This window comes from Corvus hawaiiensis, chromosome 3 (assembly GCF_020740725.1).
Source record: "Corvus hawaiiensis isolate bCorHaw1 chromosome 3, bCorHaw1.pri.cur, whole genome shotgun sequence".
In the NCBI taxonomy this organism is placed as follows: Eukaryota; Metazoa; Chordata; class Aves; order Passeriformes; family Corvidae; genus Corvus; species Corvus hawaiiensis.
In genome coordinates, this window is record NC_063215.1 from 54,533,298 (window position 1) to 54,821,655 (window position 288,358).

Genomic DNA, 288,358 nt, shown 5'->3' on the forward strand with positions numbered 1-288,358 from the left:
CGTGAAAAAAGGATTGTGTGCCTGAAAGCATCTTTTGGGTTTGTTTTTCCTTTCATCCCATCAGTTTAATAAACACTTTGCCTTGTTTGTGTCCTTTGACTGCCATGGTGACAGCACTAATGTCATAGCACAGACTCACCAGGCTCACTCACAAGGCTCACCAGCCTTGCGAATCCATGCAGAAGGGAATGAAACCAGACCTTATCTTGTGTCCTTGGGTAGCTGATGCCCGGGGATCCTGACCTGGGATGCAGAAATTGTGGTTCCCTTCCTCACCTTGGCACAAACTTTCTGCCTGACCTTCAGTTCAAAACCTACAGGTGAAAAGCAGAGGTGCTGCTGACCCTTAACAGAGTGGCTGTGGGGGTGAACATGTTCAGGGACGTGTAGTTCTTCGTCACTCTGGTAATGGTGTGTGTCATCATTGTATTAATACCACAGATAGGATGAGGTGATAGAGTCCGAGTCACACTCCTGATAATACTTCGTGACTTTTTTTTTACTTTTAAATTTTTTTTAATGTTATATTAAGACTGTTTAAAGACAGCTTGTAAAGTTTCCATGTACAGCATTGAACTCAGAAACTAGGCAGTGATTTGCCTTAATAAAAGCTTCATTTGTACATGAAGTTTGCTTTATCAGCAAATACAAATCCTTCATTGCTCTGTAGCTCGTTGGAATGAAACGGGCACAACGTTAACCTATGGAATTGAATCCGAAACCTCCAGAGGAGGGGTCTCTCTGGGAGCCCCGGGCGGGTGGTGGCAGACACAGGGCCGGGATGCCACCTCGTGGCGTGTTCCAACAATACTTATATCAATAGGCAAAGGCTCGTTGCATTGTAGAGGATACCACGGAGTTGCACTTGTTTCTGTTCACAATAAAACAAACAAAAAAAAGCTATAAGCGGCCAAGAGAATGTCCTGGGAACAAAATAAATCTAACGACTGCATGACTCTATGCCCTTCAGATAGAAGTGAAATATGAGGGCAAGTAGAAAATATGCCTATAAAAGTGGGAACTTTCATTTTCCAAAGAATTGCTAGTTGTAAAAGTCATGCAAAATTTTATGCTCACTCACGCCAAGATACTTCATATAAGATCGGAAAAAACAAAGTGGAACTAATGTAGGGCTATAACTTAAAGGAGGTAGCAAGAAAGAGAAGTTGACTCAGCTGCTGGTTTAAGTTGATCTACAGCTGAGGTATTGTCTTCCGTATCATTCTTATTTCTTCTGCAGTTCGTTCCCATAAACCTTTGCTGTGAGATGGAAAGCACTTGGTCACAGTTTTGAGGAAGAACAGAAATGAAAGTAAAAATACTTTTGAGCCAGTATCTCAAAATCTACCACAATGAGAAGCGAATTCAGCAACGCTTTGAAAATGTATTATTAATAATCTCATATTTGTTTGAAATGCCTCTGCTCTAGACAGATCACTTTTCTGATGTACTTTTGATTGTGCTGCCAGTCCTCTGTAAAACAGCCCACCTCCTCTGGGGCTTCAGCATGCCAGCATCATGAGTTACTTTTTATGTGAAACAAAAATATCAACAAAAGCTCTAGGAAGGATGGTTCTTCTACCTGTTTAAAACAAGTGGCCAGTTCCTTCTCTGCAGCACATCCTTTCCTCCATCCAGGAACAAGGTCCAGGAACAAGGAATCAGAAACTGCTGTAACACTCTTCAACAAATGCTCAAGGTGAACACTGATCTGGGCTCCTTTCATCCCAGACCAGGACACCTTTAATCACAGTAGTACCTGAAGTGGAAGGACACCAGCCAAGAGGACTGGTGCCTACTCCTTGATGGGTGGGTATTTGCTGTCTATGCAAGGGCAAGTTTCAAGTCTAGCATTGGACTGAAAGGGATTTGGAAGGCCATTAGATAGCTTCTTCAGAGATTATGCAGCATTCCTAACAAAATATTGGAAACTACTCTTTCTTTGTATGCAAGAGCTATTCTGGGGGTTTTTCCATGTTTCTAAAATCTTACATATTATTATCCTTTCTCAGATGACTCTAAAGCTGGACTTACAGTGCTAAGAGCATGCAAATGTCCTACTACAAAATGAGTTAAACCAAAAGGAAATGCTTCTTTTGTTCCTATTCTGTAAAATCATATATATGCCTTTTCTGGGAAGGTAGTCAACACCTGAAATTCATTTTAGCTACTTCTAAAATTGCCCATCATTTTCTAACATAGAAAGCAGCAACTTCATCCACCAGCTTGGTAAGGCATTTCAGTGAGATCAAAGAGGGAGAGAAGAATCTCAGAGCCCTACACAGCTCTAATTAACAGGTAAACGGTTAATTATAGGGGAAAGTGCAGGATGACGTCATATAATTGTGACTTTCAGGATCTTAGGAGGTCCACTGAGCCATCCCCCTTGCATGGTCTGAGACTTGATGAGTTAACTTGCCCAGGCCACTCTTAAGAACCTCCAGCCACAGGAATGCAGTAATTCCTTGGGTGGCAAACTGTGGACCTGGTGTTTAACTATGATTTGACAGCACCTTTTCCTAATATCTAAAGGGAAACAACAGCCCTTTTGACTGTTTTATTTCTGCCTTAGAGCAAAGGTGATCCCATCCCTTTGCATCTCGTTGAAGCTTCTTTGTCATAAAGAATATAGTGGAGGACCCTTCTCATGAGACACCCCTATCTGCAGTGGAGGGCAACCTAGGCTCTGGCACACCCTGGAAAAGGCAGCCAAAGCCATTATTTCCAGTGGTACTTTTGCACCTGGCCAAAGTCCTCCTGCATATAGTGTGGACTGCCAGGGTGATGGGTGATGCAAGGGCTTCCTGGCAGTAGGAAGGATCCCTGCTAAAGCATAACCTGCCAGGTGTGCTAGACTCTGGTTTGCAGTCTGTGTAAGCAAACAATAATATTAATTTATTATCACTATTTCCTGGTTTACCTGCAGCAGAGTACTGGGTCCCACTGGGATGCTGTTAATTTTCCCCATAGCAGCCCTGACAGTGCTGTGCTTTCTGTTTGTAGCTAGAAGGGTGTTGATAACACACCAATGTTTTAGCCTCTGCTGTGTAGTGCTCCCCCAGCATCAAGTCTGCCTCCAAAACTCCTTCCTCCCAAGGCCAGTAGGCTGGGGGAGCTTGGGCAGGGACACGGGCAGGACAGGTGACCCAAATTGACCAAAGGGGATATTCCCTACCATATGACCATTGTGCTCAGCAATAAAACATAAGAGAAGAGTAGGGGAAGGGATTAGTTTGTAAGATACTTGTCTTCCAAGCAACTGCTACAGGTACTGGGACTTTGCTTTCTTTCATAAAACTCGTTTTCTTTCATTAAACCCACAAGTTTTTAATCTTATTTTCTCCCCCCATCCTGCTAAGGAGGGGGGTGAGAGAATGGCTGGGTGGGCATCTGGTCACAGGACAGTGTGAGCCCACCACAGGCAGGTACTATTACAGTGTGAGAGGAAAGGTTGTCCCACTGACCTCTCACCCTACAAATCACGGGCAGGTGTGGGAATCGGGAGTTACAGGTGGAGAAGAGCAGCTCTTGCTGGAGCCCTGGATTTGGATTTGGATGCTTGGATGCGCAGGTGATGTGCGCTGGGAGGAGAAGGGGAGGCACCTCTCTGTTGCAGGACTGGAAGAGGCTTTACCCTGTTCTCAATACCTTTTCCCTTCCCACCTGCTGAAGCTCTCAGACTGTTTTTAGGAGCTGAGAAAAAAATGGCCTCAAGTTGCACCCGAGTAGGTTTAGATTATATATTAGGTTTTTTTTTTTTTCATTAGAAGGGTTGTAAAGCATTGGAACAGACTGCTTTGGATTCAGTGGATTCATCATTCCTGGAAGTGTTCAAAAAAGTGTGACTTTGGCACTTGAGGTCATAGTTCTGTGGTGAACAAGGCAGTGGTTAGGTTGATGGCTGGACATGATGATCTTAAAAGGTCTTTTCCAACCTAAAAAATTCTAAGGTGTGGTGAGGGTTTCACTGCAGGACGGAGGGAGGAGACAGGTGCTAATTGCAGGGAAGTATTAAAAATACCTTTGTCCTCTTTGTTTACTTCTTTCCACTTCCAGCAGAATATCTGGTATCTCTCCTGCATCCCCCTAACGATATGCCCTGCATGGTGGGGGCTGTACAAACACACTGCACAGAGACAGACTGCTCAGCTGAGGAAGCACCACAGAGAATTGCAGTCCCCCTTCTGCCTGGACAGGGGAGCAGGGGACAAACCCTTCCCACATTCTCTGTGTGGAAACAGCACGTGCACACCAGTGACAGCTAAGTGGGTCACAGAATCACGGAATGGGTGAGGTTGGAAAGGACCACAGTGGGTCATTTGCTCCAACCTTCCAGCTCAAGCAGGGTCATCCTAGAGCACATGGCACAGGATTGCATCCAGGCAGCTCTTGAATATCTCCAGTGAGGGAGACTCCACAATCCCTCTGGGCAATCCATTCCAGTGTGTGATCCCCTGCACAATAAAGAAGTTCTTCCTCATATCCAGGTGGAACTTCCTGTGCATCAGTTTCTGCCCATTTCCTTTCATCCAATTGCTTGACACCACCAAGGAGAGCCTGTCTCTATCCGCTTGGCACCCCACTTCAGATACCTGTAGACATTGATGAGGTCCCCTCTCAGCTGTATTGTTCAAGGCTGAACAGGCCCCGTTTCCTCATCCTTTCCTCATAAGAGAGATGCTCCAGTCCCTACTGGGTCCCTGCTGCCAGAGTTTAAAAATGCATGATAGCACTAAGTGACCATTCACTGTGGGGGGGACGGTGTGGGAACACCCTAAACTGTTAGAGCATTCAAAAAAAAAAAAAAGGAAATTATGTTATTTCTGTTATTTCTAACTGCTGACCAGCAGCCCTTGTGGTCCTCTAGGCAGGCCTCTGCTGACTTCTGGAATCCCTGTGGGTGGGCATGGGGTGTCTATAGGCAGTTTTGTGAAGGGAAGATTTCCAGGTAGATGCTACACCCGGCCAGGCTTTCCCTTCCCACCAGCACAAAGCACCGAGACTTTTCACACTTCGTTCACGATTCCTCCCAGCTGTCAATTGCGTCTTAAAACTCCCGCGCCTCGCGCTCGCACAGCAGCTGGCTGACGGTCCCAGAACTGCAAAAGCGGAGGGAGAGCGCCGGACATAAACCCAAAACAAAACAGAGATGGAGGGGGAAAAGGAGAAAAAGTGAGCTTCCCTGACCGGGAATCGAACCCGGGCCGCGGCGGTGAGAGCGCCGAATCCTAACCACTAGACCACCAGGGATCCTTGCAAGCGTGCTCCTACTCCTTTGTAAAGAACAAATGACAAAACAGACTCCCGCCCTCACTCCTGCTGCGTTGTGCTGCTGCTTTCTCTTTGTGCTCCCACTTTCCAGGCAGTACCAAGTCCTGGAAGCAGCTACGTCTAGAGAGGGACATTCTATTCCACCCTACGGAAGAGAATAGCGGCGGCGGGGTGGCGAGGAGAGGGGGCGGCCCAGGCGAGGCTGGTGAAGGGCCCCCGCCGTGGGATGGTTGTGGGGCACCGGGCGGGTCGGAGCCCCGGGCGGGAAGGAGCGGCCAGCCCGGCGGTGCCGCAGCGGGAGCGGGGGTGGCTCACACAGCGCCACAGGCAAGAGCTGCGCGGCCGCGGCAAGGGCGAGGGGCTCGGAGGAGGCGCCGGCGGACGGCGCCGGGTCTCCCCCCCTCCTTCGCCAGCGCTCCTCCCGCCGCCCCCAGCAGGCGCGGGGTCCGCCGGATTGTTTTTCCTCATTTCGTGTTGCCTTTACGCACTGCTGGTGACACCATCGTCTCTTTACGGGGTGTCGCTGTCACGGCTGCAGCTGCCTCGTCAGCCGAGCCCTCCACACTGCACATCCCGGCCGGCGGCTGCCGGGAGGGGAGGAGCGTGGCGCTTCCCTTCGCGCCGGCTTGGTCGCTCCCCGAGCAGGCTGTGGAAAGATCTCAGCTTGTCCGGGTTCCGGTGCTAGGCCTGCAGGGGAGAGCGGGTCCGAAGGCCTGTCTGAGGTGGGAGCCAGTGGCTCGAGGTTGGGGTTCGCTTGCCTTGTGCTGCCGCGGCCTCCTCACGATAGATAGTAATCATCTGTGACCTTGGTTTTTTTTCTTTGTAAGGTTTGTGTGAGCGGAATGAAAACGGCCAGTGCTGCGGATGACCTCTGTGTAAAGGCTCTTTCGTCTGGCATGTTGTTTTCATGAGCACAGTAGATCTGGGAGCTGTACTAGCAAAAATAATATTCCCTATTTAGGCAGTGTCCAACGATACAGGAGGGTTGGCTCTGCAGAAGCAAATTTCTTCTAGTTCTCAAGCCCTCTGCCTCTAAAATGCAAAAACCTTTCTGTGTTGATAGATAAGCTTCAGACTGTGTGCTTGTGGACTGTGCAAATATGCATTAGCTGATCTTTAAAAGCTTCAGAGTCTGAAAACAAATTTAGGGGGATCACTTTCTTCTGGGAGGAGTGAAGGAAGTTGGAGGTGTTTGGTTTCCATCTCATCAGCATCCCTGTTCAGCCGATGGTTCATTTCATCACAAACCATTCACTGTAGCAGTCTTGAACAAAATGGGTGTCTTGATTGTGATGGAGCTTTCTTTGGTCCGAATTCAGCAATTTTACTGTGCAATGAAGGAGATAACAAAATATGAGGTTAGAATCAGGTCCTCTTAGATAAAATCTGGTGTCTTATATATGCAAGAACAGATTTTCACTTGTGTAGGATCCACAGCATCTCATTTGGTAAGACCAAGGCATTTCAGGGCTTGAGGAGCCAAAGCTGTGGAGGGATGGAAGCTGAGGTATCACTGTGGCCTGAGGCCACTGCAAAGAGGTGGGTGTGCTTAGGTGAGAGAGGTCAGCTGATCCCAGCAGGTAATATGTGCCCATTGTTGAGGAGAAAGGCAAAGTGGCACCTAGGTTCCTACAGAGTGGAACCTGCAAGGAGCACCAGCCAAATACTGAGGTGGTTATACTGCAAAAACTGAGCTAGCCTTAAGAGTTTGTATACTCCACTAGGTCCACAGTGTTGTGTTTAAAAGCATAGGCTTCTCCACCCTGGCTGCTTCTCAGGTGGGTTTTGGAGGGGTACTGACTTCTATGGCTGTGATGTTAGCAGCACTGGAGACAGCTAGGTTAGAACTAGGCTAGGTCCACAGCAGCTGCATTTGCAGGATTGAAAATGTATGTTACAGAATGGTGATTGCCACCCTTAAGAGTGTCTCTGTTACATGACACCACAGAGGAAGGCAGGGGTGAGCCCTTTGATTCTTGAGCTGCCTCAGTGACAGAAACAAAATATTCCCCCTGACAATTTCAGAAAAGTAGCTGAGCCTATGAAAAATGTGATCTTATGCTGATGGCAGAGTGGGCAAATGTGTTTTGTCCATGCCCTAGGAAACTGCTAGATGTAGAAACAAATCAATCCTACTCTGTTGTGCTTGACAGTTAGCAAATCACTTTCCAAATGAGTAATATAGCTTACTAAATTTCTCTTGAGCAGTGAAGGGGTTGTTGATTACAGCCACAGGAGCAGTGAAGACAAAGGTATGTACTAGAGAAATTTAATGAAATATTTTCTTTTATCTGAACCTCAGGGGTGAGGGCTGACCACTAGACCACCAGGAAAATAGCATTCAGAGTCCTATGCTGTCTAGTTATTTTTAGTAATAGCTTTATTTTCTGTACGAGTCATGCTCTGACAAAAGATTGTGCCTCTTTCTGGCTTCCTGTATCTGATAGAGAAGTGCATCAGTGAAACTGTCAGCGATTCAGCCTCCTGCCAGCGCAGAAGCAGCCAGTGCCTGTGCCGGCATCCCTGAGATGGTAGCTGGAGAAGAATGATCTTCCCAAAAGCACCAGGAAAGGAATGTCAGAGGCCGATGTTTCTTTGCACTTAACGCTGGTGTGCCTGTAAAACCAAGTGAGTAGCATTCAGTGTTAGAGGCACTGTACCACGACTGTCACAGTTTGGTAGGTAAGGCTGAATTTTGGAACCTGAAAAATCAGAGCGATTCCTTTAAATGCAAGCTGTACAGCAGCATGCAATTAACTTGTCTGTTCCATATGAATACATTACATATTATTATTACTTTAATTTGACACGCTGATTGATGTGTGACAGTAGGCTTACTATGTAAAAATGAGTAAGAATAACATCAAAGTAATGTGCTAATTTATGGAAAGTGTATAATTTGAGTATGTATCTACTATATAATGGTAAGTACAAATTGTCTTTCGTGCCAGGGTACATGCTTCAGCTCTAATGAAAACCCTTGATCTGCACAGAAGCTGCATTTATCAGTCCTCTTGTTCCTCAACTGGGTGTTTCATGTGGAAAGTCTTGATACCAGATTTTCTTCTGTAAGTTAGCCTGACTTAAAATATACATCATCCCAGTTTCAAGGAAGTGGAAAGGAGAGGGAAGGGAGAGATGACGCACAGTCTTTTGCTATTTTATACTTAATTTCCATGTATGGTTGGAATGGTGACCTAACTGTTAGATTATAATGATGTTGTGGGGGAAAAATACTATTGTAGTTTGTACTTATTATATCTGTTTTAACCGCAGCAGTGTTTTGATGGAAATAATGTGAGGCAAACCTGAAGAGGCGTTGTCCAAACGTTACAGCAGTTGTGGTACTCCCAGCTCCAAGAGCACGTTCCAGGCCGTGCGGTGACTGCAGTGTGGCGCAGGCGGCGCCAGGGGACGCGACGCGGGGACGGGCAGCGCCACGGCTCGGGGCCCGCCGGGCGCGGCAGTCCCGGTCCCGGGGGATATTTTAATGATCCTGAAGAACGAGACGGGAAGCAACCAGCAGTATTTTATAAATACTTTCACACGTTCTCGTATTCTTTTTCTTCTGCTTCCGTTCTTCCCCTGGCACTGCATTTGACTTAGAAAAACCTGGGTCAGCTTCTTTTTCCTTTTGGCCCATATTAAAAAGCACGTGATTCTGGGGTTTGGGATAAAGCGTGGCGGTGAGGTGCTTCATCCAGTGCCCACTGAGCTACCTTAGTTGAAACAAATAGGACTTTTTTGTCATCTCCTCTTGTATCTCAGAAAATTCCATTTCTTTTTATAGTCTCTCTTGTGCTGAGCATTTTGGAAGCAGCTTCTGGTTTGCTCTTCTAGACAGAGAAATGGGTGCACAGAATCAGTTATTAGGGGAGAACTTCTTATAAAAGTTTCAAGCTATGGTCTCTTTCTCATTTTTGTAAAACGTGTGGAAAATTTCAATACCTCAGCCAAACTGAGTTATATCTAGACAATCAATTCAAAGTTAAAGGATGAGTTGGGGACACTGAAAATTCATCATTACATAAACTGAAGAAACCAGGCTAAGAATAGCCCTCAGTGCAGTAGGATCAAGCAGAGCCTCAATTATGTATGCATAAAAGTCTGTCTGTATGAAACCTATTTTGTGACTACTTCATGGTGAATAATGGTAGGAGTAATTGGCAAAAACAGAAGGACGGATAATGGGAGAAAAAAAAGAAAGATTGGTGCCACCTTTATTTTTATATCTTTTCAAAACTGGACTTTTATAGCAGTCGAGGTTGTCAGTGTAATTCTTTATGGCAGGTTGTCTTTCTTAAATAAATGAGCTGTAAGCTAAAGATTACAGATGTAAAAAAAAGAAACAAAAACTACATGAACCACACATGAGCAATACAGTATTTTTTTCTATTAGTGTAAGCTGATTTGAATGCAGACCATAAACATACTGTACCTCTAGTAATTTTTTCTCTTGAATGTGTGCAACTCTGTTAACATACACTGAAGTAGAAGATCAAAACCCATTCAAATGTGGTATTTTAGTATCCCAAATCGGTTCTGTCTTCCATGTGTAGTTATACACGAGTTTGTGTGAAAAACGTCTTTCTAGACTAAAAATTCACAATTTGGAAGTGATGAAAATAGCAAATATACATTTTGTCTCCATCAAAATAATGCAATCAGTGATAAAACAAATTTGCCCAATCCTGAAATCAATGAGCAGCATGAATTTAAGCTTTTCTTAGGTAAAGATATTCTAAGCACTGATACCACAAAAACAATTAATCAAATGATGTTGGAACATTTGTATGCAAATGAATTGGCAAGGAACATATTGCCATGGGAAAGAGCAACCCATTCAGACTGTCTGCTATCCTCTGTACTGTAGAGAGACTAACTTTTATTTCAAAGGTGATGTGCATGTGTGTGTAATCTACCTATTATCTGCCTATCTCATGTTCATCGTTGCAACAGAAAGGCAGGCATTACTTAGTTCTTCCAGACTCAGGAAAATAAACCAGTGTATTACATCCCACTCACACAGGTTCTTCCAATGACATGAAGTCTGTGGGTTCAGCCACAGGCAGTGATCCACAGTGCCGTAACCAGAACTTGTATGATGCTTCCGTCCCAGTCCTAGCCTGCTTATCCTGCTGCTCTGACAGGAATTTGAGTGATTTCTCCCCCATGCCAGCACTCTAGAATATGTATTTGATATGCTCGGGGCAACATAAATATTATAGAAGTGTGTCGTTTCTTTGTTATATGGAGTTCATGCATTGTCTTCATAGAGCTTTCTACACTGGATAATAGAGGTGACCGTGGTTGGAATGATGATGGACAGCAAACTGGTACATTAAGACAGGGATAGCTTTTCCTGGAGCTAAAATAAGACATTAGTCACTGTCACTGTTGTGCAAGTGCAGCTAAGAGATAAATAGGGTTTCCACCACTTTGATGGATAGGGCTTCACAGCTTCTGCAGTTTGGCAAAGGAGGTTGGGTAAACAGTACTACTATTCTTCTTCCTCTTTTTCCCCACAGTTTTGTTATCTAAGCACTGCTGGAAGAGTAACTGAGAGCAGGGCCCCTTTCTTCTTTGTGATGGTAGAGAACCCTTGTGCCAGTGAAGTCTTTGAGATTTTAACCAATGTAACTTCGGGTTTGTCCATCTCTTGCTGGGTAATAATAACATGCAGTAACTGCAGTGTGCCATCAGAATGTATTCTTTAAGCAGCAGACTATGTTTTAAAAAAAATCTGTCTCTTGTAAAATAAACTGTTTTGTTAAAAAAAATCAGATGGAAACTTCAATTTTAGCTGAAAGTGCAGCAGCAAATTTAGTGGAGGAGTTGATTGCTCCAGTAGTGACTCTTGAGTGGTAGCAAGCATATGCTACAAGTAGGATAATGGCAATGGTGGGAGATGGTTGTGTCTGTATTGGAGATGCAGTTGGTCCTGAAAATGACACATGTTTTTGAAATTAATCTTTTAGGCAGCTGTTAAACAACAACAACAAAAAAGCCTCTGACAAATCTCTTACTCAAAATGGAAACTTGTTGGATTTGTAGCATTATTAACTAGTAAAAAAATTATTCTTGAGACACCTGTGTGTCATTTGTAATTTTGATACTTTTTTAGCATCCCTATATATAGATGTGCACACTTTGTGTCACCTTTTCATTTGTGCAAGTATCTGCCTATCTTCAGGCTTGTGTTTTTGTCTTGCAGAATTTGGAATTTAATGGTGTTACAGTGCCTTCGTAGGTCTCCCCCTAAGCTTTCAGTGTTTCAGAGCTGATCACTAACCGAAGGAAGAAATAAGAAGCTAGATCTTGTTTAGGCTAGCTACAAGCGTCTGGAAGATAACCTTCAGTTATCTCGGGTAAGGGAGTGGAGTTTCTGGTACATATAGCGAGTGTTGTTTTCTGGGGATTGGGTGAAGAAGCCTACTGGCGGACAGTGTAGAAATAGCAGATGAGGTTTCTACGCTTTTCAGTTTCCCACGGATCTAAAGGCTTTGCTTAACCTCAATTTCCAAAACTGGTTGTTTTGTTTTTAGTACCGCCCTTGAGAAAACTCCCCGCCACAGGCAGACCCCCGCGCTTGGGCTTTATGACTCGTAGGACTGGCCCCGGAGACCGACCCCTTTCCCCAGGACAGGGCTTGAAGCTCGTGAAGCAACCCAGCAGCGCGGCGGCCGCCCCCAGCCCCGGCTGCACCGCGATCCGGGGAGGCCGGGGCGGCCGGGCGGGGCCGAGGGGAGGCGGGACCGCCGGGCGGGGCGGAGCTGCGGGGCGCGGCGGGGCCGGCGCCGCTGTGGCCGAGCGGGGAGCGGCGGAGGCGGCGGCGCTCCCGCAGAGCGCTCGGGGTGCAGCGCCGGGCCGGGCCCGCCATGCCGCCCGCCCGCAGGTCTGTCTGTGCGCGCCGGGCCGCGGGGCGGGCGGGGCTGCTCGGGCACGGCCTTGTGCCGTGGCCGGGGGACGCGGAGCCCGGCGGGGAGGGGACGGAGCCGGCGCTGTGGTGGCGGAGGAGCTCTTTGCCCGCTCGCTGGTGCGCGGAGCCAGCCCGGCAGAGCAGCCCGGGAGGCGCGGGGCGGCCCCGCGGGCTCGGTGTGTCCGTGCAGGCGCGGCCGGGGGCGCGGGGCGGCTGCCGGGACGTGCCCGCCTGCCCCAGGTGCTGCTCCCGGGCACCCGGGGTGTGCTCTGCTGCTGCCGCTACCCAGCCGGTGCAGCCGAGGTGGCTTTCACGGCTTCGAATCTCATTATTTCTTCCCTCTCCGGGTCTTGGATGAATTACTAGAATGTTCCAGGCTCTCTCTCTATATATTAATTTATATAGCCTTAGGTTGTCGTGACTGAGACGTTCTGCCGGGTGCCAAAGGTGTGTCAGTAATTGATTTTTGTCTCTTTAATCAGTGCAGTGGACTTTCCTCTCTGTACTTCATCATACACTGCTTCAGAGTTGGTTTTCGGGTGGAGTGGCATACTTGTATGTTGGGTGATGTGTGTGCAATATCGTGTCGCTAAAGGATGCAGTAACTGTTCATCCCCTAGGTGATGAAATGAGATGATGAACATTTCTATTCAATAACAGGCTTTTAGCATGTGTTTACTTTGCATGCTACAATTAGGTAGTTCTCCCATTAGGTAGTCACACATTTCTTAAATTAACGTAAAGTGGTGGACTTTTAAGATGGGTATGTGCCCATTAATCGATTATGGTTTGCTTCAAATGCTATGACCCAGTCTAAGGGCCTGTGTTTGAGTGATACTTAAAATGTGTGTTGATGAAGTCTGCCAGCATATTGTATCAGCCAGTGTTTACACAGTATGGAAATAATAATTTCCTGATATTGTTCTATCTGATATTTACGTGTACACACACAGATGTTCAGAAAATTAATGGAGAAGGCAATAGGAAATGCCAAGAAAAGTATGCATGAGTATATACTTTTTGAATGAAAATTACTTTATCAGGAATATATATTTTTAAAGGTAAAAATATACACAAAATATTTTAAGGGCCTAAATAGTCAAGTAATGTGGATGCTTTGAAGAGTTGTATTGAAATAGATGCTTGTAGCCAAAATGCTGTCTGATGGCTTTCCTTTTTTTTTTTTTTTTAAGTAGTGGATCAAAATCTTGGGCTTGGAGGGAAATTCTATGTCTTTTTTGTTTTTTTCCTTGTTGCACATTATGTTATGAAAAAGAAACACCTCTGGAATACCTGGTTTGTCCAAGTTGCTTGTGAGGCAGTCTCTGGATGTCACTCCTCGGCTGTCACTCCAGGCACCAGTGCCCTGTTCTCACTGCAGCAGCAGCCACTCTCCCATTTGGATGTGTCACATCTGCTGCTGAAATGATAAGTGATTCCTGTCGGAGATGAAGTGAGTTAGAATTGACTGGAACTTGTCCTTGTCTTATTAGGAATATGGCTTCGTTGCTTTGTGTATCCAAGGTTTTGAAAAAGAAGGTTGAAATTGGTTGGAGGCTGGCTCTAGTAGATACTTGGCTACCTTATGGCCCTGACTTCAAGGGACAGTTTGCAAATCTCTTTAAGTGTTAGGGAGTAAGCCCCTCTATTCAAACAGAAGTGAATTCACTTGATAATGATTTGGGTTGGAAGATAACATGTCTTCAGAAAGGTAATTTAAAAAGTTATGGGAATCTTGCGGCCAGAGTGACTCCCTGCAGTCACCCATTTGGGTGGGTGTTTCATAGGTGGAAATGTAGTGTGAGCCTCTGCAGCAAGATCTGACACAAGAAATTGCTGCTCTAGGCAGCTGGAGCTGCTCACAAACAGTTATTATGGAAATGAAGGACAAAGGGACTCAATTTCCCTTTGCTATCCAGTAGGTGTGAAAGGAAAGCTGGAACATAACCAATGTTCAGAAGAATGGTAAAGCTCTCTGTCCAGCACCTGGCTTGTGCCCTCTGTGTCTCAGTGGGTGCCCAGCGCAGCAGCAGGCAGTCATGGTCCTTGGCTCATCTGGCAGAGGAAATTCATCACCCAAAAAGCAGCTGACTGACAAACCTCTTCCTCATCACGATCAATAAGCCAAAAAAGTCAAAGGCTTTATGGGTGTAGCTTTTGTTTTAGTGAGGTATCCTCTGGATATTATTATTATTATTATTGATGGTGGGGTTGGCTGCCTGCCACAAAGTTGCTGGCTTCTCAATCCCTCTTGTGAGGGATCTGCACCCTCATGCATGAAAACGTCCAAGTCATGTTGCTGTCACTTCTGCGGTGAGTTTGTCCTGGCAGTTAAGATCACTTTCCCAAAAAGAGGAAATGTAATTCTACATTTGATGAGTGAAGTTAGCATTAAGAGCTTTCACTCAAGTGACCTCCTTTGACTAGGAAGGAAAGCAGAGTAGGAGAAACAAGTCTTTAAGTTCTTTTTTCCCTCTTCTCCTTTTTTTTCTTTTAAAAATCTTACTCCCTTGTCATTTTTCCCTAGCCAGATTTATGAAATAATTAGTTAGCGATAAAATTCACAGCAGGCTAGAGGAATTATATTTCTCTCCCCAAACAAGATTGATATATTAAACACCATAAAGAGGAGTATTCTTTTTTCTTTTCCTCCCCCTCTTCTTTGCAAATCATCATTATTGTAGGTGGAAAGCTGTATGTCTTTGTTCCTGGTCAAAATGTCAGGTGGGTGTGAGTGGTTCTGCTGGTGCTGGAAGTTGTATGTTAGGAGCTGTTCAGTTTTGGGGTGGGCAGCACTCTGCAGCAGCGTGTGGGGCTGTGGTTGTGTATCTGCAGTCTCTCCTGGGCTTGCCTGCCAAGGGCAGGGTGCAGGCAGGCTTTGGGGGGTCTGGTGGTGCTTCCCAGTGGATTTCAATGCAGAAGGTTGTACTAAGTGCCCAGAACCAGCTGCAGTGCTTTGGTCTCGCACCTATGCTGCCCCTGTCTCTGACCAAACTTGGAGCAAGAGTACCAGTATTTCAGCTCAGTACCATATAGCATCCTCCTGACCTCCCTATACGTAATTGAGAGTTAATGACTTGTCATGGAACCACAGTTCATCCTTAGGAAGACTTCTGGATTAGACTTGAATTTTTTGATGTGTAGAGTACTCATCATAATCTCAGTAAACCTTTCTGATTGTTATTTATCGTAAGAGGTGAGCTGTGCTTTCAGTTGCATGCCTCAAATTCTTGGTGTTGTGTGGTCCAATGCCCCTGTCAGAGCTCGATGAAGCTGTTCCCTGCTCTCTTATTCTGTGGCCTGTAGTACTCCTGAGCTGTAATTAAGCACTCGGCCTCCTCTTTGATATGCTATGTGTAGATCCCACCGAGGTGCCATTTCTTCTTTGTTGTTGCTTTTCTTATGGCTACTGTGTATGTTTTGCAGGGGGTTTTTTCAACATCCTTTTTGAAATGCAGGTTGTATGAGTACCCATGTTTAAGTAATGGTAATAACAAACTGATTTACAGGAACAGAAAACATGCAAGCTTAGCAGGGAAATTATACCTGTTTATACAGGCAAGATATGTGTTTATCTTTCGGTTACAATGTCAAAATAGTATTGTGTATGTTTCATTTTGTGTTCACTTTAGGATTTAAAAGCTTATTATTAGTTGCTACCAATTTTTAGAAAGGAAATTTTCTTACTGTACCCTCACCCATTAATGACTGATTTGGGGATCTTCTCATAGTGTTTCTGTAGATATCTGAGGGCCATTTCCTCAAAATCTAAGACTCTGCAGGCAAAGATCTGTTTCAGTGCACCAGATAGAGGAAACACAGCTTTGTTTTACAGAAGTTCACAGTGAGAGTTGTTGCTTCCCTGAACTCAGCTTTATCTTAAGAAAAGGTAATGTATTCCCTGACTCATTTTTTTCAAGTAAATTCAACCTTTTCTAGCAGTGCTCTCTCTGTCTACTGCTACTCCGGTCTATTTTCTTCTGCTTTCTGCCCTACATGCCATCTGTCTTATTTTCTAGTTTGTTTTCTTTTTAAGTACTCTAAGGTATTGCAGCGGATAGAAAAGAAGTATGAATATTCACAAAGCATCACTGCCACCTTGATTGAGAGAGGAAGAGGTGTGGATGGCTTCCTGCCAGATCAGCTGATGCTGTGATTGCAGAAAATCCTTGGGTCTGCCTAGGTTGTTACTTTGGAGGAGATGCTGTGTGGAACAACTCGATGTTGTCAGTGGCTTGGCACTGCTTCTATGCTGTGTCAGTAGGCTTTTGCTGTAGTTAACTGTCTCATGGTTAAGTAGTGCCCCAGTCTGGTGGCAAGGGATTTATTTTACTCTCACCTTAAGAAGTATCATTTTTAGAATGCTTTTTAAGCAGCTGTACTGATGCCAAAGACCTGGGCACTTGTGATAAAGCTGGGTTTAATCTGTATGCAAATTTTGGTAGCTGCAGCAAACTCAGCAAAACTTTGTAGGCCAGAGAGTGTCTTGAGTTCTTCCTTCATACTTTCTCACAAAGGTTCGGATAATTCAGGGAAGCACTGAAGTGTATAATAATTTTACACATGAAGATTATTTGCATGATATTTAGAATTTATATGAAAAATAAATTCTTCTCTTATATAAGCAGTGTTTGACATTTTGTACTCTCTTTTTCCATCCTGGTTGCCGGTCAAACCTTTTGTAGTGAAGCTGCTGAAGACTCTTGAAGGTAGGAGCTGTGGTAATCTGTGACGTAGAATCTGGTCTGTACCTTCTGTCCCAGCTCCAAAAACTTCTGAAATGCAGGTATTGTCTGGTAGCTGTGTGGTGTAAGCAGTGACATCTTGGTGACGAAGGGTGAAGAACCAAGGAGATGAAACATTTACTTCGTTACAGAACAGTGTGCTGAAATGTGGCCAGGTATGTGGTGACAGATTGACTTTGCCTTTTGTGAGCCAGTCACTTGTGGAGATCTGGCCCAAATGATTAACAGCTGATGAACATGACAATCTTCTTGCCACCCACATACGTGGAGTCAAGTCACAAGCAGCCTGGGTAATCATCAGGGCAGTTAGGAAACAAATTGAGAACCACAAAGGAATGACAAGGGTGGCTTTCTGTCGGTGCCATGAGTTGTTCTCCAGTCCTCATGGTTAGATACCTGCTGAAGAAATTTCATTTGATTTACAGGTAATTTGGGTTTCGGTTTTGTTCTGTGGTGTTGGTGTTTTTTTTAATGTATGGTGCTGGGCGGTGTTGGTTAGGTATGCCTTTTAGTTAGAGGTGAATAGAGGGTAGCATCACATCAGTGTGCAGAGGCTAGGCAAAAAACTTCCTGTGATACTTGCATTTGTGTCCTGCTACAGTCATACTTACAGGATGGAAAGGAAAATATCCTTTGTTGGGCTTGTGCTCGTGTGGTTGCTCGCATCACACCACATCAAATGTCCATTTGTTTCCTTCTATCAGGAGTTCTAGATTCCTTAAAAAGGGGCTCTGCTGCTAACTGATCCCTCAGTGGACAAATTTTTAAGTGGGTTGTTTGTTTTGAAAATTGGTTTCTGTTTGTAGTGCATCATTTCTGTTAGTGCAAGTAACACGTTGGTTGTCATGAAAAGAGATTAAGGAGATGAAGATCAGTTTTCTTTTCCCCTGCACTGTTGACACTGTGCACCTAACCTTATTGCGTGAGAAGTAAGTTTCAGTGTTTTGTCAACTAGCTGTGTCCTTTTATAAGCCCTTGTCTGGTAGTTCCCAGTCCCAGGCTGAGCCTGGCAGATAATAGGCAGGTTTTAGGGGCAGGGGACTAGAGACTGTTCTTGAAACCAAAATGGTACAGCAAAAACAAGAAATAGTGAATCTTCTACAGGGAGGTTGGAAAGAGCAAGGAACAAGAACCCTAGGAATGAACCAGACCTTATGCACTGATGTGTGTTGGAGGATTCTCCTGGCCTCCATGTGTGGCGAGCTGTGGGAAAAACATGGCATCCAGGAGAGCAGTTCCTAGCCCTTCTGCTCCACTATGAACACAGTTCAAGTTAAGTTTATTAGAAGAGCAAGGCAGGTGCTTTTGTTTCTTTGTTTTCCCTCAGGGTAGGAGATGTAGATGCAGACCCTGCAGAGCAATGTTGCTCCTTGCAGAATGGGACCCTGCTCCGTTAGGAATGAGCCATGATTGAAGGGTGCTGTGGGTAGTGTGTGCAAATGCAAGCGGAAAGCCAAAGAGGTTTGCAAAAGGAAATGTGGTGCAGCTGAAGGAGCCACTTGCAGCACCAAACCTGATTTTTAAGGTGCTTCGGAGGAGACATGTATTTCTTTTTACTTGGTAACTGTCACATGTTCATTTTGTTGTGTACCCCAGTGTAGGGTTTGGGATGTAAAGTTACAAAATGCATTTCTTGGGAAAAACTGTTATCCCTTAATAAATGGTAACAGTCCTTCAAAAGCCTCTCCTCTGGCTGGGGTTTTTTTGTTAAGTTTTTGTTTGGTTGGTTGGTTTGGTTTGGTTTTTTTGTTCTTTTTTTAAGGATCGAGAAACTTTTATAAAGAGTCAAACTTCCATGGATGACACTGGAATCAGGACTTGACATTCAGTACTGAGTACAGTTTTCAAATCTTAACTGCTTTGCTGTCAGCATTGTATTGCAATTGAAATAAAAAGTTCTACTGGGTACTGTGTTTTGCATCTCTTGTGTAAGTTTTGATTTCTTCTTCATGCCATGTACTATTTGTTGTGAATTCTGTGATGAAAGACCTGTGGATGATTTTCTCACTGAAAGGCTCTGGGATGACAGAATCCCATGTTATAATTTGGAATTTACTACATCTAGCCATGAAACATATCTCTCTTCCTGCTTCTTTTCACTTGTTTTTTTTTGCCCCTTCTTTTTACTTCCCTGAGTCCAGCATGCAGATGTCTCAGAAAAGCAATTTTGACCTGTGGAAGCTAGACCTGTTAATGAGGTCAGCCCAGCCATATGTTTGGGATTGGACGGATGTGTTTAAATCCTAGGTCCTGTCATAATTATCAGCAAGACCATGAGTAGGTTTATGGTGAAACTTGATCACCTTAAAGGTCTTTTTAAACCTAAATGATCTTTGATCCTATGAATCTAGCTCTGAGGTAATACACTTTTCACAGGTAACGTGTCAGTCCTTTTTAACTACAATGCACCCTGATGGGATAGGTGCAAAGTGCTTTTCCAGTTTTTTTTAAAGTGTAGGTCTCTACCCAGTTTGGACAGATTTTCAAAGACAAATTTTAACACCAAAAATGGAAGGACTACAGCCCCTCAAAAATAGGTGCTTTAACATGGAAAAACGCAAAACAAAACCAAATCCAAAATTTGTTAATGCATTAACTGCTTTGGCTGGCTTCAACTTGAGAAGGGGCAAGGATGTAGCTATAAACAAGAGAACACAAAGTTTGTTTGAAACGCTACCAGCTATGTTAGGTGTCACCTGTGGTGAACAGAAATTTAGCAGCTTTCATCTTCGGGCCCCGCTTGTGCACATGTGTGCTTAGGTGTCACAAGCATAATCTGTATGAGTGAGTAGTCCCTCTGAATGCACTTGATACAGGAGTGATGCCTTAGGTTTTAACTTTCATATTTTTCAAATTCTGTACAGCTTAGTGTGTAACTCTGAAGTTTCTTGTGGCCTGTTAACTTCTGCTCTCTCGTGCTAGGTAGACATAACAAAGCCTCTCCAGGCCTGCTCTCCAAGGACACTCAGATTGTCCTATGCCCAAAATGTGTAAACCAACATCTTAAGAGGAGGGTGAGCTTGGGGAAACTACATCATTAACTGAAGCTTTAGTTGGAGAATTAACCCTGATATGCAAATGAACCAAACGTATAGAAGTGTGAAGAACTCGTGACCTGTTGTCCAACTTGGGGTGCATTTTGGCAATAGCCTCTGGCTCCCCAGGGTGTACCTTTGAAGGCCCTTCAAATAAATACCTACCTTTATTCTCTTATTCTTGTTTAGTCTCTGTTTTAGGTGGCCCCTTCACGCATCAGGAGTAGAGCTCAGAGTCTCTGTTGTGGTACCTGGTTGATGTGGCTGAGATGGATGGCTTTTGTGAAAATGCAACACTGGAGGAATTGAAGCTATTTGTCATTTTTCTGACTTTGTGGTGGTTGCTTCCCCCCCCCAGCAAAAGGAAATACCTAGCTTCAGAATGCTGAGTTACTTTGTCAATACTGTCAGTGTAAGATGTTTGAATTTTAGTTTCAAAATCAGCCTGTTTTGTTCAACAAGAGAACCTCAGTTCTATAATAATGTTTAAAACACTTGAGTAGTCTGAAAGTAAAATATATACTGCTACTGCTTCACCAGAAAACTTCTACACATCTGTTTTTTATGCAACAGTACTCAAGCTTAATTGAGGTGTATTTTTAACTTTTTTTGTTGTTTAGCTAAGCCCTGAACTATCTCACTGATTGAACACACGCCGAGTTGAGCAAGTTAAAGCCAGATTAGATATGCTGAAGTAAGGATGGCATGTAACAGTTTTGCATGAATCATAACATTGTTCTATCTTTTCTGCATACATAGACAGAGGTAATTTTACTTAACCTGAATAATTTTGAGCAGTTAGCACAAATGATTAGAACACAGAAAAGTATAAAGAACTTTTCTGTTTCTGCTTCTGAAGAAGCAAACAGCTCTTCAAAGAGACCCTCTCTAATTAGTAGTAATTGTGACTGTGCTCCGGTATATAGGAAGGGGAATTCCGTTTGAGAGGGGAGTTTTTGCGCTGTATGTAGCACAAGGTGACTCGGTACAAGGTCAGCAACTGTGTGTAGTGTTTACAGGAATCTGGAGATGAAGGAAGGAAAAATGGTAAGATAATAGAGGTTTTCAGGATGTTTCAGAAGGGCAAGACAACTAAATAGTTTTCTGTTACACAATGCCTAAAGGGATTTTGCAAGGAAGAAGGAAATAATTAGAAACATTGCTGCTTTTAAAAACAGGATTTGGTCTATGCAGTGTGAAGAGACTTTGATTTATTGTTGATCGTTGTAATTTTGATGCACCTAACACTGCCAGTATTGGAGAACCTATGAAGTTGCATAGGTGCAATGTAAGGGTGCACTCAACACACTGTAATGCAATACATTTTGCAGGTTAAGCAACTGAAAAGTAAATAGTGAATGTTTCCAGTGTTAATTTTGTACATTACAAATGTACAGGATTTTATGTTACAATTAAACTGTTCAATATGTACTTAATATACATAAGTGTAAGCATGTGACACAGTTCAGGTTGCTATGGAAACCTGGCATTTTGGTTCTGTTAACAGTGTTTCAGATAGGAAAACATTTGCATTGCATTACTCCTAGACTCCTTTCTGCCCCCACTCCTCAGCCTCCTTGCTTCTCCTTTGGGAGATAGATGACAGAGAAGAAGAGATGACCTGGAATTTGCATGAATCAGGGTCAATTGTAAAAAGAGGTGTTAAGCTGAAACTTAAAAATGATTATTTTACCTTCAAGTAGTTCTTGCGTCTGGTTGCTTTTTTGAAGTATTGAAGTATTTTAATACTTACCTTTCACAGTGTAGTGTCTCTGGGTTGATTTGAGGTTCTGTTGATTTGAGGTTCTTTTTCTAAACGCCTGAAAATGATGGAGTGCTTTTTAAAGAGAAGTTTCCAGTAATTTTCACTGCATGATTATTTATATTGCTGGAAATGTGCTAGAAGTAAAAAACTGACCATTTCTAATGCTTCCTGTTAGACTGATGGATTTGTTCATTGTTCATTCTTGTTGCTTGATCTTGTCCTGTAAAGCATTGAGAACGTGTTAACGAAGTTTCATGGAGTACAGTAGGAATATTTAATATAAACCTAACTTTATGCTTAAGCCTTTTGGGACCTAAACTAATTAATAATTGTAAACAGTTAGTCATTTATGGTACCTGTGATTGACAGTATAGGTATTTGTGCCAAGCATCGAGCCACATCTTTGTGGTTTAAAGACTCTTCAAACACCAGTCTCTTTCTGCTCTACCTCAGCTTTATTTACATTTCGTATAAAGGCCTTTCTTGTGTTGGTGAGAAAAGAGCTGAGAAGAGAGCAAGTTTGCTGTGAAGCTGAAGTCATGCATTTGTCTTTCGTAGTCTGTTTCTCATCCCATGAATGCTGCCACTTATCTATCCACGTGTGTGGTCGCTAATGCCCACAGAACAGAGTCGCTGCTCAGGGAGTCACACGGACGGTTTTCTGCCCAAGCTTGCTGCCGCAGGTCTGCCTGCTGTGGCAGAAGTGAGGGTGTGCAGCAAAGCCTGCTGGAAGGGGGTGTGAGCTGGCATGGTGGGGTATAAACTGAAATGCAGATACAGAGCCACTTCTGCTGAGTCTGCTGCGAGTCATTGGTGTGATAATTTTGGGTGGAAGAGTGTTACCAAGCAGCTGAAGTGGGCGAAAGGGAGAAAGGCAAAGGGCAGTAATACTTGAAACTGATATCTGCTTGCTCCATGGACAGATTCTAACAGCCCGAGACGAGAGAAAGCCCAAATTCTTTGTCTTGGCGCTTTGACTGGTCAGGGTCCCCTTGATCACCAAAGGATATTTACTGTGCTGTCTGCTGTCTTGCTGTCTGCTATGATGCTGCTGTTTTGACAGTGCAAATCCCACTTTGTGGCCTGTGTAACCTAATTCGTAGAAACAACTTGAGTGTTGCCAGCCCTGCAATATGTGACAGTGTGGCTCCAGCAGCCTTTAGCAGCATTCTGAGTATGGGAAGAGAGGAATCTAAGGAGGACTTGATCATGTCCCTTATGAACCTTGTAGAGAACCTGTAATTCATTTGGTCTGGGTGTGATGTGGTTGCTTGTATGTATCTGTCTTGACCTTAACAAAACAGATGTACAAAGCTTTCTTTGAAATACTAAACAGATCATGAAACTAGCAGTTGTTAAGAGCAAGGAACATGATGGTGTCAACTGACAAAACAGCAAGGTAGTGCTAAGGGGATTGTCTAAATGCTAGTTGATGTGTTGAATGTTCATCGGTTTTTTTGTATTTTAGAAAACTGCAAATACTTGGTGTTTTAGTTGAATGCTGGGGAATACATACATTAAAAGTCTTTTGTGGGTATCCCTACATGCTCCAAGCAGAGGTAAGGGAACAGTGATGTCTGTCTTACCCTCTCTGGGTATGGTAAACTTCATCCTTTTATAATTCATATAATCACAGAGTCGAAAAGACCTCCAAGATCATCAGATCCAATATTCAAACAAATCCATATGGTAAAGTGCCATGTCTGCTCATTTTTTTGAACACTCCGGGAATGGCGACTCCACCACTTCCCCGGGGAGTACAATCCAATCCTTAACCACTATTCTAGTGAAGAATTGTTTCCTTATATCTACCCTGAACCTCCCCGGCACAATTTAAGGCCTTTTCCTTGTGTCCTGTTACTAGTTGCCTGGGAGAAGAGGCTGACTGCCACCTCCCCACCTCTTCTTTCAGGTAGTTGTAGAGGGCAACACTGTGTGTACCTGTACAGTGTGAGTGTGGAAAGCTGCAGGGTCAGAGGGCTTGGACTTGATGCTTAATGGAATTGGGGTAGGTTGAAACAGGAGATACAGTAAGAGGAAGGTATTAATTATTTTAAAACATCTGCAGCAATGTTCTTGTTGGCCTAAAAATGAAAATCTCCCCAGGTGGCCTGATTTTCAACAGCACTGCACTTTTATGTTTGGAATAGCATAGCACTCTGCCTGTTAATAGTTTATGCTGTGTTTTGTAACCAGTTTCTGTCTAGCAAATGAAGCTGAGTTAAACAGTAAAATATATTGTTCCATATGGAAAATGCATCTGGTGATGTTCAGTGGCCAATGAGGGAAGATTAAATCTTGATGTTTTTGTCTCGTGACAACCTGACTGGTGATATGGAATTTCTTAGCTCATTTGCTTCCCCTTATTCTGTGTGAAACGTGACAGCCTGAGTTAGTGGGTTAAAGCCTCTTCCCAAGTAAGGCAGGAATAATTCATCTGGAGAGTTCTTTGGAGCTGAATCAAGTTTTGTTATTGTTCTGTTTCTGAATCAGAAATGTTTCTGTTACATTGATTCTCATTTTATTTGTTCTTGTGGACAGTGTTGGAAATCCAGTAGGGGAACTGAAGGTGATCTAAGCTTAGCCTGTTCTTACTTCATTAATAGGGAATGAAAATGCTTGAACTTTTAGTTTACTACACCACTGTAGGGAGGATAATAACCTCCTAAACATTGTATCCTGTTCGTCAAGAGCAAGGATGATTGTTTTCTTTGTCTGTCTTATCTCCAGATCTTATTTTCACTGTCCTTGAGAGCCCACAGCATGCAAATAGCCACGTTGAATCTCTTTGTTTCTCTCTATTTGGAGACACAGAAATTTTGACTGTTCTGTGTTTAATATGAACAAGAAGTCTAGAAATTGCTTCTGCTTACACATTTATTTTCAGTCTCTTAATTTTTGTATTTTTATTCTTTGTGGATTTTAAGAGTGCACCCTTGTCACAAGAAACGTGGGAGGCATAATACTTCAAAGATTAAAAACATAAAGAGGGGTTATTCACCAAGCAAGGGTCGAGTGAACCTCAGGTGGAGTAGCTCTCCTGGGTTAGTTTAGCACCCTCCAATTATGTGTAATGGACTGAAACTTCTTTATAGAGCTTATTAATGTTTTAGAAATATCTGCACACTTTACATCATAATAATGTAACTATGTAATTGTATTAAAATAATTCCATATTTCAGATAGCTTTAGAATAAACAATTTTTTGTCCACTCTAATGAATGTATTAAGTCTGTGCTGTGTTTTACTTCCTCGTGCTGCATACTTTTCTGAAAGCTTCCAATCTCATTTTTTCCTAAGTCATTTTTCCTAAAGAAAAGAGTAAAAAAAGTTGTAGCTTACTCTCTTCTCTTTCCTGGCTTTGCATTTCTGTTACTACACCAAGTAAAATATACTAGCAGAACCTAAAAGCAGTAGAACTCAACCTGGTTAGTCCAGTCAGTGAGGCATTAATGCTGCAAAGTTTAGTATTTCTCATAATGTGCAAGTGTGCATTCACCTTCCTGGTTTTAAAAATGGGAGGTCTATGGAAATGAATGCAAGAGTGATTATTAGTGTTTTGGCTTGTGAAGCTTAATAATAGGCATTTATATGACCAGTAGCAAATTAGAATGTCTCCTGTGTTAAACTGTTTCTGTTGCCTTATGTGGTGTGTGTTTTTATTTATTTGCATCTGCACAGTGCTCTGGTAACTGCATTGGGCTCATCAGAGGCACAACTAGCACCCCCCAAGGGTTCAATTTCAGATCTAATACGCTGAAACTCCTTCCCTTCTATCTGTGATTTGTTCTACAATTGCTTACTCTTACAACGTGATAGATATTTTTATTATTGCTCTTGAAGTACTACAAACATATCTTTTCTTTTTTTTGGTCTTAGTACTGGCTTATTGGTGTAACCCTTGTCATCTCTCGTGCTGCATCTTTTAGGGGTCAGAATTGGCACATGTACCCAGAAGGCTTGTTATTCGTAAGAAGCAGGCACTCAGTTGCAGAGTTGCAGATCTAAGGCAGATCATTAGTAATGCTTCACGTCTGTGCATGACCAGTTTTGAATTCTGCAGGTGATAGGAAGCATGCAGTGCTGTGAACAGATGTGTGTGGTGTTTTTAGTCTCAGGGGCAGAGGTATCATAGAGAAGTAAAAGTAAAAAATTACTGTTGTGTGGGACACTGTACCAGAGAGCAGATGAGAGCTACGTGGCGTGTCTGGGCAGCATCCTGTTCCCTCAGCACACTGAGGTCTCCCTGCTGCATCCTTGCTGTGGCCATGTCTGCTTGGCTGTCCCACTGAGGGTCTTGTGCCTTAATCTGCTCTGCCTTCCTAACTGGAAAATTTGTGCTTGGACCTCTCACCTTCCTGCTTGTTGTTCACAGTGTGATTGTTGTCACTGTCTCTTGCATCATGAGGCTCCTGCTGAGATTTGGAATACACTACCCTTGACTTGGTTTACCTAAAGTCAGTTAATTTTTTTTTTACATACATGCTGAAGGAGCCGAGTGAGCCTGGATCCTCAGAGGAGTTAGGCTTTTTATTTTCTTCTGTGGATCTGAGCTGTAATTCCTGTGTATATACCTGCAGAGCCAGATGAAATCGAGACTGTGCTATTGGTTTCCAAAGTTAGTCAGTTTAAATTTCATAGAAAATAATAACTATCTCCTTGTCAAAGTAGTCTCCTCCCGTGTTCTCATTGCTGCAGGTTATTGAGGCTGGTAGATTAAAGCTGCTGGGAGGATACTTGCACCCGTTGTTCTTCTGCTCTCATTTGAGCATGTGGAGGCAATTCTTACAGTTCAGCTCCCCATATGCAAAGCAGGGAATTATATAATTTTCTTACCTTGTGAAAGGTTGAGGGATATTGACTCTACAGGATCATGAAAAATATGTCCAGAGAATTGCGTGATCTTGAATGTTTCTTTTTCTCTGCATGTTTTTCCAGGACTTACAGTGGGTACAGATGGTCAGAGACAAGCTATCAAGTCCACTGAATGTTCTAAAAATAATCCTTGGCTTCTGCATTGCTGTGCTGTTATATGTACTATTGTTCATGTGCATGGTTTTGGAAAATAAAGCCCACAACTGAAGGATTGCTTGTTGATGCTTTAGAGCCAGCAGACAGAATTTCTGGGGGCTTACCCCTGAGCACAGCAAGCAGGACTTTTTCTTGTGTCATGAAAATGTGAACTACTTAAACTGCAAGTAGCAAGGTACATTATTCTTCATGCATGAGAAGGGAAGGAAAAGGCAGAAAAAATAGTTTTGAGAAATTGGTAAATCTATCAAAGTCTTTAAAGGGTGCTCTATTCACATACTAACTTATTTTTAATGTTCCACTTCCCTTTGTTTATATTTGCACTTAGAGCATCTTCTGCTGCTACTTGGAATGTACCAGTGCAGGAAGCTGCTGTCCTGCACTGCCAGGTTGCAGGGAGCACAGCAGGACCTGGAGGCAGGTTCTGGAGGTCTTGGAAGCATGGTGACAATTGAAGTGGTGTGGGTATCCATGGTCAGGAGTTCACTCTGTTCTTGTGATTATTATATTTTAAAAGCTTTTTTTTTTTCCATTTGTGGCCTTGCTGGAGCATTCCCCTCCTAATTACAAGTTTTCAGTAACATCCCCAAAACTCCCTGGTAGCAAGACTAGATAGACAAAGCAAGTATCCAGAAATGAGTAAATATAAATTAAAATACCCAGAGCAATAGGACTAAAATCAGAAAGAAGAGTATATTTTTATGTATTTTTTTCTTTTCTTTATGTAACTATCATGTGGTGACACTGGCTGAATTTGGAGAGTGGCAATTTTTTAACAGGCTCCTTAATGAAATGCATTGTTTGGTAATCAGGTTTACCTTGAAAATGCCAAATTAAAGAATTAGCATTGCTGTAGACATGTAATATAAGCTTTTCAAAATCTGCTTCTGTTTCAGTGTGTAGAACATGTTAAACTGAGCCTGAAATTTATATAAAATCAGCTTTGTCATCATTTGAGTTTGGACTGAACTCATGATATATGAGTAAGGCGTCCGTTTCTCAGCATATAAATATCCCCCAAATATGTACATTTTTAATAGTCTCCTGATTCAGTATTTGTCTGTATCAGAAATGAGCTGCCAGGAAACCAAGATTCATTTTAACCATGTAGCCTCAATAATGTTTTAAGCAGGTAATAAAGAATACCTTGGATTTTTTTCTTGTAAGATACCAAAGGACAGATAGGGGAGAAGTGTGGAGTAGGTTTGCCTTTTTTGATGTAACTTTAAAATGTCAGTGACAACCTATAAAGTAAATGTGGGTTTTGTGCTGTAACTACTTAAAAAACTAAAAAATGAAAAGGACCTCTCAGAAATACTAAATACTAGTTTTCTGTAGCAATTAACTGCAGTCTGTGCTATGTTCCTTCTAGCTGTCAGGCTTTCTCTTTTTTTTTCCCTTTAGGGCAACTAGTACAAAATTCCCAACAACACAAGTAAACTCAGAACTTCAGAAGTCAGCCTTCCTAATCAGTTCGCTATTTCTAATACTATGTTTTCAAAGTGTAATTTTAAGACTTTAATATGCCTCTCTAAAACAACACCGTTGTTTCTTCTGAGAAGGTAAACTAAGTAAGTTTTAAGTCAACAGGGTGGAATCTGACATTAAATTACTCTATTATGAAAATTTACTCTAATTGGTGACTGGATATTATATTACTGTATATTTTTATTAGCAAAAGAAAAAAATTGCCTGAATGTCTTTGATGTGTCTGGTCTGTGATTAGCATTCCAATTTTCTGAGTGCCCATCTGTTATGAATATAATTACTTAATTTTTAAAAATTCTTGATTTATTCCTCCTCACCCTGTAAAAGGACTTGGAGTTGCGTTTGATGTGAGAAGAACCGGCTCCATATCCATGTTGCCATTGCTGGCTTTGGTTAGCACTGATGAAGGCAAACAGCAGACCTCACTCTTGGGGAGCTGAGCAGTGCCTCGCTGGTTTGGCACTGGCACCTCCTGTAGCATCTGTGGTTAGGTCCAGGCTTAACCTCCTCTCTCCTTTTTTGTGCCCCTTTTTGCTGGAGCAGGGGGTGGCTGCTCCGGCGCTGGGCCTGACAGGGATGTGGGCAGGCAGGGGTTTCTTCTCCTGGCTCCCTGGGTAGGAGTGCTCCCTTTGTCTGCCAGCCTGGAGCAGGCCAGTGACTTCCCTGGCTGGGGATGGTAGATGGTGGGAGGGGAGGAGAATAAATGGAAAGAGCATACCACTGACTCTTGCGTGGGATTAGGCAGTGAGGACAGATCTGTCTTGCCTCTGTTCATCCCAGCTGACCTTGTTTCAGTGAGGTGAGGGACTCTTCCCTCTTCTCATTCCCTTCGGTCCTGCTGTCATTGTGGTCATGGGCTTAGTACTATATTGATGCTTTGGGGTTATTTAATAGTTCTTGGTCTCAGTGTGAGACTCAGCTCTGGCCTCTCAGTGCCCTCATGCCGCATCACAGTGTAGTGAAGGCAAAGCAGGTGAAGGGGGAAAAGTGGTTCCTCTTTCTTTGAACTGTTTTTGTAATTCACTGGGGAGGGTGTAGTTGTACACTTTGAAAGACTTACTGTAACTCAAAGGCAGTGCTCATGAAGCCACCAGTTTTGATCCTCTGAAGATCTAAGAACCTGCCCCAATAGGGAAGATAGAGATGCATCAGAATGCTCAGGAAGTTTGTGGTATCTTCATACAGACTGAACATCTGAGCAGGCCAATTTGTTCTGGTGCTGCTGTTACGCTACTGTCACGTAGGTTTCTGTGACCAGGTGAAGACTGCATCATGCGTTATCTTGCAGACATAAAATAGTATTCTCTTCATAAAGGTAAAGATGTCAGATATTTGCCATTTAAAGAGTACCCATTACTGTAAGACTACCTGATGTGTGAAAATCAGAGCAACTTGATTCTTTTTGATGCACTGGATGCATTCAAAAGTAATGAGTAAGAAAAAGTGCATTTTGAAGTAATGAGCTTCATATGCTCTGGACTGATCATCCATCAATAATGAGAGAAAATTGTGGCAAGCATTTCTAGTAGAATCTAGCGTCATTTGTTCTTGGCCTTTTCAAGTAGATTAGTCTGTCTTTGCTGCATCATCTCTTTTGTTGACATCTGGCAGTTTGTAGCTTGTGATCTTTTAATGCAGGGGAAAATAATGGGAACTGATTAGGTCCCAGAGGAATTTTTCTTCTTTTGCTATGAATCATAATTTATATGGCTTCCCTTTCTTTGTTATACAGCCCATTAGACTAAAATGTTTAGTAGTAACTTCTGGTTTGAGTTTATTCTGAAATACTGATAAAAAACTCTAAAGTTAACTTATTTAGTGCCTGTGCACAAGCCATCAGGGTAGGTTAAATGTATATTGAGGAGCAGAAAATGATAAAACATCTTGGCAGGGGTCTTGGACAGCAGTTGATGTGGGATGTTGTTAATTACAGTAATTACAAAGCAGTTCAGAAATTCTCAGGTCCTGGTTTCCAGGTGCCTTGGTACAGCATTCTGCCAAGAGGTGGTGGTCTTCGTGTCGAAAACCAGTATTACTGGTCTCCTTTTTTTTTTTTTTTTTTTAAACTTCTAGATAACCTTCCCCTTGTCCTGCCTATCTCAAGGTGATTACACTTCATCTGGAGAACCAGAGGTCCATCTTGTTTCTCCCTCTATAGTTGTTTCAACGTGCATATTGGTCACAACAGTCAAACCTTGTATAGATGTAGATCACTCTTTTTTCCTTTACATTGTTTTAAAACTTTCAGATCTCTCACAATTTTATAGTATTTTTAGTAATTTAAAATTTAAATTCAAAGTGAGCATTGTGTGTCTTACTGGTTTTACTGTTTGTATTATGTATTTCCAAAGCTTCTCTTGATCTGCCTGTCTAGGAAACACATGAGACCTGGAAGATTTTTTTGGTATAAACTTGAAAGTAGTTTAATCTTTCCAGAGTTTTAAAACTTGATGCTGCTCTTTAGGTTACCGGCTTTGCAAAATGTCTTTTCCACTGCTGAGAAACTGGCCTGAGTGCATTTATTGGTTTGTCTTATTGTATACTAAGTGGATATTGCACAGCAAACACTGGTTAAAGTTTTACTTTGCTTTGTCACTGGGTCAGTTGTATTTCCACAACCTGTTGGGTTTTGTAGGTGTTGTTGACATGTTGATTTATGAACTTCCTGTTTTTAACTGTTATATACAGGAGACTCTACCTGGATATGAGGTACTGACGGGAAAAAGAGCATCTCACTTGGCTGCTCACCTTGCCCATTTGACTGTAAATAATGGAGACCAAGGAAGAGAAGAAGGAACGGCGACAAGGCTATTTTGCTCGGTAAGCTTACAGGGCTTATTTCAATGTTCATTAAAATACAGAACTCCTTATTCTGCCTTTTTCACAAGGCTTTATGACTTTTCAAGTATGTATAAAAATGAAACCCATGCTGCAGTATGTATCCAGAAGATGCTTTCCTTGTTGTATCCCTGATACTGGAGTGGCCATTTTTTTCTTTTGGGTTGTAGAGGAGACTTGAATTATAATTCTAATTTGTAATATTAAACTGTTCTTGGGAACTCAGTTACAAATTGCATTGCATTTGGGCTTCTGGCATTGAGTTCCTGGACAGTGTTGATGAAAACAAGGCATATCTGAAACATATGTGTGTTTAAACCTGAAGTTTATTTGATTTCAAATAAAGCACAGATTAAGCAGTATTGTCTCATAGGATAAGACTAGTTGCGAAAGGGTAAGCTGGCTAAACCATATCATCTTTGTAAATAAAAGCAATGTTTTTTCAATCAATCATTTTTATCACTTGGAATTAATGATTGGTGATTTTTAAGAAATAAGTGATATTGCTTTCCTAATAACTTGTCTTTGTTAATTTAGCAGGTCTCTAATCATCTCTGAGCTCTGATGTACAAGAACAACCAAAGCTCACTTACTCTTGGGAGGGGATAGGAAATGGGTTTAAAAAACATCTTTGCCTCAAGGATGTTTTCTGTTCTGTTGAAGAGGAGAATAGCATCCTCTCTCCACTCAGTACTAAATAACTGGAAACTAAGTGCATTACAGACATCTAGAGACATGCCTGTCACAACATTTAGAAGTAGTGTGGGGAAAAGTTGCTGCTTCTTTATTGCTATTCAGGTTCTATGTAAGGGTGGCTAAAGACTGGAGGAAGTTTTGGTCATGTGTTGATGTCTGGTGACTTGCTTTCCATTTGGAGAAATGCAGTTATGTTGATGTTGGCACAATGCTGCAGTTTGGGATTCTGAGAAGGGGAAGTGGATAATGGCACCTAAAACAGAGGGGGCATTATGAAGGATAAAGCAGAAGTAGCTAAAGGATTGTACTAAGGAACAAGTAATTTTGTGTTAAAGAAGACTCAGGCTTTGAGACAGATGTCTAAGTAAGACGCTTTAGTATTGAGAATGTTTTGTGTTTTTTCTAAGTGCTGTCTGCTAAGCAAGTGGAAAGCCTCAAGAGGCTTTCAGGAAAGTCCTTGACAATTGTATTTAATCTGCTTTTCTCTGTCATCTTGTGAGTGTTTTCTTTTAAAAATTCACAGGGGCAGCATGCCTTGTTTGGGCATAGGACATTTAGCCAGGTTCAAAAACATCTGAAATCAATTCATAGTTCTAGCACTTAGCTGCTGTGTAGCTTTGGGGGGGATCACCTGTCTTTTCCCTCCCAGCTTTCATCTTTTTTTTTTTATATATATTGCAGGCCCTTATGTGAAGTCCTCATTCTTAAGCAAAGCCATGGATGATTTTTACAAGAATGTGCATGCAGACCCTCAGGTCATGTGTTAATAGAAGCTGAAGTCTGTCAGTCGGTGTCATGCCCAGCTTTTCTTCCTGTACATTGTCTGTGTGTGCAGACAGGGACAGAAGCAGAACTTCATTTGCATTTAGCATCCTGAGTGTAGCACGCTTCCTATAGTAAACAGGTGCCACGGGATCTTGCAGATGAACGGTGTAAATGCTTTGCATGATGACCCATATAAATGTCATATGAATACCTGAAAATAATAGGCAGATTATATTGCCTTTAGTACAGACAGTTCCAACCATGTCCCTGGGTTTTTTTAAACTTTTAAAAATTTTGACTTGACACAGAAGTTACCAGATTAGTTTCCTCATATTGGGACACAGATAATTTAATCAGATGCATACTTTGGTGTTGCTACCAGTTTGGGATGTTTTGTACCTTGGAATTTGTGGAAGGTTGTTCTGTCCTTAAATTTAAGCACCCAAGTTTGGTAAGTTCTGACTCTCATACACTTTTGTGTGCTGCTTCAAACATGCTGCTTTTCATGCCAGCTTGGGCTCATATTTATTAAGCTAAGAGCAACCTTAGCTGGTTCCCAATCATGTGCACCTCTGTACTTCCATTACTGTATTTTTCCCTGTATTATTACTATTATGTTTTGTGAGTCTAAGATAAGAGTAGTATTTACAAAATCTAAATTTATGTAAACATCCTCCTGAAGCAAAGACTCTTCACCTCACCTTTACTTTAATCTTGTTGTTTTTGCCTGTGATCAGATGCTCATGGGAGAAGACTCTGCTATTTACTAAGGAAGAGAATGGGAAATGGATTAGACTTTTTGCCAGCAGGAGGAAAATCTGTGCTTGTCAGAAGGGTGGGGAAAAGGACTCCACTCAGGGCTGAGAAGAACGATCCCTTTTGCTTATGTCCTGGTTATAAAGGGGAAAATGTTTATATTCAATGCTGGTGGAATAAAATATTTAATATAGTCCACTAAGTACCTACAAATGAAAATACATGAATTTTAATAGAAAATCTCACTCTTTAACATGAGGGGAAAGGTTATTATTATGTTAACAAGGTGAAAAGCATTAACTGAAAAATGGGAGATGATGCTTTTTCTCTTAAGCTTCTGCTAACAGAAACCCAAGTTCTGTGTTGGCAGAGCTGGGGAACATGTGAACATGAGCAGTGGGACAAACAGTTCCCTTACTTGGCCTGCCAGCATCTCAAAGTGTCTGACTTCCCATCAGAAGCTGGCTTTTGGTCTTCAGGGCAGTGTAATCTTGGTGCTTCCTGGGCAGCTTTTGGTAGGGGTGGTGCTCGGTGTCTGAGTGATTATGCTTGCAATTGTTGGAAGGGTTAGCTTGGGAATCCCAAAATATGTGCAGACCAACCAGCTCCTGAATTGCAAGACCAAGATGAACATGAAATTGTCTGCATCTCTGTCCCCAAACTTTATTGTTGTTTACACATTTATCCTTTAAAATATGTGAAATTGCTCTGTAGAAGAGACCCACTCAGCCATCATATCTTTCCACTACACATAGTTATGGTCTGAGTGCCTCAATTTTCCCAGGTCTTTCCCCCTCCCTGTGGCAAGTGAAGCTGAAATAAAACCTTCCCCATCAGTTTTTGCTTCTTACGAAATGCAACTTTACCCACTCTGTTTTGTGGTAAAGGGCTTACTTTTTGCCTTAGTTGGCAGAAAACGAAAAAAATGATTTTTTCGAACAAAATAGAAATGTCTTCAAAGCTTTTTAAAGAGATTTCTTGTGTAGGTAAGATGTTACGTCTCGTGGGAGTTTAACAGGCAAGAAGTGAAAGTATAAGAGTAACATGTGAGCATAAATTTCTCTTATGCAATAAGTCCTTATTTAACTGTTACTCCTACTTAAAGGCTATTCTGTGTAGTTAAGTTTTCTTGCCTTATTTTCCCAACCACATTTGTAGGTTTTTCTGTTGCCTTCTGTGTCACTGGCTCCTGAACGCACCAGTATCTGTGCTGGTATTCAGCAAGTCCAAAAACAGATGGCACAGTGTAATGGATGTACAGTGGCACATCTATGTATATTGACTCTACTGTGACATTTGGTGCTTTTTATTGTGATTATGTGCCCGTGAACCTGGGTACAACTTCCTATTTCCCTCTGCCTGTGCATCTTCCCTCTCACCTTAAAGAATGGAGAGCCTCTCTGTTTTCTTTTGCCCATTGTATAGGTTTGAGTTCAGGGGTATGTCACCTCATAAAATGAATAGCCATTAAAATTTTAGCTTAATTTAGAAAGAAACTACCAAAATGAGTGTTGTGTATCACGCAGAAAGAATTTCCTTGGGTGTAAATTGGTAGTCTGGAAAGCTGAATGTACAGCTTGAAACTGGAATTGATTTGCTTGTGCTATTGTGTGATGCTAGATATCTTTGGACAAGCAGTTAAAGGAGATGAGAAATCATAAGGGAAGAGTTTAAACAGTTTTTTGAAAGAATGACAAAAGGGGCTATTTCAGTTTCAAGTTTTCTGTGTCTCAGCATTCATCACAGCAAGTTACTGAGCATTTTCCATGCTTTGTACAATCCTGTGTCAAGTAGCTGCCTACTACTGTCTTAGCAGGGAAAACAAGTAAGCATGCTTTATTTGAAAAAATGCTGCTTTTCAACGAGTTGACCAAAATACTTACATCAGTTTTATTAATTGTTATGGTGACCTTAATCTGAAGAATATGTGTGGAGATGAGCTGTAAAAATGATACTTACATTGAGTATCCAGGGGAATTACGAATTTTAGTTTTCAGTTTCTTTTTGGTTACCATTGAGAGCCAAATTTCTGAAGCCAAATATGAAGCACTTTATTCTCACTGGGATTTGGGTGCTTTTGTGTTTATTGCATTTACATTTGTCTTACTACTGTCACTCTTTTGAGAAAACTACATAAATGTCTAGGACATGCTTCAAAGGCCATCCCAGTAGGCAGAGGCTCCCTTTAGCTCCAGATTGCTAATACTTTGATAGAACCTGAAGCCAGTTGTATAACTTGATGCTCACCTCCTGTTTCCTTATCATGTCAAGATCTAAGGGAAATAAAGGAATTCACAGCACATTTTAAGTTAATTTAGATTCTTGGCTTAGATAACTAAATTTACATCCATACAGATTAAGGTTTATACATTAAACCCAAGATTTAAAAAATATATGAGTGTTTACTGCAGTTGTTGTTTACTTGTTACCAGCTCCAATTACAGCTTTTTCCCCCTTCTAATTATTTTTAATGCTTAAAAATGAATAAAACCATACAAGTGGTGTACAGCTCTTCAGTCACATAGTTGACTATGACCTAACCTTAGCTTTCCTTTTAAGTATTCACAATTCCCAAAGTAGGAATCACTGATACATAGCTACTGAGCTGTAAACAGCTAGAGTCTGGAAAGCTTAGCTGGGGAAGGCATTATATGTACTTGTCATGTTGTTATGGTTTTTCCCTGATCCTTGCTCTTGGCAGCTGTTGGAGGCAGGATGTTGCCTTGCACAGACCCTTGGTCTGTCATGCTGTGGTCATTCCTTTGGTCAGTCTTTTGCATATTGCAAGCTATCAGATTTATGAGCATCTCATTTGGACTTTTTCTGTCTTCTGTTTTTTTTCCCATATTCAGTAATTGTGCACTTCATATTTTTTATTCCTGTGGCTATTAAGACATAGTAAGATGATAAAATAAGAAAAACACACTGAGCACAGAGGGACTGTGTGGAAAGAGGGTATCAGTGGTGGCTAGGACAGAGGAAAACCTAGATAAGAAATCTATGCACAAAGATACTTTATTGGAGGCATCTCCTATATGTGAGACCTTTTCATAAGTTTTTCTGTTGGGTGCGGTTCTTGTTGGTCAGACTCATTATAGCCATGTAACAGACTTCAAGTGTTTGGGTGCTCCTCAGCTCACGATTTTTACAGCAGTTGCCTCCTTGCAATTGTTCTTACTGTGCTGAGCCAATGTGTTGATGTTAATTCAGGTTTCTTGTAGCACCCATAATTTATTTTTTGCTTTTAGGAGGAAAAGTTTTCCACACATTGTTTTTAAAACAAACCGTCATGGAGGTTTATCTTTGGTGTGAAGAATAGTCAAGCCAAGATCCTGGAGATGCTTAAATATTTTTTAAATGACTCTAGGAAATAATACATCATTTTAGTTCAGCTGTACAATGAAAATATCTTAACTCAGCTTCCAGATATATAAACATCACCTCATAATTCTGTTACTGAAACTGAATAACAGTATTGCATTTTACTCACATTGTTTCAGGCAATAACATGTATGCCTGAGGCATTCTGTTTTGTAAGAAAAGGCTGAATATATCACTACTTCAGATTTATGGGGTGCAATGGTTATTATTTGCTCTGTTATTTAGGGTGTGTGTGTGTGCAGGATAGTTGATTTGCTATGGTGGATAGCTGAAAAACGCCATAAAATAGTTTTTGAAATACACAGTATTATGATTGACCTTCCAGGTACTTATACAATGTTTTTAGCAGATTTTCTGCCTGCTGCACTGTAGGTCAGTATTTTAGCTGCCCTTTGTAACTGTCATGGTGTAAGACATTTAAAAATGTCTAGAATTTCACAGAAAGCATCATTAGGACCTTTTGGGTGGAGCTTTGGGAGATTGGTCAGGTCCTTCAGATGCTTGAGAGACACTTGCTATTCATTGCTCACAAACCTTTTAGTGTGTGTGTATGTATATTTATATAAAGTTTTCTTTTTATCATAAGTGTAAATCTGGAGAATGAGAGTTGGGAGGGAAATTGAACGTGCTTTTTCTGAAATGTTGCATGGGAAAAGTTGAACAGCTGTTTATCTTGGGAACTGTTTCCTCATCTCACATTGGAGTTGCTTTCTGGATTCTGAGGTTTCTGTGTTAGCAGTCTTGTAATTCTGTGGTGCAGGATAGAACTCCGCAAAAGAGTATGAATCACCATTTTCTGTTTAGTCTTTAAAATACAGAATTATTCCCAGTGTGAGTGCTTCCTCTGGGAAACATAAACAAGCTAGTGGTTTCTGTAGTCTCGGTTCTCTCCAGTGCTTTCATCCTCAACAGTAGTGGAGTCATTTAGGATTGAAGAAGAATTTTGTTACTGGTAACAGAGTTAGTGAAAGTATTTAATGGGGCCCCAAGGCTTTCCTCAGGCTTCTTTAAAACTTTCCAGTACCAGAACTGCTGTTTATGGAGATACAAAGCCTGTGTAAGACAGGAAGCATGGTTAACCTCTTCACCCATTCACTTCCCCCTGCATGTGAAGTGAGACTTGGGTGACAGTGTGGCCTCTGTCTGAAGAGGCTTTTTTTTAAGATGGGGAAGAAAGTGGAGTTTTTTGATGTTCTTGATTTCTTTGAGAGCTGTATCACAGACTGTGCAGAGAAAAGAATTTATTTAATCTTCAAATGTACTGTCTGTGTCACACCAGTAATGTCACAATTTTTCACTTTGCAAGATTCTTGTAAGGTTGGATTGTTAGACAGAAGCATGCAATGACCTTATATTTGCTTTTCCCAAAGGGACCTTTGGGTGTCTCTTATCAGCCTTTAAAAAGAAACTTATTTAGCCTCCTTTATAGAACGTAAATAGTTACACGATGGGCCTTTTGATGTAGACATCTGTGCAGTTTTGGTAAGAGTTGCTATTAACATAGTTGCAATGTAATTTGTCTTCCTCTACTTCCCTTCTCCGTGGCCTACAGCTGGGAATGCTGGGCACTGAGGGGTGTACTGGATGTTCCTGGTCTGCCATGCCATTGACCTTTTCGCTCTTGGATTTAAAGACATATCTTAAAGATTATAAAATTTACAAATTTGAGCTTCACAAGATGGCTTTCTGGATAGGTGAGATACAGACTTCTTACTGTATCTGATATAATTACAGTTTTAAATTGCTTTGTTTCCGTAGTGTCTGCAGGTACAGTCTTGTCCTTTCAGCCTCCCAGGTGTGTGTTCTCTTCTGTTCTTAGGTGCTTTATGTATCTGCTGCATAAAATTCTGCTTAACCCCAGTGAACTGTTTTAAAATTAAGTCTAGCTTAAACACTAGTGGAAATGTAGCATAATACCTGACAGTCAGTTTTAAGGTGATGTTGTATAAGATGCTACTGAAAGGAGGTGGTCCCACTCAGCCTTCTGGTTTTGCCATGTCTCTTACAGATGACAGAGCTGTCATCACTGAGCTGCTCCAGCATGAAGATGCCTTCCAGGAGCAGCCACCTAAAAAGATGCCTAATGGTAGTGACTTTTTAGTGGTGCTGTTCATCATCATCTGCTCATGCTGTGAGAAACAGCAACTGTCTTGCCTCCTTTTGGCAGCAGTCCTGGTCAGTTCTCCTGTGCTTTGTACCACGTGGTAGTAGGGAGTGGGCTGTACAGTATTTTGAGAAGGAGAACAGTCGGCATTGTGAGCTAAGTCAGAGTTTGCTGGATTGAAGAAAACACAGGCTGATAAGAAGCTAGACATGCACCCTCAGGGAAGGTGTTTCGGGCTCAGAAATGAAATTGCCTGCCTTTGTATCTGCCCTCATTCAGGGCTTTTGCCTGTATGGTTTTGGCATATGCCATGCTAACATTGTATAATCTATTTCTGGTAATGGTGGTGCGTGTTTAAAGGGAAAGGGATGAATGATACTTGCAGGAACGTGCTTTTGGAAAGGGGCAGTTTTTTCCCTCTTGGTCTGAAAGATTGAAAAGCATTATATAGCTAACTAAGGGAATTCTGTGGGTAAGAGATGAAATACTGTGGATCCTCTGTGGGTACACTGGATACCTGTCTGCTTGCAGTGTATCTGAACTAATAGTTTCATGTTCTGCAGTTTTTGCTGCATGCCTCTGGGCATTAGGCTCCCCACTCCTGCCTCCTCCCCAAGGAAATGAAGCTTTTTTCCTTTGCTCTGGGGCTTTGAACAGGGTAAGATGCTGTAAGGATATTCCTGGTGGCTTTAGGTTCCCTATGGTAAACTTGCATGCCTTCAGTGTTAATCCATCTTCCAGACTGTGTTTGGAAGGGATTTCTTCCACTCCACCCTGCTCCTGCCAATCTGATTATGCAGAGGTGATTTGTATGTGGAGGTTTGTGGTGGCTTTTTTCTGTCCTGCTCTGTAGTCAGGGCGAGGAGTGTTTCTTAGGATCATCTGAAATGTGAGCATGTATTTTAGCTATGCTCTAAGTCTCTCATGCCATTCCACTGAGATCTGTGGGATTCCTCCTGTTGATTTATGTGAGACAAAATCCCAAGGAGAGCAGCAGAAGTGGTTAAGAATTTGGGGAGGAGAGGTAGTTGTCCTTATGCTGGAAAACCTTTGTAATGAAAATGAGCCATAAATCAGCTCTCTGGGTGTCTTAATACACTGAGTGTTTTCCTGTGAGACAGCAGTTTCTGGCACAGAGAACTTGTCTTGTATAACACTTAATATACTGCTAATAACTTCAGGCTTTTGGAACTATTTTTCTTGACTGGCTATTTTTGTTTCAGTAGGTGTAAGCTTAACAGCTAGCCAGTCACTGGTAAGCTTAGTTTAAATTATGTTATGGTTTTGGCATAACAGTGCATTTCTGTCATGGATTTTTGCTTTCAGTAATGCTTCTTTAAATAAATGGCTTGAAGGTGTTAATCACATGTTTCAATCAGACAATCTTTAAAAGTCAAATCTCCTTGAGCAGAAGATTTATCTGTATGTTCACTTACCTTTTAGTGAACTATATGTTAAAAAGATGATGCTGCTCTTTCCACCTGGACCACAGCAGGTGCTGCATGTACCAGTTCTGCTTGCCTGAGGCTGAGAAGGATTTTTTGTTGTTATAGAGATGTTCTGTGTTACAATACTGCCAAAACTCTTTTTTTTTTTTTTTTTTTTTGGCAATCCAAAACTACAGCATATGACTCTGGTCCCATGGACGGATGCATTTGAGCAATTTTATGCATGTGAGGAACCATACTGTTAGGTTTTACAGAGCAGTGAAAGCTGCTAGTAGGAGCTGGGCTGTCCAGGCACGAATGGTGGGAGCAGGTCCAGAGCACTGTGGCTGCAGGGAGAAGTGCCAGGGCACCAGAGGGGAGGGGAGGCCAGCAGCTCCCTACCCACCTGCCATAGCAGGGGTAGGACCCAGCATGCCAGGAAGCTTTCCTTCCCAGCCCAGAAAGGAATGGACAAGTGGGCATAATGGCAGGTAGCAGGACAGAATGTCTCAGAGCACCTCCCTTATCTGGCTTGGGCTGGCTGGATTTGGCAGGAAGTCATTGTCCTTGAAAATACGAGGAGACTGAGGACAGCTCCTGGCCTGCTGCTCCCACCACCCTCCTGCTCTGCATCTGCAGGGAGGAGGTGGCAGCACTCAGCCTCCTGGATGCTGCTGCAGGGAGCGAGGCCACTTGGTGTTAAGCAGAAGGGCTGCCTTACAGGATTAAATTCAAGAGCACTGTAACTTCACCTTATTATTCTAGTTCAGCTACTGCTTCAAGTGCAGTGAGACCTCATGGACTCGCTGAGTCCAGAGAACACGGAGATGGAGCAGAGCCTCTTGTGTCCTCCTGGTGACCCTTCTTCCATCATGCTGACAGAGGGCAAGATTTACTTTTTGCTTCTTCATTTTCCCTGAAGTAATTGCTTCTTCCCCTTCCAGCCATATGCGTTTTGACTGCATGTTAAAAGTTTCAGCTGAAGTGAAAATGAAAAAATCCAAACTATTCTTCAGGCAAAAATAAATGCATAAATAACATAGTATTTTATGTAAAACTCATGGAGGAGTTTTAAGATGTAGTAATTTATACACATTTTATCTCTTATGAGTGTAATTGAGCACCTACTACACTACTGTAATGGTATGGCTGCTGGAAAATATCAGACCATGTCAAATTCTCATTTTAAGGATATGCTTGTGAGAAGTTGCCCTTGTACATGCCTGCTATGTGACTGTCCCAAGTAGCCAAGCTCTCCCTGTCTTGTCATCTTTATACCTATGGTTACTGGTCTTCTCGCTCTAGTATTAAAAAGGTGGTGCCATATTATTTTGTATAGAAGATGATGCAGGCACCTGCTCTGGGTCTAGATTGATCATCATTCTCACTTAGGAAATATCTGTTGTATGAGACAATATCAGCCGCTATTCTAAACACTGAAACTACAGATCCCTTTTTTTTCCCCCCACCTGTTATCAGCATGGCTGAGTGTCTTTTCAGAACTTTAATCCGTGTAACAAGATCTTCACTGCACTTGGACATTTCTTCTGTGCTGCATGCCAATTCATGGGAAGTCTGTTCAGGAAAGCCATTGAACTCCTCAACATGCAAAATAGCTTGCAGGTTGTTTGAGGACAATGAATGCAAACACAGAAATGAGATATGCAGTTGGTTGGTTGAGATTTGTTTTTAGCAATTACTCTGAAATGCATTAAATAAAACCTTTTTTCACTCACATTGGTGTGCTTTTTGCTGTAAATTTGTTCCTGAATAGGTAAGTTTTTAACCTGTTTGCAGCCTGTGCACAGCATCTCTTACACTATCATCTCCAGCTGTTATTAACAGAATCCATGAGAAATATGTAGTGACATTTGGATAATTCTGGTGTCATCATGAAAGTTAGCATTTAAAGCCATCGGTTTGGCTTCCCTTTTAGTGCCTTTTTTTAAAAGAGAAAAAACCTTGGCCTTCTCTCCTAATAATAAAAAAGAGAAAGTGTGGGTTTTTTCTTTGTGTTTTTCTTTTTTTAAACTACTTTTTTTTAAAGCGGTATTGGATTGGTAGTTTGATGCCTTACAGATGGGTGCAGTGATGCAGAGCACCTCAACATTTAAATGGTAATTTTCAAAGTAACTTTCTTAAGAAAAGCAAAAGCTAATGCAAAGACAGGTCCTTTAAGTCCCCTCCCTCTCTAAGCTATCTTTGTTCATGGTCTTTTAAATAAAGCAACTGTTGAATTTTTGACTTTACTTTGCTCACTGACTTCTCAACCATAGCCACTTTTAGATCACTGCAACTCTTTTTGTCAGCAGACACTGACAGGTGACTTCACTTATGGAGTTCAGTCAACTTACTCAACATTAAGATCTTTTTTATGGAGAAAACAATGCTTTTTTCTCTCTGCTGCTGTTGGAGAAGCAGAGTCACTGTTTCCTTTTTGCAGCAGGGGAAGCTGCCCATCTTCTAGCCCTTGGAGCACCAGTGTTTATGAAAATTCCCCATCACCAAAGCACCTTTTCGGAATAAGCAGGAAGAAGTTGCCATGACCACTTCAGTGCTCCTGTCCAGAGGTCTGTTGGGCATAGTGTGGTGTGTGCCTGGTTTGGCTTTCTGGCATCCTCTTTTTACTGATCTCAACATAACAGAGAGCAACCAAGGCTGTTGCTTGACCAGCCCTTCCATCTTGGCAAAGGGCCTTCTTGGAGGAGCAGCCTTGCCTCTGCTTATGGCCTTCTCCTTCTGTGTTGATACCAAGGGTAGCACAGCCAAGTGGGAGCTAATGGGGGAGTGATCCAATTCTGAAAAAATGATTTGTGTATTGGTATTTTTGCTGGGTTACCTTTAACCTACATAGTTTCCCGGATCTGGTCCCTGTGCAGCTGCAGCAAATGGGTTTGTACAAAAATTGGGACAACTCCTGGGGACAGAGTAAGTGGTGAGCAGAGAGAGAGGCACCTTCTTTTGCTAACAAAAGTAGCTTAAAAGTTTTTTTCTTTGAGCTACAGGCTTTGAGACAAGTCTCCTTTTCCTCAGATGGCATTGTGCTCTGGAGGCTTGCTGTGCTTTTTGTCTCGTTACTGTTGCACCCACCATACCTGATTTCTGCTGGGGGCCAGGCAGGGATGCTCAAGAATGAGAGACAGGGAAAAAAAAGGGGGTGCCTGCAGGTATCCTTCAAGAGTCTGCCCACAGGTGTACAGCCTTCTAACAGCTTGCCATGTAGATTCCTTCTACAAAAGAAGAAAAAAACAGACAAACCCCTAAAACCAAAACAAACCAACCAAACCACCAAAAGTGAAAGACTCTATCCCTGTCACTGTGTTCTCCATGGCCCTGCCATGATGAATTTTCATATTTGCTCTTTGTACCTTTTTACATCTTTGGCAAACAGTGTGCCTAAGCTATTTATTTTTATCTGCTCTTCACTTTTTTCTGAATGTAATTCTTGAAAGAATTTAATTTGGTGCTTCTCATATAAAAAATACTAAAATAGCACTTCTTGAGGTTTTTTTCCCTGGAGGTGGGTTCCAGCTCCATTACTGCTGCACAATGTATGGCACATTTCCTGTGGGTTTTGCTTTAACTGACCATTGATTTTCACCTACTGTTTTATTGCTTCCTTGCAAATGTTTGTTGCCATTTGAGTCACTGAGCACTAAATTTCTTTCTGACTGTTTTCAGTCAGTTTAATCAATACTAAAACTGCTTTCTACTATCAGGAAATTTTGCCACATAGGCGATCTGAGAAAGTGGGTGTGCAGCAATCACTGTATAGAGCAGCACATATTCCCCCAGAGCTTTCCATGTACCCTGTTGTTGTCTTTGGGGTTGTTCTCAATTCTTGTACTTTGTTTCCCAATTTTAATTAAATATTAAAGGCCCTTCCTCTTTTTTTCATGGAATTTGAGTTTTATGAAGAGTGTTCCGTTGAGGCAGGGAGTGAGGAGTTTATCAGTTTTGGAGAAACTTGAGATGTGTGTCAGCCAGCCTGATGAGCTTACTGTCCTTGTCAAAATAAAAAAGTTGTAGTATGGTGTGACTCTTTCTGAGCAGCTTCTCTGTAACATCCTCCTTTGCTGTGTAACTGCAGTTCTCTTTTTCTTGCAGTTTCACTCAGCTGATATGGAGGGGAGTGGTGGCTCGAGGGGCTGGCACTAAGTAGAGGAGCACTGCTGGGAGCCAGAACTGGTGACAGGGCAGGGCCGTCTCTCCCTTGCCAGGGCTTCAGTGCAGGGAGGGTGTCTTGTTGAGCCACTTCCAGAAGAATTCCTTGCATGTGTAGGAGCAGTTTGGGGTGATAAATGAACACCACAGTAGGAGAGAGTATCTGGCATTGTCAGCAGAAGATGACAGGAGGAACATGATGGGAGTGTGTTAAGAGTCAAGTTGGTATTTGTGACAAAATAGATCTGTGGTGCTGCTTTAATTGAATAAGCCTAATCAGTGAACTCCTGGCAAAGTTAAAGGAGTCATCTGAAGGGAGGGATTTCTTCATTTGCCTTCTGCCTAAGGCTGTTCTTTGAGAGCTTGCAGTAACTAAGGTTATAAGGGAGAGAATCAAATAGATGTCTAAAGCAAGCAAAATAGCTTTCCAGAATCCTTTTCCTATGGAAAAGATTTGATTAAATTGTTGTCATAGCAACAGAGTGCTGAATACATCATAACCTCTTTTGCTAAGTAAACACAAAAGATGGGGATACTTCTTGCCTTTGAAAATAGAAAGTCTGTTAAGATGTGTGGGAACATCGTAGTCTTAAAATTAAGAAAATAAAAACTTTCTGACAGCTCAAAACTCTCTTTGAGTTTTACCCAGGGAAACTGGGATTATTTCCACCCTCCAAATAAACATAAAAGATGCTAGATGGGATATTTAAAATTCGCTGATCTAAGTCAGAAAACTGGGGAGGAGAAATTAACGTATTTTACTTAATCTAAGAATTCATTTTATCAGAAGGTGTAGTGTCTAAAATTCCAGAACAGATTTACTACAGTTCTTTCCCTCCACATTACAGATGATGAAACAGATGTGGTGGCGTGGTTTTTAAGCTCATGGCAGTATTCGGTAGAAAATAGACTTACCCTGGATTAGCAGTACAGCACTTCACTCTTTGAAGCATGCCAGCTTTCTTGAGCATTGCTGCTGGCTGGCCATCTGTGAAGGCTGGTGCTGGTACTTCTTGTCAATCAGTAACAAGTGTTCCAATAAAAGTGGAAATTTCCAGCTTTGACCTGTGCTACTAATATCAGAGCTTTCAGGAGTTGCTTTTTGTCCTTTGGAAGGACCAGATTATGGACACTTTTAATGTCTGCAACCACCATACTGGATCCACACGGTTGTCCTTGATAATTTTTTCAGATTTTTTTTTGTAGTTTTTTCCTCTCTGTGGTTAATTGTTAAATATCTGGCAAAAGATGTGTTCTCTCCCTTACATTTGCCTTAATAGTCTGTTTTAATAGTAAACATACAGCCTTGTGGCTTGCTTGTTTCCAAAACAGGACATGTGCCAACCTGAAATGGCTGGTGTTCCATGGAGTGTGCTTCCTTGTGGGGTGGATGCTGTTCAGTTTTAGGAAGATTTCTGAGGGTGAATGGCTTTGTATTTGTTTCTGTGCTGAAGTGAAAGTAGCCGCACTGGGGAGGTCTGGGTACAACGTTACAGTCTGGCAAGCAGTCTGACTTCCTTTGGCTTTGCAAGCAGCAATGGTTTATTTTGTCTGAGATTTCCTCATTCTTCAGGTTACATCGGGTGGGATGAGAGCACAGCCATGCCTGGAGCTGAGTCGTGCTGGCACTGTGCTGGGTGAGGGGGAGAGGGGTGATGTGTGCAGGCTGGGAGAGAATGGCTGATTAAGATCAGACCAATGGGTGACTAATGGAGATTTTTACTGTAAGATTTCTGTACCTAGGTATGGGGGTTTTTGGACATGAATTTGATTTGTTTAGCTCTTACAGATGGGTGGAGAAAGGCATGTAGGGTAGAAAGAAACTAGTACATGTTATAGTCAGTGCAGAGATTTAAATTAAGATTAAAATGATTAATTCTGAAGAAAATAATTGGGGTGCATATTATTTTTTTACAAAGTAAATTAATTGGAATCTTAATGGGAACAAAACAGATTAAGATGTTTGAAGTGTTTTAAAGTGGCTTTTTTGTAAGTTCTGTTAATCTTATTGTATATATGCATAAATAGATTTTTTAAAATGGTATTTGAGGAATATGATCTGTTTGTGGAGAGCAGGATGTTAAGCTGATTGTATGCCAGATATCAAGGCACATTCTAGAGGATGCACATTGTGGAAAATTTTCAAAAAGGAAAACTTCAGCCTATCAGCTGAAAGATAAAAAGATTTCTTCTCCCTTCCCCCTTCCTTTTTTTATATTTTTGGAGGGCCACTTTGTTAGATGCTTTTGTTTCTAAAGCAAGAATTGTACATGATGTATGAGTTTTATTAATCTAATGCATCATAAAAAACATGCCTTATTATCAGGAGTTTTTAGAACATCCAATGATATGGACCTAGTGCTCTTTGACTGTGATATTATGCATTGAATGAGGTCCTGTTGAATTGTCTGTTAGATACCTCTACTGACTAAATGTTAAGCAAAACAAAATGAAATTTCTAGGAACAAAGTTATTGTCAGATTTCCGTGTCTTTATTGTCTCAGTGTCAGAGTTGCTTTACTGGTTGCTTGTAGTTTCCAGTGAGAGCTGGGCAGATAGCATCACACCTCTTTTCTCTGAGTAGTTTTCTTTTTACATTAACCACCTACCTTGTAAGTGTAATGAGAAGTTCAGGCTGTTTTACTGTAAACACTAGTTATTTGCCTTTCATAGGCAGTCAGAGTTGGGTCTGAAAAATGAAGCAGGCCATTTCTTGGAATCTTTACTAGCTCTTTTCCTATAAGTCAGAGCCCAAGGTATTAAACAGTCAGTTGCAGATTAATTTAAGTAAGCACTGCTAACCTTGCATTTTTACCTGCCTACTCTGTGACTGTGTCCATTTCAGATCATTAGTCTTTATTAAATTAAATTATTTTCGTATTGCAGTTAGTTTTGATTTTGCTGGTAAACTTTGTATTTGGACAAATGTAGAAAAAGGCTTACTGGTTGTTGCCCAGAGAGCACTTGAGGGGCTGGAAAGGGACGCCTCTGTACAAACTCAGAAGAAATGTCTTGCCTGTCAGAACCAATTAGCTTGAAAAATGTTATCTGAAATTACAGATGTGTAAGACTTTCTTCATAAACAGGAGTGTTTTTGCAGATAAGATGTATTTTAACCTGCCCTCCTTGTTTCTTTCTTTTTCTTTCTTCCCCCAGCAGCTTTCCTAGTGGAACACGACATATCTGTCAACTGAAACCAAGCGTTTTCTGCAATAACATTTTATGCATTCACTTTATGCATCTTATTTTGCCTGAAAGGCTGATTTAATTGCAGAACATGACACTGATCAAACTGAGGGGTTTAAATTTGTTTTGTTTTGTTTTTGGTGGTTTTTGTTTGTTTTTTGTTTTGGTTGGTTGGGGTTTTTTTTGTTGTTTGGTTTGGTTTGGTTTTGGTTTTTTGGGGTTTTTTTTTTTTGTGTGTTCAGCTCCCTTTTACTTTCATACCTATTAGGACAAAACTGAATATTGGGATTTGTTCACAGACATCCCCTTAAAAACCGAACAAAACCACTCAAAATATTCCAAAGTAGTTGAAAAAAGAAATAATTTGACAAATGGTATTCTTATGGACTATTGTCCATAGCAGCTCTCGTCATGAAGGTTGGGAAATACCTGAGAGCTGGGAGAAGAGTAGATTAGACTGTCAGCCTCCACCTTCTTTAGGAGGTGATGGGTTTGAAATCTTAACAGGAGAAGGACTGGCAGCTTGTGTGGGATATACAGGTCAGTGTGAGAGAAGGGTGAGTGGAGGCTGAAGGAGGTACCTCAGGGGGATGGAGTTTAAGATGCAGTAAACCCTCCAGCTGTGCTCTTCCCAGCCTGATCTCTGCTGCCCTGTACCAGTGTGTGTTAATAATGAATTGCCTCGTGTGTATACAGGACTTTGTTTTGCTACAAGGGTGCATAATGTCAAAAAGCATACTAGGTTTGAGGCTGCTGTTTTGGCTTTAAATGCTGTTGAAGGTTTGTTTTAATTCCTTGGGGTATTACAGGCAAGGCTTTTCAGGAATGGTGAATTGTAGCGTTTTGGGTAATTTTGACCAGGCTTTAGAAACCTCTGGAAGCAGCATCTTCCGAGCAGAGATTATAACCCTAGATGGAGTTGCAGTTACTCTGTCCTGTCTGGAATGTCCTGGATACTCGGTCCTCATTAAGTCATTTTTCCTAGTGCCAAGGTTACCACTTTTGCAGTTGGATGGTCATGGCCTTGAAACAGAGCAGTGGGCAGGAGTAAGCTTGGCACCATCTGAAAATCTGATGCGTGCCATGAGGATGGAATAGAAATTACGGAGTGCCCAGTTTCTTGATCTCTTGTACCTGAAAGATGCCTGTGGCACTGTCCATTCACAGCAGCAGGAGCAGCTGTGTGTGCTGGGGATGCTGCAGGTTGTGTAATGAGCTCCTGGTGGGCTGTAGTAGTGGGAATGCAGCAAGATTAAACACTGAGGACAAGAACCAGTCAGTTGCATTGCAGTGAGTCAGTTCAGACTCTCCATTCTGCTTTCCTTTTTTCTATCACTAATAGACGAGTTCTGTTTTAGCTCTTTATTCCAAAAGTTGCCAGGGGCATCTTTGGAAACTCCAGTTCAAATGAGTATGTTTTAAGGAAAGTACTGACAGAAGCTGTTAGTGTTGTCACAAGGACGACCTATAGAGAGCTTTTTCTCTTTATTCTTTTTTTTCCCCTGCCAAAAAGGGTTTATGTTTCCATTACTGGCTTTTTTGTTGTTTTGAGATACTACATACATACTGCAGAAAGCTTACTTAACAGAGTTTGTGATCAAAACAAATAGACTGTGAATCTGAAGACAGAAGTCTCTGATGCAGTATGAGTAGAAGTGGGGTGCCGGTGGTTGCTTGCTAGTTCTCATCTACTGAAGCAGGTGATTTGGGTATCCTGTGATATGCACACACGCTGGAAGGTCATTGAGTTGCCAGAGTCAAAAGTCAGGAATGTGGCTCATTTAGAAGTCTGGAATCAGGTATAACCATGGTAGGAATATGCCATTTCAGCATAGAGGGCTGCTTTGCCAAGATTTACACCAGAGCTAAATACACATATCGTGTATGCAAAGTGTCTGTAATGTTTTGTGATTGCTACAGCAGGCTTTCATAAGGGCTGTGGCTTTTTAGTCAAAAATAAGCTTCCTTTGCATATGCACATTTTCATTAGTCTAAACACTTCATTTGTTATATAAATGTAGTCACTTTTATCTTTTATAAATCCTCGTATGGTGTTTTCATATGTAGTCAGGACTGAATCCGTAAAGTTTCATACACAGTAACTGTCTCTTGCTGGGCAGAGCATGAGCAGCTACTACTAGCTGTCTTACAGATCTGTGGGTTTGAATGAATGGGGAACCACAGCATCCTCACTGGACTGGCTGCAGGATGTGAATCTTCCGATTTTGGGAAGCATTTAAGGCATATGTATACATATATGTGTGATGGACACAGTTTGTAAGAGTATTTTGAAGTGTTTTGCTGGAAAGTGTTGATCACATGTAGTTTGAGAAAGTGACCCTTGTCAGAGGTTTCAGTCTAGACATTCTAAACTTGGAACTGGTTTTAATATTTTATTAAAAAAAAAAAGGTGTGTAGCCTGAAATGTCTTTCTAAAATTTTCAAATGCTCTGTGTATTTATTTTTATGTTGTAGTCTATAAAAATACATGAAAAGCATATAAACGTAAAAGGTGGAAGAAAGAATCTCTGAAATTCCTGCATCATATTAATAACTGAATGTATTAAGTTTTCACTTTAGTAAGCTGCTGCTATGAGATCATGTAACCTTTTCCCATTTGTGGTGACTCACTGGTTGTCTGTATTTTCTATGCATGATTCTTCCTGTGTGCAAAACAAAGTTTTTAACATCAACAAGATAAATACACTACTCGCTCCCCTAGGCACCTTGAAACCTAGAAGTTCATATACTGAAGAGAAGGAGCATTAGATAGATTAGTTTTTCAATTTGTATGGAATGACTCAGTGATTAACTGGGAACTGTTTTAGTGACAGTGACCCTCAAGCCATAGAGTCAGTCTTTGCTCTCACTAAGCAAACTCAGTGGTATAGATGGTGATTTAGCAGAAAATTCTATGTTAGGATTCCTGAAGCACCTTTCTCACTTGAACTGTGCTTTAAGCAGTCTTCTGAAAAGAAAATACTCTTGCTGCTGTAGTGATAAGTTAGAAGATTTATAGGCAGCTCATTAAGATTTCTCTCAGAAGAAATCTAGGCAGCTGGAAAATGTTCTGGCACAAGCAGTTTGTGGCCACATTGATCATGTTGCAGAAGGAGCTCCTGGGTGACACTTGGAATACCAGGGAGTGTGGGTTGTGCCAGAACAGCTGTGGAGTAGCATGAGTGGCCTCTAGGAGATAACCTTGGACAAAATGGAAAAAAGTAACAAGTTTATATGAGAACAGATGTTTCTTTAAAGCAGAAGCAGTGGACTGTGGAATTGTTGTTAGCTGTTGTGTTATAGTGCATTGTGATCTGAGGTTTTGTTTTATCCCAGGCTTCATCTTGAAAACATGAATTCAGTATCGTGTTTCTACATTTAGATGTATAGTCCTTTTAAAAAACTCCAGCTTTTCAATGGTTTGTTTGTTTGTTTTCCCCTGTTCCTTCCTCAGTAAACAATAGTAAAAACTTTATTACCTTTTTTGTTATTCTTGAGAAGGTATCCTTGAGATTATGATATAATGGAAGAAAGAGTATGAGGTAGCATAATCTTAGTTACCAAGTTACTGATGCCAAGTGTGCGATTTTTAAAGGGTTGTAAGGAATTCTGATATTAAATTCATTTTTAAAAAGATCAATTGAGAAAGTGAGTTAGCTGGTCTCTAGAGGTTGGCTAAATCTTAATGTGGGTTTCTTTTCTTTATGCACAGTTTGAAAAAGAAAAGGCAAGTCAAACAAACCACCGAGACTGTCTCTGCCAATTCCCCTGGATCTGCTGTTTCCAAAACTCCTTCTGAGAAAGATGATGAAAGTAAAGTTATTTTGGAGCAAATCAGTTCCTCTGAAGACAACTGTAAATTTCCTGGGGAAAAGGAAACTGCTCCAGACAAGGAAAAAAAAAAGAAAAAGTACAATCAACTGAAAGACATCAGACGCACAGAACTTAAAAGATACTATAGTACTGGTGAGTTATGTTACTGCTGTAGTATTTTAAAATATATTTGTTTTGATAGCTTGCTAATGTATTTTTCTCATATTCTGTAGGCCTTTCTTAAAAGGATAATTGACTTTGGATATCCTTCCTATAAAAGCAAATAGAATTATACAGTTCAAAATATCATCTGCTTCTAACTTAAAACTTTCATTCTCACAAAAATACCTGTGATCTTGTTTTTCAGTTCTAAAACTCAGTGTTGTTATAGGCAGCAATTAGTTTATTATTGCATTTTATTTTAGTTATTTTTAAGATTAGTCTTCAATGTTTTATGGGCTTCAATTCTTTTGGCGGGGTTATTTTATAATTTGATATATACTGTTTAAGACTTCAGTCTTAATTCATATTTATGTTTGTCTGTTGAAGTGCAAGGAAGTAATTAAATTTACTACATATTTTTAAACAAGCTGTCAAAGGGCTTGTGTGATGGCTTGTTTCCCCCTCGTGCCCCCAGCTGTCTAAGTAACTCATTTAATTATAAATTCCTTTTTAGATTTATTAATTGCAAGCAATTAATTTTGCAAGAAAAGGAATCCTTTTCCAAAGAGGAGGAAGGGAACAGAAGATTGTAGCTATCCTCAAAGCAGACTTTACTGCTCACACAGAGTGTGCATGGATGGCTGACTCCTAAGGAGGAGTCCTCTTTTGGAGAAAAAAAAAATCTTCAGTAAAAATGTTATTATGTGTTGAGTGGTCATGCAGACTAGTCCACAACCAAAGAGTGCCTTTTCTGAGGCAGTACAGGCCTTGCCATAAAGAAGATAAACCCTGCAGTAATGTTTCCTAGCAAGCTCAAGGGTTTACAGTGATATATTGATGAGGCTGTAACTTTTCGTAGATTTAAAATGTGATGAGATCCATAATTTGAAAACTAAAGGCAAACTTTCTTCTCTCTGTCTGAAGTTCTGACCACACTGTTCTGGAAGTAAAATCTGTAAAAGAAAGACTGGAGAACTGTTAATGAACAAACCTGTAAATTCTTTCTACTTTGGTAGTATGCTGATATAAAAAAACCAAGCACACCAAAATATAAACCTCTGCAGCATTCCTAGTAGAGTGCTTCTGCTGGAAGCACTTGTTGGTTTGTACCTAGAGGAATTTAGGGGTTTGTGAGGTCGCTGAATTTTGTTTCTCAAGTTTTTCAGGAGTTAAATTAAAAAATTCTGCAACAGTTGGCAATTGGGGTGGCAAGATGAGGGCAAAGGGGTCACTCCCTGTCACTGAAGAGTGTGGAGGTGCTGGCGAAAGAAATGTAAGGACATCTTTGATGTCTTTGAGTTGTCTTTGACTTGTGATCCAACAGTCAGTACAAACTCAGGTTTTACTTAGGTTTGTTTCATAAGTGTTCCTGGGTTTCATGTGGACTGGCATCATTACAGGGTGACTTGAAATGTTACTGGTCATTGTGTTAGGTGTGCAAAGCTTCTTGGTTCTGCAGAAACACAGAATTTCTGTTGAGAAATAAAGTAATTTAATGCTGCTGTTGAGCTGAGCACAGACTTGACTGGCAAATCCAGAGAGAGGGGAAAGACCTCATTCTTGTTTAAATGCCTTCTTTCAGTTGTTCCTAAAGGCTTTTACCCAACTGGAGCATCGAATTGCAGAAGTGAAAGTTTAAATAGAAGCAGAAAAGAGTTGATTGTGAAACAAGTGCAGTAGCTCCATGTTCCCTGTGCAACTTTCAAAATGAAGTCTTTTCAGTAGAATTGTAAGTTGGCGTGGCATTGGACTTACATGGCTTATACTGCCTTCACCCACTGCAGCTATAGCTCGCAGGGTTACTTGCTTAGCTGTTTGTTACTGCAGCTCTCCTGAAAGCTGCCTCCATTGCCAATATCCAGAGTAGTTTCTGAGAGCTGTCTGTACACCCACAGCAGTCTGAAAGTGCTGGACTTGTTTAACTAGTTTGCCTTTTACCTTCATATGGTGTGGCAGAGGACATACCCATCTGTCTCGCTGAGCTGAGTTCTGCCAGGTGTGCATTCAGCAATTCTCTGCTGGAAGTTGTGTCAGCTGCAGTGGTGGGAAGGTAGTGCCAAATCTGTAAAGACCTTATCTTTTCATTGTTGATATACTTTCATATGAAAGTGTCTGAGAGGGATTATCCATGCATATACATATGTCTTCATTATTTAATGTTAGGAATACATATGCCTCATTTCCTTCTCCCCCCCCTTCCCTGTCTTTTTTTCCCCCCTCTGACTTCTCCCATTATTGATGTTTCTGAAGTGCTCTGACTAAAAAGCATGCACTCACTCTCTGCTAACCATTTTTCTAGTTATGTTTTCTCAAGGGCTTGGAGGTTTTGGTGGTTGTTTCTGCCCAAATATGCAGCTTTGATTAATGTTTAGAACATGGCGGGGGGTTGGAGCTAGATGATCTTTAAGGTCCCTTTCCACTCAAACAGTTCTATGATTCTAACTTTATGAAAATCTGACACAGGAATTACTTTTTTTTTTTTTTTTTGTTTCAAAATGCTTTCTGCACTTTATCAAATTGTTTACATTTTCTTCATGAGAAGAAAAAATTATTAAATGGAGCAACAGCCTTGCATATTCCCATGATACACCCAAACTGTGTGGCTTAATGGAGGTTCTTAGATGAGTCATGAGATGATTTGAGTCCAGAGGAGTTGTGTCTGTCAGTCTAACAGAATGAAGACCACTATCCTCTGAATAATCTCCCTTTCATATTTTATAGGACAATAAATCTTCTTTATTTATTGTTCTAAGAGATGGGGGAAGGAACATAACATCTCATTATAATCTGTTCCTTGCACACCACGTCCCTTCATTAGAGGCTTCTGAATGTGTTTGCCTTTATGAGTTTGTAAATACAGTGACATCCTGACTCCCACTTTGAATGCTGTGTTCTTTAATAGATTCCTGCAGGCACCAGTGCTGTCAGGAGGATTTTGTTGACTCAGTAAATTCCTCTTCTCCGGTGGAAGGACTAACACAGCTTCTGAAGGCTGTTCAGAACTGGAGGTGGTCATCCCTGCCACGCTTTGTATAAAAGCGAGTGGTTAAAAGACTTGGATTATTTGAGGAAGGTGGGAGCCCCGCGGTGGAGGGAGGAGCTCCTCTCCCGCACCCGGTGCGGCGTTATGTTAATGCCGGCAGCCGGCGGGTGGCACCGCCGAGCCGAGGAGGACGTGGTGCGACTCGGGCGTCCTCTGGAAAGGGATCCTCCAGCATCTCTCTCCCAGCCAAGACTGTTCAATATTGCATATCGGCTTGCACTGTGGTGGCACCCTTACAAGTAACCTGAAGGTATACAGGATTGGTCATTTTTCTTGAGGCACTGCTAAATGACCAGGTCCTATTGCCAGAAGGTTTCTCCAGTGTAGCCTCATGTTTTCCTTTCCACTGAGCACTTGCATTGTTCTTCAGTGGCTCTATAGTTCTGTAATAATTTGCACCATTCAGTCTCCAAATCTCACCCTGTAAGACATTGCCTTGCAGATACAGCCTTTGTTGTCTTGTCTTGAAACAACTGAGATGCTAATGCTGCTTGTTGTTTGTTCCTGAAGACCAATGGAAATAACACTGCTTTCTCCTTATTTTTGTCTTATGTAGTAATTTGCTTTTTAACTTTGTCTTACCTTTTCTGCTGTTGTTGCTGCAGTAAACAGCTTTCAGACTTGTGGGGATAGGTCTGTCTAGCACAGTACAGTGGTTGTGCAGGTGCTCTGGCTGCTATACTCTGTGCCCAGGATGCTCTCCCTTTCTTCTTGGGATAACCCCCAGCTGACCTAATTTTGCTGCTTGGCTGCTTGGTTCTGGCATGCTTTCTCTGGGAAGCCTGTTTTTGTTGGAAGATGTTGATTTGACTCTTGTGAGATTAGGAAACCACGATTCCTGTCAGGAGTTGCTAAACCGGATGAAAACATTTGTGTTGTGCCACTGAGCACACTGAAACAGGGAAAAGTATGAGTTTCTGAAAACAAGCAGTGTAACAGTGGTCAAACATAACACTGAATTGCATCCATGTATTTATTCCAGCATGATATGTTGTGTCTTTCTATCAGATGTGCATAATATTCCTAGAGTCCACTGATTTTGCTTGAAAATATAAGCAGGCAATATATGTGAGGAATTGGTCTCCATTAAAAAATACGTCATAAAGAAAAGTTCGGCTTAGGTGACTTGTCCTGTATCACAGAGTTACTTTTGTCAACAAAATAAAATCCAGCTGACTAGATTACCATTGTGCTCTGTAAACATAAAGCCATCCTTTCTCATTCACTGCGTGACGTTCAATTTCTGCAGGAGTGGGAGGTGAGAGTAACAAAACCTCCTCTTATTGTAGCTCTGATTTATTTCAAAACAAGCAGGAGTCCTAAACACCATGAGAGGGAAAGTGGTATGTGCCCATTTAATGAGATAGTATATCACGTGTCGAGCAGGAGGTGCCAGAGTATCTCCCTAGAGGCAGAAAGCAGATGCCTTTTTTTGTCTTGTCCTCCCTGCCATCCCTTGAGCAGGGAGTGCAGCATGTGTGTAGTTACCAAGCTTCTGAATGTTCTGGGTAAATGGCCAAGAACAAATTTTAGAGAGGGCATAGCAATTTGCATTACTCATTATGTGGTGAGATTTGCCCTGACTGGCACAGAAACAGCAGAGGCAGCTCCCGTGATACCAGAAGTACTTTGTTTCAGAGTTGAAAGTTGCTTGCAATGCAACTGCAGTGTGAAAATTTACAAAGAATTTACGTGTAATGAAATGGTGGAACATTTACTGATCACACATCACATAATAGGTCATTTACTAATGATTACTAAAAATCTGGACTTCTCAGTATATATTGAGTTAAAAATTGAAACTTCTGCTTACGAGTCCTGGTCTTGTCTTTTGTATTTATTGCCTGCTACAGAACAGTAAGATGCAGTTGAGGACCTAATTAAGGTGCTACTCATAAAAAAAAGCAGAAAGAAATAAAAAAAAAAGGAAAAAAAAAAAGAAAATCCATATAAATTTTTGCTTGTAGCTAGCTAACTGTAATCAGCTTGGTCAGCCCTATTTGTGTAATAAAGTACTTTCTTTTCTAAGTAATCAAAGTGATTTATAAAGTGGGCTACTCAGTGTTAAGTTGCTTAATACAACAGTAAGAACAGGATCTAAATTTTCTCAGGTTCTGAGACCTTGCCTTAGGGTTTGTGTTTCAGGCCGAAAATGAGTGTAGATATAAGGAGGGGTGAAAAGGGAAATAATACGTTTCTTTCAGAATGAAGGTCTCACAATTGAAGCAGCATAGGAAGAAGTCAATTTGGTTATAATTGCCTGTGTAGAATAACAAGAGGATTGGAATAACTTGCATATGAGTGTAAACTGAAGGTACTGACTGCGCAGTGGCTGGTTGGGAAGTTTCAGGAAGCTGGTTTATTAACATTGTTATGGAAACCATGTGGAAAGAATGAAGTGGACTAATGACTGAAAGGCAGCTGTTTACAGGTGACTTGTTTTGGAATGAGAATAAATGATCAGGAATCCCAGTGGATCAGTGTTTAGGCCACCAGGTTATATTCAAGCTGTGCTGTTAACAGATGTTTGCTAGAAACAGTTGCACAGAGAAAGGATGCCTTGTCCACAGGCAGGAGAAATCGATCTGAGCAGTAAGTACCAGTAATAACGTTGTTAGCATTTAAGTTCTGAAAATTTGCATGGAAATGTCTTAACACTGGGCAAGCTCCCCATGTGTGGCATCCTCTTCAAATTCTCATCTTGGTGGATAAGCTTTTGCTTGTTGTAAAACTAAGTAAAATATGCAAATAGTTGAAACTTGGTGTTTTGTATGTAATAGGTAGGTACTGCCCATCGACACAACCTTGACATTATTAGCACCATGCTCTAAGTAATTGAGCTAATCCCACTGGCACACAGGCAACTTAATCTGGAGACTGAAGACTGAGCTGTTTTTAAGTCTGCTGTTAGAAGGAAATGAAGCTATATGGATATATAAAACCAAACTGTAAACTCACTTGCTGATAGTAATCTATGTTTCAAGTAGGAAGCAAGGAAATTGAATGGGAAAGTAAAGGACAGAATATGAGAACTGTCCAGGAACATAAAAATTAAGACATTTCTTAGCTGTGCTAAGAACAGAGAGAAATTAAAAGTAATTTTAGCTCAGTATGTGATACTAGCAGTTGAATTTTCAGTAATTTTCTGGTGTGCTTTTGACAGCAAGGAAGATGAATGGTCACAGAAGGAGAATCGATCTATTTATATACTGTGGTGTGACTTTCTCCACTCAAACAATTAGAAATGGAAGTAAACAGTAGCTTAATTGATACAATTTATTTTTTTTTAATTGGCAGGTCTGTTTTTTACATAGAGTCCTGAGAGTTTATTGATGAATTCATGATCACTCTTTTGGTGAAGAGTGCACAGGTTTGCTACCGCTTGCATGAAGGGCAGTCTTCCTCCTGCTGGCTTTGTTGGGTGGCCACTGGTTCTTGTATAAGAAAGTGAACAGTGAATCCCTACTCACCATCTCCAAGACTCCTATGAATTTTCTTGTGCATTTCTTTGTTGTTTTCTGGCTGGTTGGTTGGGTTTTTCTTTGTTCTTTCCTCTCGATATAATATCACTCTTCCATCATTTCCTTTCCAGGTTTAAGAACTTTGGCATTCCTTACATGTAAGCTGTTGCATGGCTTTGCTTGCCCTTGTTAGCCTTCTCTGAACCTCCAGGACCCAGTATTCTGGAACAGGGGATGTTTTTGCTGTTAATTCAGGTTCTCTGACTTGGTTTACTGTGAGTTCTGTTTAGCACAGCTCAGGGAAGAAGGAAAATGTTGAAGACTAGAGGGAGTTGTGAAAGACTACTTCGGTTATATTTCTCCTTGAGGGGGAAAAAACCCAAAAGAACCTTAGCCTAAATTAATTGTGTAATTGAAATATCACAGCGAAGAGTTTTGGCAGGCTCAGTAGACCAGAACATGGAGAGAAACAAGCAGAGATTAGGAATCAAGGATACCCTTTTAACAGTAGCATAAATTACTGAGGCAGAAAATTAAAAGTGGTGGTATTGTCACAGGGGAAAAAATACGAGGATTTGCTGTTTTACAAAGTTACATTCCACTACAGCAATTACTCAAAGTAAGATTTAAGGTAGTGACATCTTGTGGTCTATTCTGCAAAGGTCAGACTAGGGAATGACAGGGCTGGTGTTTGGCTAGCTAAAACTGATCTCACTGCTGAAAGACCCAGGTGTGTTTCCTAGGGCTGTCTATTTTTCCAAGGCCTGAATTTTCAGAAGGAGTGAGCACTTATGTTCTTAATTATATTTATTATATAATTATAATAATTATATAAATTCAGATGCACTTAACATCTCTGAAAAGGAGTCCCAGAGGAAGAGAGGAAAGCTGTGGAGCGATTGGTCCCATAGCACATGGTGAGACTGTGACAGGTGTGCATGTGCAGGAGGTGGAAAGGAAGCATGTCAGGAGAATTAATAAAAAGAGTTGTCTTATTGCTTCCAGGGATAATGAAAGGAAATATGTCTTTGTGGTTAGCAAGTTCGTCACTTCCAGGATCCACTAGCTCATCATGCCTGGGGCAGTCTGGCTTTCCCAGGTTGTGCCAGCTGCCTGCTCGGTCTTGTGCTTGCTGAGCACGGGTGCCCTGTGAGGTTGGTCTGGAGTACCCACAGGGCATGTGCAGCTCTTCGGAGGCGGTCTTGATGGTGTATCCTGTGCTGGGATAAAGAGTGGGACTCTCACAAGTCCTTCTCTTCCATGTTTCCTGGGAGGGCTATCAACCAGGCAGATTGGGTCCTTTGTCTCTTTCACCACCCCGGTTTCCAGGACTTGTATCCTGAGTGCCTGTGGAGCAGTCCTCTGCAGCACCCAGGTGTATCAGCTCTCTCCCCTTCCCAGTGACTCACTATAGCTCTCTTGGGATCTCTGCCCTCAGGGAACAGGCAGAATATTCTCATTTTAGCTTCAGATATTCTTCTTTAAGACAGGAGTATTTATAAGCCAAGTACATAAGGAGCGCAATATAGCGCATTTGAAATCATGTTGCAAATTTTTTGGTCTCCAAGCAGAGGCATGAGGGAGTTGGGTGTCTGCATAACTCAAGCCTGATATCCTCAAGGCAGGCTTTTAATTTCTCTTCTTCACCAAGTTCCCATATTGTGCTTGAAAAACACTGTTGAAAGTTAACATAAATGCTCTGAAAAGCACAGCTCTCTTCATCTGCATTTGAATTAAGTCAGATCTTTCTGATTGTGTAACACCCTTGCTCCCAGCTTTCCGTACTGACATTTCCTAATATCTTCTCAGTCTGTTGTAATATCTCTGATGTGACTTGTTGGGTCATGCTTGGGATCAGTAGCATGTATAAAATGAGTTGCTCTTTTCTATGGCTTCTGAGGATCTGCGTGATGAAGTGCTGACAGTCAGCAGCACATCAGATGCAGATGTCATCTCCAGACACGAAAGTAGGGCATGTGTCCTGTATCTTTAGAATCCTTGTGATTTTCGTCTCTGGTTTCAACCTATGACCTTGTAATCACCAGTCAGTAGACAAGACAGTGCAGTGTTTGATTTGAAAAGACATTGTCCTGGTTGACTTACATGGCGTAGCCTTCCCAGGCAAGCTGTGGTGTATTCAACCAGCAAAATAAATGAAGAAAACCAGCATGTGTAGTGTTAACAGTTTTCTAAAATGTCCATGTTTTCTGTTGTGATGCCTAAGTATTCCTTCCCTCAGCCCTACTTTGTTGGACTTTTGCACCAACTATGCCATTGCCTCTATCCTCTCAGGCTACTAAGTTTGTTTGCCAGGTGTGGAAAGTGGTCAGTCCTTTGTCCCCTTCTTTGCTTTGTTGACAGGCTGATTTTCCTCACTCTATATTGTCCTTAAGTACCTGATGTAGTGGATAGTCAGAAATTTTATGGTGATACTTTTGTGAAAGATGTGTTTAGATGCTGACATGTTCCTGAACAGGATTCACAAGTAATGCTGTCAGACCACAAAGGAGCTAAAGCCTTCTTGGGAATGCAGTAAATAAAGAGGGAATTTAAGTTCCTTAAATATTTGCAGTTTTTCGTGTAGAAGCTGCAGTATGTGAATATTGCATGAATATCAATAGTCAAATTTTTATTGAAGTGTGCCTAAAAATAACTAATAGCAGAAGGAGTTACTATAATCTTTATCAGTTCTTCGAACAAATTGTCATTTTTCGTTGAGGCTCTGTATTTTCTGGTGATCTCTTTATTCCTTTGAAAGAATTGCTTGGAAAATAATTAGTGGACAATCAGTTTTTATTGAGAATGGACAAAAGTTGTTCAAGGCATAGATATTTCAGAATCATGTGTCTGGACTTGTACTGATCAGGGAATTGCTATTTTCCTATGTCAGGAGAAGTTTCACTAATGAAGGAGCACAAGTGTGGTCGTGACGGATGACAGCTGCCCTTCTGTTTCAAGTGACTTCAGCAGTAGCGAAGGAGGAAGCCAACTGATACGATTCAGTAGAGCAAAAATATGCTGAAGTAAAGGTGAGGGCTTGTCAGGAGACTGTGGGGAAAGTGGGAAGCAGAAAAGAAAAACAGATACCTGAGTTGATGAGACAGTGCAGGGATTTTTTTATTTCTCTTTTAACATGGTAGCAGTACCTTATTCAAATCTGAGTAGGGAATGTTTCTGTCCAACTTGCTGGTTTTCTTCAGGAAGGTAGGTCTGATCAGATGGCCAAAAAACCTTTTTATGCATCCCCTAACTGCTGCAGCTGGCTAAAGGAGAGAATGAGACTGGGGTAATGTCTTTCTCAGAGGCTGCTGCAGCTAAAACGTCAGAGTGGGTGGAAGGTGTCCCAAACCAGGAATCTGGCCCCTGAGGTGTTCACCCACGCTTGACAGGAGCTGAAAGAAAGACTTTTTATTTAAAACTAATAATTTTAATGTGAATGCTGTTCAGTTCATCACTTAGAGAGTCATGAGAAGAGCCAGAAACAAGCTTTAAATCACAATTGCATCATCCTATGCACAACTTTGCACATAGCAGAATTGCTGAGAGTTATTAAAATGTCAGGGTAGAAAGTAGGAATGGAAAAAATTGTTCAGATAAACTGATTTGTCTTCCTCTTCCATCATCCCAAGTAAGACTTTCATATTCTTGAGATCTGTGTTTAGAATCATTGAAGTGATACTTACTGTACTCCATCACCATTATTGGTATCAGACCTCATTCACTGATAAGGAAACTATCCCAGGAAGCTTTGTGTGCTTAATTTCTTATCAGTACCCTGATTAGGTTACTCTGAGCGATAACTGTTCTCCCCTTAATTTATTGTGTTTCAGATTCTTTTAAGCTACCTGTAGGTTTTCACTCCTTTGTCCTGGTGCTTGGCTAGACTGTAGTAATACAGTTTTATTGTTTCTAACAAATCTGTAATAGAGATGTGGGACTGGAATGTCGTGAAACAGCAGTGACATACTGAGCAGCGTGGAAAAATGACTGATGTGTGATGTGGAAAAATGACTAGTATCATACAGGTTTAAGGAAACCCTCTTTTCTGTCACCAGCACAGGTTATTGGTTTTTTCATATCTTAAAATCTATGTTTGGTATTACTTCCTCCATCTCAAAAAGGATGTAGTAGGAGAAGAAAAGCTAACAAGAAGGCCAGCCTGTGTGATCAGAGAAATAGGAGAGTCTACAGTATTGTAGTATTAGTTGGAACAAGTGAAATAACTAAGAAAAGATGCTGGAAATCTGTGACATCATGAGTGGTATGCAGAAAGTGAATAATGACTATTTATTTGTTCACCCTTAAAATAGCATTAATTAAGATGCTCAGTGAAATTATAAAGTACAAGAAGGAAAGCACTGCTTTATGAGCACATCATGTTAGTGTGGGGTTCATTGGCATAGAACTGGTGTGGAGGTCTTGAAAGAACAGTGCCGTGTAGTGAATGCTGTTACTCTGGGAAATCTGTGATTTCTAGAAGCCAAGGGGCTAATCAGGGGAAAGATTTCCATATTTACATGTGGCCTAAGTCTTTGGTAAGACAGGAATTAATGAGTAAAATGGACTTTCGCACCAAGTATGCCGTTGCCTCTATCCTCTCAGGCTACTGAGTTTGTTTGCCAGGTGTGGAAAGTGGTCAGTCCTTTGTCCCCTTCTTTGCTTCAGCATTCCTGCTAGCACTACCAGACATGAGGCTGACTGGTGGCTTGGGACCTGCCCGGCAGGTTCAGCTGTCACTGCCAGCACTGCGACACCTCACAGTGATTTGGGCTGGCAGCTAGTTCGTCTGTAGCGTTGGTGGTGATGGTATTGTCCTGCAGGGGTGATGGCCTGTCCTCTGTGTGGGCAGCCCAGGAGACTGCTGATGCTCCTTGACCTATTCTATCTACTTACAGAGCTATTTACACAGTTGCAGAGGTGTAATTCTCCTATAATGCTCAAGGTCTTTTGGGTGATAAACTGATTGACCTCTTTATCATACTCCTTCAATAGTTGCTTTCCAAATTACTCTTAGGTAACTCTTTTTTGTAAAGTTTCCTGTAACACTGCTAAACAAAATGTCAAGAGTCTGCTAGGAAACTGAGATACAAATACATTAAGGGCAGAAAAATTCCCATTCTAGACCTGTGTGTTTTCAGTAAGCCCGTATTTTCTTGCCTGTTCTCACTTGCCATTCTTTTCACTGCTCATTATTTTACTATTTTTACATAATTCTTATTTTACAAGTTTCCCAAAACCACAGAGAGGTTCGGTCCACCCACTCTGCCCTTTGCCTAAAAATGCAGTGTGATCAAATTTGCATTAACACCTAGTCACTTCTCATGGTGTGTAATCCCATCTCCAGTGTACATGCAATGCAGGAAAATTTGGGAGGCAGAACCGTGAGTCATTTCACCACTAAGAAAATGTTCGAGTTCAAAAAGTAGCCAAAGGCAGTTGTTTCAAAGCCTGTGGAGCTCTTCATGTAGTTCTGACTGAAAGGAATGTGGTTCCTGAGGCTTCCATCATGCCTACATGTGCTCTGGGTGCCTTTGGGGCTATTCAGATCATGTCAGAAAATGTTTGGCTTCCTGGAGTAGAAATGAGAGAAGATAGAGGGACCTGAAGAGACAGTATATTGTGTTGTGTTGCTTTGCCAGGCTTTCCACCCACTCTGCTGTAAACCATTCATATACAGCACAATTTGTGACCTTGGCCTCACCACGTGTGCAGTATGTGGGTTTAGCAGTACCTGTCAGATTTAATGGATTCATTGCAATTTTTTCTTCTGAAGGTCTGAAATTTTTGATTTATGATTTTAAATCTTTATATACACAAAAGCACAGACTAGGTAAGACTTCACACTAGTCAAATAATTAGGATGTGGTTTTGAATTGCCCAAACCTGACTAGTAGATAGGCTTAATGTATGGACAGCGTTCACAGCCCTTTGTTGCTGGGACAGAAAAAAAAGGGATGGAGGAGCAAGGGGTAGAAGAAAAAAGTATCCAAACACAAAATGTCAGATTTTGGTTTCAGGAGACAAATAAATTCACAGGCTGTGACTGCTTCTTTTAGCCTGTAGCTAAACAGACAACATATATTCTTGCGTGAAAGAAAAGTGTCTAATTGTTCAACTTTTTTAGGATTTATTAACGTTTATTGACCAAAAAAGGACGGTATTTTGTTTAATCGAAATTCAGCTTGGCTTTTGAACTTCTTCTCTTTTTCTTGTCTTGCGGTTAGAGATTTTCAACTATGTGGGCATACTTAGTTCACTCTTTTGTATTGTACCACACTTGTATTCAGGACCCTACTAAACAAACAGGCTCACAGTCTTATCAACCAAGAACTAGAGCATATTATATGTCTCCTGTGAATACAGTATTTCAGGCTATAACATTTCCCTGGACAGTATTTTTTAATCTCCAAACTTAGCAGTCAATGCAATTAGGAGGACCTGGAAAATACAATATATTTCACAGTGGGAGAGAGAGGTGTCCTAGGTAGGAAGCTGTAAGGGAAAAAGTTGTCTGTATTGCTGTTTTGTGGTCTTGTGCCACAGTGGCGTAGTGGTTGCTGCCATGGTCAGCTCTCCATTTTCAAAGACAAAGCTTTGGAACAAAAAATGTTTAGCTAATAACAAATATTTTAAGCTCTTCAGAGAAACTGCTTTTATTGCATATTGTTATTTGTCCCATCTATACCCAGTCTTAAACTTTTTCCCATTCAACAGGTCCAAAATCTCTCTCTCTATATATATATATCTCTCTGGCCTGCTTTATTTTTATTCCCACTCCTCCAAGGTCTTACTGGCGCATGTCTAATCAGTGTGAGATTATTGCTCTTAACTGTTTCCTACCTTGTGTACTGTTTCAGAGATAAGTACGGGTAAAATATCTGAAAACTTGTCTTCTTTTTCCAGCTAGACCAGATAATTTACTAGAAGGTGAAGTCTACCTTTCTTGTCTTTCTCCAGGGAAAGGTCACAAAAAGTTCGGGTGGTTTGCCTACATGGGTGTGATACGTAGTTCTAATTATAGTTATCCTGGACTAATCGAAGGGGTATCTCCTGGTAACACAAAACAGTGTAGTTTTGTGTTACCAGGAGATACCACTAGTAGTTGGCAGAGTTTCTTCAGGCAGGACTGTGCCATATTGACCCTTGTATGTAGGTAATGGATAAAGAAAACATCCAGTATTTGTCAGTCTTTTTGTCTGACATGTTGTCATTGTGTTTCTGATGGTTTAATACTGTGCCCTGCTAATGCTGCCATTACCTATTTTTCCACACACTGCTTTCACTTTGATCAGTGGAAGGTTGTGTGCCAATGGTGAAAATACAAATGGTCAGAAAAAGGCAATATGAAAGCTAATTTAAAAAGTTTCGCTGTGGGTGTCCAGCCTCAGAGATAAAGTATCTGAGATCATTGAGTGATGCTGTGTTTCAACATGCTATCAGGGAAAAGCCAGCATCATCCTAGTCTTCCTCCCTCTGTCCTTCATACCTTGTATACTGTGTGCATGTATTTAAATTGTGTGTGTTTGGTTCCTACACGTTTTCTGCCTCTGTTGCCTTATCTGTAGTGTCCGTAGCCACTGCACTTCTCATGACTGCATCCCTGGCAGGTAGTGGGTGGGATATGCCAGTGGTAACACCTGGATGCATGTTCAGGGCTCTTGTGAGTCTCTTCTGACTGAGGGAGATGGTCCCTGACTGTGCAGCCTCTGGAATACACTGAGGCAGCCCCACACCCTTAATCTTGCTGTGGATGTGGGCCAGCAGAAGGGTCAGGTGCAGCACACTGGGCCCCTCCTTGTTTCTTGTGTACATTACAGTGAGGCAGGTAGGTCCTCGCCCTTCCTTTTACTATTTGCCTCTTGCTCTCTGGAAATAGCAGAGACTGCAGCAAAGCCTGAATGCAAGTCAGAAGCCCTGCACTGCCATTCCTCGTCCTTTCTTCCCTGATCTTCCAGAGCTGCCGGCTCGGACTACAGGAAGAGTCCTCCCAGAAGGACAGTGTGTCTCCCTGCTCCTGGTCCTGGCTGCTGGTTTTGCTGGGCACAGCCTTGCCTTGTCTTCTTGCCTCTCCCCACCTTGTCCGGGCTGCAGCACCCTGCCGGAGGCAGCAGGACCTTTCTAAGGGCTTGGGGGCGGTCAGGTGGGGAGAGCCATGAATTGCCTCCTGGCACCCCATCCCCACTCCTGGAGCTGGGGCTGCATGCTGCCCTTGCCCCCCCCAGGTATGCGGGTCTGGGCTCTGGGTTTGGAGGGGAGCCCCGTGGGGCTGGGGCTGGCTGGGCAGCTGCGTCCTCCCTGAGCCTTGGTTTTGCTCACACAATGCTGTCATAAGTATTGGAAATTTCTGCCCTGCTCATGCTGCTGACAGCTCGTGAGTGCCTTTTGTGTCTTGCAAGGGTTTCTGCAGCTGCAGTGAGTTCTGTGTATTGCAGCTGATAGAAAAGGTCTTCTGCACAAGCTTTCTGCTTTCTCATGCTTGACTGTATAAATGCATGCTTTGCAGGACTCTTTGCACACTTTTACCTTCAGAGTTTAAAGTAGTGTTTCAATATAACATACTTGTGGTGAAGTGGTGATTAGCCAGTGCTTGTTGTGGTTGTACATTCACCTGATGGTACAAAGTACTTGTATCCAGCAGCTGAATTGTGTAGGAATCACAGAAGAAACCATGGGAGCAGCTGTGTATTGATATGGTATCATATATACGTTAACTCTTGCAGAGTTCCTGCATGATTACTAAACCTGCTGTACTTGATGAAGTTTTCTTGCCTTACAATGCAATTTTAAGGCCTAATAGGCATTTTTAATGTGTCCTCTTGTTCTTCTTCACAGCTTTAATTTGCACATACTGTAGATCTCTTTCAAAACATGCTGAAAGGCAAACATCTTGACAGTCAATTACTTGATTTTTTTTTTTCTCTTTAGATGGCAATCAAAACAAAACCAATGAAAAGAAAGAGAAGAAAATGGTTTCTCAGAAACCCCATGGTACCATAGAATATACAGTAAGTACTAGTGTGTGGTGTGTTCATGCCTGCTTTTTGAAAGTGGAGCTGTTGAAGTTGAGAGGGAGGCAGTGGCACAAAACTGAAAGCACTAATACTTTCTCAGTTTGCACCTTTCTCAATAGGGATTGCCCCTATTGATACCATTCAAATACCACAGTATGGGGAGAGCTAGGGTCATGTCCTGTATCTCTGTTCAACCCAGGTTCTCTGCCTCTTGCAGCTGCCAGTTCCATTTTTCCTTCTGCATTATGGCTCTCTAGTAAAGCAATGGTTTTGTTATTCTGAAAAATACTCCCATTCTGTGGTGTTGCTTAGGTCATCAAGCAATTGACCTGTGCTTGATGAGATCTGTTTCCCTTAGCGGGAGCAGGGCAGCAGTGTGCTAGCTCTGCCCAAAACGTTTGTGTGAGCCCTCAGTGCATTATGCTCTCTACCATACAGAACCTCTGTGGAAGGTGGTATCCCAGCTGGGAACTGCACAAATGCTTGATGTGCTGTGGCAGCTGGAGGTGTAGTGAACTCTGCAGTGTATGACCTTCTCCCCGTTGCCAGACGAGTTCTAAATACGGTTGTGCTGCTTTAAAGTTTTAAGACAAAAGGAGAGGGACATCTGTAACACCTCTACATTTTATCTACTGTATAGTGTGAGAGAATACTTCTGTCCTTTTTTTTTTGATACTGATTTATCTCTTAAGCTATTAAATAAATGGGGTGTTGAGGTCATCGAGTCTATTCCCTGCAAACAGTCTGTTAGATGGGTTTTAGTTCATGTGTGGTTCTGTGTTCAGTATGGTATCTTAGTCATCAACTCTTTCTTCAGGCTGGAAATCAGGACACCATAAACAGTATAGCATTAAAGTTCAACGTCACCCCAAACAAGCTTGTGGAGCTCAATAAGCTTTTCACACAGACAATTGTGCCAGGCCAGGTAAATCTTTTATTTATTTTTTTTTTTTTAAATACCTGAAACATGATTATTTGCTATGTATTTAAAAGCTTTTTACTACTTACATGTATCTTTTAGGTACTTGGATACAAGGATAATGGACAGTAATTTAAAGCCCTCCCTCAAAGCGAAACTCAATAGATTATTACTTGGAATTGATGTGGAGGAGAAGCTTTGTAATTGCCATATCTGACTTGTTATTTATGTACTGTCACTAAAGCTTAAAGATGACAAGCTCAAGAAGATAATACAGCTGTTGTAAGGGAGTTGAATTCTTGGGAAGTCTGGATAAATGCAATCTATAATGCATTAAAGAATTAGAGAGTTAGATACAGAAATTGAAATGGCTTTGTGCCATTATGTTGGGTATGAATCAGTCCTCCTGTAAGATGAGAAATAAATGGAGAGAGACTTTTTAGGAGAGTCCAGGACTGGAAATGCAAGTGTGGAGACTAACACCTGGTTCATGAAGAGCAGATCTCTACTTCTGCTTCACAGCCATGAGGAGATTGAAGTGTCTTGATTTCCCATAGGGAAACTGAGGCACAGAGAGATGGTGTGACTTGCCTAAGAATACCCAGCAGACAAAAGCTGGAATAAGGAAATTAGTTTCGTTTTTCTGAATGTTTTTAAGGTGTACATTGCAGATATGAGTGATCAGTATTGTGTTGTCTTTCTAATAGAACATAGTGAATAATATTCTAAAGCTTGTGCCTCACTGTTTTGAAATACCTGTTTGTATTTAGATTCTCTTTGTGCCAGAAACAAATGCCGGGAGGCTGTCTTCTAGTCCTGGTGCTCCTGTTTCTCCTTCATCATCAGATGCTGAATATGATAAACTCCCTGTAAGTCAAACATGGTTCACTGGTCTTAAACTCTCAAAATATTTTCTGATTCTGAAGCTGAGAATCCAGGCTGTGTAAATAGTAGGGGTTTTTTGCATTTACAGGCCTTGTGTGTAGTGTATTGTGTAAAAATAGTTTGCTGTACTACAAAGTTTACCATGTCTTAAAAATACTCGAAATAAAGGGAATTCTGGGTGTGGAAACATATTACAAGTTCAGTTGGGCCCTGAGTCTTATCAAAACTACTGAAAACAGTGTAGCGCATAATCTTTAAAGAATAAAAGGCTAAATACAAAAAATTATTTAGTGTTTGCTACTGGAGATTTTTATGCTGCTCTGCAGTCCAGAGCCTTGATCCTGCACTGGTGTCCTTGAACAGGGAGGCTGTTGGTTTAGTCTGAGCAGTCAGTTTCTTTCTAGTTAAACAAATTGTGGTGGTACCCATATACAGACTTTGGACAAGACTGCTGGATATAATCTTTGTGAAAGGCCTCAGCATAGCTGATCTTTCATTTTCTTTGGAAGGGTGATTTGCCATAATGATTTTTAGTACCTTTAAGCAGTTTATCTGCCTTTAACATCTTTAACATCTGCTGAGATTAAAGTAATTAGTAATTTCAAATACATCACTAATCAGAAGTGGAGAGAAGCTTGGAGTGAACAATTGTGTTTAACCTTACCCTTATGCCTCTGCATGGGGAATCACACCCGTGCTCTGTGAGCAGAGGTCTTCAGTGTGGATGATGTGTCAGGGCAGCCCCTCTCCCTAATGAGAGTGCATAACTGAATTTTGGTGAGCTGACCTGCCTTGTTTTTTTTTAATTTCTTGCCTCTTATTTGTGTGGAGTTTCTCTTAAGGTTACAAGGGGTTTTTTTCAATACAGGGTACTGTGGGAAGTGTACATATATACCTACATACATGACCATTGCTTTTCTTCCTTAAGCAAAAGGAAAATAATTGTTTGAACCTGGCATTTTAGTTTTCAAAAATATGAAAGTATATGATTCTGGTCCTGTTGCTCTTCACTGAACTTGTTCTTTTCTAAGGATGCTGATTTAGCAAGAAAGGCTTTCAAACCAGTGGAGAGAGTCCTGTCCTCTACTTCAGAAGAGGATGAGCCTGTGGTTGTCAAATTTTTAAAAATGAATTGTCGTTACTTCACAGATGGTAAGGTAGGTGGAACCTGATTTTTGGGCATTGTTTGAGATTCTCTTTGGATAAGTGAGCAATGAATACTGGGGGAGTCAAGTGTTCTTCGTGTCTTTAAAGAATGTAAAAAGTTACGTTGGCTTTATCTATTACTGCTGTTTTTGTTGGTACTGTGATAAGATGCTGTATAATTTTTTGTTCTCTTGGTTACATGTTGCTAGATATACAGAGAGAACTGCATTTCAGAGTTATGACATGTCAGGATTAGTTGTCCAGTTCCATCAAATTGAGCAACGGCTTTATAAAACGAGTACATGCCAATCCATTTCATTTATGACTTGAAGATAAATTTTAACTGTTTCCAGAGAAGTGTTTCCAGATATGTTTATGTTGCTTCTATACTTGCTAATGAATGTTGTGCAAGCCTAATAAAAGGATAAATATTGCATTATGCAATCTTTTCTTTCTGTTTCTTGTAAGTATTTTTGTAACATATGCCAGGACTGCAATTCTAAATTACAGCAACTGTTTTAGAAGTAAAGGCACAAAGCTTGGGTAGTATTTAGCCCTCTTCTCAAGGTCACAAGACACTGTCTTCCTGAACTGCCTGCTTTGATATATCTGTCCTTGTTGACTCTGGTTACAGTTAGCTGTCTGCGTGTTTGGGTTTTCAAGTTCTCTGGAATTTATAACTCTGGAGATGCTAATCGTTGTTGTTTCAACTTTTTTTTTCCCTTAGTCCTGACTTTTGTAAGATGGATGTGTTTACACCTACAGTTTCTGGCTTCTTTTTGCATTGAGTGGTTGTAGACTGTGCTTAACAACTCTGCAATTTTACAGTCTGCTATTTTGTAGAACGTAACAGAGAACTACTTGATGTCTCGCATGTAAATTAGGGCAATACTGTCACTTTGCTATGTGATGCTTGTCAGGTGCAGAGGATACAGATTGCCAATTTTGTGGCTGCAGGACGGAAAAAGTAATTTGCAGTCAGAGCAATCAAAAATGAGATGGCTTCTTTGCCATTGTAGCTAAATCCCTTGTTGCCTTGCTTCCTGCAGTTGCTGGGTGGGAAGTACAGCCTACTGATGTATGGTCTTCTGGCTTCTGGGAAAAGCCTCTGCACTTTGTTTTGATTCTGTCATCCAGACACAAACCGAGCTTGTCAACCGAATCATACAGGAGAAGCAAATGGGAAATATGGACAGATTGTGCTTTATAAAGGAGCAGGCATTCATGTGCCTATTTGCCATTGCCAAGCCATCAGCTTACTATCGCTTTCAGGGGGCTGGGGGTGGACAACCTGGTGTGTTGTGACCTTCCTAGAGAGAGTGTCCTGCAAGGAACAACTCTTCCCTGGGCAGCAGGGGATTTCAGCAAGTGTAGTGATTTCTCAGGTACAAGTGATATCAGCTCTTGTGTTTCAGCTCTTTGTGAAATCACCCAAGGCAAACGCGTGTACAGAGCCTCGTTTGGCAGTTCCATGAGGCAGCTTTTACTGTCCAGCAGCCCCTGTGAAGGGAAGGCCAAGGACAAAGGCTCCCTGATCAGGGGCAGAAACAGGGGCTTTTTATGGGAAAGGCAGGGGGTGGGGGAGAAACCAACTAGCCAGCTGGGTACAGGCTATTCCCATATAGAAACAAGGCAGGCTGGGGGTGGTTCACTTTCTCACCACGACCCAAGGAAGGTTGCTTGTCTGTGGGGAAAGTCATCTTGCCCTCAGGCCTCTCTCCTCCAAGGGAGTGCAGAGGGCTCCTGTGCCAAGGGCTCACAGCCGTCCACATCTTACTGCTTGAATAAAAAGCCCCACAAACCAAGCTTGTGGTCTTTTACCTGCCTGTTTATGAGCCTTCCTTGGCTTACCTTGCAGATGACCTTGGATAATAGTAGTATCTGCAGTGTGGATCATTCCAGTTAATCTGTGTATCCTATTTGTCAGATATCATGATTTACACACAGCTTCTGAGTTGGTCTGGTGAATTTTGTAGTTCATCTGGAGGAGAGGGTGCAGAAGCAAGACAGTGGAAATCTTCCTTTTCAACCTTGAAAAATGGTCAGTTGTCATGGATTGATGCTGAATAATGGCTGATGCAGCAGCCTTTTATCAAATCCATGGCTAGAGCACATTTTGAATGATTAAATGAGTCCTCTACAGCTGTGCAGAATATGCTTGGACCAATGGTAGGAGCTGTTTTGAGGTTAGGAAGAAGCTGTCTCAGATCCCTGTGTGAAGAAGGATTTTGCATCTACCTCTGGGAAAGTAGATCAAGGGAACTTCTAATGTAGCTTGGCATAGTAACCTGGATGTTTCCATGAGTAAGACTGCATTCAGGTGTGCTGGTTGCATGTAAATTCATGGATCAAATTAAGGTGGTTGCATCCAGAGTAAAATGCTATAATTTTTTTTTAAAATAAATCCACTAATCTGTTTTGTCTGAGATTGATTAGCAATCACATTTTTAACTTACAGCAGTCAGAATTGAAAGTTGAGTAGTTCAGATGTGCTTCCTTATCATCCAGGAGCTTGGATGTTACTAAGATATTTTTGTCTTTGCTCTCCTTACAATGTCTGACTTGATGCAATTGGAAAGCAAAGTATTTTGCTAGCAAACACTGCATGATACAGTATAAAGAGGCAGGAAAGTGGTTTTGCTTTTTAGGATAGTAGCCTAAAATCCAGTACCCAATGATGAGTGCATTACATGTGATGTGCTGACTCCTTTTTCTCCTGTTTTAGGGCGTCGTTGGAGGAGTCATGATAGTAACTCCAAACAATATCATGTTTGACCCACATAAGTCTGATCCTCTGGTAATTGAGAATGGCTGTGAAGAATATGGGCTCATCTGCCCCATGGAGGAGGTTGTCTCGATAGCGCTCTACAATGACATCTCTCACATGAAGATTAAAGATGCATTGCCATCGTAAGGAGTGTTCTTCCCTGAGCTTACATTTGCAGATTATTAGTAAGGGTCATGGAAAAGGGCTGGGGGAGAGGGGAATGGAGAGGAGGAGTTTTACTGCAGCAAGAGTTAAGTGCCAGCAAAGGTGTGATTCACTTGTGTTGTTCTTCCACTTTAGAACACTAAAGTGACATTAAACACAAATGAGTCATGAATATGAGAACCAAAGTGCAAAGGAGACCAGTACAAACCAATGATTAATAAAAGCATTTGTGGTATGCCGTGGTTGGGCTCTCGTGCTGACCTGTCTCTAGGGCTATTTCAGTGGATGTGAAGAGGTTCAGATTTGGACCATTGTTGTGCTATCAGGACTGTTCTCAGAGGAGTATTTGAACCTTTTGAAGATAACAGCACCTTAGCTGCCATCTTCAGGACTTAAAAGAACCACCAGACTGTGGAATACTTCTATCTCAGAACCAGAAATACATTAATAGTTATAATCTATAATACATAATAGACCTTCTGGGGTGGACTACTTTCATTTATGCACAGACCAGGCACTGCTTATCTATTTGTTCTAAGCAGGGTTTTGTTCTTAAAGGCAATACCTGCTTGAACAGTTAAATTCATAATTCCCTCCCTTTTCTCATTTCAAGAAAAACTTTCCAGTACTTGTTACACTCATTACTGGAGTGTTTAATAGCTTCTTAGCAACTTTTAAGTCATGAGGATCTTGTATTCTCATTCTCCTCAGACTTTTTAGCAGTAACGAAGAGCTCAAGTTTTATGCTGATACATTTTTTTCAGAATTTTCCATTTTGAAATGTTTTATGATTGTCCTGCTTTAAAAAAATATTTGGGGAAGCCTGCATTCAAACAGTATATTTGAATAATGGAGACAAATTAAAGAAGAAAGCTACTAACTCTGTTGCCTGTTACTGTTTTGCAGTAAACATGTTCAAACAGGATACATCTTATCTCCGATTTGTTTTTCTCAGAAATACATTTGTACTGACTAGGGAAGCATGGATGGTTGTAGATGTTGACTCATTGTCAGGTGTGGGAAATTACAATACTCATATGATTTGAATTAAATTCCAGCAGCTAAATACATGTCCTGTGTTTTTTTGTTACTGAACTTCTGATGACTTGCACATTCTTATTACACGTGTAACATTTCTTCACCCACGTGGCACAGTCTGCCAAGTGGTTTACTCATTTTATTTTGGTATTATACTTTTTTCTCCATTGTCTTTAAAGTCACTTATTTCCAGTTCTGTATGTTTATTTTGGAGAAAGTTGTTTTTTGTTGGGTTTCATGGTTTAAGTTAAGTTGATATTTAGTTTTCTTTTCATTTTTTTTTCTGTTTCCATTTTGCTTTTAACATCGTATGTACATCCATCATTTCCCCTGACAGTGACATACCAAAGGATCTTTGTCCTCTGTACAGGCCAGGAGAATGGGAAGACCTGTCCTCTGAGAAAGATATCAATCCTTTCAGCAAATTCAAATCCCTTAGCAAGGAAAAGAGGCAGCAGAATGGGGATGCATCTGTTGCTCCGGGTGCCAAACAGATAAAGCCTTCAGATAAGGAAAAGTCTTCTGATTTTGAAGTTCTTCAGTCATCAGAGAGTACAGGCTCAATCAAATCAAAGTCTCTGGAGTTTCCCAACAACATCACTGCCACTGAACATTTGGAAAAGTTTGATGCGGATTCATGTACCAAGGACCCTTCCAGGGAAAAAAATGCTTCAGATACCAAAGAAAAATCCCCTCTAGGAGGAGAGGATGACTTAATTGAGCTGGAAAAGACATCATCTCATATGGATAGAGGGTTGGACAGGAAAATCTCAGTCATGGAAGGCTTGCTGGCTGACCCCAGGGACTTGAGAACTAAGCAGCAGGTAACCAAACCTACTACAGAAGTCCAGGAGCACTTGACAGTTGATTCCTTGGAAAAAAAGGACAGTGTTGAACCTAAAGCTGACTTAGACTTAGAGCTGTGTGAAAAGCAAGATGTTATTCCAGAAGTAAACAAATGTGTCAGTTCCCCGACAGGTAAGGTGGAGACTGAATTGGACACTAAGAAAGAGCTAGAGAAAGATAAACTTATTGAATTTTACCTCAATAAAGATGGAAATGGGTCTCAGTCATCTGAAGACTTACACAAGGCTGAAATCCAGAAAGGTGAAAACAATAAAGCAATTGGCATAGACCTTACGCTTAGCTGTTCAAAGTCCCAAGCTAATGAAGTCCATACAGTTAAAAGTATGGAGCTTGATTCCTGCTGTGTTGAAAGGAAAGCACCTTCATTAGAAATCAGCTCAGCAGCTGCAGAGGAAAAGGATCTGAAAGAGTCTGTGGACTCTTCATTAGTACCAGCTATAGACAAGACCTGTCAAGAAACACAGTTAGACAATCAATCAGAAATCAGACTGTGGCTGCTGCAGAAAATTCAAGTGCCAATTGAAGGTAGGTCTCTGGTTATCCTTGTTTCCTCTGAGACTTGGACAGCATTATGACGGTAACCTTTGAATTGACAGCCTTCTACTCTACCCTCTTTCTGTAATGCCTGGTCTCTTTTTTACTCTTTGTGTATTTCGATTTTATGTTATCTGCTATCTTCAAATTCTCTAAGCTTGTAGTTTGATAAGTAGCTTGTGTGCTCTTTCCACATTCATTGATCACTCTTTACATAATCTTTACTTCTGTTTGCTGGCTTTAAGAAGGACAGTGAGATGTCATCCAGTTAAGTATTGGCAGGGACACTTCATGGCCTAGGAATTGTCACTCCACATTGGTAACCCTTGTTGCCTCACTGAAGTCTGTCAGTGGGTTTCTGATAGTATCCAAAGTAATAGAGCACTGCTATGAAGGTACCAAAGGGTACCAAAGTATTCTTCACACTATTGGCGTGTGTCTGGTGTCTCTCATGCTATGGAAACCCTTAAAGAAGTGATAAACAGGAATACATGTATAGTCCTACTGACTGATGACTTTTTTCCTGATTGGTCGTTGCGTTATCAGAAATAATGCAGGCTGTTCCAGGAAAGCACGTAACGGAATGAAATCTCTGTTCAGAGCGTGTGCACACATATTACCATTTCTATGGCAGCCCAGTGCCTCTAAGCACTAGTGTGTCCTGGAGCGTTGATGCTCCTCTCTGGGTAATGTAATGAACCAGTGGACATACCCTTGATTCATATCAGGTGGTGGGGGATGCTTAAAGTGGAAGTCTTTATTTTAAGAACAGTTTTTCTTAAAATGATTTTTCCTTTTTTTTTGTAAGGGTTTATATCTTGCTGGTTGTATTTGGCTGTATGTGTATGCCTAAAACAAAGAAGGCAGCCTCAGTGTGATTGAGGCTGTAGTTTAATAAGCAGGGGTTTTTTTCATATTAGCTATTTAAGGAGCTTAAACTGCTTCTAGGCTTGGCCCTGTCTTGTGCAGACAAAAGGTGCTTTATGGCTGTGTGAGTGAAAGAGTCAAGAAACTGATTGGGCTTTTTGTGTGTGTGTGCATGCAAGATTACCCATCAACTGGATGGGTTTTTGGGACCCAAACATGTCCCCTTTATTTGCCTGCTTCATGTTGCAGGCAGCACCCAGCCAGGTCGTCTTACCTATTTCTTTACAGGGCTGTTCTGTACATAGCTGTACCGCTGAGGGGGATACAGGCTGTGACAAAATGGGAATAAATGGCCTCAGTTTAGGATGAACGTGGTTTTACTAAACCAGTTGTGCTGTTGAAGTCAGGTGTAATTCTGTGTATGGTGCCTCTGAGTATTCCTTTGCACAAGATTATTAATCTTGGTCACAGTGTTTTATCAGCTGCAGTATTTTACTTTCCTGTAAGCAGACCATTTCTCTTGTGTCTCGTTCAGATATGCTTCCTTCAAAAGAGGAGAAGAGCAAGACTCCTCCAATGTTTCTGTGCATTAAAGTAGGCAAGCCCATGAGAAAGTCCTTTGTGTCTCAGAGCACGACCATGTCTCAACAATACAGTAAAAAGATAAAGCAACCAGAGTACTGGTTTGCTGTTCCTCGGGAAAGGTAAGCTGCACTCCTCTTAGCACAAAAATGTCTGTCTGTTACTTTTCAAATCTGTAGTGCTTTCTAGAGTTGAATCTGACATTCCCTGCATGGTCCAAGGTATGAAGTGCAGCAGGGATGCTGAGGGGTGCCCTCATTTCATTGCATGCCAGTGACATAAAGCAGTGTTTATTTCTGGTCTAATATGGCTCTCAGTAGGAAGAAAAAAGGGCTCAGGTGCCACTTGAAGATGGAAAAAGTGATGTAAGTGCAGCTAACGTAATAAAAATGGGAGATGATCAGGGTTTCAGCTGTAGTCTAGGAAGTGAGGGAAAGGGGGAAAAGGGAGCAGTGGCTGGAGCATCATAAAATGCACTAAGGTGTCAGTGCTTAAAAAAATAGCTATTTCATATGAGCAAAGGGCATCGTGTGGGAAAAGGGAGGCACTCCTAACTAAACAGGTTATTCTGTCTGAGTATTTCTGTCTTTTGTCCCATTAAAAAATAGTCCCTTTGCAGTAAAATCGAGGAACATAACATGTGTTCCTGTAGATGTGTATTAATGCATAAATAGTACTCTAGAAAAAAGCAAACAACAAACTAAAAAAGTGGAGGTCTGTGATTTTCCACATAAATCACCTAAGAATTTTCACTGGCTGTGAGGAATCAAATATGTGATCCTTTTCTTGACAGAAGGCAGCTAGAGCAATTCTCTGGTCTGTTGATGAACCAAAATCAGTAATTCTGGTAAATTAGATACCAGGAAGGAGGAATCTGGACTTGTGATCCATCTCAGAGGTGTCTCTTTCAGATGCAGTCAATTTTCTAAAAATAATTTTTCTTTAATAATTTTAATTTCAAATGTGTAGCGTGTGTTGATTTAAGTGTTTATATTTTTTGTGGTTTAAAAAGGAGTGTTTTGACTGTCTGTAGTAGTGTGGAAGTTGCTGTCCTAGAACTCTTCGTGGAGGAGAGGGAGAGGTTTAATCCAGCTGGAATGTGGCCCTTGGGAGAGTAGCTGGATAACTTTTGGGTTGCTTGCTATCTGTGGATCCCAGTCCTTGACTCCTCCGGGATTGCAAAAGGGTGGGTTCAGAAAATTCTAGGTTAAAGTGTGAGAAAATACTTCAAGGAGTTGAAGTGATGCCGCGATACAACACAAGGTCAGTTACTGCTTTGGGGATAATGTAGCTAACTGTGAATAAAGCTGCTGAGCTGATTGAGGTCATCTCTAATAATTGCTCTGTGCAACAGGTAAATCTATCAAGCTTCTTACCACAGACTTGGAAAACAGCTTTTCTGCTTGCCCTTTTATGAGCAGAAGCTTTCTGAATGGTGAGCAGACCTAATCCATATATAAACTGAAGTGTTGACAACTGGTTTGTATTCCAGTTTTTATAATACGGAAAAAGTAACTTCTGCAGTGAGCTGCTGCAGCAGCACCTGGCCATGCTGGCTGACAGACGAGAGCTTTGATGTCAGGGCTGCTGTTTGGATCTTGATCAAAAGTAGTGGTGAATGACTGGTTGTAAGATTGGGTCTTTTTGGTGCTATTCATGCCTGTTTTAACATCACAGATTTGCATGAAAGATCAAGTAGAACTTGGAGCAGAAATTAAATGTGAGACCCACTCCTTTGTAATAATGCAAGACATGTCTTTGCCTCTTGAACAAGACAGTGTTTTCTCCAAGCTCTTGGATGCTTTCCCAAAGCAAAACACAACACTTCCTACCTGCTGGGGATATTCTTGCATCAGTATTGTATAGAATAGAAGCATAAGTGTTGCATTTTGAGAGTGACATGAATAGTAGGTTGTTTGGGATAGCTTTGCAATGTATTTTAGACAAAATGTGAGATAATTTACTAAATTTAAAACTATTTGGAATGCAGTTTATATTCATGTGTAAATGTCAAGAATATCACTCTCATCTTGTTGGCCACAAAGCAGAATAAATAAAACACTTTGTCCAGTCACAGTAGCTTGTACAGCATCTTAATGCTTTGTAGTAACTAAAAAAAAAAACCAAAATCAAAAAAACAGTCCAAACCTGGAGAGAGATTTTTGAAAAAAATTGGTCTGCATGTCTATATTTAATGTAAGCTAAATCTTCCTCTGATTTGCCTTTAATTACATTTTTTCCACAGTCACAGTGTTTGCTGTTAAAGCAGCTTCTGTCATCAGTTGTGAAAACAGCTCCATTTTCAGCCTGGGCCCCATAGCCCACAGCTCCCAGCAGAGCTGCTCTTCCGTGTGCAGGCTGCTGCTGCTTTCTGAGCCCAGTACTTTTAAATTTTTTTTTTTTTTAATTGGAAGCCTCTGGAAACTTTATTAATACAGAAAGAAGAACTTTGAGGCTGATACTCTTTATAAAGGCTGTCACTAAATCTTAAGTCTCATTTGCCTTTTGTGCCTGCTGTAGGTGTTGTCTCTCCATGCGTGGCTTCCCAGGTGCCGCATGTGTCCCGGCACACGTCGCCCCGAGACCAGCACAGCATGGCTGAGTTAATCAGTGACTGCAGCACTGCTTTGTGCTGCCTCCTTGGTCACAGCAGTGCTCACCTCAGCACACAGAGCGGGTGCTGGGCATCTTGAGTTGCCTTATATACAGACCACTCAGTGCAGGGCAGCTTCTTGCCAGGTTCAGCTGAGCAGAGGGGCACCCTTGCTCTTGGACACGAATAGAGAGATTGACTCTTTTACTGGGAAGTTTTGCAATGGGTACAGCTCACAGTATTAGAGGGTAAGTCTGTGTGTGCTCTTACTATGTGGATTTATGTTTAAATGGTATGTAGATTTCCCACCCTAGTGGATTTTGAGTAGTAGTAGTTCAGTAAGTAGGTCACACATTTCCTCAAGGCCTTGCAGAGGAAAATGCCTTGCACCAAGACAGAGATAGTAATGCAGAATTTCTTTGTTTGTAAATAATAGCATTGACTAGTTCCTCAGTCAAGAAGTAAAACTCTTTAATTTTCCATAGTGTGAATTTTGCAAACAGGTTTGGTTTATGAATGTGTAATTTGCACTGAAGTTGATGTAAAAGACACTGCACTGAGATCATGCTGCTGAGAAGGCATCCACTTTTTTCAAGTTTCTTTCTTGAAAGCAGACAGATTTTCAAGGAGGAAAAGTGAGAGGAGTTGAGGCTTTTTTCTCTTTTTCAATTTTAGCACCCTGCCCCGTTGACCTTTTTGGTTTTGGGTAAGTTTTGGTTTGGTTTTTGTTACTGTTTCTGTGGGATTTCTTTTTCTAGAGCAAGATATTACTGGGTTGTAACTCCTGCTAGTGTGTAACAACCTGTAGTTAACACAGTTGAAGCTGAGACCTGGAAGAACTTGCAGCACAGCTGTCTGGAGTCAATGCTTAGATGATGCTTCCATTCACTTACACAGGGCTTTGCATAAAGGGACAACGATTAACAGGATCCTGTTGCTGAAGGATCATTCTTCCATGCACCTGTTAATGGAATGGAATAGGTCGCATAAAACTTAGATTTAGAATCCTTTTGAATTAGCCTTCTACAAGGAGATTACTCTTAGACTCCTAATAATAAGATCTCAAGCTGTACAGAGGAAATCTATGAAAACCTGTTCGTATCTCTAGCTTAATGTCTTATAATGAGGGGTCATAGAAGTCTGTATAAGCTCATAAAAGCATATGAGGGCTTACAATACCTCAGCCCTCATAAGATTTGTGAAGAATCATCATTTAGTCAGGCACATTTGTAACAAAGTCATAGGACGTCTCTGGATTAATTTCTTTCTCTGGGCCAGGAACAGTGGTTGGACTTAGAGCCTTTTGAATATTTTCTTTCTGGAGTTACTGACTTCAAGTTTCTGTAGTTGTCTCTTTCCAAGTACTTTGTTTTATTGATGTTTCCCTGTTAGTGCATGATATACTCATAAGCATGTGATCACCAAAACAGCTATTGAGTGCTAGGATAAATTTTCTTGCAGCTGTCACGTTGGCTGTAAGAAAGTTCCTCATGAAGTGGTTTTTCAATTTAAAAATTGGCTCAAATGTTTTCAGTTGTGAGCTTGGAAATACCCCTGTAGCATAATGCTAGAATTTTATTAGCAGAACATCCCTTTTCAGAATGACATCACCTTTATAATCACCTATTTCTATTTTATTCTGTTGCTTCTTAAATCTGGAGTGTCTGGATTTATTTATCAACTCTCCCTTGCAGAGGAAAAACTTAGTTATGTACTACTTAAATAAACTGAACATATACAAGTGCATGGGACCTGACAGGAAGTGTTCTGAGTATATTGAGGAAGTTGGTTGATGTTATTACAAAGCTGCTTTCTATCACCTTTTGAAAGGTTCTGTTCACCAGTAGTGTTCCTTAATAATTGGAAAGACAAATGCTGCAACCATTGTCAGAAAAATCAAGAAAAATATGTGGGAGGACAGGGCAGTCAAGCTTCACTGAGAGGAACGTCGTTACAGACACCATTCCAAGCACATAGAGGGAAAGAAGTCATCAGGATCAGCTGTCATATATTTACTGAGGGCAAATTGCTTTTCTACTGACCAAATAACTTTTCTGTTTGAGATTGCTAGCTCCTTGAGCAAGGAGAGAGCAAAGGATTGTTGTTTTACCATCACATTACTAAGGCTTTCAACACAATTTTCCATAGTATCCTTATAGCCAAACTGGCAAGGTGTGACCTGGACAGGTAGGTTACAGCTGGTTGTAAAACTGGCCGGACCACTGGGCTCAAAGGGTTGGTAGTTAGTCTGAGTGGCATCGAGGTACAAGCGGTGTGCTTGGGGACTGATACTGTTTAATGCCTTCATTGGAGACATGGACATTGAGACAGAACACACCTTTGTCATTTTGGGGAATGACACAAAATTTGGGGAGTGCTCATAATTGGAGGGCAGGGCTGCTGTTTAGAGGGGCCTCAACACAATGGGCTGACAGTTCAGAAAAAGCAAATGCAAAAGTTGTGCACCTGGGATGGAGCAGTCGCTGCAGCAGTAGGGTGGGGACGGGTGGCCTGGGGAGTAGCTCTGCAGAAAAGGAGTTGGGGAAGTTGAGAGCAAATGGAGCATGTCAGTGGTGTGTCCTTGCAGTCATGAAGGCTTTGCTTCTTACTGGCTCAAGTAAAGAAGAACAACCAAACAACCTGGGTGGTCATTATTCCCCTCTTCCTTTTAGACACTTGGTTAAAAAAAGAAGGTGAGGGGACAAGAAAAAGAAAATGTAGGATGGCACCAGACCCTTCTCAGATCACGTGCTACATGCTTCAGAGGAGATCATGATTAGGTAAAAGAGAAAAAAACCCAGGAGACAGGCTATGCATGGAGAACTTGTAGAATCACTGCTGGAGATTTTTTCAACTTCAAATGGACAAGAATGTGCAACCTCCTCTAACTTGGAAGTTAGCTCTGCTATAAGCAGGAGCTGGCCTAGATGATCTCCAGAGGTGGCTTAAAACATAAATTCATTCTGTGATTCTGAGATACGAGTGTGCTGCTCTCCTTCATCCACCTGCATAAACGTTCTTTCAAACTGATCTTAGCCAGACAGCAGCAACCACTATTGTATTGTCCTTTCTTAGGGATTTGTAGGAATTACGTAGTTAGCTTTCCGGAGTAGGACTACTGTACGTTAAAATACACAGTGCTCAAGTCAATTTTCTCTTTCAGTTAAAGCTCAAATTAGTTAGCAGAGATCATCAGACTGCTCTTTCTGAAGCCTCTGTGAGCAATGCTAATTTATTCCTTTTTCATTTCCATGATGAAGCAAAGTAAATCCTTTATTCTTTTTGTAGACTCATTTGAAAAAATCTGGAATTATACTAGTGATCCTAACAGGTTGTAACGGTGCTGAAATGGTATTTTAAGATTATTCGTGCATACATATAAATCCAAGTAACTTGAAATACGGGGGGGGAAATGTCTAAATTTCTCTAAGGTTTTTTCTCTTTTCTGTTGATCAAGGCATTGCTGGATGTAACTTTCTGGTGAAAAGCTGAAGAAAGATCCAATGTCATAAGCACTTACTATCTTTCTATCTGCCCTCTTTACTGTGGGTCTGGTTTTTCTGTTGGCAATTCAACTTCTTGTATAGTGGATCCACTGTTGTATTGCTGTTTGAAATTGCATGTGTTCATTTTAACTTATTACATTAATTCCTTCTTCAGAAACTGTTTCATGGTTTGTTATGGATGTTGTAAAGGAACATCTTTTTAAAGACAGTGGCTGAGAGCTGACTACATTTATGTAAGAGCATGTGCTGCTGGTACTATATCATTAGCAAAGCTGTCAGTAACAGCTTATTTTCATAATGCTAAGAGAATGAAGATTGTTTTGTGGTTAGCCTCTATAACTTTTAAAGGGCAGCTAGAACTGTAGTGTAGACATCACTGGTGATCTCATGGCTTGTTTTATGCTGGAGGTCAAACTAAATGGGTAAAGTGAATGTTTTATGGAGTCAACTTTTGGGAGTATGATGTAATATCAATCAATTTGACTTCTTAATATGAATGGGACTGGACAAGCCACATTGCTTTACCATGATGCTTTGGTCTTGCATATAGCAAAGGAAGGAGAAAAATACATTGTGGGGAGTGAAAGCAGAGAAACCTTGAAGTGGTTCAGGCTCCCAGGTAGAGGGAGCTGTTGCTTTGTGTGGTAAGTGAGGGTGGAGGTACACAGGTATCCTGGTTGTGTGGTTGTCCCTGCTTTGTCATTGGGCAAAACCTCTGTGCTACATGACAGTGTTGTATTCATGGACCGCTGAGCAATGGTTGTCTCCTCCTCTTCTCTTCACAGGGTGGATCACTTGTACACATTTTTTGTTCAGTGGTCACCAGAAATATATGGGAAAGATGCCAAAGAGCAAGGTTTTGTTGTGGTAGAAAAGGAGGAGCTTGACATGATTGACAACTTCTTTAGTGAGCCCACTACTAAAAGCTGGGAGGTGAGTCCTTTCTGCCTTTACATGAAGCATGTGCATATCAAGTACGCATCCCTGTGCTAAGAATCTCAGCAGTTGTTATTTTGAGGATTTTCATGGTGTTCCTTTGTAGCAGTTGCTGCTTTATATAGAGGTCTTCTTAAGGCTTGTGTCTGTCTCAGAAATGTACTCATATTCCTTCAGTCTTCCTTTCTTCTCTCCCTAGAAAGAGCAGGTAAACAACTGGGAGCTCTCTGGTGTGCAACCAGCAGAAGTTGTGTAAATATTTTGACCATGTGATATTAATCTTTTGCAAAGCTATACAGGCATATGTTGTCAGCATTGCTAAATTTCTAATGTGTTTCCTAATGTATTTATGTGCTATAAATAAAATCTTCAAAATCTATATATGCACGTAAACACTAACCCAGACCCGTGTGCTGGTTGAAATGGATTGGTGCGTGGTGATGAGCCAGACCCGTGCTTCTCTGGCGCACACAGCAGTACTGTTTGAATACTGGGTGTAAGTGGGATAAGTTTTGTCATTGGACTTTGGCTTTTTCATGTGTGGTCTTTTGCAATCTATTTTAACCACTTGGCATGCCTGTGCTTGTTATGTCTTTCTTCTGCATACAAAGCCTAGTTTCTAAGAGAAATAAGCTTGCACACATTTAAAAAAATCATATTTCTGAATGCTCAAACACTTTCTGTGCTAAGGATATGGAATAAATGAAAAAGACGAATCCCAAAGTGGGAAATATCTTGATGGTGATTAAAAAAGTTATCTGATTATTTGTCTTAAACATAAACTTGTTTTCTTTAAATTCTACTGCCCTCTTTTTTTTTTTTTTTTTTTTTTTTTTTGAGTATTTTTATCAAAGTATGTTCTGTTGAAAAATGGAGCTTGGAAGTGGGACTTGTCATTCGAAATGCAGCAACTTCTACTCCCAAGGAGCTAATAGTTTTGCAGTTTTGTAGTTTCTCAATGTTGGTGCTTTGTGAACTGAAAGATGGGGGGAAAAAAAGAAGCCTTCCTTGTGTTGCTTAGAGCTGAGTGCAGTCATACATCGCACTAGATTTCACTGTTCAGTTATTTGCATGCTGTTTTCATAAAACCAAAACGAAGGAGAGTCAGTGATCCGAAGAACAGATGTAAGAGAGATCTGGCCACACTGGGAGCTTGTCTCTCACTGTTTTATTTAGATATTTATTGGAAGGAAGAATTAGCTGAAAACTGCTTTTAGAGGTATGTCTCTTTTATTTGTAATACATTCCAGCTTTACTAATTGAAAGTAGGGCTGACAGGAAATCTCTATTGAATAACGTCCAAATTTGGGCATGATGACTGTGAAAGTTTCACTCTCCCTTGCGGGGAAACAGAAACTCTTAATTGTAGAGAAGTATATAAGCAATCTTATCACAGCATGCCATGGCCAGTAGCTGTCTGTCACACTTGTGGCTGAGAACTCTGCCACTAGAGCAGGGGTAGAGTAGTGGGTACTGCAAAACAAACTGCTAGATGATGAAACAGAGACAAAAGCCTTTGAATATTCGAATTGTTTACTGTGCCAGACCGGACCAGGAGGAACCTTTTGTGGAGGTATGTTGAATTGTTTCCCATGTGAACAGTGTGAATCTGATGACAGTACTTCTGTCCTAGCAATAAATGTGCTCCGCACTCAGGTAGGGGGCATTTCCACCTCAGGTATCTTCCTTCCTCAGTCCTATAAAATCTTTGAAAGATTTTGTAGATCTGGTTTCTGTAGTGGTCGATTCTTTTCATCCATTTCTGCTTTTGTGTGGCCTGTAAATACCTGGTCTTGCAGATGCCTCCTTCTACAGTTGTTGACTGAACTTCATTCACATGTGCAGTTCAGAGACTGAATAGGTGTGTATGCAGAGAAGAGGGGGGGCTTGTCTGTCTCTGGAGTCAATTTACAACTGTGTTAATAGGTTTTGCCTGTGTGAGTTTGGTTGTATTTTGCTACAGATACCTCTTGTTGGTTGATTTGCTGTTGGTTGATACTTTTCCCCCACTCCTGACTATCCTAAAAGATAGTCATCAAAAGGGGAGTTGGGTACTTTTGATTTAAGGTGAAAAAGGTGTTAATTGAAAAAAATATATACAATAATGGTGTGAGAGATGAGGAGGGAAGGCAAACCACTCAGAAGGTGAAAAAAGAACAATGATAAAAGTAGAAAGATTGTTTTCTTTGAACAGTTTGTTGTGGGGTGTTTTTTGTTTTTTAATTATCCTAATTTTGCAGTGCAAACCTTTCCTGAAATTGACCATACGAAAAATTTTCTGGCACAGGATTATCTGTGGTCTCAGAAGAAGAGGCCAGAGGGACAGGATGAAGCTGTAGAGCTCTTGCAGTATCTTGGGCAGGCATACCTGTAACTGCTCAGATGTGCAGGGGCACATAGCAGTGTTAGTTCTGCAGGCTGGATTTTGCCTTGTGATCCTGCCTTCCTCACTTTTCCTGACCCTGCATTATTGGAGTGCCAGTGCCCAGGTGCCCTGCTCAGCTCCAAGCAGCTGCAGGAGAGCATGGGCTGGACATGAGTGCACGCAGCAATGTGTAGCTCTCATTCCACTGGGGATGCCAGATGTGACTGATGGTATTAGGGCTGTGTGAACTCCTCACCGGTCCTGGTCATCATGAAAACTGTGCTTTGTTGTGTGGTTAAATCCACAGCTGGAGTCAGTCCAGTGCATTTGCTTTCTCGCCTGAGGGGTAGGTGTGTGTAGGACCTCCAGGCATCTCTTCCCAATTGTCTCGACTGTTGACAGCTTCTGCAAGTTCAACCAGTGAAAGTGAAGGCATGGAGCAATTATGCAAAACTTGATCTGTGTGTAACATGAAAGCCATTTGGAAGCCTCATGGGCAGCGAGGTGCATAGCAGAGTGCACAGTGGGCTCTGCAGCTGCATCTTGAGATTCCTGCTCCAAGACAAGACCACTGTGGTGATACACTCATGGAAGGAAAAGGAGGTTTATGGTTTCCTGTTTGTTTTGTAGCTTCCTCTTTTCTTTCTTGTCAGCTCCATTTTGGAGCTTTTGCTGTTGCTTCCTCTGTGCTGTGGTAGCACCGAGCCCCAGCCAAAGCCCCACTGCCGGACACAGCGAGCCTCATCTCACCTCCCACTGCTGTGCAGAGCTGAGGCTCCTGGCACTTGCCAAGTGCCCCGAGCTGCACTGAAGGGTTGGCAGCTTTCCAGCTGTGCCAGGTGATGCCCTCTGCCAGCCGTGAGGCTGAGCACCCCAGCAGCAGCTTGTCCAGAGCCAGGACACCTGGACTGCTGCTGCTGATGGGTGAGGTAATTTCCTCCTCTCTGCAGGGAGCTCTGGGCACTATCGGTGCTGCCAGCCTGGAAGCTCCTGCCCCATGCCACATTTGGGCTCCTGTTTGCTACTCATGCCACATGGAGTCCAGAGTTTGTCCCCTATCTCTCTGAGCACCTTGTAGGTTGTTGAGTCCTTTTATAGACAAGCATTAGGTGCATGGTTTTGCATGCTCATTTTATTTCTAGCTTTATGGGAAAAGTTAGTGGGACTTATCTGTATCTACTGGAGAGAAGTCTGTGCTTTGATTTTTAAGTATGTCAATTCAAACCTGATATTGGAAATATTTATATGGACTCACCTTTTAAAATATTACAATATTAAAAAGCCTTAAAGGAATAAACAGAAGTTTCCAAAGAGCTGTTTGGTAATTTTCAACTAGGAACGTATTTTATAAAGACCTTGACTGTGCTGCAGTCACAAAGACACCTTGCCAGTTAAGATTTTCCCCATTTTCTTATGGGTACCTATGCTTGATAAAACCATCCCATATGGTGGTTTTGCTCCATATAGTGTGACAGCCGAGGAGAAAGTTTTAAATTAATTGACTTCAACAGAGGATTGATGGTGTAGGAGCTATGCTTTAGGTTGGACACTTGTTCTCTTGCCACAGATCATAACTGTAGAAGAAGCTAAACGACGCAAGAGCGTTTGCAGTTACTATGAAGAAGAAGATGATGATGATACTTTGCCTATCTTAAAGCATCACAGTTCTCTCCTGGAGAACATGCACATAGAGCAGGTATGGCTGGAAAATCCTCAGGTTTCCTTCAGCAGACAGCAGATGTGGTGCTGTCTCTGTCGAGTGTGAGAAGGAGAACAGGCTGGGGCAGTGCCTGTGTTGCTTGTGTAACCATTTCCCTCATTCCCTGCTCCCTGCCCAGCTTGCCCGGCGCTTGCCCGCACGGGTGCAGGGCTATCCGTGGCGCCTGGCATACAGCACGCTGGAGCACGGCACCAGCCTGAAGACTCTGTACCGCAAGTCGGCTTCTCTCGACAGTCCCGTTCTCCTTGTCATCAAGGATATGGACAACCAGGTAAGGAGCGCTTGTTCTGGGGGGGTGGAGCTGAAAGGGAAACATCATGAAAAGTGATCATTATGAAATGCTACTCATACTGTGAAGTGATGTCATGCCAAAATAAGACATTGGTGTATTCTTTTATATTTTCTACTGCCTAAACTTGAATTACAGCTGCCAAGTACTTCAGCACTAATAAAGGCTTTAGAATTGCAATGAGTGCAGTAGTGCCTTTGGAAGAACCTCTCTTAGGTATCTCAGTTAAGCTGTGACAAACAATGCCTCCCTGGAGGTCTCATTCTTCAGTAGCTCCTAGAGTCAGCAATCCTGCTGCCATTGTTGCGATCTGGCTTTTAACTTGCAGAATACAGAAGATGTGGAGGAATACTTGCACATCTAACACACTTCACTAGTTGGTTCTTCTAACATGAAAATCAGCTCAGTTGATCTTAGAAAGTACTTTGAAATGTTTGGGATTTTTTCTCTTGGATTTTGCACTGTCCACAAAAGTAATGTAATCATTTTATTCTGACAGATATTTGGAGCGTATGCTACACATCCCTTCAGGTTTAGTGACCATTACTATGGCACTGGTGAAACATTCCTCTATACATTCAGTCCACATTTCAAGGTAAGTGGGTGTTCACTTTCTCAAATAAGATTTTTTGGGTTCCACTTCTAAAACATTTATGAGATTTTTATGAAGACAGCATATTTGAGTGTAGAAGATGTGCCAGATGTTGATGAATGCAGTTAATCATTCACTGCTTCAATGCAATACTTTAAGCAGAAGTGTCTGTAATTATCTGAAGAGAGGATAGTCTGTAAAGGTGAGAGGGTTTTAAGTAGATTGAAGGGGGAAGCAGGAAGGAGTTAAGGAGTGAACTGTCAAAGATTCACCTTAGAAGGCAATGATATCAAGAACAGAATATAATTTCATGCATTCTTAGGATCACAGTGACAACAAAACAGAGATGAGTGCTGCTGAAATACCCCTTAATGCTCATGGCTTCTGCACGTTTTCCGTATTGAACACATTGTTCCTTTATAACAGGATACCACTTGATTTAGAGAGGGAAGCAGAGTTTAAAATATGGACTAGAGTGCCTTGTTCATAGTTTTAAGTATGTACTGATCTTTTACTTTCTACCTTACCTTTTCCCCTTTCAAGAACAAAAATAAAAGATGACCACACCTTTCAGCTGCTAAGAGTAGGTGCCCAGTAGTTTGAGAGTACAAGAATCCTCACAGTCCAAACATATTCGTGTTTTTTCCCCTCCTCAGGTATTCAAATGGAGTGGAGAGAACACCTACTTCATCAATGGAGACACTACCTCTCTGGAGCTTGGAGGTGGAGGGTGAGTGAGTGTTCGGTTTTCAAATCATATAGCCAACTTTTTTTTTTAAATTTTAAATGGAAATAGGGACAATGGTAGGTGCAATAAAAACTTACCAGTAAAATGGCTGACCTTACTTCTAGTAAACTGTTTAGAGAAGATACCTCAGCAATCTGATTTCTGTTACAGACTGAGAGCAGTTTTGTTTGCTTAGAGTTGCTTGATGTTAGGCAAGTAGGGTTTGTTGCAGAGTTGTTTTGTTAGTTGGGGTTTTTTTTAGCCAGGAACAAAACAGATGTTTTGGGTAGATATATCACTCACTGCTGAAGAGGTTTGTCACTGGAAGATAATCCCTAATGGCAATTTTGCCATCAGTTTCTAGGGTTTATCACATGGTCCTTACTAAGTTTTTTTCTGTTGATGCACAGAGCAAGAATACAGACAGGGCATAATCAGGTCATGAGTTTCAAAGGTCAGTAGGTAGGAAATCAAGGGCTAAGGCTGTACAACCAACTAAAGCTTATTTGGAGGTTGCACCATGGGACAGCTAGGCATGGTTTGCATCAGGAGTGGATAAACTTCCCTCCTCCTTTCTAACCAGAAGGTGCTCTTTCCACATCCAGACAGCCAGGGAAGGGACCCCAAGGTCTGTGCCCTGGTGTAGCCACAGCTGGCAGTGCGAGCAGCTGGGTGGCCCATGGGCTGCGGGCACTCACAGGGCCCTACGCACTACTCCACTCACTGGAGCAAACAAAAGCAAGGGGACTGCTCCACGAGCTTCTTGGTGAGTGCTTTGCCAGGACTGAGCCCTTTGCATTTGGCCTAAGAGGTCCTCAGAGTCACTTAGATTCCTCCATATCACTTCTTTGAGTGTTTATACAACTTTCAGTGTTTTTACTGTTCTGTATAACACCAAATTTGTTGTGTATTTCCTTTCTAGTGGCCGGTTTGGTTTATGGTTAGATGCAGATTTGTATCATGGGCGAAGCAACTCCTGCAGCACCTTCAATAATGACATCTTAACTAAGAAAGAAGATTTCATAATACAAGATGTAGAAGTATGGACATTTGAGTGAAACACTGGCTGCCTTAAGGACTGGATCCATTAGGCACTTAAAAGCTACCCAGAAGGTGCAGGCTGCCTCACCACATTACACGCTTTTTCCTCAAGTTTGTACCAGAGCATGACTACGCAAAAAAACCAAACAACCAACCCAAGAAAAAAAGAATTGGTTTTGAGAGGCAGTAAGACCAGTAAGAGATCACTCTGAAGTGTTTTTTACTTCCTCTTCCAGCACTCTTCCATTGAAGATACAATGCTTATGAAAATGTTCATGATGTATAAGTTGAAAACTTTTTATGTAACTGTGAAAAAAATCCTGTGGAAGAACTATAACTGTCTAGTACATTCCATGTGTATTTATGTTCAACATGCAAATGCTGACCAAAAATAAAAGGTTACTTTACCAAAATCTACAGCATACTATTTGTCATGGAAAAGAATCAGAAATAGGTGTACACAGCACTTAAGGGAACATGTTTTTAAAATTATTTTATTTATTGTTATTGTATAATATATTTTTTTTGTAAATGTATTAGCTATGAGGTTTTTTGTTTAATGTTTCAAATCACATTTTGATAAATAATTACTGTTGAGGTAGGTTTCTTATGCATTGGCATTTATTCTGAATCAATTTATTTGATTTCTGAAGTTAATTTTTATACTTTTATTTTGTAAATGAGATTTGGTTTTCATTATACCCTAATTAGAGGGTTTGTTTTCCTGGCAGAAACACTTGAGTGCATAATTCTGTTTTACTTTCTTTTCCTGAAATGAGGGAGAAGGTGGATAGTACCTTTTCTTAACTGTGCTGTCACATTCCTGTTAATAGATTACTATTTTGGCAGTGTATGGACACTGGGCAGCTGCCCCCTGGTGTAGACTTTATCAGTTCTGTTGCAGTCCACAGAATTGGGATAGCATGCTCTGAGCACCTGCCCGAGTATTATTTGACTGTTTCCGAAGGACCTTTCTAAGAGAGAACTGTTTTTCTGTATCACCACCAAGTGATTCAAAATAAGCCACCCACTGTGCTTTTATGAGCATTTCTCTACAAATTGAAGAATTTGTTAAGGCGAAAATACAACTGAGATTTAGAGAAGAAAGTTCTTTTCCTAACAGGCTAGGTCACGTTAGTGTAAAACTTGCTTTCCTAATAATTACGTATATAATTTCCTTTAAAAAAAAATACTTCAAGCAGCAGTCTGGTTTAGGATTTGACAGCAACTAAATATTCTTGTTTGTTTTTCATGAAATTATCAGATACTCCCTCCTGCCACCAAAGCTGAAAAGACTCTATATTACAAAATGAAAATTTTGGTAAATGGAGAGAGTGTGAGAGAGGACTGGCAATCTTCACTGTTTGCTAATGAATTCTGCTTTGCCATTAAGCTGTGGTTTTGTTTACACAGTCTGGGCCTAACCAATATTAGGGCGCTGTCCTGCCCTTAGACTTGAATGTTTCATTGTCCTGAGAAAGGCAAGTTTTAGAGACAGTAGTGTGCATTAAACCAGTACAATCTAATGTTGGAATATTATTAACTGAGCAATACAGCTCAATTTAGTTACTGCTCTTTGCTTTTTGAATAGATTAAGTAATAATTTAAAAAAGCCAATTGCTTTTCTTTCAAAAGCATTTCTAAATCTTAATCCTGCACAGAAGTTTCACAGTCTAAAAAAACAATGCTGTACACAGTAAGCCTGTAACACGCTGCACTTGAGCTTTTCACACTTCCTTTCTTTGTGGTCTACTACAGCCATAAATAAAGTTCTTATTAGTAATGCTTTAAAATATTTTGGAAGTTGATAACAGCATAATGCTTTGAAGATACCCAGAATATCTAACACTCTTTGCTCTTTTAAATGGTGGCAGAAGACCACTTAGTAGTTAAAAAAACCCAACCAACCAAACACCCAGCAAAAAATCCCCACAACAAACAAAATGAAACCAAGTTCAACATTTTGCATACATTTCACTATTGCTACCTACAACTTACTCCATTATATTATCCTTGTCAAAGCATATCTAAACGCTGTGGTCTATATTCAAAACAGTGTTGTTCAATCAAAATTCTGTGACCCTTGAAACTATGAATATTGAATATATGTAATGCAGTGCTATCACAATATTTTCAATAAAGGAATTTATGCATTCAGAAACTTGTTACAGATGCTTCCTCTTTTATTCACAAACTTTAGAACATTTTAAAGATTAAAGGATACAGCTTAAGTTACAGGTTATGCTGACAAATACCTGTGCCACCTCGTAAAAAGAGAATTTCAGCAATACTGTATTTTACAAACACAGATAAGGAGGTTGGAGATTTTGGTGGGGTTGGTGTTGGGATTTAGTTGTTCTGTGTGTGTAGTATGGTGTGTCCTAAAAGAGAGCTGTGTTTTGAATTCACTCTGACACAGACAATGACAAAGCGCTAAGAAATGCCAGAAAACAGTTAAACAGTTGACCTGGCAGCTCTTGCTGCTATTCTCAGCTGTAGTGAATGACATGTATCCCCTCATCTTTCTTGGCCAACCCCTTACCAGAAGTCAAATGTCCACATGCATCATTTTTGTATGCACCTTTTTCATATTTCCAAAGTGTTCATATATATTTTTATGTCCAGCCAAGCAAAGATGTCTTAAAAGTTCTTGAGTTCTTGCGTTTTATTGGTTTTCATTGTATACAGAAGTGGCATTAAGAGAAAACAAACTACAATTACGTGTGAAATAGAAGAAGTGTGCTATCCATGAGCCTTGCTTTGAGTGAAATGGCAGTAACAACTTTCCTAAAGTAACTGGAAAATTATGGTCACTAGTAATTTTTCTCTCAGGGAGAACAAGAGCTTGTTCTTGCAACATCAACCATGTGTTCCTTCAGTGCTACTTGGATACAGATTTTTGATTCAGGACGGTGTTCAAATGCACACTCACAAATCAGGCTTGTCAGTACCCAAGTAATAGCAGATGTTTTATTTGGTGCTGGTTTAAGTGCAGGTTTTGTGTTGGATGTTTTGCACAAAGCTGGCTTTAGAGCAAAGGAAAATCTAGTTACTTTTAGAATAATCCTAATTTTTAAACTCTAAAAGATTTGATTTGCCTGTTTGTAGCAGAGAAAAGGAGCAGGTTAGGTCATTGCAAAGGGACTGCCTACCACTCTGCAGGTCGGCACATCTGGCAAGTGAGCTGCTTCAGGTAGAAAAGCCAACCATGCCCTGTTTGTACAGGCACAGCTTGCTTTAAAAAAACAAGCATTTTTTAAATTCTCGGTCTAAATTTTTCATCTCAATACCTTTTTAAACACTGTAGCCTGTCATCTGTGGGACAAATACTCTGCCTTTTGAGCACAGAATACACTTAAGTTGCAGGGTCAGTGATTCTGCAGCTCTAGTCTAATGAACGGTGCAAACGATTTTAAATACAAACTATTAAGAAAGCATTTTTAGAAATTGAAGGCTAACTACCAGTTACCAATACCCTCTGTTAGCTTCAGAAGCAGTTGGTAGGATGAGGGTGGTGAGGCACTGGAACAAGTTGCCCAGAGAAATTGTGAATGCCCCATCCCTGGAAGTGTTCAAGGCCAGGCTGGATGGAGCCTTGAGCAACGTGGTCTAGTGGAAGGTGTCCAAGCCCATGGCAGGGGGGTTGGAACTAGATGGTCTTTAAAGTCCCTTCCAACACAAACCATTCTGTGATTTTATGTAATGTCTTACTTTGACTGTGAATTAGTAATAGCTGTCATGAAACAATTTCGGGGCTGTCAGTTTATGCAGTTAAAACTAATATCAGACTTTAGCCCTCACTGCTGGGAGTGTAGAAGAAAAAATGTAAACTCAGAAAAATCTCTGGAATTGCTCTAGTGACCCTGAACAAACTGCAACAGTGCTGAAAAGGTATTTAAGATTATTTGTGCATACATACAAAAATCCAAGTAACTTGAAATATAGGGGCAAAATGTCTGAATTTCTCAAAGGCTTTTCTTGGTTTGTATTGATCAATGAATTGCTGGACACAGCTTTCTGGTGAAAAACGAGAAAGATCCAGCGTCATAAGCACTTACTATCCTTCTATCTGCCCTTTTTACTGCGCATTTGGTTTGGTTTGGTTTGGTTTGGTTTGGCTTTTTTCTGCGGCAGTTCAACTTCTAATGAACTCAGGAGGCATTCACTTGGTTTTGTTCCCATTTTTTTTTCTTTTTTAATTTTTATTTTCGGTGAAAACCTTTCGGCGAGGCCGGGGCCAGCTCCGCGTGTGCCCGGCGGGCGGAGCCAGAGGTGCCTCCCGGGCCGGGCGCTCCACCCTCGGCGGGCGGGGCGCCGGGACCGGGGTTGGGGCCGGGGCCGGGGCCGGGGCCATGGCCACGGCCGGGCCTGAAGCCTCGGGTGCTGCTGCTGCCGCCGCTGAGGGGAGCGAAGCCGGGAATGGCGGCCTCGATGGCTACGTCAGGAAGTGCGTGTTCTGCAGGATCGCCCGCCGAGAGGAGCCGGGCACGGCGCTGCTCCCCTGCGAGGTGGGTGAGGGGCGCTCGCCCTGCGTCCCTGCTCCCTCACGGGCTGGCTCAGGGCTAAGGCTGGGCGGGGGCGCGGCGGCTCTGAGGGCCCTCGGCTCCTGCAGGGAGCGAGGAAACATGGGTCGGACGGAAAACACCGTGCCTTCCATAAGTTCTGGCACAGCAGCCGGAAGCCTCAAAGCTGGCGCTGAGGAATCCTGACTGCGGAAGGTCAGCAGCGGACGGGGCACCGTGCCTGGGTGCTGCCTCCAAAACCCTCAGCTTTTGTGCTAGTTGGGTCAGCTGTGGTATTAGGTATCGCATCGATACGGAGAACACGGACGTTGACCGACTCTTTGCCAGTGTCCTCGTCCTAGTCCATTTTAATGTGTTTTCATCCTTTTTTAGGATGAAGACCTTGTTTGTTTTAGAGATATAAAACCTGGTGCCCCCCACCACTATCTGGTGGTGCCCGTGAAGCACATCGGAAATTGCAAAACACTGAAGACAGAGCATATACCTCTAGGTAAGGCTGCAAGTGTGTGCTTAACCTAAAGGAAAAACATTTTTCACAGTCTGAAAGAGGGTGTTGTCAAGTAAACTACAACTCTGGACACGATTTGTAAAAATGGAAATAGCTGATGTGAGTGAGTGAGTGTAGATGGGGACTTACCCTTCATGGGAACTTCTGTCTGCTGTTCTAGAATGGCACATTTTTTTGTGCAGTTCTGGAAAAACATTGCCCTAGTGCATGAAATCTAGTCTGTTTGCATGGAGTATAGATGCCTCTGCACTTTGTTGGAAGTACAGCTTTATTTTTAAAGCATTTATGTGCTGCTTCATTGTATTTTCTTAGATATGCATATGCAATTCTAAAAGCTTACAGAAGAATTTTATAAAGTGTATACCTTCAGATAAGTGCTGCCTTCTTTGTCAGGAAAAAAGGGAGTGACAGATGAAAAAGGGAAATGGTGTTCCAGAAAACTTTAAAAATCTTTGAAAAAATAAAATTCTGTAATGTTGAAGCCATGATTTATTGTTGCTAGGTTTATTTAGCTTTTTTCCCCATTAAAAAGACGTTGTCCTGGAATTTGTTTCACAAGATGTGGCTAGCTAAGTGTGTTGAGTAACAGGAGAAACTGCAGCCATGAAGACATTCCACCTTAGGGAAATCTACATTTATATTATGCAAGAAAAGAGTTATAATTGCAGTGTGCAAATCTTGCATCACTGTATTTCTCTCTAAACATAGGGTGGTTTTCTCCAGAAAAAAACTTCTGTATGTATTTGGCTTCAAGACAATTCACAATTCCTTTGACTTTTGCCTTAAGTTTTTGTAATAAGGTTGCTGCATTTTTCAGTGATAGAGCAATGAAACCCACCTGGTAATAAGTAAGACTGACAACTTTATTTTAATTTTAATTTATGTATCACCTCTGAAACTTACTCCAGGCTTCACAGGACCTGGAGGTCAAAGTCCTGTAGCTGTGTAGATACAACACTGGATTTAGTGTAAAGTCTCATCCTGACCAATCAGTAGTTGTTGTTTTTTTAATAAGGGTGTGGTGATAGCATGGCTTTGGCCGAAGTTCTTAGAATAATATAGCACTGAAAAGCATTGTGGTGTGGAAGTTGGTATCAGTGGCAATTTTCAAGTAAATCATTGCACACACTCTCTTGACTGTCTTTTGTTTGACTAATAGTAGTTACAGTGTTTATATTTCAAAAAACCCATGTCTGTGATCTCAGTGTAGATTAATCTATTGAAGTTAATATTCTGAAGAATACCTTCTAAAAATAAATTTTATGTGTTTTTTAATAGTGAAGAGAATGATGGAAGTTGGAAAAGCTGTTCTCCAGAAGAATAATTTTAGTGACTTGAATGATGTAAGGTATGTAATAGAAGCCTTCCATCTTTCTGTTGAGTGTGTTTTTTGCTTTTCAGAATGCTACTTTAGAGATGGTGGCAGAACCTGCACTGTGATTTATGGAAGAAATCAGTTCTACATTCAGTTATTGCATGAATTCTCAATTAAAATCTGCTGGCATTGAATATAAACTTTTTTTTCTGATCAAGTTCTGGCACAAATTGCATTCTAGCTCTGAGATTCTTTCTTGAACACATCTTGGAATAAGGAGGGCACTTGCTGCATCCTAGATGCCAGAAGAGAGGTAAACTTTGGCCTATTGAAGCAGGGCACTACCCTGTCTTTCAGTCATACCAGCATTCACTGGATTTTGGTGCTGGACTCTTTGGTTTAAGGCCTTTGATAGCTGAAATAAACTGTAACATAATTTAAGCACTGTAAAGAAATAGTTAGCTTGACCTTCATGGTTAAAATTGATAGTTGGCTTTCCAGCTGAAAACTAGATAGGATACATTTAAGGTACTTTTTCTTTTAACTCCTCATTTTAAAAATGTGTCTTAAATACACATAATATGAGATGTGAGGGAGGAGGTTAATGGGCATCTGAAAAGCTTTTTTTGTGGTGAAATGAAAGGGCATGTTTTTGTTCTTGCTTTTATATACAATGAAAATGTGATGAGTTGTTAGTTCTGTGGATCCTGTTAAATAACCTGTGATGTTCCACTTCTTCCTGAATTAACGCCACCACTATCTTGTACTTTTCCTTTTCTGAAGAATGGGTTTTCACTGGCCTCCCTTCTGCTCGATACCCCACTTGCATCTTCATGTTCTGGCTCCAGCCAGTCAGCTGGGATTCCTCTCCAGGCTCTATTACAGAATCAATTCCTACTGGTTTATCACGGTAAGTGTAACGCAGGTGAGCTTTGCTGTAGGTTTTCAATTATGAGCGGAAAATGCCATGTCTTTCTAACCTTTTAACTGTGTCCAAAAATTCTCTGACCATTTCTTTTTGTTGTTACTTTAATTCTCAATTACATGTGTTTTGAATTAACTGTTTGAGAAAAAATAAAGGTAAAACCCTTCATGCTTATGCTTATTAAGGGGAATGGAGTGCTAATAACTAACAGCAAACAGTACAGTAGTTCTGGATCTTGCCTGAAGCTCAGGCTCTGTGATGTGCATCTGTGGACACTTTGTAAATAGTTGGGTTTTAATATAAAAGGATATATTCAACTGTGATGGTCTGTTTTGCACATACCCTGATTAATCCAGTGTAGGTGAAAACATATCCACCTAATGATTGCATTTATCACTTCATGTGGTTTTTCTCATCTTGTCATCTTTAGACTAAACCAAGTGCCTGCTTTACAAAAACATTTTACTGATTTACGTCAGTAAGGATTAGCAATGAGACTGAACTGACACTGATTAAAGCACTTTGAAAATCTCTCTCTTGATCTAAACCTCACTCTCACAGCTTTGATACAGCAAAGCACCTGTCCTTGCAATGTAGCTGCAGCATCCTGGTATCACTGCACATCCCCAAAATCAAAAGCTTCTTACTTAAAGAGAAGAAACATGGCTTCTTCACAGTGGGACCTTGCTGAAGATCGCACCTAGCTCAAGAAAAGCAGAAGTGTCTGCTGTGTTATTGAGCATCTTACAAATATTTGTCCCTCAAATACATATAGCTATGTAGTTTTACTTCTTATTATCTTGGATTAGTTCAGGCAGAACCGTACTAAGTCTGGTTATCCAGTATGGATGCACTTTGGTATTTTGCCCTGTTGTCAAGCTGGAAAATGTTCTTGGGTTGGTGGTGGTTTTGTTTTGGTTTTTTTTTTAATTATAGTGTCTTGAATGTGGTACTTGTTTAAGAATGCAAAACAGGATTCAGATAATATAATTTTCGGTTTCTGCATGCTTTTTGTAGCTTTATTTGTAAATAAACTGCAGTAACTACTGAAGTCCTGTTGAGTTGCTCCTACCTGCAGTAGCTGATTGCATTTTTGCTCTCTGTATTTAAAATATGCCAAACTTGAGCTTTTCACCTTTTAATGTAGTTCCTTTGGAGATCTTAATAAAGCCCCAAGCACTAGCTCAAATGAAAAGATCAATTCAGTAGGACTGGCAAAAAAAGCAAAGGCTGACAGTAAACTGATCTGTTTCAGAAGTGCCCCTCTTAGCCTCCACGTGCCCAATCTGGTCTGCTTGTTGGCTGACTTCCTTCTGCCCTGAGCCTTCCTGAGGGCTGTGTGAGCTGGTGCTGTTAAATGTAGGAAGTACAGCTGTCCCAGTTCTGCCCATGATGCGTAAACAACCATGTATGATGACAAAAGTATGTGTTGGTGCAGTGACGTAACCAAAGGACGAGGTAATAGCTTGTGACACGAGCCACACACGTGAACGCCCTCCATCCCTCAGCAACGCTCGAGGCTGGTGGGTGATGAGAGGTCACAGCACGGTGTTCTGGAGTGGCTCACAGAGAATCCCAGGTCTCACCACTTGGTTGTTCCAAGCACTGCTGTCTTCTGAGGTCTCTAAAGTCACGGTGCTTTAATAGATCTGCTGTTTATTTGCTCAAACCTCCTCTAACCTCCACAGGTTATGTTTCCTCTTCTGATCACCTCATGAGTGTTTGGTGGAAACTGGGAGTCTGCTGTTGAAAGGAATTGTTGTTGTATTCTGCTTCTCCTGTACACTTTGTCTGTAAAAGAGAAAAGCAAAGGCTTTGTTAGTGTCACTGTTTTTAAAATGGAATTTTCAGTAAGCTAAAGGCCCATGGTGTAGTTAATGCATTGCTTTCTCTCTTTTATAGGCTGAACAGCTAATCGAGAGACTGCAAACTGAAAATGCTGCCAGCTGAAAGCTTGTGTCATTTGGTCTTCAAGCTCTGAATTAAGGTTGCACAGTTTGATGTTGCCAATAATATCCCAGGATAAAAAAAGCTTTAGTTCCTTATGAGGAAAGACACACAGAATTTGTAGCTGCCAACCTAATTCTTCTGTTTGGATACATCAGTCTGTATACTTCCCTGGCAATAGCGTGATGTATTTCAGTTACAATTTTATATTTGTGTATATACAGCCGTAATACACACACACACACATGCACACAGGCAGAGAATTCTTCCTATTAAAAGGCCAAGTGTAGCAGCAGAATGTATTGCAACCAAGGCAACGAGTTAAAACTAACAGCTTGTGAATGGTACCAAAGGGAGTATTTGTTGCAGAATCAAGCTTTCATTTTCAAGATGCATTGTTCCGGGATTGCAGGTAACATTTCAAACATTTGTTCCCATCTGCATTTGTATGATATGTTACTTATGCCTAGTGATGAGTAGGTGCATTGCTGACAGTACAGTACTGGCTTTCTGGTGCTAAACCACTTCAATGTTACCTGCCTTGTTTGCATCACAGTGACACAGTAAATGTCAATACAATGCTGTATAACCTAGAATATGGTTTATGTGTAAATAGACTTAAAGATTTTTTTTCCCTCTTATGTGCGCAATATTTGAAATTAGTTACTGTATGTTTACAAAGAACGTGAAGAGTTCAGAAGAACAGATTTAATATACTGCTCTTCTGCATGGCAGTAGACAGAAAAATCCAGATTTTCTGATCTTGTTCTCACTGGAAGTCCCTTGCAGATTACTAATGCCTTGGCCAAATTTGGATTCTAAATGGAGCAGTAAGAGAAGTTGGTCTGAAACACTGTGTGTGTGTGTGTCAGACTTACGTAAGAGCAATGTGATTTGACTTTGGGATAGCAGGGACTCAGCCCAAAATTGGAACATGCCAAGTGTCTTACGGAACCTGCTGAACATTTGCTTTTGCTGCATGACTCTAATCAGGAATGCTATCACTTGTTTTTCAGTACCATAATAAGGCAGACTGGAAAGTTAAAACTCCAGAACACATGAAGTGGATTTTGTTTGTTCACAGAGCATGTCTTGGTGCCAAACTAACCAAGTGCCCTTGCCTGATGCATTCAGATGCAGCTGAGGTGAGAATGTCTGTTGCACCTGCAAGCTTCCCTGAACATAATATTCTGTGTTTTCCACGGATCCAGCACCTGTTGCCTTAGTGGTACGATGTGTTGTAATGTTCTTACAGTACTTCAGAGTCTGCACCCTTCTGAAGAACAGCATTTTCTACCTGGGAGAGTTTACACCTCTCTGTCTGTAAGATCATCTTCCTAATGTCTTGTTACTGTTATTAGTGGGCACTCACATGTCATTTGCAGCCCTTTAGGGTTTTAATTTGTTAGGTTTGGTAGGAAAAGTGTGACTTAAAGCCACTGAACTTGGACTGTGCAGTAGATGAAGAGGTTTGAGCTGGCTTCTAACTTCATGAAATACCTGAACGTTAAGGATTTTCAGGAGTTAAAACTTACTGTGTTCTGATCTGTAATTAATTTATGTAACTATACTGAACTGTGACATAATGTAATATTTAAAATACCAACATGAACTGTTGTCAAAAAGGATTAATAAATGCTAATCTTGGAATGATTTTCCAGTGCAGTGGAATAGTTGACTGTGGGGGTTGACCCTAGATAGCCCTTTGCTCGCTCTTCACCCCTCACCCCAGTGGGATGGCAGAATAGAAAGACCAAAATGAGAAAACTCCTAAGTTGAGAGAAAGACAGTTTAATATGTGAAGGAAAGAGGAAGAAAAAAGCCAAGGTATGCGATGCAAAGGCAGTAACTCATGACCTCCCACAATCGGGCCGGTAGCAATGCCCCCCCTCCCCCACCAAAAAAAGCCCTCTCTTCAGCTTTTATTCCAGACATTTTATGTTATGGAATATCCTTGCTGGCCAGTCTGTGCCAGGTGTGCAGGTTGTGCTCTCTCCAAGCTTTCTGCCCACTGGAGGGGCAGAGCTGGAAGAGAGAAGGCCCTGATGCTGTGCACGCACTGCTCAGCAATGACCAGAACTGCTGGGTTACCAACACTCTTCCAGTCACACCCAAAACCTGGGATGCTCAGAAGGAAGTTACCACCAGCCCAGCCAGACTCTGTACATAGCCAAATGTACATGAAAGCACAAAGGCCAACTTTTATATCTTAACTTTGGAGAAGGGCCCCACTAGTGGCATGATTGGAAAGGTAAAAATGTGGGTATAATGTCGCTTCCAGGGTTTTGCTGATGAGAAAGATGGGGAATTCCTGTGTTCCTGACAGCAACAGACAGGCCTCAAAACAGCTGAAATAACAAAAGCATTAAACAGAGGCACACTAATTACTGAGAGGAATGCTCAGCCTCTCGTTAGTGGTTTTCAGCACAAGACTGTGGTCTGTTTTCCTTCTTGGCCTCTGCAAATAATTTTTTTAATTAGGTGAAGAAATACTTTCTGAAAAGCCTATCCTAATACTTCCAATACGTTTCTGAATTACTGGCTAGCCCCCGGAAGAGGCAGTGGGCAGATCCTGTTAACTTTGTCACTGTCTTCTATAGAAGCTTTTTGTAATTTTAATTAAAACTTCAGGAATCATCTGTAGAGCTTTCTAAGGAGCAAAGATCAATAAGGAGCATGAACTCAGAAGCTCTTACTCTCCAAGAGCCTGGAGAAGCAAAGGAAAGTTGTTTAGCCACTGCTGCTGGCTCTATTCTTTGATCCAGTATTAGCAGTCTTGAGAAAAGCTGCTTTTTTGACCTCATGTTTAGGAATGACAAAGCTTTATTTGTACTCTTTTGCTCAATTGTTTTACATAAACTCCCAACCTAACACGAACCCAGAGAATAATGCTTTTATGCTGAAGTACTAGCTGCTCCCTCTGAAAGGGTGAAACAGATACACATACAATGCTGCTAAAAATAAAATTTTGCTTAAATTGATAATAACTCCTCAGACTATTCCGAAGTCTTTTTAAGTGTGAATTGTAAATAAAAGTAGGAAAATGGGAGCAAACCAGTGAAAATTGTATTTGAAATTTGAGAAACTTGGAAACAATAAAATGCTACATAAAAACTCAGTCATTTCAAACTACTGTGCAACATTTATTGAAATGGTGAAAGTACCTTCAGTGTTTGACAAGACAAACCACAGCTAATTCCTATATGACGTACAGTCCAAAACAGATGCAGAGTTTACAGGCTTCAAGTGGAAGGAAAGGTCACTGAGGGAATCTGTCACAAAGTGAAGTTTAGGAGAGATTTAAAGAGCTGAAAGGTACTTAGCAGGGCAAGAACACCTTTTAGAAGGTTGGCATTTACTTACTGCTCCAAATAATCTGTAATACTAAAACCCCTCACATGCTACTATTTCTGCAAAAATAATTTAATGAATTCTGTTCTATTTACTCTAAGGGGAGCCTGCTGAAAATAAAGGTTGCATGTTGAGAAGTTTAAATTCCTGTTTCCTTGGTAGATGTTAATCAAATCACATCACAGATGAAGAAGCATAATTGTGTAAAACTCGTAGCTAAACTGAGTCATGTGCATTAGATACGATGCATTCATGACTATACAGACTTCAGGAGTAATTTTTTTATTCTGGAGTGTACCAGTGGGCAAGCTGACCAGCTCTATTATCTCTCTTTTAGTCCTTTTTGTTTTCAATACTGGCTGTTGCTGGAAGCACGAGACTGGATTTGTCAACCTGTGTGCTGAGCCAGTTTGGCAGCTCGGTGTTTATAATCATTGCATGGGCACACAGAAAGGTTTCAGTCACTCTTTCCAGAATGCTCATCTAAAGCTGGCAGGCAGGAAACATGGCTCTGTAACTATTTAAAAACAAAAAATCCCTCTATAAATAATAGTTTCGTTATATAGTAATCCTTGGTTCTATTAAAAATACAATAGAGCAAACTTCTTTTAGTTGCTTACAAAGTAGGTGAGACCATGTCATTAAGGGCTTGCTCTGCTTCTGTTTTGATCAGAGGTATACTTAAACTGCTTGTAGATGTACTCAAGCATCTACCACTTACATGGCAGTGAGAGCCTAGATTACTGATATTTAATTGTTTGAGCCAGCCTTAATTAAAATCTAGTAAATTTGCATGGGCTGGGCTTGCATCTTATGGTGCTCAGGCGACATACTGCCTCACATGTGTGTCTTAGAATGAATTATTTGTACAATGTCTAGCAATGTATTATTTTTCCTGATACTGCCATCCCGTTAATCAGCTGGTGACACTTGAAGTGCCTAATGCTGATTCCTGCAAGTTATGAGCTAACACTTCAGCAGAACTGAGTGGATTTCAGAACTGTTAAACAAAACTAATTCGATGGCTGCACTATAAAAAGCTCAATTTGTTTTGAAATCCAAATAGATGTAAAGATTCCTCTAACGGGAGCTGAAATACCCTGAGGTGTGCCCATGTCATTTGGCAAGAAGTGCTTTTCCAAAAAGAACAAAGCATCTTAAATATGTTAAGATCACAAACGACATGTCTTGTTTTCAGCTGCAAGATGTAGATTTGGAAAGAAGCGGTGGGTTTGAAACCTAAGGGAACACAGCAGCAGTGCCTGGTGCAGCACATATTCCCCCTTTTCCAATGTGGTAAAATTATATGGTAATTAAAACCCATTCTCTACGACTCCCCTGTTCCCCAGATACACTTATTTCAGCACATTAATTTCTTTTTTTTCTATTTTCATTGTCTTTTCACCAGAAAAAAAAGGAGGCAGAGTAATAATGAAATCCTTCAGTCAAAAGACTTAGTTTGATGCAAATCCCCATTGGATGAAAATATCAAAACAGAACCCCATTCTTTTAGGCTTTTTGCAATAGGAGTTATTTTATATAAATAGCATAAAATTACACATCACTTTTATCAATCTTAATTTATATTAAATTTTAATATCCTTTTGATGCAGGAAAGTATTATACTTTAAAGACCCATCAAGTAGTGTAGTTAGCACCACACAGAAGCTTTTATTTGTACTGATAAAAAAATAGAACTTTAAATTTCAAGTTACGCAGCTTTGTTGGTGGGAACTCTTGTAAATACAGCTCCTGATTATTTTTATAGCACTATTACAACTATTTTTTACCCAATCCTTTATTTTTCTTTTAAACAGTCAGGAGAGCTCACAACTATGCTCTGAAAGCAGATAAACGAGGTATGGGACTGTGCCGCTAGACTTTTATTTATGCATCTGGCACTACACTATCTCTGCTCTCCTCTTGTAAAAAACATTGCTACATTTTGGTGAAAGAAGAGCCTTTTTTTTTTTTTCCTAATGAATGCACAGGTGCCCCAATACAGAGTTTCTGTTGACTTTTGCATCTTTACGTTGTGGCATCCTACCTTCTATGAAGGGGTATAGCTGAATTCACCAAAAAAGGCTGAAGAGCTTTGTTGACTTCTTCTAAAGTGTCAGAAGAACAGAACAGGTAAAAATGGTGTGAGATAGAGAAGAAAAAGAACAAGACACTCAAAAGGTTTGGAGAAGATTGTAAGATTAGACTATTAAATACCAGAACTAGTGCAGCTGTCCAAAACACAAACAAGATGCAACTAATTTAGGAACCATCAAGTATCCTTGTTGTGTTATTTTTGTAAGTTTGGGAATTTCCATCTACTTCATGAAAATAACTTCTATTTATTCATTTTAACCATGTTTAATTGAACCTTAACTTTTGCTATATACCAGGCTCTTTGTTTGAAGAAGTCTATGAATTCCCACAAGAGTTTTCAATTCCACGTTTTACAAATCCCAGTCTCCTATGCAGTAAGTATTTCACAACATGCAAGAATCGATGTTGTAGGATAGCAAGTTAGTAATTTATACTTTCAGTAACCTAAAAGCAGTAAGCTAGCAGAGTTATTTCAAAAACTGTCATATACCTGGTAGTAGATGATAATAAAGACAATCCAATGTCTGTGTGATGGATTAGCTCCTAAGATGTGATTTCTGTCCAAATCTCTACCACTTTTACAAAAATATGCTTTATCCTTCTCGCCCATTTCCTCTCCTGCATCTCAGTAGGTAGCTGAGTTGAAATTCTGTAATCAAAACCTGTGAAGATGGTATCTAGATCTGTTTCTCCAAATGGAACCATGCAGCTAAGTTCATTCCAGGACAAAGCCTTATTGTAGTAAAGTGATGACCACATCATCATCTTTTCCTTGCCAAAGCATTTCACCTTCAAAATGAACCAGACCATGTTTTCTGGCTCTTAACAAGATTCCCACTACTTTATTGGAAATAGTCACATATGTTTCAAACAGCTGCCCAAATGTCACACTCACGTGTCCATCTTCTCCCACCTCTCCAGTTCTTCTGATGATCAGGCATAGCTCTTCTACTTCTTTACCTACATGTGAGTGAGCATCTTTCCCTCTCTGCTCTGTCCGAGACCCTTCAGGGGGTCTCCCATAGGTAGGATCTCCTCTGTGAGTATGCGCAGGTTTAGGCGCAAGCCTGTCATCGCTGCTGAACGGATTCTTCCTCTGATACTCAATGTGATCCTCCGCCCAGGTCTGCCAACTTTTCCTCAGGTCACCCACTGTACCGGTAGCTTTAGCACTTTGCCCTTGATCTCCTTCCATTTCTTGAAAATGTTTTATGGCACTCAAGGAGGAAACGAATCAGTGACTGGCTGTAACTATGGTTTCTGTGTGCACGGTCAGCTGTGAAGGAAAAACAACAAACCAGCCAGATATTTTTTGGAAGAGTTTTGCCCGAGTGAGAGGCAAGGCTACTGAAAAAGATGTTAAAAAGCTGAAGATTTTAAGTCCACTCATAACTCTACAGCAATGAATAAAGTAGAAGTGATTCAGCGTAAATTCAGAGGTAATGTAGGAGCACAGGGCATTAAGTTATGCTTACAAGTTCACACACACGGTGCTCCACCGGTCCCGCAGTTACCGATCAAACCCCGCAGCCTCCGTGCAACACAAACATAGCGCAGTACTCACTCTTCTTGCAATGACGCCTTTCCAAGAACTTTATCCTGGTACCCGGCAGCCCCGCGGACTTCCTAAACAATCTGATGCAGTGCTGGCTGAGCTGGGGAGAGAGCAAACCATTCGCCGAGCGGCAGCAGCGGCACACCAACCCATGCACGGGGGTGGGAAGCCTTTCTCCTGCCGGAACGCTGATTAAAGGTGGACAAATTCACGCCGTGCCGACAAGGTTCCCTCAGACTGTGGAAGTTACTATGCACAGAAAATATTATCTGGAGCCGATACTCCAATACATGGTGGGAGCAGGGGGATTTTCCTCATCAGGCACTGCAAGGAGAAGTGAAAATCCAGTTAGCGAGCGCGTCGCTGTCTGCAGGACCCTATTTAGTGAAGAAGACAAAGGCAGAATAGATTGTTCTCCCTTAAAAGGCTGTGCTGCACAGCCATGTCTGCCGGCTACAGCCCGCGGGCAGGCAGAGGTGCAAGTGCCTCACCTCTCCCGGTACACGGGCTGCCCACCACCTGTGGCATTCCATGGGCTTAGATTATGGACTATCTGTGCAGGACGTGGTTGTTCTGACGAATTAGGGGCAGACTTTTATATACCTACAGAGATCTCAATGTGCTATGTCTTTGCTGGGTCGTTTCGTCCACCTGTTGAAAAATGCAAACCGGAGTTTCCAGGTAGCACATAAGTAGAGTTGATATTTTCACGGACATCTGAAGTTAAAACACAGGATTAGAGCTGGATTTTCTACGGGGAAATGGATAGAAATGCAAATTCTGAACAGTTCAACAACTGAATTATATATCAGGTATTTCTGTATTTTGAAAAGATTGTTGTTTTAAAAGTAAGATTTCATGGACATTTGCCCACATACATATGTTGGTGATGTTGCACATGAACCCATGAGCAGGGACAGGGTTCCTGAAATTCCCCAGCAGAACCTGCAGGTCAGTCAAAAAACACTTGTGTTGCCTCTGGGTCTGGAAGAGTGCACGGGGTGAGCAACATGATCCCTGCAGAAGGGAATTGGGAATAATAAGCAACAGCACACATGAAATAATGGCTTTTCATTCATGGTCTCTCACTTTTAAGTTGAAACTCGTGATTGTTGTATGATCCCGCTGTTGTATTTTTTGTGAGAGGAAGGTGGTTAATTCTAGCTTCCTGCATAAATTTCAAGTTGAGTAATTATACTTTGTGTATATAAAACTCCCCTGAAGGCTAAAAAAAGGGTAATTTTTCTTCCTTTCCCTCCCTAAAAGAGTTACGTAATGTTTTTAAAATGACTCCCCACATCCACACTAACAAACTGCTTGATTCTCTTCAGTGGCATTACAGGAATGTATGTTCCATTTCCAAACACAGCATCTGAAAAGCATTTTGTTTTTATGTCAGAATCAAATACTCTGTAAATCTTACTTAGTAATGCACATTCACTTTCAAACTAAATTGAGCAACATGTATACACTGCCAGAGATTTTGCATGGATCCTCAAGCCAAGAGCAAGAAAAAACCAGGGCTTTTCTTAATGTCTTCTGTAGGAAACAGTATCAGTGAAAAACAGATATTCACCTTGTGAGAACAGACAGCAGTGCCCTGAAGGTAAAGCAGTGCAGATGAAGCAAGCAAAAGCCAGTTTCAAAGAGATTATGCTTAAAAATAATACCAACAACCCCATCTAAGGAGTTTCTAAAAGGGAAGCAGTACAGCTAAGAAATTTAAACTGAGATGGATTGGAAAAACAAAAGCAGACTTCTTCCACTAAAGCTCTCTCAATAATTCCAAGATTTTATAAGCAATCTCAGGCTCACAGGGTTTGTCAGCAGTTCAGCAATGTGTTTATTGCTGGGTCTCAGCACTCAACTACGAAGTGAACAAGCCAGATCCACATCTACCTCTTTTCTTTCTCCTCTAGGAAAGCTCATGTTTAGCTGCCAGGTCACCTTAGATTGCTTTCTTGTCAATCATCAGGACTAAAGCTTCACTGTAACCTCAGTTTTGATTACTGCAGGAAGGGATAACTGGAGAAGCTGCAGGATGAGATTATGGAGATGCATAAAGAAGGTGTCCCGTGCAGTGCTTGCAGGTCATGAGCAAAATCTTAGCCATTTAGAAAAAGAAAGCTGTTCAAAAGAAACACAGAACGTGAGTTCAGTGCTGACCTGCCCTGGTCCTAATAAACAGCTTACCAAAATCTGGATAAGGCAAACCTTTCAGATCAACACAACAGAGAGATCAGTGACTACGGGATTACAGTTATCAAGACTAGATATTAAAATAAAATATAATCTGCAAGACAAACCCCTTTTTGCCCCTCTGCTGGACCGTCACACCTCTGCTCCTCTCCTGGGAACGTGTTTCTCTACCTGCTGCGACACCCACGCCGCCGGCGCTGACCTCCTTCCCACGGAAAAACGAACGCGACTCCTTTGGCACCTGTTAATTCTTAATGTTATTGAATGCTCCAGATCCTTAAGTGTGGCCGGGAGAGGCCGCAGCGCGCTCCTGCCAGTGAAACACCCCTGAGAGTGTCCCCAGTGTACATGGAGTTATTTATAAGCCATACGCAGGCACTGCTGTACTGACACGTGGCGTGCGTGATAAATTAGCACACCCAAAGTAAAACTACAAGGAGAATGACGAGGAGATGAAATGAGCAGTAATTCCTGAAGAGTTCGCGCAGCCCCGTACCCCGCTCTCGGCGCTGCACGGGCTGCAGGGGTCTCTCCGCCACACGCCCTTTCCCGGGCTCCTCCCGCCCGGCGGCGCATGCGGGAGGCGGGGGATGGCCGGACATGGCGCTGGCGGCCCCGGCGCTTCGGCGCTATCTGCTGCTGCTGGCGCAGGAGCACCTTGAGTTCCGCCTGCCGGTGAGCACTGTGCGGGGCTGGGATCGCGGCCAGGACAAGGGCCAGGGGCAGTGACCGGGCGAGGCGCTGCCCTCCCCTCCCCTCTCCTCCGGGGCGCTCCTGGGCAGCGCGGCCGCGGGTGTGCCCGGGGGAGCTGGACCCCGGCGGGGATCACCTCTCTCGGGGAGAGCCGGGAGCGAGGAGCGCCCGGCGCCCCTTCCCTCTCCGGTCCCCGCGTCCTGTGCGAAGGGATCCCCAGGCATGAGGTTCCCTCTTCTGCCCCAGGCTCATGGAGAGCCTCCGCGTGGTGGCTTTAGGGCAGCATCTTCCTTGCCACTCGCTTTTCCAGAGCCTCTGGCGCTAGGAGAGGTTCCCAGCAGAGTACTTGGGGCTCTATGAGAGAAGTGGAAGCTGGGGTTACAAAAGTGCTTTCAAGTTTTTGGCTTTGGTGACTTTAAAGTTTGTTTAAGTTATATGTCAGCTCCCGCCAGTGTGCCCTGAGTGCAGGGATGGCTGGTGCTGCCCTGGGCACGCAGGAGGTGCCCTCCCGATGCCCTCTGCCCAGGGAGGTGTGGAGTCACCGTCCGTGCAGGTGTTCCAGGAAAGACTGGATGTGGCACTCAGTGCCGTGGTCTGGTTCACAGGGTGGTGTTCGCTCATCGGTTGGACTCGATGATTGCAGAGATGTTTTCCAGCCAAACTGAGCCTGTGATTCTCTGTCCCACGTGTTTATGGAGATGTGTGAGGCCAGGAGGGTTGCAGGTATCTTGGTCTTCAGCAGTAAGATTTGGGGAGCAGCTGGGATGGGGCTTCTCTGAAGTCCTAGGGCCTGTGTCATGACCGGGATGGAGCAGAGATATCCAAGGCCTTGGTAGTGTCCTGGTTGTGAGGCTCCCTCACACCGGCAGCACTGAGGGCTGCTTGCTTTTGGCTTGTGATCCTGAGTGTTTGTTTCCATGCAGTTTGTAAAGTTGAATTGTGATTATTTTTTTTTCCCATAATAACTTACAGAGTTGCCATACACTTTAAGAACTTTTGATACCCTAAGGGCTCTTCTAGGCACCGTTTAGAAGAGCTAATAATATCCAGGATAGTATGTTATTGTTTAAAATAGTGCTGAAATGCAGAGTTATTCTGTTAGAATTGGTAGCTCATCATTATGCATGTTACAAAATGTTTAGGGTGTCTTGAATAATTTATTTTCCTTGTTTTCATTAGGTTTTTTTCTGTGCATTGCTTTTTACTATTTGCTTTGTGGGACTGGAACCTGAATTTATGTATTTATTATGATCAACCCCATTTTTCTTTAGGAAAGGTCATCAGATAAAAAGAAGATGATACATATGTAACATAGAAAGTTCTTCTTTTTAATACCAAGGTTTTGGTGACACTTGGTTGATATAGCTGCTGAAGAAAGCAGAGCCATTTCCCTTTTCTTGTATTGTGGTGACTGCTCAGCTTGTTTGATTTTGTGATGAGCTGTGTTAGGGACGTGATTTGTCAAAAACTTTATGAAACAAGCAAGGACAGATTTTTTAGCCAGATGATCTGCTGATCCTGGCCCTGGGTCAGTGTTACTAGTGAAACATCACTTTTATGTGAATTAGTCTGGAAAATATATTAAGAAGAGAGTGGGTAATATTGTAAGAGGAGTATTGTTGTGAGAGTGTAGGATTGAACAGTAAAGATTCTGATGAAGGAGAAAATGCGAAACAGTGGGATTTGATTGCTGACATTTGCCAATGAATTCAGAGAAAGTTGTTTTTATAGCAGGAAAGTCTTAATTTTCAGTCCATGAACAGTATATACAATCTGAATTTACTTGTGAACTTCTGCCCTATCCTCCATCTGCACTAGAATTTGTGTTATGCTGCCCTTTCTTTTCCTCTTTTTTTTTCTTTCTTTATTAGTTAATGATTATAAAGCCTGACTTTTATATTTTCACTTTAGGAAATAACATCATTGCTCTCCCTTTGTGGTGGACAGTTCAGTGGCGAGCAGGAAATTCATGTAAATGTAAGTTGGGACCAAATATTTTACTTGAGTGTATGTATGGTATGCAAGTATGTTCTTCACAGTATTTTTGTTAAATGTAGGTAGCTGAATAAATATTGAAGTTTCTTAGGAAAATCAGGAATCTTCCCAAAAATTAGGAATTCTCAATTTCAGTAAAGACTCAGAACTGAAAAAAAGATGCACATGATGCACCTCAGGATGTCTTCACTTACCAGCATGAAAAGAAGCAGTGCCATCTGCTGGGAGGCTCTCCTTGCTTTTTAGGATAGCTAAATCGTGAAAACACTCAACAGCAGTTTGGAATTGGTGTTTGCCTCAAAATCAGTGAGACAGATGAGGAGTGCAGCTAGGAAGCTGTATGATTCTGGTCTCAGTGCTTGGTCAGAGAATGTTATTGGGATTTAGTTACTGCTTGTGTGTAACAAGGTGTTTTCAGTCTTTAGAGGATGAATAATCAAGAGAAGTGCAAACAATATTTTACCAAGTCAAAATTATGTTGGAAAAATTAAATACATAACAGAATTTCTCAGACATTCAAGCTGAGTAAATAGTTTTGTCTCAAATAAATTATTTTATCCCCATGTTCTGTGTATGATTAAAGTTAGCGTATTTATTTTTTATTAATTTTTTTGATCTTTAGTATGCATGTTCTGTTTTTATAGAACAGAGTTGTGTAGTTGTGTAATTCATGTGACATCCTCCAGCTAGGTATTTGCATCATTTACGTTCTCTTGATTGCAGTCTCCATTCTGGATTCTCAATATTCCTTCAGAAGAGATGGCAAGGGGTCTAATGAAGCGGACAGTATGTGCCAAGTAAGAGATGAAAAAGCTTATAAATAATAACATAAGCTGTGGAATTTTGTTCTGTTATAGTTTAACAAATATTAATTTTATATGGAGTCATAAAATAAAGAGTCTCTGATTCCCTCTAGAATTGAGAAGATGTTACTGGAGCCTGTAGGACTCTTGTAGGTCAGATTGCATGGCATGCCTGTGCTCTTTACTCAGTGTATGATCAATTCAGGGTCTCAAAATGGTGTTCTTCACTCCAGAGACAGTACTTGTAGCATCACTCATGTTTTATGTGCCGTGAATAATGTTGAGTTAGTGGCTTGTTCTAAAATATGTATGGAATTAAAAGGTAAAACCAGTGATATGTAAAAACTGACAATCACTTTTGGAAGGGAAAGGTTGTGCCACCCTCCCTTATTGCTGGCATCTGAGCCTTCAGCTCAGACTGCTGCAGCAGAGGTCCCTTCTGGGAAATTCAAGAGCACAGGAATATGCTGGAGAGTGATTGTTCATCTTTTTGAGGTGTCTGAATAACATGCTTTCCAGTGAGGCACGTGAGAGAGGCCTTGAGGTATGGTTCAGGATGAGAAGCAGCATAGGTATGTTATGTCTCTCTGACCGTACTAAATTTCTGGTGTTTGTGCTGTGTTCTTCAGAGCTTGGGCCCCTCTGCAGAGTGATGCATAGTCCCTGTTGAGTGCTTATTGTGTCAGGTATTCAGTTTTACCTAAAATGACTTGGACTCTCCTCTCTTGCCTAAAGAATGGAGCAGTGCACATCAAAAAGCAGCTGTAGGCAACTATGGAAGTAAAGTATGACAAAACAGCTTGCAGATGTTCTGCACACTGTGCTCTCTCAGCTAATGTATGCTGATTTTATGTAGGAAGCATAACTAGCCCATGGCTTGTTTTTCTGGCCTACTGCTGGTTGTAGGGAGTGTTAGTTTTAGAATAAGATCCCTGGAGCACCTCCATTGCACTGCTAATCAATATGAAAAGCTCTGAAACTTTTGGTACATGTTACCAAACAAAGAAAAGCATCAGTGAAACATCAGCCTAGAATTAAAAATAAGCCTGTCCTTGTTACAAACAAAAATTAAAACATTTGTCAAGAATTAAATGCCACACTTTTAACACTTCATGAAGTAAAGCCTAAATATGTTGGTTAAGAAGGTTAAAAGGAGTAAGTATCTGTAAGGCATTTTCCCTGCTGTGTGACTGCACTCTCAAAAACTTTGTAATTTCAGGTCTATATTTGAACTGTGGGGCCATGGAAGATCTGCAGGGGAGCTCTATGCATCTTTGAAGAACTATCCAGCAGACAAGATGGTATGCATATAAAGAATCTGGATAATGTGGTTCCGTAAGCCCACTGAATAGCACTGCATCTGTACTAATGAAAATGTCTTTGCCTTTTTTTTTCAGCTTCCGTATCTACAGTCAGACTCTACTTACAAAATACATATTCATACATTTAATAAAACACTGACCCAAGCACAGAAAATAAAAAAGATTGATGTAAGTAGATGGTTAAGAAATGTTTGTTTAGTTTAATTTATTCATGTTGCTCCTATTCCATGCTATCAGTGCATTTAAGTTTGGGTTTCTTGAAGATCTTAAGGAAGTTTATGGCTTATGTCTTATCAGGTCTAAATGAGATCTTTGTGTCTGAATTAACATTCCCTCAGAATTCACGACTTTTTTTTTTTTTCCCCCTCTTAACTGATTCTGTAGGGCATCTACAAAGCCAAACAAATATCACTGCTGATTTCAGCCCAGTATGCTAGGGAAACTGAAGCTTATTGCTCAAAAATATAAGATTCAAATGGCTAGAGTTAAGTGCTAGATTTCTGGAAAATCTGTTACTTATCTCCTTATTAGGCTTTTATTGTTGAATGTGGAACAAGTGACTTCAGCTGCAAGCTGTGGACTGTGTGCTGATCTCCTGTTCTGTCATCATGCTCTTGTCTGCACTTGTGCTCTCCTCCTAACTATATCTGTATTTTAATTAGAAAATTTTTCCAAATTACCGTTTATTTCTGCTCTTCCACATTCTATTTTGGCAGCTATTTATTCAATTTATTTCATTTACAGAGACTGAAATTATCTGTATTAGTAGTAGATGTTCTTCCCTGATTGTTCAGTTTTGGTGTAAAAGAAATAATGCTGAGTATGTAAATTGTTGTAGCTGCACGTCACTGAAATTTCACATCCCGTTGTTCTTATAGCTTGAAAATTGCATAATTAATATGCACAGTTAATTTCTTCTAAAGTTTAGTTCTGTTCAATTAATAAAAAGTGTATGGTCCTGATTTCTAATCCTTAATCATTTGAGCTATTTTTATTTACAAGAAAGGCATTTCAAAAATCCAGAGAAAATTGAATGTACTTTTTAATACTAATATACCATTTCTCACAATTGAAACTGTGGTTTGGTTTTTTGCTGTTTTTTTGTTTGGTAGGTTTTTTGTTTTTGGTTTTTTTTTCTTGTAGGGGAAGGTACCTATTTAAAAAATTGACCCTGTGTTTTTTTTACTCTGTTTCTCTTTATTGTATAGGCCCTTGAATTTCTTCCATTCAAAGGAAAAGTAAATTTAAAGAATCCAGAACACATCTTTTGGATTTTGGAAGATTATGGAATGAACCCAAATGATGTTCCAGAAGAGCCCATTCATCTATATTTTGGTAGATGGGTGAGTATGCTTATTTCAGTTCTTATAAGTTTGTGCTTTCAGGAGAGTGTCCTTCAGTTTAAATGTAAAAAAATGTTTTGACATTTAATAGAAGCAGAAAAATACAATTGTCTGAATCTGTCACTGCGTAGTGCTCTGATGCTTTATGCTCTCAGGAGTCCTTACTGTGACTAGGAAAAAGTGTCTTTACTGAACAATTTAGAGGTGGAAAAAAATGAAGTTGTAGCAGGTTCAGTTTGTAACTGGGCGGAAACACCAATTTAGTGTAGTGGTTTGGTCCAAAATACTTACTACTGTTTACCTTCTGTGAGATAAGAATTAGGAGAAAGCAAAGCAGGCACAAAACTTGAAAGAATATAAAGAAGTTTATTAACAGACCTAAAAGAAGGAAAAATAAAATAAAATCAGACCACACCTTCAGAACTCTTCTCCTCCCCCCACCTTTCCCCCTGCTCCCAGGAAAGGAGGAGGGCCTCTATTCTTAGAGATGAAGATGCTCCCAGAGATGGGTGAAGAAAACTTTTGTTTCTGAACAGCTCAACCTTAAAATGGTACCCCAGTAGCTCAAGATTAGACCCTCAAAAGCAGTTGTGAGGAAAGCTGCAAGTCAGGGGAAGGGACTCTCACATGCGAGCAGAGAACCCACCTGGGTGGCTGTCTCACTGTGATACTGAAGCCACGAGAGAACTTCTTGTGGAAATGTCTCCATAGCATGAGCAAGAGAGACTCCTCTCCCTAAGTGAACTGAACAAGGTTATTATGGAAGTGGTAAATGGACTGGACATCTCAAGGGTTGTCTTTTTACATTGTCAGTGGGAGAAGGGAGAAAGGTGGGAGGAGGAGAAGAGTTCTGAAGGTGTGATCTGATTTTATTTTTTTTTCCTTCTTTTAGGTCTGTTAATAAACTTCTTTATATTCTTTCAAGTTTTGTGCCTGCTTTGCTTTCTCCTAATTCTTACCTCACAGAAGGTGAATAGTAATAAGTATTTTGGACCAAACCACTACAGAAGTTGTATCTGGCAACACACTTTTATCTTGCCACCCACTGAGAGAACTCAGCACAGCGGTGAGACTGCACAGCTAGGGTGGTGTGTTACATTTTTTTGGACACAGCTGCAGCTGAAACCACCTGTTTGAAACACATAGAAAGATGTACAGAGCTGTAGATGGCTAGTGGGCCTGCTGAGTGGCATCAGCCTCACTGGAGCATTCTCTAAGTGCTTCAAGTGATCCTGACAGGCACCTCCGTGGAAAAGTGCAGACTGATCCCTGAGGCTTTGGACATCAGTGGGTCCAGCCCACAGGCAGATACCTGCCTGAGGGAACACTGACAGTGCAGAAAGAACCAAGTACAAAAACACTCTGAAGCCTGTCATCTGTGGTCTTTGCTACAAATGTTCTTGCCTGTTGGCCATAAGCACTCTAAACCTGCTGCATTATTAGGATATCCTGAGGAAATTTGATCTTGTCTTTCATGTTTTTGTGAGGAAAAAGTGGCTTCTCAAAGGATATCTCCCAGAATGACACTAGCCACTGATGGGAATATGTGCTTGCAGTGTCCTGGGTCAAGGGCAGCTGGAAGGAGGGAGAACCACTGCAGAGGTTGTACAGCTGTGGTCAGTGGCTTGTGTACAGGGAAGTTAGAGATTCAAGTGATCTGTTAGGGCCTGTGAATATTCTCCATGCATGTGATTAATGTGCAAGCACCCTGGGTTGTGGCAATGCTGCAGAACATTGCAGCTGTTGTCACATCTGTGCTGAATTCCCCAAGTGTTTAAAAATGAGTAAACCAACCTGAAAAAAATAGGCAAGTGTATCTTGTTAACCCAGTAAGACTGATGCTGAGCAGAGGTGGGGGGTAGGTAAGTGTTGGATAGTATTTGAACGTGTTTTGTTCCAGATTGCTTTGGTCTTCTCCAGCATACTTTGGAAGTCTGGTGTAAAAATGTTAGCATTTGGTATTTTTTTGCTTTTCCCTTAAATTCTGATCTGTCAACGCTATCCTAAATTTAGATTTTGAGTGGGACAGAAATGCCAGTGAAGAAATTCTGTATGACCTTAAACATGTGTGTGTATGCACACGTGTTAACGTGCATTTCTAATCCTCATATTTTTGAAATCCTTTTAACTCTGAATTGCCAGGAATTATTTTTCAGATTCTTAGAATAATAGCAAAGTTACTCTAATTGTTAACTTCTTTGAAAGAATTTTCCCTCTAAAATGTTTATATATTTTTAACCTGTGTCTTGAAGAATTTACCTAGATGTTGATCCAAGAGATCTGTTGCTTGGAAAGAAGTCTGTCATATTTTTTCAGATGTCAAAAACAAGGTGATGTGGTCTTGGATGGTGTCACTTAAGGCAAGTCTGCTAGTGTGTCTGTTTATATCTTGTATCCAGGACCTGACAGGGATTTTAAATGTTCCAACAGATTGCAGATGGCCAAAGAGAACTCATTGAATCCTACAGTGTAAAGAAGAGACACTTTATTGGGAATACGAGCATGGATGCCTGCCTGTCTTTCATCATGGCAAACCACGCCAGAGTAAAACCCAACGATGTTGTATATGATCCATTTGTTGGAACAGGTATATATATTTTTTTCAACTGGTGGGAAAAATTGGAAGATTGTGTTAGTGCTTGCACCACTCTTTTACCTGGTGCCATGGTTTCTGGTGCTCAGCTGATATTTGAGATGATACCAAAGGCAAAATGGTGTTTATAAAATAGATGGTTTGTTAACCTGAAAGGGATTTTGGGGGAAGGAGACCAACTTCCAAAGATGTAAGTAGTTTATTTTGCACTTCTAAAAAGTCTGTCTTCACTGTTGTATTTTATGCCACATGGCTTAAACACCAATCCATGTGTGTCATGGACTGCTTAAGATCAAAGTGACCGAGAATTGGAATTTGGCTCAAGCACTTCCTGCAGTCACTTTCAGGATATTAGGAAGAGCAGCGTTTTGGAGCTGGCTCTTTAGGGGAATGCTCAGGGCAGTTGTGGTCTTGTAACAAATATAGCAACAGTGAGGTCATAGCATTCTTTGAGGAGCACTTTGTTGCTCCGTTACAGCCCATCTTCAGGATAGTATTGCTCATACAAGGTATCCTTCCCCAGCTGAACTTTTCTTACCTTAGCCAGGAGGGGGAGCTTTTATTCCACTTATTGCTGTGCATGGCACAGAAGTACTTTTTGCCTCAGGGAAACTTGCTGTACATGAAATAGCTGATCTGTTGTGTCAGATTGTGCCATATAATTATACCAGAGTATATTGTGTTAAGATACCTATAGTAGTTTCTTCAAAAAGATAACAAAGGCTGTGTTTCTGACCTGGATTTTAGAATCCTAGAATAGAATCATAGAATATCCTGAGTCAGAAAAGACCCACAAGGATCATTGGAGTCCAGCTCCTGTCTGTGCAGAGGACACCCCAAGAGTCACCCCTCCCTTGCCTGGCAGGCAACGCTGTCCCTGATGCATACCAGGGCATAGTTGGCCCTCCTGGCTGCCAGGGAACTGCTGACTCGTGTTCAACTTGCTGAACTTTAATCAAGGTGACCACATGTGAGAAGCATAGATTTAAAAATACTTACACTAATGGTAAAATGAAGAAAACTCTCTGCAGAAATCACTTCAGAGAAGTTAGGCAGAGAGAAGACAACACTAGTAGGGTCACTAGTAGGATAAATTCTTATTAGCATGTGTTTTCTCTGTGCCATAGAAAACAGAGCATGGATATAATATTTTCAGTAACCGAAGGGTTTGGTGAGCTCAGGTTTTGTCTTAGATTTTTGTTCATATATGACCTGATTTTTTTCATATGTAATAATATCTTACAAAATCTTCTCCTCTTCCTTGTGCTTGTCCTTTGAAAGGTTCAGGAAATTCCTGTACTTATCTCTGAGCAGTTGGTTTCTTTTTGGTGTTTATGGCTTTTTGACTTATTGTAAAAATCTGCTAACTTAAATAATGAAAAAAAATCTGAGAGCATTCTTTCTCTTGGGAGCCAAAATTGAAGAAAAATAGAAAGGGCAAAGACAGAAGAAGAAAAATCGTATAGAAATGGTGAAGCTATAGAAATTCAAAAGAAATGTTGTGTTTCAGTTCAAAAGGTAGCATATTCAAAGTTCTACCCAAATTGCCTAGTGGTTTGAATGACAATTTTAAGGTTTTTTTCCCTCTAGATATTTGTAATATAAAGGCTAGAGATTAAAGGGGACACTGGAGATACTGGGTGGCATGCCATTTGTCAGTAGAGTGTATTTAGGACTAAATAACAGCGGCTTTTGCACTTCTGTTGAGTAAACCCCAGGAATTTCAGTTGTCTCCTGAGGACCTTTAGAAGATTTTCAGGATTGTCAGTGCAACAGTGCCCTGTCACTGGAGTTTCTGGGAACTGGTTTGGAGTTGAGAGTGATGCAGTGATTTTAAGCTGATGAGTTTGGAAAAACATATATTCAGGATCTGAGGAGCATTTTGAAGAACTGCAGTTCAGATTTCCTTATCAGTGCAGCTTTGTTACCTGGCTGGGTTTCTGCCTGGTTTTTTACACTGAAAAAGTAAATAATACCAAATCAGAATAGCCTTGCAAAATGGTTCTTGCTTGTTGGAAACAAACTATTTTTTGCTGCCTAAGCCAAATCATAAGTCTCTCACATTAGTGTAAGAGTGGACAATTGACATTTGTCCTTGGAATATAAAGTGCTCTTTGACCAGGCTGGCTTTTAGGAGACTTGATTCCCCTTATTATTGTCGAGCAGAATTGGAATGGCCAAGATTGTGTTTTTAACTTCCATAAACTGTTTAGATATTCTTTGCTCAGTGTTGGGCAGAATGAGGCCTGGAAGCTTCTGGAAAACAAATCAAGTCTTTTACCTAAATATTTTGTGCTTCCTCCTAGACAGTCAGTTCAGGTTATCTCAGAAATGTCATTGATAGTGCCTTTGGAGGATACTTGTGGTACTGCGTAGTTGCAAATGACAGGATTGTTTTTCCTTTGAGATCCTGGAGGACCAGCCTTCATCCGTGCTGAAGAGGTGGAAGAATAGTGTAAGATAGAAGGGCATGAAGTTCTGTGCCACCATCATTCTGCTAAAAGTCACCAGGGACAGAGTGATTCCCTGATTAACCCTTTATATGCATCTGTTTCATGTACTGATCAAAGGGCTGGCCATATGAGAGTATTTAAGTATTCATGCACCTTCTGTGTGAACACAATTGAACTAGTACAAGCTGAGATATATTAAAAGCTGTAAATTAATGATTTCCAAGCTTCTTTTTTATCCTGTGATTAAAAATATTCTTAGATGGGCAAAGGACTTTCTTCTTACTTTTTTTATAGGACTGGGTGGTATGCCATACTTGGGGTCAGGGCTAGCTAAATTTGTCTTGACCCTCTGGATGTACTGCCCATCTGTTCTGAGGGATTGCAACCAAGAAGGGAAATGGGTGATTCCTTTGGGGTGAGTAACCTTGTTTTTCCCTGATCCATTTCACAAGAAAAAGCAGAGGAATTTTAAAAGTTCTTTTGTTCTTGCTCACCTTTGGTTTTGGTAGAGTTTGTTACCACATGGTGTAGAAGTTTTCTGGTGCACACAGGGAACATTAGGGATTTGCTGGTGCTGAGTGTGTGGCTCAGGACAGTGCAGCCACCTGAGATGCTTCTTTCCATGCTCCTGGTGAATGGGAGAACTGGTGTCACCTCCCCAGGCAGCTTGCACACTGTCAGCCCTTCATCCCGCAACAGTCATCCCCTTTATTTAGCAGGACTGTTGACATCAGTGGGGTTCACAGCCTTGTTCTCAGTTGCTGTTCTTTTCTAAACCATTCTGGTAGCCACAGACCTCTTTATTAATAACTTGACCACACAGGTATCTGGTCATCTTGTGCAGTCTGTCCATTGTTTCATTTGGAAGCTGTTAAAGAAGTAATGTCATTTACTCTTTTCTATGGGCTGTTCAGCTATTGTCAGTTTCAAGGGGAAATCACACTTTTTTGGTAGGGTGTTTTTTTCTTTTTTAATTAGGAAGGTGGGTTGCAATAGCAGTGATGAAAAAAATGGGTTTATTACAGAATAAGTACACTGGTAAAACTACTGACAAAATAGGCAGCATACTCACAGAAAAATGCATTTGTGTGTAGTTTTCACACTTCAAAACAGATTTTTTTTATATTTATGTTTACATTGGAGATGTTGACATTTGTAAGGCTCTTGACCATTGTTTCTTACAACAGGGGAATAGCCACCTTACACAAGTTTGATTTTTAGACACAGTTAAAGAAACTGTCTTTGAGAACAGACATAGTAGGACTGCCATTTGTTTGGTGATGGTTTTTCAAATTGTTTGGCAACAATTTGAAATTCTGCTCCTTGCAAAGTAGAATCAAAAGTTTTGGTTTGTGTAATGATTAAAGGATCTTACTGCTTTAAAATACAGAAAACCATAAACAAAACTCCTGGACAGTTTCCAGAGATAAGGAGTGACATAGGGCATATTAAGATAAGGAAAATCATGTATAGCAAACAAAGGACTTAGTGTTATTATGTCTGATTATAATTACATAGTGATTCTAACTGGTTGATAGTTCTACTTCTGTTTTTAGTGTTTGTTTTGGTTTTTTTTCCTTGGGTCTAGTGTGCTGCTGGTGTAGACTCCTGAAGTTCCTAAGGAAAAAATCCTAATATGTTTATGACAGAAGTTTATACTTTTCCTCTTTTCTCCCCTGTATAGGTGGCCTTCTAATCTCCTCAGCACATTTTGGGGCATACGTGTGTGGTACTGATATAGATTACAACACAATCCATGGATTAGGTATGTTACGTGTTTCCAAGGCACTGAAATCTTACTCTCTGGAATTTAAGAATACTGATGGTAGAGGATGATACTTAGCGGATTTTAAAGCAACATTAATCTTCACAGGATTTCTTTGGGCATACTTACTTTTATTCACCAATTTACATACATCCTAGTTAAGATATTATCTTATTTTTAAGCAGGAAATATTTTTGAAAAATAATAATGAAAACCAAAACAATGTTCCAAATAATAATTACCACAGCTGTGTGCTCTTTTAACCTGTGATGTGGGAAGAAGCTCTTCATAACCTAACCCAGGAACCCTAATCCTGTTCTTACTTCTCTGAAAATATGCAAATTATATTTGACCTAGTGGACAGAATTGTGTCTGGTGGATGGAGAGAGCACCTTGCAAACCAGCATTTTTGTCAATGTGTTCTTTGACACCCTATGCAGATCATGCAGGAGAACTTTTCTCATGTGTTTTAGTTTTTCTTTACTACTTGAGAAGTTTATTGCAAGTACTTTTGACAGGTTATTTTGGTGACATTTAATTATTTTAATTTAAATGGTAGAGTATATGAAAGCTTTTCTTAGATAATAGTTTCTTGTTGAGTATGCTTTTTTTTTTTTTTCCCTTTCCATTCCCCTTCCCCTCCCAGGCAAGGCAAGCAGAAAGAACCAGAAATGGAGAGGGCCAGATGAAAATATCAGAGCTAATCTCCGACAGTATGGTTTGGAGAAATACTACCTCGATGCACTCGTTGCTGATTCCTCAAGACCGATATGGAGAGAAGGGATGTTGTTTGATGCAATCATTACTGACCGTGAGTTTGTTACTGCCTTTTGCTGCCCAGTAACAGTGACTAAAACATTATTGCCTGTGTACATTGATTAAATGTCTGGACGAGTGCTCAGGCCTGCAGCTTCTACCTTTCCAGCGATGACTGTTGGGAGCATCACTGTGGAAATTGGATCTGCATTTGACGTCTGCATTTATTTTAGGGATAGGTATAAATGTGTAACAAATCTGGCAATGGTACTTTCTTCCATGGAGAGAATGTTATGTTCACCAGCAGAAATCAACATGGCTGAAAATCATCCTTAGAAGAAGTCTCCTTCAGTAAAAGCGTAACATGATTGATGCATAGAGGCTTCTTACCAGAATGGTCTGTATTGCTGTTGGCAGCACATTGGACTCTGCCATGCATCTCTGGTGGACTTCTGGAGACTTGTGTTAAGTGCTTAATGTGATGCTTCCAAAGAGAAATTTTGGTGTGTTTCCAATACACCTAACTACTGGGAGCAGGAGCAGTTAGAAAGGATCCTCTGGTCTTTTAGAAACCTCCGTACTGAACACCATTTGTCGTGTATGAGAGGGAAAAGAAACCAAGAGAACAAATGAAAGACGTTGGTACAGCAGTTTCTGATCACAGGTGCTGGCTTTTACAATGACACATTTGTATTAATTAGGAATAGGAAGTGTGACTTTTCTCTGTGTGTTGCTTGCTAATTTTTATTTGGCCTGCTTGGCAGCAAGACAGTGTAGAATTTTAATATGGACTTAGAACTGAGTGTGAAACAATTTGTAAAACTTCTGCAATGGTTACATTGGTGCTTCCATGATGCTGAAACAAGTCTCACAAACTCAGATGTTTTGAACATGAAATAAGTATGTTATGCTATTAGAAATGTGCAAAAAATGTATGAGAAATGGCGTCCTCTTGTTCTTCTTATGTGTGAGAATTGCCATTTGTGTAATGTGATGACAAGAAATTCCAATATACTTAATTTAATTTTGAAAAAGGTTAGTTAAGTGCTATAGGGGACATATTTGTGTCTGTCAGCAAAAAAGGATGGGATTATTTACCACATACCAGTTGGAAATCTAAGGAATATCTTTTAACCAACAACACAACATTGTCCTTTGTTATGTAGCAAACATGTAGGCTGCTAGAAGCTCTTACAGCTGAAGGGATATCTTTGAAACAGTTTAAAAATAACTTTTTGGAGCAAGAAACTTTCAGTAGATCTTGAAACTTCCCTTACTGACTTTAACTTTGTAAAAACTTTCCTTTTTTTTTTTTTTTTAACTTTGTACAAGCCATAGTTTGTGCACTGTTATGTATGTATGGTGTAATTCTATGTTATTTAGACAAAGGGTGAGGTTCTCATCTCTGCATCTTTTGCTTTTGCTTTGTCTAGCACCATACGGTATCAGAGAAGCTCCTCGCAGAATGGGATCACAAAAGGAAACATTTAAGTCAGTTGAAAGAAGGTAGGGAAGCTGTCTCGTCTGTTGTAGAATATAAATGTCTTAATGGAAACCCAGTTGCAGTTTTAGAATATTTATTACTTCTTGGTTGGCTGTCAGCAGTTAAAAAATGGTGGCAATTATAATTAAAGAAGGAAACCCCTTTTTGTTCTGTTTGCAAAATCACTATGTCACTTCCTGAAATCTTCTCGGTTTTGTTCTCCCTCCTTATCCTTCGTGCATGTTCAGATTTTGAATCCTATTTCTCACCTCTGTGAGCCACCATTACTTTGTATTTCCTATTCTCAGAAAGTTCTCTTTGGTCCCTTCAGGCTGCAAAATCAGTCTGAGATACCTGTAATTTTACCTTAACCTTTTTTCTTTTGCATTTTCCGCTGCTCCTTTCTCTTCAGCGATATCACATGGCTTCTCCACTGCCTGGTCTTCCCTGCCTTCTGACTTTTGCCGTAATTTCTTTAGAAAGATGCTGTGCAAAATAACTATTGCCAACATACCTGTGATTCTTTAGACTCATCTTTAATACATGTGGAAGTCAAAGAGACAGTTACAGGGGCACTTGAGAAGTTGTATTCCTCACAGTAGAAGTTGTGCTCTGGGATTGTCCTAGGTAGCTTTGCAAAGCTCTGATAGTGCTTTTGTGGTTTAGTGTTTTTCTTTTTTAATTACTATTATTAAAAATTTAGGTTTTACCTGTGCTCTTGTGTTCACTTACACTTGTACATTTTTTGTGTAGCACAGAAAATCACTTCTTCGTTTCATCCAGTTACCATCTAAGTGACATCTTTTTTGACCTCTTGAAGTTTGCGGCAGAGCATCTGGTGATGGGAGGAAGATTGGTTTACTGGCTGCCCATATACAGGCCTGAGTATGTACTGTTGATTTCTGATGTGTTGTGTGTCAGAATGGATGATGCTTTCCTTTGGGACACAGGACAGCTGGAGCTTCCATAGTACCAGCACTGAAGAGTAATGCCCAGACCTCATATTTTAAAACTTTATATGGGGAAAATCACATTTTGTAACGAAACTTTTGAGTGGAGATAATTCTTGACTGTTACCAAACAGAAAATGCCTTTGTCTGTCATTGCAAATGCATGTTCAGTGGGTTGAGGTTTAAGCTTAAAAAGTTAAACTGTCAAGGTGCAGATAGATTTCTAAGACAGTAGAAGCAAGGCTAGTATTAGTACATGTTTCTGCTAGAGTAATTGATAGAGGTGTGTAAAAATCATCCCTGGTTCTTTGGGGTTTGGTGCTACTGATTTAGCTTTCTGCTGAGAAACAAAAGTCAAGTGACCAAGAGATGGCAGTGAGAGGAAGGAAGCATCCAGGAGCAGCCCTGTTAGGGACGAGAGAGGCCAGCAGAGACTGTGGGATCCTGTCTGCTCAGTAGTGCAGCCTGGGATCAGAACTGAGTTTATAAGGAAAAACAGCTGTTTGCATGCCTTATTTCAGCATCTCTTAGATTAGGTGTGAGGGGGTTTTTTGTTTTGTTTTTGTAAAAAGTGTTCACTGTCAAGTGAGAAGTTGATGTACAGTAGCTGTTCCAAAGTGGCTTCCAGATACAGATGTGCTCTGAAGGTAGTTTCTACAGTGTCATGTATTTCTATGTACAGTCAAACCATACTGATATATAAAGTGGTGGTTGTCCCTGGTTTCACCATGGAAATGGCTTGTGATAGTCCTATATACCACATGCTGTTTTGAAAATTTGGAAATCAAAAGGAGCCATTTCTGTTACATGCTTCTGTAACAGGAGAGTGCACTTAGTAGTTTGCATTTTTAGTAAATAATAGAATTGGTATCATCGGCCTTTTTTCTTGTAAGACAATTCACAGACAAAGCAGTGAATGCCACTTGAAAGTACTATAGCTAATTTTCATGTCAATAAAATCTGTTTAAAATTACTGAACTTATTTTGTTCTTCAGGATACCAGAGTATTTCTGTCTGCTCATTGAACTTTGGTAAAAGCATGCTTCCTCACTACAGCAGTGTAAAGTGTTTCACTTCAGATAACTAGGGAACTGCACATTGGGGATCAGTTTCAGCTGCTGTTTTGAGGAGGTCTAGTTGACTTGCCTCTTATAAAGTGAATTTGTACATCCTACTATGAATTGAAATACTGAAGTTGCTAGAATTGGCATAGAATAGTAGGTTAGTCAGTTTATTTTCAGCTGTAGTAATGAACATGGGGCATTAAAGCAAGTAAGTGGGGGGAAGAGAAGATACTTTCTGCTAACATGTTGCATTATCAAATATCCCTCGGCAACACCTGCCTTCAGTTTCATTTTTTCAGATCTTTGTATATTACCTTAAATTAAAGCCGAAACTGTATTGAATTGAATGTTTGTTAAAACCACTGCTTCTGTATTTCTTACTTGTTTCTGAGTTTTACCTGAAAGAATGTAGGAATACATTCATTAATGCTAACAGAAAAGGCTTTTTAACAAAGTGATAATGATCTCTCCCTTTTCAAGATAGCATCTCACTCCACAGTTTATTCTTTCAATCAGACATTGAAATCATTGTTGAGTCCAAATTCTTGTAATTCCATTAAAGTCAGCCTTCTATACGATTATGGAGAGAAACTTTTAAAATGTTGTGGCAGAGTGCCTACCTTTGTAAGAGAAAGAGACAGTTTGGTGGTACTAGATGCATCAGAAGTCTTGTGTAATAGAAAAAGCAGTTGAGAATTGATTTCATTCTCCATTCTCAAAAGCATGTTCTGACTTCACCTAGCAGAAGCAGATACTTGTTTCTACATGAGAAGTGACTGAAAGGTAGTTTTGTGGTCTGGAAATATTGGAGCAAAGCAAAGAGGCAGTACTGTTTGAGTTTTTTCTTATTTGCAGATCTGTATTTGGTATTGAGTGACTTGTTTAACAGTTCACTGTTATCTTAAGAAATGCCAAGTTTTCCACCAGCACCTAGATGGATCCTATTTTAAGCTGTTACATTGACTTCTCTTTTTTCCCAGACCAACACCTTTACTTTCATTCAGAACATCCACCTCTTTACAGGAAAAATGTAAAGCTCCTCCTCTGTACCTTTAAACTTCAAGTCATAGGTGTTAAGTTGTTCAGTTCTGCGTTTCAGTGTCTGACTTCTGTTGACCCCCGAACATTGGAGAATCATAGGAGCAGGTGTTTTGTACAAAATCATAGTCCCTAACAGTACCAGAACCCATTTTCTGTGTTATCTTTTAGTAACTATTACATGAAAGCTTATTACAAGATCTAAGAATAAATGACTGATTTATGTTTCAGTATATAGGAAGGATGTCTCGTTGCATATTTATCATACTAGCTAGGTCAATACTTCTTGCTGCTGTAGTCCCATGCAAAGCTCTTAAATCTTTAAATTTCTCTTTCAGCATTTGGAGAAATAGAAGGATTAAAAGCAATCTAGAGAAAGCATTTTTTGTATAGAAAATAGTATGCTTATGAGGTGGAGCATTTAAAACACTGTAACTCTTGCTTCTTTAGATAGCAGCAATGTTGGCTTATAATTAAATCCTATCTGATATTAAATGACAGTGGATTTTTTTTTTTTTTGCCATTAGAAAAAGTAATTATAATGAGATAAATTTGTAACACCAAATTTTGGAGTTCAGGAATGTCACTGTCTATTAAGAGCTGACTTAATAAGATTTGAAATTAAAGTGCAGTGATCTTCTTTTAGGGAGCCAGAGTAAAGTCTCTTATTCCTGCAACTTCATATATGTTGACTGTGGAATATGTTTCTAAAATCACAGCTCTGACTGGATAAGTTATTATTCCTGGCTGGCTGAGATATTTTCTACTTGAAATTATACAGGCAGGCCCGTGTGTGCATACATTAACATAATTTAAATACATGTAGAAAATGGGGGGGAGTGTCTCTTTACTGTGAGGTTGTAATTTATTCTACACACTGCATGTCAAGATGATTGGAATATATGATGTCAAAACTCTGGAGCACCAATATCTGTATTTATTTAATCAGGTACATAACAACTTTCTACTGCGGGCCTTTTTGTAAAGAGTCTGTAAGAATTTTGTTTCAGATGCTAGTCTTGCACTTCATGAGCCTAAAGCACCGTGAATGTTTATTTCTTCCAGATATACAGAAGAGATCATTCCCCGCCATCCGTGCCTGAAACTTATTAGCAACTGCGAGCAGATGCTTTCCAGCCACACATCAAGGCGCCTCATAACCATGGAAAAGGTGAAAGAATTCAAGGTAAGCTTGAATTCTTGATTATATTGTGTAAAAAAGTACCTGTTGTGTCCGTGACAAGTTCGTGCTATTCAGCATTGATCCTTGTTTCTGTCACGCTTTGGTTTTTATGATCAGAGTTAGAGCTTTTGTAAAATTGAGTAGTGATTTAAGGGACTGTTCTGGTTTTGGTTTTTTCTTTTTTGTTCTCAGTTTTTGGTAAGCTCTTCATCCCGAAAAAGCCCCTTGATATTGTGAAAAAGATCTTTAAACTTAGGGGTACTTGTGAATCCCATCCACAGAGGCTTTACCTTAATGCCCAAGTTTCCATTGCTTTCAAAGCATATCTCGATCCCCAAGTAAATACTAAATGTGTTTGTGGGTCTTGCAGTACAGGTAAACCTTACTAAATTCTGTTATTTCACCTTTGGAGTGGTACATTTTAGCTTTTGAAGTAATATTGAAATTGTAACAAGTACAGCAGAGCACACTGGCTCTGTTTTCTGTTTGTTTGGTGACACACTAAGGCATTGGAACCAGGGAATATTGCATTCAGCTCTCCTTTCCACTCTTGCTGCTTCTCTCACTTAATACTGTTAAAAGAGATGCTAAACACATGAGAGACAAATTCTTAATGAAAATGCATGGAGTGAGCAAGCGTTCTTAGTACACTCCTTGTCAGCTGGAGGAGCTGTTTCAGATGGCAGGAGATACAGTCAGACTGCTGTGTCTGTGTGGCGCTTGCACTAATGACTCAGCAGGGTTTCAGTGCTGTGTTCGTAATGCTCATGGTGACTGCAGTTCTCAAGCTGCACCTGAACTTCTGTAAACACTCTGTGTGGAGTTCAGCCTCAGAGCTGCCAACTTCATCAGTAGCAAACCAGGAGGGTAAATGATGAAAGTTCTTGACGTGTGTCTCAGGGTGTTCAGGGAGGTTTTTGACAGCAGTTTTATTGCTACCAGTGCTGTAGGTTAACATATTCTAACCTAAAAAATATATCCACCCTCCTGCAAATAGACTTTCGTTATTTGTTACTCTCCTTTTGTGCATCACCTGTTCTTCAGTACATGGTTTGACAGGTTCATGTCTGGAAATGTTTAGCTCTGAGCACCTGAGACTTGTTGGCAGGCTTGCTGCTTAGATAAGACTGTGCAAGTGCTTACATTCAGTATTCCAGATGTCTGTTAGATAATTAAAAGATACCAGAACCCATGTATGTTTTCTGATGATGCAAAACTTGTCTAGAGAACAAAATGCATGTTGAATCCTTGGCTACTGACTGCTTGGTTTAGGACTTTGTTTTGGTGTCTGAGATTTCCCTACACCAGTGTCCCTTACCTGGAACATGTTTTTTCCTGTCTTAATATCCTGAGCAACCTTTGAATTGGATACTTGTGACTCACCAGATATGATCATAAAATTCAATAGTTAGAGTTTTGTATGCTTTTCTTTTTCCTAAACGAAAGAGTGAATTTTTATGGATATGCCAAACATTGATGTTTCCAGACAGTTCCTGTCTGCTTTACTGAACCGGTTTGTAACAGGCCCTCAAGTGCCTTTTAATTCAGCTTAGTGCAGCACTTGCAAGTGGCTGAGAAATGTTACAAATCATGTTACTGTTATTATGCAGCTCTTCGGTTTCCCCAGTGTTTGCCACCAATAAGGAATTGCAGATTTCACAGCAAATTTTGATTTCACTATTAACACTTCAAATAAACTCTTAACTGGAAATTAATTCGGTCAGTTGGTGAAATTGGTGGTGCAATTTGATTGGAATTGTTTGTAATGAAAAGGAGATCAAAGTGAAGGCAAAAAGTGAGTATGTCTAGGTGAAGTATTGATCTATCATGAGAAATCATAAGCATGAAGATCATATGTTGAATTAAAAACCTCGCAAAAGTGGTATATAACTCCCTGTCTTGTAAGTATCCAGTCTGTTTTTTTTAAGTTTACAGTGAAATTGTGCCAACTGGAAAAGGTTTCTTCCTGAACTCAGTGTTGATATGAATAGGCTTTTCCAGCATGTGCACAATATGAGCAGAGGAGTTATTTGGTTTTTAGCATTTAAGGTTTGTTTTTTTTAATTACCATTTCAGACAGCTTTTACCACTGTTCCTCCCAGTACAGCATTCACCCCAAAATGCACACTCCCCTCCCGCCTCCCCCACAGCACTTCTGCACACTGTCCTCCCAAAACCCAGGGTGGGTGGGGCAGGGGCAACTGCCCAGAGCCCTATCTATGTTCTTCCCTCCCTGGAAGGCATCCCACTTTCTTAATGCCAAGAGAGATGCAGAGAAATTATGTAATAAGATGAAACTGAAAACTGACTGAAGGACAGTATGATTGCCCAGGAAGGGACTATGAAGCACCAGGCATACAAACCCACCCTGCTGAATGGGTCAAGCATTTCCATGTCACATGGTCACTCCAGAGTTGTTACTGGTGTAAAATTTTTCCTACTGAGTTTAGCGGTGTCTGTTCCTGGATATATGACTCTGCTGTCCCCCATTTGGTAACTGCTCCATTTTGTTTATAGCTGTATAACATTAGTACAAGTGGTTTCTATAGCTACTGTCCAGCACCAGATGTGGAGTGGTAGGAAGCAGTGATAAGGCTAGGAAGACTTTTTTTAAAACAAAAGCTAAATTTGAGTAATTACCTTGAAGCTGAACTGGGACATGCTGGATTACTAAAAATCTTTAGAATGTCACTTAATATTTGCCAAGATTTAAGGAAAAACAAAGTTTTCTTGTTACCATTTAGCATCCCCTTCTCTTCTCCCCTTCATTATTTGAGTTCTCTAGCACCTATTTTAGTGTTGCCTTTAGAACAAATGATTTAATTAAGATTTTTTTGACAAGTTATTCTCTTTGTAGAGTTAAATGAAGTCTATCTCCTGGTGTTCACATTGTACGCATTCAACTCCCTGATACAAAATACTGTAAGTTAGAATTTGTTTGGAAATCCTTAGTCTCTGAAATCCAAGAATTTCAGTTACTTTGATCAGTTCTCATGCTGCCTATAAAACTGTTTTGACTAGTAATTCTCAACAGTGACTGGTATCTCCCAATAGTTCAGGATTTCTTATTTTCTTTTATCTTTTTTAAGGAGCAATTCCCATTCTTGCTGGTGTTTGGGGTTTTTTGCTTTTTTGTTTTTTTAAGCAATCACGATCTTTATTAGACAGTCATGCCTGTACAGGGGAGAGGTAGGGAATGGAACCTCTTAAACTGGAATTATTGTGATGTGGGCCAGGAACTTCATTTGTAATCTCTCCTAAGAAATCCATGGCTGACTGCAGATCTCCTCTCATTTAGTGAGCAGTGTTTGCAGAGCTTTTGATGAGGCCTGGATTTTCGAGATGAGATTCTGCTGTAGAGTGGTGCACCAAGCGTGTTTCCATCTGGTGCATGCAGACGCCCCTATTACACCTGTGTTTTACTTGAAGTTTGTTCTTCTGCACAGCACATCCTCTCTTTGCCCTAACCAGCTCAGAGGTAGAGGAGAGGGTAGTTTCTTCCCTCATCCCTTCCCCCCGAATCAGCCTTTTGTTTCCTATAGAATCAAGATGAATGCGTGACCTCTTAGAGATTGTGAGGATTAATTTTTATCTTAAAACATCTTTGATCCATATATCATTATCCTTCAGGGTCAGATACCCCGTCCACTTCTCACAGTAAGTGAATTACATAGCATTCTTGTTAAAACACATCCCAGTGATATAAAAATACATGTTTATGTCAAAGAAGGATTTCTGACCTGCAATTTCAAGAGAAGAAAAAGTGTTCCTCAGAGTGGCCTGGAGAAGTCGGTACAGGCTGGCTGTGAGAGGACTGTGTCTTAAATCCTTCATGTTTCCTGCCTGTCTGTAGTAGTTTTGTAATTTTGGGTTTTTTCACAAACATGTTAAAAGCCTGTTGTTTATCAGCCTGAGAACAGTCATGGAGATGGCAGTCTCTCACAGGTGACCAAAAGACAACAGATAGTACTGTGCCTGCAGTGCGTTTCCTGAAGTGATTTTCTTTTGCTATTTTCCAACAATGCAGTATTTAAATAGAGCTGCTGCTACTGGTGTACATGCTTTACATAATAGATATCTACTTGGCACTGAAAATTTAGCAAGTTAATTTAAGCTGGTGTCACATTCCTCATGTCTGCCGGGATAGCAGGTGAGAGCTACTTCACAGTAATATCTCATTTTGTCCAGAAGAGGGCCCTTCTACATGCACACGAGCGTCTTGCTTTGTTGAAAAACCTTTTCTTTCACTCCTTCAGAATGCTCATTAGGATATCCGAAGCTGGGAGAGGTGTTGATCTTGCTAGGTTAAAACCTGGAAAGGCTACAAAATAGCTGAAGGGAGAGATTGTCCACTAGGATTCTGTTCATCTTTGCACTGTAATACTTTTGTAATATGAAAATACTGACTAAAATCTACTTCCATATTCCTACTAATGCTAGAGCATTCCACAGAAACTTTATTTTCAAGTATGAACAAATAACTGTAAACTTTTTGAAGTAATGAACCAATGTTTATGTTACTGCATTGGTTAAAAAAAATTGAGAAGAAACACGTGGTGAAATAGAGGCTTGGTTCTGCTTTGTGCTTGTTTTTATTTTGTCCTTGCACCGTTCAGTTGTTCTGTGTGAGGCTGCTTGTCACCATTCCTTCCTGCTGTTGAGCATAATAATAAACTGACATCACCCAGAAGCATAAAACTGTTTAGAAGTTGCCATCAGTTTTCTTTAACACTTGGATTAAACTTTGATGTAATGTTTATCTTACAGCATTGCTAATGTTAGCTGACAAGTATCTTAATTGTATAAAGCCACAGTACACAATGAACTAAAGCTTTGTATATACAGTGGGCCAATTTTCTAAACTGTGTTCTTGGCTGGTGTCAAATAGGTATTATGTATAGGGATTTACTGTGTCAACTTTAACTTTCAGAAATATATGAATGCTGCACACAAAAAAATTTCTCTGAATGTGCTTCAATGACTGTAGGAACTCATTTTAGCCATTTGTGTGCCTCTTCTGTTTGTACCTGCCTTCCACAGGCCTCTGACTGACTGAATTCTCCAGACAGTACTTTTTCTGGAAAGTGACCTATGTATTTTCCTTTGTAGAAGTCTGTGTGGCATGGTACTGATGCCATGAAGATTTTTTGCCTTTTCTTTTATACCCCTGTTATACCTTTTTACAACTTCTGTATTCCTAATGCTTTTTCCCTACATTCTTGGACTTGTTTGTCAAGCTAAGAGACTAAACATTTTAGAAGCTTTGTAATTAGGGATCAGTGTGCCCCAGACCCCAAGGTCCTCTCCAGAACACATTCTGTAAACTAAGATAGAACCATCCAGGGGAAGGCTCCTTGGGGAAGGGGTCTCACTAGAGCCTCTCATTGGGGAATCTTTGATAGATATGCTAATTAGTAAAACCTATAATGTTATACCAGATCTTTTGGGATATATATTCGGTGGGGTGCATTCCAATATATATGACCTGGACGTGTGCACCTAAGGATCCTTAAAATAAATACCAAGGTAAAATCCCTTTTCCCCTTCTAACCGTGTATGACTCTTGATTTTAAGACCAAGAAAAGGCATCAGTACCTGTGCTCATTTAGTCATGTAAGGGTGGGATTTTGGTGATGTCGGCTGAGATATTTTCAGTGACAAGTGCGTGCCGTTCAATTGTAAAACAAAACCTGACTGCTTTATCCGTGTGCATAATGGTTTGAAAAAGTCTGGAAGCAAAGTGGTGGCAATACATGCTGAACACACTACCCTCAGTCTAACGTTTGCCTTTTGATGCCATGCAGGATCAAGATGAGAACTCTCACTTGTTGGATGGTCAGTATATGCCGTACAGGGGACACAATTCTTTCCGTGAGAAGTATTTCAGTGGTGTGACAAAGAGGATTGCCAAGGAAGAAAAGGACAATCAGAAGTAAAATATTATTTAAACAGATTAAAAAAAGAAAGAAGAATGAAGACCATGTTTCTTTGTAAGGACATCTGGATATGAACATTCGTTTGGATGCTTCAGAAAAATAAATACTGCTTTTAATTTTAAAACAAGATGAAACCCGCAACCAGGTTGAGAGCAGTTCTTTTTAATTAGCTTTGTTTATAGCAGATTTTATTGTACAAGTTTTTTGAATCTTATTTAATTTATATTTGTACTTCCAAGTACTAATTATGATTGACTAAAATCATTATTATTCTTCTTTCACCATTAACATTTACAAAAAAGTAGTAGTAGTATTTGGCTTCTTAAACTGTGAACATCTGGCTGTTTTAAAAACACGTGGTGGTGATCAAGGGTTGCTGATTAAGAAGATCATTTTCATTTGTTTTGGTTTTTTTTGTAAATGGTGTACAATAAACCAAGGTTGGTGGGAGGTTTTTTTAATTGTTGCATGCAATAATTGCTTGTATGAGTTCCACTTGCTCGGGCTAAGGTCACAAGTGTTCAAAACAAACAGTAAATGCAAAGAAACAACCGGGCCCATGCACAACCCACAAGAAGAAAAGCCTCTGTGACCTGACAAACTCTGGGGAGCCTAGTAAGCCCTGTGAAGCCTGTCCACATCTGAAGCTCATCTGTACCTTGGATTTGCTTTTGCATTCCTAAACCTTGACTCTTGGTCAAGCCAACTTCTGCAATTTTTGGTTCAGAAATTGATAGTTAAACCAGTAACAACAACAGCATAAAATCAGTAATGGTTCCCTAATGGTATTAAGCCTAATCAAATCTTTGAAACCAAAGCTTTATTTGTTAGAGGGCAGACTTTGCTAAATCCACACCACGTCCATCATGAAAATACCTCATTTGAAAACCACTAAGCCCATTAATTCAGGATGTTAATGGCTCTTCTCATTTTGGTGGTCACATATGGTCACATACTCTTCAGCAGGGCCCTGGTGAATGCATCTGTGCTCCAGCCAGAGCAACCCTGCTTCTCAGTTTGCTGCGGGTCGCTGGCTGTGGTCATGTTAGAATCTTTGTAGATCATAATTTTTAAGTGCCTCTCCAAGGACAGCACAGGTCATTGTGTGTATCTGATCTAGTTCATTAACTGAATTTGCACTTCTGTGTATTGTGGTCCTCAGCTGCATCAGGAAAGCTTACAAACTCAATGACAACTTAGTCTGGCCTTCTGGATCTAATCTGTGGTGTGTTAAAAAAGTTCTCAAAGAGTGATTTATTTTCTGTTTCCATTATAAATCACTTTGTTTTGACACTTTTAATGTCAGCCATATAATAGTTGTTCTGGACTCAACTTGGAGCAAGATCAAAGCTCAGAAAATTTTTCAAAAGCAGAATTTGAATTGATCACTTTCAAATATTACTCCTGCTTCTGAAAACCTTTCATTTCAGCATTACAATTTAGCACTCAGCTTTTATTACTTAACAAATTAAAATTAATTTCTGTTCTTCATGGGCAAGGAATTTTTCTAGCTGTATTTATTATGCACTTATAACTCCATTTTTGTGAAAGTTACCTTACTCATAATCTAAGTGGTTATACAAGAGGCAAGGTAGTGGCAAGTCTGGCTCTGTCAATTCAATGAAAATGATTTAGTTTATTTCTCCTGCGCCTGGTCCAACTTCTAGTCCCTTCAGCAGTGGTGGTGTGGCCTCTATTTAGCAGTCCATACATACCAGCTCTGTCATTACTGAAGGGTACCATTTTGAACAGAAACTGTCAGTGTATTTGGGGTACTGCATCAACATTGGCTAATCAGAAATCGTTTAGAATTGAAATCAGATGTTCAGGCTCTGCTGATCCCCAACTTTAAAGCTATCAGTTGGAAATATTCCTCGTCTTTAAATTTCTCCTTGCTTGGTGTGCATGCTCCAGCCCGTTGTGCGTGCAGACTTCAGAGCACAGGCGTTTATAGATCCAGAGCTGTGACACAGTCCTGGCGCTCTCCCTAGCGCAGGGCTGCCGGGTGGCTGAGTTATCCTTTCGGCAGGATTTGGCCATTGATGGCCGCGGCTTCTGGCAATTCCCTTCACACTGGTTCCGTTCAGTCTCTTTCCGTGAGGTTCCAGTTTCCTGTCCCTGGCGGGGAGCATCAGTTCACGAGCCCGCACTGAACTCATGCCATTGTCATTCTCTCCTTTGGGGTGGTTTGTGCCATTTTCCAGTTTTTAAAAATAAATGTTATTTTTGGAGGGCTTTGTTGTGCTGCGGCAAATTGGATGGAGGGAGGAGCTGAAAACGGCTGCGAGGTCGTATGGGCAGAAGCTGTCTCTTGCTGTAGGGAACAATTTATTGAGGCAAGAAAGGGAAAGAGCCCCCTCTTTTTACAGGATCCCTTTACCTGGTGGTGGTATTCTGGCTGTGAGCCTCCCACGTATCTGTGGAAAAAGAAGGGGGAAAAGTAGCGGAAATAGATTTCCTGTGTATTCACTGTGTGCCCTACCTGCCATCTCTCTCTAATACTTTTTATAATTAGTGGCCAATTTGAACAAGTTTAACAGAAGGTCAAGGTTTGATGATGTCTTAAAGATAACGGAGCTACGCTTTTTGTTGAAACAGGCAGAAGGATTGAAGAAGACAATCTCTTCCAAGGAAAAGGCTGTAATACGAGTTCAACTCTCATTAAACATCAGAGAACCCACATGGAAACAAGACCTGGACAAAAGCTCTAACCAGCTTTTTTTTTTTCTGTTGCTACAACCAGTGCTGGCCCTGCTGCTTCTTGATCTTCTCATTAAAACAAAGAGACACAAGTAAAAATTTTTTTAGTAGGAACACAAGGGTCTTGGCTGAACTTCCCACTTCTACTCAAGCTGTGAGGCGAACTCACAGAAACTCAGACTCAGTAGTTTCTCCTTATCACTGATGAGAGGAGTCAAGCAGATGTGTCAGCTTGGTGAACTTCTCAAGGATAGTGCAGCTCTCCCTGTAAGCCATCCTAAGAAACTGGTGTCTATTAATGGGATGACATCTGACTCTGGGTCCCTTCCTGTAGAGAGGCAACGTCCCCTCACTGGACATGGGCTCTCCAACAGCAACTCTTTGTTGGAAGGTTGGTTTTGGTGGACACTTTATTCCTCTCTGCCTGTTCTAGAGGGCTGGCAGGCTGTGGTGGAAATCCTTAACAGTTCAGTGTCTCTTTCCATTAGACAAGCAGTCAGTGTTGTGACTTAACAAGGCCACGGGTGTTCATATGCACCAGAGCTGCCAGAAGGCAGTCAAATTTTTGTGAGTTCTCAGTCAAGGTTCACCTGTCCAAAATTACTGAAAAATGGTGCTAAGAAGATAAACCATGGGTCTTCGGGCTGTTTTGATATTGGTTACATGTAGAAGTGTTACAGGGAGGAAACACCTTAATAATTCTGAATCTTTGCTTTCCTTCTATCTCTGCTTTTCAAGATTTCTTCTTAATGGTTTTTTCCAGTGTCTGCAGGACAATTTCACGGTTTCAAGGCCATCAGCCAGAGAAGGGTACCACAGACTGTGACCCTGTGACTTTGCACTGTCCTCTGGCCACAGGTTTTCCAGAGATAAAAATGTCCAGTTAGAGCAGGGAAGAGGGAGGGGGATGATACACAGTGGTTGCAGGTTTCCGTGTTGGACAAGAAGCAGCTCTGGGGTTAGCTGGCAGGAGGTTGAGCTGCTGGCTCAGCTCCCATCCCCACCATGTTTCTCTTTTCTGACTCTCCACCCCTTCATAGAAGCTGGGAAGAAGAATTTAATGTGTTCTTTCTTTGCTGTTTAGTTTGGTTTGCAGTTTAAACTGAGGTCCAGAGTTGAACAAGGCTGTCTTTTCAGTCTGGAAACTTCTTCCTAAAAAAAATAGAGTTGTGGGTACCCAGGAGAATGAAGAGACCAGTATCCGTCTCCACATTTCTTTTTTGTTTGATATTTGCAAAAAAATCCTGTTTCTTTAACCTTACTCTCTCCTATAACTGATTTTGGTGATCACATAATTTAAAAAAGCAAAATATATCTTACCTGCCCCCATGCTACCCTTTTTAATATATGTCTCTGATGTTCTCTTCCTGGCTCAGTGGGCTGTAAAAATCTGTGTTTATGTATGTATCCTCACAGCTGTTTTCATTATAGTTCTCTGTCCTGGATGCTGTTATTTTGTCCACAGTGTTTTGCGTTTTGTACTGCCTCTCACCAGTTCCAGCTTTCCCGAGCCTGTGGGTGGGGAGGACACCACTCCAACGAGATGAGTGCTCTCTGCTAGCCAAAGCACCCCGCCAGACCCAAGGTCCCAGAGAATGGACATTCTGCCTGGCTGCACTGAGGGCACTGCACCTCCAGACAGGTTTGCCAAGTAAGATCTTTTGTAACTCTTGTAGGTTGCTTTGAGTGAGGTGGGCAGCTGAAAGGTGAAACCCGTTGATAGGAGGGAGATCTCGGTGTCTTTGCTGGCACTCTTGGGATATTGGCTGACTGTGCGCGCAGGGAGGTGCCCAGTCAGAGGCTGCTGAAAGCCCACAGCAGAACAAGGCACAGGAGGCTTCCACTGTGCATGACAGGCTTGACAAGGAGTGCTTTGAGTAGCAAAGTAGGATCAGGATATTTTGCTTTGTTTAAAACTCCCCAAAAGTTAATTATTTTTAAATTCAATTTTTAGGTGCTGGAAAAAGATTATTTTGTGCAATGATACATTAACGATCATCTGAGATTCTAATCCAAATTTTTGTTGCCTTACATAAAAAAAGGTGAAAATAAAAAAAATCTAAACATGTTCAAAACATCATAGTATCACTGTGGTAATTCTTTCCAAAAGGAAATCTTATTTGAAATTTTTTTCCAGTGAAAATTTCACTTGATGTATAAAATTCTGTTTTAAAATTAAAATCTAAAATCCATCTTCATGGATTCATTCTAATAAATATTTCATTAATAAAGTGCAAAATAGCAGGTCATGTTATTATTTGTAATGGGATAAGTAGTTAATTCTAATCAAATACGTAGCTCCTAACAGTCTCATCTCCATAAGGAGATACCATTGGCAAAATAGCCATAGTTAATCACAATACTTGCTTTGCTGGAGTCTGTCCCAGAAGATGGGATGTCTCTGACTGATGTCTAGGGATGGATGTTCAGTGCCATGATTGGACAGCCCAGAGTGTCTTTGCTTTATCCTGAGACCAATGTGAAAGGTTTCCACTAAACACTGAGAATTATGCTGTGTATTTTGGAGGCAAAACTAATCCTTGTTCTATCTTTTCTTCTATTGATGTAGCACTAGGGGAAATGCAAGTGGGTAATTGGAGTACAGAATAAATTTAGTTATGAAAGTTCTTAACAACTTAAGAGCCAAGGTTCCTTAAATACTATGATTTTTGGCTAGGCATGAAACACAGCTATGTAGAGAAAATCCTGTGGGTAGTTGGATCTATTACAGAATCACAGAATATGCTGAGTTGGAAGGGACCCATAAGGATCACCAAGTGCAACTCCTGGCCTTGCACAGAACATCCCCAAGAAATCACACCATGGGCCTGAGGGCATTGTCCAAATGCTTCTTGAACTCTGTCAGGCGTGGTGCTGTCACCACTTCCCTGGAGAGCCTGTTCCAGTGCCCAGCCCTCCTCTGCGTGAAGAATCTTTTCCTGACATCCAACCTAAACCTCCCACACCGCAGCTTCATGCCGTTTCCTCCCATCCTGTCACTGGGCACCGGAGAGATGTGCCTGCCCCTCTGCTTCCCCTCACAAGGATGTTGAAGACCACAATGAGGTCTCCCCTCAATCTCCTCCAGGCTGAACAGACCAAGTGACCTCAGCTGCTCCTTGTAAGGCTTCCCTTTCAGACCCTTCACCTTCCTCACGGCCCTCCCTTGGACCCTCTCTAATAGTTTAATGTCTTTGTTATATTGCGGCACCCCAAACTGTGCACAATATTCAAGGTGAGGCTGCCCCAGTGCAGAGCAGAGCGGGACAATCCCCTCCCTTGCCCAGCTGGCCTGATGCTGTGCCTGATGCCCATCAGGACATGGTTGGCCCTCCTGGCTGCCAGGGCACTGCTGGCTCATGTTCAACTCTCTTTTGACCAGGACCCCCAGATCCCTTTCCACAACACTGCTTTCCATCATCTCGTTCCCCAGTCTGACTCCCCTGTGTAGCTCCTTACATTTACGTACAGGCAGTCTTCTCTGCTGAGTTGTTTGTGGCCATTTTCTTTGTGTGAATGTATGTGATGGGTGGAATGTTGCCTCTGTGGTCAGTTCAGAAATCAGGTTTGTTTTGAGGCAGTTTGCTTAAAGCTTTGAGATCTGAGGTTAGGAGTGCTGGGCAGGTACAATGGGTTTATTGCAATAACAGCTGTGGCAGAGACTAGGATAACCAGAATCACAAGCAGCACTGTAGGACATAGGCTTCTGTCCTGGAGGGAACCTTATATCTCATTAATAAACAGACCCATAGCAATTTAGGAGCATTTTGGGAAGTTCCTACTCTCTTCAAAATGCGTATGTGGCAAAGAATACTTGTGTGCCTTTGCTCGAGCCTCATTCCTTAACACAACACTCCCTGGATAAATGAAATTACATGAGAAAGGGAGCTGGTTTGCTTAAGCAGTATTTGTGAAAGTTGGCATTTGCAAAATGTCATGTTTTAGTCTCCATAGCTTGGAAGAGGAGCTGTCAGAGAAGCGTGTGTGCACCTCTCATCCTGTCCTTGCTGAGGAGCTGGTCCCAGGCAGTGTGAATGAACTAGTGCTCACTGGGTGAACACACACACGAGTGCCAGGCACCACCACCTGTGCTTGTGCTGCCTCCCCGCTCTGGTGTTCCCACTGACAAGCTGCAGGCTGAACTCGTTAAACTACTGCTGTTTGCTACAGAGAATGACCTGCCAAAAATCTGCACAGCCCTGTGCCACTGGGGTCAGGGGAGCCGGCCCTCCCCGCTCACCCCCAGCTGCCCTGCCTCTTTATGAAGCAAAGAAATTAATTCTATAATAATCATAGAATGGCATTTTTAGCCTTATGTAAAAATGTCAAGGAAGACAAAGATAAGGATTATTTCTTAATTAAATATTTTGGATTTTATTTTGGTTTTTTTTTTTACTCTAAAAGCAAACCAAAACAAGTTTGCGCCAAGAGCTGTTATATCCCACCCCCTTCCTATTTTTTTAAATTGTATTTTTATATGCCTGGCAGAATTAATGATGAAAATCTTTCCAGCTGTGACTTTGCCAGAATCTCTTTCTGAAGCTCCTACTAATTTGGATTAAAACTGGATGGATGAAAGCCTCAAACAGCAAATCCTGGCAGTAGATTTGCTGAGGCCCCACAGCATATACTTCTCCAACTGTTCTTATCTTCTGAGGAAAAAAAAAAAAAGAAAAAAAGAAGGAAACATAATTTTGTGATTACACAGTTGTTAGTATTCTCCCTGCCTTTCACCTCTCTGGGCTGGGACACAGTGTCCCACTACCCCAGTAGCCTGCTGGGCTCCCCATTTGCAGGACAGACCCCTGGCTTTTGCAGGGCGAGGTTTTAATTGCAGAATGGTGGGGTTTTTAAACACTATCTCGTACCAGCCACACTAAGTGTTAACAGCCAGCCTGGATTTTAGAGAGAGTTGCTGCCCTGGGGTGTAACAGTTCAGAATGGAAATGGTGGGTGTGCAAGCCTGTCATTGCAGGGATGTGAAGCCACCAAGCTTCCTGAGTCCCGGCTGCTGGGTGTTCACCTCACTTGCTTAATTCTAGCAGAGTTGGCGCCGTGTTGTCTTACTGTCCAGGCTTCCTGGAGCCAGCAGCTGCAAGCTTTCCTACTGCCACAGACAATTAAATTAATTTCCTTAAATTGAACAAATCAATCTCTGGCAAGTGGCCCATGGTCCTGCTCCTCTTCCCTCTCGCCAGGAGAGCCTTCTGGAAACTTGTGAGCTTACTAAGCCCTCGCTCGCTGTGTTCCTCCCTTCACAGCCATGCTGAGGCAGAGGAAAGGCAGTGCTCTGAACACGGGCAATGCCATGGGATGCTGACAGCCTCTTCCCATGGCCTTGCCAGAGGGTGCCCTCTTCACCAGCGCAGCCCCTCCAGGTGTGAGGCTGCAGCTCACAAAGGCATCTGAAAGCTACTTGTGAGCACGTTGTCTCAGATCCCAGCGCTTCCCGGAGGGGGTGGCAGGAGCTCCTTGCTGCAGATGCTCCAAGCGCCTTGCTGGCCTGCCTGGAGCACCTCCTGCACAGAGAAGGAACATGAATACTACCACTTGTATTTATGGCATAGTCTGTTAATCATTAGGAACAACAGCAACTTTCCCCACTTGCCATTTCTGGCAAATCTGAAGATTTTGAAGGAAGTGGCCACTTCTTAAGAAATACGGGAGATAGTGTAGGCACAGCAGCATCTCCTGTCTCCAGGCTGTGCCTGCTAGCAGGGAAAGACATGCAGCCCCTCTGTTCTTCTGTGGGAGAACTGCCCTTTCCACTCATTTCCAGTGTGCCAAAGGCTTTGTTTTTACAGGCTGTGCTCCGTGTCCCCATTAGCTGCTGTTTTGCTCCATCACTGTTCAGCAAGTATGAGCTTGAGAAGCTGTCTCCAGCTGCTTTGAGCTTTTCCTTGCTTCTCAGGATGCCTTGAGGTAGGGATGAGCGTACTCTCAAGGTGGCACCTAATCTTTCATGTCAGTGCCATATATGTCAGTGCCGTATCTCAAGCAGTTGCGTTAGTCTCCTTCTAGTAAGTGGAGAGGAGTAAGTCCAGAGCACTTGTCCATCTGCTCTTCTAGAGCTCTCGCAGGTGCACAACTCAGACTTGCTCCTTTAGGAGCTACTCTAGTTGGAAATGTCTGGTTTTTTAATGAACTTCTTTGTTTACAGTGAGGCCAGTTAATTTACCTTCATTTCATACAAGCATATAAGCTCCTGCTTCTGTTACGCTGGGTAAGAATATTTATGAAGTAGTTTTGCCCTCTTCGTTTTCATCTACTTTGTCCATCCAAAAATGAACCAATTTGGTTTTGATATTAAAGAAAAAACAATGGTTCAAGAAAGAGCCAGGAGAGCAAACACCCAAAGATCAAAATCTCTCTTGCTCTCTTGGCGGTCACAGAATTTATTTCCTTTTGTCCTTTTGTCCATCTTATCAGGTTTCTGGCTCATGATTTCTGTGAGTTGCTGCCTACTTCTCCTTTTATCGTGGGTTATCTAAATATTTGTGCAGCTAATTTTATTTCCCCTTTCACTAGATTGTTACTTTATATGTATGATGCTTTGGGGAGCTGATGGGTGAGATACAAATCCGGCTTGGGAGTACTGGATTACACTTCATGAAAGGTTCTGCAGATGAGTTATTGCTCTGCAGCAAGTCCTCAGCCTGCGGTTTCACAAGCATGGATGCTAATGTGACAGTGCAGTGCTGCTGACAGGAGTGGGGTTTGTGCCTTTTCCCTGTTCCCTGGCCCTGGCTTTTCTCACCCTCTGCTCAGCAGAGCTACCCACTCCTACATTGACCATGATTCTTAGTGGAGCATTTCTTCTCCCAGTTCAGCATACTAAGCCAGCATAAAACTGGTTATTTTGCTGAAACAGATTACCCCAAGGGAGTGAATTTCCTTCTTCAGAGGTAAGCTCTTGGATCAGCTCGTTGTGGTCATGGAACCGTGGTCTCTGTCACATCACTCCTAGACCTCAGGCTGACTGTGGATGCTGTGAAGCTCCTTGCTGAATTGCCCAAGAACCTTCTGGCAGAAGTTGGCAGAGACCACGGATTCATCACCACGATGAGGTGATCCAACAGCTCACCTCAGAAGAAGGAAATTCAGCCTATTTTTTTTTAGAAAAGGGAAGATACACTAAAGTTAGAAGGGTTGCCTTTGAGGGTTGTTTATTCACTTGAGACTTAATGCTTTGTTACATTTTTCCCTTAACTGAAGTACTGTGTTGTGGCTGCTGAAAGCTTTCTTTCCTTCTTATGATCCAGGGGGCGAGGTGTGCCAAAGTTGACACAGAGAAACCACAAGGATCAACAGTGGAGCTACAAATGGTCCATGGGATTTATCTCAGAGGGGCATAAAGAGCTTTGCAGCCTTGCAGCTTTTGCAGCCTCTCTTCAGATTTTGGAGGGTTTTAAGGTGTAGAGAAGTCCAACCACAGTATGTGTCACAGAGCAAAAATTTTCTTTTTTTTGTGTGTGATTGTGGATATTTATTCATTCAGTGCTCTCTTTTTTAACACTACCTAATTATTACTTCTCTTTTCCTTTCAAAAATTCTCTCACCAAGCTGACTTGGCTTATAATAGTTTCCAACGCTGTGAAAGTGGCCCTTTTGGAACACAATATGTTTCTGCTTTGGTTTATATGGGAACCCAGAACTTCTTATCCTGCAATGTTTCCAAACACAGAGCTTACAAAGTTACTTTACATATTTATATAAACCATCAGCTCTGGGGCCCTCAAGATAAGCAAGAAAGATGTTGATTTGTTCAAGCAGATCTAGAGGAGGCCACAAAGATGATCAGAGGGCTGGAGCACCTCTCCTATGATGATTAGCTGAGAGCTGAGGTTGATCAGCCTGGAAAAGAGAAGGCTCCAGAGAGACCTTCTGACAGCCTTCCAGTACCTAAAGGGGACCTACAGTAACGAGGGATTCTTTATCAGGGAGTGTATGATAGGACAAGGGGTAACAGTTTTAAGCTGAAAGAGGGTAGGTTTAGATTGGATATTAGGGAGAAATTCTTCAGTGTGAGGTTGATGAGGCACTGGAACAGCTTTCCTAGAGGAGTTGTGGATGCCCCATCCCTGGAAGTGTTGTATGGAGCCTTGAGCAACCTGGACTAGTGTAAGGTGTCCCTACCTATGGCAGGGGGGTGGAACTAGATGATCTTTAAGGTCCCTTCCAAACCCAAACCATTCTATGTTTCTGTGATTCTATGATTTGAGTGCCTTGCATTCTTGAGTGGATTTGTCCTCAGAAGATCCTTATGAAATAGACATTATTCCCATTTTAGAAATGTGACTTGCCCAAGGCCATACATGATGTCATAGTGGAGCAGGAAAATGGACATCTCCCAAGTCTCAGGCTAGCTCCCAAACCACTCCACCAGCTTTTCTTCTAGGGCCGATCACAACCAGCTCACAATGCTGTACATCCACTGGGATTTTTTTCTGTGCTAGGAGATCAGGGAAACAAACTGTTCTGGATCTGTAAATCTCAATCTTCATCTACCTATGAAACTAGTAATTTTGCAGGGTTCTGCTGTAGCATTTAATATTTTAGTGCTTGTGGGCACCACTTACATTCATTTGCTTTCTAACTGGAAAGAACAGATGACCCATAGGAGTGTACTAAGGATACATAAAAGAAAGAATTATTTTAAAATTAGTGGGGAAATTTGTGGTGAAATCTAAAGTAGTTATCCACTATATATGCACGTTCTCTTGAACAAAACCGTTTGGTACCAACCAAACCATGACCAACAATGCAAGTGAATTTGTCAATTACTGTTAAATTTTTCTGGACAATTAGTATGATCTTCAAGTAAAACTTCAAAGGTTGTAATCTGCACAATTGGTTTCATTCACTCTGAATTGTCAGCTGTAAAGGGTGCTCTTTATTTTATACAAAACTACAGCAAACAGGTCAAGACCTAGGAAACTGAGAAAATCAATCCTTTATTGTAGTAGGTATCTTCAAAGCTTGTCTGAAAGATTTTTTTCCACAAAAGCCCCATCTGTGTTAGGATTTCCAAAGTAAAAAATGAATGTTTGTGATTGCTAACATCAAGAAAGACTAATTTATCTATGGAGCATTGGTAGTGTGTGAGCACTGATGGTGCTGGGACTAGATTTTCATTAAAACTGGAATTGTTGCTTATCCTCCACATCTAAAGCAAGTATCTGCCTTATTTAACTCAGCATTGGGCTGAGATACTCAGTATGAGAGACACAAGAATAACATTTAATTTTTAAGAAATTAGTTTATTTATTTATTTTTAATTAATAGCTTTCTGCTATTAATGGCAGATCTTCACGGGAGTCATATGAGAGCAGAGATGTCATTTAAAACTCACTGTTCTTCCATGTCACCTTCAGGCACATTTTGCCAGATCTGAAATCTAGAGCAGTGTTGACACTATTCTCTCACTCCAGAGAGAATAGACCATTCAATCCTCCTCTATCACTCAGCAGAGCTGTGACAAGGTGAGGAGAAAAACATCACAACATTTCAGAGAGTCTGTCTTAGCCTTCTTCACAGGATGCAACACATCAGCGCAAAGACAGAGGACGGGGTGGTGGGGTACCTCCAGCACATGCCTAGAAGATTATTTTCAAAGTTTGTTCTTCTAGAAATGAATTCCCATTTTATGATGATGGATATTTTCAGTCTTAAAGGTAAGAAACTAGACTATCAGATTACTGGCTACCAGATAGGGATAACTAATTGTGATGGCTGTTCCAGCAGCCTGTTATTTTATGTCTGTGTTTAACTCTGAGTTTCTAGCCTTTACTGCTACAGATGGATACTGGACTGCTGTTCCTAAATGAAGTTGTAATAATAGACTCTAGAGATGGAAAAATACCTAATGGTCCATTTCCCTGGAGCTTCCAAACAGACTTTATTAAAAAAAAGCACAGGCAAATATCTTCCATTGCAATATTTTACCATTAAATATTACTCCTTCTTTATAGTCTGGGTGGAGAAAACGAGGCTTAACAGCTCCTTGGCTTAAGGTTTTGACAGTCTGTAAGCTTGGTACCCAAGAGTCTTCTGGTACCAGTCACCTTTTGCTTTGCAGATTTGGAGCACCTGGGAAGTCAGATGGGGCAGTTTGTAAAGTGTACAACTAATCTGCTGTGCTAATACAAAAGTTCTGAAAAAGGAGGCAAAGAACATTTGTTGAATTGCAAACATGAAGCACCCAGTCCCACAAGTTACTTTATTTATAACAAAGCACGAGGACTGTAACTTTGCAGGAGTCCCTGCTGTAGCTGTAGGATGTGTTTGCAGCTGTGATGGCTGGGTGTGCTTCACTTGGACTCACAGCTGCTCTAAGTGGGACAAAGGGGGTGCCTTTCTTCAAAATGATCCCTATCTGCTGACTGTCCTACTGGACACATAACTGCACTGTAGTTTCTGAGTTTCCTCAGAAATGATCTCAATATATGATTCTATAAACCAGAGGTTTCAGCATTCAAAGGCATGCATGTTTGTGTGTGTGTGTGTGTGTGTGTGTTTTTAAAACTGGGTTCTACAGAAGTACCTAAAATACCTCATTTAGGTTATTGAACCTGTAATGGAAAAAATGCCCTGCAGACAATGTAAAGGTTTAATTGGGATTCAATTGCTTGTACTCTTTCAGACTTTTAAAGAAAAATATCAAAGAATGAACTGTAAAGCCAGATGTATATCTCCAGAGACTTAAACTGTCCAGTTTCCAGTGACATGCTTTAATTCTCCTCCCACTTAGTAATTTTACATTGGCGCAAGTTCTTCGGATAAGAAAGGGCCACTGACCTCTCCAAAATTACTCTTCTTACATCAAGCTGGAAACGATGAGATCTCACGAAATATGTAATCTCGTTAATTGTAAGTGTATCTGCATTAATGTCTTGGAGATGAGCCAGAGGAAGACTTCAGTCTGTGCAGTTTTGCACATGCTTAGGTGCTTAGCCAGGTTTAGAAATTATTATAGGTACGGTATTACTGATGACCAAGCTTTTCCACTCCTTTCTCCATTCCTTCCCCTCTCCTTTCCCCACATTGTTACTTAGATTTCAGTTAGTTCAGGTAGTCTCTGTTACATTTTTTGCCTGAAAGAAAAATACCAAACCCACAAAAAAACCCAGCCCCAAAAAAACCCCACACCAAACTCTGGGGTTTTGTTTTGAATGTCTTTGTTTCAGACAGTCCTTGTGAGAATGGTGTCCTGCTGCAGATGGCTTTGAGGTGATGTACCAGCAGCCAGTTTCAGGTCTCCTCTGAGCACCTGCCCAGATGGGCAGTCAGAGGGGAAGGGGATCTGTGCCCAGGTGCCTCAGGCCACCACTGACCCCCATTCTCCCAAAGTCCCTTTCTCCCCCCTGCAGTGGGAAGTCAGCTGCTTTATTTTGTGCTGTTGATACCTCTTCTGTCAAAGCAGGACATTGTGCCTTGCAGTGCAGGGCTTGAAAGGACCGCAGTGTGCCATGTCCCTGTCTCTAAACGCGTCTGCTTCGTGCCAGTAGAACCACTCCTTAGCAGGTGCGGAGCAGCTGGTCTCTCTGGCTGGCCACTGGTGACCTGGGCTCTGCTGGTGCTCACAGTTCTAGGAACACACTGTGGTTATCCAGTCAAGTAAATGGCTAGGGCCTCTACTTACTATGTGCAACACAGCAAAAGGGTGGGGTAGGGATTTAGACCCAAAGGAAATAGCATCTGTTTATATGAATTGGAAGGGAGCTTGAAATGCCAAGGTCTCATCTTGTTCTGGTTTCTTTGTGGGTTCACCTTCTTCTTTCCTATTCATTTCTTATGACAGAATGAAGTTTATTTAGACCTTTCATTTTCCTGACTCCTGTCCCAGAAGCAGAAAGTCAGGATGAGGTAGGATCTATGCCAGCCTCAGTTCCTTTTCTCCAACAGTTGTGATTATTAACTTCCTCGAAATACATACAAGAAGATATATATTGGAGAAACAGATACAAAGTATGGTTTCTACTAAAATGATCAACTTATATATGTTTATTATGGAAACCATGGTCTTGCCTGTTATCATTGGTTTAAAATATGACTAATTGTTTGGACAAACCAGCAGTTTAGTTGGATGTCTGGCTAAATATTGTAAGTTGTTTAAGAGTGAAGTAGTTGATTCTGATGATAAAATATGCTCAAATATTATTACAGTTGTGTGTTTGCATGAAAATTGAGGGGAAAGGTTCGGTTGTTTTTTTTTCTTCTTCTTCTTTTTTTGGCTGAGTTCTTGGTTTTCTTGGCCAAGGAAATTGTTCCATGTCAATCTGATTTGCAAAGAAATTGTTCAACAGAGACTTCTAACAGCTTACTAGAGCTGTTGGGGTACTTCTGAGATCAGGGATATTTTGTTAGAGACAGAGGAAAGAAATTGCTTTTATTCAAAGGTCTAACTAGTAGTATGAACCTAAACTTGTTCTTGATTCTACTTGCAAGAGAAGAAACTGGGAAACCACAAAATAGAAGGTCATTCATGTACATTCAGCTCCATTTCTGTTGCAACAAGGATCTTGGGAGACGTCTGTTTTAAGGTTATATTTTTCCCTTCGTAATATAACTTTGAAAATCATATGGCAGATAACAGGGGGATTTGTAAAATTATATTTGTCTTTGAATATTTTGAATAAGGGTAGGATTTCTCAACTGTTCTTAATTGAAGAATGATATAGTCTTATAAAATATATGAACCTTTCTGTTTCCCTCTCTATGTTGGGTAAAAGGGTCAGTAATAAGTAAGAAAATCTTTGGGAATCGAGTTAATCACTTTTCAAAATCCTAGCTTAATCTTGTAATCAGACAATTTGATTATATGTGTTGATAATAAAAATGTCTTTATGCCTGCCAATAGGTCCTGCCAACCCATACAAACTGTGGCTGAGTGACTGGCTCCCACTGTTTTCTCCAGCAGGTGGGGATGCTTCTCAGCAAACCCCCTTGGAAGCTGTGGGTTTGCTTGAAACAAGGCGTAATCATTTTACCAGCCACCTCCTGGTGTTGTAGAAACCCTGGTTCTCTGTGGGCCTCAAGCTGAGTAGCAGAGATGAAAATGAGCAGAGCTCTGGCCTCTCACTTTTCTTGCTTTTCTCTCCTGTATAAAGTTTCTGCTTTTGAGCTTCATCTGGACAAAGTGGGGATGCATTTGTGTTGCTTCTTCTCCAGGAGTTGGGAAGCAAGTCCATTGTTTCCCAAAGAAAGAGAGGAGAACAATTCTAGAGCGGGAGAACAGTCTCCTTTCCTGTATTTTGCCTGGGAAGATGTTGTGCCTGAGCCTTGGAAAAAGGATGGAGAATCTTGAAGGAGGGAGAGTGCTGAGAAGCATTTAGCATGCTGTTGTCCTCAGGCCATGGGGCTGGCTGCAGAAATTGAAGAAATGCAGATTAACTTGCTCTACAAACCAAAGACTTTCAGGTTGCTTATAGCAGAAGTCCAAGGTGCTTTTTCAGCTGGTGGCAGCAGTACCATTCACGTAGCTCCTAGTGTAAACTAGAAATGAGTTTCTAGAGCTGTGTTCAGAGGTCATGTGTTAGTTATACCATCTTCCACAGACACAGGTTTTATCCAGTCTTCAGCTGCCTCGGATGAAATTATCTACTTTCTGTGATGTGCTGTAGACCTAGAAGTAAACCTGGAGCTTTGAGTGTGCATTTCCACCTATGTCCTGAACATAAGAAGAGACAAGTCCTGCAAATGAAGTTTGCTGCTGGCTCAGTGTCTGAGTGGGGTTAAAAAGGAGGCATTACAGTAACCTACTATTTGGAGTTTGGCACTCTGAGTGTACTCATCATTTCTTAATCTGTCCTTGGGTCTGGTTATAATTTGCATCTTGAGCAATCGTATTGCATTCTTCATTTGCATTTGTGTTTTCTTTTCCTATTGTTAAACCTGTTTTCATCTTACACGTTTTCCATTCTTCTGCAGCCCATAGCCAGTGATAGATGACAAGGTTCAAATGCAGAAGGTCAGTTAGATCATCCAGTGTCCATCTCTGCCATCACAGGATTATTGTTTTTTTGGTCAATTTGCTATTGTTTTGTCCGGCCCATTGCTAAATAGGTCCTGTGTGTTCGACAAAGTTTTGCCACCAATAATACTCCACATACCCTTAATGATAACAAGGGAGTAGTTTGGGGAACTGTTGAGAGGTGGTCTCTTATGGTCAGAAAAATTGTCTATTTTTTGCTTCTTTTTACTCAGACCAGTTTGGGTATGTTGTTCTAAGCACATTCCATTAACTGGTAAATCAAACTACATCACCAGCACTGTTTGAGTCCTGCTTATCTCAATCCTTTCAGCCTAGAATACTCACTTAGCAGAAAACAAGGCAGCTATTGGCATTCATCCTCATTAACTCAAAGGCTGTTTTGTTTGTTTCGGGCTTGCATGTTTACAGTCATTCTGGGCAAAGAGGTTTGCAGTTTGCTTCCCTGTGGTTTCAAATTGCAGTGTTTTATCTGTCAGGGAAGCCTGTCGTAAGGAGCCAGATAAGACACTAATGAAAATTACTTGCCTGGAGAAGGAAAGGTTCACTGGCAGCCCCAGAGAGAGAAATTTGCTGAATCTGAGACTGGGAGTGATGCCACATTGAAAATGAGTTTGTGCACATTTATCTTAGATTTAAAAAAATCCTTAATACAGGTCTAAAGCATATATAATTCATGCCAGTTTCAATTTTTTTTCTGAAGTTAGACTGTCAAGATTATTCATAATTGGACAATAAGAAGTATATTTTAATAATTTTAAAGCAGGTTTCTTCAGTGCCTGAAGGTCTGCATACCAACAAAAATCAGTGGAAATGTTGCTTGCAAGCAGCATACAGCTGTCATAATTATAATATTATCTAAATAGATTCTGTTCATGCAGAAACATTTTACTGTTAGCCGCATAAAATCACATACATATTCTTTGGGATAGCTGTTTCTTGGATAGATCAGCTGATTTCACATTAATATTACTCTTGTACACTTAATAAGAGGGCATAAAGAGAAGGTCGATTTCTGACAGAGTTCTGATACAAAAGAAATTCACAGCTGCACTTTTCTTCCCCAGGAGAGCAGAGTCTTCATTCACAAGGTAGCAAACATAAGGGACAATAACAAGAATCTGTCAGTTTTCCATGCCTAATACAGGGGTGAGAAAATCCTGACAAAGAGCTGGCTATGAAACTTCCTCATTAAGCTTTTACAAAGTTTATCTAGATCTGCACGTTTCCTGTGGGTAATACAGGGATTGGTGTGTTAGTATCAGGTGGGTGGATGTCTCAGGGCACCTGAGTCCTGATTTCTAGGCACACTTGAAAGGCCGTGCTCTCCACCTAAACTTCTGTCTGTTGTCATGCTTATGGCAGCTGCAGTCCTGCTGTGGCTGGTCTTTTCAGAGCCCCACTTATCTCTGAGTTTTTGCAGAGCAACTTCTGAAATGGAGCACGTCTTCCCTCACCACAGCTGTTGGCCTTCACACTTAAACTGGGCCTTGCTTCTCCTCGCATAGTTGCTGGGGGAGGGAGAGGGTGCGGGTGAGCCTGCTTTGATGTGAGCACTCATGCAGCAGTTGGCACCAAATCCTTGCTGCAGATCAGGCAGCATAGGGGTTCTCCTTCTCTGTAGAGAGTGATCTAGCTACTGAGGTACTGGATGCAATGGGAGGTGAAGAAAAAAGCAAAGTATCTTTCTGCGACAAGGACTTAACCTTCCTTCAGGGGGACATTCAGGCTGAGCAGAGAGATATTTTTGCTGTCTGTGACTGTGGTCCCATTCTGTTCTTCTGTGGTTTCTCCAGGGCAGAGTAAATAACTTCATACTCAGCGTGCTGGTTTCTAGGAATACTCTTCTAAGGCACCTAATTCTCCCTGGGAATTGTATCTTGACTGTCTAACTCTTGGCTGAGGAGTCTTCCAGGCAACAGGAAATCTGCAAATTAAAACATTGCAACATATAAGTCTTTGGCTGTACCCCAGCTTTGCTGGAGGACCAGTTTTCATCTGTTTGCCTATGAAAAAATATACTCAGATGTATATCATTTCTCTTGCATCATTTAAATGATTCCTCATGTTTCCCACTGGCTATTATTTTTATTACCCACATGCAGTCACTTTGCTGGTGATTTTGTTCATTGCAATGCAGCCAGTAGCACTCTTGTTTCTTGATCCCCCAAAATGTGCGGTTGAAGGTCCCACATTAACAAAAGTTGGTTGAAGTTAAGTGGGCGTAGCCCTCCGTCTTCAGCTATTTTGTGGTAGGAGCTGGACCAGCTCGTTTACTCAGTGCAGAGATGGACTGTCCATTCTGGTTAACTGTGCTGGATGGTTTCTCCTGTTCCCTAGTCTTTTACTTGTCCTTATAAAGATGTTGGAAGGGGCTGTGCTCTGAGTCACTTGCTGACAGCAGTCAATATGATGCTAGTCATCTTCATGTCTTCTCCAATTTACTGACCGCTCTAGGGTCCTCTCTTTATCAATCCAAGAAATATCTCTCTTCCTTCCCCCACAATACAAGTCCACAGCTCACTAACAGCAACACTAACCTGGTGTCAGGAGGGAGCTTTGCTGCTAGCTGCATCCTCTTTGAGAAGACAGAGTAATCCATGGTTCCATGGCCAGAGCCAATAAATTGCAGTATTTATTCCTAGGGATACTTTTTAGTGTGGCCACAAGTGTGTGTGCTCTCTCCTATTATTTGATATCTCTGTCCTCCCATAACAGTATGATGCTCAGCACTAAACACAATTTTCTTTTAGATGACATGCTGGGAGAAGTATGAGAGTAAATCACTGATGTTCTTTCTTGTTTTCTGATGTTGACACCATAACCCACATTGCTCTGGGGATCTTTCATCAGCCTTCCACACCTGCATTTTAAAAAGCAAAGAAAATCTTACCAGAAAATCAGTGTTGATGTGCAGGATTTCTCTGCAATATACTATTGAAACTCTGGAGTGGGGAGTAGAGCACCTCTGCCTGAAGGTGTTTGGTCATCTGCTACAACAGAGAATCAGTGTGCAAAGTCTGGCTGACTGTCTCACTGCTTACCTCTGGTGGTAAAGTAAGGCACACCCTGAAGAACCGAGAAGGTATTTTATAGAATCACAGAATGGTTTGGGTTGAAAGGGACAACTTTCATGGGCAGGGACAACTTTCACAAGACCAGGTGGTCAAAGCTCCGTCCAGCCTGGCCTTGAACACTTTCAGGGATGGGGCATTCACAGCTTCTCAGGGCAGGCTGTTCCACTGCCTCACCACCTTCCTGGTAAATAATTTCTTTCTCATATCAAATCTAAACCTACCCTCTTTCAGTTCCAGCTCTACCTGCCTACCCAGTCTGTGGGACACAGTTTGAACACACACACCCCTTTACCAGGGAGAACCAGGGCTGCTTAACCCACCTTGTAGGAGAAAAGGAGTTAGAAAGCTTTGTGATTGTGGACTTCAGTCTCCCCATTGAAGCTGTCACCTTTGGGCTCAAGGAATTATCACATTCAGAGGAAGCAGTGGAAGAGGTGAGGCTGTCTCTCCAGGCTGCAAGACCTATCTGGAGACCATGGAGATGTAGTTCTCATTCTCCTGGTGTGTCAAATCTTTAAGACAAGGGCAGGAACCCACTTCTCCCCCTCCCAGGAGACTGTCAGAAATACTTGTTTAGTTCACCAGCAGACAGCTGGTATGTGAGGGAATGCCCTACAGAATGGAGGTAACACCCTGTTTTGGAGAGGTAGAATGTGGGAGGGGAGGAGACATTGAGCTGAGAAGGTCAACATCTTGCAAGAGGAAGGTGAATCATACGTATTTATGCTAAAAATATATGTAACCCATGCGCACACAGTGTCACAGTGTTTCAGCTCTGCCTGCAAAGCTGGACCTCTGGTCTGTGTAGCTGGGAGACAGATAAATTCTGGATTTGGAAGGACTTGTCCTGAGCCACAGAAATAAAAGCTTGTTTACAGTGCACATGGTAAGATTTACTGAGCATTGTCTCTATTAATATCATGAACCTATGTAAGAATTTACTCCTTTCTAGATGACAGTTCCCTGGCCCAAGCTGAGAGTCCTGGACTGTCATCAAGGACTCTGTTATGGATAACATATTAATAGCATCGCTTCAGATGATTTCTGATTACAGCTCTCTCTTTGTTCCTTCCCAGTTTTCTTTTCCCAAGTCTGCTCATTTCCACTCTGCTTTTTCCTCATTTCTTCTGGCTGTTCAGCTGCCAGATTTCTAGTCTGATTGCGTTCTGCCTGTAATGGAATCACTGCACCCAGGGCCAGCCATGAGATCCCAAAGAAAGAAAAATGTTGGGTCCCCACTTGGGTGGCACCACGAGCATCCCCAAGAGGGAAGGGAGCCACAGCCTCTCCAGGCCAAGAGTTAAAAGTCTGGCCCTGTATTTGTGTACCAGAGCTCCAGGCTTCTGTCACTGAGTGTTGAACCAACCAGGGGAGCTTGACAATGTACACTGGCAGAGGGTCTGCTTCAGAAATTGTGTTAGATTTAAGGGTGTGGAAATTCCTTCATTATTGGAATTCCCCAAACTTCAGCAGTCAGCAGATTTCATATGCTAATAATATTTGTGACAACAGGGAACCTATGAGGAGATTAAAATAAGGCTGGAGGAAGAATTGACCCAAATTCCTGGCTTTTGTCAGTTACAAATCATGCTGCACTATTGAAATTTTCATCTTAAGGATTTTAAGAATAACAGCACTATAGCCAAAGGTGGTGGGAGCAACCTTGCAATGCCCTAAAAATTCATCTGATTAAACTAGGAGGTCAAGCTGCATAATTAGATCTAATCTATTCACAAAGTGGTGTGTAAAGTGCATTAGGAGAAATGGTTTTATTTCAGATGCCATCTAAAGCAACTGATTTTAATAATTGGACAAGTGCTGAGCCAAAGGCCTGGATTTTCTGTTTATCAGCAGTTTTTTGCTACTTCATATGTAAATTTGATAATATAATGAGTGTTGAGGCCTAGTTTTTCCTTGAGCATACATGCAGAGCTGGCTGACCCCAAGGACAGGAACAGGATACGTGCCTCCGAAGGCATCAGGGGGACACTTCATTTACTTTACATAAACCTCAGTCTTTAGTGACTCAAGACAGAATGCTCAAATAATTAAATGAACATTATTCTTGAACATGAAGTTTTAATAGTGCACCTTTTAAGTTTGTCATCAACCTGTATAAATTTATAGCAGATGAGAGTCCGTGCACAATGCGTTAACTGCTTTGAAGTGAAAGCCTGCTCCATGACTGGGGAATCCACCCTCCATTCTCTAGATCCCAAAGAAATCAACTCCCCAGCTAGAACTTGCTGGGAGAAACTAATGATGAGCAGGATGGATAAAAGTATTCCTATTGCAACTATCTGTATACACTCTAGGAGCAACAGCTTCAGCTTCCATGGTAATTTTGCTTTTAGCTTTCTGTCAGTATAATGAAGAAAGAAAAGTATGTTTTTAACTACAGCATTAATTTTTCAGGCTAGATGTGAGTTGCATGTCAAAACTGAAATCTTAGTTTGTGGAAGTGACATATTCACTGGACACATTTGAAAACCTTAGAATTCAAAACAATACCACAATAGTTTAAATATGTATTTAGTCAAATATACTTTCAATAGCATGAAATGTGTAATAGAGCCACTTCTGGTTTGATTTCAAAACAGCCAGCTTTTGTTTTCTGTCTGAAACCGCACACCGTTGTAGTTGGGTAACTTCCTCACAGGGCAGGATGGAAAGGAGCCATGGAAGCATAAAACCCCCCTTGCAGTCTCCTGTGAAACAGCCAATAAAGGAAATCCAAGCATGGATGATCTTAGGTGCTTCTGCCGTCTGTGGTGGGACACCTGCGGGGCCAGCCGGGACCGGGAACAGGGATGCGTCCCTGGAAGTGCCTGTCTCTGAGTCACTGCAGCAGCTGAGCTGGGGCTAAATTGGAAACAGAAATACATTGTCATGTCACCCGGATGCTCTGCCTCCAGCCAAATGGTAGACAGAAAAAAATGCTACCAGATGTTCTTATGTTATTAATATTGTTATTATTGTTATTATAAATAATATTCCATGTTGGCTGGCGTTCAGTCCTAGCCCATCTGCAGCACACATGCTTGGGAGGAGAGCCCCAGCAGCCTGTGGCTCCCCCAGTTCCCTGCACACCTGTAAAAGAGGCTGGGCAGGCCCCGCTCCCTGTGCTGGAGGATGGAGGATGCAGGGGCTGCCCTAAGACAGGGTTCTCCCTGCTTCGCTCCCCTCCGTCTGCTAGCTCTGCTGGCATCCCAGCAATGCTGCCTCAGCCAGGCGTTTTTTCCACTTCCCTCTTTCCAGCAGGGCGGGATCCTTTCCCCCACAGCTCTGCTTGGAGAGCTTTGTATCCATTTGCAACCCCAGGCTTATAAGATGAAGTCAAGCTGTGCTGATGTTCCTCTCACTGGACACTTTGCAGTAGGAGGTGCCAGCGTGATATTCCCATGGTCTGAAGCACCTCTGGCCAAGAACACAGGTGCCACTTCAGTGAAAAGTTCTCTGGCTAAACCGTCCTATCTAATGTTAGACCAGAAACTCTAAAAATTTGCTCCCACTCCATGGTAACAAAAAATGGACTGGCTTTGTAGGTGAATATGGAGTATGGCATCACTCCACTGTGGGTCTCACCATAAACTTCGGCATATTCTCTGTCTCAAGGGTGCAGCAGCTACCAAGCACTGTATAATGTAAGTGCCAAACCATTGCTGGAGTGGAAATTATCCCATTATACCCATTTAGGCCAACTGTCTAGGAATATGGGAATGAGAAAAAAATTATTGCAGGAGGTGATGACAGAGGTTCATTAAAAATAATAAAATGCTAAGATACTATTAAGTGTGGCATACTTGTATTTGTACATCTCTAAGCTGAAGAAACAGGGCTCCAGTATAAATAGATGAAACTTTATAAATGGACATTTGTGGTCACACTAGCTGTGCAGTAAGACAGTGTATTTTTAATTACTACATTGTGGCGACATACAGCATTGGTAAAGCACTTCCCAGGGATATGTGAATATGTTGTATCTGTCACTAGACGTCTGCAGCCACCAAAAAATGAAGGTCACACTTGCCTTAAATGGCTGTACACACAGTGCATCTCCCTACACGTAGGTCAGTGCCCAGGCAGCTGAGGGCCCAGTGTGGCTCTCAGTCTCCCACCATGGGTCACAATTCCCAGCTAGGGGAGCACAGACCCACCTGTGGTACTTGTACTCTTGGCTAGAAACAGGAGGAGTGCTCAGTGCAGATTCTGAGAAAGGGCAGTGCCCACAGTGGCTGGAAAGTCTCTTCCCAAAGGCAAACCTGGACCAGGGACAACCTGGCCAAAACAGCCAGCTGTGTTCTGGGTGAAATCTCAGCTGTTCTGCACACAGGAGCTAGCTACAGCCATGGCAAAAACAGTTATCAGATCTGCTTCAGTTGCTTTGGGTCTGTATTGGAGCAATTCCTTTGCCATGGCTTCAGTAATGATCATCAGTCTTTATCTCACTTAGAGCAAGGCTCATCCTATGCAATGAGATGTCCACACAATCATGTTTTCTGGACGGCATCTCCTTTTCTGGCTGAAAGGTTTGTCCAGAGAGAACAGAAGAGTTTTATGGTCAGGGGTTTTCGGCCCATGACTATGTGGAGATGTTTGGGCTTCTGAAAATGCAAAAAACTGTAGGGAAAGGCCTGGGGTCTTGCACAGCCCCTCTATGCACACCGTGAACTTCCCAAGCAGGGCATGCAGGTGCTGCCAGCCAGAAGCCCTCCTGGGAGCAGCAGAGGCCCTCGCAGGTCTGTGGCTGCAGACTAAGACCTTAATTCCTCTACAGACTACCTTGGTATTTCTTCTTTCCTCCCACACCCCTCCTTTTCCTTTTGCACCCCTGGGGACACAGAATCAACCGAGTGTATATTGGTGGAAGTGGCTTTTTCAGACACCTCACATTCCCCCAGCATGCCGCTGGAAAACAAAGCTGGTGCTAGTCTGAATCCATAACAAAACAGCAGGAAACCTTTTCTCTATTAAATCAACAAGGCATTGCCACTGATGTGAATAAGTCACAGACTTCATGCTCGCCACCTGAGAGACATCCACTCATCCTATGGAAAAGAGAGAAGCAATTAGTCTAAATTGTGGGCAGATGAACATATAAAGGTGTTTTCCCTCTTTTCCTTTTCCCGCTATTTTAGAACCCAGCAGTTTTCTGCTTCAAGTGGAAAATAGGGATTGTTACTGTATTCAGCCTTGGTTTTTTCTAGACCCTTATAAATCTTGCTAATTAGCTGTAGAAATCATAAAAGCTCAGCATAATGTTTTAATCATAAGCTCCTCAGGACACTGATGTTCATGTTGTTCCCTGGATCCTCATTTCCATGTACAAATTACTGTGCCCATAACACTTTGGCAGCTCATCTCTCATGCCAAGGATACTTTCAACAGAATTATTATTTCAGTAACTAAGCCACTAGCTTACACCGGCAAAAAATAAAAATAAGAGAATAGCATTGCAGTGGAAGGTCCCCCCTCCTTGTACTGGTGGAATATTAAAGCTTCTTCAAAGTAATTAAATGCAGGTTTCAAGTATAAAGCCTGGCTGACAGATCAATGAAACAATTTTCTGTTTTCCAAGAAGCTAAAGAAAAGTTCCCCAGTCAGCAGCTGAGGAGGATAGGAATCCATAAGCACCACACTTAGATAGCAGTGCTAACACTTTGGGAATTTCTGGGGCAATACAACAGGTCAAAGGCATCGTGGACACAGCTGTGAAATCAAACCTCACTTGAATTCTTATCCCAATCACCATAAACAAGGTCAGCATCTGCTAAGACACTGGATAATAATAGCTTGCTTAATTATACATTTTGCCTGTAATTTATTCCAGATCAACTTTCCTAGTGGCAGTGAAGGAGGGTATTTTCCAGTTCTTTTATGTTCCTGTGATTAGTGAATAATGCCCTTGGTGTATGTGCATACATCTAATTTTCAGTTTTGACTTTAATGCAATTTAACATCATCAAAATAAATATTATTCTTCACTTTTCCAAATTTTGTTTCAGCGCTTGTAAAGTAAATATTTTGCTTAAGAATGTGGAAAGCCTGTGCCTGATTACTGAAGCTCTTTCTGAGGGGGAGAAGGAGCCCATCCCTCTATCTGGGCAGCTCAGGATCACCCAACAGATGATGGTGCTTCTTTAAGGGTGGACAAGACTTTCCTAAGCTGTGGCAGAGGAGCAGGGTGGATGGCCAGGGATACCTCCTTTACCTGCTCTATCAAATTTGCCTTAGCTACAGCCCAAATAGTAAAGGAGGAATGGGTTAATGCGATAAACGCTTTATTTTTTTTTGTTCCTTTACATAAATTGTCAAACTACATTCATCTTTGAACCATTGGACATCAGTCGCATTCCTTTACTGTCTTCGAACTGACAATGTCAGTCAAATTTCTGAGCAGCTCAGAGCTCCTGTGCTGGGCACGGCTGCAGAAAATTGGACAGAGCCAAGCTTGACCTTTTGGAATCCCCCACCTCTGCAGTGGCATGGCTGAGGTGTCACAGGCCTCTGGTGGTTATTTCCCATACACCTAAGACTGCTTGCTGGCAGTGAACATCATGGCTGAAAAGAATATCTTGGTTTGCAGCTGCAATGGAAATATGGAAAGAACAGGAATATGGAAAGCACATAGGACGTGACCTGCTCCGAGTCTGCATCTCCAGCCCATACTGGGGGAGGCTTGGGTGAGTCAAAGGAAGCTCTGTGACTGTTCCCTTGGTCAAACAAAAGCACCCCTCAAGACAGATATTACATTTGCTAAAAAATTGGATGAAAAAGTCACTGATCATGAGTTTCTGGTTAAGTCTTATTTTCTGAGCTGTTTTCAAGCAAAAGTGAAAATTGAAAATTGGCAAACTTACAAGATCAATAGGGTTTACTTAAATGACTCACCAATTAGCATGTCTGTGGCTTTTAGTAACATTGTATTCTTGCCAATCACACTGGTTTAAACTTTCCCTCATATATAAATTACACACCCAGATTCATGACTCCTTTCTGTTTTCTTTTCTTTTTTCTTTTTCTTTTCTTTTCTTTTCTTTTCTTTTCTTTTTTCTTTTCTTTTCTTTTCTTTTCTTTTCTTTTCTTTTCTTTTCTTTTCTTTTCTTTTCTTTTCTTTTCTTTTCTTTTCTTTTCTTTTCTTTCCTCTCCTCTCCTCTCCTCTCCTCTCCTCTCCTCTCCTCTCCTCTCCTCTCCTCTCCTCTCCTCTCCTCTCCTCTCCTCTCCTCTCCTCTCCTCTCCTCTCCTCTCCTCTCCTCTCCTCTCCTCTCCTCTCCTCTCCTCTCCTCTCCTCTCCTCTCCTCTCCTCTCCTCTCCTCTCCTCTCCTCTCCTCTCCTCTCCTCTCCTCTCCTATTTTTTTTCTGGCTTTTCTGGTTTTTTTTTCTTTACTTTTTTTCTCCTCCTCCTCTCACCTGCTCTCATATCCTCTTGTTTCCTCTTCTCTCTACTGAATTTTCCACATGATGTTTCCAGGGAAGTCTGTCTGTCCAGCAGGTGAGAAGTGCGGTTTGGGGACAGATGCCCTGCAGCACTTGTAGCATGAGGATTGAAACAGAGATCAAGGAGAAATCACCAATCTCCCTATGAGCTGTGTAACCAATATTTCTTATTGCAGGTTCAGTGCTCTGCAGGGAGTAAAGGGTCTTAATAAATGCACTTTTTAAAGGATCAAATGAGAGTGTGGTCAACACTGCTCTTCTGTCTCTGAGACTGACAAGGCAGAGCAAGCCTGTTACTGTTTTGGAGTTAGCCCTAGCTACTGTCATCTGTACCTTGTCCCCCTGTGGCTCCCAGAAGGCTGGGGAGGAAAAGGTGCCGAGAGCAGCTGGCCTCACCACCTGGGTGGCTGGGCTGGGGCCGGCAGGCTGGCCGTGCACAGATTAACTTGCACAGTCTCAGATCAAGTATAAATTCCCAGACTGAGCTGAAACATCTGCAAACAGCTTGGAGCTTGCGTGCTCGAGAGGCCTGTCCCTGTTCTTGACTCTGTGTGTGTTCATCCATTCCATTTGACTTTGCTGCCCAGGAGAACAAGCTGTGAGTGCGGTGTCCTTCAGGCAGCTCCCGTTGCTTTCACGTTTGCACATGAGGCATGCAGCTGCCTTACTCTGGTTTTGTGAGAGGGGATGTGGCCATCAAACTGCAGTGACCATCCTTGGAGGCCCTCTGGCTCGGGAGCCGGGGATACAACCCCGGCTGAGGTGGGCTGAGGCCGCGCGGTGTCACCTGGCGCTCGCCATGTGCGAAGCGGGGCCGCACGGCAGCTCATTAAACCAGGGGAACCCGATCTTGTGTCTGAGCCCTTGTTCAGCCTGAAACACGCCAGATTTGTTGACCTTACAGGCACACTGCAAACCACATTACTCCTCATAGGCTTTTGCAGAGGTTATGAGCCTGGGGAACATGTGGTTAAAAGGGAACTAGGCCATGTATTTTCGTGGGTTTATTTTATTCTTTTCCTCTCCTGGTGCAGCACATTATTTTATTTGCTACAAAATTGCTTTTGGCAATTAGATGGACACTTTTCTGCATGTGAGAAATCTGAAGAAATTAAAAGTCTTTGAGGGGCTTAAACACCATCTTGTGTTTAGCTAAGATGAAGCTTAACAACAAACTGGACTAAGATGAGTTTATACACAGGCACATAAAGCTCCAGGGTGGTCTTAGTGGGTCTGCTGAATCCGCCCTACAACTGCAATGCTCCGGCTGTGTTTCCTGCCGTGAGTTTGCACAGGTGTCTGCATAACTTGGCTCCCAGTGTACTTATTTCTTGCGATGAGACACCAGACTGAAAAAAATCACATTACACCAGCTTAGCCTGAGATCAGTTTGCTGGACTGACAGTCAGGGGAAAACCTCTGGTGAACTGTGCACATCTGACACAAGAATGGGGAGATCGTCGGGCTCTGGACCCCTCAGGACCATTTTTAGAGATGTGCTTTCCAGGCCTGACCTGCCCTGAGTATGACATAAGGGAGCCCACACAGTGAGTCAGTGTTGGAACCAAATCCTGGCTCTCTGCTCACTCTGCTAAACCACACTGAGATTAAACCAACAGAGGCAAAGAGGGAGCCTGGATATAAGGGAATTTAGCAGGGAACCTGCCTTGACTTATTAATGGAAACTTTTGAAAACAGGCAGCAGCAGTAATTTTATTATATTTTTTTTCCCATGCTGAAACAATTTGTGTCCAGTAGAGCCATTCCCTGGAAAAACATTTCTTTAATTTATCTTCTTTAATTATCACTCATCTTTAGCGGCATCTGGTTCTGATATTTTATTAGAAAGTTTGCATGTTTAAACCAGGCCTGGGTGGTATTTAATTTTTTCTTGTTTCCATTTTCTACTGCGCTGGTACTTCCCATGGTGGGAAGAGATTGGCTTTGCTTTATTTCACAAGGCATAATAAGTCATACGGCCGTTCTATGGTAACATCATTATTACCATGTAAGCATGCTCAGAGACATATCCTGCAGATTACGTGGTGTATTTACTTTAGGTTAGAGCGCCAAGCATTACAACCAGCAGGCTGGGTTCCTGTTGTGAAGAGATGCACACTGCTTGTGGCAAGATGTACTTTCTCCCCAAGATCTTAGCATCTGACTGGTGGTGCTGAACAGCTTATGATCTCCAAAACAAAGACTGATTTTTGAGAGGACTCCTTAAAATTGGGTGCCTGTAATATTTCTCAAGTTGTGCTTCCAAAGCATGAGGTACTCGACATCCAGCTCCCTGCTGAGATTTTAAGCTGTAGTTTCTATGAGTGATTGTGGACAGAAGAAGAAAGATTGATTCCAGTTCTTCCTTTGTTAATAGTGCTTTTTGAGACTAGGTCCCTGCTAAGGCACAAGGTGCTGCTCAGGCTGTCTTTAAAGTTGACAAAACTTTTGTTTCTGCTGCTGATTCTTTCTTCAGCTAAATGTTGTTTTATGATCATATATGACCTTCTCTAAAATAACCCACTAGTGTCACTGGTGGGTTGGTCAAAAATCATCTCTCAGATAAAGATTAATTCACCTGTAACAGGAAGATACCTGTTTTTCTGAACAGGGGAAAAACGTCTTTTAGAGAATTGCAGATATAAGCTATCACCATTTTATATAAGAAAGGATAAAATTGAGATAATGATGTCAGGTATTAAAGGGGAATTTTAGACAGAAATAAAGAAGAGCAGATGTCAGTTGAAGGTTTTCGGCACCTACAGTATATTGCACTTTCCTTCCTGCGACATCTGCTTACTTAACATGCTGTACTGGATTTTGTGGTGTATACTTAGTTCATGGTCTGCCTGTTTTCCCTATTGTGCAATGTTCTCTTCTGGTTAGATGGAATTATGGTCTGTGTGGTAAGGGTAAATTAAATATGACCTAACAGTCACTTGTCCTCATATACATAAGCCAGTGAGTCTTTGCTGTTGTCCAGCAAGGGCTGTGTCCTTTCTTACTGGTGCACAGCTATAATGCCCACAGGAGCCTTGATGAAATTTCATCTAAATAAGCAGTTTGGTTTTGGAAGAGAAGAACTGCTAGTCTTGAAATGTAACATGGAAAAGAAATGCTGTGCAGATATTGCTCAGATGATCATGAACAGGGCATGCATTAGTACTTCTTGTTACTGCCCTGGAACTGGAAGACAGGAGCTGAGCAGACCTGGCACATACTCTATTGCAACATAATGCAAAATCACTAACATGCTGGTAGGTTAAGCATGATTTCAGGTGAACTAAACAAGCCTAGTTTACATATTAGCAGTAGAGCAGAGGACACTAGGCCCTGGAAAAGAGCATTACCATTTTCAGCACCAACAGGCAGTGCTTTCTCTGGGTGGTACGAGCTTGTCCCACTGCATCTTTCAAGCCCTCAGACAGCAGGACTGGCAGCACTTCTGCCCCTCTGGTGTCTGATGGACCACAAACCCCACAAGAGAAGAAGACAGGTTGGCTCAGACATCAGGCACTGTCTGATGCTCTCAGTGGCATGAGACATAGTGTGGAGACAGCTGCCAGTGTCTGGACTGTGGGGCTCACATCCACAGTTCCAGCAGAGTTTGTTACTAAAAACTGGGTCTTGGCCTCACCTTGGACATTGAGCCTTGGCCAGCTGGGGCACATTTCAAGAGTCTGGGTCTCAACTTCCCTTGAGTTGCCAGGGACTGCAGTACGGGGAGGAAAGGTTTCACCAAAAACCATGTTTGGATGCCTGTGGACTTTCCCTCAAGGATAGTGTGACAAATGATGCCCACAAAACGTCAAAACCACTTTCTCAAAACTAGTATTTCCTTTTCCAAAAAGCATTTACCAAATGAGCAATTCTTCCCCATCCTCCAAATTATCCACAGCTCTGCCTCTTTGGCAACTGTGGCAGGTCTCTGCTTCTGCAGACACTACAGCGAGTGCCTGAGTCTCAGTCTGGTGCCCCTGAACAGCTCCCCAAGATCTCCTTGGCTCTGAAAAGAGAGTCCTGCTGATGCAGCCAGAGTTCATTTGTGCTTCTCGCTTGTCAGACTTTTGGCTCTGTCTTTCCCAACCAGTTCAGTAGGCCCTGCAGGAAGCTGAACCAGACTCCTGGGAGCCCATGACTTTCCCATTGTCCTGTGTTAACTGCAGGGCTGGCTGAGTTCAAGCCATTTTTCTTCCTTTCTGATTGTTTTCCTTACAGTCTGCTATTAAGCATAACCCAAATACTTGTGCAGTAAACAGTTATTAGGCCAGTGCACACTGTTAAAATTATTGCAGGATAGCTCTGTGTCTATCACACCACACACTACCCAGCTAAATATGCAACAGGCTGCTCCTTGTCCGTCACATATACTCATGACCCCAGGACATCAACATGTCATGCAGCACGATGAACGTAGAGTGATGCCTGCCCTGACACCTGCACTCTTCCGGTCAGACTAAGCTAGCTACAGCTTCAGGGATGTTTCCTAAAGCATTTTATTATGAAGATTTGAACTGGGGCCACATGGCAATGCTAAGATTTGGTCTTGGCTGGTTTTATCTTTTTTCAGTGATTTTGAAACAACGGTGAAGAGATCATCCAGCTCTGAGGTCAAGTACAAACAGGCAGCAGCTCAGTTTAATCAAGGATAAAACACAAAGGTAGTGGAAGATTGTCTTCATTTGTCTAATGGACTGTATTAGACAGATGACATCAGAGCACCATTGCAGTGTCTAAAGAGCATAATCATTTTATCCAGGTAAGAAGGAAAACACATCTCCAGACTCTTTGCTGGATCTTAACAGGTAACTGAAAAAGAAAATGCACATGGAGACTAATGAGCTCTTCCATTTCTAGTTGAGTCCCATCCCTGCTCCCTTCTGAGAGGGAGGTCCATTTTCTGAGGAGGTAGTTGTATGGGGAATGTGGAGAGAAGAAGTCATTATGGAAAGGAGAGGATAGCAAGCCCACTCAGGCTGAAAACAGCCTGGCCTCCCACCCAGAGGGGACAGGAACTGCTCCAAGACACTCCTTCTGTCCCAGCTACCCCATCTTGGGGAACAAGAGACTTCGTCTTCCAAGGGTACCAAAAAAATAAGCTTTTGCCTGGATAGAGCCACTGAAATAGAAGGGCAAAATACCTCCCTCAGAAAGGTGTGAAATCATCATGCAATTATCAAGCTGGATTTCTTTTTTTTTGTGCTGTGCTTTTCGTCTGTCATGGGTGTAAACTTGGCCTTGTGGTTGAAATGGCAACAGCTGTAAACTTCAAAGAATAACTTCCTCCACGCTTTTTTAATAAGCGTCTACCCTCATCAGCAGACAATCTGCATGGTTCAGCTGAGTTTCTAATTGTCCAGTACTTTCATGCACGAAGTACAAGCTATGGTTTCCCAGGCTTGTTTTAGGACACAGCACTCGCCCATTAGAGGGAAATTTTTCCATATTGCTCACTGACAGGATATGGAAGAAGTGAATATTTTGCTGGAAAGACCTGGGGTTATTCCCTAACAAATTGAGTGTGGTATCTGTGGTTTGGCATGAACATCAGCACTGATTTATCTCACTGTAGCCCAGAATCACCGTGGGCTATCTGACTGCTTCAGCCGACACATAGGAAGGTTAGTGCACTACTTCCAGGTATTTTTTCTTTTTTACTCCCTGGGGTACCCTAGAACTAACCCTTAGTAAAGCACACAGTCCTCTCTTGTTCTGCTTTTCTTTTCAGCCATTTTCAGCCTTGCTATGTCTGAAATTAGGTGGAGAAAGGAGTAAGTTAGGCCAGAGGTCCCTGGCTCATTTATGGCTTATTTGGCAGGCACCTGTTTTTACTGTTGAACTTTCCTTCCCTTTCCTTTCCTTTCAATAATTTTCTCTCATAAGCCTAAGTGATTGGGTGCTGCTGAATATTGATTGTATTGCATTTGGGTCTTGGATCATACCTTCACAAAATTTGGGAAGAGCCTTCTATGCCTTGAGCTTCCAGAAACAATAACAAACAAAAATAACTTTTGCATTAAATCTGAATGATGTGACTTTGCTGAGGCTGTCTTCAGGATCGTAATTTCTGATTCGTGTCTGATCAGTGCCATGGCCTGTGAGTTTGGGAAGTCCCTGGATACACTGAAAAGGCATCAGAATCCGGCTGCCAACCCACTGATGTACTGAGATACTTCCCTTGTTCTTGTGTCAATAGCAGTGTATTTCTTTTTCAAAGGGGCCACTTCCCACTTCTTCCTTACCCTCTTCTGATTATTCTGGACAAAATAAGGGCACCAGCCTTAGCACTGGGCATCTGATCCCAACAACCAGTACTTCTCTTTGTAACTGATAACAGAGATATAGTTTATTGCTTCTAAATAAATAGCATCATTGCAGATAAAATGAAGGTGAGCTTGGGGAACCCAGCCATTTGTAAGGCTGGTAGTGTGTTTTGAATTAATTTCCTTACCTTACCATCCCTTAATATATCTGCGGCTTGACCTTTATTAGAGATTTTTAAGAACAGATTCAACATATACTCAGCTGTATTTAGCTTGCCTCATACTGGCCCATGGAATAAATGGCTTCTTGGGATCCCTTCCAGCTTTGTTTCTGGGATGTTTATGACTCTCACTTTACTACAATGCAGTATGCAAAAATATTACCCTGTATGTTACGTATGCTGCCTGTGAGGCTGTTTGTTCAAGCTGGACCCCTCCCCAAGCTAGACACCTCTGGCTGTTTCCAGTCTATATATGTGGAGTGTCCTCCAACTCAAATTGCTTCTTTTATGCCTGCTGTATGGTTGTCTTTTAGTTGTTTTGTCTCCTTTTGGATGTCCTCTTATGCATTTCAGTTTTCAAAATCAGCTTCTTGTTTGCCTGGTTCTCTTACTAGTAGCTGCAAGATGTCTTGTAGGTCAGTTTTATAGTCCTGAACAAGAAAAAGGGAAAGCTTTCATGAAGGACTCCTTAATTTCTCTGAATGTAACCACTTCTGGGGACCCAACTCTGCTATTTTAGGCACTAGTAATAGGTGGATTGTTCAAAAATCCTGTTTTTATTGTTATAGATCATTGGGAGCCTGTACTGAAGCAATAAGGCTGCACAAGGGCATGAATGATTGACCTAAGTTTCCATGAGGGATCAAGTAAAAGTCTGGCGGATTGCTTCGGATCTCAAAGATAGAGATGTTGGGGGCTTTTTTCCCCCAGTTGTGTAAAAGTCCTGGACAAATCCACAGAAGGTGTGTTTAAAAGGCCCTTTCAGGAATATCTATTCCTAAGGAAAAACAGCTCCTGCCCAGGGCAACTGGTTGATGTACTTCAGGGGACACATTCGGTCACTGGAGCACCAGTGATGTCTCATTTACTGAAATGCTAGAATTATCTCCAAGACATATAAAAAAATATTAAATTTGTCTCTGAAATTTAGTCAACTGACTGAATGGATCACAAAACTCTAGTTTTGAATGCCTTTATTTTGTGGGAAATTGTTTCCTAGGGATGTTTCTACTTATGTCAAATAATTTTTTTTGCTATTTGGTAGGGACGCCAGATACCACTGTCTGCATAAGAAAATGCTAATTTTTTGGCACACTGGGATGCCAAGTAGACATGTTATATGGCTACACATGTACATTCTGGTATCAATAGTGGATGAAAATAATATAAATGTATTTATGTATTTACTGGAAAATCTGTGGATAATCAGAACACTTCTACCAAAAAAAAAAAAAAAAAGTCTTATTTTGCATTCTTGATCAATTAGAAATACAGTCCAGATCCTCTGAAAGAAAAAAAGAACCAAACAAAACCCCAGCTCCCTAAGAGTAGTGAATGATCAAGCTGCAGCCTGTATTTTTTCCTAAGGGAACATTGAACGAGATGTTGATGAATGCCTTCTTCTGGTCTGCTTCAGCCACAAATGAGAGTACAGGGTAAGTCAGCTCCAGGCACACACACTGTTCCAATCAAGGGAGCAGAAGGGGCACTTTGCATTCACCTTCTGGCCCATAAGTCAGGGATCCCACTACATGGGATGTAGGGAACCAGTCTGTAGACGGTTCTGCTCTCAACATAGTAGCTGGCGTGAATACCTAGGCACAGGAGCTAGGAAGTACTCCTGGGTCCTGCCAGACAGACATGGGCAAAATGCCCCGTGCTTGTAAAGTGTTTTGGAGCAGGGATAGATGATAGATAGCAAACCTTGCATGTTTATTGCTTATGAATTACCTTTCCAAAGACACACTTCCTTCCCTTCAGCCAGCTGTTCTGCCTCAGCACTCTTAGCTGGTAGATCTCCAGACCTGCAATGTGAGTTTAAAATAATTTATTGAAAAATCTTTCTCTTTGTTGCAGTCAGTTGAATCTGCTGGGCTATGCAAGAAAGAGTAGTTCAACTAAGATTATTTTCAACAATTCTTGTTCTATTTCATAATAAAACTCAATGAGAAAAAGACTGATCAGTCAAATATCATCTCTGGCCTTTTCTGTCCATTGTTTGCTGTCAAAACAAAATAGTTTTGAGCATTTTCTTTTCATTTGTATTACATGGGTTTAGGCAAGGGCTCAATCTAATAATACTTATCAAAGGCAAGAGTCCTTTCATCTACAGATTTGTGTGAGCATTGAATCAGCCCCTAACTGCCTGTGTCTGTATTTTTGCCATGGAAGTTGAAAGCTTGGATCTCCTAGATTAGACCCCCCCACATGGGAGAAATAAACAGGGCAAATCCAAAGGAAATCTGCTTGAACATCACCTTCACCGTTCTATTTCTGATAGTCTGGAACTCTGGAGGGACAGCAAAAGATTTTGAGTGATGTAGCTACTCAGCAGCAGGTACTTTCACCGCTCCCACTCATCCTGGTGGCTATCCCCATCCCTTTGTAAGACACCCGTGGTCTATGTGTGGATAATATATGGTGGAGACAGAGGACAGTCCTCAGCCTGACATGTAGGATAATGTGCTCAGATCCCAGTATTGTCAGTCTGCTTGTCTGATCATTCACACAGGTCTTTACATTTTTATATGCCTCACCTTCTTATAAATAAAATCAGAATAACATCATCTTGAGAAACTACTACAGCAAGCATCCATCCATCCATCCATCCATCCATCCATCCATCCATCCATCCATCCATCCCTTTATCTTCTCTCTCTCAGCACCCAGTAGCAGATTTCCACAGCAGGAATTCTTGGTCACAGCCTTGGTGATTTATGTGGGAATTTTTAAAAGGTGATTGAAGATTTTTTTTTACTATGCCATCCCTTTTGCAGTCAAAGAGACGTTAGGTTCCCTCCTCAGCTGTCATATTTCACAGCCTGGCATATTAAGTTAAATCTTGCTCTCACTTCACCTTAGTGCCCTGGTCTTTGACCTGCAACAGATCAGTGCTCTGATCCCTGGTCCCTGCTGCCTGGTGATGGCTTGTGGGAACAGTAATCTCTCCAGCCACTGCCACTAGATTTGACAAAGGCTGTGAATCAGAGTCCTAAAACTAGGGGAAGTTAGTGAATCTCTCAGTGCATCTAGCTGTGACTGCATGTCACGTCTGTGCGCAGGATTCACACACAGCCTCTCTCTCTCGGTTATCTTTGTAACACAATCATCATCCCTGTGTGTTTTGGAAATGTTTAACCTTCCCTTTAAACCAGTATGATCATTTTATTCTTAATTAAAGACAATGGCTATGAAGCATCATGGATGAATTTATTGCTAAAAATGCCCTCTCCAACTGTCCAATGCATTTATTTTAAAGTTTAATGGTCTTCCTTCCCTTCTCACTATGCAATCTTTATTAGCGTCTTCCATGATTAATTTTGGAGCAGGAACATGAAAGGGGCAGAGCTCCAAGAATGGCATTGTCTGCATTCACTCTCAAATTTTTTTTTAAAATTTATTTCTTTGTTAAAAGATATTTCATTCAGAGAATCCCCACTGAGCTTTTTATTGCAGAAAATTAGGGATCATAAATCGTCTCCCAGAAAACTATAAATCCAGTACTATTGAAACATTCCATGGGCAGATCTTGGCTCTTTGATGAAATCACTCCTTTTTCTTGTATAATTTATGAGCTTTTTTTCAGCATGGGGGGATTTATGCTTTTAAATTGCTCACCAGGGTTTTATTGAATATAATTTGCTAGCAAATTTATATGAGCCAAATATATTGCATTTTATCCACAATTATGAGCAATAAAATTGATGGGGCTTTACTTTTCATTTTCTTCTGGCAAGCAGAGGAAACATGAGTTTATCCTGAACTTGGAGTGAGGTTTCTCAGGGATTCACATGTACAATTAAAAAAGAAAAGAGTGTAGTCAGCAAGGCAAAGGTGCCATTTTGGAAACTTTATTTGGTGTATGGGAGGGGGCAAGTTAAATTGCTCTTGCTCCAAAGGGACTGTAAAACACTGAGGAGCTGAGTTAAAACCACTGAAGCCTATGACACACATCAACTTTTGCAGAGTTTGAATCACACTGTTGGGAGGCAAGGTGTGGATAAGAGCTGCGGGTCCTTCATGGTTCCCTTTGATCTCATTTTCCTGTGATATTCTGATTTTTGTTTGATTCAACCTGGTATATTCAAAGGCATAGAAAAAGCCCCCAGTATAACCCTACCTTCCATGATTAATTTTATTTACTCTATCTGAATTGTGTTCATTTTGGTATGCCCATATCCCTTAAGGACTTTTGTGACTGACAGGAGAGAGGAATAAAATCCCACATATCATTAATCTCTCTAAGGCATAAGGAGCCACAAAAGTGTTCTGTGTCCTGGTTCTTAACAGGCTGTTATTTCCAAATACTTGTTCATCAAAATAAGACTTCTAAACCACAGTAAACTTCATAACACAGGCAGATGCAAATATTGCAGCTTGCTTTCACGTGTGTGTGACATTTGGGGTGCACCACATTGCTTAGGTGACCAGGTATGGAATAGGAAGAAAAATTCAGGTGCAGAACTACACCTGGGGAAAACATCCCTCCAAGCAGGGGCTTACACTGCTTTGAGCTTTGTTTCATAGACCCTCACCTGCTTTGGAGAGCCCTGCCTGCCTTTGTGTCCATCCGTTCCTCTCTCTGTTGGCTTCATGGGCTCTGAATCTTGTTCCTCCATAGGAATACCAAACTCTTACAACATAGTCTTGTGGTCTGGGAGAAGAAATGTTTAATCCAATTTAGCCAAAGTGGGGCAAGCTGGTTTGTAGACACACTTTACAGAGAAGTGAGGAAAAAGGCTGAATTCAGCTGCTCTAAAAATGGAAATAAGATGATGGGCATTTCAAAAGGAGGAGAGCACTGGCCCTTGGTCTACACCCTGTGGCTGTCCAGGAGACAGGGGACTGACCTCTTTCTGTCACCTCACTCCTCACAGGAGGGAAACCACCTTCTGTCCTGAGAGAAGTGTTTAGAGGAGATGTTCCAGGAAGGATCCTTGTAATTTAGCCCTCCTTTTTTGGCCTTCTCCTTCAGGTTTTACAGCAGCAAGGCTCATTTTGACACAGAGCAGGTACCTTGAGCTTTTCTTTGCACTAAAGGAAATTAAGGCTGCAAATTGAAATGGGCAAATCAAAGGAAGTTCAAAGCTTAAGACCCACAGAGCTCTTTGAACTATTTGTCCCACAAGAGCCCAAGCTGCCGGTATGGTCAGTGCATTAACAGTGAATATCCTGTCTGGCTCATGCCCATTTTTTGCCATAGCTGTAGTATTATTATTATAATAACATTCTATAGGTTTTGGACTTAATGTACACAGGGTGATGATTGCTGGGGCCATAATAATGAAATATGACTTTCTTAATGAAATTTCAGTCCCAGCTCATTTCACTGCTGACATTGAGGTGACTGCAAATAAACACTTTCCAGAAGAGTCAGTTAAATGGCTGCATAAGCAATTTATCAAATATTGTAACATTTAAATAAATAATAAAGAAGTATTCAAGTGTGGTGTATTACTGCCTGTGGCTTTGTTCCCAATAACCTCACAACTTGTCTCTCTAATACTTAGATTCCCACTGACAGAAAACAAATCTCTCTCCAACTTGGAGAATTTTATCAGATTTATCTGAATGCCAGATCAATGTGCAGGAAACAAATGGAGTCAGCAACATGATTTAAATTAGAAGTCTAACAATTTACAGTCTCCACTGGTTTCTCATAAACCTTATTAATGTTTGGCATTAGGTACCAAGGAACTATAAATAACATTCCAAAAGAACATTTATATCTGCTTAGACTCTCGTTATATGTCTTCAACACAGCTTAAATAATGTCAGTAATACCTTCATCATGAACAGGAAATGAAAAAAGTTGCCCCATACATGTTTTGTCTTTTAATCAAATATTATTTTCTCCTTAGAACTGCAGAGCTGGTGGGGTTTTTTTAATATTTATTTTATTTATTCAAAACTTATGTCTACAATTTCCACTTGTTTTTCTAGATCTCAGTAGGGTACAAAACTCTCCCATCCAAACAGAGCAGAACAATTTCTTCACATCCTTCATGCAGTTCTTCCCTCCTACCCCCTCACCTCAGCGGCTGTTAAAGGCCAGGCTCATTCCTCGAAGATGTGGGCAGGGGCACTACCATGATTCCATGAGCTGCCTGTGGGAAGAGGCAGCAAAAGGAGGGAGGGCACTAGCTAAAATGGGGTCTGATTGTAGCAGAGCAGGAGATGAGAGAGATTTATAGACAGCTGTCCCAAAATGTCCTCACTTATTTCTTGTATTTTTGATCTTCTTCCTTTCTCTCATATTAGTTTTTTTTTCCCTGTGCAAAGATTTCATTTCCTTCCTTAGAAGATTGAACCCAGATTTTCTTTTCCATCTAACATATCCAAACACTCCTGTCCAAAATTCAGTTCTGTTCCGAAATAGCCTGCTCCCAGTCTGCTGTGTGGTCCTTGTTATTTTCATGAAATCATAGAAGGGACACACAAGGATCCTTGAAGTCCAACTCCTGGCCCTGCACAGGACACCCCAAGAGCCACACCATGTGCCTGAGAGCATTGTCCAAACACTTCTTGAACTCTGTCAGGCTTGGTACCGTGACCACTTCCCTGGGGAGTCTGTTCCAGTGCCCAACCACCCCCAGGGTGAAGAACCTTTTCCTGATACCCAACCTAAACCTCCCCTGACACAACTCTAGTTCATTCCCTTGGGTCCTGTCACTGGTTACCCCAGAGAAGAGATCAGTGCCTGCCCCTCCTCTTCCCCTCACGAGGAAGTTGTAACTGCAATGAGGTCTCCCCTCAGTCTCCTCTTCTTCAGGCTGAACAGACCAAGTGACCTCAGCTGCTCCTCATAAGATTTCCCCTCAAGGCTGTTCACCATCTTTTTTGCCCTCCTTTGGACACTCTCTAATAATTTAATCTCTTTTTTATATTGTGGCACCCAAAACTGTCCCCAGCACCCAAGGTGAGGCCGCCCCAGTGCAGAGCAGAGTGGGACAATCCCCTCCCTTACCCAGCTGGCGATGCTGTGCCTGATGCCCCCTGGGACACAGTTGGCCCTCCTGGCTGCCAGGGCACTGCTGACTCAGGTTCAACTGTCTATTGACCAGGACCCCCAGCTCCCTTTCTGTGGGGCTGCTCTCTAACATCCCATTCCCTAGTCTGTATGTACATTCAGGGTTGCCCCATGCCAGGTGCAGGATCTGGCACTTGTTTTTGTTGAACTCCAATTCATCTCCCTGCAGGACATCTCTGCCTTCGAGGGACTCAACAGCTCCTTCCAATTTAGTATTGTTGGCAAACTTACTTAGTATCCCTTCCAGTCCTGCATCCAGGTTGTTAATGAATATGTTGAAGAGCACAGGGCCTAAGATGGAGCCCATGAGTGATGGGTGAGATGAGCCTTGGTGGCTGTAGCAGAAAGGACATTGCCATTCATACTGTGCTGGGAGTGATGACACCTTGACACATCACAGGGAGCAAAGAAATGGGCTGCATAGCCAGAGCTCCATGCACACTGGTGCAGCCAGTCTCCTGGGACTGGTGCCGAGTGGTGTATGATGACTGAACCCACGTGATAGAAGAGAAACTGTGCTATTGTCCTACACACAGCATTTCCCTCCAGTGGCTCCTTGTATGAGATCACAGAAGAGTTGCATCCTTGTAATTACCTTTAGCTTGTTTTCAGGCATCCAGACTCCAGGTCACTTGGTCTGCTAGACTCTCATCATGGCCTCTTGCACTTCCTACAGCACTCACAGTGCCCACAGCTAGAGCCTGGAAACCCCCAGCCAGCCAGCTTTGCAGGGTTTCTCTCTCCTTTGCACCCTTCTCATCAGCACCTGTCCATCCATGTCTGTCTCCAGTACGTACGTCTCTTTCCACCAGTCTGTTACACCTGTGAAGCAAATTCCTGTGGCTGCATCTCCAACCAGCCACCCACACTCCCTCTCTCAGTCCTGTGGGGCAGGTGAGACCCTTTTCAACAGTAATAAGGAAGTCAGCACACAGTGGTGAAGCTTCACTTGCAATTTTTGCTTTTAGGTTGGCTCCTAACAAGGCACTTAGATTCAGAAGGGTCTTTGGAGCCAGAAAAAAAAAAAGGAAAAAGAAGTGCCAAGGGTAGAAAAGGAAAGAATACAGACAAAAATTAAAAAGCCACAGAAATGCTAAAAGAAATATATCAAAGAGGTGGCAATTAGATTTAGCTCCTACAATGATGTGACAGATTCAAAGGCAGAAATATTTTACATTCAGTAGCATAAGAATTGGTGGAAAATTAATTCCAAGAATGTCTAGCCATTGAGCCAAATACCTCTTCATCTACAGAGGCCAACTACAAGAAAAACAGAACCTTTAGCCTGACCTTCAAACAACAATTAGTGCTGATTTACTGACACGATTTTCCAGAACATGGACAATGCTTATGAAGGCATTGAAAAGACTGTATAATAAATTGTATTTTCTTTGAGCTTCATGGGATGTAGCCAATTTTCCACTTCAAACAAGCTCTGCCAGGGTGTCCTTTTGTTAAGTCAATGAATTAAATTCAAACAAAACAACAGCTTTATTGTAGCATGTGGTTTAGCAATAGGCCTGAGGCTACTATTCAATAAAAAAGAAGAATAATTACACACTTTGTTGTGAAAATTACATGATAAGTTCATTAAAAACCTCTCTGAAAATAAAGTTAAGTACACAGTAATTCAGTTTTTCCACTACCATCTCCTCACTGTGACTATTTGAGAGAAACTGTAAGGTCCCATAGTTCGTTCAATTGAGGGGAAGGAGAAACTCGATAGAATTACTTTTTATTTTTGAAAACCTTTTTTTTCCCTTTTCCTCCAAGCATTATGATTATTGGTAGCAGCCATCTCTAAAAGTGCCTCCAAAATTGTGTGGCACTCACAGGGCTGAGTATAGGCTGCTAACGTACATGTGAATTTGTGTAATTTTTGATGTGCTTATGTTCTATTTTGGAAAGGGATTTGGGAACCTAAGAGCCCAATCAAGCACACAACCCCTGCAGCACAGCAGGTTACCACGCGCCCGCTAAGCTGCCATACCTCCCTGGGTGCCTGCTTTCAGTCTGTGGCAGCTCTGAATTTACCTCATAGCATGAGAGGTTTAAATTAGGTCAAATTACATTGTGCCTGTGTGCACCCAGACTTTTACTGCCATTCAGCTTATGCACAACCTCTGGTAAACTCCTGGCCGGCCAAGTCTGAGTGACCTGACCATGTGCTGGATCTCTGAGTACCACTCAAAATCACCAGGGCTTAGTAACTTCCAAGATTGTGCTCAGGAACTGGCAATTGTTTGTGAAGAACCCATGTCTCCTTAGCCCTGGAGTTGAGATCCTAGCAATTTTAGGAATACAACAGTTGACAGCCTGTAAAAAGACAGTACTTGCCAAAGGAGCTGCTTGTCATCAGGTGGTCAGTGTGGCATTGGCCCTTATGCTGTGTTACACGATTGATTGTCCTTATATAGAGGTTTACTGCTTTAATTTACTTTAATATCTTCTTTATGGAAAGTGTATAATTTGTGTGATGATGCAGAAGAGGGGGATGAATTTCATTCTTCACAAGCCCACCAATAATCCTAGTCAAGGAGCAGCACCCAGCACAATGATTTGTAAGGAGACCTCAGCCCCAGAAACTTCCCCATACACCTCCTGCTTGGATGACAATGCTGGAAACAAAACAAAACATTCTTCATCTTAGCACTGACAGGTGAGAACCCAGAGAAGAAGTCCTTGGGGGGTGCCTGGGAGACCTGAGAGGAGCGAATGTTTCCATGTGGTTGGTCACCTGTGAATGGCAAATTGTTTTAATGACACTTGTTTTCTGAATCACTCTCATTCTGGACACTTCTCACTTTGCTGTAAGGAAGCTGGGGAGCACTTTCATAACCCCATCATTTTATGCAGACACAGCAGAGCAACTATGGTTGCAAAAAAGTGAATGCCTGTGATTCGTGTGAGTGAAGTCATCCAAAGCAGTTGCCAGAATGTGGCATTATTCAGAGACAGCTTATGCTGGAAGAATTTTCTTTTGCAGATACAATCAGGGGTTATTAAACCCCTGCTGGCTCTATAAGATTTGGTAGTAGATCACAGATTTTAGCAATTCCCTACTGCCTTGCCACTTTGACTGGATTTTGAGCTCCCAGTCTGCCAGCTGTCCAGAAATCCTGTGAAATGAAGGCTGCTTGGCGTAAGTGGCAACAGCCAACCTGCACATTTGTGTAAGGAGCCTTGCAGCTGGGACTTGTTGGACTTGCAGTAAACACTTCAATCAATTGCCATTAGAACTGGGCTGAAATCAAACCATTCTGGATTGCCAGCAAAGGAAGACTTCCTTATGCTTTCTATATAGCACATGTACATCCTGATTCAACCTGACTTTAATTCTGTATTGAAATAATAGAGACTGAGTTTGAACCGATTCAAAGTGAACATCAAAGCTTTGTTTAGATTTTACATAGTTGATTCTCAGTCCTTGTTGATGAAGCAGACTCATGTTAGCATACTGCATTCTGAAATGTGGAAACTGATACAGACATTTATGGTCAGTAACTTTTAGTTAAGTTGGTAGGTGAACACTTCAGGAGAAAAAAAATATTTGATTTTTTACAGCAATATAAAGAGAAGGCCTACAGTGTCTCACACTAGCCAGAAGCTCAGCAGTCCTGCTCAGAGGCTGTTTTAAAAAATTGCTCTAGCTCAGCGTCCAAAGCCACACAGGGAGTCAGTGAGAAGAGCCAGGTGAGAGCTAAAGGGTTTCTAATCACTGCTTGTGTTTTCCCACTTCTAACCCAAGCCTCTGGATTAAATATAAAGTGAGCTGTCAAGTAAATCATAGAATCATAGAATCGTTAGGTTGGAAAGGCCCTTTAAGATCACCAAGTCCAACCATTAAAGGCACTCACACCATATGCTAGAAACATCACACAGCTTTGTTGGCCATATAAAAATTGCTGCACATGGGAACAATAACTCTTTCTTGAAAACCAAATAACTATTCTAATCTAAATCAATCAGATCTTAGAAAGACAGAAAATCCACCCCTGTCAGAATACAGTCATTGCGCAAGTGTTAGGAATATAACAGAGATTTTAAAAACCCACAGCCTCTGGTACCTGCCCTTCTCAGAGCTATTGTTTTTAAGTGTGAGCTGTAAGACCTCTTCTGCCAAGATTTTAGCCCAGAGGAAATATCACTCTTGGTGATGTAACCCTTTACAGGTCAGAGTCCTTAACTGAAAGCTGGACCTCTTGGCTGGTGGAGTGACCACTGCAGAGCACATAGTGAAGTGTCAGTCAGATCTTTTCTTGCACTTTTTCTCCTTCATTCTTCATTTTCAGTGTATGATAACTTCAGAAATAAACTCAAGACCATTTGTAGAAAGCTAGGCAGTCACTGCTTTTTTCAGATGTGCAACGTAAAATCTAAAGATAACTGTATATCTTCAAATTCAGTTTCCAACTGCATATTTATTTGAAAGCATAAAGGCAGTTGTGTCTGGGTAGACCTAATTTGCTATTTATATTTAAGTGGACCTGTTGCAGTGGGGATACTGCAACACGCATATATCAAACCAGGAGTCCCGTGGAAAGGAAATATATATGGACAGATTCTTGATAGCTGTTTCAGAGATGTTTATTTCTCCAGCCCCATGGCCGGAGCTCTGCCCAGGAACTGTTCCAGTCACGGGACCAAGGGTCCTTCTGCCCGCGCAGGGAACACAAACCAACCAATGGGAACGAGGCTGAGCAGGGACAGGGAAGCCCCGTGTCTGTGCCCTCAGGGCCCCTCTCCCAGGGCTACACGGCAGGGGAGGGACCCCAACACCTCACCCGTTTTATTTTAATAAAAGGAGAATGAAAACAACTGGATAAACATAACAAGAACAGTTTCAAAACAAAACAAGCCACCCTCCTGAGTCTTTAAATGTCCAGTCAGATTCTGTGGAACATCTTAGGGCTGACAGAAGGGAGACAGAACTCTCTGAGCATGCTTTGTGGGGAAACTGAGGCAGGAGAGGGTTTAACTTCTTCCCTCCCCCTTTTCATCCCCCACTCGGCATTGGAAAGGGATTTTTGGGGAAACAATTGGCAAAAGCATGGTTTTGTGAGGGAAACCATGGGTGAAAAAACGGATTGGGAATACACTGGGGGTAATAGGACATAGGGTAAAAGGGCAAGGTGGGATTAGGAAAGGGAGACTGTAGGGGGGGTTTACAAGGGAGATATTGTCTAACATGACTACGATTTTTTGCATATATACTGCCTTTTACAGGAACACCATCAGGCCCAGTGACCTGCGATGCTTGTAACCCTTTTCTACCTCGTATAATTTTGAATTCCACGACTTCTCCATCTCCCAAGCTTGGGATGCATTTTTCAGGGTTATTCTTTTTAATAGCAGTTCTATGCACGAATATGTCTTGCTGGTTGTCACACCTTGTTATAAAACCATAATTTTGCTTAACATTATACCATTTTACTATCCCTAAGATCTTAGCTACTATGATCTTTTCCTTTTTCCGAGTGGCTGCTGTTTTCTGTCTCGCTGCGTCTTTGCTCTCTCCTTCGGTTGCTCCCGTGTTGGAATTGTCGGGGCTGCTGGTGCCTGCGCGCTCTTCCCGGGGTCGCGTTCGGGGCTGCGCGGGCCGGGCCGGGCCGCGCCGCTCAGTTCTCCGTGCGTCGCCTCCTCTGGTCGCAGCTTCGCTGCCGATGCCGGGCGCTGCACCCACGTCTCGGCCGGGCCCCCGAGCGACGACCCCCCCGCGCCCTGCTCCAGCGCGCGTCTCGGCTGGGTGCGGCTCCGTTCCATCGCCATCGCCGCCAGCCGCCGCCCGCGCGCCGCCCCTCTTGGTCGGGCGTTCACGGGGCTCGCTCCACCATGCGCTGCACGGGGCCATTCGGGCACCGCCGGGTCCCGCCGCTCCTGCCACGCCTCGCTCCACCACCGACACTGCGGCTCGCGTGGCTCCGCCCGCGCGCGGGAACTGCCTCGCTGCTGCTCGCAGAGCACTCGGTGCACGTGGCCTGGGCCGCACGGTCCCTGCGCCAGGATTCCCTTCGCCAGGACACAGCTGACATTGCTCAACAGTCTCGGTAACTAAATAATATTCACGAAAATATTCTTCCATCGGCATATATTTTGACTCCAGTATTAACTGTGTCCAAACAGTTTTCCAAAAGCCCTTGGTAAGAATTAAATCCCAAGAAACATAGAAAAAGTTCTTAAACAACCATGCCAGGAAGTGTTTCAGTTCTTTTTGAGCTTGAATCAAGCTAAAATTCACAAATCGTTGTTCAAGAATCATTTTTAGTTTAAGATAAATGTCCATATGCGGCTCTGAGAGCCAAGAGTCTTCCCACCGTTCCTCCATAGTTTAGATACGGAATAGCAAAGCAAAACCAAGAAGAGGAATCCAAAGTTTCCAGGGTTTACTCACACAAATCAGTCGCTTAGGGATCGGGGATCGTTCTGCTCTCAATTCTCCACCATTTGTTGCAGTGGGGATACTGCAACACGCATATATCAAACCAGGAGTCCCGTGGAAAGGAAATATATATGGACAGACAGATTCTTGATAGCTGTTTCAGAGATGTTTATTTCTCCAGCCGCATGGCCGGAGCTCTGCTGAGGAACTGTTCCAGTCACGGGACCAAGGGTCCTTCTGCCCGCGCAGGGAACACAAACCAACCAACGGGAACGAGGCTGAGCAGGGGCAGGGAAACCCCGTGTCTGTGCCCTCAGGGCCCCTCTCCCAGGGCTCCATGGCAGGGGAGGGACCCCAACATGGACCTTTGGATGCTTTTGAGCATGCTATTGTGCAAAGCCTCCAGCAACACAAAGGAAGACAGCACATCAGAAAACCTACTCACCTTGTAGAGAAGTGACAAAGGCATATATGGGGCAGGAATTTTCATTTTTATTTTCACACTACCTTCTGTGATGAGCATAACTAATTTCTGCCCAAGTGTCTCAAATGCAGCAAACATACAAGCCAACAAAAATGACAAGCTTCCTCCGTCTTGCCAAAGCATTTTTCTGGTACAACAGGGGTGCTGGGGGAGGGGGGACACACAGGCTTTCCTGCAGCCCTCTTCTGCATTTGGGTAGTTCTGACACCCATTTATGAAGAGAACCATGTCCCTACTGACACCCCAATTGAGCCCAGGTGGGGCCATAGCCACTCCATGGCACTGGGATCTACATAGTTCCTGTAAAAACAACTGGTTCCCCATGGGCTGGAATGAAGGAGCCTAACTTGCTGTGGTTTGTATCCATGGCTGAGCAGGCACCATCCCTGACCAGAACCCCTCCTGGAAGCAGGACATCTCTGGGTTCCTGCCCACGTGTGTGCTCTCCCAGCTGTGCTAGGGGCACCCTTTCCCTCCACAGAGCAGGGGCACCCCAGCCAGCCTGGAGGAGAGCCAGCACACAGCTCCAGAGATGGCCTGAGCAGAGTGGAAAGGCAGCAGATGAATGTGTGCACGGGTGGAGCGGCTGCGGTGTTTCCATGGCAGGCAGACAAAAAAATTCAGTATTTATGATTTCAAATATGATTGCAAATGCAGTGATCTATGGGGGAAAATATGAAGGAGAGACAAGGGGTTTATGAGGTTATCTGGAAGAACACAGCAAAGTTAGAGAGGGGTTTGGATTAGCAGCAAGGCTCTTCGAGTTCAGCCACTGGTGTGGTTATCATTAAATGTTGCAAACAGAAGCCAAAATAGAATCATGTGGCAGGAAAATTTAAATTCTAGAGACGGTTTGGGTTTGTTTTCTTGCCTGTTTGTTTGTTCAACTAGCATGGCAATCCTTTATCCTTATCACGCTGCCTGAATACTTTGGGTAGATAGCAAGGCCTCAACAAAAATCTTGCAGTCTGATCAAAGCCAGCAAAGGGAAAAGGTCAAAGCAGAGGTTATAACTCATGGAGCTCCAGGGAGCTCTGTGTCACACGTGCATGTGTGTATATAAACAACATCCCCTCTCCATGATGCACTGACAGCAGATGAGAGTCATGGAGTGCACTAGTCAGGAAGCAGCACTGTGCTGAAAAAACTGCATGATGGCAGTGACATAAGCAGTGCAAAATGACCAGCTGCAGGGCAGAACCTTCCCAGGCAGGCCTGGATACTCCTCCCCATGCTGAGACCTGGATCTTGCAGCTATTTTTTCACATATGGAAAAAATACTGGGAAATGTTTCAGATTTTTCTTAAATGTTAGCATAAAAAGTAATTTCAATAGCCCCACTGCTTGGTTGGTTGTGACTTTCCTTGTGTGGCTCCTACTTGGCTTCTCCTTGTGTGACTCCTACTGGAGCACTGCAGGAGCCACAGCATATCTTGCTGGGCATGAGAGAGGGCTGTGCTTTCAAACATGAATTAATATATTCAGGGATTCATAAAGTGTAAGGCCAGCTGAAAACATCATGATAATTTGTTCTGACCTTCCTCACCACATGGGTCATAATGTACCATATACACACACACACGCGCACGCGTGCATGCATAAATATTTATATATATGTAAGAATCACCAAGTGCCAGTTCATGGAGCTTGAATTTATTTTATCTGATTAAAAAATCAGACTAACCTATTACTTATTTTTACATCTTCACTGCTTACAATCCTTATTTGGCTTCAGTGGACTTGCCTTTCTCAAACATATCTCTATATCCCTGTTAGGTCTCTGTGTGTAGATGTACCTTCAGACCCAAGGTCTCCTGCCTGCCCAGCACCACGCGAGTTTGCTGGGGGAGTCCACCTAATCACGCTTCGTGACCAGCTAAGCTTGCTCCCCAGTAAGAGCAGTTATACTTTGCCTGTGCAGTGTCATTAAACCGAGGTGCTTGGGGAAACTCCAAGACTAGGAGTCTGCCTCTAGCTCTGCTTTGCTGTTTCCTTCCCCAAAATTCCTTTCCTTCTTCTCCCTCTCCCTCTCTCAGTTCAGCCCCCAGCCACTGGCAATACATCCTCCCTTGCTGCCTTGACTCTACTGCTTGGATGTATTAGTGCTCAGCTACCTGATTACTTTTAATTCCTTTCTTCATTCCATTGATTTTGCCATAACTGAATCCATCTGCTGCATCTGACCAATGGAGGATGGGAAGGCTGTTTTCCAAATGGCTTCTTTCCTCCTTAAAGGGGTGATGTTTTACAGAACTCAGCATGAGAATTTTGGTGCTGTCTAGAAATTTCCACAGAACATGTTCTATATCATTTCATTATCACTCAGCTATTTACTGGTTATTATTAACAAATTTGATTATGGAAGGTCAAGTCATATACGAAATATACAGTGTTTTCTTTCCCTTGTTCCTCTGAATACCTCTTTGAGCCTGTCACGTACCGTGCTTCAAGCCAGCGACAGTCTCATAACTGCCAAAACCACAGCCAAAGCAGGAGTCTCCCATATTTTCATCTTTCCATTTGAAGACAGTATGACTTGCTCATAATTCACTATACATCTCACAGAAGGTTTATTAGTATTTTTTAAATGTGGAAGCACTGAACAAAACTTCCTGCCTGATGGTCAAGCATAACCTTGAGGCCATGTGAAAAAAAATCAAATCTCTGTTTCCACTGTTATTCCACTGCCCTGAATATTGAATTTGTGCATAACAGCGAGGAGTTCAACCCACAGACTAGGGGGTTGCATTTCAAGTTGCAGAAGGATCTAACACCTCAAATCTGCAGGTAGGACCAAAGAGTTGGCCAGTGTGACTAACGACATCTCTGTTATGGCCTGTTCCTGTGTTCCTGTGAAACAGGGTCAGTGATGAACCCCAGCAATGTGCTGCCAGCCTTTTGCATCCTCCCATGCATGCAAAAAATCTGCAGCTGTTCTCACATCATAGTTTATGGTAGTGGACATAGCCAAGGGCAGCGTGAAGGTGGGTGAAGGTGGAGAGGGTTCGTGGGTGAAGGTGGAGAATGTTCAAGGGAGATGCCAAAGTTAAGGGAACTTCTCCCAGGAAGTTAAGAGAGTGTCTTAATGCTTAAGAGAAAATTATCCAATATTGCTTCAGCCTTCTGGCTGACATTTTGATACAACATATATGATGGAAATCAGCATTTTAACTTCTGCAATAACTGCCATAGTACAAAAGCATTGTTCAGAAATTTTCTATTACTGTCTGGAGTGTTAGTTTTTTATGGTGCCATATACATATGCAGTACAGACAAGTTACAGTTGCCATGGGAATGTTAGTAATGAAATTCTTGAGTCCTCAATGTTTAAAAAGTCTCAAATGAGTTATAAAGGAGACTTGTTTGCATTTCATTTCCTTTGTGAAAGGCAGAAATAACCCACACCCACAGGCCTTTTTGACAAAATATGCCAAACTGAGAACTCTCCATCTCAAAGCTTTTTTCACTTTTTTTTCTTTTTTAAAAAATTTTGCTATCTGCAAAAGGAAGCTCCTGCTGTTTATCCACCTGTTTTGTTTCTGTTTTTGTTTTCTTCTGAGTCTACTCAATACTGAGTCCGGAGTGCTACTGGAAGTCTGAATGAGGTTGAGGTAGGTAATCGGAAAAAAAACAGGTTTTAATTCATGCTGTGTAAGTCAGTTATGCCAGAATATGTAAACATCAGATCTGGCTTAGGAATGACAAAGGAGAATCTTCCTTCTCATAGGTATCAAAATTTTCTTGGATGAATGTAGGCATGAATGCAGTGTGTGAAACAATTACAGAAGTTAAAAAGTAATCCTTGGTTTCTGTGTGATGGGACATGCAACTCCTTAGAGCAATTTGCTGTCATTATAGTACAACAATATAATGGTCAGGGGTCCATGTGAAAGGGTTAAGATGGGCATTTGATATTAAGGATAGCGGTATAAGGAGAAAGAAGGGATATAGAAGAATTGTGGGAAGAGATGGAGGGAAAAGAGTGTAGTCTGAACTTAGCTGAGAAAGTTGAAAAAATGAGGGTGTGGGGAATCACAAAAGGTGGAAAGGATTTTAGGTGTGAGAAATAAAATCAGGCCTCAGGAAATAAAGCAAGGGATTTAGAATTCAGCTTTGCCTGGGAAAATTAGAAGAAGATACAGTTATAAGCAGCAAAGACATTAAAAGACAATGGTTAGTTCTTAGGCTTGGCCTAGATGGATGTTGAAGTTGCAAAAAGTCTATTTAGTTAGATAAGTTTAAGCTTAATAATGGGATGTTGTATGTTATTATACAAGGCATAACAAGTGACTATTGTGTACAATAGAGGTACGTGCACTATTATACATTGGTTGAGACAGATGTCTGTAACTTTTAGAAGCATGCTATTGGCCAAAAAGCTTTTAAGAATGCTTTGCACCAGGAAACCTGGGGATGTCTCTGTGACAGCATGAGCTCTACCAACTTTGTCTCAACTCTGTATGTGAGACTGATAAACTAATAAAAGCTCCTGGAACACTTGTCTGGGCCCCCCGTCACGTTTGTTGGAGATCGCCGGCATGAGGGGAAAGAAAAGACGAAAGAAAAAAAGAATGCATAAACAAGAGACACCAAAAGAATTCAGAAAATGGATAAGACAAGCTACAATAAGATTGATTAATGTATTATATAGTCACTGTGACCAAGAATGAATAATATGACAATGAACACGCGTGCCTCCAATCTGCTTTGTCTTCAAAAGTGGTCCTTTACAGACTTGGGCATTTTGGAAACATGGATGTATTGAGGAGGTTGGTCAGGAAACTGGAGAGTAGATGTCTCTGCTGGCCCAGCTCTACCAGATAGTCTGTGTTACCATCATCCAGTCTCGGAATCTGGAGAAGAAGCAGTCATTTTGGGGAAATTAATATGCAGGACTTGAATGTGAAAGAATGGTTTGGATGCAGCAGTATAAGAAGAGGGTTCTAGTGATGAGATGACAGGAAGATGACAGAACTGTTTTACCTTTCATTAATATATTCTCACTTATTTACTTGATAGCACTATACTGACATGTAGTTGTTGATTACAGAACTGATCCAACACTGATTTAAGTAAAGGAGGTATCTTCAATGAACCTTGTATTGACATTTTTTCTGGTCCAAATAAAAAGAGTACCTAAATTTAACTGCTTGGGTCTGATTCTTAAGAAAACTGACAATATATATATTTTTATAAATATATTATTTTTTCATATTCTGAAAATAGAGCAATCAAAAATGAGGGAAAATGTTTCTAAAGGACACAACTAGGATTCTGAGAAAGTCAGCAACTTGTTTAAAGATGAACTTACATTTGAGAAAAATCAATACACAGCCAGAGGAAGTAGAAGAAAGATTACTAAAAATTACTGAATTACTCTATGAATAGCATTGTTTAAAGGAGTTGTTTCATAACTGTGAATGAGATGTTCTTTTTCTAATCATTCCCAACACATGTCCTGTACCAGACAGTGTTAACCTTTCAGCTCAGAGAATACGACATCTCAATTTCAAATGCCCTCTGAATTCCTAAATCTCTAAAGTTTTATAGCTCTAATTACTTCTATCCAAGTTGACTGACTTTATGAATGGGCCCTACATGATTGGTCACAGCACTGAAATTTGGCTCAGTGGAGTAGATCCTTGACTCTCACACTTCAGGGGCATGGTGACAACTCTGCCAGTCAAGGGCCTGACTCTCTAAGTGCCGCTGGCTCAGACCCCTACAAAATGCTCAGTGCTTCCAACATTTTCTAAAGGTGCCAGCACCTGTGTTAGCCTGATACTTTGTACAATTTCTTAGCATCTCAAAAAACTGAGTCCTAAACTGGTTTTGTTGTTGTGGTGGTGGTGGTGGTTTTTTGGGGGGTTTTTTTGGCTGGTTTCCTGTGTCTCCTGAATAGTCACAGGGAAATTTGCAACTGTGCTGTTAAAGCTGCTGCTAAAGCTGGAGATGGGGCATAACCAACCCCATCCCCTCCCCCATATTTAGTGATGCAGATAAAATGGAATGACATCCAAACCAACCCCAGGTTGTTTTTGTTTTTGCAGAACCAAAACCTGAGTGATGAGGTTTTGCGACATTTAAACCCAAACCACTCCAGTTTGTCCATTATAGACATGAGACTAAATTCAAACCCTTTTATCCGGGATTTCTATCCCCTCTGGACTTGGGTGGTTTGGCTAAAAATGGAACCTGGATTTAAACCATCCCCAATTTGGGTTGTGCAAATCACAACCTGACTAATGTAGTTCTTCAAAACCAAAACCATAACATGGCCTTCTTGTTCTATCCCTAATTAAATTAAATGTTTTGTGTCCAGAGCATAATGGAGACTGAAATGTACAGAAGAATGTTATCAGAATAACCCAAGCTTCTATTTTATTCATTCCCAAAGGGCCTGATCCTGAAATCACAAAGCCCTCCCTCTGTCCTTGTGGGCACTTGATGAGATACTTCTGCTTTGAAGAGGGCTGTTACTGCTTTCTTTGAAAACAGTGAATTAACCTTCACTGAATTCCAGAGAAATGTACCCTTTCTCACTTGTATTTTCTAGGTACTTTACTATTCCATGTATTTGCAGTTCATGAAATCGCCTCTGTTTAAGGAGAGGCTGAAGAAGAGCAGAATTGGCCATGTCCCTGCCATGATAAGAGAGCAGCTTTCATTATTGAACATTTTTTTTGGCCATCTGACCTCATATAAGTCTTATACCAGAGGAAACAGGGCTCCCTGTATAGCATCTTCTGGCATTTCTGATAGACTCTACCATGTTGCTGACCTTCCTAAGCGCCTAGGGCAGTCCTAAGAAAGTTATTTAAGGATCCTCTGTCAACCTTTGCCCATCCTGGAATTTTGCTTATGATGGATGTATGCTTTTTCAGCTTTGCCACCATCTCTATCTTCCCTTGCTGCCACAAGCAAGGGTCCAAGGGCGGTGTTCTTCCACCTCTGGACTGCCTGTGGACTGCCTTGAAAAGGCCAGTAAATGGCAGCTAAGGAAAACCAGCCCAGTGGCAATAGGATGTAAGGCAGTACCATGTATTCTGCCTCTCCAGTGTTTTAGGGGGTCTGCAAATAAAGAGATGCCTGGAAACCACTATAAGCATTTACAAAGAGGTTTCCTGGAGATCTGGGAAGGGCGATTAGTGCTGCCAAGAGCTCCACCCTGGCTCCTGAAGGAGGCAGAGTACCCCAGCTCCCTCATCCAGGACCTGTTGCTTTCCCAGTAGCTATGCTAACAGACCAAGAATCCTTTTTCCTAGGTCTGTAAGAGTGTTGCAGGTTAAACTTAAGAAAAGGCTTCACTTTATTTATTCAGCTGGAACCCATTTTCTGATATTTTCTTACAGGTAAATTGTTACTCCTCTGCTAGTGTTTTGCTGTTGCTGACATTCTCTGCTGAATGTTTCTTTTTTTTTTTCATGTTTGCATTCCAGTAGGTAATTTAGAAGTAATAATCACAAAAGAGAACATTTTAAGAGCAGCACATGCAGATTAAAACCACCCTACCCTTTAAATATCGAAACCTGTGAACTTAACAGTAATAGTTTTCCTTGTCTCCTCTAAGTGCTAAGATTTGTACTCTTTTCTGTACAGCTACAAGCTACTCCAAAGAGAAACACTCACAGAACCAGAGCAAGCTGGACATTTAAGCAGATAGCTGGCACAATTACAATTGCACCACAAGCAGCTTGGACTAATAAGTTGAATGAAACTCAAAGCCAAATGTCTTTTTTTGCCTTAAGGAATGACTTTTATCCAGTATATTCTCTTAAAAAGAAACAGGCTAAAAGCTAAAGACATAAATGCAATCCTGTAAGCTAAACAAGGAAACCTGTGCCAGTGGTGCCTCCTTACCCCGCCCGGGTGCCCCAGGGGAGGGGTGGTTGTGTGTTCATCATTTCCTTTCATCCAAAGTGCAGGGCAGGAGGGAAAGGGAGAGTTTTGCTTCATAATAACAAGAGAGGGATCTTCTTCCTTTCTCCTCTTCAAAGTCAAGAAGGAAATGGCAATTGAGATGGGAGTAAGGAAATGCAGGGAGGCAGATGGTTGTACCTTCTCTTTGGCATCATGGGCTCCCTCCAGAGAATCCCCCCAGTTAGTTATTAAAACAAGTAAAACTCCCTTCTCCTGCCTTGTATTTTCCTGTTGACCCAGAGCATCTCCCTCCTAGTCTTCATCTGGTACCACCAGCATACATGCTCTTCAGCAGTCCCACCTGTTGGACAGTCTACAGGGCTGGGGCAGAGCAGTAAATGTGCATGCCTTATGTCTGGGGCTCTGTAATACTGCACATCTGGGTAGGTTTAAACAAAGCCAGGGGCGGGAAGTGCCAGTATAACAAATCGTATGAGCCTTAAGAGCTCAGCTGAGAACCTGTACATATGTTTTCAATGCTAATTTGAAGCAAAGCTTTTCAGATTCATGCTCCAGCATCTTTTTGCAATGTCTAGAAATGATGTAACTCCAATGCCTTTCATCCTTAGGACCATGCTGTTACTTGACCTATCCTGCCGAGACTCTTAAAACAAAACTGTTTGCAACTCAGACATTTTCCTGTCAGAGCATCTTCCCTGTACAGCTTTTTGTCAGGCTGCCCCTGGACATTTGCTCTGGCATGAAGCCAGTCCCAGACCTAGAAGCCTGTGGGGGAAGAAGAGCTCAAAGCCCACGAGATCCCTCATATGGCCTTGGTATGGATCCTCTGGAAGTGCTGGGCAGAGAGGGGTGAGTGTTGTACTGCTTAAGCCCCCAACAGGTCCCTGGGTTTAGATCCTGCTGAGCATGATAAAGAACTGAGCCCCAGGGTCAGACTCAGAAGCATGCCTGGAAGGAAAAGTTGCTCCAGAGGTGTTTCTGCCTCCTGCCATCTCGTGGCATCCAGTTACCCTTTCTGAGCTGGGAATAAGTTGGGCAAATATTGAACCATGTAAAAATATTGCTGTTTCAAAACTTGCTATGCTGGGGCAAAGGGAATGTAAAAACACTGTGAGGTTTGTAGCTGCATTTAACCTGTAGGTTTAGCATAATATTTTTCCACTCCCATGTCCTCCACTTTTAAACAAGATCAGGCAAAGCTCCAAAGGAGACCCTCTGAATCTGACCTCCCATCTCAGCTCCATGGTTGCCCCACAGCTCTCCTTCTGCTGTCCATAGGTATGACCAGAGAGAAACTGAAGGAAGCACCACAAGATGAGGGAAATGAGGAAGAGCATGACTGTCCTGAGGGACTCTGATGTGGCAGGTCAGAGAGAAAAAGTTTTAGAGTTTGGGTGTTGAACTTTTTAATGAGAGAGATTAAAAAAATAAAGTCAGAAAGAAAATGCTTGTGAGAAAATTCCCCTCCAAAGACAGTCCCAGTGGAAATATTTTCAAGAAGCCCCAGTCTTCAGGTCTGCTTACTACATTTGATTGAGTTGCACTGCACAGCTCAGTTCTCAAAAGTTGTTAAAAGCTTTCCTTCTGAGAAGGGCTATCCTCCCTCCTATTCATCTGCCATGAAAAACAGGTTTCCCACCATCAGAAGCAGAACCTTTGAGGCAGAACTGGCTTGAACTATAAAGTTAATAGCATGTCCATAAATAAGTGAATTATCCTCAGACATTTTGGTGGATCTCTTAAAATACTTACTTTTTAGGGGCAAGTTGGGTAATGGGTTTTCCTCAAACCCTAAAGTTTTAGTGGGCAACAAAGAATGCAGAGTGGAAGCTGCTTACCAGATGTTCCACACCCTGGAGAGATAAAAAGAGATTGTTTTTACAAGTATAAATGGTGGCATAGTAGCCTGCACTGTGTAAAGTGTGTATTTTTATTAAGTCATTATGCAGTTGGACAAATAATTTTCCATATTTGCCAGTCATAACCTGCCTTATCCATACTGAATATTTTGCCAGTTCTGACTGCTTCTTTTTCAGTTTACAATGCTGGCAAACTTGTTAGGGCTTGGTTGTTGTTTTTTCTTCTTTTTTTAATAAAAACACCCTCCTCAATTTTATTGCTTTAATAATTTAAAATTACATAATCGTTTGAAACTTTGGATAAATGTAATAAAGCTAATCTCATTAACAGAGTGCAAAATATCTTAACACTCTAAAGTGATTAAAACAGCTTGGGGAAATCTCTTACTGCAGAAGACATACCTGAAGGGAACAGAGCATTCAGATCTGGACTCCTATAAATGAACTTGCCTTGGTTAGCAGTGCTCACTAATTTATTAGATGTTGTAGATCTGGTCCTTAATTAATAAGAGTCAGGCAATCAGAATAAATCAGAATAAATTAGGTGAAAGTCTTTTAAGCAGCAAAACAGCAAGAAGGTAAAGGTTTATTTTCCCAGAGGATTGACCACATTTTTAATTTTTCCTACAATGTTCATGAAGTGAAAAATCTTGAAGTCTCATCTCTGTTTTCGGATTGTAGTAACTAAAGAAACCTGAGGAAGAAGAAATGTGTGTCATCAAAAGCACATGGGAGCTCTCCATGTATTCCCATCTCAAACAGGATTCCCCAGAAGTTTGTTATCTTTTAGAGTCCGCAGGATTAGTCTGGTTGTGTGTCCTTCTCTGTGTGCATTTAGCCTTCTGAAGAAAAAAAAAGAGAAAAAGAATAAGCAGAAGATTATTTTTCTCTCACCACTTCCCCCAGGCAATTTTTTTACAGCCTTATATTGTCAGGATGCACAAATTTCTCTCTATTCAAACAGGTTATGTCCTACAGATGCTTTTCAGAGTTCCAGGTTAATGTGGAAATCATTGCCTTTGTCCTGCAGAGGAGGATGACAGGAGCCCAAGCAGACAGATTAGTGATAAGATTTTGCAATAAGTCATCTTTTACAATACACACAAGATACTTGCTTTTATCAAGCACTGGATTGAGGTGACACAGACAAACCAGCCTGGCATAACTGACTTGCCTGTGCTTCTGGCTGCAAAGTGAAGGTTATTTCCAGAACTGAAGCTGAATAAAGCAGTATGATGCACCTCTAATTTTTTTTTTACTGTTCTGGATGTGATCATACTTTATGAAGTCCTAGAAAATTGGTGGTAAATTCTGCTTCCAGAGGATTTCTGATCTCATGCTGTGAATTTTGTAGCTTTGAAAAGGCCTAGATTTGAGAATTAACCAAAACAGGACTGAAATGGCAACTGTCAAAAAGTGGTCTGCTGCTGGTGCTATGAATTAAAGCAATACTATATGTAGTATATCCTTGCAGCCTATATGGTATCTGATTGATAGAAATTGCCAAAATGCCTTGTTCCTGAAAATGCTTATCCTGGTTTTAACCATGCTGCTTGGTTTGGGCGAGAGCATTGGACTCTCAATTTAAATTTATAGTAAAAAATTAAGATAAAATAATCCAGTAAAGTGCTAGATTTGACCACCTTAAGTGCACCATCAAACGTAAACCCCACTCATTTGAAACTTAAAGCTCTATTTCCTGAACCTGAACCTGTGGGATTATACTCTGCAGTTCTGACTACATTTGGTCTGTGAGATTTAAAGCAATTCTGTGTTTTCTTTCTTTTCCTTTTTAATCTAAATGAGAAATAAAGCCATGGAAATAAATGGAGCATTATTCTTGGCTTTAGTTCAGTTTCAGATCCAGACCCTGAACCCCAGCTGAAATGTGCCATGCATCTTAAATGCTGCTTTCTTGAAGTGCCTTTGGTTGGACTCTGCTGCATTTCACATGGATCAATGCAGTTACTACCTCTGAATTTAATGCATCAACAAAAAATGGAGTTTTAGAAATCCAAAGCCATCTCAGTTATTGCAACCTGCATAAAAAATATCACAATATATTACTTGTGAATATAATCTATATAATTTTGAGGTCCTGCTAAAAATGAATGGTCAAAGCATAAAGTGAGTAAAGGAATCCTTCCTTTCTCCCAACCAATTAAAGAATTAAATTAAAGGTTTCAGAAAGAACAAAAAAAAAGTAAAGGTACAGCAGAAGAAAACTGGATTTCCTCCCATGAAAGCATGAAAATAGGAGGAGAGACTTTATTCAGGAGAAAAAATAACCAACCAACAAAAGTTTTGCATTGAAATGTAAATCCACTTGTATTTTCCACAGATGTTTAAATGAGCAAGAGAAACTTTAACAAGCAGTGAAAGATAGAAATAAAAATATTAGAGACATCCTAAAATAGCACCCAGACTTGTATCAATGTTATATTTCATCAGGGGAAAAAAAGTCTGAGCAACAAAAGGAATTTAATTTACAATTTGAGAGATCTGTAAATAGTATTAGGAAAAATACATCTGCTTCGAAATTGCATATTAAATGACCCATGGGTGAGGCAATTTTTGGCATATGATTCAGCAGAAGTATCATGTTTTAGAAGCTTTGTATTTTTCAGTCTTTACTTTCCCTAGGGAAGGGTGTCATCAGCTCTTGCATTGGTCACAGTGTCACACGTACAGCAATAAGTCCCACTGCAGCAGTAGCTGGTCTGTGATGGAAGGCACTTCATTACTTTTATTGAATACTCTTGTGAAATAAGCCTTTTAACTTTGTTTCACTTCAGAAACTGCTGTGAAAGATGGACCCTCTTCTGCATTAGAAAGTGTGTGAGGAAAAGTTGAGATGTGCAGAACAATTCTCTTTAGTAACTGAGCAACACTCAATCCATTTGAGTTAGCAGCCTGATCTCATGTGTATGCCCTCCTGCCAAAAGTGCTTAGCAAGATAGTGTTTGGATATAAGTGTAGCCTGAAGGTTTGTGGCAGAGGTGTCTGGAGGCTCCTGAATGACCACAGGGGATATCAAAACTCCAGCAGTGAGATCCTCCTCCAGGAGAGTAAGATTCAGATAATATTTTATTTAACACAGTGACTCCATGCCCTGCTCCTCTAGTGGGCACATAATTGATCTGTGAGACTTGCAGTTACTCAAACACTGATGTGTTGCTTTTCATATTCCTCACTCACTGAACTCTATTGAGAGTCTTTTTCTATTGTTTAAGTGCCTCAAAGGGCCCAGCCCCATTTGGAAACATGGAGGCATGCTACGTGCTACACAGGAATTGAGTAGGAAATTCTATACATTGTAAGAAATATAACCTACTATATTAAATGTGGGTGGAATTCAGGCTTTGTGTACTTAAGCTATTGTTATGAATGGTGGTTCAGTGCCACAGCATCTTGGGGTTATTCAGCTGCTTCCTACAAACAGATGAAGATGTTGTCTAACCAAGCCAACACCAAGAGGGCAGCCAGAGCAGCTGTCCAGGCTCCCCAGTGCTGTCTGCTGCTATGGACCTCAGGTGCTGCTGAAACTGGCCTCCTTTGTGTAAACACCAAAGGGTGAATTCAATCACCATGTCTCCTGCTAGAGTGAGGTAACCAGACATCTCAGACTCCCTGCTTGGCCAGAAGACCTGTGATTTTTAATAGCCATTAAAAATATATTTATTTTTTGCTGTTCTTGGCTGATCGTCTCCTTTCATGCTGATTAACAATGCTCTGATCTTTTACTGCTGCCTTTTAGTAACATAACAGCCTTCCAAGATGGAAGAAGGCCATGCTATTCCTCTAACTAGTGTTTATATACCCTGCAATAATTTTTCTTCCATCGTTGCTGCTCTTGCTAGTTTTTTCAACATCCTAATCCACACATTTCATTTTAAATGTAGGGGCACTTCTCTTAATTTTCCACAAGGCCTTTTATTTGTTTAATTTAGAATTTTCAGCATTGCTTCTTTGCCTGCAATCCTTGCAGACATTTAAAGTACCATCCGCAATTTTTATAACATTGATAATAATTTCTCCTTTTCTTCTAAATGCAATATTCTATGATAGATTTTCTTTTGATTAATCTGATGTTCTTTTCTGTAAACAAGGGACAGCATGGCTCAGGGAGTAAGCAATGGGATATGAAAATGTTTGGCACTATCTTGTTGCTCCATGTCTAGACTGAGGAAGTTTTCAAAATGGTTTTGTATGAGATGGGTTTCTCTCTCTTTTATTTTTTTTTGGCATTCAATTGCTCTAATTTGATCCTCAAGAAGTGATTTTAATATCTGTTGAGTGTGATGTTGCTAATGAAAATGAACAGATTGTTTCTTAATTCTACAATAAAAATGTGTGTAGTGATGTTATTAAAGAAGAAAATCTGCATGTGCAATATTTCCCTTCCCTATATTTTATTTGTTTCTAGCGTAACAAAACAATTTACAGCTGAAACAAATGTATGTAGCAAGCAGACTGTTTCAAATGAAATCAAATTTGTTCTTCCAAGTGGCAAACTGTGAGACCCACTGAAGATTTAAGTAGCAAACACATATAAATGAATACCTTTAATGTGTTTATTTTTTAATAAAAAAACCTACATGGATGGAAACTTAAAAAAATTAACTATAATCACAGAAATGCTTCAGTTTTTGCAGGTGGGGAGAGGAAATTCTACTTCACTGTATAAATCACTTAAAAATATCTTAGCTTGTGCAGCTTCTAAACTCTGCTCCATGCAGTATCAAAGGACTATGAGTGTTATGCAAAGAGAGCATGGATTATAGGTATTAAATAGGAAGACTATCAGGGGACACAAGGCACAAACATGAAGAAGACTGTGTGGATATAAGGATTTATGGAGTAGAAAATTCTTAGTCTCCCCTTCATTAATTGATGCCTTCATAAAAGAAAAAAAAAAGCAAGAAATATTTCTCTCCAAAATAGGTTGTTTATTGCTGCACTCAGTGTTTTATCTCACATTGTCTTGGTTCAGCTTTGGATCAGTGGGTTTCAGTCTGATTAAGATTTACTGCAGCTCTGATGCTTTTGTTTTTACAAGAAAGTAGATGTTATCTTAATACCTCTATTAATTTACTGTGTGATGACAAGGTCACAGTGCTGGGGAATACGGATGCTAGCAGGAGAAAGAGGCAGAGAGTAGTATTATCTCTAGGAAAACACTCTAGAAAATACCTTTGCAGTACTTTTAAGTTAGCCTGATTGGCAATGACCCTAGCTATGTTTGGAGCCATTTGGGGTACTTATCTGAAGCTAGCAGGTGACTGCTTCTGAAGGCTCTGGCAAGTTCTATTTTAAGGTCAATACTGAGTCACAATTAAAATGTGTATTGTTTTGTCTAATAATATGCTTGGTTCATGCTTATAGAGCCTTTGCAGGGGCTGCAGCCTTGCTGGGCTGAATATTGCACATGCCGAAAGAAAGTATTCTAAAGGGTCAAAACAGACCCTATGGAGCATGGGAAAAGGGAACTGTCTCTGTTTTACACAGAGAGAACTGAGGCCCAGGTTCTTCAAAATGCTTCTTGCTTTATGTACCTAAATCTGACTGAAATCAGTCTGAGCCAAATACCCAAGTGACTTGAGCATCTGAGATGTCAGTGCTGGGGCTGGCCTGAGATTGCACCACTCAGTGTGGTGTAGGTGAGCCGGGCAGATCTGGTGGGGATGCAGGGTGGCTTGGCTTGTGGAGCAGTATCTCTGAGCTCACAGGAATTCCTCTCCACAGACTGATCAGTCATTCACAACCCTATCCATGCTCCCTTATGCACAGTCATTACCCTTTTCCTGGAGCCTTCTGGTCTTTGCATTTGGTGTTTGTTTTTTGTTGGTTTTTTTTCCAATTTTTAATGTAGAGTTAATGAAATCAGCAGGGTCATCTGTCTACAGACCTGTATTGGCACCCTCCTAATGACTGGTACTCGGGCATTTAGGAAGCCTGGAGCTGAGCAGAGCCATCTGATCATCAGTCGTTATTCACTGGCACTATTCTCTGTCCTTCCTACGTTCTTTCAGAAAATACTGCATATGAGGGTCCTTTGTGCAACTGAAGTTGTGTTCTCGAGATGTTTGGGTTTTGTTTTGTTCTTTTTTAAAATATAATATACTTCCACCCACACAGTGTCTAATGCAGGCACATGTGTACAATGACATGTTTCAAACCAGCTGGGTGTCATGGCACGGAGGCAGTGAAAGGACAGAGGTCTGTTTCCAATTGGAACAGTCAGTCAGCTCCACTGGCATCCCTGGACCTCACAGAAGTACTTCTGAGAGGTTTCCCGTGCCCTATTCACAGGGGTGTGCCATTAGTCAAAGCCCAGATTAACTGTCAAAATCAAGCTAAGTGAGGACTTGAATGACCCCTGAACAAGAAAACTTTTTCTCTGTGGGAAAGAGTTTTATTTGTGGTGAATAAATCTCACAGGATCAAACCTGTTGATAGTGAAAAGTAAATAAGATGCTAGCAATCCATTTTAATCACACCAGACAGTTATTGGTAACAGAACAGGAGAAAAAAAGGGACAAGTTATGCTGAGTATCTTCCTTTAAAAAGAAAAGAAAAATTATTTCCATTTGCTTGAGCTGCTCTTTTCCTACCCTGCTGTCTTCATCTGTCAGCTGCCAAGGGCAGAACGATTTGATTCATAGACTTTTTAATTGAAATTGTACACAGCCAAATCATAGGGCTGCTGCTCCCTTGGAAGTCAATGGCAAAATTCCCACTGGCTTTTACAGAAGAAGCTTAGGCTATCAGGGGGTAGGGAAAAGTATAGCATCAACATGAATGATCCAGAAAAGGGGTCTCTTACATTTGTGGAACCATGCCCTGGTTCATGTCCCCTGGTATGTCACTGGTTCTTGCATAGCTGCAGATCTTGTGGTTTCATCTGTCTCTATTCAGAGCCTGTACTTCTGCCCAAGTGATTTTATAGTTAAGCTCTACTGTTTAACCTAAATTTGTCATCTCAGTGTGTTAGGCTGTTCCAGCATGTCCTGTTCCTTTTGCAACAAGGACTATTTCCCTCTTTTTAATTCTGTGTTGAGTAAGATCTCTTAAAATATCTGGTTTGAAGGTTTTCTTTATTACCTTTAAAGATTACACCACTGTAACTCTACTTCTGACCATCTTCCTTCAAATCTTCTGTGATTTACCTACTCATGTATAAACACCTATCTACAACTGCAGGATCCAAGTTTTTAGTGCCAGATCCTAGGTGGTGCTGAGAGGCTTGGTTTGCTCCAGCAAAGCACTTAAGAACTGCTCAAAAACAAAGCAAGTGAGTAATCTCAGAAGCAGAAGACATGCTTTATTGCTGAGTGGAATTCAATGGACTTGTCAGCCTCCAGCTAATAAATGGGAATGATTGCAGAGTAGCTGGCCATACCAGAGCTGTCAGACACACAAAGTCCAGGGAGACCAGGTCTGTCAAGCAGCACCTTTACAACACTGACAGAAGGAGGACAATTTTAAAAGGAGGATATGCTTTAGTTAGATGTGCATTCAAAATCTACAGCCGGAGCTAATTATTTTGTCTCATTCTGAATATTATTCAGATGCTTGGCTGATCAGTGAGCCTGCTGGACTACTATCAGTGATCTACAGGCAGTATAAATGGGTTATCAGCTCTTGTATCACTCAGGAAAGATGCCAGATTGATTAGTGCCAGAGACAGGCTCTCTAATGCAGTCGTTCTCAATTTCTTCCAGACTGTGACCCCAACTCACAAAAAGAGGGGACTTTCAGGATTCCTCTTCTCTGATTCCAATAAAAGAAGGGTGTTTCTTGCACATGTGTATCTATCCCTGCAGACTCATCACATCCAGAAGATTGATTTTACTATTATTTGCTTGTTGAATGGATTAAGCATCTGCAGCACTGCAAACATCATCTCTTTCACATCCACTTACAGTGAAGTCCTCCATGGCTTTGTAAGCTAGTGATCTGTAGATCTGCCTTGCTGCTTGCTTTCACACCTCCCAGTCTGAAAGTGACCTCTTCAGCTACGCATTTTCTTCCTGGCTATTCAAAATCTGCTATTCTATTTGGAAGAGATATATCATCCTTGCCAATTTGGGGGAAGGGGAGAGAGATGGTTCACATATTAAAAAAAAAAATCTTGGAATGTTTATGCGAATAGGTTGTCTGATCAGAAAATTAATGTAAAATTAATTTGATTTTCATGAACTGCTAGCTGCACACTCCAATTTTACATGATAAGAGACCTTTGCAGTGTGGACAGTTACGATTCCTACAAATTTTTTAGCACTATTGATCAGTTCCAGTGAAAACAATCAAGCTAGTTCTACCAAATCCTCTCTGCGCATACCCTCTGGTGAGCTGGGCAGCAGTGTGCTGTTGAAGAGCACTGCACTAAACATCTGTGCAAATTTGTAAATGTAAAGGCATTGCAGAGTGTAGGAGCCTGGGGTTCAGTCTGGACCGGGCGTAGATGAGAGATCTCTGAAGTCAGATCTTGGAACATGCGGTTTATTGCAAAGGGCATGGGTATAGGGGCACTGCTTAGAGCTGCCAGACGCAGCTCGGAGCAGGCCCAAGAGAGCAAGAGAGTAAGCGGGTAAGTAACGAGAGAGAAAGAGCGAGAGAGGAATGAGAATGAAGAAGTAGAAGAAGAAGTGATGAAGTCCTGGTTACAATACAATAAATCATCTTCTGCACTGAATATTCTAATTGTCACTAACCAATCTAATACAAGATACAAATCCTATAGCATTTACATACAGCCTATAAGAGTTCTTATATTACCATAGAGTGTTACATCTTAACTTCTAAAAACTACTCTTTGGACCCCTTCTGCTGAGCTAGTAGGGTCTGCTCTGACCCTTGGATCTGCCTGCAAGCAGAGGGTATTGTTCAATCAAGAGGGGATTACCTTCAGTCGGCCATACCATTGTTTTCCAGTTGTTCAGTAACTAAGACTTGGTATTTCAAAAACGGCTTTCATTTCGATGTTGCCTGTAGTTTTCATATTCCCAAAATCTTTTGTCAGGCAATCATATTTATAAGGCTTTCCTGTTTCATCTTCCCCAACAGCAGAGCAACAGATTTTCTCAGCAATAAGGGGAAATGGCAAAAAAATTACTATTATCTTCTAGATTAAAAGTTCATTATAGGTCATCCATGTATCCTTTTTCGCTCAACTTTTGCTCACTTTATAGGTGTAATTTAGGCTGTTTTGGTCAGAGACTGCCATGCCATTTATTCTGGTCTGCTTCCTCGTCCCACAATTTCCATGTTTGAAGCAATTTTCCTTTAGGAAAGGTCATTTTCCCATTTGTGAGCTAGAAACAGAGACTGCAGACATCTGGGAGCAAAGTGGATTGGGGTCAGTCAGTTTGAAAAGGGAGAGTTGGCACAGGAGGGGTTTTACTCCTCCATGATCCTCCTCTCAGGACTTTTGGGACTGAGATTTTTAAAGAGTAGCAGGGAGCATCACATAACAGCATATAGAGCTCAGCTATCCCCACTCTATAAGAGGGGATAGACATTGAGGACACTTGTTCTTGCTGACACAAGGGCACAGGGGCACACTTCCTTCTCCTCACTCCTGGGTCCCATGGAGTAGCTTTGGGTAGACTCCTAGGTATACCTCAGTCATGTAGGAGCAAAGTGCATGGCAGCAAGCTAAAATTTCTAATCACTCCTTTCATGACCTGCCCCTTCCCAAATATCATTGTGGCATCAGTAGTGCTACATTTGTGATGGCATAACACAAGGCACTTTATACTAGTTATGAAATTACATAGATTAGCTCTAGGTGGTGTTGAAATTTCATGTTTTGGTTACGTACTAACTCACACAAGTAAAATAGGACAGTTCTTGATCTCTTTTAACCAGGTACACTCTCTCTGAAGTACTTCTCTGAGCACCTGTTCCACATGCAGTAAATAAATCACAAGGGAGAGGAGAATTATATTATTCTTTTACTAAAATCCTAAACCAGTTTCTAATGAGCCAGACATTAAATCTACATTTATCTTACTATGCTGAATAGTGTAAGATTTTTCTCTGGTCTGCTTAAACTTATCAATGGATCTATATTTGACAGTGGCAAACCACTGTATCAGATCAAATGACAGGCAAAAATGGAGTTTTGACTGGAAAATTTCACAGAGATTTTCTTTCCCTCCTCCATCCAGGTTTTCAAATGACGCTACATAATTGAGATTTCCCAGTTGACTGGACAATAAATAACCTGTTCAGCTGAGGTAAGTCTGATGCAAGGGAAAAGAGAACTGTGAGAAAAGATGCCTCTTGTGTTTATTCTAAAATGATGCTCCAAGGAGTTAAACAAACTCAGAAATTCAGATCTCACCAACATCTGGTTTGTATCAACAGAAACCAAAAGCTTACAGCAGTCTGGCTGGATCATTATTCTGTGTCTGTGTGCCTGTGTGTCTTAACTTCTCCTGACATTACCTGAGAGAGTACTGGACTGGAAGCTGCTCAAGAAACTGGAAGTTTCTTCAAATACACACACTAACATTAGGTGAATTATTCATCTGCTTAGCCTTCACCTCCCATTCAGTGTCAGTTGTGTGAACAATACAACCTCTTACAGTCAGTCAGGTCACCTAATTTAGGTACCTACATCTTCTGCTAAGAAAATAGCAGACCTTTGAGAAATACCAGGTGCTAGTCTGTACTCAACCGGCTTGTCTGCCTAGCTTTCTTCTGAGGACAGGTACCTCATGGGAGAGGGGAGCACAGGGATGCTCCTTTCAGTGCTCTCACACGCAGTGGGATGCCTTGAATGCTGGGTCCACCCATCTGGGCAAGGACCATATTTTTCTTTTCGTTTCAACTGAGTAACTGAGCTGCAAGGCCATACTGTATCCCACAAGATCCAGCATGGCCATGAGTATCTCTTCTGTTGAAGGTGAACCACAGGTAACAGCAACAAGAGACATGTGACTTCAGCTGAGTAGTTAGTTACTTGATTGTGAAGGGGAGGTTAGACCCTACTTCTTGGGAGGGTATGAATTTCCCTTCAGTTTGTCACTGGAACTGTTGTGGGTTAAAGAAAATGCAGAACAGACCTGGGAAAATGGGCTAGGTCTTTGTACCCTCTGCCTCCAAGAGGAGTGCCCTAACCACTTGCTTGCAGTGATATTCCTTGCTGCCTTTTCTCTTGCATGCCCAGCTGCACTGCGGCTCAGTTTCAAGAGGGACAAGGAGGAATGCTCTTCTTCAGCAGCATGCCCTGTGATCTGGTGGTTAGAGCACTTTTTAGAGAGTGAGCGGGCTTAATCCCTCTTAGGCTGATCAGTCCCTTTTGCTTTCTGCTTTAACCCTTTGCTGTCCAGAGGCAGATACCAACACTGCTTCTGACTGTCTTTAATTCTTCGTGCTTCTCCTAAAGACTTATGCAGTGTTCAGGTGCAGTAGTCATGCACTGAAATGATCCTGCAGCAGAGTTTTGTGTGCCTATCTCTACAGAGCATGGCCTTTAAGACAGAGAGGAAATAAAGATAGAAATGCCCAAAAAACATTTAAAATGGAACAAATGAATCTTGGTTAAATAGTGGAAAGAGGATTGGACTAGCATTTGTGCAAACCTGCCTGTGCCTGCAGGTAATGTCATACATGAAATCCCTATTTGTGCTTGGTCTTTGCATATTAAGTGCTTTAATTAATTAATTTTGAGTTAAATATTTTTAAATTGAATGTTAAAATTAACCCATCAGCGCAGGTACAAAAATCAAGTTCCATTATCAGTGTTTTCAATTGTTCAAAGTAATTTATTAAGAGAGTTGCACCCTTCCCAGTTAAAAATTCCCCAGTTAAAAATCACCAACTTGCTCCCTTTTCAAACTTCAAACCACCTGTACACCATAACAGTTATCTTTCCTGTGTTTACTGTATACTTTTACAAGTGTTTTAAGATGTGTTGGATGTATTTTAATACTTTTTTTAGGTGTTTTTACTTGCACTTTGGTTCCAAGGCCAAAAACCCCAGTTCTAACAGCCAGCAGCTATTTTTAGCCCCATAGCCCTTACCCTATAGGCAAGCTCCATGGCAACCTGAATTTTAATGAAGGCATTTTAGCACCCTTATCTCAACTGACACCACCCCTCTGACAACGATGAGCCATTGGTGGACGGAGATGATCTGTCAAAGGAAAGCACCAATCACTTTAAACCGAAGGGGCGGGCTGTGGGCGGGCTGTGGGCGGACTGGGGCGGAGCAAAGGCACTATAAAATAACGAGAAAGTGAGGCAGTCTCTTTCTCTGCAGGCTAGCTGTGGTGGGTGCCAGTGCTGGGCGTTAAAAGCCTTACTCCTGTTAAGGAGCCTTTAATAATTTTTTTCCTGATTTTGGACCAGCTAAAAGTCAGCCCAGCACTGCAAGTTCTTTTTCTCTTCCTGAGGTCCAGTGCTGTCTCAGCCAGAAGATCTCAGATCCCTGCGCTCCTGGGGCATACCATCTACCGAGCCATAGGATCCCAAATTTTTATATTTTTCTAATTTCTGTAATTTTTCAATTTTTCTGTTTTCAATAAATTATTTTAGTTTTTTTAACTAGGAGTTGTCTGATTTCTCACAGGTAAGATTTGAAGAACAGGTTGGCACCTTGATCATCTGCAGAATTTAACGGGCAATGCTGCTCAGGATGTCATCCTGAAGTGCTCCCAAGTCCTTCAGAGTGGCTGTCACTGTTTTAGTCTTTCAGGAACCCATGCAAGTTCTTTTTGGTTTAAAAAGAGGCAACACATACTTTGGAGACTGTTGGGGTCCCTCCCCTGCCGTGTAGCCCTGGGAGAGGGGCCCTGAGGGCACAGACACGGGGTTTCCCTGCCCCTGCTCAGCCTCGTTCCCATGGGTTGGTTTGTGTTCCCTGCGCGGGCAGAAGGACCCTTGGTCCCGTGACTGGAACAGTTCCTGGGCAGAGCCCCGGCCATGCGGCTGGAGAAATAAACATCTCTGAAACATCTAGCAAGAATCTGTCTGTCCATATATATTTCCTTTCCACGGGACTCCTGGTGTGATATATGCATGTTGCAGGATCCCCACTGCAACATAATGGGGGAGAATTGAGAGCAGAACGATCCCCGATCCCTAAGCGACTGATTTGTGTGAGTAAACCCTGGAAACTTTGGATTCCTCTTCTTGGTTTTGCTTTGCTATTCCATATCTAAACTATGGAGGAACGGTGGGAAGACTCTTGGCTCTCAGAGCCGCATATGGACATTTATCTTAAAATGATTCTTGAACAACGATTTGTAAATTTTAGCTTGATTCAAGCTCAAAAAGAACTGAAACACTTCCTGGCATGGTTGTTAAAGAACTTTTTCTATGTTTCTTGGGATTTAATTCTTACGAAGGGCTTTTGGAAAACCGTTTGGACACAGTTAATACTGGAGTCAAAATATATGCCGATGGAAGAATATTTTCGTGAATATTATTTAGTTACCGAGACTGTTGAGCAATGTCAGCTGTGTCCTGGCGAAGGGAAGCCTGGCGCAGGGACCGTGCGGCCCAGGCCACGTGCACCGAGCGCTCTGCGAGCAGCAGCGAGGCAGTTCCCGTGCGCGGGCGGAGCCACGCGAGCTGCAGTGTCGGTGGCGGAGCGAGGCGCAGCGGGAGCGGCGGGACCCGGCGGTGCCCGAATGGCCCCGTGCAGCGCATGGTGGAGCGAGCCCCCTGAACGCCCGACCAAGAGGGGCGGCGCGCGGGCGGCGGCTGGCGGCGGTGGCGGTAGAACTGAGCCGCGCCCAGCCGAAACACGCGCTGGAGCGGGGCGCGGGGGGGTCGTCGCTCGGGGGCCCGGCCGAGACGTGGGTGCAGCGCCTGGCATCGGCAGCGAAGCTGCGACCAGAGGAGGCGACGCACGGAGAACTGAGCGGCGCGGCCCGGCCCGGCCCGCGCAGCCCCGAACGCGACCCCGGGAAGAGCGCGCAGGCACCAGCAGCCCCGACAATTCCAACACGGGAGCAACCGAAGGAGAGAGCAAAGACGCAGCGAGACAGAAAACAGCAGCCACTCGGAAAAAGGAAAAGATCATAGTAGCTAAGATCTTAGGGATAGTAAAATGGTATAATGTTAAGCAAAATTATGGTTTTATAACAAGGTGTGACAACCAGCAAGACATATTCGTGCATAGAACTGCTATTAAAAAGAATAACCCTGAAAAATGCATCCCAAGCTTGGGAGATGGAGAAGTCGTGGAATTCAAAATTATACGAGGTAGAAAAGGGTTACAAGCATCGCAGGTCACTGGGCCTGATGGTGTTCCTGTAAAAGGCAGTATATATGCAAAAAATCGTAGTCATGTTAGACAATATCTCCCTTGTAAACCCCCCCTACAGTCTCCCTTTCCTAATCCCACCTTGCCCTTTTACCCTATGTCCTATTACCCCCAGTGTATTCCCAATCCGTTTTTTCACCCATGGTTTCCCTCACAAAACCATGCTTTTGCCAATTGTTTCCCCAAAAATCCCTTTCCAATGCCGAGTGGGGGATGAAAAGGGGGAGGGAAGAAGTTAAACCCTCTCCTGCCTCAGTTTCCCCACAAAGCATGCTCAGAGAGCCCTGTCTCCCTTCTGTCAGCCCTAAGATGTTCCACAGAATCTGATTGGACATTTAAAGACTCAGGAGGGTGGCTTGTTTTGTTTTGAAACTGTTCTTGTTATGTTTATCCAGTTGTTTTCATTCTCCTTTTATTAAAATAAAACGGGTGAGGTGTTGGGGTCCCTCCCCTGCCGTGTAGCCCTGGGAGAGGGGCCCTGAGGGCACAGACACGGGGTTTCCCTGCCCCTGCTCAGCCTCGTTCCCATTGGTTGGTTTGTGTTCCCTGCGCGGGCAGAAGGACCCTTGGTCCCGTGACTGGAACAGTTCCTGGGCAGAGCTCCGGCCATGGGGCTGGAGAAATAAACATCTCTGAAACAGCTATCAAGAATCTGTCTGTCCATATATATTTCCTTTCCACGGGACTCCTGGTGTGATATATGCGTGTTGCAGGATCCCCACTGCAACAGGAGACCTATTTCTGTATGCCAGCACCTTCACATGACTACATGTGTGGTTTCTGATGTCCACTACTGTGATTTCATTTCTCTTTGTTTGAATACTGGCAGGAGTTTTGTTCACAACCTTGTTTTCCTTTCCTTGGAAATAAAAATTATGAGTGACCTGTGAATTTTCTGGGTCCTTATATCAATAAAAAATAGCTAAATCTGACCCTAAATCCATGATGTGTAGTATGCTTCTAAAGTTCCTGTGTAACTAGTCAGTTAAAAGAAGTGCTAATGCGCAATCTGAAAGTTTTTAACATCTTCTGTGTCAGTGTTTGCAAAGTTAATACCATAGCTTAGCCAAATCATCTTCTTATGTTACAATGTGTTTTAATTTCTTTCTATCTTTGCAGAAATGTTTATAGAATAATGAGCTGAGAGAGTCCTGATTAAATCAAATATCTTTGTACCCAGATATCCTTAACAGATAACAACATTTCAAAGCTGCTTTCACTTTTTCCCTCCTTCCAATGTGAAGTATTCTTAAGATGCAATGATCTGCTGGTAGCTGGAGAGACATGTGGATGTGTTGCTATGTCCCTGTGTCTTTTTTCCTCCTTTTTTTCCTCTTTTTTTTTTTTTTTCCTCACTATACTATTTCTCCTCCTCGTTGCCAGTTGCTTTACTTCTCATTTTTGTCTGCACTACTTTTCTAAAGATGGACAGAACCGTAGGATCACAGTAGCTGGAAGTAGTTTGGGTTGGAAGTGGCCTATAAAGGTCATCTAGTTCCAACCTGTTCTTGAATGTTTCCAAGGATGGGGCATCTACCACCACTCTGGACGACCTGTTCCAGTGTTGCACCACCCTCACTGTAAAAAAATTCATCCTTATATCCAGTCTAAATTGACTCTTTTTTAGTTTAAACCCATTACTCCTTGGCTTATTGCTACTCCTGCAATGCAATACTGTGGTGGTGTATAGAAAGGAAAATGTGATGGACTTGTTGACTTGTAAACTCCAGCAATTTGGCTTCTAATATCAAAAAGATATGATCAGTAAAAACAGAACTTTTCAAAGCTTTTGAAGAGCATCAGAGTGAGTTGATGGAAAGCAGGAAACATCCATTTCCTATCATATGTTTCTTCCAGTTTCCAAAACGTATATAATTATGGTCAATCCTGTTTAAATTATGCTCTGGAAAAAAACCATTTAAATAGTAGAAGATTCCACTGAATTAGGAAAAGCTTATAGCTGTAAGAGAGAGGATGCTGTGTCCAGTTGCCTAAAAATGTGGTTGAAGTCCACACTGACCTTGCTGAAAGGATGAGAAACCTGTGCTATCCCTGCTAGGTGGTATTTGCATACATCTGGTCCGGGATTTATTTACTGGGGAAGCTAGAGGAGTAAAGAAGTAGGGGAGTAACAGTGGCTAAGCTAAAATATTTAAGATGGTGAAAGCATATAACCAGCCTCTCTGGCACCTCTGTGACATAAGGAGGGGCCCATTTCATACCTGTTTGACTAGAAAAATCCATGGGATTGCCCCCTTTCTGGTCCTTCCAAATATTTTTAAGAAATTTGAATGGAAAATCATGTTTTTCAAATGTTTCTGGTTTTTATTTCTTTGTGAAATGTTCTGCCATTTCTCCACCCATTCTCTTCTGAAGGAACAGGGATTTCTGAACCCTTCTCTCCTGTTAGCATTAAGAGGGTGAAAAGCCCAGGTGGTAGCATTTTCATTAGTAGGCTTACATCAAATAGCCAGTCTTGTTCTGGCTATATTTAAACAAAGAAATGTAGAAATTATTGCTTCAGCTGTTTTCAGACCTACATGTTAAGTAGATGTAGCAGAGCAGTAGAGAGAAGACTCTCAGCTGGACGCAAAAAATATGACACTGATTATGTGGATGATTATGATTAAATTTATTGTTCATACAATATCTAAATAAATATTGCCAATGAAGTACATGATATAAGCAGGTTTACTTAGTACTGTAGAGGTGTACAGTTTTTGGCCTTACAGAGTGCACAGGTGCGAAGCACAAAGCACCTATGAAGCTACTTCAGGATTTTACCCCTGTCTGTGACCTTAGCACTTTCACCCATCCAAAAGTGAGTGTTCCCAGTCTGGGCTGGATGCACCCTGCAGGTGTCTGGGGAACACTGCAGGGTGTGCATGTGTGAGCCCACCCAGAAGCTGCCTGCAGTCTTGGGAGACCAGTTGGCCCAGCTGGCCCAGCCTGCATCAGCATTGTACACCCTCTTTGCAGGCCAAGTCAATCACAATCATCACAGCTCTCCAGCTCTGGAATGCATTCATAATGTGAGCATCCAGACAGTTCTTCCTGCAATTCCCACCTGGTGGTCTTATGTTAGGACAAATCTCATTGTCCAGCAGGGACAATTGAAAGGTAGAAGGGGGGTGTGTGTGTGTGTGCGCGCTGAGGATGCATGTGAAGACTCACTATCTTTTGTTGTGGCCACAGCAGAGCATAAGGAATAAACCAGTTTCAAAGACAATCAATTTACCTGAGTCCCAACAATAGATTCCTGTAGGACTGTCACATTTTCAAAGATAAATAGAAATCTTTCTTTCCTTTCTGACAGGGCCTGGGATTTTCAGTCTCAAGAGTCCAAAGCATTGGACTTTACTGGGGCTTCAAATTTTCACCTGTTTACATACAAACTATATCTGAGTGAAGGAAAGTGGATGGGGGTGGATGAGAATTGAGGCATGGGAATACTTAAATGTTCCTTGTTCTCTCCAGGCAGAGATGAGCATGATGAGGAAACTCATGTTAGCTGTTTGTTGACTCTGTGCTCTTCTATTCCCAGGCTTATGCAGAGTTTGGAAACATATAATTTATATACTACACAGGTTGTACCTGTGGTAGTCCAGGTCTGGGCAGTGACAGTCAGAGATTATGATGATTGATGACATTTGATGACTATGGGATCTTTGGGTGAAATGATTTGCTCTTAGTCTAAATAAATCTCTCACAGCAAGGTCTTTGGGAGAGTGTGGGAGTGGGAGATGAGCTGTATTTTGTCGTACTGCTCAGCCCGCTGTATGTGAGGTATTTTGGTGGGGTTTTGCCTGAGGAAAAGTGGTGCCATTCCTGCCACACTGGTGCAGAGAAGCTCTTGGATATATCAGGCTTTTGTTTGGCTACCTTTAAGTTTTTGGATAAAACTCATTGATTTTGGCTAATAATGTACATAAGCAGAGGCTGGCTTTTTGTGCTGGGTTGGATTGGTGCTATAAGGAGCACTAAATGATTTTTATTCCTTCTCTTCCTCCTTTTTAAAAATGGCCAATATTGTATTTTTAAATAAAAAGTAGAGCACAAAGGAAGCAATGGCAAGAGGAAAAAGGAAACTGGTCCCAGTGCTAAAACCTTGGTTTGAGTTGTGGATATAATGACGAGATGCATTGCCTTTCCTAGCTCTGTAGATTAATGATTGATTTACCAGGAAATGTGCTGTTATTACAAATGTGGGGCCTAATCTGGATTTTGTTGCTTGGGAGTTGCCTGGGTGGGGAAGGAAAGTGGGATCCAGCCTTTATTTTTACTCCTTTTCTTAGCCTTGGGAATGTACATGTTCAAAAAACATCTGTCTTGCTCCTTCTGCACAGTCTGCTCATCGCTGCCATTTGCTGAAGCAGACCAAACACTCTTGGCACAGGGGAGCCCAGACTGCAGACTTACTCTGCCCTGTCAGGCAGTAGCTACATTTTAGAAGGAAACCGCAGTACAAAAGTGGGATCTCAGGTTCCATGCAGTGTATGCAAAGCAGTTTCATTTAAAATGTCACGTTTACCTTGGCAGAGCCACTCTTTAGTAGGGATTAAGGCTGCAAAAACCACTGAATCATACTCTCTGTTTCTACATGTGTGCCAGGTCACAAAAATAAATTGTAATGTTGGCCCTCATCCGTCATCACATAACGCTCTGGCATACTTTTTCATTCCCTGAATATGAGTGGAATGAGAAGGTTACTTGGAAAGTCATCTGTCTGAGAAGCTGTCCTGTTATAATTAGCGGGCAATCTTGAATTTCATCTCTGGAAGATTATGAAGTGAAGAGGCGGGGGAGCGGGATGTATATGGTAGGTTACCAGGGCCTCTGGTAAGCCAATCTGACCATGACTCAAAGGGCTGAAGTAAAATAAAATTGGGGAAATCAGATGATGTTATTTTTTTTAAACAAAAAGGTGTAAAGATGACCTCAAGCAGCCAAATCTGGATCTAGATATAAGCTTAAATTTCAAGCAATTCTAAACTTCAGGGATATTTAGAGGTGGGAGTTTGGTTTGGCTCACATCTGGTACCAAAGATTCAATTTTCTGCCTAAAGGCTTCTTAGAGTGAAAGAAAGGCAGCTCAAGGTGGAGCCACAGAATAAGGGAAAATAGCAGATGACTGGATGGGGGTTGTAGCTGTCAATTAATCACACAAAGTTAGCAACGATGACCTTGCAAGTTATCTGCAGTTATCTCCTTCCTCTTCACATCTGTTCTACAAGCTAAGGGCTGTTGTCTTTAGCCCTGCTTCTATCACACCCCCTGCAAGTTTTGTACAGTCTGATTTGGCCAAATTTTTCAGAGACCTGCAATAGTCAACCTAAATCACCCTGGTGCTGTAGTAAGGCAAGAAGGACCTTTTTTCATACATTTAGGTTTCTTTCAAATATGTGGAGGACATTATCCTTTCAACAGCTTTCAGACAGACTGCTTGAAGAAACATTGTACTTCAAGCTTTTGTGATAAATATGTTCTCTCTCTTCCCCTAGTCAGGAAATGTGTTACCATTTTTCCACCGGCTGTAATGTGGGATATTAGATGCTCTGAGAGGAAAATAAATGCCTAAGGCTTCCTTCCTCTGGCACTTCATTAATGCCAAGAAGGAGGCTGGGTAGTGTTGCTTTAATTAACAGGCTTTTGTTAAAATAAGTGGTTGGAGCTACCTGATTGCAGTTTTACCCAGCAAAAGAAACACAAAAATTACTTCCCAGAACAGAACATTGCCTTTAGCAAGAGCAATGCTTATAATGTATTTGGCCATATGTGTCATGCTGCACAATTTTATTCTTGACTCCTGCTGGGGACTGACTCAGGCCTTGAAACTTGGTGACTTGGCATCACTGACTTTTTTGTCTCCTCTCTAAACCTCTGTATGGTGCAGACTTTTGTTGGACAGATTTATTTAGATATTTTTTGTGAGTCTACAAATTAAAATATTTTTTATGGTGCTCTTAATTTTTCATTCCTTGCCCAGTTCTATCTGAACTGCTTTCCTTTTGTGTTTGCTATCAGTCTTTGCTCATATGAGGTAACCCTGACTATCACAGTGTTTGGTCACTGACAGGGGAGTAGCAGTCTATGTGAATATTATGTTTCATCTTGGATAATACCCACAGAATTTCACAGGTGTCTGGTGATGTGTAGATGAGCATGACTTGGCTGCATGGCAGGAATTTCTTTACCCATTGCCATGGGGACTATTGTCAATGTGCACACAAAGGCATTGCTTCATGTGTTGAGTCTATGTCTCTCTGTAAGGTACTTCTATAGCACATTGTTCCATGAGAGAACTTTATCCTGAACGCTGGCAGCGATGCCTGGGTTGCTTCCTGAAGTATGAAGCTGTTTCCCCTCTTTTAAAATTTTTACTATCATTATTGCTGGTTTTTTAATTTATGTAATTCTGGTTTGAGTTCCCGTGAGCTCTTCCCCAACATTGTTTCAGTTTGTTCTGCAAGCACATATTAGGCAGTAAATTACAAAAGAACTGTTTCTAAATGGAGAACATTTTGAACAAAAGAAGAAAACTGTAATTATTCCAATGAGGATTTGAGCAAGCCATCAGAATTAACAGTGCTGCTTTTCCAAATGTGCCACTGTTTTGATTAGCTTATGTGCTTATACAATCCCTGCCGTGGCAGTGACCGTAACTGAATGCCTGTAACCGCAGGCAGAAAGCTATTAGAGCCCATCCACAAAAAAGCAGCTATTTCAGTTTTCTTCTCATCAAAAGCCTACAGTGCTGAAGTGATGCCAGCTAAGCATTTGTTTCTGTGAGATTTTTATCTCTTTATACCATTCAAAATACTTTTATTTTGCAGAATGGTTTAAACTTGATCTATTAATGTTTATATAAAGTGCATTCTTCAACACGTTCTTTGGGCAGTGTCAGAAAACACTCCTTAAGGCAGAAAAAACAATCCTAAATTTGCTGGCCACTTGAGGGAGGTGGTGTGTTGTCTGGATGGTGGAATTGAAACCAGTGTTGTGACTAGCTTGCAGTAGAAATATCAAAGTTTTAAGTCTTTTGTAGGCAAAAGGGAATACTGGACTTCAGCAGTGGCTGCTTTTCCCCAGAAAGCCATTCCCCATGCAATCTGTGATAATTCATTTATGACTATTCCTGCTTTCTGAAGGGCATACTGTTTAATACCGAATACTTTATTCATACTGAATAAAGGAAAACTAAGTCTGACCAAGTAAATGTCTTTGTTCTCATCAGAAACAAATTAGAAAAAGCCAGCAGCAGAAAATGTGAGATTTCAGTAGCTGTTCAACATATTTTTCAGAATAAGGATGTTTACTGACTGGCCTGAACTCAAGTAAAATTATGAATGCAAAAGATCTTGATTCCCCTGAATGAGTTATGTGCAATACTTGGAGACCCGACCTTTTATCCCTTCCTCTGTCTCCCCTTCCGTCCCACGGATGTTTGGCCTGGCGGTGCTGCAGAACTGCGGAGGTAAAGACAGTACAAATGTGACATGACATTTTCCTGTCTGAAGGGCTTGGAGGTGAGCCTAGAGTTCTGGAGAAACCAGGAACAGAGCATTTCAGAACCTAGTGTCTGATGTGGGGTTCAGGCCTAACTCCTCAAATGAAAATGAGAAAACCAAAAAAAGCTATGCAAAATGAGCAGCCCAGTGCCCTTTGGGGCACTGCATACGGCAGAGCAGCGGAGTAGGGAGGAATGGTTGAAGCTCTGCTCATTCTGCATGTCCTCACCAAGAGTGGCTGGCCTCATGTCTTCTGAAGAAGGTATTCCAAAGTCTAGAGTAAAAGTTATCCTAGAAAATAGAGCTGGAGTGGATTGAGAAGTGGATACACCAAAACTGGCTAAAGCAGAACAGCAGGTGTTATTTTCTGAGTAGAACAGAAGCTGCTGCATGTCTTTTCTTGTGTTTATAAGTCCTAGCTTAGTGTTTGGCCTGTCCAGAGCAGGATGACGTGGCTAATTTATACTCAGCCAGCAGTGCTTTATAATCCCAGGATCCTCTTCTGTCTTTGTCCACCCAACCAGTTCCCCATCGAGCATCTGAGAAGCTGATTCCTCCTGGCCAAATGTGGAACTCTGTGTTCTTCTTTCTTGAATACCATCCTGGTTTTTTTTCATGCAACATCAGTTTTCAGGATCATTTTGGGCTTTTCAGCATGTCTGAAGCTCCACCCTTCCTATTGTCTGCAGATTTAATAAGGACTTTCTGTTTTCCATCACCTAGACCGTTCATGAAAATACACTCACTGAAGGAGATTTCCCCCAAACCCTGATTAAGAGAGAACAGCTAAAATCTAAAACATATCCGATTGTTCTCATAAAGCTTTATGACTGCCGGCTGTAACTCAAGATATTCAGCATTTAATGTAAGCATTATAAATAGCTGAACTTTCTGAAATATGTAGCATCATCTCTTCAAGAAAGAGGGTGTTGCAAACATGGGTAAAGACCAAGTAAGTCTCTCTAACCGTGAATCCTGTTTTCTAATACGGTGAACTGTCCCTTATAGATCACCAAGCTTCTTACCTTCCTACCTTCCTACCCTCAATTTAAAAATCTGTGCTCAGTAGTTTGAGCTCTGAGGAAGGCCTCTGTCTCTTTCTGTTTATCTGCTACTACTCTGGCCTCAAACAGAGTTTGAACCCCCCCAAAAAAATAACTGCATGAGTTTGCATATGACTAAGAAGCTGAAGTCTGCTGGAAAGCAAGGGCTCTGAGTGACGATTTTGACACAAATAATGTTCAGCCTCTGTATTAAGAACAACATGCTGATGAAGTGTCAGAAACAATATCCTGTAGCTAAGTAAGTTACAATAGTTGTCTTTTCCTCACCAATGAAATAAATTTTATCCTACACACTTACATCATGTTGACTGCTAATTTTGACAAAATCTCTGCTGTCCTACATTTAGCTGGAAGTATTTTAAGAAGCCACAAAGCCTCCCTCCCGTTTATTATCCTCTTTTGCTTTTTTCTTTGCATCCTGTCTACTTGACTGATATTTTCTTCCATGTGAACTCTTCTACCACGGGCTTGTAGAAGGCTGTTTTGAGTTCCTAAAATGCAATTCTGAAAGTAATGAGAAGGGATTGTTATTTTCATATGAAGGAGACAGTAGAAGTTAGATGATGGCAATGAAAAAAAGCAAAGCAAACCAAAATGTTTGATGATCTTCATACAAAAAAACCCCAACAAAACAGGAGCTAATACGACTGTTTAAAATATGCACAATATATATTACTTTTCAGTTTTGATCAAGACTTAGAAAAAAGTTAAAAGATAGAGATGAAATACAAGTAAGTAGCTTGTAAATGACAACTGCACATGCATACTCCCATGCACCGTGTTTTTAGGATTCGGTTCTGATTTGTCAAATACACCACTTTTTGTTAACCCTTAATTATTGTGTTTCTTTACTGTTGTAGTATTTCCAAGTGATTGCTACTTTCATTGCTGCTGAATTTATCTCTCAGGCATTTCTTGGGATTTGGTTTAGAAAACCAAAGTGTCTGACCTCACTAACTACTTAGGAAACAACTACCTTTTACCATTCCTGGTAGATCTAATGCTTAAATGATGTACTTCTTTAAGTTAGAAGATGTTTTTTGGTTGTGGAAGTCCTTCGGTAGGTATTAATAGGGCACCAATTAAAATGTTTAGGATCTGGTTTTAACTACATTAATTTTTATTGCATTAAAACCAGGACAACATCAGAAGGTTGCACCTATGGAAGGTGAAGGCTTTAGGTGGCTTAGACCTTAATTAAAAAAACCACCAGCACAACCACCTTAGTCAAGGAATTCTGTTGTAAATTCGTCTGGGAGTGGCAAGGTATTTTATTATCCCCTCTTTGGATTAGCTTGTTCCTTTATTATTCATTGCTGATGATTAAAAGAAAAGTTATATTCACATCTACCCAAGCTAGTAGAGGGAAAACAGACACAGCAAAAGACTTCCTCTACGAGCCCCAGTGTGGGGAGATTGGTTATGCCGAACGCAGGCAGGAGCACGAGCTGTTAAAATGCACTGCAGTGCACACTCTGTTTTCAGGGCTGATTGATGACATTTCCATATATAGTTAGGAGTAAAACATTGCTTTTGAAAATAGAATTAAAACTTTCCCTTTTTAGGAGCGAGCACCACTTTGGCAACACAACTAGCCCCAAGTACATTAGTTCTTTTGGTCAAAACATTAACAGGGTACTTTGTTAACAAAATGTTCAGGTCATGATGAGTTCAAAACATGAACTGTGAGGCTTTTTATGAGCTAAATGTTTCCAAATAGCACTCTAAATTGAAAGTGCTGAAATTAAAGCTTTTCTCTGTAAACAGGGTGTTGCTGAGCTGAGTATATGTTGCTTTTTCAATTACTCAGCATAAGGTGATGGGTCTGCAATGACATCTGTTCGCTGAGCAAAGACAGATGTCACCAGAAACATCTGGATGGTAGGAACACTTCAAGGAAAAGATTATAAAGATGCGTTTCCACTGCCACTTTCTGTCCCTCTTTCCAACTTGGCAAATAATTGCCAGTTTTCCAAAATGAAAACTTTGAGCAACAGCTTACTGTCTCAATTGTAGACGTGAATCTGATATTCTGGTCCAGTTAGCAAAATAACAACTTCCCCCTTGTCTTTGTACTACTGGATTCAGGTCTAGATTTGCAAATGCCCATGGACATACATTCCCAGCAGGATGGGCTATCGGTGGGTGGAAGATCACCAGCTGAGCTGAAGGTGGGTAGTACTGGCTACCCCGTGACATTCCCACAAAACACGAAATATGATTTTGAATATTGTTTTAATGTGGAAATTATTTCACTTTGTTGCCAAATTTTTTAGTGACACATTTTGCAGTATGGAGAAGGTAGATCATAATTAAAATTTGAAGGACGTTTACAGGTTGGAGAGATGGGCAGAAAAGAACTGTCTGAAATTCAACAAGGGCAAATGCAGGGTCCTGCACCTGGGGAGGAATAACCTCAGATACCAGTACAGGCTGGGGACAAAACTGCTGGAAAGCAGCTCTGTGGGGAGGACCTGGGGATCTTAAAGGAAAACAAACGGTACATGAGCCAGCCCTGTTCCCATGTGGCCAAGAAGGCCAATGGTATCCTAGGGTGCATTAAGCAGAGAATTCCCAGCAGGTTGAGGGAGGTGATCCTGCCCCTTTACTCAGCCCTGGTGAGGCCAAATCTGGAGTGTTGTGTGTAGTTTGGGTCTTCTCAGTACAAGAGAGACATAGGACTCTTGGAGCAGGTCCAGTGGAGGGCTACAAAGGTAATTAAGGTACTGGAGAATCTCTCTTATGGGAGAAGGCTGAGGCAGCTGGGCCTATTCAGGCTGAGGAAGAGATGACTGAGAGGATACCTCATCAACATCTACAAGTGTCTCAAGGGAGGCTGTTAAGAAGATGGAGCCAGGCTCCTCTTGGTGGTGCTAAGCAATAGGAAAGCGACAATGGGCAGAAACTGATGCACATGAAGTTCCACTTGAATATGAGGAAGAACTTCTTCACTGTGCAGTGACTGAGCACTGGAACAAATTGCCCAGAGGTTGTCTGTGGTGTGTCCCTCACAGGAGATATGAAAGAAGGGTCTGGACACAATCCTGTGCCATGTGCTCTAGGATGACCCTGCTTGAGCAGGGAGCTTGGAGCAGATCACCCACTGTGGTCCCTTCCAACCTGACCCACTCTAGGATTCTGTGAAAATATACATAATATCTGCAGGAGTACAAGATAGTCCTTATATAACTAAATCCACCGATTACTCCTCATAAGAACACAAAGTGGCAGCAACAGTTCAAGGTATCATTGTGAGATAATTTTGAAAAGACATGGCTGAAAACATCTGAATTTTGAATAGAGAGAAACAGAAACAAATGCAACGTCCTAAGCTCTGTAGGCCATGCTACTGATTTACAGGTTTAAACTTTTATATTTTTCAAATTCTGTACAGCTTAGTGTGTAACTCTGAAGTTTCTTGTAGCCTGTTAACTTCTGCTCTCTCGTGCTAGGTAGACATAACAAAGCCTCTCCAGGCCTGCTCTCCAAGGACACTCAGACCATACTAGGCCCAAACACTATGAACCAAAAAGCCTCTAAATGGGGGCAAGCTGAGGGGAATTACATCATTAACTGAAGCTTTAATTGGAGAATTAACCCTGATATGCAAATGAACCGAACCTATAAAAGTGTGAAGAACGCGTGACTTGTCGTCCATCTTGGGGTGCATCTGGCTCCCCAGGGTGTACCTTTGAAGGCCATTCAAATAAATACCTACCTTTATTCCCTTATTCTTGTCTAGCCTGTGCTTCTAGGAGGGCTCTCAAGGTATCACTATCATCTATTCCAGACATTTCCAAAATTGCATGCAAATCTGTGCAAGCTTTAGCTAACCAAAAACATTCCAGGTTTTGTTTCGTTGTATGAAATGACTCAAAACATGGGGAATGCTTATCCAAATGTTTTTATGCACATTTTTCCACAACCTTGAATGAAGCATGGCAATTTTAATGCTGAATACCCCAGAACTGCTGCTTGTATCCTGAAATGCTATATTATTATATAGGTGCCTCTAATTTGCTTTGGAGGAGAAAATTGGGAGGAAAGCTGTTGAAATAAAGCTCATTGAACCAGAACTGAGCTGTAGGTTTTGCCTGTCGGGCCATCCGTGGCTTCACAGCAGAAATTACAAGAGACTTCAGCTTCATGGTCTTAATAGACAGGATCACAGATCTGGAGATTATGATGGGTTTTGTCATAAATGGTGAGGGTGAAGATTGCATGACATATAATTTATGCAAGACAATGTTTTGAAGAATAAAATATTAAGTGGCAGTGCTGAGAGGAGTTTTTTTAACAACATATACTTTATGATATAATCTAGAGAGTTCCGTACTTAGTGTTTATTCTGCATTTAATCCATTATGTTCTAAGAATATAATGTTAGTGATAGAAAAATCTGTTCTTGTGACTCAAATGCAATGACACTGCAAAGATGAGCAGAAAATAAATGTTTTCCACAGTATTTTTGTGATCTCCTGAATTAAAAGTGATGCTCACACTAGTATATAGAATAAAAAACTACATTAAATCAAGGTAGTATCAAATACAATTTTAAATTTATTGCAAAAACTGTGACAGTGGTTCAAACAACCTAAAATTAGATCTAGCTATAGTAGAAGTATAATTCCATCCTGTCCTAATTCCTATGTACAAAATTATGTATTTCATGGTGGATCTCATTTAATTTGAAAAAAATATTGTGACATGGCATACTAATTAAAAAAAAAAAAAAAAGCCTAGACAAAAGGGGGGATCTAATGAATCACTGGCAGAGTCATGCACAATGGAAGTGCCACCACAGATAGGAGGTTATTCTTTGGGGCCTCCATTTTTAACTACTACTTCAGTACACTATTTTGAGAAATTTAAAAAGGCAAAAGGGAAGAACTACCTTTGGAATATACACCTGAATATAGCCAGGGGTGCAGCCCTTTAGCTCAAACAGGTACAACTCCTCTCATAAGAGACATAGCTGTAGGTATATATTTCTATCTATCTATCTATCTATCTATCTATCTATCTATCTATCTATCTCCATGCTGATACAGCCAAGATATCAGTGAATGTGTTAGCTGTATGTGTGGGTCATGGCCAACTCACCATAGAAATACTGAGGAGAATTCCTGTGTCAGTAAAATCTACAGTAGCCTGATGCAAGTGGCTCCTCTATGACTTAGTGCAGAGTGGGAAATGTGAGTGATTGTCAACCTGTGGTAATATGGTGAAACAGAGGGATAAAATTATATGGATATGATGGAGCACTCTTTATACAGAATGAATGCTCAACATGGTTTTGGGATCTCGGGGATTAATTTCTGGTAGTCCAGTTCTTGGTGAAAATTCTTGTATTGCAGTTTGGGGCAGCAGAATAGCTACTGAACAGCATGCCAACTAGTGACAGATTGTCTAACCCGTGCTCACAAATTGGGTCATGCAAATCTGAGTCCAATATTACAAGAATAACTGAAGAGAAATAATGTAGTGAGATAACCTTAGCAATGACTACTGATGAAAGATGTATGAAATGGATAGACAATGTACTGGAGCAGTTGAGCAAAAAGAAGTTCCTACTGCAATTCAAACATAACGTTAAAACCCTGTGTTACAACCAAGAATACATGCCTCCAAATTAATGGATCTTAAAAACCTTTTTAAGAGGTTTTTAAGTACAGGTCTAAACTAATGAATTTACTATGCTTTAGGTCCTATTATCCCAGTTGCTTCAAAGCAGCGCAGGAAGAAACAGATGAAGTCTTTGCTTTCTCACACATTGGCCACAGAACACACATTCATCCTGTTTATGGGGTCTCAGCACAACATTTTCACAGTAATTTGTGTAGGAAAATGCCTTTTCACTGTAAAGGGAGAGATTTGCAAAACCTGTGACTTTTCTTGAGGACTGATAGACCAAGACTAGAAATGCCATCAAATTACTTTAGTTAGTAACAATATTTGATACTTGGTTTCACAAGAGCTGCAAAGAATTGAGATGAAGAAAACTTGATATGAAGAAACCAAGGTGCCCAGAACACAGCAGATTTGCACAACTTCCCACACCAAGTCCATGACAGGCTGAGGAAGAGAAATAAAGAATTCTTGGATGCTGTGGCTCTTGTTCCACACACTCGGCAACTGAGAAATTGAGCAAAAAAAAATCAAATTATTTCTTCCTTATTTGTCTAATGGGAGCCATCAATGAACACACTCAATGCTCTGCAGGCCCATGCCGGCTCTCTGCCAGCCTTTGCAAAGGCAGGGTATTTTCTCTTCAAAACCTTTTCCTGCAAAGCACAGATTGTGGCTGTCAACATCTCCATCTACAGCATATCGAATATGAATTTTCAGCACATAAGGACTTCATTATGCACCACAGGCTTTGGTTTTCTACTCCCTCCACCCTTGCCCTCCTCAGTGGTAGCTGAAGTTCAGACTATATCTGTCACTGGCAGGATCACCTGGACCGGAAAAGCAGAGGCAGGATTTCAATACACTCACTCCCTTGTTTGCCACCCCTCCATGCCTGCTCCCCACCAGTGGGACAGGGCTTCACCGCCCATGGCAGTGACTCAGCTTCCTCCTCCAGTTCCACTAAGGCTATGGCCAGTGAGAGTCAAGAGGAAATAAAAAAAAGAGGAGACACCCTCCTCTGACAAAAGGGCCTCTCAAGATGAATGGATCCTCTTTCAGAGCAGATGAGAAAAAATTAAGAGGAGCTTCTGTATCAGTCAGCTCATCCTGGAGAGATGGAGAATGAAAGCAACCTTTGAAATAATGTGATGCAGGAGGTAGAGCTCATGGGGACACCTAGCACAGTCTGCACTCTCTCCTCATGATGACATTGCTTGGAGGTGCCCTGAGGTACCCGGAGCTAGCTGGCCTCTGCCTGGCTGCAGCTTTGTTTGGCAGCAGCAGTGGGCAGAGGTGTGAAGAGTTCTCAGGAGAAAGGTGCAGCTCATTGCCCCACCACGCTGTACTTCTGATTTCGAGGTCATCTTGGGTGTAGAGCTTGGTTTCCCTAGACTCACATGCCATCACCTGAGAAACAGACAGCCTATTTCTGCTCCTTTTCCCCATTCCCTGTGCACTTGGGTTTCTGTCAGAATTGAAGCAAGTCTTCCTAACAGAAATATCCAAACCTGCCTCCAAGCAGCGGACTGGAAGGCTGCATTCCTCTATCTGCTGGGATTTTTCTTTTCTTTCCATGAGCTAACAGCTAAATCCCACAGCAAGGCATGAATAAACAAAAACTAGGAAGGATTAGGATGTACTATTTAGTGAATCATGACTAACATAGCCCTGTCTTGCTTCTTCTGAAAGCGTGCCACAGAAGTTCAACAAATATTATTGTGAAATGAACCACAAAGTCTTTACACACTTTAGAAATGGCATCTTCACCCATTTTCTCTGGCAAAAACCAAATGGATTTAGTTTCTAGTTGATGGGAAAATCTCTAAATTTAAAACACTTGATAACTGACAGAAGACTGGAGTTTTTCAATTCTTTTCCTGCCTCCTACACCCTTCCTGTATGGCAACTATAATTTAGCAGGAGATTCCAAAAGTCAGAGGGTTTTAATCAAGATGAGAGGCTACTTGCTTTGCTTTTTGCTAAGAAAACACTCAGCAATAACTCCTTCTGTGAAGTGAAATGTTTTGAAATATTATCAGGACATCCACCTCTTGTGAACATAATTGCTGTAGATGTCAGGGGGAATGGAGCATATATAAAGAGGTGTTTTCTGGTGCACAAGAATGGGGAAAGGAGAAATAATTTCTTGTAATGTGGTCTGTGGTATTATGAGTGCTGGTATATGAGTGCCTATATGCGTATGATGTTCTTCTTAAACATAGATGTGTATAGTTTTGAGATGCTGGCCATAAGAAGGTTTGTTCTAAATAATAATTGTCTTAGTCACTAACCTTAGGATAGATGAAAAGACCCATTTCCAAAAAAGGTCAGATAAAATGCTGGAAGATGAGGACAAGCTGCGGTTCTAAAACTGCTCATTGCAGTATTACTTGTAAATATTTGTTATAATACATTTAAAAAACCCACATCCCCCTAGGCAATACTGATAGATCCTCACCTATGTACATAAATATAAATAAAGACAGAAGGAAAGAAAGAGCAATCACACCTAGTATTAATGCAAATCTAATTCCTTTTAGTAATTTGGGTGCTATTATTCCATTCCTCTGGCAGCTATGGATAATTGTGAGCTCCATGAAAATCGATCACAGGTTTTTAGCATTTTAGAAACTATGTCTGTGAGTGTCATGGTCTTTCAATACTGGGGAAAAGGCCTAGGAATTTTGGGTTTGTTCAGATACTGCCTACACTGCAGATGAGTATTTTTCTTTCACACATGGGATCAATTCCTTTGTGCTAACAAGGATCCACCCACTCCCATTCCTTGTTCCCTGGCTTAGCATGTACCTCAAATCCTCACATGCGGTTCCTTGTGCCTGCAAGAACCAAATTTTGCAGAAGATAATCCTGAAGGATGGGGCAGGAAATGTGAGAAACTAGTGCTAAAAGTGGTGTAGAATGAAAGTTCTGGTTAAACCACCCATTCTCACTGGAGCTTTAACTCCTACAAATGTCAGAGCCTTACTCCAGACTTTTGTTTTCTCTTGGTTTGGAGGAGAGTTGTTGCCCTTTCTTTCCACGAAAGGTGTACAGTAACTACCTTCAAGCTCCATTTAACAGTAGCCCTTTTACTATGCTAAGGAAAATTATTCCCTGTTCACAGCTTAAGAGAACCAGGGGACATTTTTTTGTTCTGATGACTCTGTTTTAAGTGAAAACACAATAAAAGACTGAAACAGATGGCAATTTATTTGTCTCTAAAGTTTGCATGTGTGTTCCATGACATTTTTATAAGACTTTAAAGATTCCTCTTTTTCTGTCATCATTAGTCTGAAATTGCTTTTTCCAATAAAATTAATCTGCTTGACTGCCAGTGATGTTGCAGTCTCAGAAGACGGCTGGCCTTTCTTCATAGTTTTGTGGTGCCAACAGGGTTGCTGTCTCTGTATTTTTTTTAAGACTCCTGTAGACTTTGATATTCAAGGGTTAGACCTATCTGCATGCAGCACTCAACACAGATTCATACAGTGGCTTGATGAAGCTTTTATCTTCCCCTCTTTTCCTTGTGCCTGGAACACAGAGCAGACACTGCTGGAAAGCTCTTTGCATACTCAGTTTTTTAAAGAAATATTTAATATTTGAGCCTGACTTTCACCAAGAAAAACAGTTCTGAGTCTTTCTTACTAAATCAAATCTTTCCATGTGGCTACTAAGTCCAGATTTTATTAAAATTTCCATAGTTTCCTCTATATAGAAGTGAGACTTATTGATCTATATTTCCCCAAATCATTCCTGATAGCTTAAAAATGGTATCACATTTGTTGCTTTCTCCTTCTTTAGGAATGAGAATGATTTTAAGTGACAGATTACACATAACATTTTCACATTGGCATGTGTGTTCTTTCAGAAAACCCATGCGAACACCATCTGGTCCTTCTGATTTCCTACTTCTCATTTTATAAATTTTATTCAAAAATCTCTTCTGACACTGCAATTTAAAACAACCCATCAGACTCAGCCCTTCATAAAGAAAAGCTGTGGTGGAAACCTCCCTTACTAAGTAAAGATTTAATTTAGTTTTTCTTTAATGATCTTATCTTTCTGGAAAACTTCTTTTACAGCTGAATCTGTTGACTCTACAGACTCTTTGCCACGCTTCTTGATTCTGATGCATTTGAAACCTTGTTAAGTTTTTATTTCATTCCTTCCTCTATTTAATAAGAATTCTTCATGTTTTGAAAGCTCCCATGAAACTTTAGAACTTATGCTAAGTATGCAGCAAAACATTGCATTTATGACAAGAAAAGCTAAAAAAAAAGAACACGACAAAAAAAGAGAATATGCTAACGCCTTCTCTTCAAATGTAACTTGGTAGATTTTTTAAAAAAGTGTTATAACTTACAAGGTATAATAACTCTACTGAGAAACTGCTAAAAATATTGATTCTTCACAAATATATTATTCACAAAAAATAGTATTATTTGTTCTCCTCTTGGCTAACAAAACCAAGGGATTACAGATATCACTGTGTGTCATGCTCCATAAATGAAAATGTTCCTTTCCATATGCACTGCACATTACATTAGTTTTGCAATTCATATATGAACTTTCTAGTTTGGCATAAGATCACATATACACTCAGACACACAGGCAGAAAGCTCGAATATAAATACACAGCTTTGCCCCTTTCCAAATGCAAATGCTCAAGGCTCTTCCAGCATCCATTGCAGCCAGTTGCAAAAGTAAGTGTTCTAGTTCATGGAGCTCAATTTGTCATCAGGGAAAATACTGGAGACTGTCAATGGGTGAGTGCTGTTATGGGAAGCTAATCTGACTTGGACAGGAGAGAAACTGAATATTAGCTTTTTGGTGAGAGGGAAGAAAGAAAACATACAGTCTATGTTGTTCCACTGCAAGATCTTCCCCATTAAATCTGCTTTATCACGGATGTACTTCTAGACCAAAAAGATGAACTGCCAGGAACTCTATTTGGAGGCCACATGCAGGCTCACAGGAGCTGGATCACAGCAGCTATATACACAGACAGAGATTTATGAGCCCTTGCCTCTGATTTTATTGATTTAGCAGGTTAAGAGCAACTCTGACAATGTTACTGACTGGAGTTCACATTTCCATCTTGCTTTGCAGCCTATAACCAGATATAGACTTACTGACAAAGGAGATACTAGCCAGTAGATTAAATGGTAAACACCAATTTAAATATCAATCACTCATTATAGAATGAGTTGCTCCCATGGGACTTAGGGATCAATTACAAGAGCAGATAAAAGCACAGATATGGGGCTGCCTATGTGCTTCCTACGCTTTCTCAGACCATGCAGCTAAAAACAGCACCACACCTCACACCTCTGTGCCCTGCTCCAGCATTGTGGCTCTGCTCACAGCAAGTGTTGGTGTTTCTTAGACATATTTTTTTCTATGCCCACTACGGACATTTGGATTTAGTCCTTTTCAGTTGCACAACTACATTGCACAAATAATACACACACACACACACACAGACACAGACATACAGACACACACACACAGAGACACAGACATAAAAACACCCAAACCCTGGCTACCTGAGTTTTTCAATTATGGCTTTACTGAAAAATAGCTCCTGAATTTAATAAGGACCAATGTGTAAATTATAGAATCTAAATATTCTGTCAGTACTATGTCCAGGCACCACTGTGAAGTGAGCTTTCCTATGATATAAAGTTATTAACAGCTTTGGCATAGAACTGGCTGTTCTGGTAATATCAAGGACTGATGTGGGTAGATCCATGAAGATGTCTCAGCCATAGTGTTTGCATATTTAATTTCAGTTTTCCAAAACCAGAAATGACATGTGTGAGATGCCTACATCTCACCAATCTCACTTCCTCTGCCCCTGCCATCATTCTCCATTTCCTTCTCTCACTTCAAACAGCCATAAATGAAACAATCCCTTCCTGGTTCAACACAAACATTTTTTCTACCCTGGCCTTTCATATCTTATCCATCTAATCCCTCTCTGAGACAGATGTTGGAACAGAGCATTCCTTCATGAACATTCCCTAGACAGAAGAGAGAACTGCAAAGAAAATCACAAGCTAAAGAAAAACTTTTCATATTATATTTCATCTCTGGAAAAAAATATTTTTGCATGACAATGGTCCAGCATTACTTTTGCTTTCTGAGACTAATCAATTTGTGGAATAAAAAAGTCATGATTTTTGCTTGTAACAGTTAAAGTGTTAGGAAGGAAGTTGAAAACAAACACAAAAGAAGCCAGCTAGTATCCAACCAGTTATCTATCATAATCTCTAAACATTTCTAGTAGTCTCCTTGTTGAAGATAAAGTGAATCCTGAAAAGATGTACTATGTTTTACCCAAGATTTTAATTTACCTATGCTTAACAAAATAACATGGATTTGAACCCTACTTACCAAGATGGTCTAGGTCTGTATCAAAAGTCCTTTCTTTCCAATATTTATATTTCCAGTATTTATGTATATTACCACTATTTGTGTTATTTAGAGATTGTATAAATAATGATTTAAGGTTTTCTCCTGGCTCATTGATAAAAATTGTTTACATTACAGGGCCATGAACTGATTTCTGTGGCCAGGGACAGCTCTTGCTATTGCACTGCAGCAAGTGAAATAAATTTTGCTGTGCACTTCTGCATGTTCATAGGAATTCAGACCTGGGGAAATCAATTTGTTTTACCTATGCTGTAACACAGTAATGAAGATGCAAATAAGTTAAAAGGTCAATTTTATATTTAGAGTTGATCTTAGAAGGACAACCTTTTCAAAATTAATAACCATAATGAAAATTTCATCCACTCTAGGAAGAAGAGGCTTAGGAGAAGGCAGTCTAGTAGTCACACCAAGCACTTAGAACTCACGTCTGAAATTCAGAAGCCTCATTTCTACATTTATTAGGCACGTAATAAACATGCCTCATTCTCCAAAACAAAATCACCTGACTGGAGTCTTGGAGAAGAATGAATTTGATTAAAAAAACCCTAAGTGTGTTAACTTTGTTAGCTAAACCTATTTGTCCTACAAATTTCTAACAACTATTTCAGGGCAGTGTACTGTGAAAAGATGAAGCCCACAGACATCTACATTGTGAAAGGGGTATGGACATATAAATGCTGATAACTTACAGAATGTTTCCTTTTTTCTTTTCTGTTATTCTATGTAGCTGTGTAGTCTTGCCCTGTAATACACCAGCTTTTCTGAGACATTTGAACCCTCAACTCCCTTTTATTGTGTCCAGGTTTGAGATTTCATTTGAAGTCTTTTACCAAGTAATTAGTGCATTTAACTTGACCTGTATGTTTCCTATGCTGCAGTGGCTCAAACAAAATGTTCCACGGTACTAAATCAAATATCTCACCATGAAAATTATCTTAACCCTATAACTTTTATCAAAAAAACCCATAACCTTATTTTAAAGAGTCGTTTGAGATAGGCTCATGGGAAAAGGCTACAAAATAATTCCTTGGAAAGGTCACTTCATTTTTCTTAGGACTGAGGGTAGCTTGCCAGGCCTGCAGATACCTTGTCACCTTGTTTACCCTTTAGAGTAAGCCCATCAGATGGCACTGTTGCACACAAACTTTTAAATGTTCTCTCAGCCCATTTGAGCAAAATTCTAGCCCTGTAAGAAGAGGGTTTTGTTGATTCTTTTTTCCCCCAGATCTATGCCTCCAGTGGGATCCATGAGATGCAGTCACTGCTCTTTTTGTTGGACTGTCTACCACAGAAAGTTTTTCGCCAGATAGAGCTACCTGACCTTGAGAATTGGGTGTAGGCATCTGAACAGTGATCCTTGAAAGGAAAGAAATTCCTGGAGTGGTGTGTAGGTGTATTATAAACCTAGATGCATTAAAACAGGACTGTGATACCACTGATGACAGTGGCAAGGTTGCACAGCCATTTTGAGAAGGGAAGTAATCCTCCCTTTCCTCACTTCTTCCTCTCCTGCATGCCATGTCAGTGGATCTCTGATATTCAGGTGGGCCAATCTGTTCTTTCCAACCTCTGGGGATACAGCCTCCCTGGGTCAAGGTGAGGGTCAGAGTCTTCATTCAAAACAAACATGGAATATTAGATGTAAGAATCACGGAAAGAAAAAGCAAGGTGCAGCTCAGGAAAAAGTCTGATTTGTTCTACATGCTTTCAGCCTTTCCCCTGTCTGCCTTAAACCAACTGATGTCATACATGCATTCATTCTGTAGTGTTCCTTATGGTTGCTTTGTTATTTAAGGGAAGAGGCATTAAAAATTGATTAAAAAGTGCTGTATTAGCCACTGAGGAACACATGTACAGCCGTATCTTTGCATATGCTCTTCAGAAATTTTATTATGTTAGAAATACAGCATCAAGTTAGTAAACAATCAATCTGACCAGAGCAGTTCTACTACCTGTTAGCAACATCTCCTCCTTAGACTGCCTGTCCTTGGTTTCTTCACCTCATGAAAGCAAACAGGCTTGAAATGTAACTAACGACTCCAAATGTCCCACAAATTGAGTTCCTTTCCTAATATAGAATCACAATGTTATGATTATAATAGAACATTCTCTGTGACAGATATTCAACATCTCGAGAAAAATCCCAATCATGCAAGTTCCTAAAACAAAACGGAGGAAACGATGTATGTGTGTGTGTATGCACGTGCACTGTGAGAATACAGATCATCTTTTGCCTGAACATTGTATTTTAAAATATCCATTATTTATTAATCCAATCGTAAGTTCAGTGATTTAGTTGTCTTTCTTATTTATTGCCAGGAAAAATGCTGTGCTAGTTGGAGAAAGCACAAGAAATAACCTTTACAGAAATTATTTTTCCAATCACATAAGACTTCAATATTCTTTAAGTGAAGGCCTCAACTAGTTTTGATGATGAATGTCAGAGAAATTAAAGTTGAAAATACTGGGTGAGTTCTTCAGCAGGCAGAGTAAGTGTAATTATATGAATATAAACTGGGAAAGAACTGCTTTGCAGAATATATGACATACATAAAAATAGGCTTAATTGAGTGCAGTGGGCCAGACAGTAATATTACCATGGGTTTCGATAAAACAGCAGTCAGACTCCTCCTAGTTTGACTTGCTTTAGTCTGACTTTAACCATCACCTTCATCCATTTGTTTCAAATGAATCAATTCTGGTTTACACCAGTGTGGCAGGAGGAACAGGTTCCTTGCTGTGGCCAAACACTTCAGCAAGTGAACTCAGTGATGGATCACAGAGTTATTCTTAAGCAAGAAGAGATTTATATACAATTTGTGGCCCATTTGTTTTGTCTGTAGTCTTGAATTTAAATTAATTCCACACTCCTTTTTGAAACACTCCTTGACCAAGAAGAGAAGTTCGAACTTCTAAATGATCCCATAGCTACCCAGTTCTGTGTGGGAATTGCATTACTCGGAGCACGAGGAAAATGATTTGCTGTATCTAATACACTTTATTTCATCCCTGAGTTTAATAAGGATCTTTCCATATTGCCACTTTCACAGGCCGACATGAATGCTCTTTTTTCATGATGCCTTCTTTGAAATAGAACCAGGCTCTGAAAAGTCCCCTTGGAAATGTGAATGTGTCTGTCCTGTGACATGCTTCATTGGGAAGGAGGAACGCCAGGGTGACTGATGGAGGGTTTGTGCCCTAAAGTAAAGGAACAGGCTTCCCGCAAAAGGGGACAGAAGAAAGAGCTTTCTTTTTCCATGTGTGGTCTGTTAGGAAAGGTTGGTTATAGTCTCACAGTAAACCTGGATCACCCTCAGGAGCCCTCAGGAGCCCACAAATCTCAAAACTGTGAATGCAGCAAATGAGTCACCACACATGAGTTAATGTTTCAGCAGTCTTGCAGATGAGCCCTGCAAGGACGTGAGCGCTGCTTGGGGCAGCCACAATGCAGGCGCCTCATAGGGTTCAGCTGAGCCCATGGTGTCCTGGCCCCAATACCAACCATTTTAAACTGACTGTGACCTGAAGATATGAGGTGCTCATTAGAGGCCTTAGTAGCCTAATATCATCAGTAGATTGAACCAAGCTGTTCTAGTCTTTGCCAGGACAAACATTAATAAAAGGGACCATGTCAATAAAACTTTCCAAGATGAACCCATAGAATGAGGCACTTATAGACTATTATAAACAATTTGCCCTTTGGTGGTTGTCTGTTATCAGGCCCAGTCAAAGCCTCGATAAGTCTTGCCTCTTTAGGAATCATTAATTTCCTTGGAAATTTAAACAGCTGTCACTTGTGATACTCTTCAGGTGTACATGTGGGAAAGATTAGCTAGTGTTTATAATCCAATCTGTTCATTAAGTGCCTGCCCATGTGGAACCTCCTTCACAAGTGAAGAGTCCGGCCTGCAAAGCTCCCACAGATAATTGGAGGCAGCCATGAATTATGCGAATGAGCTGTCGACAACAGGGATCGTGAGGCCTTACTGGTATCAGCTGGTCTCAGGACAACTTTTAATGATCCCTTGAAAACAAGATCTGGCCTCTCTGGACCCATGTGCTTAGTTCCCATGAATGAGGAGAGCCAGGCTGATAGCTTGTGCTTTCTGCTTGGGCTGTTGTCCTTCCAGCTTGCTCCTGCTCTTCGAGATGGCATCTTTCCACAACACAGTGAAATGCCTCCTCCTGGAATTAGGGCCATATGAGGTCACCAACAGGCTTTAGTGGCCCCAGCTGGCCTCACTCAAGATGTTCACCCACACTTCCTCTGCCCAGGGGCTCTCTGTACAGTCATGAATGGGCACTCTGGCCTGTCCTGAGCTAGGTGTGACTATCTCTAGCCCTGCCTCCACAAAGGGCCTTGGTTCTACTCCATAGCTATCTGGAGTCCTTGGTGGATCCCTCAGTTGTATGTTGCAGCTTGTCTCCAGCTCTGCCTGCAGGTCCTTCTCCTTTTGCTCCTGACTGGAGTCCCTGGGTAGACCCCGGGCCCGGTTTACCCCTTATGTTAGGGGCTGTGAATGGCCCCTGCTACAGACCATGTGTTATTGTGCCCTGTGGGTGAGGGTATGATCTGTGCTGGAGTTGCCCTTGGCTGTTGATTTGTCCAACTCCATGGTACAATTCCTGGTTGTAATCCCATGATAGACACAAGCTCCAGGTTTTGTCTATGCTGCTTCATTGTGACCACTCTTTCTTCCTTGGGAGACAAAAGATGAGCATCTCCATCTTACACTCTAGTACTGAAAATGCTCCTGAAGCTGATGATTCTATGGCCATGGTCGCAGTCAAGGGGATGGGTGTCACTGGGTACTGCTGTTTTATGAAACAGTGTCATAGCTCAAGGAGTCAAGGACTTGCACAACCATGTCCTTAAGAACGCAAGTACTTTTAAACACCTACTTATTTCCATTCTTGCTTGTTGTGCAATTCCACTTGGGCAGCCAGATCAGACATCATCACAATAGTTGGCATGTGACCATTTAGCATGAGATCAGTGTTTCAGATGGCACATGGTTTTGCTAAAGACACAGGGAGCAGATGGCAAAATACAGCCTTTCCCACTAAAGCTACTAAGAGCGGAAGCTGCTAAATGCTTTGCAGAGGATGCAAGTCATTTTCTCAATTTACTCCTTCTTCATTGTTCTAAAAAGATAATTATTATTTTTTCATTCTCCAGCCCTTTCTTGAAGTTCCTAACAGCTTGAATAAAATTATCCTAATTTTTCTTCTCTTTCGCTGCTTATCTTTAAACCATTGCCATCATAATGAAAAGAGAGAGACTGTATCTCATTTCAGGGTCCACCCAAGCCCGGTTTAGGCTGACTGCAAGAACTGCTGGGCCTTCAGCCAAGGTTTCTCATCTAGGCCAGGATGGAAGGTTTGGGTTTTGAGTGAGAGTTTTTGAAGGGATGGGTGGAGGTGCATGTCAATACTTCTAAAACTCATGTTCTGGCTTTGAAATACTTTTCTGGAGATAAACAGATCTTGCATATACCACACACCGATTCTGGAATTCATGCTACTGTCTGAGCTCCTTGACTAAGGATGATTTATCTTTGATATTCAGATGGGCTCCATTCTTATAGCAAAAGTCTGCTCTGACCCATCACATAGACCAGCACCATAAGTCTGTAAACTCTAAAGGCATGCCAATTATCAGACTGGCTCAGAAATGCTCAGTTGAAATAAATTAGTTTATTATTTTCTGTGAAGTTCATGTATTGAGGGAAATCAGTTTGCCACTGAAACATGAAACAGTGAACTCTGGGGTCTATCTTTGAAGAGAAGCCTAGGTTCTCTATGTCATTACACCTACTGGTTGATTTCAAACAATGGTTAGGTATTTATGTTTTAGAGCAAGGACAGGATTTGACTGAAGAACCAATGAGTGAATGAGGCAGGCTGCATATTGGACTACACTAAGAGCAGCATTGCTAGTTAATTAAGGAAAGTTAGAATTAAACTTTACTTGGTGCTTGGGAGGCCATACCTGAGATACAGCATCTCATTTTAGCCGCAGTTCAAGGAGGAGAAACTGGAGAGAGACTAGAGGGGCTACCAAACAAGTTAGGAACCCAGAATACATCTCCCTCTGAGGAGAGGTTGAGGGCGCTGGGCCTGTTTCTTCCTGACAAAGAAAAAGGGTGATTACTAACAACAGAAAAACAGTTACAAAGATGTCAGAGCCAAATATCTGTCTTTTGTGGTAAAGTATATAAGAAGGATCAGTGGGCACAAAATGGGGCTTGGGAGGAGATTAGGAAAAACATTTTGACTAGGAGGGTAGAATAGGGGAACAAGGTAGTGTGTTGAGAGCCAGATGCTTCCCACTGGTGCCCAGCAAAAGGACAAGAGGCAATAGGTGCAAACTGAAGTACAGGAAACTTAATTTAGACACAGAAAACCCTTTTTTATGGTAAGGATGATCAAACATTGGTACAGGTTGCCCAGAGTGGCTGTGAAAAAATCCATCCTTGAACATTTAAAAATATGACCAGGGAAGGTTCTGGACAACCTGCTCTAGCTGACTCTTCTCTGACCAGGGGGAGTATATTAGATGATTGTAAAAAGTTACTTCAAACCTCAGCTGTCCTCCAAACCCCTGAAGTTTATCTATTGTTGCTAGATTGGTCAGAGTCTGGAACCTCATTTTTTTCCCCCCCCCAGCATACCATACATACAGTCAGTTTTTCATCATCCAAAGCAAATTTTCAGGTTGTGCATTAACCATGAAACTTGTGCAGAGACATCAAACCTCGCTCTGTTTGAGTCAGCACAGTCTCTGAGTTTGTGTGGTGCTGTACATCACTAAGCTGGGTTTGCACTACTTGAATGACTTTTCTTGAACATACCCTCAAAGTACAATCTGATAATTTGGATCACCTGTATTTTGACACTGAGTGGTTAGGATTAGTTCTGTAATAATCTCAATAAATTAAAATACGCCTTTATTTAAATTTCCCTACCAATATTGAAACAGTCTGCTTAAAAATCAGGTTCTGTTGGTGTCACATCTGATTTTCTCTCCCTACATGTATCAGATTATGCTCAATTTTTAAGAACACAATTTATGAAGGAATCCATTTCTCATAAGAGGATATAAAATGTAATCTACATTGTCGCTATTCTGGAACTCTTACCCGATTCTTCTCCCAGGTGTATCAGTACTGTCACAGGTGTACCACAAGTTGCTTCTGCTAAATTTTCCTGTAGTTTCCTAAACATAAAAGAAATAACCTATTCAGTTTTTCCTAGTCTTCAGTAATTCTTTTTTTTCTCCTAGATTATTTCGATTGTAAGGTGCCCAGTTCCCTTTAAAATGTACTGCTTTAACATTGCACTATGCAACTGCTGAGTTTCTGAAGCTGCAGACTTGGGAAATGTTTCCTGGTGGGAAGACCTTCCAAGCCTGCAGCTATATAGTTATACTGCACGTGTAGCACAAAACACAGACCTCTACATTTATACTGATGTCAGTACATTGATATCGCACTACCTATTGGGAGGTACCTCATTAAAAAAAAAATTAAACAATCGTGCAGGGTAGCTAGGAAGTAGTGTGAACATGGCCATTGTACTTGCACAGAGCAATTAATGCCAAGTGTGAACACCTAGGAGGCTGAGCCCAACCACTCTTTTTGACTGCAAATAGGTGGTTGACTTTCTCTCTGCCACTAAAAACCAGATATTTCAGCAGAAGTAGCTTATATCAAATTACCTTAAAAAAATCCCAGTTGCCTCCCAAAACTAGCCACTTTGCCTTGACAGAAAGCTCGTCTTAAACCCTGTTTACTTTAACAATAGTAAACAATTTATGAGAACAAATTGGCTGAAAGAGGACCTAACAGCTTCTTTGCATTCGTATCAGTGATTGTATCAGCGCATTCTCACTCAGTGGTGCTGCAGTTACTGACTTGGCTGCTCTGGGAAGTCTCCATCCCAGCTGGAGCTCAGAGCTACATAAGTGTCTCCTTTTGGTCTTTATTGAAGACTAGTAACTAACCTTGTCAGTTGAAGGAAGGACACTACCTGACCACTTTTTTTTTCTTTTTTTAATAGTGATTAGTAACTAGCCCATAAGAGCACTACATATTTAAGGCTTAAGTCAACCCTAATATCATTTCAATGACTCAGCTGCATTACATTGATAGTTAGATGGTCTTCTACCTCACCTGCATGGTCAGACTCCTACAGGCTACATTAATCTTGTGTTCTTTTATGTCCTTTACCAGAGCATCTAGAGGAAAAGCTGCTGCTGGCATGGCCATGTTTTTGTGAGTAGCTGGCCATGCTGTGCTATGTGCTGACCTCAGCACACTTACATGTGCTGGAAGCAGGCTGTAATGGACTGGAGCTGTAGAGAGACATCCTTATTTCTGCATCATAGTAGAGCATAAGTGAGAACACGCCTCACAGCAGAGGACCTGCTGTGGCTGTGCAGGCACTTAGGGAGCTTTTAGACAATGAAAAGGCATAACAGAGGTGCCCGCAAAATTTTAGATGCCTTCACAATAAGGAACTGCTGAATAATAGCATTCTTCATCACTTTTCTTGGATCTAAGTTTTGTCTACATTGCATTCAACCCAGCTGCTCTTGATCCTTCTAAACAAATTGGAACAATTTTTTTTGGTACAAATGAGTTATATTTTATACATTCAGCAGAAGAATTTTAATGAAGTTTTGGAATTTTGTTTCCAGGATGAAGTTTGAAATATTGATGTATTTTCTTTTCAGTTCCTCCCTTTCCTTGGCAATCCCCTGCTAGCATTAGATTAAAGTATTTGCCTTTCTGAATTGTAGCCTAAATGGTTACAGCTGTTGAATCATCCCAGGCTAATCAGGATGAATTATGGCATCTGATATTTGAATAGACTTAGCTCTCACTTCACTTGGCTTTGTAAATCACTTTGCCTATGTCTACACAACCTTTGACATGAAACCATGCTCATGGCATGCTCCCTGACACAGCTGCCTCGCAGGAGGCCTGTCTGGGCAAACCAGGTGGTGAGACCAAGGCTGTGGGATGCCACCTGTTGGGATGTTCTCCGAGATCACCTGGGGCCAGTCTCTCGGAATGGCTGCCTCTCTGTGGGAACAGTGAAGTTGTGTTGTGGTTGGCCCCAGGGGAATCCCTCCAGGCTGTGCTGGGAGCAGTGAAATTCAGTGACAGTAACCAGGGGCCCCCAAGAGTTTGGAACACCCGAAGCATCCACATACAATCTTGTACAAATACTGAGTTTTGAACTCTGAGGTGCTGGAACTGTGCTGCTATATTTTTGTTCTTATTTATAGGCTACAGTGATGTTCCTGGTGATACTCACACCAAAGAGTGACTCCCAACCAAATGAGGCAGATTGGCCTGTTTCTGTACTGCTTAAGTCTCAGCCATTTGGAAGGCCAGATTTTATCTGTGCTGCACATCAGTGGTGTGCACTGTACTACCTCTTCCTCCCTCTCCTCACAGACACCATTGGACATGCTAATGAGTACCAGAGTCTCTACGCACCTCAGAAAGTGTGAGCCCTCACTCATGTGAGATGTGGAGGGAGAAATGTGCCAAGAGAACCAGGACTGGGATGGATGATGCTGCCCGCCCAACATGGACTGGCCCCAGTTAGTGCTTACATTTTTCATCTAAAAGAGCTGTTGATAAATACGAAAGCACAGAATGAGTGCAGACTATGCAGTATTCAGGGACAATGTGGAGCTGGCATAGGGATGTAGACTAGTGTTGCACAAATTGGTTTATAAAGTCCCTAACTTGCAGTGAGAGAGGGGCTCTGGCATATATGTGCATTCAGTGCACAACCCTGCAGCTCACCTGGGTCCTTCAGTCCTTGAGGCTGTGTCTGCACTTCTTCCCTCAGCTTCTCATTTACAACCTCCACACCTGAGGACCCACAAAGTCACAAGACTTTATTGTCAAACTCCTCCTGGCCCTGTCTATGCTGGCTGTTCACAGCTTCTAGGGAAGGAAACTTGATGGGATCTCGTGATGCCTTAGGTTTTAACTTTTATATTTTTCAGATCCTGTACTGCTTAGTATGTAACTCTGAAACACCATATAGACTGTTAGCTACTGTTCTCTCATGCTGGTTAGACATAACAAACCCTCTCTGGGCCTGGACTCAAGGACACCTTGTTGTCCCAGGCCCCAAAATATGTAAACTAAAGCCTCTGACAGGAGGAGCAAACTTGGGGTAATTACATCACTACCTGAAATTATAATTGGAGAATTAACCCCGACATGCAAATGGACCAAACTTACAAAAGTGTGAAAAACCTGTGACCCAGTGTGCATCTTGGGTGGAGCCCCTTGGAGGCTTTTGACTGCCCAGGGTGTACCTTTGAAGGCCCTTCAAATAAATACATGCTTTTATTCTCTTAATCTTGTCTAGCCTCTGTTTTCAGGTAGCCACTTCAAGGCATCACTAGTGTTCTCTCACTCTGTTCCTTCGTTTTGGGAAGACCACCACTGAGCAATGCCAATTCTTTTGTTTTGAGCTGGATGCCTTGAAGGAGTGGTGATATTATTGGCATGCCTCTGCCCCACCCACACATTCTAGTTTTGACACTTTCTTCCTCTTTGATGACTCTTATATTTTTGCTGATTTTTTAACTTCATCATCCTTAGCCCTGGCTGGGCAGCTGGTATTAGACATGAATGAAGTATGTTTTTAGGGGGAAATCCATTGACAACAATGGAAAAACAAGAACAGAGAAAGCAAATGAGTGTGCTATGAGGAATCCCAGTTTTAAACAATTGCCAGCTGAGAGATTTCCAGAATCAGGTATAGTTTCTGTGCATTTAATACTCTGCAAAGGATTTTTCTTCCATTACCTGGTGTAGTATGCCCTTAAACCCATCTGTGTACAACATCCACTGCTGCCCATACTGCAAGAAAACCCTTGCTGTCACATTTGTTTGGATCAGAATATGCAGACTTTGCTTGATGCTTTGCTGGCTTTTCACTGGAGGAAATAGTGAGCCGCTGATCCCTATTCACCTCTATGCCTCTTATGATTATGTAAACTCCTCCTATTTTCCTTTGGTGGTTTATTTTTCAGAATAAAGAAGACTGGCCTACTCAGTCATTCCCTGAAACTGAGTCATCATTTAAAAATGAAAGGACTGTTGCTTATAAGCAATTTATCCTTTCTCTAGATTATTAATCTTTTATGGATGTAGAAATACCATTGTTAAATGTCATCTCCTTGTACTGACTCTACTTACACAGAAAAATATACCTAGCACTGTCACTTCAGAGGTAGTAGTTCATGATATCCTTGGAACTGTCTTGTAAACAAGGATAACATGAATCTTTCATCCCCCATCACAGAGACATTCCTATTTCTATAAACTTGGAGGCTTCCTGTAATGAAATACAGTAATATCACAGTTCAATAGAGTTTTCAGTTTCACTGAAGCAACAAACTAGGAAAAAAAGGGTATGTCTAAAAACTCTTGGAAGGTACAACTTGAGCTACAGTAAGCACAAGCCAAGTGTCTGCACATGCTTACTTTTGTTGTTTCTCCTGCAGCAATTACAATAACCATATAATGTGTATGTGAGCCTTCAATGAGGCTTGTCCTGAAGGCTGCAGGAATGGTGGTTCAAGTGCTGCTGCCCATAAATAACATTGTCTCCCATGATTCAAGTTTGCTGTCTTTGAGACTTCTGCTCTGATTTTTGCTCATTTGTAAATGTAAAGCCCATGCTGTCAAAGATAATCTATTAGGATGCTCTAAGAGATTTTCTTAACTACAATAGGCTAGAGGATACATTTTGTATAATCAGACTTTTTTGTAAATTATGTTTCTTTTCATTGGCACATTAAACTCTGTTGCTTTTGTCTCTTTAACCATATGATGTGTAAATCATCTTGCTGATACCAGCATCCTAAGAACCAGTTATGTGAAACAGCTTTTGCAGAAAATGCTTCTTGCCCTTTGACCATTTAAAACCCAAACCAAACAAACAAAAAATCCTCCTGTAGCTAAGATGTGATCTGTTTAACTCAACAGGAGGTTTCCAGGACTTGGGTGAATTTTAACCATCCTTTTTGACATAAGTCAAGCTGTGCAAAGCAATGAAATTCTGATTGCTGTGTGGTGGGACGACTGGATAGTGTTACAGTTCCCTCATTAAGAGGTACTGGAGTTAAGCAGGGGGAGTTGAACTTTCCTCTGTATTAAAACAACAAGCGTGGGAGACAAGGAGAGCAAGCTGAAGAACAGGAGTTCACCTTATAACAACAAAGACTTAACATGCAGTATATCAAGTCTCTTGAACTTTGTCCTGCTTGGTAGTTTATCAGACAACCAAGATGAACAAAATAACAAAGAATGATTTAAATCTGTCCTGATTTCAATCTTCTGGCCTAATTTTCAACTTCATTCTTTTTCTGTTCTATCATTTCATTGTTCTGTGTTCCCCCTCCTCAAGAGACATTCACAGTTTATATTAATCTTAGAGTTCAAAATATATATGGATCCCATTAGTGAAATAAAACACAATGAAGATGAGTGAGATGTAAGACAGAAGTTTTTCTAACCTAGTGGTGATTTCCCCCTTTTTAGCACTGTATCCAATTTACTCTAAAAACGAAACATGGCTCAAATAGTCTCCACTAATTTTTTGTCAATGTTAACAGTACATAACTACTGTTAAAATCTATGGCAATATATTTGTGGCTTTTTTGAAACAGCAAAGATTTTTCATACCACCAAGATGAAAATAAACTCTATAATATGAACTGACACTCTGAATCAAATTTTACAGACAGTCTGTATGAAAATTGGAAGACATGACATTTCAGTTCACAAAGTTAAAATTAGGCTATTTTGATTGGGGGGGGGGGTTGGTTCCAGAAAAAGACACCACAACTTACAAGACCACCATTCAGCCCTGGTGAATTATTTAGAAGCACTCAGTCATAAAATAGTTTGCTTTGGGAAAAAACAAATGATTGAAGTCTTGATGTTGAGGCAAACCCAAGACACTGAGAAACACTTCTGTTGATTACAGCTGAAGAAAAGCAAGTCAAGGAAGATAATTATGCAGTAAGTGAGCAATGGAACTGTAAAACTTGGTTTCACAAGGAATTTTGCCCCAGGTTCTGTCCTACTCTCCTTGGGAATTGCAGCTCCCTCTTCATACCTCCTTAGTTTTTCTTTTCCATGTGTTTAGGCTCTGTTAAAGCTATGTGTACACTGACAGCTCCTCTACATACACAGATTGATTAGGTAGAGCTGTAACAGTCTTTTAGCCAGAAACAGCACTAATTCAAAGTTTTGGAAGTGCTTTTGCCAGGACAATAAAGTTAAAACACAGTGGGATACTGTGGTTTATACAGAGAAAATGGTAGAGAAATGAAGTGAACCTGGTTCACTTACAGTGAGTATGAGTTCCAAACACTGTCAAAGCTTGAGCAAGGCACCAGTTTTCCCAGCCAGACTCTATGACTTCCTAATGGTGCCTGCAACAGCCAGCAGCTGCAAGAGTCATCGTCTCCTCTGTCACAGGGCCTTGAACAACACATACCTTTGTGTCTACAATGTGCCATGGAGTTAGAATTCAGTATCAGAGGGCTGAAGAGCAGACTAGAGCACCATCTTAACCACATTTTCTCTTCCAAGGAAATAGAAAAATTTTGTTCAGTGATACTCCCTCAATGCTTGGAATCGTGTTTCCTAAACAACTTACTCACTTGTAGGTTAGATAGGCTAATGTCTGGGCTAATAGCCAGAGTTACAGGAGGAAAAAGCAGTCATTCACTTTATTTTTCCTTCCTAAATTTTCTGCTTTTTGATTTATCTTGGTGAGTGTTTCATTGTGGCAAATACATTGCTCTCCAGCTACTTCGCCCTGGTGTGCAGTGCTTGGAGCGCGTTGTCTAATTCAGTGGGGCATAAGACTAGCTTGAATTCCTGGATACTGCAGTAGCCTAAATATTTAAATAAAATGTTACTCTATTATGCTGTATGTTTAAAGTTTGGCCCATGTACATCCTCTCAGCAGTCTGCAGAGTCTGTGCTGAGGAGGGAAATTAGTATGTTTCTCCAACAGAACGAGAATGTATTCTCCATTGCCTTGGGTAACATTGCCTGATAAATTCACTGGAAGTGCTTCCAAATCTATTGTGTGCCTGGAGTTACCTGCAGTGTTACTAGGAAAAACAGAGAAACTTTTGGCCTGGATACTTGACCTAGTAAATACTTACGACCTAACATAAGCCCCAATTCAACAAGGTACTTAAGCACATACCTAAATACCCACATGAATAAAGTCAGCCACGCTTTTAAGTGTCTTGTTGAACCTGGGCCATACAGAAGCTGAACACATCAAGCAACTACCCACATCAAGTTCCAGTAAAAGAAAATTGATTTCCAGAGTGTATTCCCTCTGACTGTTAACAGTGAAAAAGAGTGGGACAGAAAATTTGTGCTGCTTCTCCTTCTTGGTTACAGACTGAAGCATGTTCTTCCTTTCATTGAAGTATTTTCTCTCTGGTACCAAGAGTGATTTATGAATTTTTGGAACTAGACCATATAATGTGAAACAAAGACCCATGTTTTTCGGTATTATTTAGTCCCTGAACCTTTCATAATATCAGAAACAGTCAAATAGGAAGATTCTAATAAATACAATGAATAATGAAATTATTTATTAATTAGATTAAAATTAGTAACAGGAAAGCCTGTTGAATTGGGTTGAACTTTGTGGCATGTCTCTTCTCCAAGGGGTTTTGCAGTCAGTGGATTAGTCCAACTTTTTATGTGTGGAACCTACTGCTTCAACAGTGGGGAAAAACTGCTCTGAGATATAATAGTTGGTTAGGCAGTGACTGGTTATTATTTTGATGTGTGTTTTATTGCCATTTTGAAAAATATCAGTGCACTATTGTCTAACTTATCACTTACAGATGCTTCATGGATGCAAACCAGAAAACTATCTGTGGATCAGCCATTTATCGTACATTCAGAGATAAGTGGAACTTTGGACCACAGCCTTCTAAAATTTTTTAAGGTAACTAAAGTTCTCTCTTAAAGTACATTGAGTGCTATCTTGAGATTTATACTGGCACTATTGTTCTACAGCACGAACACAGCAAAATCACTGCCTTTACTGAAATAATTACTTACACAGCATTATAAAACAGTCTGGCTATGTCAAATTGTTAATTCAGAATGCCCTCCAGCTAGTCTGTCTCCCATTAAACTTACTACTAGGTCAGATGATAGTGCTATTCCAACTTGCTCTATGGAGCTCAGGACAGTCTTGCTATATACAGCAGTGTAGACAAATTCATGGTTACCAGGAATGCAACAGCACTACCACTGCAGTTTTATCTGCATTGTGATAGTGCCTATGGACTGGGGAATCATAATTCTCTGTTCTAGCCAAATACAGTTGGATGTCAGTCCCTTCTCAAAAGGGTTTAATTATCTGCTTAAAGCAATGATTTAATCAGTGTGTTGAAAGCAGTAGTGATAGTAAAAGAAAAATAGGGTTGTATGGTTTCTTACGATATGCAATTTTTTTAATGTGTAACCTAGACATAAAAAGCTAAAAGATATTAATGACTCTTTGGATGGGATGATAGCCTGGTACCTCCAGGGATTTGATAACAAAGTGACCTTGTGGATTATGTATAGCTGTAAATGACTGCCTGAAAGAGAGGATGAAATGATTTGGACTTAAAAAATTGCAGGAAACACTCTTTTTCCACACATCTGCAGAGGAAGTTCTGTTGCTTGGATCTCCTCAGTTATCTTCAGAGTGGCCCAAGCTATATCTATGCCTTCATACTCACGTCTTTGAACTAAGCCACTCTGAAGCCATTCTTTTATCAACAATTGCAGTACAGCAATTCTTTATATACAACATAGTTGGTATTCACAGACACCTAAGGAACCAAAAATATTTCCTCACTGCCATCCAAAATGGACCTCATGCCTTACTTCCCTGGTCTTAAACCTTAAAGGCTTAATTTTGTATCTTGTTGACTCACTGGTCTAGAGAGATCATTCCTGTGAGGGACCTTGTTTCTGCATTGAGCACTGGTAGCTATCACTGACTTTGAGAAACAGCAGCTTGGAAAACTGGACTGCTGTGAAGCTGAGCAAGGACTTTGATCTCAGCTTGTCAAATAGTGTTCATCTTTCTTGTTATGAAACCTGAGCACATAATTTAGTTTCCTGTTTTACAGTTATGCAATGTTTTCTTAAGACCATTATTTGAATCTTCCTCTGAGTTGAGAATTGAAAGGTAATGCAAAGGTAACATCCATTTCACAATTTCCAACGAACAGGAAGATTTCTGGACATGAAAGGAACTGGTCTCACATTTTTTGGCCAAGGAGTCCTGAAACCAGATGGTATAGATTTTGTACCTAAGCCTATTCAGCGTTTACTGCTGGCTGCTGTATTAGTCCTGGCAGCTGCTTGGAAACCTCCTATCCCCCTGAAAATTAACACCTGGTTTCAGAAATACTGAAATACAAGTGATGGAAAAACTATTTAGCTTCATAAAAGGAAAATTCATGCATTATTAAATGGAAATTTGTTAGCCCAGAAGTAACTCTGCTTCTAGAAGAAGCAAAAGGCAAATCTGCTGAAAAAGATAACTTTGTCTCACAGAAAAAATATTCTAAAAAATAAGTAACTTTAAGGGTGTCATTAAACACATTCAGATAAATAAATGTTACTATTAATCCTTTAAGTGTTTGGAAACTCAACATTAACTTAAACAGTGTTTTCAGACTTGGGCATCTATCTCCGTAGACCTAAAGTAATACTTTGAAGTTTTCAGTCCATAACCTATTTGTTATTAAGTATGCCTGCACATGTTCAGATTTTAGAGCAATGGTTTGGTCTTAATATCTCAGAGTCAGTTACCCTGCCCACAAAATGAGGATCATGATTTCTGTTATCAACTTTACTGTAGTTGTGAGATGACTACATACCTGCTTGCAAAGGTCTCATAAGTGTTAAAGCCATCAATGGATGTGTACAGGGAAAAAAAGGACTAGATTTCACGAAGGGATTGAAACACATTCAATTTTGCTTATTTCAGGAGGAATTAAGAACCATTCTGTATTTTTAATATTTTCCTTATATGAATTTAGATCAGAGTCAATCCCTCTCAATTTTAGAAAATAAGTAGATTTTATGCATGTGATTGTCTAAGGTCTCTTTCTGAAATTCCATGTCCCTAAAATCTGCATTTTTTCCCATGCCTGCTTAGTGCCTCACACCCCTCAAGGCAGCCCTGACAAATGGCCAAGTGCAATGAATGCCAAACTCATAGAGCTTGTGCCTCAGAGACTGTAAAGATTTACAGGCTCCTGCTTGTCAGCTGTTGTCCCTTTTATAACTGTTTTTTTCAGCTCAACTTCCAGTTGTGGAATATGGGGCAAGGTCAGGTGTTATTGGTGCCTTGAGGGTGAGGAAATGTCTCCTTTTGTCCTCCTTTCTTCTTTTTGCCTCCTTCCCATGATTCATAGAGTCACAGAATCATAGAATCACTGAATGGTTTGGGTTGGAATGCACCTTAAAGATCATCTAGTTCAAACCCTCCTGCCATGGGCAGGGACACCTTCCACTAGACCAGGTTACTCTAAGTCCCATCCAGCCTGGCCTATGAACCTCAGACTCTCTCTAGACAGAGATTTTGACAGTGCAGCACATACTCCTCACATCTCTTTTGGCAGGTAATAGAGGATTATGACATTGTTTGGGTCCCCAGACTACTTTTTCTGAGTAGGTGGGAATCCACATGTCAGGCAGTGACTTAAATTTACAGATCTCTACACAACTTGATTTTGAACTAACCACTTTTAACTACTAATGTATGTCATACAGCTAAGACTTCAAAAAACTTAAACACCACCATCAAATTCACATTGTCTATAGTTTGCAAAACTTAATGTGGTCAAATGCACATTTAAAACACAGTTTCACCCCATAAATAAAATTTTTAGATAAACCAGTAAGAAAAACACATGCTTTTTCATAGCAGCTGCAATTGTTCTTCCAGCTGTGCAATACACACTAAGACAGGGGCTGGTGTTTGGCTCTGCATCTGTTTGCAGAAGCCATACACATTCCAGAGTAGCATTCGGGCACTGTTTTACTGAAATGTGGTTGAGCTGCACATGAAAGCAACAGAGAAGGTGGAGTGTGGTACAGTTTTGTAGCACATATTTACAAGGATGCCTTTCCAGCGCTCTTGTCCTTGTGCTTCACTATGAACTGTTTTCTATTTTGGCTTTGACATGTGAATGAGTGTTAGTGCTCAGTTCATGTTTTCCTTGCCAAACATTTTATTGATCTCTAGAGTAAGTGGACAGCTACTCATCCAGCTATTGAGCATTTTTTTTAGCATTTTTGTTGTGCTTCAGTTGGAAGTCAATAGGAGAAGACATCTTGTAAAAGGCAAGATGTTTTTATTTAACATATGACATAGTAAACATACTTGTTTACAAAGATAATTGATGCTGAGGTTGCAACTAATCCTACAAATTTTTTTAAAAATCCTGATTTTTTTGTAGACTAGATTTTTTTAAAGTTGAGTAAAAAAGAAAGACTGGTTGTATTTCAAACACAAACTTTATTAACAAGAAATTCAAGACATGATTGTGTACAAAACTTGCATCTCACTGACTCATGATCATGTTGCTTTACAGAACTGGAAAGGCCCAAGTCTCTGAGACACCAAGTTAGATGCCATGGGCATTTTACCTCTTAAGTTATATTAATAGTTTTCATAGTTTGTTTCTAAAGTCAAATATATGAAAAAAATACTGCAAAATATTATAAACTACCCCATAAAATCTTTTGAGGTATTCCATGATAGGAGAAGAATTAACTAGGTAGTGGAAAAGTCAGCCATTAGCAAAGTACTCTAGGCATCCTAATGATGTTTTGCATAGGTACGGGGTGAGAACTTCACCAATAATTTTCAGATGCTTACTAAACTTTAAAGATTGGAGGAATATTTGGGATCACGTGATATTCTTCATGTACTGAAAAATTTATTAAAGTTTCAAAATTTCATTGAGATTAAGAAAAGGATCTATGTGCTTGGAGCAATGATTTTCAGGAGGCATGCTAAGAAGAGGTTTTCCTGTTCATGTGTACATAGATTTGTTGACCCAAACAGATAATAGACAAATCAGGGCTGATACTTGAAAAGTACTTAAGATATGCCAGAATCATATTTATGAATCATATGAATATGAATCATGATTATGATATGACAGAATACAGGTAATGCTGTATAAAGATGCATTAATAATCTAGTTATGGATATAGCAATTCATATCTCTAATAGGTTCAGGCAGACTTTTTTCTATGCATAATACACCAAATTGATATATTTCAGACTTCAAGCTACCAGAGAAATGCTAGAACTGGAAATATGGAATCAAATCTTCCTCAACACAGAATTTCCAAACCCCATCTTGTACTTTGTTACGAGTAGGCAATTATGGGTGCAGAATTCAGAAATTCCATTTAATTGCTAAATTCAGCTTTATATACATATGGAACAGAGTGCCCAGAGGAACACAATCTAAATCAAAACTTCATGTCCAGACACTGCTGCTAGGAGAATTCAGATCTTTTGTATGCACAGCTGTACAAATATATTTAACACATTCTCCCACAAATTTATGCTCAGACCTGTAGTCATTTACTTTCAGGTTTAATTTTGTTGCTGTGCTATTGCACTGTTTCCCTTTGGAGTAAGGAAAAATAAAATTTTGACATTAAGCTGTTTCATAGAAGATTTAATACATTTCTTACCCTGTGCTTGCTCCCTGACATCAAGCAACTCTGAGTGTTAGACAACATAACTCTGAGCTCTGCTTAAAAACTGAGAGCAGTCTAGTTCCACAACTGATACTGTCTAAAGAAAACCATGGCAAAACAAGGAATGAATGAAAAATAATTCTTTACAATGGCTGAAGCACAGGGCAGAACCTGTGGACCAGACTCTGTATAACCAATTGCCAACTGGTACTTTCTACATCTTCGTCTCTATGATACCTTTGTGGTGAGTATATTTGTTCCAGGAAAAGGATTTTTGGTGCATTTTCCCATTTCATTTTGGGGCTGAAGGTTGCATTCCCCATCTCCCAGAAGCATGCCACAAGGCTGTGGACATGCAGAGATGCCTACTTCGCCTTCTGCATGTTGAAATACTGTTGTTGTAGCAAACAGAGCATGATTAAGGACTAGAAAGAAAAAGCACAAGTGGCTGATATTGTAGGCTAGTGGTCAAGACAGCCTCCAAGGGTAGTGGAGATTCTTATTATGGACCCTGGTCCTAGCTAGATGGAGCATAAAATAAAACCCAGAAACAATCCTAACAAGGACCAGACTCCTTGTTAAGTCTGAGCTTTTCTAATTTTGACATGCAACGCCTTGTTCAGGACTCTTAACTTTCAGCCCCACTGACAGGTACTACAATCATTGTTGCATTCCTCCACAGCTGCATGTACAGAACGCTGAACAGGGGGCCAGGCACAAAGTCTGGAGTGTAATAGTAGTAACTATGGTGTTTATAGCATGACACTAGCAGGCAGCAGCTCTGGTCCAAGCCAACAAGAACTCTACCAGCCAACTCCTGGATACAACCCAGAGCCTGGTGTATGGCAGGCACTGTCCCCAATGGTGGGGATTGACTAGATCATCCTATATTTAGGGAGAATTTTTCCATTAGTACCTGAGTGTAGCATGTCTCTTGCTCTCCGACCCATTACTATGTCTAACACTATACTCATAAGAACAGAGCTGGCCTATGAGGTCAAAAAGAAGAATTTTATTCTGAATGAACAATCAGATTCTGCTGGGCCTGCTAGAGGCAACTGACTCCCAAAGAAAGAACAGACAAAAAAAAACCCCAACAACTATTTCAAATTGTCCTCTGTGCTGGGAATCACACAGAAAAGGAGTAAGGCTTTGAACTATACATCCAGGTACTGATGTCTGTGGATCTTTACACAAACAGATGTATTTCAGAACCATATTTCAGGCTTGTATCTAAGGACAAATGAAGGTTTTTTCATCCACATATAGAATTCACAAGTGTAAGAACTGTGGCAGAAGGCAGTTGTTAAATTTATTTTGGAAGTAAAAATCAATTTACTTCTTTGTAAAAAAAAAACAATAGGCAAGTACAATCCTGGTAATTATTGAAATGAGTGAGAGTACTGAGTTCACAAAGGACCCAAATTGGATTAAACTGCTCAAAATAATATAATATTACAAAAAACATTTAAAGGGTATGCATTTATGAACATGTGTTTATATTGGGTCTGGCTGAGATGGAGTTCATTTTCCCATAACACAGTGCTGTGCTTTGCATTGGTAGCTAGAAAGGGGTTGATAACACCCCAGGCTGTGGGTGGGCAAAATCCTGAGAGGGGACACAACTAGGGCAGCTGACACAAATGGTGGTGGTGGTGGTATTTGTTCTTTACAATCTTTGCTCTCCTGCCATGTGTGCTGAAGCCCTGCTTCCTGGGAAGTGGCTGGGCATGGCTTGCTCATGGGAAGCACAGAATAAAAAGATTGGTGATTCTTCTCTTTGCTTTGTGCATGCACAAACTTCTGCTTTAGTAAACTGCCTTATCTCAACCTAGGAGTCATTTTCCAGGAAAATTTTCCAGTTATTTTCTCTCTCCTGTCCAGCTGGGAAGGGGGAATGATAGAGTAGCTTGGTGGGCACGTAGTGCACAGCCAGTGTCAACCTACTGCAGTCCTTTTTGGCACCTAATGTGAGGCATGAGCCCGTGACCCTGGGATTAAGGGCTCCATGCTCAGCCAAGGTTGAGCCAATTAGGAATGATAGTAATGGCTCTGTGATAACATCTTAAAGAAGAAACTAGAATTACTGTGCAGAAGTAATTGAGGCCAGAGAAGGAGCAGAGTGAGAATGTGTGAGAGGAACAGCTCTGCGGACACCAAGGTCAGTGGAGAAGGAGGGGGAGGAGGTGCCCCAGGTGCTGAAGCTGTGCCCCTGCAGACCATGCACGACCATGGGGGTGCAGAAATCCATCTGCAGCCTGTGGAAGAGGCCTATACTGGAGCAGATGGGTGCCTGGGAGGAGGCTGTGAACATGTGAGAGGCTTGTGCTGGAGCAGGGTCCTGGCAGAGACCTGTAGAAAGATGTGCCCATGCTGGAGCAGCTTTCCTGGTTAGACTTGTGACCTTGTGGGGAATCCATATTGGAGCAGGCTGTGGTAAAGGACTGCACACCATGGAAAAGTGACCCCTGTTGCAGCAGTTTGTGGGGAACTGTTGCCCACGGGATGGACTCATGTTGGAGAAGTTTGCAGAGAACTGTCTCCTATGGGAGGGACCCCACGCTGCAGCAGGGTAAGGACTCTCTCCCTGAGCATGTGTGATGAACCGACCATAACCCCCATTTCCCATCTCCTTGTGCTGCTAGGTGAGGAAGTAGAGCTTGGGAAGGAGGGAGGGGTGGGGGGGAAGGTGTTTTAATATTTATTTTACTTCTCATTATCTTGCTCTGATTTTGTTAGTAATAAATTCAGTTACTATCTCTAATTCAAGCCTGTTTTGTCCATGACAGTATTCAGTGAGTGATCCTCTGTCCTTATCTCAACCTATGAACCCTTTGTTGTATTTCCTCTCCCCTGCCCATTTTTGGAGGGGAGTGACACAGTGGCTTTGGTGGGTACCTGGCATTCAGCCAGGGTCAACTCACTACAGTGTTCTATGGTTCAATTTTCTTTAATCTTCAGAGGCCTCTCAAAGGCTTCTAAATTTAATTTCAGACAAACTGGGAAACTTTTACCTCACTAAAGAATGCTAAATAAAGCCTAAAGAGGGATGGTTAGGATCAGAATTACTCCTTGTCTCCAGCCACTTCATTCTGCACTGGTATTGTAAAGATGTTACCAATGCAACTGGAGAACTGAGCTATCTTTATAGCTGTTTCACTTGTAGCACTGCAGAACACTTGAGCATATCAGTGAGCACAGGGCTTCCATAGAATGACTTTTACATTAGAAATTTCCCCATAAAAACTAGGCCATCTAGGCCCAGTTTCCCATATTCTTTACATGCTTGTTTTTTTTCCCCTCATTCTCCTGTCCTGGCTCTCTTCCAGGACACTTTGCAGACAAAAATAGGCCTACATGATCAGATAAAAGTGGGAAGAATGCTAGAGAACTGCAAACACATATTTCAAAAGAGCAAATATCTCTAGACCAGTTTGAGAAACATGCTGGAAAAAATTCTCCTGATGACAAGCACAAACATATTTTTATTCCCTCTACAAGGAAGAGCATTATTCAATATCAATGTATTACCATTAAAAAAAAAAAAAACCAAACTGAAAAAGCACACACCTGCCAAATCTTTAGGCAAAGAGCTGCTTCTGAACAGCAGTTTTATGCTTTTCTTTGTGTTGCTCTATGGCAGCACTGAATAGTTGGTTTGTACAGGAGCAAAGCACCATCAGTCAGGGTGGCAATGAGCAGCAGTTTTGAGGCTATTAACCTGCTCCCAGGGAGCCGTTCCACAGTACAACTGGTAGCTGGTGCATCACTGGTTATGTTAAGGAGCCACAGCTCCTATCTGGGCAAACGTACTTGAAAAACATCACAGCAACCTTACTTACTGTGACAAACATCAGTGTATATTGAAAAACAAAACTTAACCTTTGCCAATATTCAGGCAAGGAAGCCTAAATACAAAATGTAAAATACCCGGGGTAAAAATGAGAGACCTTAGAGCTGACTTCTGTTTCCCAAGTGTCAGCTCACATTACAGTATGTTCCTTCCAAAAAATCTTGCATTTGTGTTATGATTCACTCTGTGGCACTAGTTTTGTTGTATTTGTGCTGACGCAAGAGGTGTGGCTTTCAGCTTAAAATACATATTTTTATTAGCTTTGTGGGTAGTTAAGTTACCCAATGTAAGCTCAGGTAGGTAGCCTCAATGTGGCTAGAAAATCAGGATTGCACTCTGTTTACTAAACCAGTTCTACTGGCTATGGTGCTTCCACATACATGTATGTACTTCCTAACAACAGGCTTACACAGTCTTGTAGGGCAGGGGAAGAAAACTTGATATGGCTTCCCGTCCCCACAGTCACTATGGTTATTCTTGGGTTAAGGTTCTGATGCAGTTTCTTATAGCAGAGAGCAGCATCTTGCCTCTGTGCAAGGCTACAGCTGCTGTCTTTTCGTTTTATTAACCTGAAGCGTTACACCCTCGCTGTTTTCCTTTGTGTCAAGCACTGTTTGAAGAAAGTGTATTTGTTCTGTACAGAAAGAAAAAGATTGTATCAGCAGCTGTTTATTTAGAAAACTGTGGTCAATGTTACATTTATTTAAGTAATACTTATGGTGTTGTTTTACATTCAAAGAAGTATATACACTATCTTTCACTCTGTAAACTACCACTTCCATTTAATTGCATTTGGAACTGCAAATGTTATTATCCCCAGAAGGCAGAACGATCCTAAGCTATTGAAAGAATTTTTAGCTCAATGGATAATTAATATTTGAAGCTTCTTTCTAAACACTATATAGCAAGATATTAAAAAAAACCCCAAACCCAAAATTACATTCCTAAGAATAAAATTAGCAGTTAACTAGCTGAAAGGAAAAGGATTTAGTAATTCCTGTACTTCACCATACTCTCTGAAGAAGTACTTTTCCTTCCTTTATGCTACAGCAGCAGCATTTTAAAACTTTAATTTAGGTACCTTCAGAAAACTACTGATTCTCAATAAGATCTGGAATAGTTTCACAGGGGTTTATATTCTGCTGATGATTGCTGTTAAAAAAAGGTGCTTGCGAATTTTCAGAAAGCATGACAGATTCAAAGATTTCTGTGCACTCAAAAGAAATGCAAGCATTTCTTTAATGATGAAAACTGAAGAGTAATGCTGTAGTTCTCCAGAGGGAGAACTACAAATTGCTTATTTTTTACTAATACGAACCTAATGTTTTCAATCACTTTTCAAAGAAAAAAAATAAGTAGTTGAACTTTGCATCCCACTCTCAATAGCTTGTATTAGATCATTCATTTCTTAACATAATTTTGAAGACAAATGATTTCATGTCTGCGTACTAAAGAAAGTGGATCACTAAGGAACCATTGGCAGTAAACTGTTCGGCATAAATTATATTACTTCATTCTCAGGTGATTGTATATTCCTTTCGGCAGTTAATAAATAACTTCTGAAAATCTTCATGGAAAAACCACATTTTGATTACAGCCTATTTAAATTGTTTGCATTTTATCTGAAATGTTCTCTTTTTTAACTCCCTTATTGATTACAATGGTAAAAGAAATAAATACAAATTATTTCTTTTTCTCCTCCTGTCTTCTTGACAGCACAATACATGCCAACTTTGTGCACAAATGACAACTCCTATTGTAATACAGGTGTATTCCATGCACTCTGAAGTCAATCTTTAAATTCTTGCTTCACTTCAGCGGCCACTCTTCTTTTTTTTCTATCATGTTTGCACGTAACAATAATGTTATGGCTTGGCTTCTGCCACAAAAAGTGGGATTTAAATAATCAGCAATCAATTCACCTCATCTGAAACCTAACCTGTGTGTTGGTTCTCTTTGAATTTAGTTTGCTGAAGTCCATCATCAGGGGTACTGGGGCAAACCAGCCGGCAGGCAGGCATCCCACTGGTTATCACCTACCATTTATTAATTTAAAAAATATCATTAAGTGTGTTTGTTTTTTGACTTGATCAGTTTTCTAACTGGCTTTAACATTAACAAATATGCACATATATCCCTTTTTTTAGTACATTCATGGGGTATGGAGGCAGTACCAGCCAAGAAGTGGGCATCTTTCATTTGCAGTGGCCTAACAAGCACTTCCTGCTCAGCTTTAGGACAGCTGAGGATTACTGACAATCTGAAACATCAGGAAGAGGTTTTTGCTTCAGGTGGGGATATCTCAAATTGTGATCACCCATTTTCCTCTGCACCCATGGCCAGAAAATTGGTGGAAAGTTGTATAGCTAAGCAGACCACTCTATAGCACATCAGTTTGTGTTTCAGAGCTGACATTACCCAAAGGAAATCAGTGAAGAGGTAGAAAAATGCTGTTGCATATCACACTTCTAGGGTTTCCTTCCGACTGAAGAAAAAGTCAACAGGGAAAAAAACCATGCTCCCTGTGGCAGAAGAGGCTAAAAGATGTTACTACCCTTCATGTGAAGAACAAAGTGGAGAAAAATCATGCTCAGGCCTTCTTGTGGTCAACATCTCTGATCAGCTCTCCCTGATAATTAGAAAGTTGGCAGCTGAGTAATAAGTATCCATCTATTAACCTTAGTTTGAGTTCCTTATTGGTGGCCATTACTATTACATGTTATGCTAATTAGACCAGTTTTTAGTAAAGTAATATCCTGGGGAATATCATCGAATTTTGTGCTTTCCTTTCTTCTCTGTTTTAAACATATTTGCACAAAATATATATTTTTAAGGCAGACAACAGGCATTTTTCAGAATATTGTCTAGGTTTGCAAAATTTTCCGAAAGAAGGGGTTTTTTTTGGCAAGTCTGGATTACTTGATCAGAGCAGAGGTGCTGGAAGATCGTTTTGCTTTGTATGTAGTCATTGCAAGCATGACATCTGAAGAGAGTAACACTCTGTTCCTTCTGGAATTTGGGGGAGGAAATATGACTGGCATTAAATGGGTGTATTAGATCCAGGAACAAAATGCAAATAAAGTACAAATCTAAAAAAATAATGAGAAAATTTACATGAACACAGACAAAGTGGGTATGTGAAGTAATTATTTTTCATGTAATTTATTCATCTTTATGGTTTTGATTGAAAACACCTAAAATAAACATTTTCCTCTTACATAATTTAATAAAGTAATGGGCATATACATCAACGTGATCCTGCATCAAATTACATGAAAAGCAGTGAAACTGATACACTTTTAGTTGACGGCATGTCAAGTGCACAAGGAATATCTGTGAAGGTAAGAGTGATTGCTGAGCTGTGATTTACATGCTTCAGTATGAATGACACTCATTTCATGAATGCAATCAAAGCAGTCACAACAGACAGATGGTGTCTGGCCTGTGGAAGTCAACCGACTTTAGACAGGTTCTTAGAACCTGATGTACAGAGAGCTGATACACAGAATGTCTTGAAAAATGAAACTGAAGCTTAAATTGTAAGCCTTATAATCAGCAAATAGTTGGAATTTCAAATATAATTTATGATGTTTTGCCTTTCTTGTTTTTTACTGTTCTGGGCCTGAAACACAGATAGAAATAGAACTAAATAAATAAAGCAAAAGTAATGAATATAATTTATTCTAGAAAATTGTCTCCTTTCTTCATGAAAATAAAAGGTGAATGCTAAACACGGTTTTGACTAGTATTTATTACTGCAATTAAATGATTGTCATTACATCAATAATGACAACCACAAGGCAAAAGTTTCTTGTTAAAATTGCCTTTCCCCCTTCTTTTTCAAGCAAGAGATTTTCTTAAGTTTCACAGAGGAGAGGAAAACATACAATTTGCTCCTTTGTATTATCTCTTTTCCTGTTTCTCTACAAAAGTATTCAAGCACACCTGACATCCAACAGAAAGAATATACAAATGTAACAGGAGAGTCAGTCTGTGTACCCCAATCACTATGATCAAGCCTATCAACCACATTATAGAAAAGTTTACATTTGCTGAATTGTTATGTTCTGTTTTAGAGATATCTTTTCATCACTGAAGAAAACATCAAAAGATTTTAGGCTTTGACATCCATATCCAGGATAAGTTTCAAAGTCTTTCATCAACCACTGAAACTGGATTAGCACCAGAAAGTATTTAACAGTCTCTACCTGACTAGAGAAGAAACCGAGAGACCTCTGGCTTAGCAAGAATTTATAAAATGTGATTATTAATTTCAAGATATCACACGCTTTAAATTGAGTTCTTCAGCATTTCTGGGGGGAAGATTGACTTTAAAATTATGACTTGATGAAGAGCTGATGAAGAATTTGACTGAAGATAATGTCAAGATCCAGAAACAAAGTAATTAAACTAACAGTTAGGAAGTACAGAGGGGGAGAGCAAATTTAACAAGTTAGGATGTGCTTATAAAAGTTTCAGGACAGAAAGGACACATGGCTTTTAAATTTCATTTCCAAATATTACCCTTATGTCAACTTACAGTGTACTACAGGAGTGGATAGAATTACTCTTTAAATTCATCTCTTTCCTTACAGAAACAGAGAACTAAATGTTTACCGGTTTGCAGTTCAGCAGTGATGGCCCCAAACTTGGCCTCTTTTTAGACGCTGAAATGTATGGAAGTGTTTTCAAGAAACCCACATAATCTGGAAGCAAAAGGGACAAAATAATGTCACTGAAATTGCCTGTATTAAAAAAAAAATAAATAAAAACAGAATTGAAAAGACTGTTTTCCTGAAGAAGTCAGACCTGGATGGTACTATTTTAATTGCTGAATTTTCCTTGCTCTAATCATCAGTCCCAGATGATGCCTTTAATTCTAAAACACAGTTCAGTATTGCTGGAAAACTGGGAAGATGCTGTGCTGCAGCTGAAGTTCACAGAATGAACTAATGTGTGTTTTAAAACTGCTACTGCTAAGAAGTAGAAAAATATGAAATTCTTGAAACGTTATTTGAAAACAAGGCAACTGCTTGTAGAAAATGGATTAAAAACTCCTGCAGCTTTTGAACAGGTAAAATATGAAAATCTGTCTATAAGGCACAGAATCGCCTTCTTTTAAAAAGCTACATGAGCATGAAAAAATTAGCAATTTCAACTGTCAAATAATGAATTTAAAATACATTTTAGTTATTCTTTTAGCTATTCAAATATTTAATAATATTATAACTGAACATTATGGAGTCTATCAGAAAGAAAACAGTCGTTCAAAATCAAATATGAGGTTGCTGTTTTCTATGATTCACTGCAATCATTAATCCTCATTTAATACAGTGTTAATACAGACCAAACAATTGAAACCCTTGTGATTTTAAAAAAAATTATTTAGTTAACTTATAATTTTTGTCCATTGCAATGCATAATGTGCAAAAGTACAATTTTTTCTTTTTCTACAATATTTGTGTATTAAAATTAAGATACTAAAATCATTTTTACAGAAATATTTATTGATAAATAGCCTAAAATAAAATTTCAAGGAGAAATCTGAAATACTGAATTTCATGTTTGTTCAGTGAATCAGAACCCATAATTTATTATTTCTACATTTGACCTGTTATCAATTGCTTGAAGTAACTATTGTCATAATTTTTTCAAAACCTAAGAAGTAAGGAAATATGGTAAATATGCAGATTTGAGTCAGCATTTTAAATTACTACTTTCTGTGGCTAAAAACAACAACAAAACTCCCCTAGTCCACTATAAATATCTATAGAAATATAAATCAGAACCAATAAACTCTAACAGTATTACACTTAATAGTAGATTTCATTATTCAGTCATTGTCTACATAGCAAGCACATGACTAAAAGGTATAGTTACTCGTCTTGAGTCTCTGTATCTGTCATCTTATACAGGTCACCGCACAGTTTCAAATTTGTGTGGTATATTTTAATAGTTTTAGACCTACAGTTAGAGGCACCTTTGCAATTCTTACAGTTTGTAAAATGTTTGCCCATACCAGTTTCCCACCAACAGTGCAAGATACTAAGGCCCAGTTCTCAGCTCACATAAGGTCCAGTGGAACTACTGATCTATCCCAGCTGCAGATTTGAATCTGTTGACATGCTGAGTTATTGTTGATCCCGATGCAAGTTTCTGTGTGTATATTACGAGCACTACAGTATATGACCCTATGTAGCTCCTGAGTCAGAGCCGTTCGGTTAGCCGAAAAAACCCCAATGTTTACTTGTGGCAGTGCTGCTGAGCCATTAACTGTGATTATTATTAAACTGAACAAAAACGTTCTGCGTGGTAGTGTGCTTACTCCTTCACAGAAAAAAAATGTTAAGACCCTGACTTTAAGATCAACATTGCTGTTGACGATTAATGCCAAGTGACAGACAAAACTGAAAGAACAAAGCATCATTTTCAAATATCTGACGGAGTATGAAGAACTGGCAAATCTTAAATTCTCTCCTGCTGTCAGATATCATAGTTCTATCTGGACTACATTTTGTGCATATTGTAAAATTAACTAAAATACTAAATCATACAGACTTAAGAACATACTTCAATAAAACTGATTCATATCTGGGTGCTGATACTTTTGAACATATTAAGACAATATCTTGCCGACATTTAAATTTGCAAGTGTCCCATAGGCCAAAAAAACCCAAAAAAGCTAACAAATATGCTGAAAAACCCATACCTCAGTATGAAATCCTGACCCCTTCTCCAACTAAGTACACACCGTCCAAATACACTGAGAATGCCAAGCTACAGGGGCCCCTCTGCGGGGAAACCTGTATTTCAGTCAGCAGCATCCGTCAGCTAAAGAAGTGCAGGGACAGATGCAGGAGGAAGGATGACACGTGAAGTGGTGGCCGATTTCAGAACCAGTGTGTGTTTCTGCGTACAAGTTAGTCAATGCCATACGTGTACTAAAGCAGGATTTTGTCCCGATTTACGCGCAAAACGCAACTATCACTCTAGGCTCATTTCAGTGCAACATTATGGTGCTAATTAGGCTCCTGGTCCTGCAGTCCTGCCCCATCTCCCAGCAGGGTCACACTGTCAAAGGGGCACAAGCGTGCTGTACAACTCCCCCGGCTTCTGCGGCAAGGAGTAACATCACGCTCGGCCGACAACCGCCACCTTAAACCCCCCAGCCCGAGGCTCGCCTGGGCCGCGCCTGCCGCTGCCTCTCACCGGCGCCGCGCTCCCTGCGCTCCGGGAAACCCCCGCGTGTGGCAGCGGCCTCGCCCGAGGGCTCGGGAGCGGCGGTCGGGGAACCGCCTGCTCCAGTGCCCGTCCTTTTCGTTAAAAAGGCCTGGGGGGAGGCTTGGGTGACTCGCTACAGCCAGGTCCAAAGCCAGCTCTCGGTTCGCTCGCAAGGGAAGCGGACCGACACGGAGGGGCTCGCGAAGGGAACGGCAGGGGCGGTGTCCACCGGCACCCGCCCGTCCCTCGAGCACCTGCTCGGGGAGCGCCTTTCCCCGCTCGTGCGCCACATCGGCGGCGGGGCCGCGCTCGGCGGGGCCGGCGGGACGCTCTCCCCGCAGCCTCTCGGCGGCCCAGGCCGCGCAGCCGCAGCTCCTCGCCGCGGCTCCCCGGGAGGCGCCGGCTGCTCCCGCCGCGCGGCGGGGAGGGGCGCGAGGGGCGGGGCGGGGCGGGGCGCGGGGGCGGTGCCGCGCGCGGCCGTTGGGAAGTTGCGTCACGGCGGGCGCGCGCGGCTGCGCGAGGGCGGCGGATTCGAACGGCGCAGGGAGCGGAGGGCGGCGCGGCGGGAGCGCGGGAGGAGGGGGAGGAAGGAGAGGAAGGAGAGGAAGGAAAGCAGGAGGAGGATGAAGCGCACGGCGCCCCGCAGCACTTTGCGGAAAATAATAAAGAAGCACAAGCCGCAGTTACGCCTGGCGGCGAACGCCGACCTGCTGGTGAGGAAGGAGAGGGGTGGGGGAGAGGCGAGGCTGCGGCTGCCCCGGCGAGTCCGGGAGCGCTCCTGCTTTTGTCCATGGCGGCAGCTGCGCTGGTGCCCCGGGGGCAGCCAGCCCCAAACAGGGACGCTTACTCCCTAAATGTTCTGAACTGTGCGCACTGGAGCACTTTGGCTGTGACGGGATGTCAAAGTTACTGCTAATGGTGCTTCTCCAGGGACCCCCAGGCAGAGGGGAGGCAAAGCTTGGGGAGACATAGACGATTGGTCTGTCTAAGAAAATACGGCGAAGTAGAGATTGTCGCGCTCCGCTTCGCTGGTGTAGGTATTGTAGGTCCTTGGCAGTGCTCTTGGGGATTCAGGGATGGCTTGATGCATGGCTCTTGCGTCACTCCATGTACACACTGATGTTCGAAAAGTTTGGAGTAGACACACCGAGAAATAGCAGTTTGGATTATGTGGCTGCTGGATGCAGATGTTTGTTGTTTGTGTAGATCAGTTCGGTGTACAGGTAGACAGCTGAGCTGTGATCAATGAGTTTCTAAGCTGCTATGGCATCTTGAATGCTCATAGGTTTTTAGAAGGCCATCTAAGTAGTCTCTGCCCCAAACTGTGGGATGACAAGACTTGTTAGTAATTCAATAAGGTGTTGGGGTCCTGATCATAGTTTAAAAACTCCTGCCGAAAAGGTGGGGATAAAAGAGCCAAGTTTGCAAAAACTGAGGCCAGCAAAGCTGAATTGCTTCTCACCCGCTCTAAGGGATTTGCTGCACAGGTAGGGTTTGTCTCACCAAGAAACTATTTGACTACAACAAGGAAACCTGACCTCCGGAGAGCTTGTGGTAGTTGCTGTATTGAAAAAAAAAGTGCATAAAAAAAGATGCTCTTTGAAGTAATGTCCTCCTGTTTACAAATGCATGTGGCTCTCAGAGCATTAAAGCATTAACACATGCTCTATACTAGTACGGTCCCTGACTTGAATTGTAAGTCCATGTTTCGTATGTGTATAAAAGTTGTGTCTTGCAGCATCTTGAAGATTGGCATCTGCATATATGAAGCTAAATGTGAACGTAAAAAATTAAAATAAGAAATATGAGATTAAAATGAATGAATATGGTAATTACATGAGAGTATTTAGATTTGAATGTAAACATTAAATATTTTTCTAATGGACCTAATAAAAATATGATCTCTTCTCAATGTTTTTGCTACCTTTGGATTTTTTTTATGGGCTAAAGACCTGGCCCCTTGCTACTCATGCTCAGACCTACTCAAAGCTTACTCAGTGGAATGCAGTAGTCAACTAATCAAACTCACACAATCACACATTTTTTTTTTTTAATCCTTGGTAACAGTTGGTCTGTGTTTCCAGGGTAATGAAAATTTGGCTTCAAAGTAGTGTGGCTGTCTGAAAAGGGGTAAGTGAGACATCCCTCCAAATCTTGGCCTTTGGCTCCCATCTCCTCCTGGTCCTGGCACTAAAGTTCTCTCAGCTGCCCAGACAGTTAGTGAATTGAATTGACTGAAACTTATAAACAACAACAATCAGGTGTAGTTTAAAATATGGCTATGCAAATGTTCATTGCAACACAAAGGATGGGATCAGAATAAATTTTAATAATGTGATAGAAACTTAGATTATCTCTTCTGCTGATGTCAAATTACACAGCCTTTTATGTTACAAGGCTTGGCTTTTTTATTTTACCTTTAAACAGGAATGTCCAGGTGTGGTTGTTGTCCATGGTGTTCTTCAACTAGGCACATGTCTAACACCTCTTTAGATTTTTATTTTTATGGCTAAATAATCAATACAGCTGAAATTATGCCTCTTTTAGGAAAAAAAAAAAAGGATTGGTGAGTTTATTGTATAGTAAGACAAGTAACAAATTTTGAGAGTATGTTTTCTAGTACCTTTCTATTCTATGCAAACCCTGTAAGAGTGATTAGATTGCATAGGTCAGAAATTTATATAGTAGCTGTCTTAACAAGATGGAGCCATACACATTTCGAGCAGAGAGCTTATGTCTTCTCAAGGGAAGTATGAGAAAAGTGCTAGTTCAGTTTCTGGGCTATCTTCCAGAATGATCCATGCTTTATGTTTGAATATACTGCAGTATGTGCCCATTCCAGTAAGGTGGTCTGCCTGCCTTTGGAGAAAATCAGATTGCTTTCTTTTTTCCCTGACCTTCAGTGATTATTTTTACTCGATAAACCAATGTCTTCTTACATGATAGTAACTTACAAGTTTGAAAGCCATAAGAATTCAGATAATTTTGTTAAATACTTAAATGAGGTTTCTTCTTCACTTTTGATCAAGTCTCTTCTTGAAATCTGAGGCTTTGTCAGAACCTGTTTCCTAAGTGTTAACATCTATCTCTTTGCATAGTGTAGGTATCAAATTTCGTCAGCCTTTCTCAGGAAGCTGTTTTTGTTTTTTTGAAGGAGTACGATAATATCTTTGGGTGAAGAGATGCAAATAGTGTTTCAGGTTTTTTCAAGGCTCTTTTCGAAAATAAGAGGTAAAGATTTTAGTACTGAGGCTCAGATATTCCCTCAATGGTCAGAGAAGAAAATATGCAAGCTTTGTTCTAGCTTGTAATTATAGAAGAAAAGCAGGATCTCAGCTGCTTCTTTTATGTTAGAAGGGTATGTGTGTGTTTCCATTGCAGGAAAAGCTTAAAGTACTGCAGTGAATGGCCTGTTTTAAATATGTTATCACCATAGAATGATTAATAAGTGTATGTTGAAGATGAAATACCAGTCTAAAGAATTGTTTTTAAGTTATGGCAGTAAAACAAAATTATAGCGGTTGTTCCTGCTATTCCTTAGTTCTTTGGAACAGGTGTGTGGAAATTGCTGTGTAAAGAGTATTAGGAATTTTTTACATATGTTCTTAAAATTTTGCAGCCTTTCTTTTCTGGAACGTAAACATTTTGTTTTGTTAGGTGAGTTTCATGAGTCGTTAGTTCAAAACTTTTTAAATTTTATGCAAAGGACAATAAGTTAATATGTAGTAAAGCAATGTCTTTAAACAAATACAGTATTGCTTAGCTACTTGTCAGTAACTGTCCTATTCATGGTATTCAGTCATTCTGCCTTTTGCCAGCCTTTCTCAATTGCCTTGAATCACCTGGAATATTTATTAACCTGTGTGCTCTGTTGTGGAATGTTCCAATTTTAGTTATGTGACTGTTTAAATCTATTGGAGTACAGGGGAAGCTTTTCCACATGCAGCAATTCATTTTGAAACTAGGAATATAAAGGTACAGTGATTCTGAGAGAAGATGCAGTTTTTAAAGGCAATTTTAAAATTAACACTTTTGTCTTTAGGTATCTCAGAAGAAGGAAATGCAAGTATAGAAGCTTTTCTTCCACCTCTCACTTCTCTTCCAGGTTGTTTCCAGAAATCTAATCTCCATGTTGATAAGTTTAATAATGAGAGTTCTAATGTTGAACATTATTTTAGTGCCACTGCTTGATTCTCTTGGAGTTGATTTCTGTGTGAGTAACTAAAGACTGGTTCTAAAGTGGCTTTTATATTTTGTGAAATAAATCTGCAAGAACATCTGCTTTTTGTGTAGTAGATGCTTCCAAATGATGTCAAATATTATGTAAATTTATCTATTGCACTCTGGCTTCATTTAGTTCAGGATATTTAAAAAAACCACCTAAACTGCTTGTCATATGAACAGAGTTTCATGTAACAGGTTTCTTATGCTGCAAACCCGCTGCCAAAGTATTTCCTGTAAACTCTTAATTTGTAATTTTCCGTGTTATATTTTTCCAGGCTTTGCAGATAAGGTATGGCAGAATAAATACGTCACCTTATTCATACAAGTAAAATTTTAATATACTTCAGTAATATTTTTCTGAGCTCTTGATTGAAAAAGTATTTTTGTATACTTTACATAGCAGAGGTAATGTTGTTGGAAAGTTTAGTTTACAAAAGGTGCAATTATCAATTTTTCTGGTTGGACTTTTAAAATAGTTCACATAATGTCTGTATAATGCTAGAGGTTTGTATTATAGGTCCCTGATTAATTATTACACAAAGGTGCTATTAGCTGGCAGTTTTAGTCCAAGCTGGAACAGTTCCTTCCTTACCTGCTGCAATTTTTTCCTGCCTCTGTATTAGCAGAACAGCATTCCGTATGGAACAGAATACTGCCCAACCAGTTCTTTTAATGTAAAAAGGCTAAGTGATGAGCTGGGAAAAATTGGATGGAACCTTCTGACACTGGAGAACTCCACGTTCTGGAGAAATTAATGTCAATGTCCCTTTACACTGGAAAGGGGCAGAAGTCCTTGAACTTGTCTGTAGTCCATTTGGCAATTAGGCAGGGATGAATTTGCTGTTCATAAAAGTCTGGCTGTTGTAGTTACTGAAAACTGGCTATATTCACTTGTAAGCAAAAAGACTCCTAATTCTCTGATATTTATATTTACATTTTATTATTAAAAACTGCTAATAAAAATCAGATTGATTCCTCTCAGATCAGTTGTGGTTTGTGTGATCATTTCTAAAACACTTCTATGATTTAAGTATACTAAATTTAAACTCTATTTACAAGAATCTTGTAGGAAGGGAATGTCTTGGAAATTTACTGAGACTTGAACCAAGTGACACATTTTTTTCTGAGAACACCTTTAAGGAATTTGGAAGCAGTCTAATGCAGATTCTCTGTTGCAAACAATGAACCTCTAAAAAACCAAACTCTGTTTAAACAGTTTGAATAATTTTTTTTTTTCTTCTTCATTTTAAAGGTTCATTTGAACTTCTTAGTTTTTCTCCACCGGCTAGCAGAAGAAGCCAGGACAAATGCTTTTGAGAATAAAAGTAAAATAATTAAACCCGAGCACACCATATCTGCAGCAAAGGTATTAAAACACTTTTCATATTTTTCTTTTTTGTGTAATGTAAAATGTATTATGACAGCATATACAAAAAAATTCTGTGCTAAAGTTGATTTTTGATTTGTAATCCAAATTGTATTCTTTAGTTCATCATTGGCAAAATTCACTGTTACCAAGACAACTAATTAACTCTCCTTGCCCTATTAAATATAACCTAATTTTTCTTGATTATTCCCTGTTTAAAGTCATAATTTCAATATATGGGTAAGTCTACAAAATGGTCTACCAGCAAGGCTTCATGGCTTGAAAGGCAGTGCAGAGTTGGAGGATCTTTATTTCAGCTGACACTACATTGAGGAAGCAAGCTGTCTTAACTTCAGTGATACAAGTGAAGCTTTATGGAGCAAGTGAGAAATACTTCAGAGAGATTCAAATATCTTTCTGACACCTTCAGTTCTTACCTGCTCAGTCTGAAATAAGTTTGTAGTGGATTCTTGCAGCACTGTGTGGGTACTTCTTGAACGAACAGATACTTTTGTGTGATGTATTTGGCAAGGAAAGAACTGAGGGAGAATTAGACTGTGGATTGTTATACGGGTAGTTCAGCATAACAAAAATTGCTGTATTCCTTCTGTGAAGAAGGAATTTGCTGCATTGCAGAGCACGGTGAGTTTTGTGCACATGCAAAAGAAGGGAAAGAGGAAGGTGTTATGCAGCTTTGTCTGCATAGAAAGAATTAGTGTCAAAATATGACTGAAATCCTTTTGTATTCTGTAGCTCATTTCACTCCCTAGGATATGTCTGCTTTACCTTGGTGTCCTGAAGGAATTCAGTCTCTTTAATTTATCACTTTAACCGCCTTCTCCTGCTGAGCAAATTGGGAGGACAAAACTTGGTGTTACCTGATATTTTGGTCCTGTGGCTTCTGTTTATCTTCACTATTTTTTTTTCCTTCTGCTGAAAGGTTTAGTTTGAATCTTTTCTATTACTATAGTAACAGAAACATATACAGGATATATAGGGTAGCCAAGTGAATGTTGCAGTTGGAGTTGTACACATAGTTTATTTTTAACTGCAATCTTAACACTATTTGAACATTTTTGTGCTCCATTTATTTTTTAAAGATGAGAAGAAAGGAAAAACTGCCTGTATTTTAATAATTTTAACACTTAAACAGTCCTACTTGGGCTTTGAAGTTCATTTTTCCATTTAAATTCCCAACCAAAAAATGTCCTTCCAAAGGTCTGTGCACTCTTGATATAGAAAGAAATCAGACATTGCAAACAAAAATTGAGCGTAATAGCTGTATTATTGCAAGCCTTATTTTATCTTTTGTCTAGGCCCAACAGGGTAAGAACTTCAAGGAATCTACTGATGGCTCAACAGCACTATTGCCATTTCTCAGCATTAATTTTCAAAATAAGTCTTCTATTTTACAGAATTCTTGCTTATGAGTGTTCTTGCTTAAAAAAAAAAAAACAAACCAAAAACCTGAAATGTGAAATCTTTTTGTATGCTTTTGTTTTATTTCTAGTATTTTCCCTAGAATATTACCCTTGGCAACTCAGCTCTTGGAAACATATTGGCCAGGTGAACCTTTGGTCTGAGCAGCATAGTTTTGAATCTCTTCCTGCTGCCTGAATTGTATTGATAAATACACTTTTTTTTCTTTCTTTGCAGGTTATTTTAAAGAAAAGCAGAGGCTAGAAAACAGACCACTGGAACTTGAAAGCACATTTTTCAATGTTTTCTAACTAACTTGAGTTATACTGTGAGCCAGCTTTAGCACTTGTGGAATGATGTAGTTTTGTTGACATCTATCTCCTGACTGACTATCTTTACGTTTCTTAAAAAAAAAAAAAAAAATTAAAAATCTTAGAATGTATATTTTCATACACTTCATGAATAATTTAAAAATGTCTGTCAGTTGTCACTTAAGACTTTTGATGTACCTTTTTTCATAATGATGGAGGAATGCTTGTACCATAGATACTCTTTGGGCACAATGTGGCATTTATTATTAAAAGTGTGAAACTTCTTAAGGGGTAGTAAAAAAAAAAAAAAAACCACCACAGGTTTCACTAAATCCAGTATAGATTGTGCAGTTCGGAGCAGATATACTAGCTAAACAAAATTATGGCTTTCAAAACAATCACTGTAGAAACAAGTGTATTAAATACCTTGTCTACAGTTTATTTATGTCTTGATAATTTTAAAATTACTTTGAAAAGTAGGTTAAAACTTGTGTTCTGGGGAAAGAATACATAGTTGTTATTTTGAATCATGGTCTGAACAATTAAGCTGACCTGTTTGATGTGGTGTATGAGACAACTTGGTGGTCTGTAATTCAGTTGGTGTGGACAGATGCACAGTTTATGGAAAAGAAAAGATCTGGCACAGCTGATGTTTTCAAAGTCAGATCTTATAAAAATAACAAAGATAAGTTGCCCTGAATGTCGAGCTATTTCCTTCCCCCTTCTGAGTGTCATGCTAACTTGTCAGAAGTCTGGAAATGTACATTATATAAAAATGTCTTCTTAAATTAAGATAATATTCTGTTCCTATTCTGATATTTGTAGTCATTTATGGAATACTTCGCTTAATAAATATTAATAAAGGTATAGATGAACCTCACAGTTCGAGCTGATAGCACAGTTTTGTGGAATATATGGTAGCTGATCCTTGATATGCACAGTGAGCTATTCTTAAAGAATCTTTAAAAGCATGATGTATTGAGTAGTCTAATTTTGTTTGACACCTTACCAAGTATATTCTAGAAACTCAGCAAAAAAATTGCATTTCAGAAATATTTTTGTAGTCTAAAGAAACTGTAGCAATGCTAGTACTTTTAATTTCATATCATGTCCATGTACTTTTTGAAATGCTGTATAACCTTTGAAAAGTCATCCTCTTCCAGTATGCAGAAAGGAAGGAAGGGTTGCTCTCCTGCTTTACTTGGCTCACAGAGCTTAGTGCATTCGGCTTCTTGTAAAGGTTGACTAGATTCTTTATTCTGCATTTTCTTCTCTTTCTCCCTTGGAATCCACAAAGAAGGCCAAGAACATACACATATAGAGGATATTTGGACTTAATAATACGAAGTACATTCTCAGGAATAAGGAAGATCTGACTAGGTGTTTATATTTTTATTTGTAGTTACTGTCTTTAATTTAACATTTTTCTTTCAACACTAGATTTTCCTTAGTTAGAAATGTTTTTTCTTAATTTTCCCTGAAATATTTGCTTACAGTCTTGTATAATCACATACCTTTCCTCATTGTACAATTATAGCTTCTTTTGGAACTTGTTTTGATGTCCACTTTACCTTTTTTGATTTTTCTAGGATTAAGATCCGCTCTGATCTTAGTGGAATATTCTCATTCTCATGTAGTAGATTGATTGATGATCAGCTTCTGTTGGGGGAGGCAAGGAAGGGTTAAAACCAACCACCAGTGTACTTTTAAAATATTTTGTACAGTGGTTTTGGCCTGTATTCATGGTTAAGAAGCTGCCCCTTTTTAATAGGAGAGGGACTTTTGATAGTACATTGTGAATATTTTGTAATATCTGGAGCAGGCAGGTATTAAGAAGACCTGGGTAGCTTGGCAGGTATTCAGGATTCTCTCCTAAACTTCAAATAAATACTTACTGAAAATTAATGGGGCCGATACAGTGGGCTTAAGCTTTTAGAAACATAAAATGCTTTTGTGTTTTTCTGTTATCTTCTTGAATGTTCACCATAAGGTTAATTATATTCCTATTTGGCAGCTCTTCTGTTCTCCTTCATCTATATACCTAGAGTCTCTTCTCTACACAGTATTTCTTACTGGATTTTTAAAATTAAAGCTTACAGTAGTATTGTCTACCCATCAACACTTACAATTAATATAAACTTGGAGGTTACAGTGATAATTTATTCATGTTGCCATGTCTGTATTTAATGACGAAGTATCAAAGCATGTAGTTCTATAAAATGTTTTTTTAAACTAGGTCTGTAGCAGAAGGCCTAATGAAGTTGTGTTATTAGAATTCCTGTGTTGATTCTTTGCCATTAGGAGGAAAAAGGCAAGGATTTTTGAGGGAAGAGTCACAGTGGTGCTCCGCTGTTTTCATGAAACCTTGGGAAATTTATAGTTCTGAAACAACTGACTCAATATTGAATTTCCTTTGGTTTTAAACATAAGATTCAAGAGCTTTTTGGAAGAAGAGGTGCTCTGTCAATACAATTATAACTCATTTCCTCAGAAAGCAGGATGGATGTCCTAAAAAATAAAAGGCTCACTCAGACATCCATTTTTTCTACTCTCTTCGCTTTGCAGCTTTCCCAATGTTCTGTTTCACATCCTACCCTGCCCTTTCACTCTGACCATCAATGAAAGGGAGTAAAGTAACGAAGAAATAGAATTTGGTGAAAGTACTTCTGGTGGCCCTTGTCTTGGTTTTCAGCTTTTGATGTGTCTAGTGTTAGACCCTGGGCCAGGGTAGTATCATAATTGATTGAGCCACAAAAAAAGAAGGAAAATGTTTATTGATCAGCAGATGACTGAGGGAAGAGAGTGGTGCTGCTGCTATTTTTGTTTCACTTAAGGAGTGACTGGTGAGTGACTGCTGTTTGCCAGCCTAAGTCTCTTGGTGGGGAGTATGCCCTATTCCAGCTCACACTCACAGCATACATTCATGCATACTGTGCTTTGATTTTGTAGAGCCTGTAAGTTTAATATTTTCTGAGTGGTATAAATCACCTGATTATTAGATTTAAAACTTCTAAAAAGTGTGAATGTTAAGAATGGTATGTCGGTGAAAGTTAGATCTACGGACCTAACTTGTGATGGTGTCAACAGGAATAAATGAACTTGTATACTTTGATGGGTCAGGACCCAATAATCACTGTTTATTTGAATGTAAAGTTGGATCTGTTGTTTTGAGTCAGAAAATCAACACAGGTGCTATAGAGGACATTCATGCCTTGGAGTTTCATTGTGCTTTTATGTGGAGAAGTGAGTGCTGAGAAAGAATTTAAAGTTTCATAATACAAATAGTATTTTCTGGTTACAGTCATACAGTAAAGGAATAATAAACTCAGAAATATGTATGCTGTAATAGAAAAATTCTTTTTCTAGCCATAAGGTGGGGATAGAGCGAAAACTTTTTCCCTGTAGTAACTTTCCATTAGAGAAAGTATTCTGCTTATTCCTACTAAAAAGTATGCTATAGATTGTGACACTTCCAGATATTTTTTGAAGATTACGAAGACTACACTGCTGATGTATGTAGGGCAATTAATATTAAAAAGAAAAAATGCCAATCACATCAAAAAAAGGATGATCCATGCTGAGAGGGTGAAAGATAAGCACGACTTTGAAGGATCTTGAAGATATTTCTTTATTCGAAGCTTAATGTTTCAGTATCCTGTAGTTTTCTTAGTTAGAGGTCTATGGTTATTTGTACAACATACCCTCATTTTTAGAAACACATATGTTCTATGTGCAGTTTTATGAAGGAAATTCTTGTACAAGACATTGCTTACTTAGCAGCCTTAACTATGAAACTTACAACTCCTATTGGCTGACTTGCTGACTTGGCATTCTATTAGTCTTTATCAGTTTAGAACAACTAATGATAGGGCATGTAACCCCTAAATGCATAGGGTTCTGAGGTGACTTACGAGTATGTATTTAGAGGGTGTGACTTGTATTTCAAATAAAAATGCTGATTACATTAAATCAAAATTCCTTTTTCCAGAGCTGTGACATATGTGTCAAACTCAAGTTCATTAGAATGTTTCAAAGCAATAGTTGTTTTTCAGTTCAATATGTACCTTATCATGTACTAAGTATATGTATTGGCATATAGCTGCCTTCATGTGTTTTAATGGTACTGTAATGCTAATGTAGCTGCTGTGATAGCTTACTTGAATATGGTAAAAGAGCACAGTAAAACAAATTTCTTACATGTTTGAGTAGTTTCAGTTCTAGGCTGAGAAGATACTGACAGCATTTTTGTTGTGCTAAATACAGAATTGCATCTTTTTGAAGAAGTTAAAGAGTCTTCCCACCTGACAGTTCATGGTTCTGCGGACACAATCAGTTGGAGTTCATTCATTTACTGTTTGGTGAACAATGTTGGGGGTTTGTCAGTTTCTTTGCAGTCTACATTCATCAAATTTACATGGGCTTTGATACATAATATTCTCCTGTGGGCTGGGTTATTATTGTTATCCTGACCAAACTGCTGAAAGATCTTTTCAGGTCATTTGATACCTGTAAGATCAAGTTTCTTACTGAGAAGGTCACTTTCCTGAAGGAATGATTTCAGGGCATGGAGAACGTGGTGAAGTGTAGAAAAACACCTAAACAGCCCTAAAGTAACTTCTGGTTTAAAAAACCCCAAAAGTAGACACAACCTTACTACCCGATAATAACGTGACTGCAGCAGTTAAATAAAAGCAAGAACACTTCCTCCATCACTGGTTTGCTCTTAACCTTCTGGCACTAGGTCAAGCTCTACAGAAATACTCCTATTTTGTTTCCTAAGCATGTAGAAAACAGAAAGGTATGTTGGTAATTGGAGAAATCCTAAATTAAAATTTATAAAGGGCAAATGCTTCCAAATAAATGCAGTCAGAGATAGAGTTGGACTAGCTGGAGTTTCCAGTCCATTATATCAGATTTAAATTGGTGTAATTGTATTGGTGCTGACCTCTAAAATTGACAGCCTAATGTGAATTGTTTTTATTTGTTCAACTTCAGTAGGTAAGTACACACATAGATTATATTACATAAAAAGTTTTAATGAATTGTTGCAAATTTTATAAATAATCCAGATAAAGGAAAACATTTAAGTAACAGGTAAACTAGTTTTTAAAATTCTATTGCATATCTGAAATCTTAGTACAAACAAGCCTCTAGTCATAGCTGTCGAAGCTGTTATTCACATAGTAAAAGCTAAAGTTACCAAAGTGATGGTGGATTACACTTAAATGTTTAAATTCTTTAGTTGATTTTTACTCTTCAGAGGAAATTATGTGTGTATCATGCTGCTTCCAAAATTGGTCAACTGTTTAAATATTAGTGATTCCTGAAGATAGGCTAGAATTAAAAGTGAGGTAAAAAAAAAGTAATTAAAAAAAAAAGAGCAGTCAAGAAAAGGGAAGGATAAGCGTGTGACATAGTTAAGGTTGGCCAGGTAATTTCTTCTGTTTCTGTAGTTTCACCATTTGTGTTTCATGTTGAAGTTTAACAAGTGAAGTGTGGGCTCACACATTTTCCACATTTAAAGGATTGGGTCTTGGTAATGGAAGGCAGTAGCTTTCATGTAGTCTAAGTAACAATATTCTAAAACTTTTTCTAGTAAAGATATGGGATATCTTACTAAATTGCCACCAGAATTCCACACAGTAATTAATTTTGATGATACTTTACCTGTAGCCTATTTTAGAAATTTTTCCCACAGGTTCATATGGAATAAACCTTGAAAATTCAGAAGTGGACAAAACTTTGTCTTCCTTTGTCTTTTGTTTTGCTTGTTACCCTTTCCATTTCTGGGTAAGACTGGAGAGCTACACTGAAAGTTTATTTTAGGGCAGTGACAACATTTAAAAGCAGTACTGCCAAAAGGATGGATTAACTTTCAATCCTTTTTGAAGGCACATTAGTATTCACAGAATGAATCACATTGTGGGTAAAGTTGGAAGGGACCACAGTGGGTCATTTGCTCCAGCCTCCCTGCTCAAGCAGGGTCATCCTAGAGCACGTGGCACAGGATTGTGTCCTGATGGTTCTCGAACATCTCCAGTGAGGGAGACTCCACAACCTCTCTGGGCAATTTGTTGCAGTGTGTGGTCACCTGCAGTGACCTGCACAGATATTTCTGTATACGTGTAGCAGGAACACACACACATTGTGGGACTGTGCAAGGAGATCCATGGTTTAATGATGCTTCTTGTTGACTGCAATTTTTGAAGTTCAGTCTCAACGAAACATGGAATAGCTTACTGCCTTGAGAAGCTGTTAATTGTACTGTAGGTTTGAACCTGTGAACGCAAATTTTATTAATGTTATTGTTCATGCTACTGCACCTTCTGTTGAACTTTTCTTATTTGCTAAACATCTAGCTGTCAGTGCAGCTATGGCCAAGAGTTGGAGGAATATGCAATATTAAAAACACAGGACAAGTGCAAGCACAGCAGTTTTACTTTGGCTTATTATTTTCATGAACCTAGCATCTTCTGCAAGGTTTTCCTGGAAATAAAAAGAAAACACCTTTCCAAATCATCTTTACTTGGGTAGAATGGATACTTAATTACACTGAACTTCTCCAAAACAAACGCTCATGTATTGAACTGAATTGTACCTTGGATATTTCTGCTAATGTGTTTTTTTCTTTCTTCTTGCTTGCCCAACTTACACTCAAAAGAGAGGATGGGATAAGCTGCATACTCCTTTCTTCTAAGGAAGACTCTAATAATGGCTCTCTTTTTTTTCCCTGAAGCTCCTGGTGAAGCAGGAAGCCATGTATCTTTAAATTGATGTCTTAGAAATTACCAAGAATGTATTATTTTGTGTCTACTATCCGTAGTTTAAAACATTTTTTCTGATGTGTAAAGCCTTCCTCTGTACATACTAAATATTATGCATATAAATTTTAAATCTCTATAAAGCTTGGGTTTTTTCAGTTCAGAAATTCTAGCTATTTTCTAATACATAAGACCCAGATGGAACTTAGCCTTGGGGCTCTTTTATTCTCTGAAGAACCCATCAATGTAAAATATCGGGCTACTCTCTCTTTGAGAATGGAGAGGATTTTTGGTAGATTATTTTACATTTTTGTCCATTTGGTTTTGTTTTTATTTTGTTTTGGTGGTTTTTGTTTGTTTTCTTTGGGGTTTTTTTTTGCTAACTACATGGGCTGCTAGATTAAAGGTTTTTTTGCTAAATATTTGATATCATATTTCTTTATTCAAGCATGAAAATTCAATTATGACTCACCTCCCAGTGGAGTCCTCCAGTTTCCATAACATTCTTAATATTCTTGATTTTGAAGACTAAGCAGAGTTTCTTCCCAGTATTTTCTGTTTCTCTTTTTCCAACCCCTAAGTTCAATGCTAAAGAGGAGAGGAGAGGATGGTTGTGGTGCTGCAGAGCATTTGTACTGGAACATAAGCAATAATGCTAACAAGTAGCAGGCTTTAAACTGAGAAAAGCATAAGTGAAGGAAATGCTCTATCTTGCTTACCAAACTTGCATGATCCTTTGGGGAGACAATTGGGATGAACCTTTGTTAGCAATGCTGTTGCCTTTGCTTAAAACTTGTGTAAATATTCCCCCCTCCTTCAAATAAAGCTCTTTTTTTGCCCTCCTTAGTAGCAATAAAGAAGAAAGCATCAGCTCCAATGTAAATATAAACAATTTATTATGTACTGTGTTAATTATTGATTTAAAACCGGTGTGTTTAATTTTTTAAATATTTTTTCTCTGAGGAATATATACTCTTTTGAGAAAACTTCTAAAAATTAGAAGCCAAATGTTAAAAGCTGTACTAAAACTCGGACTTTATAAATTGTACAATACCTTTGTTTAAAAAATAGCAATATGAAGTTATGGCACAAATGAGCAAGCTACTCCTGATCGTAAAGAAACACCTTTGAAATACCAGCTTTTTCATGTTTTCTCTTGCAAATTCCATGTAAAATGATGATGTGTAGATTATGTGTAGTATTTTTTAAAGCTTAGTAAGTTTAACTCGTCTGCATCCCTCTTGAAAAGAAATGTGGACCATGTTTGAGACATAATTTGTGTAACAAAATATTTCTGAGTTAATTTAATTTTTACATGCTTGTCTTACAGAGGAAGTCTACTTTTAATAAAAGTCATGTGTTTAGAGCCGTAATTTTTGCATTCAACATAAATTATTTTTATGTCGTTGCTGTTTGATGTGAAGTCTATATTTTCTATGAGTAAACTTAGCAGTTACAGTATGGATCTCATCTTCGTACATCAGTACCACCATGTTACTAATCACTACATTGAAAATGCATCTTTAGAAGTTAATATAATGTTTTGAGCAAAACAATGAGTGTAGTTTCAATACAAGATACACTGTCAATCCTTTTTACCTAGGCTTCTTGTATTCTCCTTGTAAACTCAAAGAAAAAGACATTTTCCTCTGTTCTTGTAGTGTCCCTTTTAAATGGAGCCTATCACCACATGAAACACTTCCCTGACCTTTAGCATTGTCAGAACATGAAACAGAGGAGGAGGATATCCTATGGTGTATAGTACATTAAGGGGATTACTTCATCAGCATGAAAAGTCCATAACTAATCTACACCAGAGACATGTAAGCTCTTCGAGCAGAACATTCTTGAGAGTATAAAGAAACACATCAAAACATTTTCTCTGAGAGTTGTTCAGCATGTAAGTGGAGCAGTCAGCGTGGGAATGAATTGCAGTGTCAAATTTGTGCTCTGTTTACAGTGTTTTCTATTCATAAATCTACCCAGTTCCCAAATTTCCAGGCTGAGCAGGACTGATAAAAGACTGTTTCTTATGGAAAATTGAATTCAGGGCACTGTTGTTCCTGGTATTTTCCTTCCAGTAGGAATCAATCTTCTCCCTACCTTGTCAACATGGCAGCAGGTAACCGATTAAGAGGGAAGCATTCTTTTTCCTCAAACTTCCTAAATTGATTTGAAACTGTACCTTTACAGTAGTTTAATGTATTATTTCTCCAGTCTTGCTGAGCTTGTCTGGAGCCAGCAGAGAAATGAATCATGATGATTCAAATTCTAGCACTAGGTAAATAAGGTGCAGTTCTTCCCATCTACAACCTGCAATCCTATAACTGCTGCTGTGATGGATTTACTGTAGCTTACAGCATTTGTACTGTCTTAATACATGATTTTCTGTGTATTAGCTTTTTTTTTTCCCCTAAAAAAATGATCAGTGATAAATTTGAAAAATTGACCAAAACCTGTAAATACAGTTTTCTAGCAATAAAGAGCTCATGCAAATGAGTCAACCTAAAGTTTGATTAGCCATGCTTAAATCTTCCAAATAATGTGGTTTCTAAATCATTGGATTTGGGAACCCTGTTGCAAATCTGTGCATGAATCCTTCTTTAAAAGTATTCCTTAGTATTAAGAGAAAAAAGAATCCAACACTGAATCTTTGGAGACTTGCCAAAAATTGTTTAAATTACTCTTATTAGGTAACAATTGTCTATTATTCAAACATGCTAGAATTGTTGGCTCATCTACATTGCAATATATTCCTTAAGTTTCAGAAGGGCAAGATAACAGAAGGCATCCTAAGCAACTAAAAAGTAGTTTTTATCCCGTTTTCGTATTTTTCAATTTTAGGTATCTTTTTCAGTTTATCTGCTGAGGAATTAGATTTGGTTACCCTATAAGACTGTCTTGTGTGCTGATTGATCAAATTTTGTAGTGTCTCTGAAATTCTCATTATTAACCATCTTTTTAAGTTATGTTTCTTTTCAACACCAAGTTTTCTTATTTAAAACAACTTTTCAGCTTGCAGTAGTCTAAAACATTGTTGAGCAAATAATTCACAAAATTTTTCTTCTTTATCCTGAACTACTGATATATAATTCAGTTTCTTCAAGTATATTTACCATTCAGAATTGTTTGTGGAATATTCTGTTGAATATTCTGGGGGACCCTGCTTGAGCCTGGAGGTTGGACCTCCAGTTGTCCCTTCCAATTGTACCCATTCTGTGATTCTGTGATTTTTGGTAAGTCTTGGTTTTTAGCTCACTGAGTAGCTGTCTGTTTTTGCTTTGAAAGGCAAGTCTGTAATCAGCCAGTTAGTTTGCCATGTTTCTTCATCCTGGTTGAACATATGTAATAATTCTTAGCTGGAAGCTTACAGAAGACAGATGTAAATATGCCTTTCAGTAAACACTTTCTGAAGTGTGCTTAAATCCATATTCCTGATGATAAACTTCGTTTCATTGACTTGGGAAAAGCTAAGCTAAAAAGTATGTCTCTTCTTAAAAATCTGAATTAATCCTTGTGGAAAATATTTCACAGTAGTTGATTGGTTTTAGCTGCAGAGAAGTATAAGTGTAGTAAATAATAGAGCCTTGTTGAAGTCCAAATACTTTTTGTTGTTGTTGTTGAAATGAAGTAACTTATCTGTACAGAACATAAGTAGCAGATGAGAGATTTGACCAAAAGCATTGGGAAAAACCCTTCCCCTTACAGAAACTCCAGGAAGAACAGATGTAACCTCCAATATAAGCAGTTCTAAGAACTGAAGCCTTTTGATCTGAATGAAAACCAACTACTAAAAATTTGCAGACAATAACTTCTTTACATTACTGTCCCCAGTTATGATTTAGAGAGGCAATTAATTTTCTCTGTTTATCTGTTATCTGCTCTGCAGTAGGATCCAAATCTTAGTTCAACTGAGGTAAATAGCAGAAATTTTTAACATTGAAGAGATCAGCATTAAAAAAAGTGCAGAATTGTATATCTTGTTTCCAGTAATAAGAGCCATTCTTGTCACTATCTTTAAGCATTAGAGTTTCTTAGGGGCTCAGCTGGGTGGGCATTGCAATTGCTGAAGGGACATTATAAATTAGGTGAGATGGAGAATTTTTAGGTGAACCTTTTGAAATTTCCATAATTTTTACTTTTTAGGATTTTTAACTTTTTTTTTTTTTTTAAGGTTGTTAGCATTTTTATTTTTTTACTGTCTATCTGTCGACACATTATGGGCCAAATTTTACCCATTTGAATTGGTGTAAAATCAAAGCCATACAGTGATCTACACTGCTGAAAATGGGAGCAAGGTTTTTGCCCCAATACTTTTGACTGCTAGGTCTTGCTCTGAAGCTGCTAATTTGTGATATTCAATGTTAACTAAGTAACAGCATCTGCCCTCTCGCTAAATTGAGGGTTTTGAATGCTCAGCTTGCACACTAGCAGATATTTTTGGCAAGTATGTACCTTTACCACAAAGTTGTTGCTATTATGGGATTGTTTTAATCATATGCTGAAACTCATTTTCTTAAATGCACTTTTAATTCTTTCTTTGTTTGTTTTTATTGTTTGCATAAGGACACCACATGCTAATTCACCACATGATGTGTACACACAGTCCAAATATCACAAAGTCAGTTCCAAGGTCCAGACATTTACCAGTCTCCCTTTCATAAAGCATATAATGGCAAAATCCTTAGTCCAAATTCAAGTCAACCAGAACTTTGGAGTATCTTCAGAGTAAAATACGCTTCAGAACAGCTGCAGGAATCTTGATATATAACCCACAGTGGGGTGGACATAATGGTCTAATACTGAAAATATACTTTATAATTTGCACATGATGACAAGATAAAAGTTTTTATAAGAACTTCTTCAAAAGAAGAAGGAGTAAGAAAACAACTAAAAATAAATAGAAACACTTTGCTGTTCTAAGCCCACATTGGGTACAGCCATGATGGCAGCCAACACCTTTTTGGCACAGAGCCCTGCCAGTAGCCTCATCCCAAATTCAGAGACACAAAACTCAACTCCTCTTCTGGATCATTTCCAACCAGTTTGGGAGTTTGTTTTCCTGCAAGAGGCTGGTAGAGGGAGAACATATAATGCTTTTTCTCTTGCTTCCTGCTTGTTAATAAATTGGAAATTAAATAGTCTACAAACATACACTTATTTTGTGGATTCCATCAAAATGCATAAATCATTAAATGTTTTATACCAATTATTTTGTCTCAGATCACACAGTTCTCTTATGCAAAGAAAAATAAATGTATTTTAATTACCTATTTTATTTTATGAGGGTGTATCGCAAGCCATATAAAATCAGCTATTTAATGTCAGGAGGAAAAACTTTTTTTGAATTTCCTAGGATCTTATATAGCCAATTTTGCAGCAGCATACATCTTTGATTTGCCAAGGGCTCAGTGCATAACATTTTCAACTTGTTTGGTCTCAGTGTATCCCAGAATAATAACCCTTAACTCAGTAAAATTTCAAGAGCAAAGTATTTAGAGAATTGTTCCTACCAAGAAACAATGCTGAAGAGTTCTTCCAGGACAGAATTTAAAAATACATAAATATTGTAACCTGCACATGAGATAAAGTGAAATTTCTTGAGTGCACACATACATGCTGACATATATATGTGAGTACTCTTCTACAATAAGAGTCAGCCCATTGAATGTCAGTCCTGGCAAGACCCAGCCTCAGATCCTAGTCCTGTGTTTTCATTCTCATAGCTGAGAACTGTAAACATCTTCTGAACTAAAAAAAGAGCAAGATTGCAAATGCAGAATATTGAGTTCAAAAACAGAACACAGAGTCCCAAAGACTCTCTGCTATACACAACAAGGTGAAAGATATTTGATCTGTTTTTCTAGTTCACTCAGGTCCTTGTATGTCACTCCATGAACAAAAAGAATTAAATCCTGGTCATGGGGACAACCAGATTTGCACCATCTGGTTTTACTTTCCCACATTAAAGGTCCTAGCACAGGATGAGGTATGAGCTGCTCTTGCTGTAGTTATTCTTATCTGCTGAATGATGTTTTGAGCCTATTGACATCCAGAATATGGTGGAACAATTTCGAAACTTCCCTACCTACCCCAGAAATATTAGGCTGGACAGTCTCCATAGGTGCGCTTTCCTTCTTCACTTATTTCAGAAGTGAAGCAGTAGAGATTTTGTCTACTTCCTCTCCAAAAAAGTCTTGATCTATTTTATTTGGATTTTCTAAATTTTGATCTGTGATGACTGACCATTTGCAAGGAGTAAAGCGCTCCTCCATGTTAGTATTTGATATTATTAAGGAAATCTGGCATGTGTCCAAGTCAGAATCATTAGAAACTCTGTGGAAAGGATGACTGACTTTACACTGACTGCCACACTTCCAGCTTTTCATGTGCAGATACAAGTAAATTTTTTGAGTGCCAGAAGATTTTGCAGTCATTGGTAGTGAGTACAACATCTTCATTTTGCCAGGATATGTTACTTGGATATGTTACTTTGAATTGAATCATAATTAAAGCAAGATACGGTCTAGACAAAAGGATTTCTCATCCTTCCTCTGTGGAATATGACTTAATTGTGGTAGCTATGGGGGAGCACAGTTGCTGTTTTGAAGCCAAGAAAGGAAAAGCTAACTGGTTTCAATAAGAGGTGCTGGAAACTGTCTTGTGTTCAGATACATACAGGTGAATTTTATTTTAAGTTGCCTCTATTAAATATAGTTGCATGCTGTTCACATTCTGTTTCATTGTATATCCAGAATATCTGGAGAAATCTTAGTATTCTGTAGAGATGAACTGACTAAAGCCGTATTTCTTTATTTCCTATCAGACCAGTTTTTACCAGATTGCTATACTGAATGTACTAGGTTTCAATCATATGTTAAATCTTGGGTTGGTTCATTTGGACGATCTTGCTCTTCAGTGTTTCATATTAAAACCTGGTTCTCTGAATGTTTAAGTTACAGAGGGTTTGTTCTTTTTTTTTTTCCACTTTCCAGATATTACAAATGCTAAGAATATTGTGTGTTTTGACAAGACATATGAGGAGCTTGTCCTACATGTATTGAAAGACTAGGTTAAAAGGCCAGTCCTTTTGAGTCTTAGCTCCTAAAAGAGTGAATTGTGTAAGTCAGCTTTTGGTTACATTAAGTAGAATTTTCCCAAACACAGCATTTTAAAGATGGGTCTAGACTACAGTTGTTTAAGTAAAATATGCCTGGTGTACAGAGAAGAAATAATGGGAGGCTGGTCTAGACATAGCAAAACATTAATTACAATGGAGTAAACTGTGTTATGAATTTCTTCATCTTACTGTAAATGTGATGCGATTTACATTTCTGCTATTTTGATTGCTCTCACATTCACACCATAGTTTGTAGCATTAAGCCAGTTTCAAAACTTTCATGAATTCTGTCCTTTTTAAAATGTTTTCCTGTTCTGCTTTGTTTTGGTAAGTTTTACTCTCTCTTTTAAAAAACCTTGTAGTCTTATACTTCCACACATCAATTTTGTTAGGTTAGATTGTTTCAAAGCAGAAGGAAGGCTTTTTCATCGATCAGAATTTTTCTCAATTTACATTTTGTCTCACATGGAATGGTAGGTTTGCTCATCCAGAGTTTTTCAAATTTTAATTAACAGTCCATTTGGAATGCGGTAAATCTTGTCTTTAAAGCAAATGCTACAGAGCTGTAAGATAATTAGATTTCCTTGTTATATTCCTTTCATTTTAGGATTTTTTTTTCTCTGTAAAGATGGAGGAATGAGATGATAGCAAAACAAAAATTTTACAGTAGTGTTTTAATGAAATAAAGCATACAAAGCAAAAATATTCAGTAGATCTTGGTGCGGGATGGTTCTTTCCCTTTCTTTCTCTCTCTTTCATCTAAGATATTGGTCTCAATGCAGACTGGGGGATGTCCTGCTGAGAATGACTTGGGGGTGCTGGTGCTGGACATGACCCAGCCATGTGTGCTCACAGCCCAGAAAGCCAAATGTGTCCTGGGCTGCATCCAAAGCAGTGTGGGCAGCAGGGCCAGGGAGGGGATTCTACCCCTCTGCTCTGCTCTGGTGAGACCCCACCTGCAGTGCTGCATCCAGCTCTGGGGTCCCAGCACAGGAAAGACATGGACATGCTGGAGCAAGTCCAGAGGAGGCCACCAAGTTGTTTAGAAGGATGGAGCACCTCTCCTATGAGGAAAAGCTGAGTGAATTGTGTTTGTTCAGCCTGGAGAAGAGACACCTTTGGTGTGACGTAATTGCAGCCTTCCGGTACCTGAAGGGAGTCCTCAAGGAAGATGGAGAGAGACTTTTTAAGAGAGCGTGGAGTTACAGGACAAGGGGGAATGGCTTCAAACTGAAAAGAAAGTAAGTTTAGATTGGCTATAAGGAAGAAATTCTTTACTGTGAGGGTGGTGAGGCCCTGGAACAGGTTTCCCAGAGAAGCTGTGAATGCCCCTTTTGTGGAAGTGTTCAAGGCCAGGTTGGATGAAGCCCTGAGTAAACTGGTTGGTGGGAATTGTGTCTGCCCATAGCAGATATTCAGATATCACATATTCAGATATTCCCCTATACAGCCCCATATGAAAACAGTCTCTTAACATATTAGTACTTTTTAAATTAATAAGATATTCTTACCTGTGTATCCTGCCCACCAGCCCCAGGAAGCCACCATAGCTTCTTCCTTATAGCCAATCTAAACTTACTTTCTTTTCAGTTTGAAGCCATTCCCCCTTGTCCTGTAACTCCACGCTCTCTTAAAAAGTGTCTCTCCATTTCCTTGAGGACTCCCTTCAGGTACCGGAAGGCTGCAATTACGTCACACCAAAGCTGTGTTCAGATAGGTGGGTGCACACCTGGGGGCAGAAATAGATGATCTTTAATGTCCCTTTCAACCCAAACCATTCTGTGATTCTGTGCTGGGGAAGGGATGGGTAGTTGGATGTTCTTAGTACTGGGGCTCTGGATCTGGCTTTTCTAAAGAATCTCAATTTTTGGGCTCTGCTAGAATTCTTGAAAGCTTTTAATCAGAGCTAGATAGTGAGACATATGAAGTCAGAAGAGATTAGTTTAGCTGTTAATCTGCTGAAAAAATGTTTTTTTTTTTAAGTTTGTATGTCTGTGTTTACTCTAGTGGGGTGCTACCGTAAAAATTAGGTGGGCGGCTCATCATTCCCAGAGACTTCTAAACTTGTAATATGTTGAAGCTGCAAAGCCTTATACTCATTTGGGGGTTTTCATGGCTACTGTAACTAAACACATTAGATATAGTATGAGCAGCTGCATTAAAAACATTGCTGGAAGCCAGCAGAAAATAATATTATTTTCTAAATAAGTTACATTGGCATTACTTCTCAGTGGGCATACAGAAACAATGGATTATAACATAGTAGGAAGTAGCTATCATTACAGGGGTTTTTTTATATAATTCAAATAATTATTTTTTGTCCTTTTAGAATTATTTAAACATCTGAAACCGGAACTCTGGTCATATAAATGCAGATGGAAAAATTCTTTTAACCTACTCACCTCTGAAAATCTTCTGTAATTGAATCAAATGCAGTTTTCCTGAAGAAAGAAGGTCAAGAAAGAAGGTATCTTTACAATGCACTGAGCATGTTTCCTTGGGGTTTTTTTTCAGCAAAAAGGGAAATCTTTTGGTTATACACTAGCTTTCAAATACAATGAAAACTCTTGCTGCCAAAGAGGTGTAAGAAAATGATTGGGTTACCCATACACTGCATTATTTATGATATATAAATCCTCTCTTTCCAGAAATATTGAGCTATTTTGTAGTGGAAGAACAATCAAGGAATTAGTAAACGTTTCAAAATATGTTTCAGGAATTGATGGTATGGGAAAAAGTAACAAAGGATGAGAATTATTGTTTGGTTCCAGAAGCAGCATTTTAATGTAAGCGAAAGAGTAAAAGAAATTAGCATAGTCCTGAGTCTTTCCTAAGGAAGTTTAGGAGCAGAAAAGCACAAAAAGAGAAAGCTGCTGTGAATTAATGTCATAGGTTTTACAGAAGTTCAGAGGAGGGAGGAATGAGACTGGGGAAGGGAATAGTCAATGAGGAGCAACCTCACTTCCATTTTTGTACAAAATTTGAAGATATTTTTGATTTGTTATGAGAAATAACAATTCAGATAAGAAGGTTATTTTGAACATTATATGCCATTTAATTGAAATTACCACTTCTGCTTCATGACAAAAGTGGGCATAAGATAATACTGCTATGATGGCATTACTTTGGAAATCTTACAAGGAGATCCTTTCCTTTGATATTTTCTTCCCATATTACGAGCTTCAGTGGGTCTGATAGATGTGGTGTGAGTCAACAACATGATTTGTAGGGGCCTGACTGGGTGAGAGATCTCCAGACTTTTCAGTTGTAATTTTCAGTCTACTTTTCTGGAATTTGTGGGTACATTTCACAAATACTTATTTATCAGGTAAATGTAATGCTTTCAGTCAGACTGTGCAGACTGCAGGATTTGGCCCTGTTTTTGAAAGCTTATGTATCTTATCTCTTGTTATATTTAGCTGAAAGTAAATCAGGAAAAAAAAAATCAACTTTAACCATTTTAAACCAGATGATCCTTTTCATCTGGAGTAAGTTTACCCTTAAAGAGACTACACAGTGCAGCCCTTATAGTAATACCTCATTAGAAGATATGTATTGAATGACCACATTTTCAAAAGAAGCATTTCAACTGATTGCAGCAATACAGCTGTCCTTGCAAAGTCGGCATGCTAGAGTGGATCATGCAGATTAGCACAGACATAACCATGTGAGCCTTTAGGGTCAATTTGAGGAAATGGTAAGAGTCAGAGTGGCTGGGTGCACACCTATTCAAGGAGACCACATAACTGTTTCATACTGATGATGTCATTTCATCAGCAAGAGAGTATTTAAGCTGCTGTTTCCTCCACACATTTTACCCATTGAGTTATAGTTTTCTTTAGATGAGCAAAATTATAATGTTTTTCTCCTAACAGAAAAGAAACTGGTCCAAGCAGGATTCAATTTTCTGTGCAGTAAAGATTAGCTGATGAATTGTTTTTAAATTGAAGAATAAAATGTGGGAAATTCTTCTACCTGGAGACTTCCATGAACTTCCAGGGGGAAAAAAATCAACAAAAAAACCATTCCATCCCAGCTTTTGAAAAGCTGCACTGTGCATCATGGGATATCAAGATTTCTCTGGTGTTCCACTGAGAATTGCAAATCACCTGGCCACTTGAATTGAATTATTAATCTTCAGAATGTAAGTATGAGGGAAAAAAGTATGGTTTCTTGTAGCCACATCTAGTTTGATTATATCAGAGCCCAAAACACCTCCTACCATCCACGAATGAGGAAGACTGGTAGTCTATCCTGGTGTGATAATGCAGTAACATGGAGAGGTGCACTTGGACAATGTGTTAGCTCTGTTAAACCATAGGGTCCATGTCTGTTTGGGAAGTTTCTCCTTTTTAGTTTGTTTTGAATCCAACCAGATATCTGATTTGTTGTAGTAAATGCAGTGCAAGGATCAGAAGGACTTTCAAGGTTAGGAAAGAAACTGGAGAAAATTGCTTCAACTATCACTACTGCTGCAACTTGTGAACCCACAGTGGCAAAAGCACAATAAATTAATCATAGTCAAGTCCTGTGCTGATTTTATATTGTTTCTATTGGCACGTGAGTTATCTTTTGGACAGAGAGTTTGAATGCTGCAAAGGGCATCACTGCGTAGTAGCTGAAAAGTCTCAGCCTTACTGATCACTCGCACATAAGGACAGATAGAGAAGTTCCTGGCAGCCTTTTGCAAGGATTTGACTCCTGTTTAGTACTGAGGTTTATGACTTTCTATCGTATCCAGATCTCCTGCTATGGAGAAGCATGGGGCGAGTATGTATACTCTGCAAATTAACTAAACCCATGTCACAGCATTATAGCTCATGAGAAAAAAGCTTCTTGTACTGATAACTCTTTACACATTTTGTATCAAAAAGAGTGAATGTAAACATTTACTGAACTAATTTGTGTGGTGCCATGAAAGATGATGATTGGACTGCACAAGATACTCATGAGGTTCTCTGTACATAGCACCATACGTTCTATAATGATGGAATGGATTTTTCTACCATCAATTTCTGAATAACACTCCAGAGGCGAACAGTCTCACAGCTGCCATCAAGCAGAATATGACTGATGGGAATCCAGTAAGTTTAGAAACCAAGCCCCTGAATGACTTTAGTAAATTATATGGTATGTTTATAAAGGTTGTAGTCATGGTGAGACCAAGGAAAGGATTACATATTGCTTGGAAAAAAATAGTAGGAAGTTCTGTTACTTTGCAATCTCTAAAAATAAGTTTCCACCCTTCTGCTTTGGTTTAAAGTTTGTATAGGACCAAGACTGAAACCGAATTATCTTTCCTGTAGAAAAAGATAAGCCTGCAATGAAGGAAAAAAGACAGAGATTTTTTGTCTAACTAATAAATAGATATCAAATATTACTTAATGTTTTCTTCTAAATTATTTCTATGGTACTCTTATGCTTATATTTCCAAAAGTTTGACTTCTAAAGTAGAATGAAGTAATTCAATTTTTGCCTTTTCATCCAAAATATTCTTTTGTCTAACTTTTTGTCTAACTTTTGATGTTTATTATTAGGGCATCCTCTGCTGAAAATTGAACTTACATGTTATTTCTGTTGTGAACCTTTTGAGCTGGTAGAATTGTATGCAAGTGGTTTTTTTACCCTCCTACTTCTAGGAGAGTAAAAAAGTACAGTAATACACACATCTAAAGAGAACTTTTTTTTGCAAGAAAACTTTTCTTTTGTTAACATTAAAGAAGGAACTGAACATTAGTGACTTACAAATTCTGAAAAATTCAAGAGAGTAAAATTAGATGGAATGGCAATAACAGAGGAATGAAAGTTATATAGCGAACTTTTGTAGAATGACATTACTGACATCTCTTCAGATATCCAAATTAACATTCACAGTGCAATGCTATAAGCACACATTTATGAAGATACTGAACTCTCAATTTTGGAAAGGAAGTAATTGTTTTGCTTGAAAATTCTGGCTAATCATTCATTTAAATGCCATATATTTCAAGAGAAGAATAGGTCTCAACTGTCCCTTGCTGAATTGAGGTGGACTTGGCATGTCAGTGCGTGACTCCAGAACAAACCTGAGACTTTACTCCCTTTTTTCTTTTAACTTTGATGGATAAACCAAAATAAATTCTATGAAAATATTTTCAGCCACAAAATCTGGTCTAATTTTTCTATAAAAGATGAGGGAGCAAAAAGCAGCCAGCAATGTACCTGTTGTACTCATTTGCTGTCATGTACAGAAGCTTATTCAAACACTACCAGAAATATCCCTTTGGGATATTGGAGAAGTGTGCCTCAGTCTCAAAGGAGCAATGGTCTCTTACTGGTGTTTCCAGGCAGTTTAGGTGCTCTGCAGATTACTTATGGCTGTGAGAAACAAAAAAAAAAGTGTTTAAAACCTATGCCTATTGCTTTTACGACCTGGATTTAGAGGGAGATGAAAGCATGTCCATGGCAGTGTGCTTGCTTATTCAGGGCTACTGACCCTGAGCTGGCAAAGTTCATATCCACTGCTCTGGAGCTGTAAGAGTTCAGCCAGTAAATTCACTAGGATCACAGTTTGCCCTTGACAATAGAGAATTTGACAGAAGGGTTCTGCTAAAATCAGAAAATAGTGAAGGGCGCTGTCACTACCACTCCTTTTACCAACCAAATTTACGACCACGTGTCTGATGGTAAATGCCAGGCAGTGTTGTGATCTGCATGATGAGCCGTGATAGGTCTCTCCACTGACCTTTCTTGGATCTATTTTCAGGGACTGCTTTTAAAACTAAATACTTAAGTGGTTTGCTGCTTATCTCACAGATACTGGAGCTTTCAAAGACACTGAAAGGGTTTTGTCTTTGAATTAAATGGGTTTAGGAGTTCATGAGAAGTCTCTAAAGCACCTAGGTAAAGCAGTGTTTAGTGAAACACTGCCTACCCCTTAAGTGGAATGCATGTTGTAGAAGTTTCAGTCTCAGGTTAGGTGTCCAGGCTTTTTAATGACTGTGGAACAGCTAGGCACCTGTCACTGTTGTCCACAGGGACGGCGCGAAGGACAACACAGAAGTCCAGGATAAATGGGGTTATTTAATTAATTATCACCTTGTTTATATAACTTGGTTCGCAATAGAGAAATGACATTATTGGGTGCTTGACCATACACCTCCCAGAGTGATTGGCTGAATGCTATGACACCTATTTCAAAATATTTTCTTCAGTGTGAAAAACAAGACTGTGCATAACAAGTTTGCACCTGCGAGAGAAAGTCTTGGTTTACAAAACCCTCTACACTGTTTACAGCTAGCTTGTGTGAGAAAGGAGACTCTCACAAGCAGCTGCAAAATATAGGAAAATTTCTCTGCCAGCCTTTTAAGCATCTGCAGGCACCCAAGAAGCTGATCTTGGGAAACAAGCAGGGAGTTTCCTATTTCCAGAAGAAGGATGGAGAGGACAGAGGTGACAGTCTTGCTCCAGGGAATTTTTATCCTCTTTTCTAGCTGGACATGCAGAAAGGTAATTTTACTGTGTGTAAAAACTGAGGAAAACTGTCTTTGCATATTAGTAGTGTGGAACAAGAACTCAATCCATCTGCCCAGAAATTTGTTTCTACAAATGGAACAAATTTTTTCAGGAGAGAACAAGAAGGATCTGCTCCTCAGTGGCCACTACTCAAACAGTTAAGTCTCTCAGCTGGGACCAGGCATCTTGGGATCAAGTTCGTGTTCCACTTGGAGCATGGTGGGGGTTTCAAGCAGCTCACCAGCTGTGGCTCATCTGCACGTATACAGACCAGCAGAAATTTAGATCCTCCCTGGATTAAGTGGCAGTCGAGTAGCTGAAGAACATAAAAGAAGCCAAAATGTAATTTAAATGTGTAAGTGGGAATGCAGACACCCGTGTATCATGGAAGATCTGAACCTAAACACTTAAACTTCCTGAGTATTAAATATCCTCAGCAGAAATGCATTGCAAACTCTACAGCTACACTTGGATAAATTCATAAACTATGAATGTTTGCTGTCCTGGCAAAAAAGCATGTAACCAAGAACCTGGTTAGACAAGTGAAATTTTATGTCTTTTATTACCTCTAGTTTGTACTTCTGTTTTAAAATCCCAGAGAACTACTTGTTTTAAAATTATACAGGAAGTCAGACTTTTAAGAGAATCATAATCTGGAATCTTTGTCACAGTGCACTGTAGATAAGTGGTGTTATTGGAAGGAACGGCACACTGAAGGATTGTTTCCAGATTATTATAGCACTTTCTTGCTCAGTTTTTCCATGCAAATGCTGTGTCTATACAGTCATCATCTTCACATGAGGATTTTGAGATTTATAGGAAAAACACCATCATAAGTGTTGGATAGAGTCCCAGTTCTATGAAGCCTGATCACAAGATTTTCCCCCAAATTGTCTTATACGCAGCAGATTTATCTCACTTGTTCAAACAGCATTTGCAAGACAAAAAAAGTTGGTATCATCATTTGTCTTGGAGGTTTTTCATGTTCAAGAAGACAGAATAAAAGGTAATTTTGACCTGAGAAAAAGTTGGGCAAAGTCAGTGCTTTCTCAGAGAACATGGCTAAACCTTTTAAGATTTGTGGAATAGCAAGTCCATATAAAAATTTGATTATCTTAGAAACACTTTATACCGCATAAACTTGTGATTTCATCTTCCCTCCCACCCTCCACCCCGCTTCCTAGTAAAAGTTTATTTGTCAGTGTATTAGGGATCTTCTCAAATGTATTTGTTCTCATTATCTAGTGCATATGTTTGGTTGTTAAACTCCTGCTGAAGACCCTGCTTCCTACACCCCTTGCTCATATATCTCGCCAGCAGACACATTTCCTATTCCTCCAGCAACAGATTCGCTGTAGGAGCTTTCCAACTGACTGCTCTAACCTGTCCTTCAGGAAGTATGTGACAACTTTGATGTTTACTCTTTCAAATTGACACGTTTCACACAATAATTTAACTACCTTTGTTTTTACAAAGTTACCTTTCCTACTGAAACTGGACAAAACTAAGGTATCAGGAGTCGGATTGCGCTGGCCTTGGGAGGTACACAAGAGTGTAGAGAAGACACACAGGTTGTTTTTTCTCTGATCTGATATCTTGCGATAAAAGGAGTAAAGTCTCTAGAGGGAGAGAATTCTTAATCTACCTTTCTGCTCACTGAAGCAGCTTTGCTGATGAAAGGAAAAATAGTGTCTTTATAGTCCTGCCTTATGTTCCATAAGAACCTCTCTGGCTGCTCAGTGGCAGCACTGCCAAGGGTTTTAGACAGCAGCTGTTTAGACCTGGCAAACACACATCGTGGACAGAAACATGACCCACCTGAAAGGTTGTTCAGTACCAGAAGTACTGAATGGTGCATAAAGGGGGCTACAGGAGAGCCGGAGAGGGACTTTTTGCAAGGGCAAGTAGTGATAGGACAAGGAATAATGGCTTTATGCTGAAAGGCAGTGGGTTTAGGTTAGATATCAGGAAGAAATTCTTTACTGTGAGAATGTGAGGCACTGGAACAGGTTGCTCAGAGAAGCTGGGGATGCCCCATCTCTGGAAGTGTTCAAGGGACGTTGAGCAATCTGGTCTAATAAAAGATGTCCCTCCCCATGGCATTGAGGTTGAAACTAGATGATCGCTAA

General features: G+C 40.8%; 4 protein-coding genes, 2 long non-coding RNA genes and 1 other non-coding gene across 21 annotated transcripts; 4 read left to right on the forward strand and 3 right to left on the reverse strand.

Annotated features, from left to right (window-relative positions):
• Window positions 1-5,178: 5,178 nt before the first annotated feature.
• On the reverse strand, window positions 5,179-5,250 carry TRNAE-CUC. The gene has a single exon. It is a non-coding gene; the product is annotated as a tRNA-Glu (tRNA).
• Window positions 5,251-5,791: 541 nt separating this feature from the next.
• Window positions 5,792-92,761, forward strand: NCOA7 (nuclear receptor coactivator 7). 7 transcript variants are annotated; one of them, XM_048296839.1, is made up of 18 exons: window positions 5,792-5,993; window positions 7,719-7,899; window positions 8,223-8,339; window positions 30,943-31,074; window positions 51,284-51,537; window positions 66,976-67,055; window positions 67,879-67,986; window positions 68,751-68,849; window positions 69,897-70,022; window positions 72,737-72,921; window positions 74,319-75,373; window positions 76,785-76,953; window positions 83,716-83,863; window positions 87,799-87,927; window positions 88,070-88,222; window positions 88,740-88,835; window positions 89,489-89,562; window positions 90,482-92,761. In XM_048296839.1, exons 4-18 carry the CDS (start codon window positions 31,025-31,027, stop codon window positions 90,615-90,617), a joined length of 2,862 nt encoding a protein of 953 aa, XP_048152796.1. In that variant the 5' UTR covers window positions 5,792-5,993; window positions 7,719-7,899; window positions 8,223-8,339; window positions 30,943-31,024; the 3' UTR covers window positions 90,618-92,761. The 7 variants fall into 7 exon arrangements, with proteins under 7 accessions (XP_048152796.1, XP_048152795.1, XP_048152797.1 ...); XM_048296838.1 differs by lacking the exon at window positions 5,792-5,993 and having other exon boundaries at window positions 7,707-7,899; XM_048296840.1 differs by lacking the exons at window positions 5,792-5,993; window positions 8,223-8,339 and having other exon boundaries at window positions 7,707-7,899.
• Window positions 92,762-94,912: 2,151 nt separating this feature from the next.
• Window positions 94,913-101,472, forward strand: HINT3 (histidine triad nucleotide binding protein 3). Of its 2 annotated transcripts, XM_048296226.1 has the most exons (6): window positions 94,913-95,108; window positions 95,496-95,613; window positions 96,910-96,979; window positions 97,730-97,856; window positions 99,774-99,858; window positions 100,835-101,472. In XM_048296226.1, exons 1-5 carry the CDS (start codon window positions 94,953-94,955, stop codon window positions 99,819-99,821), a joined length of 519 nt encoding a protein of 172 aa, XP_048152183.1. In that variant the 5' UTR covers window positions 94,913-94,952; the 3' UTR covers window positions 99,822-99,858; window positions 100,835-101,472. The 2 variants fall into 2 exon arrangements, with proteins under 2 accessions (XP_048152183.1, XP_048152182.1); XM_048296225.1 differs by having other exon boundaries at window positions 99,774-101,472.
• Window positions 101,473-102,937: 1,465 nt separating this feature from the next.
• LOC125322484 lies at window positions 102,938-109,563 on the reverse strand. 6 transcript variants are annotated; one of them, XR_007202022.1, is made up of 3 exons: window positions 109,192-109,563; window positions 106,831-107,838; window positions 102,938-106,542 (listed from the first exon to the last, which is right to left on the reverse strand). It is a non-coding gene; the product is annotated as an uncharacterized LOC125322484 (long non-coding RNA). The 6 variants fall into 6 exon arrangements; XR_007202026.1 differs by having other exon boundaries at window positions 106,831-107,538; window positions 109,192-109,560; XR_007202023.1 differs by having other exon boundaries at window positions 106,831-107,538; window positions 109,128-109,560.
• On the forward strand, window positions 109,548-134,858 carry TRMT11 (tRNA methyltransferase 11 homolog). The gene is made up of 13 exons (XM_048296224.1): window positions 109,548-109,695; window positions 111,625-111,690; window positions 112,432-112,505; window positions 113,731-113,812; window positions 113,909-114,001; window positions 115,042-115,176; window positions 117,607-117,763; window positions 121,907-121,987; window positions 122,634-122,798; window positions 124,177-124,249; window positions 124,980-125,111; window positions 128,344-128,464; window positions 134,266-134,858. Exons 1-13 carry the CDS (start codon window positions 109,621-109,623, stop codon window positions 134,395-134,397), a joined length of 1,386 nt encoding a protein of 461 aa, XP_048152181.1. The 5' UTR covers window positions 109,548-109,620; the 3' UTR covers window positions 134,398-134,858.
• Window positions 134,859-192,224: 57,366 nt separating this feature from the next.
• On the reverse strand, window positions 192,225-257,880 carry LOC125324059. 3 transcript variants are annotated; one of them, XR_007202782.1, is made up of 3 exons: window positions 254,931-257,880; window positions 233,783-233,859; window positions 192,225-192,560 (listed from the first exon to the last, which is right to left on the reverse strand). It is a non-coding gene; the product is annotated as an uncharacterized LOC125324059 (long non-coding RNA). The 3 variants fall into 3 exon arrangements; XR_007202781.1 differs by lacking the exon at window positions 192,225-192,560 and adding an exon at window positions 214,603-215,078; XR_007202780.1 differs by lacking the exons at window positions 192,225-192,560; window positions 233,783-233,859 and adding an exon at window positions 253,470-253,935.
• Window positions 257,881-258,083: 203 nt separating this feature from the next.
• Window positions 258,084-265,734, forward strand: CENPW (centromere protein W). Its single transcript, XM_048299056.1, has 3 exons — window positions 258,084-258,247; window positions 263,011-263,124; window positions 264,781-265,734. The coding sequence occupies exons 1-3, from the start codon at window positions 258,158-258,160 to the stop codon at window positions 264,805-264,807; spliced, it is 231 nt and encodes a 76-aa protein (XP_048155013.1). The 5' UTR covers window positions 258,084-258,157; the 3' UTR covers window positions 264,808-265,734.
• The last annotated feature ends 22,624 nt before the right edge of the window (window positions 265,735-288,358 follow it).

Coding starts and splice junctions, on each gene's coding strand:
- TRMT11 (XM_048296224.1), top strand. CDS start 109,621: ATGGCGCTGGCGGCCCCGGCGCTTCGGCGCTATCTGCTGCTGCTGGCG. Junction 115,177..117,606: donor ATCTATATTTTGGTAGATGG/GTGAGTATGCTT, acceptor ATGTTCCAACAG/ATTGCAGATGGCCAAAGAGA. Junction 125,112..128,343: donor CTGCCCATATACAGGCCTGA/GTATGTACTGTT, acceptor TATTTCTTCCAG/ATATACAGAAGAGATCATTC.
- CENPW (XM_048299056.1), top strand. CDS start 258,158: ATGAAGCGCACGGCGCCCCGCAGCACTTTGCGGAAAATAATAAAGAAG. Junction 258,248..263,010: donor CGGCGAACGCCGACCTGCTG/GTGAGGAAGGAG, acceptor TTCATTTTAAAG/GTTCATTTGAACTTCTTAGT. Junction 263,125..264,780: donor ACACCATATCTGCAGCAAAG/GTATTAAAACAC, acceptor CTTTCTTTGCAG/GTTATTTTAAAGAAAAGCAG.
- NCOA7 (XM_048296839.1), top strand. CDS start 31,025: ATGGAGACCAAGGAAGAGAAGAAGGAACGGCGACAAGGCTATTTTGCT. Junction 67,056..67,878: donor ATGGTACCATAGAATATACA/GTAAGTACTAGT, acceptor CTCTTTCTTCAG/GCTGGAAATCAGGACACCAT. Junction 88,223..88,739: donor TCAAGGATATGGACAACCAG/GTAAGGAGCGCT, acceptor TTATTCTGACAG/ATATTTGGAGCGTATGCTAC.
- HINT3 (XM_048296225.1), top strand. CDS start 94,953: ATGGCCACGGCCGGGCCTGAAGCCTCGGGTGCTGCTGCTGCCGCCGCT. Junction 95,109..95,495: donor CGGCGCTGCTCCCCTGCGAG/GTGGGTGAGGGG, acceptor ATCCTTTTTTAG/GATGAAGACCTTGTTTGTTT. Junction 97,857..99,773: donor ATTCCTACTGGTTTATCACG/GTAAGTGTAACG, acceptor TCTCTTTTATAG/GCTGAACAGCTAATCGAGAG.